Consider the following 288,358-nt stretch of genomic DNA (forward strand, 5'->3'; position numbering starts at 1 on the left):
CCTGGTTCAAGGCTTGTTGTAACCTCAAGTGTGTGATGTCAGTACGATTATTTAACTGCTCCTTATCAAGTAGGAGCCCTGATTGTAAATATCAAACATGTTTGATTCTTGATCGGGAGAGGTTCTGATGGAATACACACAATAGCTAATGTAACTGTCTACTCATAGTTTCGTTTCTAAACTGAAACAGGTGCTTTTCTGTTTGCTTTAGGGTATAATTGAAAGGATTATAGATAGTTTGTGTGGTAATTCTGTCTAGTTTACTTAGTGGAAAACGTTGGTTTGCAGATGCCCTAATGCTACGTTACAACATAGAGGGATGCAGAGTAAAGAGCCCTGAGTTTGTGGATCAGATATCAGATGGTTGTGTTTTTCGATGTGATTATTGTGGGAGACTGTGAAGCTTTTTGCTTTAAAATGTTTTTTCTGGGAACACAGACAGGATTTCTGTTCATTTGAAAGACAATACTATATGGTCTGGTTGGCTGCAGCTTACAATACCAAAAAAGACTTGATATGTTCTGACGTGGGATGCTTCCCTGTTGATAGACCAGGAGTCTGTCACTCTAAAGAGCACAGCAGAATCCTGTTTAGATGTGTGACTTACCATCAGTTATTTTCCATGGTGTGTTTATGTGCACACAGGTAGAGCATAAAAACATTGGATATATGTGTTAGAATGTAATTCCAATAATGTCATCTAATATAATTCATGTTCTTGTTATTCTAATAATTGTAAAATTACATACTTGATGTATATTAGTCATGCTAGACAATTTCTCTTTTTGGGGTAAATGTTTTAAAAACATTTTTATAGGTTTAAAAATAAAAAGAATCAATTGTTATTAATTCCTCCTAGGAAGTATGAAGAAGTTGGAATTAATCTCAGAGAATAACAGTGATGTACTGGACAGCACACCACACTTCCTAATGCAAGGAAGGGGCAGTGCATTGCCAAACTAGTGAAAAGCGGGTGTGAGTATGGCTGCACAATATTGAAAAACACTCACATTGCGATATCTTTTTTTTTCTGCAATATATATTGCGATGTGTAGAAATACACACTTGGAACCCTTCTCATATGGTGTAACACTGGCAAATGCATCTGAAATTGTTTTTTGCTTTGGATGGCAATGAGATGTAGCTTTGCAGTCGTCATACAGAGCTCTGTGGTGCTGACTTAAAAGATCAAACAAATTAGTTGTGTTTCCGCATGTTGTGGCAACAACTGCACAGCACCCCTGACAAAGTACCTGTTTTTGGTCAACATCATCCTTTCTGTAGCCAAAATATTTCCAAATAATTGACGATGTGTTTCTTTTCGCGACCAAAATGCTCATTTCACCATGTGCACGGTTTTTGCGTGTCAAAAGTGTGAAGCAACAAACGTGTGCTTTGTAAATAGTTTTTTTAGGAGCCCATAAATCAGAATTAATTACTTTATATCAGTCAAATATAGACCCATGCAAGTTTTTGTTCTTTTGAATCAAAAATAGAAATAAATACATTTTTGCATAGCACCTCCTGCGATGTTGCACATGTGCACATTGCGATGCCGATGCTGAAATGATATATCATGCAGCCCTAAGTGTAAGTGTAACAGGCATTTATTATTGAAAAATAGTAACATTGATTAGCTTGTCGGTATTACACATCAGTATTGTCATATTCAGAGGAGGAAAAGGAAAGTGCAAAAACAACCCTGTCATGTGACTGGGGCACTGGAGACTTGGGCGAGAGGCCAGCTGGAAAATCTAGTGTAAGGCCTGCCGGAGACTGAGGTGAGGAGCTGGTCAGGTACTGAGGTGAAGGGCTAGTCGGGAACTCAGGAGAAACCCGCCGGAAACTCAGATGAAGGCCTGGCTGGAGACTGAGGCGAGGAAGTAGCCAGAGACTCAGGAGAGATGCCTGATGGAGTCTCAGAGGAAGGGCTGGCCAGAGACAGAGGCGAAAATCTGGCCAGAGACAGGAAAGGGACCTCAGCGGGGACACTGTCGTCAGCCCAGTGAGGCTCTGGGATCCTGCGTGGAACCTCAGCGGGGACACGGTTGGCGGAGCACTGAGGCAGGAAGCAGTACTGGGAATTGCCTCTTCGGACGGCGGCGACGCTGGATCGCGAGGGGAGCCTTCTGGCAGTGTTCTGATAATTATGCCAGCAGTCCTTCCATACTTGCAGTTTATCCTTTTTCCACCTACGTTCAGCTTTGCGACACTCCCGCCTGAGAGCCCGAGTTCCATAGTTGAGCCAGGGGTCACATTTCACTTTAGGCCACTTGGCCATAAAAGGGGCCACAGAATGCAGGACAGACAGGTAGGAAAAAAAAAATCAGGTAGTTAAGTCATCAGCTACTGCCCCGTGCCCCGCAAGCTGTTGGATCTCAGGCCCAAAATCTACACCCCACCAGGTTTACCTTACTAAATGTCAGATCATTGAGTAATAAATCTTTCATATTCAGACACTTTGTCACTTCTCATAACATGGATTTCTTCTGTATGACTGAAACATGGCTTACGGAAAGCAGAATCAGGTGTCCAAGATTTATTCCACGAAGGCAGAGTCGGGTAGCCACCGGATACCAAAAGTGAGGCGCCTCATCCTCCAAAAATCCTGCAACTGGAACCAAACAGCCGTCGGTCGGGCCCAGAAAGCGCCATGACACCGAAAACCGAGGGGAAAGTCCATATTTAGTCACGGAGGCAGTTGAGGCATCAAATAGACCGGCCCTCAATTGTCATCTCTGTCTTTGCCTCCTAGGTAGAAGTATGCGACCGCACGGGCAAGACTACGTTCTGGAAAACAGCGGAGGCAGTGGGTTTTGTCCACAACAGTCAGACAACAACACTTCACGGGCAGCCGATCGAAGATTTAGCAGTGTTTGATGGTCATAAACCAGGACCAACGTGATCTTTTGAGGATAATACACTAAAAATAGAAAAACAACAGACATGAGGAGAAGCGAGAGATGGCCAGCCATACACAGCCATCCTCAAAGCTACTTGACAAATTTAACAGCAGTTTAACATATATATATATATATATATATATGTATAATAAATGTATAGGTAATGAGCAAGGAAAAGGAAAAGTTCTTCTAAATGGGAACCCATCTATTTGCCAAAACAATATGGATTCATTGCAAGGCAGGATTAGCGACATGCTGTTTCTGCAAAAGGAAGCTAATTGGAACACTAATTAAAACTGTTACTCAGCAGTGGATCTGTCATTAACACCCTTTATTTCATTATACTGTTTAATGTTCAAGCGTTTCTCCACAGATTAGAATGTGGTGGTGCAAAGTTAGAATATGCCATGTTAGCTACATGTTGGCTGAGCTGTGATGAAAGGATGTGGTTGGAGTGGAGAGGAATGTATGTGCAGAATGATAAGCAGATATATTGATGTCAAATCATTACAGCCATAAACCCAATGATAGCTCTTCCATGGAGGACTTGGAGTGGGAATTATCATGTTCACACACACTGCAAAGGTATACAAAATCACTTGAGGTCACATTTTTCTTCTCACGAGTCGTTCCATGTTACTCAAACACAATGTCGGAGCTGTTTCTACATACAGACAATATAAGTGATGGCACAGGGCCTCAAAACCACTGGGGGCCTGATATATTTTTCTTCTTTAAAGGAAAAGCTGAACTCTACATACCAGCTTTTAGTCAGTTCAGGGCAATAATTACAGATGGAAATTTAGCTTGTTACGAAGTGGCCCAAGTGAATAAACTGAAACATGAATGACCCAATTTTTCTGTACATTACAACATTACCTGTTTCCCTTATGATTCCATTAAACGGTGACTGGTATTTGAGGTGTTTTTTGGGAAAAGAAAGTATTCCAGTCTTCTTCCTTTTGGATAATGTTATCAAGCTACATTTATCCTATCACATTAAGTGACCGCTGCTGCTCATTCTGATGTTTCATAAACATTTTACTGTAAATTGTTAGTGAATTAACATTAATAATTAAGTATACAAAATCATGTGTCTTTAGGTCAATGGTGGAGGATCTTGCTTAGGACCCCAAAATGTTCCCAAACAGCCCTGTACACTGTCATTAAAGCTGTAGTTAAAAAAACTCTGGTGAGATACATAAACAGTGAAAGGTTAGGATAGAGTGGACAGGAGGAGAGAGGCTGTCACGTCTGCTCAGGAACCACAGGCCTGACAGGAAACCAACTGAGTGGGATTTATATTCGGCAGCAGGCTGGGGGTCAAGGCTAAGGAGGAGAATGCATCCCCTGGGGCAACTTCTGGGCAGAAGGTAGGGGGTGGGGAACTGAAGAGTGAGAGTTATAATTCCCATGAGGCTTTTAGGGCAGAAGCTAAGTGCACTTGTCAGCAGGAGAGGAAGCTGCAAAGACGCAGGAAGTGATTTTAGACAACTCTGAGGATGAACTCTTGCAGACATACACAGAGTTATGAACCCATTAGCAGCTGAGAGGATGATGGTTTTCTGTTTCACAGCAAAGTATGAGTTGAAAATATGAGTTGAAATTAATTATCCTCACAGTGCTTCTTGTACTGAGCTTTTAATAAATCACAAAAAAACTTGCAACCTGTCCAGGGTGTACCCCTGCCTTTCACCCAAAGAAAGCTAGGATAGGCTCCAACAGATCCCTAAATACCTAAACAGGAATAAGCGGGTATAGATAGTGGATGGATGGATGAATGAACCACAAAAAAGGAAAATCATAAGTCATGCTTATGCCAAGTCTTCGCATTAACAAAATTAAAAATGTTAAACATAGAATAACCCTGAATTTTCCTTCAGTCATTTTCAAAAAGTCTTACTTGTGCTTTGAGCACTTCACCATTATATTCATTTTTTGCATTTTATTTTTAAAAAAGCCAAAAACCCTATATGTGCGTATCTTCTTCTCCAAAATCCATACAAGTATAAACTATATTGAAAATGTCTTCAGCTCATTTTCCTCATATCCACTGTTCTTGATTTTTTTTTTTTCATTTGATGATCAGATCATGAAGTGCTCGTAAATTATGGGCCTGATGTTGGACGAGAAAAACTGTGATTACTGGGAGAAGCCTGGCTGGAATTGACCTGAGCATTTATTGCCTATTAGACATATTTGTAACAAATGCTGTGATTGTACAGGCACAACTTAAAAGGTTTACCTAAATTAAAAATAATGTATGACATTTTCCTTGTTCTGGTATCTACACTAGAATTACAGTTGTATCTGGTCTGCCTGGTGTGTGCATCTGATTATTTTAAGTTAGAATACAGACATTAAGTGAGATATTCAGAAATCAGATAATGCAGCTGTGTGACTTGTCGACATTTTCTTATGGTATTAAACTTCTAAAAGATATTGTGTAATCTTCTGCCTAATTCCATTGTACATATAATCTTCCACAATATTTTATCATTTCCCTTTTCCCCTCTTCCAGGTAAACTCTTTGTTAGAGTACTACATCAATGTAGAGAAAAAAAAATAAAGGATGTTTCAAATGGCAAATATCTCAAACAAAATCAAAGCCAAAACTGCTGTCAGAGTCTCTCAGTACTTTCACTATTAATTGAGTCAATAATTTTTTTCCCTCCTGAAAGTTTTTTATTTAATGTTAATTCATCAACTATTAGCATGTCTATTTCTATTGTTTATTTTCAGACCATTTTAGAATTATAAACATGAATTGTTCTAACTTGAAGTCTTGTGACTTCAACCAATGAGTTGAATGGATGAATGGCTGAGAGTTCACTCAGCTCATTAAATGAGGTTTTCAGAGAAACTAAACTAGCAAACTTCCCAGCATGCATTGCTGGAGATTTACAGCTCTTTAGAGACTTAATTCATGGAAGCAACCTGCTGTGTGTTTTAATACATGTGAAGTTACATCATGGTAATGTCTTTGTATAATAATAAAGACATTGCTTATTCAGGCCATATACCCCGTACACTTATAACAAGTCACTGGGAGCAGCCTCACATGACTTGTAGAAAATGGCTTCAATAGCTGCAGCTCTAAGTCCTTCATATCAAATGAACTGATGGAAACGTGAAAGGAAAGCAAATCTGTCTGTAAGTACTGTCAACATGAAGAAACAGTTAAATCAACTTAATATGGTCATACTGTGGGTTTATTGACCTTGATTTATCAGGTTCAGTAAGTTTAACATTTTACATTCAGAATTTATAAAATGACTGAACTCTAACCTGAGGTTAGTTAACTTTTTTAAGGCAGCAGTGAAATTTATAAACTTAAAATAATTTACATTGTGGCATATGGTAGAATTTAAAAACGAGACTTGGTAATTTCCCCAAACACTCTACAAAAAGAAACGTTACTTCCTCCAGCTGTTAATTGTGACATGCCGAAACCAAGCTGGACATAATTCCTAAAAGATTAGTTTGAATTTGTCAGGATACTGCAAAATGGTTTCTTGTGGAAGTCTTCTTTATGGCTGCAGAGGGTGCATGACTGCACCAATGGATTTTTAAATATAAATTCAAACCTTTGCATTTCATTATACAGATTCTAACAGGGTATCCTCTATCCATCTTGGCAGAAATATTCTATCAAAACATTTGCATTCCACAGTGAGGTTTATTAAAAAAGTAAGCATCCGCAGATTAGTTTCTAACAACCAGTAGGCTTTGTTTTGACTCAGTGATTCCATTCCAGTTTCTGTTCAACTCAATTTCTGTTCCGTTTCTAAATCCTATTTCTCTTCACTTTTGCATTTGCTTTTATGTGATATTAACACAGAGAACAAATGAGCAGATAAGCAATTTTTACAAAAAGGGTCCAAAGTCAAATTTAATGACAAGAGCAGTGTCCACACCAGTATCTTGTCCCCATGAATAAGGCAGGGTCCCCCACTGTGTAATAGTAATACTAGGCACACACACACATCTGGATCTTATTGTCTAATATTACTGGTGAATGATGATAATGCACACAGTAGGTGCTCCAGACTGGTTCAATGAGGCGTGCAGAGCACAGGTTGTCTCAGAGATGGGAGAAGCGTTACCCAGCAGGCTTTCCTCTGGTTAATCTAGTCATTCTCAGATCGGGCACTCAGCCTCAGGGAATCCTGCCGAAAAATTGGCTGGGCAAATGCCTGGGGCGGTGCACTCTGCTATTGATCAAATGAGGATTTGCTCTCACTGTTTCAAGGCCATGTCTGCAACCTTACACTGCAGTATCTCTCAGGGGCTGTTTCTTGGTTCAGGCTGAAGATGTGATGAGCTGTTGAAAATTCAAAGCTTTGGTTCAGGCCTCTGTGTTCTCTCTATGCCACTCTCTGCTGCCTCTTTCTATACACTGATCATCAGATTTCCCTTATTTGATCTGCAGCTTAAAGGAACAGTTGTTCAACATTTCGGGAGATACACTCACCATGTTACTGAGAGTGAACCCAAAGGTAAATGTTATTATACTGATCATCTTACTATAGCATAGAAAAGCAGTGTTGTGCTGTCACTGTAGTGCCATTTGGAGCTAAGCTGGGAAATATCCATTACACAAATGAATTTTCTATCATAGCTTTGGACCATTTGTCAGCTAAGTAGAGTCAGTTAAGGTTTATTTCATGCACATGTATATACTCCGTGGGATCAACCTGAACTGGATATGCCAGTAACTCAGCAGATTGTTCTTGTCATTAATATGACACTTGTCGCTACATGGCAACATCATTGTAGTGTCAAACTTGTGCTCAACAGCTACATATGGCAACTGCTGCATTGAGGTGAATGCATAAACTCATAGTCATGAGTTTCTTCTAACTGGTCACCTATTTCTCTGATCTATGGTTTCAGTAATTTCAATTGTATATTTTCCTCTATTGCTCTTCTAGAGTTGCCATATTTGGCAAGATAAAGCAGCACCTGCAGGGGGGAGTGTATTTAGCCTCTGGGTGTAAATACTTCATCAGCACACACACAGCGGTGTTAAAGCCCTAGGTTGAAATATCACAGTGGGTTCAGAGCATTCAGATCCTGTAAGGACACAGTGGTCTGTCAAGTGTGGATTTGCAGGTCTAAGTCAAATTGCAGGGGTACTGAAGCGCCACATGCTCTGGTTTTAGTAGCCCCCTGGGCAGCAGTGACTGAGCTTCACCTCCAGGCTTCATCTAACAACAAAGTGGCCGTTTTACAGCCACTTCCTGCCAGCTTTATTTGCTGCCCAGGGACATAAACAGGATTCCAGCGAGGTAGTCAGCGCTTAGTGACACTCATGTGGACTGAGGCTTACACATGCTATCGCATTTTCATTACATCTAATAATTTCTTCAGACTCACACAAACACAGCAACAGGTAACTGCGCTTTACAAGCTGTCCCCGAGAAACTGAACCAAGTAGAGAAGAGTGAGAAAGAACTGTATGGAGGCAGGCTGCTGGCCCGGCTCATTTTTATTTACCCATGATTCATCTGACCATCTACATCAGACACATTTAGGAGTATTTGATTAAACAGATATTTGGCAGGTTCATGGCTGTTATGTGCTTGGCGTGAAGATAAACTGAAGGAGGGAAATTTAGACTAAATTTCTGAATATCCATGTATCTTGACTTCATGCCCATCTTATCAAATCAGCAAAGGTCAAAACTCTGGCATGTGGCTATCTGCTAAAATCAGACAGTCTCTTCTACTTTACATTTTAGAGTTGTTGCTCACAATGTGTTACGAATAAAGATGCAGTCAGTCTCAAATCTGCCTGAGGAAATTTACTCGTAATGTGGATAAAAGGAAAAAGCAGGGAAATACCATGGTTAGGGTTTTACACATGCCTAGTGGGCCAATTTACAAAAAAATAAACTGATTCTCAGTAAGAAGTCTCCAAAGCTGCAGAGAAACTGGTATAGTTTGAGTCAGAGCGACAGCTGCTTATTGTATATTTTAAGGCTTTGAGCTGAGACGTGAACCAAGATATTCTATGATGTTAAAACCCACAATAATATATATAAATAAAAAATATATAGCATGTTCTAAGCAGATAGCATTATATACTGTAAACATACATATTAAACTTGGTCTCAGTCAATAAGTCACATCAGCAATCAATTCATACATGTGTATCTGAGCTCCATAACACGCCTCTCTATGGTTTGTTGGTGGGAAACTCATGTTGACCAGTTGACAGAATGATGATAAAGAATTAGTGTGTGGAATTTACTGCTCACAATTAAGTGAAGTACTTAGTGGACATGTTGATAGTAGTGAATAGGTACATGAATGATTTTGGACAAAGCCCACATTCTATTTTTCATGTGTTCTTACAGTAGCTGTGAATCCAGAGCAACAAATAAAAACCCATTCAGCCTGATATTTGACACAAACAATTTCTGTGCAATTCAGTGATTACACATTAGCTTTAATTAACTTCTACATTTTCACTTTTTAATGGCTTAAGCAGAGGTGCAAATAAACAGTACCTGTCAATTAAAATTACTGATACTGAAGCAGTTTGACTATAATGCAGACTGATTACAAATTAATTACTGATAGATACTGATAGATCCACCACAACAACTAATATGACCACTTCTTATTTACTCTGAAACAAATTATTATCTTGTCTCCCACATAACAACAGAAATACACAGGGCTATGATAACTGATAGTTTGCTGTAGGCTATTTTATTTGTTACATATTTTACCCTAAAATTGAGGTTTGTGTTTGTAATTTCGAAATCCATCGACCCATCAACCACTAGGAAATTGTTGGTACACCGTGCAATGAAGTCACAAGTTTTCCTTTGACTTCCAGCACACTGTCTGCTTTTTATGAAAGATGATCAACACGCTATACTTACAAACTTTAGTCACTTTGTTCTTTTGGTAAATGACAATTATCCCCTAACTGAGAGCTGACTGAATACATTTGGTTACTGCAGAAGTAAAACATTATCCTTCAATACTCATGTTGTGGCTTTGGTATTTGTTATTTTCTTGGAGGGCTGACTGCTGTTTTGCCTATGCACTATGTATTTCTAATGGCTGGATCTTGGTACAGTGATTAGAGCACATATTGGTCTTAATGGGTCTTCATCCATAGTTCCCCCAGCTGGGTGGAGTGCACCTTTTAATCTCTGGTATAGTAAACATTTAATAAAGTATCTTGGAAAGCTTGTCACCGCTCTGTGTTTCGTGGACCAAAATAACTGGTTAAATTCCCAACACTCGGTTACACTTACATAACTATTACAACTATGTTATGGGGATGTAATATTGTTCAAAAATTTTGGATTCAAATGGAGAAAGTTCCACTCCATTTAAGACTGGGTTAATGTACTGTTAAAAATAGCTAAACTTGAAAAAGTCATTTGCATTAATATTGGCTGTCCAGATAAGTAATACAGTTCTTCGTAAAAGTTTGAGCAGCGCTGACCATGTACTGTTTAAGTCCAAATATTTAAATTCAACCTCTGCAGCAAATTTTCAAATCTTCTGTTAATGCACTATTATATTTTATTTTAGGAACATAAATAGCACAGAGTGAAACTGTAAAGTTTGGCCATCTCTCTTCTTGTGAAGTCATAACATGGTTAAGTATCTGACTATATAGAACATGTAGTGAATTTGAAGCTTTATTAGTTAATGATAAATTCTCTCAACAGAATGAGAATCTGAAAACAATTTCTAACTGATGCCTTCTAAAGCACAGGGCTATAAAATGATATTAAAGGTTTTCCAGTTTAAACAAGTAATTAAGGACGACGGTTAACATAAGTTTGAAAGGCAGGACAAAGATGTGAAAGGCTAAGAAAACTCTCAGATCAAACTACACGTCTGCTGGGCAGAAAGGTAGTGCACTGTTAACTGCAGTGATACTAGACAGACAGTGTCTACATGGACGAATCGTCCATCCATCGATCCATCCATTATCTATACCTGCATATTCCTAAACAGGGTTACAGGGATCTGCTGGAGCCTATCCCAGCTCTCTTTGGGTGAAAGGCAGGGGTACACCCTGGACAGGTCACCAGTCCATCACAGGGCCACATAGAGACAAACAACCTCACACACTCACACTCACTCCTATGGGCAATTTAGAGTCACCAGTCATACATGACATACATGTTTTTGGACTGTGGGAGGAAACCGGAGTACCTGGAGAAAACCCACACAAGCACAGGGAGAACATGCAAACTCCACACAGAAAGGCCCCTGATGGGTTGCGAAGCCAGTCCCTTCTTGCTGTGAGGCAACAGTCACTCAAGACTCACTCATTCTCACTCAAGACCTCATCACCAAAGGCAATGTCTTAAAATCCTCCACCTCGTTCACCTCTACTCCCTGTAACCTCACCGTTCTACTTAGGTCCCTCTTATTTACACACATGTACTCTGTTTTTTCTGGCTTATCCAGATGTTTTGTTACATAGTTAAGTACCTAGGGTCAACAGTCCAGAGCAACGGATAGTTTGGAAAAGAAGTGAAGAGACGTGTGCAAGCAGGTTGGAACTGGTGGAGGAAAGTGTCAGGTGTGATGTGTGACAAAAGAGTGTCAGCAAGAATGAAAGGAAAGGTGGACAAGACAGTGGTGAGACCAGCAATGTTGTCTGGTTTAGAGACAGTGGCACAGAGAAAAAGACAGGAGGCAGAGCTGGAGGTAGCAGAGCTGAAGATGTTGAGGTTCTCTCTGGGAGTGACGAGGATGGATAGGATCAGGAATGAGGACATCAGAGGGACAGCTCATGTTAGATGTTTTGGAGAAAAAGCCAGGGAAGCCAGATTGAGATGGTTTGGACATGTTCAGAGGAGGGACAGTGAATACATTGGTAAAAGGATGCTGAGGTTAGAGCTGCCAGGAAGGAGGCCTAGAGGAAGACCAAAGAGGAGGTTCTTGGATGTAGTGAAGGAGGACATGAGGATAGTTGGTGTTGGTGAGGAGGATACAGAGGATAGGGTTGAATGGAGGCAGATGATTCACTGTGGGGACCCCTGAAGGGAGCAGCCGAAAGGAAAAGAAGAAGACAGATAAATTGGAATTGAGTTCATTGGCCTCAATCAACACAGATGCATTTTCAAGAAAAATGGTGCAGCCATTAATCTGAAAAGAAAGCTGGATTCAATATGGATCAGCCAGTCAGGAAACTGAAATGAAGCTGGCTTCTAGAACAGGACAATAGTCCAAAGTAGGCCTCTAAATCCACCACAAAGTACTGGAAGAAACACCAGCTAAAGGTTTTGGAGCAGCCCTCATAGTCTTTTGATCTGTACATGTTAAACATACTGTGTGAGCAAGGTGGTTGAAAAATGTCACAGAATTTAAGTGAACTGCAGGAAGAGTGACTGAATGTTCATCAGTCAAATATGGAAAAACTCTGCTGCTACAGAGAGTTTTAACAAGCTGTGATAACTGCCAAAGACAGAAACTAAATACTGACTACTGAGATGTCCTAACTTTTTTTACATGTCATAATAACAGTTTTTTATGTAATAAAATTAACAGGGAATAAAACATTGTCACAATAATGAATTTGTTTGTTCAGTCATGGTTAGGGAGATCAAGACAAGTGTGTGCACTTGCTCTAAGTGCTGGAGGTATGTGTAAAAACAGTCCCAGAATCAAACTTAGAGAAGTCTCCTGAACTCTAATGTTGTAAATGTAGAATTAAAATCAGCCACCCAGAATTTCATGACCTCCAATATGACTGCCAGGGTATGTGTTTTCTCATCTGCAAGCTTTGTTACTCTTTATCCATGTCTGGTGCACCCAAATGACACCATCACCTTTTGTTCTTGTGACAATAGACTACTAACCCATCACATGTGTCTTTGTCGGGCTTCCATCTCTTTCTGTCTGTCCTCTCCACTAGAAAGTCTCAGATCAGCTTCATTAGAAGATAACAATAATGCCCTGCAGTGTCTCTCCAACATGGCTTCACTCATCCTTTAAAGAATCACAATCATCCGCTAGCTTATCGCCTCCCCCGTCCATTTGCACAGTCACCCTGCCTTCCTGAACTAATTATCCAGTGTATGTGTGATTTATGTATCTATATTTTTGCAGGGAGCTTTTTAAGCTCTTCTGCCTTGCATCCCTTCCCTCTCCTCTCACTCATGCTTTCTCTCTTACTGTGCTCTAGAGATGGAACTGGAAAGAATTTATTGCTGAATATTAATTGAAGATCTTCATTTCATAATCACAGTTTCAAATTTAGACTGCTAGAGGTTGAGTAATTAGACTGATTTGCATGTGTGTAATTGGGGAAAACAGGAAGTGTATGAAAGTAATTTCTTGGCCAGCATCTATAAATCCACAGAGAGCTACATTTAAACCAATACACATCACTGTGTGAGTGATGGCTTACTGCGACCAATCACAGAAGGCATAGTGCCAGCAAAGAGTCAATGGTTTACTTGTAGCTTGTTCACCTAATTTGAAGATTATCATGCAATTCAATGGTCTGTTGACACTTGTTATCAAGAACCCATGGTTCAAACCTACTGCACCTACTGTACTAGTGTGATGATTAGGTCATTATCATGCCAAACGCCATTGTTGTCATGGTACCCATATTAAAAAAAACAATGTTTCACACTGGACCTGAATTGCACTTTCCTGTGTCAACCATCCAGTCACTACAATCTCCTTCGAACACTGACTTTAGTGCTATATTTACTACAGTATAACACCGAACGGCCTCCTTTGGGGGTATAAGTGTTGCTATGACCACTGGATGTGCCCTAATTACATGTATCAATCATAAAGCCCTCATGAACCTAAGAGTAGGTGGTGTAGTGTCTTTCTGAACTATAAGTATGGACCAGATAACAACAGATAGTGGGCAAATAAATGGTATCATAACATCCAATAAATTGATTTTTATTTTGCCATAGATTTCCATAGACTTGATTTTAGTGATATCACCTGTCAGGCCTCTGCGAAGCAGCTAAAACTCTGCCCAACTCTTTACCCGCAGTTATCTTTAAACGAAATCTGGACCTGACCTGCCGCATTGACATACCACCCATGACCCAACCAGTACCTGTAAATAAAATGGACTTTAAGCTGCAGTCACTGAGTTTAAAGTGCTTTATTACATTTTAATTTTCAGTCAGTTTTAACAGCCTCAAATCAAATTAATGTCTCAATGGCAACAGTAATGTGTGTCACACTGGCTAATCAATGTTTAATGAAAACAGAACCATTCTAGTGGTGAGATGGTAGGACCACATATAAATGGTTTAGTGATCCTGACTGAGGTTAACTTGCTTTGTGAAGCAGGTCCTTTAGTTTTTTATTTTTTATTTTTTATTGTTTTCTAGATGTCTTTTTGATATATCATATATGTTGTTGTATGTACAGAACTTTGGGGTCAACTATTTTATGGTTGCTGGAAATGTGCTATATAAATAAAGTTCAGTAGAGTTGAGTTGAGCCCTTGCTAGATAACGTTCAGTTGAATAAAACATGAGACACAGCTGCATCAGATTTATAAATGTGCTCCCAAACCAGTGTTCATTTAGATGTTTTGTAACAGCATCATGACATAAATAAAGGTTCTGATATTTCTCCGAGTTGTTTCTGTGAAGCAGTTGATAAATGAGAGCCAGTGAATCAAAACCCACTGTCTTCTAACGAGGCATCTGTTTACTGGAGTAAATTTGGGCTGATTGAGGCATCGCAAAAATAGCTAAAGATGAAAATAGCTGTCTGTTAATTTGTTTAAGAGGCTTTAAGATAGAATATTTTTCAGTGTCTCGTTAAAATATTGAGTTGAAATAATATTCAATGATGCAGTTATGTTATTAAAGATGCAACTAATCTCCTTTGTACTTTTATTTGGCCTAGTTTGAGTTTGGGTGGTTTGATTTCCCATGAAATCCCAGCCAGTGGAGTGGAAGTTACAGTGCTATGATTAATATAAATGTGAATAAGGTGCAGCTATGTTTACCTACATTTTCCTGACATGTGACACATCTGAAATACAGTTATTGACTTAACTATTAACTTCATGTTTATAGATAAAACCATTCTTATAAGTGACACAACAATCAGTAAAAAAAAAGATTTATTAGGGTCACTGTAACAAAACATTTCATCAGAAGGGAAGTACAGGCAAATACTCACCAGCACACACACCTATACATGAGGAGGACCTGGATATTAATAGCAAGTTCATAAATGCAGGACTGTTTATGTTGAAAAGTCTAGCTGACCTCATGCCATGTACACTGAGAGATGTCTGAGAGGGAAGTCCAACCTGCCATGTTCGATTTACTTTATATTGGCATTTTGAGAGCCGACATACAAAAGGAATGGAGAATAGGTCAGGTATTCTGTCTTTGAAATGGCAGCTGTCACTGGTCTTTCACAAAAACAGCTTGGGTATCCAAATAGACCTACAAATCACATTTCACCTACTCTCCACAGACCTTCACACAGCTTGAGTTGAGTAAAACATGTTATAAAGCTTTAGTTTTAGGTTGACAGACAAACCTGCATAAGATGAGACACAGTACTGCCACAAAAGCCCATATATCCATTTTTTATTCAAGCTATATCCTAACTCCATCTCACCTATCTGGGTGACATGGTAGTGCAGTGATTAGCACTGTCGCTTCACCTCACAGCAAGCGCTTGTGGTTTGTGGTTTGAGCTCACCACCCACCAGGGCCTTTCTCCTACACTCTGACACATGCAGGTTAGGGTAATTGGTAACTCTAAAATTGTTTAGTGTGAGTGTTTGCCTCTATGGGTCAGCCCCGTCAGCTGTCAGACTGTGACCCAATAAAGGATAAGAAGTACAGGTAATAGATGGATATTCACCTGTCTGGAAAAGTGGTTTTATTGTTTTGATCTGGTCAGCATTGTAATTGGATTGGATTGCAATAAAACTTTGTTGTATTTGACTTCTTCGTGAAACACTAATGTTAATCAGTTTCCTTGTGGGAAACTGTTTTGTTCCCATGGGTACAAAGGATACAAACAAAAATGTGGGTCCAGTCAGTGGCTGGAAATACAATAATTAGCTTCCTTTTCATTCTCCCCACAGACCCTTCAGAATAGACCCACCAGAGGTCCCCAATATTCCAATACTCCCCAGTCACCCGATTCTCCACCAATTTGCACAACTGCTCCTTCGCTTAAAATCTGTTATATATACACTAGACCAATTACAGCAGTCCTTACCAGATGGGTTCACCACCTGTGCTGCCATTATCTTCCATTATTTATATAGATGTGGGTGGCAAAATATGACATCTTCCATTCATTTGCATTGGAGCTGCTTTAAGGTCCAGAGTTAGGGAAAACGAGAAATATTGTCATGTCTTTTTTCCTCCTGATGAGCAACAGTGAGAATCATTGATACCACTAGTTGGTGCAGTCCCTTGATAGGAACATGCTTTGGGGCATTTGCTGAAACCAGTGATTTTACAATTTTTAAAGGAAGAGGTTTTGCACCAAGGTGATAATTTCCAGGGGAGAAGCTTACTGGCACTAGTATTCTCCAGGGGATCTCCTGTAGCAGTGGACTGCAATTTTACCTTTGCAGAAGAAGAGCTCCTCTGTAGCTTTTTGATGGGCAGATTGTAATGGAGTTACCGAGGTGGACAAAATTGTTGGTACCCTTCCATAAAAGAAAGAAACCACAGAACCCACAATGGTCACTGAAATAACTTGAGACTGACAAAGATAATAATAAATAAAAATTTACTGAAAACTAATAAAAATCAGACATTTCTTTTGAATTTTGGTTCAACAGAAGCATAAAAAGCAAAATAATGAAACTGGCCTGGGCAAAAATGATGATACCCTTAACTTAATATTTTATTGCAGAACCTTTTGAGGCAATCACTGCAAGTCATTTCTGTTACTCTCAGTGAGACTTCTGCAACACTCATGAAAATGAACAAACTGCTCCATTTCAGCTCTTTCCACAGATGTTCAATAGCATTTAGATCAGGACTCATAAAAGGTCACTCAGAATAGTCCAGTGTTTTGTTCTTAGCCATTCTTGGGTGTTTTTAGTTGTGTGTTATGTGTCATTATTCTGTTGGAGGACCCATGACCTGCGACTGAGACCAAACTTTCTGACACTGGGCAGAACATTTCACTCCAGAATGCCTTGATAGTCTTGAGATTTCATCGTACCCAGCACCGATTCAAGACTCCCTGTGCCAGATGCAGCAAAGTAGTCCCATAACATAACTGAGCCTCCTCCATGTTTCACAGTAGGTACAGTGTTTTTTCTTTGTATGTTTGAATTGTGCATCTGTGAACATAGATTTGATGTGACTTTCCAAAAAGCTCTAGTTTTGTCTCATCTGTCTAAAGGACATTCTCCCAGAAGCTTTGTGGCTTGTCAGTATGCATTTTGGAAAATTCCAGTCTGCGTTTTTTATGATTTGCTTTCAACAGTGGAGTTCTCCTCAGCCGTCTTCCATTAAGTCCACTTTGGTCCAAAGAACGACAGATGCTGCATTCTGACACTGATGTACCTTGACCTTGGAGTTCATCTCTAATCTCTTTGGAAATTGCTCTGGGCTTTTGGTTACCACTGGATACCATTAGATTTTTTTTTTTATTTATTACTTTTGTCAATTTCAACTTATTTCAGTGACCACTGTGGCTTTTCTTTTCTTTAATGGAAGGGTACCTACAATTTTGTCCATGTGTGTAGGTGATTTTTCAACTTGTTGGCTCTTTTTCCAGATATAGGCCATGCATGGTGACCAGGTAGAAAAGGGTTCTCCATGTTGTATGCTGGGAAATGTGTTTTCTATTCTGAACCTTTTCCTGTACCATGACACTGGCCAAAACACAGGTGCTGTGGAGCAGACCTACATTTTTATTCCTCCTGAATATTAATCTTGTTCAAACAAAGCTTTTTGTAAGTCAAAATGCTGGGCCCTTGTCAAAACTGAGGTGTTTGTCACAGTGTGATCTCTGAGGAGATATCTTTTCTTCACTTCTCTCACAGACCACAAATTGCTTTACAATCATTGCAGTTAAATTGCCTGAGAGGGATTAGAGCTCCCAGGCAGACTCACAATTTCCCTGTAAATGTTTTACTGGTGCGTAGTTTCACATTGCAGATGTGTAAAGAAGCAGCATTCAAGTGTATGCATGTATCCTGTTAAATGCACACTTAACTGTCTCACATAAATGTAGTTAATTTGTACGCTGCAGCTAAGTCTAGCTGAATTGTATCTGCAGAAAGAAAGAGGCCTAGCAGTGAGAATGAAGCACTGATGCTATTGCCCCCACCCCACCCTGCTCCCACTCCCCATCGGTCCATAATATAATTCTGTAGCTGTCAGTTCAGTTCCTCACCACTAAAAGAGCCATGTTGCTGACTTCCTCTCATCATCTCTCTGTTTCTCAGTGTTCTCTCTCTCTCTCCGTACCTCCGTTCCTGTCTCTGTCAGTCTTTTTTTCCACCTCATAAAGTGCAGCGTCAGAATATTCCTCATACTGTTTCCCAAGAGGAAGGCAAAGACATTGATTCTGAAAGGTCTAGTGCAGCTTTATCTGCAGCCTTGTGAAAATAACTGAATACTTCTCATTTATTATAACTTCGGCTTTATTTTTAAAGTTTTACTCTTCGTTTGCATGTGTAATAAAATTATAATTACAGAGATCTAAGAATGTGGCAAAGTTAAGTCAATGAAAGAAACCTGAGCAGTCAGTGCAGACCTGTGTCCTGTATGGCTGCTCTTTTTAAGGATCATTAGGCTGCACTAAAATTGAATATTCTACATTTATTTGTGTACTTACTTTGCTTAATCTTGTTTTAAATGCTAAATTGCTGCTCCATCATTTAAAAAAAATGCATACAGTACCAAGTTGTTTTCCTCTTTTCCCTTGACAGGAACCTTGCTTTTATAGTGGTTATTGCATAAGGGTTATAAGTGTAAGGCCATAAGAAGAAACAGATTTTGTTGATACTCCTTGAGCTTGTCCTGTTATTGTTGCTAGAGAGAAGACCACAGACAGTCAAATCAAATTGTTTCACTTAGAATATTCCACAGCAATCTGTTATTCAAAATATGTCAAACAGTGTGTGCAAAATTGATTCTGCATTTGTGACACAGTGAGGTGCAAGATGAAAGCTCATTGTGTAAAGTTGGAGCTAGATATTGGTAAGGGGGTCACCAAAGTAATTCTCAGGGATAATCTATCCAAGCCAAATTTCATGCACCAGGCAGTTGTAAACAGATTTTTTTTTTTTTTCAGAAAACTGGACTGTTTTGACAAGTACACATGGGTGTTGATGTGTCCTAGAAAGCCTGCCAGGTAGCAGCAGCAGCTTGGCAACCTGCTACATTTCACTGCAGCAATATAAATTTGGGAAAATGTCTTGCTGCTCCATTCACTATTTACTCTGCATTCACTGATACTGTTATGCCAAATTTTCACATCAACACGCCTGCAGGCCTGGTCACAGAAGCAATTATATTTCCAAATCTGGAATTAATTCATTTAAATGAAATTGCCTTTATCTGTGGTTTCAGATACAGAGGTGAAGTCAATTTGCACGGTGCTTTCACAGAAACTCTGGTAAGCTTTGATGAGCGAATTTGAACCAACAGGAAACTGTCTTAAAAGCATTGACCTTACAGGCAACAACTGGAGAGTTAAATATGAGATTAGATGCAGTAAAATAGTGGATTCCTCTGAATTAACTTTAATTGTGTCACAATTTTACTAACAAGTTGAATTTAACAGTGCCAGATGTGGACAAAATGTGCATGTACTCTGCACTCCCAACTACCCAAAACTTCATTCTACATCACTGCTGTAAAAACACAAAGGGAAACTCTAGAGTAGTAACATTTCTTAAATTTATTTTTGAGTCATTGTACTGATTTTGTGACTCTGGTGTACTGAAATGTAACACAGAAGACAATAAGCTAACAGAATGATCTAAAATCCATCCATCCATTATCTATACCTGCTTATTCCTAATTAGGGTCACAAGGATCTGCTGGAGTCTATCCCAGCTCTCTTTGGGTGAAAGGCCGGGGTACACCCTGGACAGGTCACCAGGGTCAGGGTCACACCAGGGTCACAGGGCCAGAATGGTCTAAAATTCCAGACCAATCCAGTGGGTTTCTTACTTTTGACTTTTCAAGTTAAAATAATAAACAGGAGCTATGATAACTTCATTGTGTGTTTGAGACTAAGATAGTGTCTAAACATTCATTAGCACCAGCTGTTCCACTGAAATGAGCCTGTGTTGACTGAAAGCAGCATTATATCTGGGCTTTGTCTTGGCAGAAAAAGAAGTAATCCAGCCTGGCCATGTTAAGACATTTGTGACAGAAATTTTCCACAAACCACATTTGACTTCACTGAATTAAACAAGTTTAAACATGCTTGTTTTCTTATACAGTAGGTTTCAGTAGCAGCATCACTACAACACAGCACACACTAAAAAATAACCATCTTGACTTAAAGATTGTGGTGCAACACATATCCAGCACATCCATTTATATCATGGCAGTTGTGTGCTTTAATAAGCAGGATTGGTGCATAAACATTCAGAAACATTTAAATTGTTGCATCCAAGCTTTGATACCTGTGAATGAAGAAACAAAGATTGCACCCATTTCACACCACCTGCCACACTTTAGTGTAGCACATGGTGATCCTTTGAAAGGTCACAGGAGGGGAGGAGCAGATAACATTGTGAGAGCAAAATTGCTGTCAATAGCATGATAGCCTAGAGAGATAAGTACATCCCAATTCTCACAGCCAAACAGTGATACAGCACGTGTGTCTGTGCACATAGCCCAACATCCTCCCACTCTATTCTCTTTTGCCATCATCATGGCTAACCACCACCCAGAATAAAAGCTGAAACATGACAACAAGGTTTTGATTACATAAAATAGTTTGGAGGAGAGGCATCTGTGTGTTCTCTGCTATCCAGTCTAACAGATACTGATGTAATGACTCTGGAATGAAGAACCTCAGCAGATGGAAAGCGAGTTACAGATGAACCTGTTAATGCAGCAATTTGCATTTCAGAAAATGAGAAAAGAGCAAAATAAATAACAGATTACTTGGCATTGTGGGCTTTAATGTGCAGCCAGCAAAGACTTCTACACTAACAGTACAAACTGCCACATGCAGACAATAAAGCCGCTCAGACGCTGGCAGATTTATTCTTTGTTTCCAGCCTGATAAATGCAGAGTAAAAAGAAAGACAGAAAATGTTGCTGTGCACTGCTCTGAAAAAATTCCGCTAAACATTCAGTCTTTTCTGTCCATTGCTCTAAATTGTCATCCAGATTTGATTTGATTCAGGCCTGTTTTCAGCACATGCTAGTGCTAAAAGTCAACTCATGTTTTTTCATTAATATAATTTAAATCTTAAACCTCTTTATGTTAATTCAACTCAAATTTTCTTTTTTCTTTTCAGACTTCAGAACTTTTAAACATATTTTCTTCTGACTTGAAATCTGACTTGAAATATTTTGAGTATTAGTTTATAAAAAAACAAGCCAGCATATTACTTCCCAGCATGCACTGTTTAAAAATTCTCTGCAGACTTTTTTAGTTTGAATAATCATACTTGGTGACTGTGTGTTTTTAATGCATCCTAAGAGACATTATGGTTGTATTTTTCTTTATGCTAACCATGATAAAGGTTAGTGTTGAATTCAGTCTGACATGAAGGTTGATGAAGCCACTAAAGTTATGAGCTGGACCGAAATACAGGAGTCAGAGGCATACCAAAGGGAGGTATGCTTGAAACAAACAAAGAAAAAACTCAAAAACAAGAACAACACAACCACAAACCCTGGAACATGTATGACTCAGACTGAATATGAATGCCTTTTAAGAATCCAGTGCAAAACACATGAAAGCTGCTTGCCAAAAAGCACCTGAAGGACTCTCAGACTTTAAGGAACCAGATTATCTGGTACGTTGAAACCAAGACTGGATTGTTTGGCCTCAATTCTAAAATGTCTGGAGGAAACCAGGCACCTCTTCGTTAATGTCATCCCAACAGTGAAGCATGGTGGCAGCAGCATCAGGCTGTGGGGCTGGGAGACTGGTCAGGGTTGAGGGAAAACTAAATGAAGCAAAGAACAGAGATATCCTCAATGAAAACCTGTTCCCCAGTGCTCAGGACTTCACACTGGGCTGAAGGTTCACCTTTCAACATGAAAACAATCCTAAGCACACAGCCAAAACAACACAGGAGTAGCTTAGGGACAACTCTGTGAATGTCCTAAGGTTCTTTGCAGTATCTTAGCTGTTCCCAGCACTGCGCTCTTCTGAACTGAACGCTCTGATGTTGTTCCTGGGATCTCTTGGAGCCACTCTCCCAGTTTGGGGGTCACAGCCTCGAGGGTGCTGATTACCATTGGGACCACTGTTGTCTTCACCTTCCACATCTTTTCTAGCTGTTCTTTCAGCCCCATATATGTATTGTTGTGTATTATCGCAGAAATCTTTGGCCATGTATAGGATGAATATATGTCTTGTGAATATGTTATTGAAGACATGTCCATATAAAGGCCATATTAGAGAATGGAGCTAAAAGCAGGAAAATACCAAAAGAATCTAAGGGAACAGGTGTGAACAAGGAAATGCATGTAAGACCTCAATGGCATTCAATGGCATACACGTAAAACCAAGTATGGACATGACTGAGACTTGTCTAAAATAAGCCTTAGCGACAGTAAGTGTATACCAAAACTAAATAAAGAATGGAGAATAGAGGAAGCGTACCCATCTATAGGCGACAAGGATGGGTGGGGCATGGTCCCCTAGCATCTTAAAAAAGGAATAAAAGGCAAAAAATATATAAAGGCAGAGAATCTGGGAGAACACAGCTAGTCTACCCTGGGGTAACTCACTTTGTCTGTATTGTGTTTTGTGAATAAACACCTGTGCACTTGGATTCAGTTGTCTCTCTTCTGTTTGTGATCCTATTGAAGAGGATTGCCAGCTATACTTAAGAAGTTTGACACAGTTATAGTCTAGTCAGATTGGAATCTTCAGAAAAGCATCTAGGTCGTCCGGACATGACAGTATGTATGTATGTACTGTATGTATGCATGCATTCACTCCACCCCAGTAATGGAACAGTCAGGCTAATTCCTTTATTTTTTTAATATGGAACAAGAGATCAACATTTCAACTTTTATTTCTAGGCATTTACATCTGCGTCTGATACAAAACGTAAAAGATTACATTATTTGTTTGAACCCACCCATTTTTCATGTGAGTAAAAGTATTGAAACATATTGACAGTTATGTTTGTTGCCCAGGTGTGTCCTATTACATTGACTATTCAAATAAATAGTGCTGAATGTCTATGCTCAGTTTCAGATTTGGGTTTTGCCTGTGCAGACTGCATTTAAAGTTAGAGGTGTAACCAACATGAAATCCACAGAGCAGTCTGTGGGTGATAAGCAATTGTAAAGCTGAGAGAAGATGGAAAATCAACCACCCCGCGTGCACACACATTGGCCATAGCCAGCACAACCATTGGAATGTCCTGAAGAAGAAACCACTGGTGTACTAACAGATTTCAAATGGGTAGACCAAGGAAAACAGCAGCAGTTGATGACAAACATTGTAAGAGGTATAATGAAAGGCCCTTAAACAACTGTTAGTGACATCAGCAACAACTTGCAGAGGGCAGAGGTAAAGGTATCACACTGTTTGCAGAAGACTGAACAAAAGTACAGAGGCTACACCAGAAGATGCAAACCACTCATTAGCAAGAAGAATAAGAAGGCCAGGCTGGAATTTTTGCCAAATGTACAGAGAGAAGCCTCAAAGATTCTGTGACAAAACTTTATGGACTGATGAGACAAAGATTAGGCTAACTTTTACCAAAGTGATGGAAAGGTAAACGCTTGGAGAAAGAAAGGATCTCCCCATGATCCCAAACATACAAGCTGAAACTGTCAATGGATGATTTCTTGTGGAGGGGAATGATTTCAGGTAGGGTGGGATGATGGTCTGCTGAAGTTGAGGATCCTGGTGAGGACCTCTGCCAGCTGATCAGTGCATGCTCTGAGTACCAGTACAGGTTCCAGCTGCTTTCCTCGGGTTTGCCACCCTCAGAACCTGTCTCACTTTACACTCCTGTAGTGAGAGTGCATAAGAGTTGGTGCCGGGGTGTGATGGTGGGACCCTAGTTGGTCACTGAACCTTAAGGTGAGCAAAAAGCCTATTTAGATCCTCTGCTAGTGTGTTGTAGCTACAGTCCTGTGCTGGGGTGTGACCCTTGTAGTTTGTTATGGCCTGAATGCCCTACCACCGTGGGTTGTTATTAGTGAGGTGCCTTTCAATCTTCCACTTAAAGGCCCTCTATGGCAATTTGATGCCCTTCTTCAGTTCTGTTCAACAGAGTGCTGTTACCCAACCTGAAGGCAATGATGAGATTATAGGTTTGCCTGTCATCCAGGGTTTCTGGTTGGTAAATATCTGAATAAGTTTGACAACTGTGACATTTTCAGCGCAGGCTTTGATGTAGCGTACTACTGACTCCTGATGTTCTGAAACCATCTAGTCTGTACAAGCAAAGCTGTCCTGCAGCTGGGTGAGAGCATTCTCAGGCCAGGTTCCGAGGGTCTGTTAGTGCCGCTTTGTTTACTTCCTGAGTACAGTGTATACTGGAATGAGAAGCCGTTGGAGGTGATCTTTCCTAAGTGAGGCAGGGTTGTGGCTATGTAGGTGTGCTTGATGTTAGCACACACATTGTCTAGAATATTGTTTCCCCTGGTAGAACAACTGACATATTATACGACTTTGGGGAGCACAGTCTTTAAACTGGTCTGGTTTAAGTCCCCAATTACAATTAGGGCTGTGCCAAATATCGAATATTATATTGCACTGCAATAAGATTAAGGTTGACCTCGATGATAAGATTTGGCCATTTTTTATTTGATATGGACAGGTCTTCCAGACAATCACACAGCAGAAATATAAGACTGAGCAGTGAGGTACAAGTTTAGAACATGTTACCACCCACTTGTGATATAATTTTGCTCTAATAACTCATTCCATCATTGTTATGACAGAAAGCACAAATAGCCAATAGCGCTGAACCAGCCATGTTGCTGGAAGAGTTAGAGCACGTCAGTTAGGTTGACACACACAGCACAGAGCGTGGTGGAGCAGCCAGCAGCAGCTCACATGCTGATGTTTGGGCTCTCTGTGTAAGCCAGGACGTCAGGAGTGGGGCCTGATTAAAGAGAAGATGAACAGAACAGAAAATGTTGATGACAACTCGAGTGCTGGCATTAATGATGAGCACCCAAACAGATGAGGCCCAGGGCTCAAAAGATGAGAGCGTTGTTGAGAGCAAGGGTCTGAGGACTTTAGTAGTGTGGAGATATTTCAGATATATAAAATCTGAAAAGAAGCAAAGCAGCATGCACTGCAAAATACCAACGTCTATTTGACAAGAATATACAAATGCTCCACTAAAAACAGGTAATACCACTAACTTTTCTAACCACCTGAAGCAGTGCCTTCCTCTGGAGCACATAAAATGCAAGACTTTACAGTCCCAGACCCAAGCAAGTGTTGGTCGTACCTTAAAACAAGGGTGACACTTGTTGCACAACTACAGACCTAGTTTATTCGTTTGGAAGTGACCAAAGAATTTAGTTTATTTTCTCCCGCAAACCATGAAAGCTTTAATATTGTAGTTGTAGATTCATCCATCAATCCATCCATTTTATATACCCGCTAATTCCTTAACCAACCATACCATCGCATCATGGTATGTAAACAGCAGTAATAATGCCTATTTAGCTCTCGTGGAAGATAAAATGGTCTACACTGTACTGATATGGTTTCTAGATCCGGGGAGCATTTATAGAGAAACTGGCAGAGATATTGTAGCGGCCATAGGAGGGTGCTTGACGCAGAGGATTGTGGGTAAAAAGGAAAGCTGGTTATTGGTGTTGTTTTCTGTGTTCTACTGTTCATGTTCATGTATTAATTGTTCACTGTGTGTATGTAGGTTATTGTGGGGGGTTATAAGGTGGAAAAGGGGTTGTGAGTTCGGGGAAGGGGATTAAGATACCGTGACTGTGGGAGGCTGCTGGGGGAAGGACCCTTCTCGGGTTGCTATATGCAAGTTGTTGGAGCTGTTATTATGCTCTGTGTTGTGTGACCAAATAAATACGCGTTCGGAGTTGTGCGGTGTATGGGGCATGGGCGCCTATAAGAAAAGAGACACCGTGTGAGTGTGAGTTCTTGCTAGCTCTCATAGTTACCTTCTTAGCCAGCTTCTAGTTCGCCACAATATATTAGCTGAGATTGTAGATAAAAAGTTGGAAAGATGACCTAAGTAGAGTGGACGATTTTTTTAGATATAAAATACATCAGCGGTTACATGCTAATAAATAGGTGCACAAAAGTTCATCAGCCATGGTAAATGAGTGAAATAAGCCATGTCCTGATGAATTAAGTGATAAACTGACAGGAGATAAAGTCAGACACATTGACCATGGTTGAGTTGTGCACATACATTTAAAATGACAGATGACATGACATTAGTTAGACATTCATTAGATTTAATTAAAATTGTTTCCATTACTCATCGTAACGTTATTTCCATTTTTCAAGGCTCCGTCCCCCAAAATGTTTTGTTTCTTGAAGAGCTCAGGTCTCTTTTGGGGAAGCTTTGGGAGCCTTGTGCCTGCGTAATTAAAACACTGCTTTTGGATAGGGTTAGGATGTTTTGTTTATTTAGGAATATGCATTATTAATGTCACTGTGTGACCTTAAACAAGTGTATGAGGTGAGGGAAGGCTGAGAGGCAGTGTTTCATTACATCTCAACAATCTTTGAACAAAATTCATTACAAGCAAATTAAACAGTTTGACTGATTACATTCATTTTAGACTGCAATATTACACACACAACAATGAATACCCCAGTTAAAGGGTAAACAGAACAATTACAGAGAAACAAAGATGAATAACTCAGCCTGCATTAATAAAATTTGCATCTGCTAAAGCATTAAAAAATACAAGCCCCCCTGGCTGGAAATTCTGATGCATGGCTCTGAAATGAGCACAGGGCACTAACTTTAATTATTGTTACTGCACTGACCTGGTAACCCATCCCCAGCAACATACAGCCAGAGATGAAGCCCCAACAGGGCCCAGTAGACCAGTGCCTGGGGCCTCTGACCTCAGGTGCCACAGCTTTCTATAAAGCACAGACGGGTTGTTTATGCTTCTCCAACAGCAGTGATATGTGTGATGTTGTGTGTAACATGTAGAGGTGCATAGGGAGTATCATGGTTTTTTGCAGTGCAGATATGGCGTTCTGTTTCTCCCTGGAGGTGTGGGGCTTTGGTCATACAGAGTTGTGTGATGGCACATGTGCTTCCATGTCACTTCTGAAGAATGTTATTAACTGACAGGCAGAATAATAAGGCAAATGGAGATGAGGGGAAAAAAATAAGGCTGTGGGGTAGAGGAGAGGAGAGGAGAGGAGAGGAGAGGAGAGGAGGCAGGAGTGTCACATACAAACAGAGCAGTACTGCAGAGATGACTGAAGACAGTTGGAAGATAAAACAGCATGAAGAAAAGAGGCTGACTGTTACCTGAAACCTCCTTAAAGCCTCTCAGCATCACGCTGTGCTGTCCAGCATCAACCAGAGGAGGAAACACAACTTCCTTGTGTGCAGTGGACAGAATCACATCAAGGCCTTCTCTGCTCTCTCATATCATCTCTTTTGTTTCAGAGAAAAGAACGGAGACACAGCTCCATACCAAACAACAGCTCACTACATCTTCAGTGCTCCAAAAATATTGTTTTGGCTCAAAAAGCACTAAACAAATATTACCCCAAATACAAGATGAAACCATTTATTAAAAACAAACCTAACTGACAAATCATCAGGGATTTTACAGGGTGCAATAGTCTCCAAACTTGAATTCCTTCTTCAGTGTTTCATTTTACGTTGGCAAAAATGCTGTAATCATTGCCGTAAAATTACAAAATATCATGTGTTCCAGGAAAGGGGAAGAGGATGCAGTGAATTTAGAACCAAAGTTGGTCCTATTTTAAACTGGGGCCAGTGCATTTATACTTGGAAAGTGATCAGACTGGTGAACTGTACAGGGGTGGACCCTCACCCAATAACAGCTGGGATTGACTCAGTGTTAGAAATTTTAAATGTTTAAATGTCTTGGACTAAATCACAGCCGGGACCTCTAACCAATTGAGAATCTGTGGCATACTTTGAAGATTGCACAAACACAACAAAAATAGGACCTGGAGCAGTTTTGCCTTTAAGAATGGCCAAATATACCTATACCTATACCTATACCTATACCTATACCTATACTCCCAAGTTGTCCTAGGTTACAACAAAATGGGACAAACACCAAGAGCATTGTACAAAGCTCTGTACAAGGCTGGACAAATCCAAGTCAAAATTTGGTGAAGAAAGCACTAAAACCAGACACTCTCAGTGGGTCTATCTAAGGTTATGTCCTTAGCTTGTTTTCTTGCAATAATAGCATCATTTGCCTCGTCGGCGTAGGATCTCAAGATCATGGAGTAAAGCTGTTATTTTGAGAAATTGGTTTTCTGTTTTCTCGTGATAACAGGATCATTTATCTCAAGAAAACAAGTTTTGCAATCTTGCAATAATTTGGGATTAACTTGTGATTTTAAGATAATGGCAAAAATAAAAATCATTGCTAACATGGACATTCTTTCTTCCATAATAATTAACTGGGCAAGTCTAAATACTTTTGGGTTGTTTGTGATCATTTGGACTATCTTTTGTACCACTGGTATAGAATACATTTCATAATCCTATTTAAGTAGTGTTTAATCATAGGAGTTGTACCCATTAGACAATTTTTCAGATTGAAAAGTGATAGTAAGAGTGTTATCCTCCAGCCTAGGGATTACTGAGGCACAATGTGAGTAAGAAGACTCCCCTATTCCCAGCAACCCATAAAATGACCAGCTTTACAGATCTCTGTGTTCTTTTTTTGCACAAGTATCGTAATTTGCGACATGCAGAGTTTTGCCATCTCTTCAGGGTGGGTACATCTAAAATAACAAACAAAACTCCCTAACTCAAACAACATGTACTAATTAACTAAAACAAACAAAACATGAATTTAAATAATCTCCTGATAAAAGTTCTTTTAATAAAAACACACAGGATGGTGATCACTCTCCCCCACCCCGTATCCACTCGCTTCCACCTCCAACTTTAAAGGATGAGTGAAGTCTGGAGAGGTCAACGCAGGCACATTACAAAGTAGGGCTCCGGCAGATTCAAATGCATTCTGACAATCAGTGGACCCCAGAAATTATTTAGAAGGGCTGGACAAACTCATCAAAGGCTCTACGACATCAGCAAAATTATGACAAGTCCATGACAGTAGCTACTCACACATTCCCAAAAATCAACACAATTCAAATCTGATTTTTGGTACTGGATAATTGATGATAACTTACCCTTTGTCAATGGCAGGCTGCACTTGTCCTTGTCCCACCTGTTTACCCAAATATGTCACAGTAGCTTTTCCAAACTCACATTAAGCGAGATTTAAAGTAAGCAAGGCATCATGAAGACGACTGAAGACTTTGGATATGTTCCGACTTAGTACATGAATACACAACCATGTCTTCTAGGTAAGCCTCATAATTTTCCACACCAGCCAACACTTTGCACATATGCCACTGAAATGTCGCAGGAGCATTTCTAAGACCAAATGGCTTCACCTTGTATTATAAAAAGTAATTAGGAGTAATAAACACAAATAACTCAGAAGCAACGGGAGTCAAAGGTACCTGCCAATATGCTTTTAAGACATCTAACTTACGAACTAATGTGGCCAAGCCTACACAATCAACGTAATCTTCAAGTCTTGGCAGTGGGAAGGAGTCAGGCTCTGGTCGCATTTAACCTTTTTTTGTCACTGCATAACGGAGGTGTCTGATCAGATTTAGTAACAATCAAGGATTATTGATTTTTGCCTGTGCCAGAACAAGAAATTGCCAAACTTCATGCACCCACTAACATGGGTCAAGAGATAATGGGCAACATTTGGTCCATTCTGCAGTATTTACGCAGAATGGTACCACAAAACATTAAAATCCATTCTGTGTAAATGCTGCAGAATGGATTTTAATGTTTTGTGGTACCTTTCCAGTGCACCCTGACTCTTGGGCAGATACGCACTAGATGTGCAATGTTTTAAATGTAACTGTAATACATGAGCAAAGATTTTGGTCAGTAATGGTCACTTAGAATAATTGTGGGAATGTAAAAGTGGTAACGTGTGACAACACATATGATTGTTAAAATAAACTGATCCCCACTTTTTGTTTTAGGTAGTGGTCCTACACAGTCTACCAACACATGTTCACAAGGTTCCACAACTACAGGAATTAGATGTAGATGAGCTGGGGGAATCTTTTGATTCGTTTTTTCCGGCCTTTAATCCTGGCCTAAAGAAATAACAAAGGGTTCTATTATAAGTTTTTCTTATGCCTAAATGACCTGAGAGACTACGATCATGAGATAAGCTCAACCCTTGAAGTCTTAAAGGAGATGGCACCACTACATGTGGCAGTCCTGACCTGACCTGACACAGACCAGTGACACATCAAGACACCACTGTCCATAACAATCAGCAGAATGATTATTTTTTTCTTCCACAGCTGACAGAGTAGTCGCCAACAAAGAGCCATTCTGTTGTGCTTTAATAAGTTCCATCTTCATTACCGACAATAAGTTTGGTTTAATTTGCAAACTCACCTCAGGCTTCTCTTCCTACTGATCTCCACTCTACCAAGGATCTTGCTGTATTTCAGTCTAAACTTTAAACTTATTTGTTCAGCAATGTTTTTGGGTCTTGATTTTATTTTGCTTACAATGGCAATTTTTTTGTTTTTCCTTTGTCTTCCTCTCTTTTATTGTATCTTATGTTTATATTCATTTGTATTAGTGTTTGAGTGGTCCAGTGCTTTGCACAACTTGTGTTGTTGTTAGCCACTCTATAAATTAACTTTGATTTGATTTAATACATCCATGAGTGAATCCCAATTCTCTAATGTGATCAGTCCTTGTTACTCGGTTGACCCAGAAGTCATCCTGATCCAGCATGATAAAGGCTGACCCAAAGCTCTTATTTCTGCTCTGTGGACCGAGAATTAAGGAGCAAGGAGGCTGCCTGACGGAGCTAAAACCCAGGACACATGACTGTATCCTTCAAGGAAGTCTGTTGTAGACTGTGTCTGTGACATGCCCTTTTATTGGAGACCAGTTTGTATTCCTTCACATTAAGATAAGGGTAAAGGACATGCCATGTCTTCTAAAACTATAACTGCCAGCATGTTAACCACAGTGCGAGGTAACAACAATAACCACTCTTAGGTCACACATGATAACAGTAAGGCTTTAAGAAATTTGTGAATTACTAAGAGCTGTTATATATATATATATAATCTGTTATATATAAAATATATATGTATATATATATATATATTTTATGTATACACACACAATGATGTGTATATATACTATATATATATGTGTGTGTGTGTGTGTGTGTGTGTGTGTGTGTGGAACTGTAGAACGTTTGATTGAATGGTAACTTTACTACAGCTGGGTGCTGGTTTTACTATAGCCAATGAAAAGAAGCGATTCGGAGAAAGGACCTGCACTGAAGGTAGGATAGTGAGGAGGATAGTGACAGATTTTTGGAGAGTATCAGTTATTTTGTATCTCTAGTACTGTTTCTAAGCAGTTTTACATATTGATTGGCTGAATAAAAAGTACACTGTTTCTATTTCATTCTGACTTCAGTCAAAATATGTTCTGTTGCATTATGGGTCTAGTCAGAAGCTATGAGTGCAGTGATAAGGTTTTCATGCTGTATTTAGCATTGCTTAGAAAAACACAATGTTAATCACCTTTTAGTTGCTTGAAAGCACTAATTAGCATGAACTCATATAAACAGAAAGAATTCACATCAGAGCTTGACCTCAGTCGTGCGCTGTTGTCCTTAACCTTTGAATTATTATAAAACAAATTCAGATCGGTGGGGTGGCCATGACAGCACAGAAAAATAATCTGTTTGTGGCTGTTGCCCATGAAAAGTCAAGGCATGGACAAGCTTGTTCGCATATTGGCCAAGTTTCCTTGGTGACTTGACTCAGAGAAACAAAGACTTTTGGTGGCTTGCTGATCACATTAAATGTGTCAGTATTTAGGGACAATGCCCAGTATTTGAAAGAATATTTGCTTTTTTCTATGTTATGTTTTTATATGAAGGTTCTGTGTTTTGGTTCTGTGTCATGGTAAAGCAACCCGCTGTTTTTTCAGTGACCCACGACTGATGTGCTGTCATCGTCCAGGGGAGACCTAATTCTTTGTTCTGTCTGTCAAATGACCACTGGCCTGGCCTGGGCTAGTTCCTCTCCACACTCAAATGAAGCATGGACCTTGGTGAAGAGCAGACACCTGTGGGGTTAATACTGAACCCAGACCATGTCACTCCACATCTTGCCAACTGGTCCACTGTCACAGGGGAATTGGTTCAAACAGCTTCTTCAGTTCAGCTCAATAACCATTTTACTTTGCTAAGGTTAACTGGGGATGGTGGATTCTCCAGTGCAGAAGGAATGCGATGGAACATTGCCACACCATAGACCCAGCAATCTAGGTACAATTACTTGGCCCAACAACATTCTTGAGGGTTGTTTCATTATTCAAAATTCACAACTTGAAAAAATCATTAATGAATACCTCTAAAAAATGTTTTAAGAATTCTCAAACAGTTTTGTTATAAAACAGAAAAACAACTAGAATGCTGGATGAGGTCATTGATGTTGTTGATGTCCTTTACATTTGCAGTACTATAAACTCATTTAAGGTCATCCAAAGGCAGAGTGCAATATCTGCATTTTGGAGTGAATGTATCACGACTAATCTACATACAAGACATTTTGCCAGGTCTAAAATTTTTAAAAGCATTTTTCTCAGCTTCACTCATTCTGTTGTCAATTTGTGTTTGTCGGGCAGCATACACAGCATGAAAGAGGAAAGGAACGTACCAGAGAAGGATCTACAATTACTTGCATGACATGTGTTTAAACGTAGGACATTTCAAATGTTACATGAGTGAACATCAGCAAATTTTTATGTTAAAGTATTTGGGTGTGAGTGTTTCTGTAGTCTAAACCATACATGGTCCCTGTCTGCTCTGGGAAATACTTCTCTGTTTACTCTCAATGCATAAGATTACCACTCCACTCAACTTCTGTTGTCACATTGTGCTCTTGAAAATTTTCAAATATTTTGAGCTGAAAAGAGTGCTCTGCAGTCAGAATAGCCAAAAACAGCAAGAACATTGTGCACACCATACCGAAGGTACAAGTCCTGTTGCTCAGTGAACGTACAAGTCTCTGCTGCATGAGCCAGAATGCACTATATTCTGTATTCAGAACATGTGTCAAGTGAGTGGAAGTGAGCTGCAAAGTTCAATACCTGAAATAAAACTACTGAAATAAAAATGCAATTATAGCCTTTTAACGAGACCCAACAAAGTACACAAAATGACTTTGTTACGGTAATGAGAGACCATTGGACATGCAAAGCAGTTAATTTCAGATGGTAGTGAGTAACACCATCTGTATACTGTGTTAATCACTTATTGTGTTCATTAATAACTGTTTCATTGTTTTTAGTAATCAAGTTTCACTTATATAATAGTATATATTTAATATATGTTAATGTCTGCCTTTATAACCCTTCTTCTGGCCCTACATTCCATGTACACCATGGTTACAGCTCCTCATCCGAGGTGGGGGATTTTCCCTGTGAAACTCGTGCTTGAAATTAAAATGATCTCAGTAAATGCAGCAGAATGCATACTCATTTTCTGATATGTTTCCTTCTTTGATTCTGCGTTCCTTTTTCAAACACAGAGATGTGTGATCATCACAAAGATTACATGCAAACTGTGACTCCTGCTGTTACTGTTAGATACATGCAGCACACTGTGCTATAGGTATGTACCTAAAAAACAGGCGAAAACAAATATTACAGTAAAACTGTGTAGTGCTCAGTGTAGTGCTTCCCACAGTTCGCAGGGTTTTTTCTAGTCAGCTTACCAGGATGCACTGTAAAGAACACGTTTGAGCTTGGTGTGCTCTGCACGGAGAAAGGCCCATTGTCATTGTAAGAATGCTAGCCTTAGCATTTAGCTCAAAGCATTGTGGTCCTGATTACAGCCTCACAGAGCTGTTAGAATGGCAGTAGACTCATTGTCTGGTTAAACATAATAAATATTCTATATTTAGAGCATCAGATGGTGGGGATATTCAGGTCAGAGAGGGAGGGATAGTTTGCTGACAGAAGTCATCAGTCAACAGTGAAGAAATTCACTGAATTGGAATGAGCCACAAAAAAAAAAAAAAAAAAAAAAAAGAAAACACTAAAAAAGAGAGAGGCGTCTGTCTACTTGTCAGCCTAAAATCAAAAAGGGTCGGGGGTTGGGGGTGAGAGAGACGGAGAAGCTTGTAATTTTTTGGAGCAATTTCTTTAGTTGCTGTGGCTTCAGTGAGCATACAACCAGCTATGTCAAACATGACAAGGAAATACAGGGCTTTCTGCACCATTTACTGAAAATAATGATAGTGGAGACAAAAATATGATTCAAAGGTCACTTCATTTTACCCTGTTGTCATCCAGCAGCTCTATTTAAAGATCACAATCGCTGACTGAGCTGTACATAAATCCTTATTGGAAAATGTTGGCAGGGATAATGGTCATATAAAAGAAATCATGCCGGGTATGTGCTGTGCCTTTGCTGTTAAAGCACATGAAGAGGAAAATAACAGGAGATGAAAGGCTCATTCGCTTTAACTGAATTGAATGAAATGCTCCATACCAATACATTGTGAGCTTAAATTCATGAGGCTCTGTCTGAAGAGGCAGCAGGGCCTGGAGATCGCATATTAGGCCATCAGTCTGTCAATCTATCTATTCATTTTGTGCTTCAGTCTACAGCTAATGCCTCAACAAGTACTGGCTACTTTCCATGAAAATTGCTGTGACTGTTTAAAGTGAAGCCTGTGTCTTATTTAATTTCACATAGATCTTTTGACTTTAATGGAAATCACCAACCTTTTCATCAGTCTTTTGTTATTTTATATCCGTCCCCTTAAATGATTTTCATTTTCTTGTGTGCAATCATCTTTACTCCCATAACCTTGATATCTGTTGGATATGGCACTGTTCCATCCATCCATCCATCCATATCTGCCTACAGTGCACCCCCATGAAGTCATGGTTCAGAGTTTGTGGCCTCAGTCGCTCGTGGATTTTTCCTTACAACCCAACTAATAATTGTTCAAACCCCCGCAATTTTGCAGAAACCGCAAATATTTTCCGCAATTCTTTATGGCTTTTTCCGTGGCAATATATAAATTTTCATGCATTTTAATGCTAAATTATTAAGAACAATATAATTTACTAATTTAGGTGACTAATTTATGTACTAATCATGTATTAAGCTGAAATGAAATTAAAGTGTTTGGGGAGCATATTTAAGATTTAAACTATAAAAATAGGCATTTATAGACATTTTTTTTTCGCAGGTGCTCTAGGAACGCAGCCCCCCGCCAATTTCAGGGGTTTATTGTATTCCTATTTAGGGTCACAGGGATTTGCTGGAGCCTATCCCAGCTCTCTTGAGGTGAAAGGCAGGAGGACACCCTGGACAGGTCACCAGGCCATCAAAGTGCAAATGATTCTGAAGAGTTAAGTTCAGTTCAGTTTTATTTGTATAGTACCAAATCACAATAAAAATTATTTCAATGAACTTTACATAGAACCCAACAAATCCCATATGAGCAAGCACAGATTTGTTTTATGAGTGAATTAAAGGTTATATCTTGGTTAAAAATAGGTCCAAGGTTTTTCACAGTAGTGCTGTAGGCCAAAGGTATGCCATCTATTTCACTGGTTTTTAGGTCCAGTTAATTATAGTATATATTTCACTGTTGAACTGAGTGTGAATACATGTTCACTGATGTTCATTCATTCATGTTTGATGTTGCTGTACCATTTTTGGTGGCTATCCAGCCCTCGTCTATTTTGTGTACTACTGGAAGCTGCTACTCAGGAATTTGAAATGAACCTACAAAAATACCAAAATGCAGATGACGACATGATGAGTGATGACATTGTATTCGGCTGATCTTGGGTGTTTGTAGGGTGTGTGTGGTCATGAACCATCTTGTCTATCTTGTCAAGCTCACCTATATTGCAGATGCGTATGCAGTGAGGTCACAGGGAGTAGAGGTGAAGAAGGTAAAGGATTTTAAGTACCTAGGGTCAACAGTCCAGAAAAAGGGACGCGTGCAAGCAAGTTGGAACGGGTGGAGGAAAGTGTCAGGTGTGATGTGTAACAAAAGAGTGTCAGCAAGAATGAAAGGAAAGGTGTACAAGACAGTGGTGAGACCAGCAATGTTGTCTGGTTTAGAGACAGTGGCACTGAGAAAAAGACAGGAGGCAGAGCTGGAGGTAGCAGAGCTGAAGATGTTGAGGTTCTCTCTGGGAGTGACGAGGATGGATAGGATCAGGAATGAGGACATCAGAGGGACAGCTCATGTTAGATGTTTTGGAGAAAAAGCCAGGGAAGCCAGATTGAGATGGTTTGGACATGTTCAGAGGAGGGACAGTGAATACATTGGTAAAAGGATGCTGAGGTTAGAGCACCCAGGAAGGAGGCCTAGAGGAAGACCAAAGAGGAGGTTCTTGGATGTAGTGAAGGAGGACATGAGGATAGTTGGTGTGGGAGAGGAGGATACAGAGGATTGGGTTGAATGGAGGCAGAAACAAAAAAAAGTATGCTCCAACATTAATATTGTTCATGTGTAGGCTCCAGTCACCAGTGGTAGCACTAAACACTGCCACTGTTGAGCAGTACTTTATTATGAAAACAAGACAGAAATCCTACACCATATTTTATTTAACATAGAATGTGGCCATTTGTCTCAAATGTCTCCTCATTTCCTCGTTATAATTCTTCTGATATGAGCAGAGAGGAGTCACAGAAACACTTTTTGAAAGAAATGAAACATCCATCCATCTGAGGCATCATCTGAAGCAACTTCCATTTCTAATGATGGTGGCACAGCTGGAGCACAGCTGGATCAGCTCTGTAGCCCTGCAATCCTTTGAGCTCATACAGAGAACAAAGATAATGTAATATAACTACCGTTCAAATAAAATTAGGAAGGCAATGTTACTATTGCTTGCGAAATATCTGTGCATCTTTCCTCTTAAATCAACACTTTGAAAAGCATCTGGATGTTCATTAAAACCTCTATTTTAAATTTATATGGTGAACCATCAAACCACAGATTGCAAAGTTACTGCTCAGATACAATGCTTTATTATATTAGGAGTTATTCATGTGTGCATTTATTGATATTCTGTTTTTAAATTTATTGTCTAATTATTCAGACCGTAATGAGAATGCCTCCTTTAAAGAAATACTTTAGCAGTTCTATATCTTAGGGAAAGTGATAAGTATATGTTTATGCATCAACATCAAAATATACTTCTTAACCTCATAATAAACAGTATATAATTCTGCTGAAAGACAACAGACTCTCTTCCCCTTGAAAAGTGTAATCGTTCTAATGGAAGATAAAAATTGTTTTATGCTTCCTTCATGCAGACTGACTGTTACAGAATATAAAATAATTTTATCTCATTTTAACCAGAGATTTTCGGGCAGAGGGTTTCTGCTTATCCCAGCATCCTGGATAAAAACTACAAGGGACAGAGATTTTGCTGTTAGGGCTCTGAAGCTCTGGAATGACCTACCTAAGGGAATAAGGTTCTATGATTCTGTTATTTAGTCTATAAGTTGCAAATTTACTTTTATCACCATGCTTTCCCTACTTTTATACAATTTTAATGTCCATTTAGTTTGATTGTAATAATGTATTTTATGTTTATGTTTTTATTGTCCTTTGGTGTTGTATGCAATATGTTTTGTTGGAAAACACTTGAGCTAAATTTTCCAAATAAGAAGCTGCATTGACATTGATTTTCACACCTGCTAAGATATCATGTATTGCCAGTATTCTTTCTGTAAAAGAATGCATAACCCTCTGAGTGACAGTGAGCCAGCATGGTTGAACTGATTCAGAGCTAAGTGGGTGCACTGATATTTCTTTTGGAGTCAGCGTCAGGCCATGCTATTTTGTTTGTTGTGTAGAGGCTTTTCCCATGGGAATGTAACAGTCTGATGTGGTCTGAGATAGAGACGGAAGTCAAGGATTTGTACATTTACTCGTCAATAGTTTGTTGTAATTAAGCATAATTGAGAGTCAACTATTCATCTAGCCAAATCTGAGATCAAGCATCCTGTTTTAGCCAATAATCCTTAGAAAGTGGTGTAACAGCCAAACTGCTCCTTCAGCTTCCTTCAAACTGCCATCCATCTAAACTCTGTCTAGTATCGTGAATTTTCTTTTTCTTTTCAGGTACAAGTATAAATATAAGCTCACGGCTTTTCTATTCTGTTCCAGTGCACTTTTACCATACTTGTGGGGTATCACAAGCACTCACCTAAGGACAGTTTGCCCTGTCAATACAGATAAAACATGCCTATATTAGTGGTTTAATGGGGAGATTTATGCTGTTTTACTGCAAACATAACAAGCAGAAACATGAAGGAATTATTACTATCAGAATATTTTCACAGCTAATGCAACCACAAGGGGGCACAATCCAGTGTCTTCATGTGCCGGTCCCAAGTCTGGGTAAATGCAGAGGGTTGTGTCAGGAAGGGCATCCGACCTAAAATCTAAGCCAAATCAAACATACGAATCATAAATATGACTTCTATACCGGATCGGTCGTTGCCCGGGTTAACAACAACCGCCACTGGTGCTGTTGACTTACAGGGTGCCAGTGGAAATTGGACTACTGTTGGTCGAAGAAGGAGAGGAGGGAGGCGTGTTCGTAGGCAAAGAGAGAAGAGGAAGGGCAGGAGTGTAGGACTTAGTGTAGGGACTTTGAATGTAGGGACTTTGTCAGGGAAAACTAGACAGTTGGCTGATATGATGGAGAGAAGAAAGGTGGATATCTTGTGTGTTCAGGAGACCAGGTGGAAAGGTAGCAGGGCCTATAAATTAGGAGCAGGGTTCAAGCTGTTTTATCATGGTGTGGATGGAAAGAGGAATGGAGTAGGAGTTATCCTGAAGGAGGATTTTGCTAGGAATGTTCTGGAGGTGAAGAGAGTGTCAGATAGGGTGATAAGTCTGAAGCTGGAAGTTGAATTTGTGATGTTGAATGTTGTCAGTGGTTATGCCCCACAGGTAGGATGAGAGTTAGAAGAGAAGGAGAAATTCTGGAGGGAGATGGATGAGGTGATTCAGGGTATCCCTAGTGGTGAGAGAGTGGTGATTGGGGCAGACTTCAATGGACATGTTGGTGAGGGAAACAGAGGTGACGAGGAAGTGATGGGTAAATTTGTTCTGCAGGACAGGAATGCAGAAGGACAGATGGTGGTAGACTTCGCGAAAAGGATGGAAATGGCTATAGTGAACACAGGAGGGAGACAGGAGCACACAAGTTGATTACATCTTGTGCAGACATTTCAACCTGAAAGAGATCAGTGAGTGCAAAGTAGTGGCTGGGGAGAGTGTAGCCAGACAGCATAGGATGGTGGTGTGTAGGATGAATCTGGTGGTGAGGAAGATGAAGAGGACAAGGGCAGAGCAGAGGACCAAGTGGTGGAAGTTGAAAAAGGAAGAGTGTTGTGTGGCTTTCAGGGAGGAGCTGAAACAGGCTCTGGGAGGTCAGGAGGTTCTTCCAGATGGCTGGACAGCTACAGCTAAAGTGATCAGGGAGACAGGTAGGAGGGTACTGGAAAGAGGAAAGCAGATAAGGAGACTTGGTGGTGGAATGAGGAAGTTCAGGAGTGTGTTAAGACGAAAAGGTTAGCTAAGAAGAAGTGGGACACTGAGAGGACAGAAGAGAACGGACAGGAGTACAGGAAGATGCAGTGTAAAGTGAAGGTAGAGGTGGCAAAGGCCAAACAAAGAGCAAATGAGGATTTGTATGATAGGTTGGACACTGAGGGAGAGGTGGATTTGTACAGGTTGGCGAGGCAGAGAGACAGAGATGGGAAGGATGAGCAGTAGGTTAGGGTGATTAAGGACAAGGATGGAAATGTGTTGACAGGTGCCACAAGTGTGATGGAAAGATGGAAGGAATATTTTGAAGAGTTGATGAATTAGGAAAATGTTAGAGAGCACAGAGTAGAAGAGGTGACTGTTGTGGAGCAGGAAGTAGCAAAGATCAGTAAGGATGAAGTGAGGAAGGCGTTGAAGAGGAAGAACAGTGGAAAGGCAGTTGGTCCTGACGACATACCTGTGGAGGTATGGAAGTGTTTAGGAGAGGTGACTAGAGTTTTTGACTGGGCTACTTAACAAGATCTTGGAGAGTAAGAGGATGCCTGAGGAATGGAGGAGAAGTGTACTGGTGCCCATCTTTAAGAACAAGGGAGAAGATGTTGAGGTTCTCTCTGGGAGTGATGAGGATGGATAGGATCAGGAATGAGGTCATCAGAGGGACAGCTCATGCTAGATGTTTTGGAGAAAAAGCCAGAGAAGCCAGATTGAGATGGTTTGGACATGTTCAGAGGAGGGACAGTGAATACATTGGTAAAAGGATGCTGAGGTTAGAGCTGCCAGGAAGGAGGCCTAGAGGAAGCCCAAAGAGGAGGTTCTTGGATGTAGTGAAGGAGGACATGAGGATAGTTGGTGTGGGTGAGGAGGATACAGAGGATAGGGTTAAATGGAGGCAGATGATTCACTGTGGTGACCCCTGAAGGGAGCAGCCGAAAGGAAAAGAAAAAGAATATTTTCACAGCTGCCCTCACCCACCTATTTGACACTCCTCTGTACTGTCAGAGTTCATGGACCCTGAATGAAGCTTTGGTAGAACGGAATCACCACTGAGTCAGTTTGAAGTGATTACTGCAACATCTCTTTGGAACATGTCACATCTTGAAAGAAATGCTCATTTGTAAAGCGGAACTTTCATTTCTTCCAGTCCTTTATTGAACCATAATTAAATATCCACAGAGTTCTTGTAGCTTTCAAGTAACACTGTGTACTGAATTGTTCAAATGAGGAAACATATTGTTCTTTTTACATTTCAGTGGCATTTCAGTTACACACCTTCGCAGATGAAGCTGTGCTGGCCTTATGATTTCAGGTGCAACAGATTTTGCTAATATCCCTCAGATTTGTATCCAAAGTGTTGGCAATGATGAAATATAATTAATATGGGCTGATTGCAACACATATCATTTTTTCTTTAATCACTTTGACTATCACAGTGCATCTCATTTTAAATGTTCTGTATTTTTTAACAGCGAACATTGGACAGTCCCAGAATAGCAAATTCAGTCTCGTTTTAATGACTATATCTTATTATGCTGATTAACCCAGTTTCGTATTATTGTGCTTTATTGAATATGCAACAGTTTTTGCTTATTAGAAAACTCTTGCTGAGAGATGATAAAATACAAAGAGTCAGTTGATAAACTTAATTACATATATAAGTATTGAATAATTATGAAGCAAATTCAAAATGTAAGGTGAAAATAGTGGGAAATAAAATCGTTAAAAGGTATGGGGTCACTCAGCCTTGGTTAACTTTGTCACATTCATTTGGGGAAATGAAGCAGCCATGGAATTTTACAGGGGTGTAAAATCCATTCAAATGTGTTCCAACCTGGTCCCCTATTAAACCCAGACTCTAGTTGTTTAACTGATATCAAATAAAGAATTAAATGAACAATTAGATTTAATTAGCGGATTTTAAAAAGAGGGGAAATAAAATGGGAGCAGTCTCCGGCAGGCTGCGCTGTGCCCAAACAACCCCCCCCCCACCCCGCGCGCGCCTGGCCACATCGTGAGCGCGCAGCAGCAGCAGAGCGGAGAAAGCGCGGAGCGGAGCAGACAGTCAGTCACTACTCAGTCAGTCAGTCAGTCAGGCAGTCAGTCAGTGAGGCAGTGTCGGTGCGGCTCTGCTGGTGTGGATGGTGCTGAGCAGGACAGACTTTTTCCACGGGGATATTCAGCAGCATGACCGGGTGAGTCCCGCGGGTAGAGCCGCAGTCCCAGCTCAGATACGGGGGGCAAAGTTAGAGGTGTGCGGACAAGCGTGCAGTGTGAATGCGGGGAACGGGTTTCCACAGGAGGTGATGCGGTGTTTTTGTTGTTTTTTTTTTTAAAAAAAAAAACCTTTATCTGCAAGACATAGTGATACGAGGTGGGTGACCTGAGCTATATAACATCTGGTATGATGCTGCTGTTGGTGATGCGCTGCAGCTGTGTGGGGCCAGGCAGCGCGCACTGAGCGGGGGCACACCGTGTGGAGGGAAAACAGTTGAGCGGCGACTGCTGATGAACAGCGGGCTGCGGGGCTCCTGCTTCAGCTGCATGGGACATCCGAGAGTCAGGTCCCCGCTGCAGCCATCCGGACATAATCGCAGGGTAGTTGTAACAGGAATTTTTTTTTTTTTTTTTTTTTTACAAACGTTGAGGTTCGTCCATGTCATAAATTCTATAGAAGCAGGTGCATCTGTGTCATCTACTGCACATCTAACACAACTTCACTATCTGCTTTTGAGAAAAAAAGCCTAATGAAACAGGCGTGACCTGCACCTTGATGTTAATTACCTCTGTAACACTGTAGCCTACAGTATGGCACATCCACCGCCACAGCTGGATCGCTGTGAGTGAAATGAAGAAATCATAATTAGTGTGGCATTTCATCAGCCTGAAGCCTGGAAGCACTTGGAAAAAAGAAAATCTTGTGTTTTTTTTTTTTTTTTTTGTGTTTTTTTTTTTGTTTTGTTTTGTTGAAGGAGTCCTGCAGGCTGATTGCGATGCCAGTGTCGATATGATAAGAGTTTAGAGGTACATGTGTGTTGCTGCAGACAGACAGATGGAAGCAACAACTGGGGCTGGTCTGAAGTGTCCCATGGGCATACAGCGAAGACAGCTCTCTCTCTCTCTCTCTCTCTCTGTCTGTCTCTCCCTCTCTCTCTCTCTCTCTCTCTCTCTCTCCCTCTCTCTCTCTCTGTCTCTCCCTCTGCGTACGTGTCTTCCTCTACTTGTGTGGACAAATTTGAGTTTGATGTGGTCCAAGGACATTTCTTCATTGTAAGAAAATTTTGTGCTGAGAGTTCAGGCTTGGCTTTAGGGTTCAGGCTAGAATCAGCTTTGGGCTAAGGGTTAAAATAAAGGTTGCAGTTAAATATTTAGTTGTGACAGTTAAGATTTGGATCAGGGGCTAGGGTGGTATCAGTGAGTGTCCTCACAGCTATTGAAAGGCCAGCGTGTGTGCGCAGAAATTGAGGCTGCATCATGAAGGTAACCAGCAGTCAGTAAAGGGCTGCTCTGTCATTTTTACCGGGAGGTTTCTGTAAAAGCCATCAGGGTGTAAGAGACAGAAGCTGAAGGGGACAGTCGGTCCAAGGGCCTGCTTGTGCGTACCTGTTTAACACAGGCACACATACTGTACCTGTCCACACACATACCGCTCTGTGTGTGAGTGAGCGTGTGAGCCGATGCTTCCTCCTCTCACCTTTCAGCAGGCAGGCAGGCGGCCAAGCAAGCACACAGCTGTCCATTCACTTGCTGTGCTCCCCTTGCTTCTCCTCACCTATTTCTCCAGCATCTCTACCTCTTCCTCCTCTTCACCTCCTTCTTTTTTACCTGATTGGAAATCAGTCTGGCCCACGTTAATGTGTATTACTGCCAACAGCACTGGTCACTGTGCTGTTAACTGCAGCTATAGCTGCTTATTATTGGAGAGATTCTAAGAAAAACAGTAATTTTAGCCTGTGTTATCCTATATAGTTGACTTATGCATTGATTAACCTCCCAAACCCCGTTTCCTTCTGAGTTAACCTTAAAGGAACAGCCTGTCATTTTTGAAAGTTAGCTCATTTACATTCAGGATTTCTATTTGTGGGGGAAAAATGTCCAGGGTTTGAATATTTCCTTGGTACAGCTTCACTGAAGTGCCGGCACATGTTCTGTGTAATCAGGAGAACTCAAGTGGAACTTTACAAATGACATTTGTGAAGATGAAAATTCAGCTTTTTGAACATAACCGTGATCAACAGTATTTGGTATTTACGTGTTTATCAGACTGTAGCACAAGCTGTTTGTACAGAGACTGCCCCGGAGATGATGTCAGGACTTCCATTTTCTGTTATTAAAACTAAATTAAAATGAGCAGCTGAGTGGGGTTCAAACTTTCATATGAGCCTCGCACTTTCAGAGGCCCCTACCTTGTGAAAAGTAATGCAGAAGTTTTACTACAACAAAGGAGCTGAATGACTGTGATGACTACATCGCTGCTACACTAAAGCTTTTGTTACAATTTTTTTAGTTCTCTTGCATGAAAACATCATTTTCATCTCCAGCTAACAAGACTGATTAGGTAAGTTAAATGTGTTGACTTATTAATCAACGTTAGTGTAGAGTTTCATATTCCTTCCCAACTTTTAGGCTCCAGTCTTTGTGCTATAACAGACTAAACATGCCTTGAACCTATCGCTGTGTTTGACAGACTTAGATGGAACTGACATTTTCGTTCTCATCCGAGTCTGGGTCAGATGGCAGGCATTCATATCTCTCAAAATGTTGGACTTGATTGCTTGGTACTATTAATGATAATTATCAGGTCTACAAAGTCGTGTCAGCCGACTCTTTATGAGGTAGACAATGACTGTAATATTGAGACTGAGTGTTTATTGTGACTGTACCATTTCATCAAACATGTCAAACGTGTGTTTCTGCATGACTTTACTGGTATTTCTCTGAATGTCAGCCTGACATATCTGATATCTTTGGAAACATGCAATTTTTATTTAAAACAAAGTTTTGTGGGTTTTTTCTAGTGCTTACATTGATGCGTACCTTCAGTTTGCCTGACAGGAGTTTTAGTATATGATAAAATGAGTCCACTTTTTTGTTGTTGCATGTGGATCGATGTGGATTCTGACTGCAACACTGCAGATAATGTGCATGAGGATTTGCAGAGGAGCTGCTGCACCGCCTCTGCCTGCAGTGGCTGACCTCCCTGCCGAGAACACTGACCTCCACATGGAAGAAGAAGAGGGGGAGGTGGAGATGTAGCCCCCCCCCCAACCCCACCCCTTTCGTTTTGTTCTTCTCCCAGTGCGCCTTGCTCCACAGGCTGCCTGCTTGGAAATGGCATCGCTGCAACCCGTCCTCCTCCTCCACCCTCCCCCTTGCTTTTCCTTCATCTCTGGGGTCCCGAGGGCTTTGTGAGCATCTGTTCGTGCCAAATGCCAGCACTCTGCAGGCCCCCTCCCTCCTTCCCTCTCTGTGTGAGAGAAAGAGAGACGGTGAGAGTTGGGGGATTTCTTTGGTTCCCCCTCTTCATCCAAGCTAGGGAGGGAAGGGGGGGTTGCCTCTTGTGTACTATTGCTTCGTCCTCACTGTTTGTGCAATTGGCTGGTGCGAGCATGTGTGTGTGTGAGTGTGTGAACGGGCCTGCTATTGTTCTCAGCGACTGCTGGAATGCTGTTGAATGGCGGTTGTCTCAGCCCAGATGCCCGGCAGCATTGTCTGTCTTTGTCATTTTCATCTGTATACGGCCCATTTTTTGCTGTCATGTGTGCAACAGCCTGGTCTCACCATCAACCTGCCTCTCTGTTCACTGCTCTGAGCAAAAAGTCAACAGTGTGCAGCATCTGGAAAGCTAATAAACTAGTTAGTTTAGAGGGCAATTTCAAGGTGCTGTATCAGTTTACCATTAATAAATCATGTCAGCATTCATTCTGAACTATTAACATCTTGGATATGGCTGCCAGTAGACTCTGATGCATAGGGCAGTGTCTGTCAGGTTTAGGGGCAAATGCATTTTATACTGCAAGCTTGTGTGACAAACAATAGGAAGTAGGTGCTATTCTTCCCAAAGCCCTAGAATAGAGATTTGATACTCAAATTGGAGTTCAGCTACAGAAATCAGGACTCGGATTGATTTGAGGACTTCAGTTGGCTTTTGAAATGTTGATTCCCTCTCGTGTTGCACTCAAATGATTTATTATTTATGATTTATATATATATATAAAACAATATATATTTTAATTACAGGTGTAGGTAAAATGGGTTTGACACAGGCAGGGTATGAGGGTGAATTATGATTTTTATTTATTATAAATACTGTGAATTAAATCTTAGACCAGTGTGCAAATTCATCCATTCAGCCTAGTTGTACAATTAAGGATTAAACTGAAAGAGGGTCGGGCCTGTGTATGCTTTATAGGCCAGATTATGGGTTACATTGAGGGGTGGAATGGGTCATTTAGAAAAAACACTGTTGGGTGTTACTGCATATATTGGTGGATTCAGAGGATCTGTGTGAAAGCAAAGGAAGCCAGATTCATACATAAGTGACTGGTTTATAAAGACATCTGTTGTTTTCCACAGGTATGTTTTTTTTAGTAGCAACCACTGAAGCACAAATTCTATAAAATAAAGATACATGCATGAACAGCTCTGCCATGAAATCATCACTCTTTTCAATAGCTTTTGAAGTAAAATGTTCAGTCACACTAAACCTAGTGTCACCACTGATCATTCAGAGACCTGATGATCATCCATACTGTCATATTGCAATTTTTTTCATGCACACGTGAGACTTGGCTTACTATGTGCTACCCTGGCTGCAGGCTGTCTTTAGCATCTCATAGCCTTATAGTGCTGCCATGCTTGCTTTGCTTTATTATATATGTGGCTAAAAATGACAGATCTCAGTCCAGGCAGTTTCATCTGTTGGGAGATGGTGGTGAACAGTTTTCTTGATTTATTAAGCTTCTCTTTCAGCATGTTTTAATGAAAGGTTATCCTCTAGAGTTATATATGCTATTGTTGTTTTGATTGTCTGTTATCATATAATATTATGTGCAACTTCTCCTATCATTGCAACAAATAAAAAGGATTTTAGGTTAGATTTAGGTTAAACAGGTCACTGGCAGACCCTTGGTATCTGGTTTATTTAAAAGGATTTGTACTGGCCATCTTAAATCCAATCAAATTTTGATCCTTTCATTGCTGAACTCTACTGTTACAACCTACAGTGTGACTCTTTTGCCTCTGCATGTGAGTGAAATTTTAGTGTGTGAATTTAAAGAACCGTTTGAATGCTTGGGTGTGAGTTAATCTGAATTCTGACATCCAGACTGCACAGATTACACAAAATACGGTACACAGATAAGCACTGATGAAGTCTGACTTTAACTCTCTCATTGTGTACAGAGAAGCAGAGTACGATACAAAACGGTCAGTTAAAATCCTCTCATGTTGTCAGTACCAAATGAAACATTTTCATTGGTGGAAAAAATGACAAATTAGCTAGTTAACAGGACAATTAGCTAGTTATCAATCATTAGTTGTTGTTAATTCAGCGAGAAACATGACTTTGCTGTCATTGTGTGCTTTCTGCAGCCGGTGTCTGTACTCAGAGATTGTTAATTAGGTAAAAGAAGTTGCACTCTCCAACAACATTGTGTGAGAGCAGGGGTAGCCAACCCTGGTCCTCGAGATCTCCTGCCTTGCTTCTTTTCCAGCCATCCCTGCCCTTCCAGTTTCTGATTGGCTGAACACACCTGACCCAAATGATCAGCAGGGATAGTTAGAAAATAAGCAGGGCAGTGTTGGTAACCTCTGGTTTACAGTATGTGAAACCTAAACCAAACTCCACACATAAAGGTCACTGATGGGTTGCGAACCCAGGCCATTCTTTCTGTGTGAGACAACAGTGCTAACCACTGTTCCACCGTGCTGCCCATAACATATCATATCATATAATATCATATAATATAATATAATATCATATCATATCATATCATATCATATCATATCATATTATAACGTAATAGAAAACCTTTACAGTACCTATTGGTTTGTTAGCAGAAATATCTGAAACTAAAACTCAACTATCTAGTAATTTGTTTGAACAATTGAAATAATTTTCTTCTTCCTTGTCTTTGCGTCACTTTTACAGCACTTCACCATAGCCTAATCAACTCATCAGTGTATGCACTTTTCTCAGATTCTAGGTCTCATCATTTCAGCTCTGTTTGGGTGCACACTGCACCATTGCGAACCACAGTACTGATACATATCTAATCATAGCTGCAGTGTAGTGGCAAAACATTTTGCCCCCCTCTTCACATGAACACTTTCTTCCACTTCATTTTCACATTCATGTGTGCTATATGCTCAGCCGTTTGCTAACACAGTGTGAACACATGACAGCATGGGTGACAAACACATCCACATACACTGTCACTGAGAAGCCACACAAATATTTCACTACACGCAGGTGAGACCTTGGATGAGCTTTTGCATGTTTTCAATTGCTCAGTAGCCAGCTCACCAATCAATGCAACCAATAACGTGTAAACCTGTAAATAACCTGCACTTTTTTAGCTGCAATGTGAAGTGTTATTACACAATTCTTCCTCTTGGCCCTGTGAAATAGTGGAATTTCAAGAAAATAATTAGATACAGGTGGTTCTGTGAATAAAAGGTGTTAATTAACTGTATATTAATGGACAGTCTTCTTCTAATATATTCATGTTTCATAACCCCTTGCTTTTATGGTTTTACTTTACACATATGTGGATTTTCAGAAGCTGAAATTGTACAGAAAAAAATAATTTGCTCCATTTTTGTGGAGGCAGACTAGTTGGTCTATATCCAGTTGACCAACCGCCCTGTGCACCGTTCATCTCCGGTCTTACACCAGGGGTCACCTGAGCCAAACCTTGAAATGAAGCTCTGAATTCACTGCATCATTCTTCAAAAAGAGCATTTTTTTTCTATGTCAGCTGTCTAATCAACCAGCAGAATAATTCACAGCGAGCTTTTTGTCATGTTAAATCATGTCTACCTCTTCTCATTTGCTGTGTCAGATTTAGCTGACATGGCGCCAAGAGTCCTCTTTTTACATACATAAAGAGAGATGAAGTTCTTGCCAATGTGTGCAGAAAACATCAATTAAACATTCCTTTACCCCCAAGCCTCACTAAATGCTGACATTATTGGTGAATAATTGTACTTCTGCTATAATATAATTGAAGAATCATAACTTAAGCAGAAATACATTTGCAGACTGTAAGGTACTCCGCTTTTGCACCCACTGATTGTGTTTGCTAACACTAGGGTCTCACATTGGAGTTCCACTGGCTTTTGTGTATGATGTGAGCAGAAGGCGTGGAGCTCAATGTGCATGTGCATACATCAGGAGGTCAGTTAAGGGATCATGTAACTAGCTGGGAGGTATGTCTAATTGGGACAAAAATCCAGCTTCAGTTCATGAAGGAGCAGGAAACATGTAGAAGGCACCATGCACAAAGTGAAGAAAAGTGGGGTCATGCTGTCAAGTGTCCATATGTTTTGACCATTATGTGAATTTGAACTTAACCTTCATTTTCTCTTTCCTCTCTTTAATTTTTAAATCATGTTGCAGTTGCAACAGCCCATTATAGTCTCTTTCTGGTAATGTTAGACACCTAGACAGAGTGCAGCATGTTGCAGTGTGCGCACAGCCGGTGATGTCTCCAGCGCTCCTGCTTGTTCCTTCTTGCCTGCCATGTGTGGCTGGCACTCAGTGCTGCCAGAGCAGATGGGTATTGATCCCTCGTGTGGTGGGTTAGTGTTGGCATGTCTGCTGCTCTCAGAGGTGTCAATCAGAAAACCTGCCCTATCATTTGGGAATGTTCCTGTTTTGTCAGTAACAGTGGCTGTAGCAAACTGGATGTCCTTTATATTATGTTTGCGTACCACATGTTGTGAGACCTTAGGATATTAATTAAGTGCCCCATACATTTCAGAGCAGACCACATTTGTCTATTGTGCATTTGGTGTCTGTGTAGACAGATGCAGCTCCTCACAGTGCCCACTCATACAGTCAATATGAGTACAGAGGTCCATGCGACCCCTCCCAAACATGGCCATGTGACAGAATTTGCAGCACTGGGGCCATTGTATCTAAGCAGATACAGAAATTATAATTTAAGCTGAAAGGCTGGGGCAGTGATTCTCAGTACTTTGGTACGGACAGAAATATGTACCGAAAACTGACATTATTCAGGCAGTCCTTCAAAAACATTTTTACAGCGCAAACATACATGATGATTGCAAGCCATTTTATGCAGTGCCATACAGTACATGGAAGGTTCAGTATGTTTGCTGCGTCCGGTTCAGTCATGTTGGTAATGGACACTGCAGCTGTGAAGGGCAGTGAGTTCAGACATGTACTGTAGCCTTGCTATGGATCAATTTTCTGTTTGTCACAATGAAAATCTTGTCTTGACACATCCTGTCTGTCTCATTCACTAGAAGTCTCACCAAACCTCAGCCGCGTTTTTTCTCATGGTAAAAAAAAAAGCCTTCTCCCTTTGCTATTATTTGAGAGAAATGCATTCCTGTAATAAGCTTGGCTGCTCAGTGGCATGCTGTACTCTAAAATTATGCTGATAGGCCTGCGAAATGGAAAAGTCTAGAAGAAACAGCTGCGTCTCAGTGGAGTAAGTCTCTCTGTGGCATCATTTAGAGGACAGCAGAGACTCTCATCACCCACTCATTGAGATGCACAAAAACAGAGAGTGAGGCATGCTGAGAAGAAATACATACCAATCATCAAATTTCTGCCTTCAGAAACAGGTTGAATTTCAGTACAGATCTGTGCAGCAGGGCAGGGCAGAGCGGCTACTGATTTTATCACAAATAGACCACGTGGCGATTGTGGATTTGCTCTGTGATACACTGCCAGTCAAACTGCTACTGACTTCACCTCTTTTTCTTCTGAACAGAACTGTTGTCAGCGCCAACCTCTCAATCAATTTCTGCTTTCTTGCGGAAGGTGTTCACCAATTGGCCGGCCCCTGCAGTGGCCCGATCCCTTCCTGCATTTGATAGATGTTGTTGTTCACAGCGAGAGAGGAAATGGGAAAATTTTGTGTTTCAAGTGGAGCATGGTGGTGTTTTGGGAATCGATTGCTCGTTAGGAGAGTACTTGATGAGCTCCTGTGTAGAAGGTAATTCAGCTGTGAACTGAGATATAAGCTTTGTCACTCCTTTTGTTTTTTATTCATGACAAATTCAGAAAAAAAAACTATTGCATTGATTGTTGGAGCGTTTTCTCTTCACTTCCCTACTGCTATCCACAGGACATAGCAAAGGAGATAACTGGTGTGTGTGTGTGGCTGTGTATGTATGCTTCTAACAGCACCCATGGTAGTAATATTTGTAGTGTAGGTGGCTAGAGCAGTGTGTGATGGTCCATACATCATTATTATGTGTATTTTTAAGACAATGTGTGTATGTGTGTATTAAAGAGTTCCAACAAATTCTCCAACCTTAATTGTAGAGATTGCTGTGCAAGCAGTACCAACACACACAGACACATACACACACACATGCAGACACACACAGCCAAACATACGCAGACACAAACACACACACACGCAGAAATAGACAAATTTAGAGACGTATACTCACACTCACAGTCACACACACGTGCATTCTCTAGTGACGTAGTGTCTTTCACCAGATTTGCACTTGTGTCTGTACTGGGCACATGCTCACTTGCACACTAGGAGTGCTTTGTTTACAAAAAGCACCCAGAGGCTCCTACAGGAATACCTGGGACAAGGTAAAACTATGGTCTAAAATGCTAACAACAACATTATTATACAACAACCACAATATTATAACCCATTGGTGAGGGGATGAGTGTTAAGTAGTAATGACTAAAAACACAATCATTTTTTTTGTCTTGCTGAGTTGGAATGCATTATACACCTAAAAAAAAGTATAAAAAATACATATCATTATAAAAGAACTGCATGTTCAGTTGCATTGTGTGTTTTAACTGAGTTTGCTTGATGTATTTGTCAGACTTGTTCAGATTGGAGATAACATAACAGCTATTTTGACAGTGAAAACCCGTGTACTGTAGGTCTAATGTTTTTTCTTTTCATAACAGGGAAACCTGATTAGGAATTAATAAGGGAACTGATAAAGAAGCAGACTGATAAGCAGACCCAATAATGGTATTGGTATCAATAAAATCTTATGAATTCCCATCCCTAGATGGGACAAACCTCAAGCTCACTGTGTTGTATTCAGTATTAGATCTGACAAGCCTGAAACATTTGAGTGCCAACCTAATTAGCTGATAATCCTAATTAATGTTGACAAGAGAGGCAACTTGACTCTGAAATGAACAGCAGAAGATACTACTGGTACAAATGTTGACTGAAAATGTAGCTGACACATGGTAATGGAAGGTGTAGCCTACTTAGGTTTACACCTATTTTCTGTGAGTATGTGATCAGCTTGATTGTTTTCACCAGAGAAGACTGAACACTGTGTCTTGTTGAACCCGAATGATTTGTACATTACTCTTTGCTAATGAGAAAAAGAGCAAGGGCAGATTAGGGAAAAAGGGAAAGGGAAGATGTCTCATCTACAAGGTAATGAGGATCAGCGCCATTGTTTTTCTGCTTATTTAAATACTCTTACATAACTGAAAAAAATAAAGCTCTGCTTTGGTCAAAGTTTTGTCTTGTGTTCAGTCTGAGCTGGCCTAGAAATTTCACCTTCAAAGTTCTTGGAGCATTAGGAGATCCTTCCTCAATTTTTTGACATGGAACTGTTTTCTCATAAGCTCCAGGTTATCAACACCTGCATAGCACACACTACTCTGGAGTTCAACATGAGTTTGTGCATTTGTATAATGGGGGCAAATAGTCACAGAACACTCCCTTCTTCACGCTGTTTGTGTTGTGTGTCTGAGCACATATCAAATGATGACAAACAAGAAAGAAGGACCAAACACATGGGCATGCACATGCAAGCTCACATCCATCATTGCACTTGCAGTAATGGAAGTAAAAAGGCTTTTGCTTGATGTCCAATGGCCATGATTATTCAGTGGTCCATCAGTGTTCTGTCATCTCTCTTTGTTTTATCTGTATAAGCTAACCTCCTTCTTTCTGCTGCTGCTCACTTTCTATTCTCTTTCTCCCACTGCTTCCATTCTCAGCTTCACACACACTCACACACCCATCTTCCAGCACTGACACTGCTCTTATTTGGCTCTGTTATACCGGTAGGTAAACCTTAACTTCACCATGTTGAGTCTGAGGTTGTTTTTCTCAGCAGCAGCATGCAATATTTTCTTTTGTATGACTTGTCTCTGCTTTGGTAATTTGACTTTGTTCTCTTCTTGATTATATTTTGATTTCCAATCTACTTTGCTTACTTTTGTATGATATTGACTGTTTATTAGCTGCTTATTGTTCCTGGTTTGCAGCATTTGTTTCGAAAGAGCTGAAAAAACCTGGAAAAGAGATTAAAAAAATAGCAAAACCAGGTTCAATAATGAAGTGAATAGTAGTGTGTGCAGGCCTGCTTCACTGTATAGAGAAGACAGTATTTGTGTGTGTGTGCGTATGTGTCAAATGGATGTATGATACATCTTGTAGTGACTTTTCAGGCTTAACCAAATTTTAATTCTTTTTTTTTACAATATATGTACTATATGCATATACTGTATTCTCCACACAATTTGTATGTATTCAGTTAATTTAAAAATGTACATCATGGCTGTTTTCACACCTGCCTTGTTTAGCAGTTCAATTTCTCTCTTGGTGTGATTCGTGTAGACAGTACAGAACATGGATCTTCCTGTATTTACATTCTCATCCAAGACTCAGTTAACCAATGAGTAGAGGAAACGCTCCTTTAGTGACTTGTAATGATGTATTTGGGTTTGCTTGGATTTTTCTTTGTGTGAAAAGAAACCGAACCAAGGGGGTTTCAATTGGCACAAATGACCTAAATATCCCTGCTGCAGTTTGAAGTCGTGTAATGAATTGAGAAAAATGTACAAAACAAACATCAAGTTTCCATTATGTCTGTTTTCTTCAAACTACAAGAGGGGTGTCGCAAGAGTTTTTACTCTCACCAACCAACGTCAGATTCATGAGAGACAAGATGCTGCCAACTATGTCAATGAACCATTAGTGTGTGGTTTTTCTACAGGATGGATGCAGTTTGACTGCTCCAAGAGCTCACATGAGAGACAGGAATGCAGCTCTAGCATAATGGTGCTTTAATATCAGATGCAGGCAGGTAAAAGCAAGTTTACATAAAGTACCAGTGTAATAGAAGGAGACAGCATGTCTGAACAGCCATAAAAAGGGGGACTGAAATAAATGCATACATAAGAAAAGGTAAATTAATTAAATTTAAAACAAGTTTATCATATGTAAGTTTAGTATCATGTTTTCTAATTATTGACAGAAATGTGTATGTAATGTTATCTACTTTTTGTAGGATCAGACAAATCCTGCTTAAAATCAGACAAATCCTTTTTTCCAGTATGTGTACAGCTGCCTCATTTCTTTTTGTAAGGCGATAAACTTATCACTCAGTAATGTTTTACAAAGCTCTAATTACAAACACAAACTAATTCAGTACATTTATATCAGTGAGGTCCAAATGGGCTGAACACAAATAATCTGTACTGATATTAAAATGATTTCAACAGCAGTGCGAGATAAACGGCAAATGCTTTTATGACTAGATTTCTGACCTGTTCAGACTTGAAGTGAGAGAGGACACATTTCTTGCTGCAAGTTACAGTACACTGCAGGGTTATTATCTGTTCCCACAGACATACGGGGCTCAGTTGGAAGTTCACTCTACTTTATTTGAGCAGTTACACATGCTTTTATTTTCATGATGAATGTAGTTGTTTGCAGCTTTTGGGAATACTTTGAGTGAGTCATACATCTGTGCAGCCCTGCAGCCTGCCTGTGTAACTGTGTAGCCTAAAGGCTGTGATGTCCTTTCTTTTCACTTTGGATGTGATCATGTGGGACAGCAGCTGCCCAAAGATCAGAGAGGCTTGTGACCAGGAGGATGTTGGTTGCACTCCCAGGACCTGCCATTTTCTGTGTGTGTATAGAGCAGTGTGAATGTGAAGCAGGGAGTTGGTCCATGGTAAAAGGCATGCTGGTAGTGTCTCAGTTTTCAGCTGTCTTGCATCACTGCATCTCCGCTTAGTGTGCCCTCCTCCTCATCCCTTTGCACATTCAAGCAGCATGAGGTTTGCTACTGCTGCAGTACATCACTACAGGTGTGATGGATTACTACAGGGAGTGTGTGTGTGTATTTGTGTGTGTCTGTGACCAGAGTGCAGCTCTAACCAGGCTCCAGGGACTGGAGATGTGACTTCAGCGTGGCCAGGCCCTGATAACGGTAATTACCTATTGTTGGATTCTGTACATCTTCTATTGTGAGCTTGATTTGGCTATTGGCTGCTGCTGGACAACACACGCACGCACGCACGCATGCTCACACACACATACACACACACACACACACACACACACACAAACACACAAATTTGGCAAAGGCTTTTTTTCTGAGCATTTCTCCCTTTACTACACTGGCTGAAATAGGGCCAGCCAAGCAGGCCAATCCTTTATATTTGTGTAAAAGCACAGTAATTGGTCTACAGTGACTGGTATTTTCAGAAAAAGAATGTGTAATTTAGAAGTACTGACAGACAGCCCCTTCACAAATCTGGACCACTTCATCAATTAATAATGCAGGATGCACCATATATAATACTGTACTGTAGTGCACGCACACACACACACACACACACACACACAAAGTTACTAAGTTATAAATAGGTCAGTATAGCGTTATCAAAGTTCTGGGTTAAATTTAGCCAGTAAAAAAAAAAGGTAGTGGGTTGTTTTAACCAAAACTAAGATATGATGAAGTTGAAAGCTGTTTCAAGATGTGTTTTTATACCCTGCTATCTGCGTTTCAGTACTGAATTTCATATGTACATTGTGACTAGTGAAATTGGAGAACTTCAAGGCATGGTGGTCAGTTGTTTGACCTAGAGATTCTGTAGTTCCTTAACAAACTTGCAATTAATCAAGTTACCAAACAAAAACCACAGGGGTCTTGGCCAGGGTTGGTATTTCATTGTTCATAAGGAAAGTCAGTGGGTGTTTCCAAAGAGAAAAATGGATAGTGTTTATAGCTAAACCTTTTAACATTGCTAAGTTAAATCTGAGGCCATAAGTAAAACCCAAAACATGAACATCTATTCCTGATGTTTATTGTATGGATGTAGCATAGTAATTCTGCAGAATTATTTAGGATGGACTATTCTGGTTTTGGTTACAATGGATGAAGGTCTGTGTTAATGTAACAACACACTACCAATAAGAGGTCTGGAGGTTGCATATAGTGCTGATCAGTAAGAATAAATAGATGTGTCTAACAGAGATTGATCTGAAGCAGTACTGTTAAATATCAATCACCATCTAACTACAGCACAGCTGACTCAGGCTCTGACTCATACAGAACAGACTGGACTTAGTCTCATCCCATGTGGTGCTGAGTTTTTCAACCTAACACCAGTGTCTTCAAATAGTTCAATTAGCACCAGGGTGGTTATCAGTGTGTGCCATGTGAGCTGTTTTAATTTGGCTTCTAGGCAGCCACATGACTGAATATAACATCCTGAGTGTAGCATTTTCCATTCTCCAGGAGCAAGTGAGGTTTGACAAAGCCTGGTCAGGGTAAAGATTGTCTTTCGGCAAATTTGACATTTGACATACATTCAAATCAGAGAGTGGATAATCATGTTTTGATCACGGTGGTTTACAGTGGAGCACAGGCCAGGTATGCAGCCTAATGGAAGTCCCACAACAATGTACTAACAGAACAGTACAGGAATGGAAGCAGGAATGAGGAGAGTGAAGCAGCTTAAATTACATCCCATACAGATAGCCTACAGGCTCTCCTGAGAAAAGAGCCTCATTTCAACCTTTATATACCCCTCCAGTCCACCAACACACACACACACACACACACACGCACATACACACACATACACACACACCTAGACACACACAGACAAAGAATTGGCATAGAGTTCCAGACACAGCACTGTCTATTAACTCAAAGATGTGGAGAGAGGATTGGTTGGAATCTGAGGCACAGCATATAAAAGAAAAAGAAGGAATAGAAGAGTAGGAAAACATGTTCAATGATCATTTAATGACAGGAACTATTTGAAGAGAACCTACATGCCTTCACATATTGGAAGGCATGATATCTGTGAAAACTTTCAATACTGCATCACATTGTACGTACTATTACTTTTTAGTAAAATATTTTTTATGCATTGCTTTGACCAAACACCAGAGGGGAAATATTGTGCTATTTATCTCAAACCACTTTGTGTTAAAGTATAGACATTTATTTTGAAATCCCTCCAATATTTAAACAAAATACCATCTGTGGTGTTCTTGGAACAAAACCTCTATTAATCAACAAAGAAAAAAACTTACAATTAGAAAATGTAATTCTAAATATTACACAGCAACAGTAACAAAAACAGTACGGCTTAAAAAAAAGTTAAATATGTGTGATGCATTTTCAGCACAGATTGCTTGTATTTACTGGCACACAGAATGTGCATCTCTTACATTTGTCTTTGAGGGTTGTAGAGCTTGGTCTCTGCTCTTTGATTGGGAGAAGATAAACTGCCATTTTTGACTGGAAGGTGATGGGCTCATCTGGTCCTCTTAATCATTACTTGATTGCTCCTCATTGCTTGTCTGGATCGCATTCTCTGTCATCTGACGTTTCTTCTTCTTATGCATCGGCACTGTCGGGCCCCTCCTGTCCTCTCCCTCGCCAGTGTCGTTATCATCTGATCAACAGCCTCGTGCAGAGTCAGGCGTTTGGTCAGTGTGGTGATTCAGAATGAAAAATGGTCACTGCCCTAAGGATGCTTCATATACCACAGCTGTGAGAAAGGTACTCTGTGTAATTTAACCAAATGTTGTGATTGTTTCAGAGGATGACAACATTCCCATAACTTATAAAAATATTTTGTCTGGAAGGTCCTATTTATACATATAACTATCTTTGTTTGGACTAATTTGATTTTTAGACCTAGGCAATGAGGACATTTTGACTGTATATCTTGAAGTTAGACAATTAGTTGTATGGGTTTGGGTTACACACTTCTATTACAGTCTGGTAGTCTGACTAGTTCATGAATGCCAATTATTGTGACAGAAGTCTGTCAGAGTTGTTCTGTTAACCCCTTGATAATAATTTGAAGAGTTTGTGATGTTTTATATTCATTTGTAATGCTATTCAATAGGAATCATAGACACATGCTTTAAATTATCACTTCAAGGACAGAAAAATGTCAACAATTCTGCCCTGCCTGTAATTCAGCCAGTGTATGCCATTCAGCTGTACTTTTACAGATATCTGAAGGATTTCTGGGCCATTCAGTTCTAATTAAAGGCTGATCTGCTTTTCATGATATTAGCACAATGATTGAGCTTGTAAAAAACCTTACTCCAGAAAGAGGACCCAGGTTCAAGTTCCTCCTCTGCTGAAGTGTTCTTAAGAGGACAATGAACCCTCAGCAGCTCTGGGCTTGTGTTCTGTATCTGACCCTAACCTAAGACCAGGAGAAAAAGGATTTTCTATTTATATTCACCCATTTCTTTCAATGGAATGGAGATTTTGAATGTCTTTGGGGAACAGAGATAAGAGGGAGTGTATGGTCAAGGAAATGAAAATGGGGGGCGGGGGTGGCTTCAATGACAAGCCGCAGACACTCTCTCTGTGTTGACATTTCAGTTTCATTGCACCTTTCAATTGTAATATTTCACACATAGTGTAGTTGAAAAGGTGCAGGCATTATCATCTCTGTGTTTTTGGTGGGAAAGAGGGAGAGAACTCTGAGTTGCACGTATGGGTGTGCTCGTCACAGTGTAAATAAAAGGTCTGACAAGTGAGTGCAGAGGTATCAAAACCTGTAAAGATGAGCAGTCTTTATCTTTAAATGCAGAGAAAGAGGAGCTAGAGGTTAAACTGCTGAATTCTAAATAGCAGCTAAATCCTGACAGGATGTAAAGGATAGCAAGCCCAGCTTCTGAATGATGTTAGTTCTGAAATACTGAAAAAGTATCTTGAAGGCAGACAGACAGACTACTCCCCTAATAAACCAAAACCACTGTCTCTACCCGCTATACTCCCTATACCCTCTTAGTAGCAGGATTCTGGTTCGTAAACAGCAGATCAAAGAAAAGAACCACAAATCAAAAGGGGCCAATTGACTTCATCAGAACAGCTTGTTGAACAGCTTCAGATGCCCCCCCCCCAATTACACAATGTGAAGTGCAGCTCCACAAATGCCTTCCAGGAGAGATTGTGGACTCTTATCCCCGTATTTTATTAATTATGGCATTTGCCCTTATGCTTGGCTCTGTGTCTGGTGGACAACCTGGCCGGATAGGCAGCACATCACCTCAAGCAACCTCCTCCAGTGAGCATTATGGGTAAATCTAAAAACAAGTGCCATGGAGCACCTGAGCTTTGATCTCTGCTGTGAAAGTGCTGTACTTTGCACACCCAGTCATTCACCCAGATTTTGTCCCTATGGCCTTCTTTCCTTGATTGGAAATGTTGCCAGTGAGCATAATCCAGTTACATGCCCTCTAAACTAATTTAGCAGAACAAATATATTTAGTAGAAGGCAGGTGTGACCATCAACCACAGGGCAACAGAGTTTGACATTCACTTGCTGGATATTTTCCGTAATGCCTCCTGGACTTGGTGGGCCCTCCTCTGTAATTGCTGATACTGTCTTGTAGCTTTGACTCCTTTTAGCAAAGCTGGTCTTTGCCTGCAGACTGGATTGTTCATACTGATGTTTCCGTTATTTTGCTTTTGTGTAAGTCCAAGTGGTGTAAATCCTCTTAAAGACAGGTGGCTGTCATTGCTGTGGGACACAATGAGAGTGACTGATACTGTGTGAACCTTAGGCTGCTCCACACCCACTATGTGCCACAGGTCTCTTCTTAAGGAGGAGCCATCAGGCATAGTGTTTTCTTACTGTGTGATGGACGGAAATAGCATATGTAATGAGTGTTAGGGATACACACACACACACACACACACACACACACTAACCTGCTGGGTCATCCATGTCCATTTATATTCAAATTTGAGTGTTTGACCCCTGAAGTTCCTCCTGTAGCAGCCCTCTCTCTGTGTCTGTCTCTGTCTTTGTCTGAATGGATTCATCAGGCTGGAAGCTGTTTGTTCACATCCCACTGCCCTCATTAACATTTCACTGCCCCTCTCTTGCCCCCTCCTGTTTCTTTCAGCACAGCGACACACACACATCAACACACACACACATACACATATACAGTCTGATGGTAACCATGGCTTATAGTGGTGTCTGACAGAGAGTTGGACAGCAATTCAGGAAGAGTTCCCATCCTCCTCCTCTGTCTCTCTATCTCTCTCTCTCATCCTCTCTGTTTATCTCATGCTTTCACATTTTTTGTACACTTATCTTTACAGTAGCTGCTTGAAATATATATACAATGCAAGTCAACGTTGTTGTCCTAGTTATCTATCTGGGAGTCTGAAATATTTAGTGCAGAACTGTTGCAATACACAATGGTAGAGTGAATCTTCAGGCTCACACACATTAATTGTCATTTCCATGACATCTATTTAGGAAAAGAATCATCTCTCTACACCTACACACCTCAATGCAACAGTGAACAACAGTGTGATGTAATGCATGAATGAGTGTAAAACAACAAAACAACAAACTAACTAAAATGAATACATACACATAGTACAGAGTACATTTTAAGGAAAACCTATAGACACCAGTCCTTCTTTTCACAATGGGCAGTCTGTTATCCTAACTCTGCTGGTCTCTAGAGGACCCTGACTGCTGTAGATGAGTTGCATCATGTGAAAGGTACAAAAGAGCAAGGAGAAATTAAATTTCAGTCCCAAAGACAATGTGGCCTATAGGTCATTAGAATCCAAGGCTAATAGAAACAGAGGCTAGCAAGTAGGTCAGCAGGAACTACATAAGACATGGAAGCCATTAAAGCAACAAACCTGACCTTTTTATTCATTCTGGTGGTGCCAGCAAAACAAACACGCAGGCATAATGAGAACAGCAGTCCTGGTGTAACCATTACATGACTGTGACATGTTCCTAAACATGTGCCTGTATCCAGGCACCAAATGCATTTAGAAGAAGAGATGAGGTGCATGTGGATTCCTGAGTAACACACAGACAGGTGGACCAGGTGTGCTTGAAACCCTCAGTGACTTACATTGGAGACATTGCAAATGGGCAACTGAAAAAAATATGTGGACATCTGACCAGTATACACCATGAATGTTAAGGATTATCATTCCACTACGATGAATTTTTACACTATAGATTGCTAAAAGTATGTGGACTTAAGGGCAGATTTCCTTTTACTGAAGCTAAGGTCCTATCCCACAAAAAACAGCCAAAAGTGCTCAAATGAACACTGACAACATGCTTTTTAACCATAATGTACACATACACTCGAACAAAAAGATTGGTTTAAGCCTAAAGCTGACAAGACTCGGATTCATAGTCCCCCTGGGTTGAGTTTGTCACTCCTAAAGCTCAAATGTGTGTGAAGTGACCACATCTTAGCCAAATTTAACAAAAATATTCTGGTATTCACAATTGGAATTTGTATATGAGCTGGATAAAAAATCATGTGTCTTATCATCAACTCTGCTTGAGACTTTTTGAGCAAACTGAAGCAACTAACATTCCATAGGGAACAAGTGATGAAATTAAAGGTCAAACAAAAGTCAAAAACCACCAGTCTAACAGACTTTTGCCAACAACAGTTCAATTCTGCTTGATAAAATCATCGAAAGAGGACTGAAATTGCCCTGAATCTTTGTAGCTGCTTTTCTCCAGTCTCAGGCACTTCTTTTGACTTCTGGATTTACACCCAACATATCAGTATACACAGACACCATCTGATCTCATCAGTGTGTATTTTGTCAGTGTGTTTCCCAGCATGCTGCTGGCTCTGACAGTTTATAGCCATTGAAGACATGGTCGAAGTCTAGATGACGGGGGAAAATAATGCGTTCTGATTTGATATAGCGGGCTGATCTGCAGCTTTGGGTTACATCCTTGTTAAAAGTGTGTCTGGTAAGTGTATTGTGTGTGACTTGGGGTGCACATTCAGTACAAAGAGAATAAGATATTGGAGCAAGAGTGGGGCTTTGTGAATTGGATAAATTGGCAATTTCTTAGCAGAGATTCTTGTAGAATGACATTGGTTTACACAGCAAAGTGAAGAACATATGTAGGTAATAGAAATGGAAGGGTATATGGAAGCTTTTATTGGCTGCAGTCCACTCCACTGTCTGGGCTACCATCTCTGGAGTAAACTTTGATCTGGAGATTGGATTTGTAGATTTAGGCTGTCACGCCTAGCTAATATGATGGCTGAAGCTGCGGGAAATCAGTGGAAGTGCATTGAGTCTGAGTCTCCGGAAAATGAGGGAGGATACTGATAGACCTGTGATGAGTTTAAGACTCCCTTTAGAGTCTTAAACTATAAATGTCCCCCTCAGTAATGATTTGCGGCATTGATCTACTGTAAAGTGTACCTAGTTGAACCAAACAGCTTCCCTGGTTGTTGTTTGGAAGGCAGTGCCAAATGACCTGCTTTATTGCACAGGATGACCTCTGCCTTGCGTTTTAGTTATCCTCTGTTTAAAGAATTACATGACTGGCCTGAATATTTTCAGATTGAATGGAATGTTAGTGCTTCATGAGGTTGTCAAAAATGGACATGCAACAAACCTCTAATAATCATTAGAAAGCTTTGAGAATGAAACCTTCTTGAGAAATGTAGCTTTATTTGTAGCTAGAGATCAGATCACTGATTCCAGGTGAGAAGATGCAAATCACAGAGTCGCATCAACATTATTTCATAAGAAAGCCATTTGTATCTGAAAATTTGTCCTGTATAAGGTTCACCCTAAAATGTCTTGGCCATGGTCCACCTGCTAACTCCTAACAAGCTGCACTTTCATATGTCTGGGTTTAAGGACTTTTCTCTGACAACTTAACCAGCTTTGAAGAGCTAGAAAAATCCCTACACATGTAAATCATTAGCACTCTATTCTGGATAATTCAGTTATTTATTTATGAATAACAGGGTCCAAGGCTAAAGATCTGACAGTTTGCCAAATTTAGATTAGGAAATAGCTAATCAAAGATTAAGAAAACAACATAATGAATCTGGCCAAAATGCTCCACTAAGTCACCACTTGATGTCAGCTTTCAGTGTTGGCATCCATTGCCAGCATTCAAAAAACCTTTATCCTCCAGATCGATATTTATTTCTGGTGCTAATTCGCTTCAAAGTTGTTTCTTTTCCTCAGCTTTCTAGGTGATTAAAATAAACACTTAAGCTTAGGCAGAGAGAACCTACTTATGTCCCCTCTATCTTCGTCTGCCTAACCTCTTATCTCCCGCCTTCACTCCCTCTGGCAGTCTCCTCTACACTCTCTCTATCATGTTGACTCTCCTCCCTCTGTGTCGGTGTGCATGAGATGCTTTCTCATCCTGATGTGATGCCTCACTGTCCTGCAGAATGGTAGAGAGAGAGAGCAACACGGAGGATCACTTCTAACGGGATGAGGGCAGGCCAGCAGGAGGAAGGAGATGACTGACCAAGAAACTCTTGCTGCCTCCTGGCTGATGGTGACAGATTAGAGCTACTGGAGGGAGTGGGGCCAAGCATATAAATGAGATATTTAAGAAACATGAAAAATTGTCCCCAAATTGTAGCAAACAGACAGTAGTGGAGTCTTGTTGCACTTCATAGTAGCTGCTTCCAATCCATTCTGGAGGCTCACAGTGTGCCAAAGGAGAGATGGCCGGTGGCTGCGTGATAAGGAGGAGCTGTGACCTCTGACTTCCATACACGTCTGATGTAGACCTGTACCCAATGAGATTTTCACTGTGTGTGTGTGCATCCATGTGTGTGAAAAAGGGATATCTATTACTGTGCTGCAACTGTATGAAAGTGAAGAAAATACAGTTTGTGAAATGGTGTGAGGGATTAGAAATAAGGGCAGGGTACTATGTGTTTACTCTGCTCTCTATGAGGGTGTATGCAACCCATGAGTGCGAGCATCACTTCACAGCACTTTTATGTTTTGTCACATTGTAAATGTCAGCTCACTCAGCACTGCATGAATATTGACATGGTGCTGCGGCGCAGTTGCCGACTCTCCGGCTTGTCGTGGATGTTAAAACAGCCACTTAGCAACTGAGAGGCTCCCAGCAGAGCAGGAGAGCGGGCTGGGCCAACCTCTCTTTTTAAAATGCTCTGCTAAGCCACCAAACATGAATGTATTAGTACCAAGGTCATAAATTATGCACAGTAGAGACAGAGGCCAAGTGGATTGGAGAAAGTGGTTTCTTTTCCAAGTGAGAGGAGTTTGGTTTCAGACAGCGTGTTGTTGTGCTCATGATTTTAAAGTTCTAACCAAATGTAACATATATATGAACCCCAGTCATTTTTCTAATGCATATTGCATATTAACAATTATTTTTGATCAATTCACAGTTAAGATATTGGGTGTCAACAAAGTATAATTACAATTTATATAATTTCTACATGAAAAAGAGACATTGACAAAGGTGTAATACTGAAGTATCTGGTTTCTGAGATTTTTACAGTCTTAGCAAGAAATGTTAGTGTGTAGAGGAAAGTCATTGCTGGTTATCCGCATGGCAAAAGCAAACATTTAACCAGTTTCTCTAAGTGACAGTGCAGTATACATCACATCTCCTTAGCTTCACAGACTTCTGAGATACTGCAGTGTCCAAAATCCAGAGCTAAACAATGATACAGAGTTAAAAACAGCTTTTAACTCTGGTTACAATTTACTGTGGACTGCTCAACGAGCTGCTAAGTGTCTGAATGAAATTAAGTGCTGCATTCAGATGGCACACTATAGAGATACCCATCATTCTGCTGCACATATTTAGACATCAAAATGATACAGAGCGACTGGCACTGACAGCATACATCCAGACGAGTTTTTTTTTTTTGTTAGTTTTTTATTATTCAGTTAGTGTTAATTAGCTATAGATGAATGAATTTACCAGTCAAACCTTTACCACTTACAGCTGGGAACAGCACTGGAGATAAAAATGACTGTTCAACCTTATTCTGGATGTCTGACTGTCTGGATCAGCAGTGTCCTGGCTGTATCCATGTAGTCCCCGACAATGGGCTATGATTAAAATAGTTAATCTGTACAAGGTTGTAATCTGCCTCTGGACTGTTATGAATATCTTTTTATCTTAACTGGCTTTGTGATTGGTGTGCTAGTTGCTGAGCAATGAGCAACAGGAATTTGAATGGAAATAGTAACAGTGGACCTTATCAAACGTGGGTTAAACTGCACTGGCCCTCTGCAAAGTGTTTATCTTGCAATGCAGGCTGTTTGTGATAGGCAGGCCGGCAGCCCAGTGTGAAGCTGACTGAGCACTGCAGAGGGGGCACTGATTGTTGGCCTCAGTCCTCTGTGGTATGTGATGTGAATATTTAACCCTGAGAGGCTGACTGGACTGGACTTGCATACTGAATTTAGCCTTGTTTCTGCGTATGTGTTTGTGTGTGGAGTAAAACTATGCGACACTTGTCAGTGTACAGCTACTACCACCTGTCCGTCATGTGTCAGAGTAGCGGCTGGCTTCTGAAGCCTCGGGACATACTACTCTGCTTTTGTTCCACTGAGTGTGTTCTTTAATGTTCTGTTTGTATTGCAGTTGTGCATAAAAATCAGTTTGAGCAGATGTGTCAGCAATTTTCAGCCTAGATATGCCCACATTTGGAAACCTTTGGCTTGAAGATCATCAAATTGACACTGTAATGTACTGTAATAATGAAATGGAGGTGAGGCACTTTATTTGAATCAAGTGTTTATTAGAGTCAGGTCTTTTTTTTCTAATTTCCTCTGTGTATTTCATCATATTTTAGTAAAATGGCAGGTTTTCTTATCTGCTCCTGTTTAAATTTGCCATTGATTCACACTCAGCAGTTCTGTCATGCTGCATGTCTTGATAAATTCAGTATAATACACATTTCTAAAGCTCTTGTTTTATCAGCACAGTAGAAAAGTTATCACATGGGTATATGTTGCGAGGTTCCCTATTTTATAAACTGTCCAGTTAGTTTGATTTAGATTTTTTTTATTGTTGTTAAGCTACCATATGGGAAACTCAACACAGCTTAAGCAGATGTTTCACATTAAAAGCCTTTTAACTGCTGAAAATCCTTTTCATTCCTGGTAGACTTTAATGCACACTGTAACTAACAGTAAGTGAAAAAACAGAGAATGATTTAAGTTAATCATTGAATGGAAAGAGTAGAAACATGAGAGCAGCAGTGGTGGGAACAACATGACTGTTGTATTGATGGAATTCCTACTGTGGGAATGTACAGTGTACTTAAATTGGCACTTCTAGCCCTTCTGTGATTTTTACCTGATTTTGGTTTTGCTCTTAGTTTAGACCAAACCATTAATTCAATACCACCAGTACCATGCATTTTGCACAGGATACATAGATACATAGAGAGATAAGCTCTCTTTGAGCATCTACAATGCTTCTGACAACAGATACCCAACCGTTTTCATTAATATTAGAACTATGGCTCGATTTGGTTGTGTGGCAGGTCAAACTATCGTTATTCATATGCCATTTCTGGCAGTAGATGAGGATGCAGACTGTGTGACTTTGTAGGATGGATTTATGGATGCAGGCCTCATGGACCTCAGCCACTCCTGGGACATCTCTCCTGCTCTTTGTTACAAACAGCTGACATCCTCTTGTCTCTAGACTACAGTTTCTCTGCCTAAAGACATGCTTTAGCACTAACTTTAAAGTCAGAAACACAGGCATTTTGGGGGAAAAAAAAGAATAGTGTGAAATTATCTTGATCTTACAGATGAGCAGTGTAGCAGCAGTGTATCTGTAAAAGCAACTGATAGTGATGAGGTCACAACACAAAGAGCAAACAATGTGGTTGAAGTGGATAAGAAAATATGAGCTTCACTTCACTCGAGGCCAACTACACTGAACTGAAAATGAAGAAGTGTTCATCTTTCAGCAGAGATCAGGGCACAGAGCCTATTAGGATGCAAGCTCTGCAGTTGTGAATAAGTGACTGAATTGAGCTCAGCAGTGAGCTTTGATCTGAATCAACACTCTGCTGCCATGCCACAGCCAAGAGTGTGGCCATGCATACTAAACACGTCAGAGAACAGCTCCTTACCCCGATTCACTTCCTCACACGTTCATCATTCACTGCTGTCTGTGCACCCCAGGTCACCTTTTCTTCAGAGGCCTGCAGGCTACAGTTAGGAACATTACCAGTTTCTGCAGGAGCACACAGGTCTAGCCTTTATACATATCTGTGTTTTTCACTCAGTTCCTTTGGTAATGACGCACCTGTGTTCACACTTGGAAATGTGTAGATACCAATCCACTTTGTCTTCCCCCACTCCATCCTCATCTGAGATGGTATCGCCCAGATTCTGATTGAGATTGACTGAAAACAGTTGATTCAGGTAACTAGTGCTGGGTGGGGCAGGGATAGTTGGAAAACAAGCAGGATTGGGGCTGATATCAGGATTGGATTGGATTGGTGTTGAGTTGCTCTGCAGCTCCTGAAGAACAGGACATCTAGTTGAGGTTTCTACCTTAACTTCCTGGTTTATACCATTTTGTTTGAAGTATTTTTTATGTAGTTGAATGGAGTAGAAACACCTGTGCAAGAAAATTTGCGATAACGATATTTAGGATGAGAAAAAAAAACCTCTGAACGTTTTACGTGTGTGAAAGTAGCTATTGGCTGTCCTAAAAGTCGCTAGATGATGTAATCACATAATTTGTATAATTGGTTGTGCATATAATTGTAATGGATAGTGTAGGAAAGAGGAATAAGACAAGAAGTGAGTAAAGAAAACACCCTAAATATGTTTAGAACTACAAATGAATTTTCATTTGTGGATTCTTGTTTTTTTTTTTTTTTTTTTCAATGTCACAATTCCAAACCTCCTTTATTTTGTTTCTTAGTTTAACTTTACTAAGTCTGGTTTGGTTTTTAACCTTATTGTCCACTTAGGAGCCTACCACTCACAGTAAAACATGAACATTTTAAACCATAACATTTTTTACATCTCCTGAACATCTCCTGCTCTGACTGCAGCTGGGAGGGACTGCCTGCTGCATGCGGAGTGCTTTGGGACTGGGGAGGGGCCCATGGCGGCATCCGCTGTTCGTTGAGAAGAGTTAGAAAAATACGTGCTTTCACGTCAGTCTCTCAAAAGTCACTAGAGTTGTCGCTAGTCACTTTTTTGAAAAAGAGTTGCTAGATGGGTCTGAATAGTCGCTAAATATAGCAACAAAGTCATACAATTTCCACCTATCTTTGGTTGACACAGCAGTGGGGATGCTGGGAGCATTAGGAATGATCCAGCATTTTCCCAGAAAGATTCCAATACCTCAGTATAGATAAATGTGGAAGGGTTACGTCAGTAGATTCAGTTCTACATCTCTGATCTGGATCTGGTTATTTCAGATGATAAAGACACAAAACATGTAGAAATCCAAATGGAATTCCAAATTTTCACCGTACTTCTTTTCCTTTCGGCTGCACCCTTCAGGGGTCGCCACAGTGAATCATCTGCCTCCATTCAACCCTGTCCTCTGTATCCTCCTCACCCACACCAACTATCTTCATGTCCTTCACTACATCCAAGAACCTCCTCTTTGGTCTTCCTCTAGGCCTCCTTCCTGGCTGCTCTAACCTCAGCATCCTTTTACCAATGTATCCACTGTCCCTCCTCTGAACATGTCCAAACCATCTCAATCTGGCTTCCCTGGCTTTTTCTCCAAAACATCTAACATGAGCTGTCCCTCTGATGTCCTCATTCCTGATCCTATCCATCCTCGTCACTCCCAGAGAGAACCTCAACATCTTCAGCTCTGCTACCTCCAGCTCTGCCTCCTGTCTTTTTCTCAGTGCCACTGTCTCTAAACCAGACAACATTGCTGGTCTCACCACTGTCTTGTACACCTTTCCTTTCATTCTCGTTGACACTCTTTTGTCACACATCACACCTGACACTTTCCTCCACCCGTTCCAACTTGCTTGCACACGTCCCTTTTTCTGGACTGTTGACCCTAGGTACTTAAAATCCTTTACCTTCTTCACCTCTACTCCCTGTGACCTCACTAACATGAGCTGTCAAGGTTAAAAATCAAATTAAGTCCTAAAAATTTGATCAGTTAAATTTAGCAGGTATTTTAAAAACTGTCCAATGGCATGCGAGTAGAGCATTGTTTTTCAAAATTATTGTTTTCGTGAAAACCCTAGATTATGTATAGTGGCATTATTTTTTACTGTCCATTTTCTGTCATTGCTGCACCGGTGACGATTGCCTTGGTAGTATAATAAAAGCACATCAGTGAACTATAGACTGCTGTTGTTAATGGGCAGGTCAAGTCTAAAAAGCACTGGAACTTTACAGTTTGGTTGAAAACAGCAAAGTACAAATGTGTGTTCCTGTTGAGCCAAAGGCCAGCAGCCCTAACAAGGTTTACATAAGTGGTGTATATTAGTCCATTACATTATAAGAGCACTCCAATCCTGTCAGCACTATGTGATTTAGAGAAGGAATCACCATCTGGCCCTAAGTGGAGGTCCACACTGATGAAACTGAGCAATGGGAAATCTCATTATGCCTGAGCCTTATATGCTGATGTGCCCTGCAGGCTTGTGTTCCACTCAGCTACAACAAGACAGCTAGAAGGTGTCATGCCACAAACATGACAGTTTCATGTTTTTCATCAAACCTGTTGTAAATGAGCCACCTTGTAAATGTCTTCCTTGGTTTAAGATACCTTTGTGAGCCGCTGTGGTGAGAAAGCTGAGCCCGTCTCTGAAAACCAGCCACAGGAAATCTGTTTTTGTCGTAATGGGGGTTTTAAAGAGCACACTGTAATGTATAGTCTGCAGCAGCTGCAACATCGTCAAATGGTTCTGGTCCACTTTTAATCATTTTAGAAACCTGGAAGATTTATACCAACTGTTTTAAGTTATATGCTGTATATTGCTTTGGTAATTTTTTTTGTCTTCTTACATGAGAGAATTGTGAAAGTGAGTTATTGAAGTTTACTGCAGAACATTTACCGGACTGTTGCAGTGTTTGATTTTTGAATGTGTTCTCAGTTGCCATTGTTTTCATTTCATTTCACCACACTCTGAAAGTCTACATCCACAGTCTTGAAATTTTATTAGCACAGATAATTTTGCTCATAATGGCTGGCTGTACCTACCTCAAGAAAGAATCTCTGCACGTAGGTGATTTGGTAGCCACTGGGATTTGTGGCAAATATCCTAAAATCTGGTCAGGTTGTTTTAAGGAAGAGAAGCAGCATGTTGCATGTTGTCTCCACCTGCTTTATGTCACTCGGCTGTATAATGCAGAGCTGTCTCCATTATACAGAGAAACAGGATCAGCTAGTTCTGCATATGGATTAATACGTAGTTGAACATCTAACCAGAGGCTCATTGTTAAACAGCAACAATGTTAAAGAGAGAATAATTCTCAGGCTTAGTTACAAAAGATCAATGGGTGTTTTGTATTTCTTCCTCTTCTGATGAGTTTTCCTGCTTTCCCTTTATTTTACTGCTGTCTGATATAACTCTGCATGACATGCAACAGCATTCTCAAAGCTGGAAATGTCAGCTTATGACCCTGTGTCTCCAAAATGTTATATTCAGGAATTAAGGAAACCAGCATTAACGGTAATTTAGCTGGATGCTGGTTTTGTGCAGGCAAGAGGTTATGCTCATTTTATGTGTACAAAGAAGTAACTTTCAGGACTAGATTTCTAACATTTGTGCAGAAAATTTAACTTTTCACATGAGAATGCAGAGTAAAAAAATAAATAATCTTCTTTACGGTCAATTTATCTGGTCAGTTATTGGTAGTTTAGTAAGGTTATGCAGATTAACTGTGACAAACTAAAAGTCTGACTTTGCAGGGCTCAAATTCAAACTGGTTCTCACATACAAAGAAGCTCCAAAGTGACCACACACACACACACACACACACACACACACACACACACAGACTGCAGTTGACTCATGTGGACTGATGATGTCATTGCTGAAGTCTTAACAGGGTAAAACTGGGGAGGATCCAGTAAGGCTTTGTCTGTCACTGACTGTTATTGCAGTTGGCAAGAGGGGTAGTGCTAGGATGTAGGAATGCTAGGCAGTGGGTACTGGCCACAAGAGTCCCTGGCATCTGCTGCCATGACAACCTTCTCTCAGACCTCCATTTATAGCTGTAGATAAAAAGTGGAAAGAAAAAAACAAAAGACTGATGGACAGGCTGAACAACTGATAGAGACAGAGGTAAAATAACGGTCAGTTTGTTAGTCCCTCCCACACTTGAGCTGAGGCAGAGGTGTGTGTGAATGTGTGAGTGTGAATGTGTGTCCTCTGGGAAAGTGCATGTGAGTGTGAAGCTGTGTGGTAGCCCTAAATCTCAGCCAGTCTTTTTCTCAGCCACTGAACTGCCATTAATCTTGGATGTTTGCCTGTTTGTTTGTAACGGATTATACGGCGCCGGAACTAATGAGTTTTAAACCTGAACCCGTGGCTCACTCTAGCAAAGACAGGAGGAAGTGGAGTTGGTGTGCAGAGGGAGAGGTAGGACATAACACAGTATAAGACAAAAAAAATGGAATCAGAGTAATGGGATGGGATGGAGAGTCAGAGGGCGATAGAGAGTGTAGTAGGTGCGCAGCTGGCTGTGTTTCGGCAACACCAGCAGTACATAGCAGAGCAGATTTGCTGCAGGTTAGTGTGATGTTTGGCTGCAGAGAGTCAGACAAGAGTACTTCCACTGGTTTGGCACACTCAAGCCTGGCTTAACAGAATTATGGTAGATTCGATGCACTTTGTCCATACCAGACCAAAGCATTATTTTCAATCAGAGTGTGTCCATAAGTTGGTGCCAATACTTGGTCACACCACCATTTAAAACAGTATAATTTCACACTTTAACTTCAGTGAATTTGCAGCAGCCTATAAATTCAGTCAGTTCTTTCAAGTTTAAGTTTGGTAATCTTTTTAGGTAAGCCTTCCACCGAATAGCTGACTCCTTGTGCTCATAGCCAGCCCTCATAGAATGCCACACCAATCTGTCACTGCAAAACTAAGCACAAACCTTAAGAACACTCCTATTCTTGCTTCGTAATCACAGGCTTTGGTGTTTGCATGATGCCCCACCAATCCTGAATTCTTTCTGAGCATTGTGTGTGTGTGTGTGTGTCTTCAGGAACTAATGTGTCCCATTGACAATGCAACCACTGTAAGCCTGTGATTAATCTGTCATGGCACCACCAATTTATCCATGCTCTTAACATTAACAATATAGAAATATTTTTGACTTCTGTCATGTTAATAAAGATTTGGTCCTGATCTGCTGCCTGGTGGATACACTTAATAATCCACCAGGTACAAGAACAAGCACCCCTTACATCATAGCCACTTGTTTTTGCATGCACATACTACAATCAAATGCAGTAGCTCAGTATTGATTATAAGGATATGCCAAATACAGATTATTGCAGTTGATTGTGTGTTTTGCGTCGTTCACGCTGGTGCAAACAAAAACACCGTTGGCTTCCATTCATCAGATATAACCTTCCTCCTTCGCATGTATGAGGATTTGTGACTTTTATATGGTATGAAAGTGAAACTATGCCTTCACACATTGAGCTTGGGAAATTGTGATAGATCTTTTTCAATATCCTTTATAGAGCACAAGATTAATTGAATAATTCATGAGAAGTTTAGCTGATGATGAAAATTATATTTTGTTGCAAACCTCCTTTGTTTTGAAATTTTTCTGTGTTTGTCCCAAATTCTTGGATTTAGTGCAACAGCTGGTACAACCAAAAAAAATAATTTTTTTTTTTTTAAAAAGTGACCCACAGAACTGTAACCAGTAGCTAATGCTTAACAGTCTGTGCTTAATGAGGCATCCAGGAGGAGATTAGTTATTAAACCATCTAGATTTTTTAATGTGTCTGCTTGTGCAGTATAAAAAACACAAATTAATATGTTATGAGCTATGGATGGATAGGCCATATGTTTATCGTAGCTGTAAAGCAGTTAAACAATGCAAAGGTCAAAACTGCAGAGGAACATTTCCTCTAATGAGTTATTTGGCTCAAAGCTCTAACATCCACTCGTCTGCCACTCATCCATGCAGATGCTCTTCAACTCGTTTTCCAGTCACTCTCCTCTTAAGTGCTTCTCTGCAACAAGAGCAGGAACTAGGCTAGAAATTACCCCCCAGGTCCCAGTTTGCCCTGGGACCTGGAGGAAGGGTTCGGTCTCAAACCATGAAACCATGACAGATTAAGAGACACACTATGGTCACAGAGATTCATTCATGGGGCATGTATGATTTGTAAAACACTACTATAACACATATGGAAACAGAGGCAACCAGGACTTTCAGATAAAGGAAGACACTTACACTGGAATGTTGATGTAAGATTGGTGGGTAGATGTATGGCTACAGCAGTTAGATTAGTACTGCTTCTGTAATTATGGGAACTAGTTATAGAATGTACTACAGTACTGCAGTATGATAGGCAGAACTAGTAAAAAGGGAAAACGAAGCGGACATGATAAACATATTTAATTTGGGTTAGGTGCCATGTAAGATATGAGCCTTCTAGTTGGTATACAATAACATGCCAGTGCCATAGGAATTATTCTAGATGCCTATTAAATAGGTTGTTCAAGCAGGTAGCTCATAGTCTGCTTAGTCCAAAAATGCTGGTGAAGATACAGTGTAAAGCATATGTGATTGTTACTAACGATGAAGATAATGACTGCAATGCACAGTTAGTAGGGAAAGTGATTTGCTAGCTCAACAGAAGCAATAACATCATTTGTTCATCATGTGTTTGTCCACCATTTCCAAGAATAATTTTGGAAGAGATTTTAAACAAGAGATTATGTGTTAATGAGAAAGATTTTTGGCAACCATATTGTTTTTAGTATTCATGGCTCCACCAGGAGAGGTTTTTGTGGCTTAGAATTCATAAGTTGTGTTATACAATGATGTTTTTAATATGTCAGAAAAAGCTCAGTGCAGTTAGTTACTTTAGTCCTCAGGTGCTAGAACCAGTCAGCCAATAACCAAATGTTGATGGTGTATCTGGGGATAAATTGGGCATCACCTTGGATAAGTGTCTATCAAAAGAATGTACTGTAAGGCAACTTTGAAAATAGACTTGGCTTTATTTCATTTCCTTAACATCCTCAACCCTTCTGGCAACGCTGGTGGATCCAATAACACAACCTCATTATAAACAGCTTAGCTTTGATCAAACTTGTAGAGAAGTTCTGTATAAATGACGTGTGCTCCATTTCTAGAAATTGTTTATTAACATTAGAACGTATAACTGAGAAACCTCATTACATTTCTTCACATTTTTCCCCGCTGTTTGACAGTATCACATATGTGTTCTATGTGATGTTGACGTTACATTACGGCTGCACCATTACAAATGGAAATATTTGCAATGACTTGTGCATCCGTTTGTTCATATTCTCCCTCATTAAGCCTGAGATATTTGTTTTCTTTGGAAACTTTGAGATCTGGAATATAATTTAAACTAACATTATGCAGGTTCGAACAGTGCTCAGCTTGTATTAACGCTGATGGACCCCATTGGTGGAAACAGTTAGAAAGTTGAGAAGGTTAATATGCTTCTCCTAAAGTCTTGCTCTGTATTGTTTTTCTCTGGCTATTTGATAGTGTGATGTAACTGTTACAGTATTGATGTGCATTATAAAAAGACTACCCTATCAGATGCCACTGCTTGTCTGATAATAATTCTTCATTTTCTTTGTGCTCCTCATCCAATCTGCTGGCTGGCTGCTCAGATGTGTGTAAGAATGGTAAACAGCAGGAATTTATTGTGCAGTGGTATTGTTGTGTTTGCGGTTAAGCGGCTCCGGATTACAGATGAACCAATTGAAGCCTTTGTGTTGATATGCTGCATAATGTGGTGGCATCATGTAGTTGAATTTTGTGGTGATATTGTGTTGTGCAGCTGTAATTCAGATCCTTCTAGACTGCATACAGGTATGAGAACAAAGAACGACTTTCTGATCTGGAATCTGTTCTTGTTATGTCACCTTGCTCTTTTATGGGAAACATGATCTATGAGAGATGGGGCACAATCTGCAAATGACACAAACACACAAGCGCATACACATGCTCACACACACAACATTTTTAAAGGTGAATGAAAAGAAACTAGGATTTTTAACCTACAGTTAAGTTCTTTTCCAGATGTTCCTTTTCAATTATCCTCAAGGAAAACAGATGTGTGTAAATGTATGTGTTCAAGCATCTGTGTGAATATATGATATTATTATTATGTGTGCACACCCCCAGGCCATTCACAGGAAACAGGAGCTTTCTCCTAATGATACCAGCTTCTTGGGTTAGAAAAAAGCATTGTGTGCTATAAATACCTGCATGATCCTACTTGTGTTCCATCCACAGAAGCCTGGTCTTCAGCCTTCAGCCTTCGGCCTTGGCACTGTCCCACTGGGAAAATCCCTCGTTACTGGCTAGGCAGCAGTTAAGGTGATGGCTCTAATTTGCACCCAGGAGAATCTTGAACCCTCAGATCTGCTTTTAATCCAACCTCCTGGTTGATTTAGACTTTGGCTTAGGTTTAAGAGTGTCTTGTTCTCTTCCACTTTCTTTTTCTTCTTCTTTTCTCCTGGCTTATCACTCTTTCTGTCCATCCTGCATCCAGTCAGTTGTCAGCCTGATACATTTTGTCTCACCTTAACACATTGTGGCTGCTATGGCTGCAGGCTTGTCTTGTGCACCAAGCAGCCCAGTCACAAATCCACCCACACAAGACTAAAATAGGCATCCTATTGCCTTGCACAGTCTCAAGACCTCATACTGTGGAGGCTGGCTGCAGTTTCTCAGTGGAGTCTGAAAGTCTTCAATACCTTTAACCCTTAGTCTGTGTACTACAATACTGCCTTTAATACCTGAATTCAGTGTATAGCTTTTTAGGAATATTGTGATGTAGCCAAATACCTGACAGCTTGGAAAAGAGTGAGCAAGCACTTTGTCTGTCTGGGGATTCAGGCAAGTCAGTGTTGCATTCATGAGCAGATTAATCAGTCAGCATTCATCAATTTCCACTCCAACAGCTTGACAAGATGTAACACATGGTAATTGTTACAGGCTCCTTGTTTTTTTGTTTCCACTCATCTTTACCTCTTTTGGTGACAGGTTCATGGAAATAATTTTGGGCACTGCTCTCAGAGATTGCCAGCAGTGTTTTAGATTGTGATTAGTCAAGCAGATGTGTAATCACATCACAACAAGGATGACTACACATTTGATGACAAACACATATGTAACAATTTTTCATTCCTGCAACTTTCTGGACCAGAGGTGCCAAACGGAATAGAGAAGTACATCGGGGATCAGTTACAGGTAGGCGATATGGGAATGATATATATTTTTATATCAGTTGATGCTGATATATATCACATATAAACCAAAGCACAAAGTGCCTTTTTACTCCTAACTGACATGCAAAATATAAGGTTGATTTTGATTTAAATACTATTTCTTTTATTCTAAAAATTGAACAGGGCAAACACATGACATTATACAACTGTTTTTCAAATAAATAAAATAGTTATATATTAAAAACAAAACCTTTATTCAGAATAGTCAACAGTCAGACTTGAGTGTTACAGGAGAGCGCACTAAATTCCGTCAGCTCTAAATAAACAAAACAAAATCTTATTTCTTACATCTTGAATCTACAACTACAATATTAAAGCTTTCATGGTTTGCGGGAGAACAGAAACTAAATTCTTTGGTCACTTCCAAACGAATAAACTAGGTCTGTAGTTGTGCAACAAGTGTCACTCTTGTTTTAAGGGACCACCAACACTTGCTTGGGTCTGGGACTGTAAAGTCTTGCATTTTATTTGCTCCAGAGGAAGGCACTGCTTCAGGTGGTAAAAAAGGTTAGTGGTATTACCTGTTTTTAGTGGAGCATTTGTATATTCTTGTCAAATATATGTCTATGATTTGCAGTGCATGCTGCTTTGCTTCTTGTCAGACTTTATATTTCCAAAAAACCTCCACACTACTAAAGTCCTCAGACACTTGCTCTCAACAATGCTCTCATCTTTTGAGCCCCAGGCTGTGTCTGTTTTTGTGTTGCCAACACAAGAGTTGTTTTTTTTTTTTTTTTTGTTCATTTTGTTCATTATCATTGGCTGTTCGTGCTTTCTGTCATAATGATGGAATGAGTTGTTAGAGCAAAGTTATATCACAAGTGGGTGGTAACATGTGCTAAACTTGTACCTCACTGCTCAGTCTGATATTTCTGCGGCGTGATTGGCTGAAAGACCTGTCCATATCAAATAAAAAATGGCCAACTCTAATCGAGATCGACCTTAATCTTATCGCGATGCAACATAAAATTTGATATTTGGCACAGCCCTAGGTACAGGATAAACAAAGATACCCAGTGCTGATTAGTTTTTTTCTAAAGAGAGCTAAAGAACAGTCAGAATACAGATGGCACTAGAATCAGCAGTTAAAACCAAAACAACAACATCTCAAAAAATTCATTAATATTTATCTAAGTATAATATACCTTACCTAAATTATATTTAAAAACACATGAAAATGGTGGGAAATTAATTCTGGCTATTCACAGTAGTGGATAAGAATCATCCCCCAGCAATATGCTGATTTATGCTCAGTAGCTCAGTAGTAATGTTGGCATGCTCATCAAGTGCAAATTGAAATCTGATGGCACCAAGCTGTTTTAATTAATTCCCCTGTCTTCTAGCAAGCTATTGCCAGGTACCTTGCTAGTTAACAAGTTCACTATCTGTAGTTAAGAAGTGAATGTCAGGTAGCAAGTGAATTTAGAAGCTGACAATAGCAGTGGAACTTCTGGCACAACACTGTGATACATGTGGCATGATTACAGATCAGTTTATGGGAGTGATAATGTTTTAGGGCTTTTACATTTTTGCTGCTGATGCATTGTGGTACACAGTTGGCCGATCTGTTCACAGAAAGCGGCCCCACATCTAACTCTGTCTCCAGAACCTATTTTATTACATGGTCGCTCATAGGTTTGTCATAAGTCTGCAGATACATTTCATTGGTTACCAGTGATTCCTTGCAATCATGACTTATTTGTTCTTAATATATATTAGTGTTTACTATTCTTTTGCTGCTGCTTCTTAGTGAGAGCTGACAGTCCCACCCCTTGATGAGTAAAGGCATGAATTCCAAGCCTGTGTGTGAGGTGTAAGATACTTGTCTGAATGCATGCAGTTATCAGTGCAAGTGTGTGTGTGTAGGTTATGTCTCTGCTGTGTGTGAGTCAAGGCCTATAAATAAGTCAGGTCTGGAGGGTTTTTTCTGAAAATAATTAGAACACTAGCTAAACAGACGTTACCCTGACTCCTTAGCTCTTAGCATGCTAATTGTTCCTCTTCCATTCTTATTCATGCTGCTTTCCTATTCTGTTGGCTTGTGTACAGAGAGATACTGTATAGTAAATTGGAGACAGACAGAAAAAAAAATTAATATTGGTATTGGTAATACAATACATGAGTTCTCTTAGTGTATTCCTTGTTGCTCTGTATGTGTCACTCACATCTGTTTATGTATTTGTGTAGTCTCCAGTGACTAAATTGATAGCAGTAGTGTTTGTGTGGCATCTTAGCAGTGGTACGGCAGACTCCCACAATGCATTATTCATGGAATTAGATAACAAAGATGCAAATTGAGTCATGGAGCAATGAATCCGCCACCACCTTCAGCTAAGACTCTACACGTTTCTCTGCTCAATAATATTAACCCTTCTGCTTTTCATGCCCAAATCCACTTGTATCAAACACTGCCGGTGGGAGTTGTAACTGCCCCCTGTCACCTGACTGTAACAGATTCACAGCTAGACTGCATGGATGAATACACTGCAAGAAGAATCCAGAGCTTATGGAAAGAAAATTAGAGGCAGTGAAGACAAGGCTTGGAAAGAGCAGCCGAGGACATGTCAAAGTCACACACTTGTGACAGATGATTCAAATGTTGCCAAATATCCATAAAGTAATTCTCTGTCTGGATAATGAAAATTTACTTGATTGTCAGCTCAGAAGAAGAGAAGCTACTGCACAGACAATAAGATTATTTTGGACCATTAGTAAGGATGGTCACAACTTAGAGGGAAAAAAGTTTTTTTTTTTTTTGACTGTGCTGTCCTGGTACTATGGTCATGGTATGCTGATCTGGCAGCAGTGCAGCTTTCATGCAGGCTGTCTCTGTCTTTACTTCCAGCAGGGCATGAGGGATGGTGGGCAGCACTATTTCATTGCATGCTCCAGCATAACAGATGAATTATTGAGCAGCACATTGTTTATTGGCCCCAGGAAAACTAGAGGCCTACTGAGGGAAGCCAAATAACAAGTTCTCTCAGTGTTAATCTCTTTTCTGTCAAAGAAAGAAAATTATTTAGGAACATGTTATACAGGTCATCTTGCTGTGTGTGACAGAGATAAAAGGATTTATTGGCTTTTTTTCCTTTATTTTGTATGCATCATCATAATAATTATTATTGTTGTTATATCAAGCTTCTTATATTTACTGGTGAATGCTGATTTTGTCAGCTGAAATGACCATTATTATTAATTTTTATCATCTCTTGTTAATTAACTCTCAACTCCATTAGTTGGCCAGACAACTTAACACACAACTTAAGACCTTAAGCTGCTGTCTGGTGAATTCATCCTACAAATTGATGTGTGTGTCTCCTAACAGTTGCTTATGTCATTATGACAGACAAAATTATAAAAGAACAGAATACAAAAAAGATGAAAAACAGAGTAGAAAGACCAGCAGACTGAGCAGTCTGGCCAAGAACACAAAGACAAGAGGTAATATTTATACTGAGGATAGCTGATCAGGTAGGGGGAGACAGGTGTGGTGTGTGTGACATTCAGGCCTGGACAATGAGGAACAAGTGGAAGGCATGCAAGTGAAGATAAAATTTGGAAACAACTGTAGACTGAATGGAGGAATGACTCTTTGTAGAAGAGTCCAGAAGGCAACAGGGGCCAGGTGCAGGTATGGGCAGGGACTGTTGCAGAATCTCTGTTAGCACATAATGTGATAGATGATAAAGGTGGTTATAGTCTTTTCCACCTTCATTGAAACTTGTCTGTATTGTCTTCCTTGCCCTATCCCTACCACATTGATTCCTAATGAAGTTTTCAAAAATTAAAAGCAAGGGTAATTCATTTGAAGGAGTTTCTAAAACAGCTATTTTAGTATGAGTTTTTATTGCAGCAGGACAGTGTGTGTGGGATTGAGTCCTAATAGACAGTGTGTGTTTATGGTAATAAAGGAGCATGTCACCCGGTGTGCCTATATATATATTTATTTTTTTATTTTATTTTATTTATTTATTTTTTAACAATGGAGTTCTGTGGCATCGAGGAAGACAATAAATAAGGCTGTGAAACACACACTAACACTTAGGCTTGAGGCTTGGAAATGACAACCCTAACTAGGTCTGTTATGTGTGTGGTTTTCTTCTCTGTGCACTATGATTCACCAATACTGCACAGCCTGAATTTGGGATAAAACATTCTCTTCTGAAAAATCAGACGAATGTCTGGTGTGTATGTCATTAGTATGCTGCATTAGCATGTGAATTTGCCTTGGGATCCACAGACATGCTGTTGCTATTGACAGCTGGTTATGTTGTATTGCCCAGTCATTATGGTGGTAGACAGACCACAAACATCAGTATAGCTTTTGTTTGGACCCTGGGGGCCAGTCTACTACTACTACATAGCAGGTGAAGATTTAATAAAAGCTTAAGCTGCTACTGCATGTGACCCAGTAAAGCTGTAAGTTGAACTCAAGCTGATTTTAGTAAACACTCTGTATAACAAAAGCAACTTATCTTCCACTTCACAAAGGCACATTGGAATAGAACGATATTAGGAAACATAGTCTTTTCAACCTTGACTCTTGTAATTAATCCCCGTGACTGACTATACTTCATCCATGTCTAGTAATTAGTTTACATGTTTACCAATAATGTATGACCTATTTTGCTTCACATCTGTGTGCATAGAATAGAACATGCCCCAAGCTTCAATATGCTGCTTTACAAGGGTCATGCTGAACACGCTGGAATCTTACATCTGCACATGGTCAAAGTGATGCATGTTTTTAGTAGCCTCGTGTACCTGTACAGAATGTCACCGAATGACCTTGGTGATCCTTGGACTTTTCATCTTATAGTGTTCAATAAGGTCTTTCTGTAGACAGAGTGGGACAGGAGGACACAGGTGGCTGATTTGGTCTCACAGGCTTCAAAAGACCCCCCTGTAGGATACACATAGCTCATGGCTTACATGGAGCTCTGGGCATTGAGCTGATCCATTTGTATGGCTGGCTATCTGCAGGTTTCATCCAACATTTAGTTGGTAGTCCATTTCCATACGCCAAGCTTTCATCAGGGTAGAAAATGTAAATGTCCTCTTATGTTGTGGGTGGGCTGCTACACTTCGGCAGCTGCTTCTGCCTAAAGCCACTATGTTGATCATTCATCAGTCGACTCATTTGTTGGACACTTTGTTTGACTTTCCTGATATGTTCTTATGTTTGGTCTAATTTTGTGAAGCTGTGTCAGCATCTGGAAAGTTCTCAGTTAATGTAACTCATAACTATTTTAAAAATGTATTTCCTATTGAGAGTAGGTGCACACACCTACAGTGTAGGTATTAGGACAGTTATGTATTTTTTTTTCTTCAGCTGTGTGCTTCAGGATATTCAAAATAAAATCAAATAATGGATACTACATTAAAGCATCCATTAATTTACTTTCCGTTAAGTGTACTGAAGTATAGAGCTAAAGAAAAAAAATTTAACTTTCCAAATATCTATGGTACCTACACACAGATGTCACTCCAGTCTGGCCTAGGAGTGTTTCTGTTATGATTTAATACGTTTCCTGCCATTTTGGAATGTCAGCAAGAAGAATTGATGGCTAATTAGATTTGAGCTGAACTTCTGACCTGCTACCCTCACCATGTATGTGTATGCACAGCCAAAATGTCAACTAATACACAGGAGGTGGGAATACGTATAAAGCAATCCATTGCCTGGGATCCAACCCACTCCCAAACATACACACGCACACACACACGCACACACACACACACACACACACACACACACACACACACACACACACACACACACACACATACACACGCCTGAGTAGTTCTGACTGCCTCCAGACAATGTGTGTGAGCTGTGCCAATGCCAGTGTTGAAGTATGTGCTTCTGAACATCCTATCAGCTGAATGTACGGCTGAAGGTCACTGTACACTGCAGGGGCAGGTCAGCCTTTATCTGATTCCTGTACAGTATAATGTACAAACCTGCCCACTAAATGTTACACACATGCTGATAGAAACAACATGACTTACTAATGAGGTTAATTTCTCTGATGTCCATCAAGGATCATACATTTAATTAGAAGAATCATATCTGACTGCTGGAGCAACACGTTTTATAAAAACATATTAAAGGTAAACTTGACTTTGTTTTATTACAGAGCCTTCAACCACACCTCTATGTTTGAATGAAACAGTCAATTTCTGATGCATGAAAGGACATTTCCTTTATAATAGAGTTGGAATATTTCCCACCAACCTGTATTTCTGGCTGCTGCAGCTGCAGCCAGCATCTAGTAGTTGTTAGATGAACTGCACTGACTTCACTGCTCAGTCTTAAGCACTTCTTTTGTTCTGACCTAAACACTTTATCAGACAGCCTTCCTCCTCCTCCTCATGTTTCATCTCCCAGCCCTTTCCTTCTTGTTTTTTTGTGTCTGCTGCCTGAGACCTTTGGGGGCGCTTGGAGAGACATGGTGGGGATAACATTACATAGTGAACCAAACCTAGAGAATACCCCCCCCCCCCCCCCCCCCCCCCCCCCCGCCCTTTAAATGGATCATAGCTTTCAGGGCAGAACAAATGGGCCCAGTAGGAACAGAAGCAGTGGCGAGGGGTGGTCTGGACCAAGCTGGAGCTCCTACACTTATAGCGTATACAGCTCTGTGGGGACACACTATCTGCTTTTTGGCTCTGACCTTCGCACACACACACATGCAGATGCATACATAAGCCATAAGCACCAACATTCAGAAAAAAGGGCAGTTTGATTAGATTTTGTTTCCTACTGTGGCGTGGAGCAGGGAAACTCACACACACGTGTTTCCATTTCTTGTTACAATAACTTACATACATTCCCTGGAAACCTGCCCTAACCTTAACCATAACCACTATCTGCCTAACCCTAAGCCTCACACTAACTTCAAACCAAGTCATCCCTTCAAAATTTAGTGATTTACATGATAGGGACCTAGATTTTGTCCCCACAAGGAAGCAGAATTCATACATGGCACTGTGTGAACATGTTTCAGGCCCCACAAAGTAGCACAAACATGGTACAGTATACACATAGACACACACATCCTCAAGCTGTCCCCTTGCCTTTCTTCACAGCCACTGAAGTAAATGGGGTGTCGAAGTCAGTCTTATGCAATTATTTCTGCTTCTCTGCAATGCACCCACTCTGAAGTGTGTGTGTGTGTGTGTGTGTGTGTGCGTGTGCGTGTGTGCGCGTGCATGTTTGTCGAGGGTTTGAGATAAAGAGTATGTTCTCACAACGTAGCAGCACCCACACCTCTCTGGTGAAAAAGGAAGGAAGGCTTTCTGCACCACTGAAACATGGAACATGAACCATCCCATGAACACATCCAGTGTGAGCTAGAGGGAGCCGCACTGGGTGAATATGTATAAGCCTGATTCTCTCTATCTTAAGACATGTGTAAATCAGAATATTGCCTAAGTAAATGTGGAAGGCTGTTTATCTAGTTTCCAGATGACCAGGGGCACAGCTAGTTCTTCCTCAGGCAGCTTCAAGGTCAAAGCTGCTACTATATATCACTGTGTGTGTCTGTGTGTGCACATATTTATATCAGATACTTAAAATATGTGTGTGTGTGTGTGTGTTTGTTTTACTCAATCAGATAGTGGCAGTTGTCCTTGGTGCTCAAGTATCTTCTCTCATTGAGCAAAGCCTGTCTGACACAAATACAGCTGTTCTTTTAGTTTAAAGGTCTGTGTCTATGTTTGATGAAAAAAGTACAGGAGTAACTTAAAGCTAGTTTTTGTTTTCAGTTTGGGGTGGCAGGGACAGAGTGCTATGATAAAGGTTTGGGTTAATTCATCAGCAATTTGTCCAACAAACTGCAATCAGTTCTGTAAAGAATATAGTGTATATTTCATCCATTCACTGACTCAGTTCATTGCTGTCTGTGTTGCTGAAGATGATGCTGAATACCCTGTATTCAAGTAACCTTTTATATCCAACTGCCTATAAGCTGTGCTGTGTATTAAAAACACATGTAAGTGTTGTAACAGACACGTGTTACATATTGAATTGTTTAGTATGGAAATGAAGTCAATAAACAGTGTAATGCTTTCAGCTTGCAGCCTTAATTCATGTTCGTAATTCATGTTCTTGGGCAGAAATCCATCTGTCATCTATATTGCTTATTTCTATCATGGATCACGGGGGGGGGGTTGGAGTAAGTCCCTGCTGACATTGAGAGAAGAGAGGTGAGAGGAGAGAAATCCTGGACAGGGCTGACACATAGAGACAAACACACAATCTCTTTCATACCTATGAGCACATCAGAGTTTTGTCAGAACATTTTTGCTTGACCAGGTTAGTTGTTGCTGGACTCAATCCTGTTTTGACCCCAGGGTCTATCTGGGTGGTGTTAGAAATTTCCCCCCATGTCTGTATGGGTTTTGTCCAGGTACTTTAGCTTCTTCCTATAGTCATGCCTATGCAGGGTAGGCTAATTGGTGACTCTAAACTTCAAACTCTAAAAATGAAGCATTAAATTGTGCCTTTTCCTGTATTCCATATGTTTTGTGCAAAACTTTTCAGGAAATAATTAGGAACTTACTCACCTGTAAAATAAAGCATTATCAAAAAAGTTTAGACTACAAATACTCATCTTCCTCATCATGTGTAAGAATAAACCAACGGTTATGGTATGGTGAGGACTCCCTCCCTCTTCCATGCAGAGCTGCAGGGATGGTAAGTGATTTAGCAGACCCGCACTCTGTCTTCACATCTCGTCCTTTCCCAAAGCATTTGTTCTCTAATCCTCCACTGCCCAATCCTGCTCTCCTCTCTTTCTTTCAGACTGCTGCACTGGGTAAATAGGAGGGTTCTCATGTTCCACAGCAGCTGGATGGGGGAGGAGTGACAGTGTGTGAAACACTGCTTCATTCTCTGCTGCCATTTTGTCCTTGTGGCAGCACTATTTGATTAACATCGGTTTAGTGTGTGTGTGCATATGCGTGTGTATCTTCAGTGTGCCCACATAATGCAGTTGTGTGGTTTGCTACTGCAGGGCTGACACATGCACAAACACACCTATTGTAAAACTCTCCTGATTTGTGGTAAAAGTGAATACTGGTTAACGCAAAGACTATCACCACATTAGCTTAAAATTTCTTTTTTTTTTTGTAATTGGAAGATGATTTTCACTTTTCTCAAGCATGATGAAATGCTGTGTATCTGCTTTCCATGTACCAGCAGTTTCGGAAACCTAAACAGTTCATCATATATGGACAAAATATATAATAATTTCATGCTTTTATAGTGTAACCTTTCAGAGATATTATGTTGATGGTGGTATATTAGCTAAATTCATGTATTCATATATATTTTATGTTAGAACTATTCACCTAGTAATTATTCCATTTTTGATTAATGCTAAAAATTAGACATTAGTTAAAAATATCAGGGAATATTTATCTGACAAACAGGCCAATGGACACAGATATCCAGTCTAAAGTGATGAAGGGAAGCAGGTGGCTTGCTGAGGCTGCCTTCTAGAAACAGTCTGATGTTTCACAGTACCTGTATGAAAAGTGTGTCCTAGTCATAGTTCAGTAATAAAATCCAAATACACTGCAGATTGTGACTGCTGACAGTACTGTAGCAGTTGTACCGGACGGCAGTAGAGGAAGTGGTACCAGCTTCTGGTGCCTGATGTAGATGTGGGGGCTTACACAACTCACAACTTTAGCACCATAGACCAGAGTTGACATCCACAGTGCTGCTGGTGGTTTGGACAACAAAAACACTCTGGTTAGGGTTAAGGAAAGATGATGGTTCAGTTCAACATAAATAAACAGACTGTGTCTGAAATCACTGTGAACTTTTTCTGTATTGAACCAGACCAGCATCCTTCTCTAACTAGGTGCTACCTGTGCCTTAACAGGAAACAATTAAATAATAATGGGGTCACTACAAGTGTAAGATCAGATGGAGAACAAAGTAACTTCTTGTCTGTGAATATCTTACTGATACATTCAGTTTCAACATACCTGGGACTTGCCAAATACATAAATTAACTTTTATGCATTATGTTAATTGGAAAATGGAAGTAATAGTTAATATATTTCCTACAGAAAGTATTTGTTGTTTCCAATTAGTCAGCCTCATTTTTAGGAAGCAGTGTTGCTAATAGGAATGAAGGCCAAATGGTTAAAATAGGGAAATAAAGTGGACTGTAAATGCCAGCATGCTGCCCTCTGTTGGGTTCACTGTAAATAATATGCAGTGTGGCAGCTCTGCAGGTGAATTTAGCTGCTGTACTGAACATGAACAGAGTTTGTCAGTTGCACTTTCAGCTCACAGAGTTGTGAGAGCACCGGATGGAAGTGCGACCCTCCTCCTATTCAACACTTTCCCGTTGATTCTGCAAAGCCTCTAAATATCCAGTGTTGGTGTGTAGACAGGAACCCACACAGAGAAGAACCCAATTAAAATCATTAATGCTAAGGACGGACTGGACTTCTTAGGATAGAGAGAATTAGAGAGAGAGAGAGAGGGGGATGGAATTGGGTGAGGGGAGAGAAGAAAAACTAAAAGTGTGAGGGAACTGGAAATTTAATTCTAGATTTCTGTACAGAGCTGGAGGTTGGGTTAATATCACCTGCTTTCACACATACTGACATTTCATTACCACCCCCACACATGAACACATACAGTGCCTAAGGTGGAGGAGGGAGCTGGGTGAGCCAAGGGAGGAGAATGCGAGGAAAAAAAAAAAAAAGCAAAACAAGGAAGAGAGGAGAAAGTGAAACAAGGTGAAGTTAAATTAGGTAGGAAGAGAGGACTGAAGGAGTGAGAAGAGTTAGAAGGAGGACAGAGAAACAAATGAAGGAAATAATAGGCAGTGGAAAAGGAGAAGAGGAAAATGGTGAAGGAATAATGGATGATGTGGAGGAGAAGGCAGATAAAAAGAAAGATCACGATTAAAAAACAGCAACAGAGGAGAGAGAAAGAGTGAGTGCAGCCAGGAAGGAGGGTGAAAAGGTAGGACAGAAGGAAGGGAGCCGGAGGAAATAATTGAAGAGAGAGAGGAGGAGGAGGAGCTTTGTGTGTGAAAAGGTAGGAGGGAGGATAGAGGAAGAAAAAAGTGAGAAGCAGGGAGGAGTGATGTGACACACATCAAATGAGAGCAGTGGAACAAAGCTGACAATACAAGAGAGTAACGACACGGTTATGTGTGTGTGTGTGTGTGTGTGTGAGGGTGTGTGTGTGTGTGTGTGAGGGTGTGTGTGTGCGTGTGTGTGTACAGTGTGAGGGATTTCTTTTGTGCCTCCACTGTACCAGCACTGAGGAGCTGGCTGGCACTTTCCTATTGGCCAAAGGGACAACCAGAACAAATGCATTCTTAAATCTGATTGGTCTGGGGGTACAGCCCTGCTTTCCCCCAGGGGACTCCGGATCTTTCATGTCTCAATATGGACCACACTGTTGTTGAATGATTCTGGTCTCCTCTTCCCCCCCATGTGTTGCACAGAAAAGTGAACATCAGCCAATACGAACAGAATATAAATGAGACACCAGATGTTTATTTATATGTGAGAATAAAATGCTGGTAGGGCTGTTCAGAGATACACTGTAACTTTAGAGGTATTGTGCATTAGCTAATGTGCTGTTACTCTTTTTTGTTGAGTCTGGTGCAGTATGTTTTGCTATTTTTATGGCACCAGTTGTTAGGCTGCATTTACACTGGAAAGTTGGAACTGGTTCAGCTTTTGCTGAAATGCAATGTGATGTCATAAGGCAACACATGCTTGCACTTCTAGTGGACTACTCTGTAATGAGGATACATTTACCTCTAGATTTCTACAATTAAAGAGAAAACCGTCCAGAGAGACTGCAAATACCTTCCTCTAATGTCTGTATAGTTATTATATTCAAACAAATAAGATAAATATGGGCCGAAACTGAGCACAGTCTATCAGGCGGTTCTTACTTCCTTCCCAGCTATGAATCATTCTCCAAATGCTCCATCAAAGGTTAGTTAGGGCAGCCATACTTCAGTTTAGGTCAGAAGGCAGATAGGTGTCCTACATTAGTCATAGAATATCTGAAACTCCAGACATCTGTCCAATGTGTGCTGAGAACAACAGTTAGGTGAGGGGATCTTGAACAATCTGCGTGAATGATTGCATTGTTCACCTCACTCCTAATTGCTCATCCATTACTCTGAGTGAGATACTTACACACCAAGGCCATCAACGCAGGATAGCGTTAACAGTGTAATGGATGTGTGCATGGGTGTGTGTGTGTGTGTGTGAGTGAGTGTGTGTGTTTGGGGGCGGCTGACATTAATAATCATAGTGCCATCATTTAAAATACACAGTCTCCAGTTTGTGTGACCATTACAACATGGCTATATATACCTGATAGCACATTAGGAAAGAGCTGGGTGTGTGTTGCCCACTGCCTGTCAAATGAGGAAGTGTCATTTACCTTAAAAGAGAGAGGCCAAAAGCCATTAAAACACCTAGTTTAACAACCCTCCCCACTTACACACCATATTATTACAGTGGCTGAAATGTCCTTAGTTGTTAACTTTGCTAACATGCAGGAAGGAAGGTGAATCACATTTCATCTGTGTCTTTCTGCCACCCAGGTATCTAACTCTAATGTAATATACATGAGTTGAAATGTACTGTAATTGCCTGAAATTGTCTCAGGAATGGTCTTTGTTATAATTAAATTGTAATTATTTGAATATCTCAGGACCAAAGAACTCCTCAATTTCACCTCTGAAAGGTTGAGAAAGGTGATCTTCCAAAGACATATGACAGCATTAGATTTGGGTTGTGCTAGAAAACAACTCATTTGTACATCTGTGTTGGAAGACAAAAGTGTCTATAGTTGTTCCAAAGAGCCACAATCAAACGTGGCATGAAAACCCCGCTGTTGCAGAGCAGGACACATTTTTGGGCAGTCTCCTGGAGGGCAGTCATATTGTTGCACTCATGAAAAGTGACAAGAAGGAAAAAAAAAGAAGAAAGGAAAGAGAAGAATCCAGCTTATGTTCTCATAGCCACATGCCTCACCAGTCACTATGTTAAGGTCGGATTTGATGTCAGTTCATAAAGTTACATAAAGACTCATAAACAAACTTAGAAATAATTGTAAACTGTAATTAGCAAGCACTTCTCCCATTCCAGCCCCACTACAGGGTCAGATCAGAAAGTGCTTACATAGGTTGAGATACTTTTAGTGTGGAAGACCTGACAGGTGTTGAAGTTCATGTTATCCCACTTCTATATAACCAGTCAGATTAACCACACAGAGTTGTTTTGAAAATTCTATGATCCCTCACTTTCTTCCCCTAATGATCACTTGCAATTATGTTCAATGTGCAGTCGAGAAAGGTTGAATACCAAGCCTGAACGTATAGGACCTGTTTTACATCACTATGAAGGAATCTAGTATTTTAACATCGCATAGTGTGTGATGACAATGTTAAATGCCAGTAATGGCAGGGGGTAGGATGGCTGCTATGTGGGTACACTGGACTATTATATTTGTGTGGAGGCCATGAATATTGTAGGTAAGGTGCATTGATAAACATTACGAATTCTTTTAAAAGAGCTGTCAAGCAAGTTACTGCTGCAGTTTCATTAAGTTGAGAGAGTCACAAGAGATTTTTTTCAAAAAATGTCACACTTGATGCTGCAACTGCTGAGATATTCTCATTTACATCATCCAATCATCCAGCCCTCTGTCCCTGTTGCACCCACTGTTAATCACCGATTTAAATCATTTGTAACTCTTGCACAAGCACAGTATCCCTGCCATGATGATGCAACTCCCCATTAAATATCAGTATAGAGAATAAAAGGCAGGAAGCACCAAACCACAAAAAATGCATCCAAATGTCAACAGTAAACAAAAACAATAATAAGAAGCTACATTAGACTAAGTGATTGCTCCCTAAACAATTCAGTTACAGCCTTGCTGCTTCCTAATGTTGAATGTACTTTGCACAGCTCAGTGCTGTAGTGTACAGTGTGAGCATACAGTATAACTACCATCAGCAGCCCATTTCTCCCATGTCTGTCTCCTGCCTGTTTTAGACAGAGATCCTGGGATTACCATGAAATTGAGCCTGATTGTAATGTATACATTCACTCACGGTCGATCTTGTTGGTCTTGGCTGTGCTCGGAAGGTGAACCTTCGGCTCAGTCTGAGATCATGAGCGCTGGGAAACAGGATTTTATTGAGGATATCTCTGTACTTAGCTCCATCCAGTTTTCCCTCAACCCCGACCAGTCTCCCAGTCCCTGCTGTTGAAAAACAGCCCCACAGCCTGATGCTGGCACCACCATGCTTCACTGTTGGGATGGTATTGATGCGAGTTGCCTGGTTTCCTCCAGACATAACCTTTAGAGTTGAGGCCAAACAGTTCAGTCTTGGTTTCATCAGACCAAATAATCTTGTTCCTCACAGTCTGAGAGTCCTTCAGGTGCTTTTTTGCAAATTCCAAGCAGCTTTAATGTGTTTTGCACTGAGAAGAGTCACTCTGCAATATAGCCCAGATCAGTGAAGGGCTGCGGTGATTGTTGTCCTTCTGTAACTTTGTCTCATCCCCACACAGGATCTCTGGAGCTCAGTCCAAGTGACCATTGGGTTCTTGGTCACCTCTCTTACTAAAGCCCTTCTTGTGTCTTACTAAGGCCCTTCTGTTGCTGTTACTGTCTTTTGTCATTATGTGGTACTGATTGTAGATTAATGAGAAAAAAATAATAATTTAAACACTTGTAGTGTCAGGCTGCAACATAACAAAATTGAAAAAAAGTGGAAGGGGTCTGAATACTTTCTGAATGCACTGTATCTATTCAGTTTTTTTGCTTTTGAAACAGTAATACCTGTCTATAGTGGTTATACTCTGTGATGCATTTTTAACTGTCTTTTCAACTGATAGCAAAAAATAACCGACAGATCTTGGGTAATTGAGTTTTTCTGGGCCAGTAAATGCTTTCTACTGATTGATGTGTTAACCAGAGTTGACAGTCATTATTGTAAGCACAATTGTGCTGTAGTTCTCTGTATGGCTGAGATAATACACACTCCCCCTCTTGCTTCTGTCTCCTCCTTCAGTCTTGTTGTGCTGTTTGTTTTCTTCTCCACCTCTTATGCTCTCTATTCCCTATCGTCTGCCAGTCTGTCTTTCTGCTTGTCTTCCTACACTTTTTCCACATAGAGAAGGCTGTAATTATCACAGTAGGACAGAAAACATCCCCGGTGTTTTGCTGCATTTCAGGATTTGGCAGGGAGACATCTTAACTGATGTATATTTTTGTACCTGGTGATGCCTAAATCATATTTTACATCAAACACATCAGTCAAGTTGTAGACCTTCTTCTATCTCTCTTTGCATTTACAGTACAGGTAGTATATACACCTACATCTGGTTTGTTTGCTCTAATGAAGGGTGTCATATCTCTTCATGTATGGTTATTCAAAGAGTGTTGCATCTCTTTGTTGCTCTTCAGAGTCCATTATAAAATGACTGGTAAAATGGCATCTCCATGGACCAATCGGTCAGTCAGGGTTAACTACCACCTAAGTGGTGGAGATCAGGGCAACCATGGTGGAACAGCCAATGAAAAGATGTCTGATTGAATTTTTTGCTTATTACCCTTTTAAATAGTTGCATGTAAAGCACTCAGCATTGATTAAAGCCTTTCTAAAGAGCCCAGTTTTTTTTTTTTGTTTTCACTTATTCTCCCTTTGTGCTGTGACTTGTGATTTGCCTAGGTAAGGAACTGTTTTCAGCTTGCTGCTATACATTATTTTGTTGCCTCTGTCAGCTCCATCACACCCTTTCACATGTTTTCCTGTGTGTGTGCATGCATGTGAGTTGGTAAGTAAAGCAGCAGCCTCACCAGAAGGCCTTCCTCTCTCTGTTAACCGTTAACATATATCTGTGTATTAGCAGAGTCAGAGCAGTGGCAGTGGTGCGTCTGGGGCGTGGAGGCTGCTGGCTGCTGTTTGCCACACAATTCAAGGCCAATTAGACTGTAATGAAAAGCTAATGAGAGGGTGTTTAGAGCTGACAGTAAGTGGGGCTTCTCTGTGGAGAATGATAGTGTTTTTGTGTGTCGTCTGTACGTGTGTGTATGTGTGGGCAACATTTAGCACACACAGGCTTGTGGGGTTTCCTTGTATAGAAACACACTGGAGAGCAGAGAAGCCAATGAATTTAAATTAATTCAATTTCCACAGTGTCTGAAATATGAAGTTTAAGACAAATTATTTACCCTCTCATACCTTTCATTACACAGTCATGTGGTACAGCGAAACCTGGGTAGCAAAGGCCTTAGGCCACATTCAGCCTGAATTTCTCAAGGTGTGAAAAAGCGCAGACCTCCCCCACTGAGTCCTATAGGGAATTGCGTCCACTGCAACCAGCACCAGAGCCACAAGGGGCTTCAGCTAAACAGTTTAACCTCGTGCGGCAGAAAAGCTGGATCCAGTTCAAAATTTTCTCAACATAATGTGATATAAAGCATGATGCTGCACTAACCAATCGTGTCTCTATCCAGATAAAGCTCAAAAACCAAGCTCTCCCAGCTGTGCTGTTTTATTGATTTCAGATTAGACATCAGTTTTGGGCTTGAAATCTGTGTTACACAGTAGAAATAGCAAATAATGTCTTACTGTTAGATTCTATTTTTTATGTTTGCATGCTGGAAATGTGAATGAGGCCAGACTCAGCACCATACATGCCTACATGGCACTCCTCATGCAATGGCTAACCCATGAACAGCACAACCCCTTGCTTTAAAATACTGCAGGGGTTTGAGTTTCACTCACTGAAACATACAATGTTTGAATGGCTGCTTAAGGCATCCTGTACCCTGCTATAATATTTTGCGCATTTTAGACTTTTTAACTTACCTCAGCCTAGACTCTGAAAGGTATATTATCTGACTCTAGGTAGTTGTACTCTTGAGTGCCACAGTAACAAAAGTGACTGTTTCTATTCTATAAATTACAAAATAACATCAGTTCTTGCTCTGTTTGGTGCAGCAGAAGTTTCATACATTTTCATCCCATTTCCATCACCGGTGTTAGTGTCAGATTGCACGTTAATTGAGTGTTGTGCATTATGGACATAAATGTAAAGGTGTTTAAGCAGGAAAAATTAGGATTTTTTGTGATTAATTCATGGCCTTACGTGTTTGTCCTTTTGTTGTGTCTGGCTGGGTTTGTTTTTCTTTCTCTCTCCTAGGTTCATGTCTCCTAAATAGTTTTAGTGCTCTCTATTTATGTCTGCTGTTCCTATTTCTCTCTCTGTGGTTTAGTAAATACAACTATTTGGGATACACTGGCATTCAACAGGTCAAATGTAGGAAACTGTCCATAGTTATGTCCATACACATTTTAGCTTACTTGTTCTCTGATAGATCTTGAGACTACAAAGAGTCTCGAGCACTGGGTTAAATGACATGTTAAGGGAGATTTTTACAGAGAACTGCCAGCCACACAAATTTTATGTTCCTGTTCACTGAATGTGGTTTATAACACTGTTTATGACACTGCTTTTTAAAATTTTATTCAACTTTACAATCAACTTTCAGAGACTTAAACTTGCTTTCGATACATGTATGTAACCCTTCACAATAAGAATCCAGTCCTATTTTATATTGCTGCCAAAAACTGCTGTAAAATGTATACTGCTTTGACTTGATACAAATCCTAACCCAAATAAAAGTCTGAGAAGTGTGTTTATAGCCTAAGCACAAATTTGCCACAGGGCACCACATGCCACTTCCAGCCTTCTATTGGCTTCTTTTCCTGTTTTGATAGTCCTCATCTCAGCAGTACTGTCTTAATAGAAGAGCATGTGCTCAACGTCAACCCGGTGCACACTTCCCTGAAACCAGCCCTCAGGCTCTGCATATTGAGAACATGAATGATCTCTAATGATCTCAAGTGCATGTGTATGTCTGTGTGTGTGTGGTGGTGGTGATGGGGGGTTATGTTTATGTTTATACTTCCAAACTGCGAATAACAGCAGGCTAAAGTAAGCTCTTCAGTAGTAGCAGCAATAGTGCCACAGGCTGCTACAGTCTAATGAACACTTTCCACACATGTGCCATCTCTTTCAGCATGTGCGCAATAATAAATACCTTTAGGAATCAAGTGGACTTTGACTGACTTGTTGGTTTGTTCTGAGCAGCCTGTAAGAGTTTTGCTCAAAGACATTTTATTGATTTACCAATGTCACTAAAAGATTATCATCAGTAAATCTGTTTGGTTGTCAAGACATAGTTCACTTGCTGTGTACTTTTCCTAAAACAGTAGTACATACTTTCCTGTCATAGATATCTCTGAAGCCCTATGATAAAGGCTTACTGATACATACTCAATTTCAAAATTGGCTGTGCTACTCCACACCATTCTTTTTACTCCCTGGTAACAGCAAGAGTACCTGTGGTTACTGACCTAAATCAAAATGGGAGTGTTTAATTATACCCATCCCAAATATAACTAAAAAATGAAAAGGGATTACATATTTCTTTACTCTGTCATTAGATGTTTTTGCTGGGGCTCAGAAAGCCCCATGAGCAGGGTTTTTAAATCCTTCCCTCCCACTCACAACACCAAATTATGATTAGTACCAACAAGCTTGTGATGATTGTGCATAAGTCTATGACTAAAGAATAAAAACTGAACAAATAACAGCCTGGTTCAAAGAGTTAATGCAGTGTTAAGGCATCACTACTTAAACTGTAACACACTTCCAACAAGAAAGTCCTCAAAACCACCCCACTGCCCACCATCTACATCTACCCTGACTGACTGAAGTTGACACTGAGATGACAGTTTAAGGTCAGACAAAAGCTGAAGTGTTGTTTTTGGCATTTTACTCCGGTAGATTTGAGCTTTTTCTCCCTGGATGACTGTTGAAATCTATTTAAATGCAGACTTAGGCATTGGTCTGCATTGTTTCAGCTGAGGTGGTTTTTGGTCACGCTCACAAAGCCAAATGTTTTTTCTTTCAGTCAGAAGTTAAGACTCCAGTTTGAAACAAAAAACAAATAAGTTTATACTCATACAGGAGCTGTGTGAATGTCTGCAAATGTGTGTATGTGTATTGCTGAGAGTTTGTAGGTTTTGCTGTATGTTTCTGCAGTATGTTATTATCAGTGAACTCGGACACGGTCTTTCTTTTCTGTCCATCCCTTGTGGTGGAAAGTGCCGAATCATCTAAATGCAGACCACTGCGGCACTCCTATTGCCACAACATGGCTTTTACCGGATCAGGTTTTACTCCCAAAGCCCAGATTGGCACATATTTGTGGCTGCTTACTTTCAGAACACATTTTTTTCTGAAAAAAGAGAACAAACTGAGCACAGCAGCTAGTTGACTCTCAGTTTCAAAACCATATCTGGTTTGCTGCTGGAGATATTACATGGGTTTGAGACACAGGACTACAGTTTCATGTATTTCAGGAAAAGGGTTATGATAGGGTCGTGATATAGAAGTCCATCATTTTGTCCTCTGTACTTATTTTCTGTAGTGTTTGTTTTGGTGATGTTACACTGCCCATCTTAGCTATACAATTATTTTGTTCCTTTGCAAACCACCTCTGGTTTTTCTGAAACTTGCAATTGACAGTCAATTGATTGTCAGCCTCCAGAGACCACACAAGGATGATGTCAGACTTCATTTGGGTTGCCTAGTAACTGTAGACACCCCCCTCCCCGCACTTCCCTACATTCAGTCAATCTCTGTAGTCCAGTAAATAACTATTAGCCTGTTAGGCACAGAAGTTGAAAGGTTAAGTCGTGGCTGGGTGGCATGCCTGTTGTTGTGAATATCTACCCCCTGTGGCTAACCTTTCCCTCTGTGTCTCTGTTTGTCTCTTTCTGCTTCAGGATGGAGTGATGATGGGATGGATGTGAACATGGGCCAGTGGGCAGGCATGCGAGCCCATCTCCTCAGCCTGGCCCTGCTTTTACCATTGTTGCTCTTCAAACCGCCACCGTGCTGTGGCCAGAACACCCAGGGGGCCCCTCAGGATGGACCTCAATTCAGCTTCACTCAGGCTGTCTACCATGCCACAGTTTATGAAAACTCAGCAGCACGAACCTATGCCAACAGTAAAGTTAAAATGGGCATCCACCTGGCCCAGCGCTCCTGGGAGATCCGCTACAGAATCACCTCAGGTGACGATGAAGGATTTTTCAAGGCAGAGGAGTATGTACTGGGTGATTTCTGCTTCTTGCGCATAAGGACTAAAGGTGGCAATGCAGCCATCTTGAACCGAGAGATTCAGGATAATTATGTATTGACAGTGAAAGCCTCTGTCAAGGGAGAGGCCCTCCTTGAGACTTGGACTAAAGTCAGCATCCAAGTCTTGGATATGAATGACCTGCGACCCTTGTTCTCACCCACCACCTACTCTGTCACCATAGCAGAGAGCACTCCTCTCAGGACTAGCATAGCACAAGTTACCGCCACAGATGCAGATATTGGCTCCAATGGAGAATTTTACTATTTTTTCAAGGAGAAAATGGAGCTGTTTGCAGTACACCCAACCAGTGGAGTGGTTTCTCTAAGTGGGAAACTTAATGTTGATGAGCAGAGCCGATATGACTTAGAAATTTTGGCAGTGGACCGTGGCATGAAGCTGTATGGAAATAATGGGGTCAGCAGCACTGCTAAGCTTTTTGTCCATGTAGAGCGTGTGAATGAGCATGCCCCAGTCATAAATGTGGTCACCCACAGCCCCTCATGGCTTGAGAAAAATCCTGTGTATGCCATAATCACTGTTGAGGATTTGGATGAAGGCTTAAATGGGGAAATAGACTCAGTGGTTATTGTAGGTGGAGACCCCTCAGAGCAGTTTTTCATAGAAAGATCTGATGAAGATGAATTTGCTGTAAAGGCCTCTGAGTCGGTAAATTGGGAGACTTACCCTTATGGCTGTAACCTCACTTTGCAAGCTAAAGACAAGGGAACCCCACAGAAGTTCTCTGCTGTCAAGGTTCTACACATTACAGTCCAAAAACGGCAAACAGCAAAAGCTAAGTTTGAGCGGGAATTGTATGAAGTTAGTCTGAATGAAATTTCACCACCAGGCACAATTGTGGAGGCTGTTAAACTCAATCCAGAGCCTGATGATGCTGAATATATCCTGGTACCTTCTGCAGATTCAGCTTTTTTTCAAATTAACACCCTAACAGGTGTCATTTCCACCACGCGCTGGTTCTCTCAGGTGACTCAGAATGTCTTTAATCTGGAGGTACTGGAAATAGACAGTGATCTCAAAGTCATTGTGCAGGTAACCACTGAGGATGCAAATGACAACACACCAACCTTTGCTCAGTCCTCTTATGAGGTTTATGTCAATGAGAGTGTACCAGTTGGGACCAATGTCTTAACAGTTTCTGCAGTGGATGAGGACAAAGGAGAAAATGGATACATAACCTACAGCATTTCAAGCCTTCAGCCATTACCCTTCAAAATCAATCAGTTTTCTGGCATTATCAGCACCACTAAAGAGCTGGACTTTGAATCCTCATCAGAGAGCTTTGTGTTTATTGTTAGAGCATCTGACTGGGGGTCACCTTACAGGCGAGAGAGTGAAGTCAATGTAACAATCCACCTGGAAAATGTGAATGATAACCAACCTTTATTTGAGAAAGTAGCCTGCCAGGGGGTGATCTCTAGGGATTTCCCAGTAGATGAAGTGATAACTACGATGTCAGCAATTGATATAGATGAGTTAGAGCTGGTGAAATATAAGATACTTTCAGGGAACGAATGGGGTTACTTTGATCTAAACCCAGACTCAGGGGTCCTAGCACTGCGACGCTCCATTGTCACAGCCAATCCAAAGAACGGTGTCTTTAGTCTCAAAATAACTGCCACAGATGGTGAGAACTTTTCTGATCCTATGTTTGTTAACATCTCAATTGTTCATGGGAAATCTCCTCCCAAAAGTTTTACTTGTAAAGAGACAAGGGTAGCCCAAAAGTTAGCTGAAAAGTTACTCAAAAAGTCCAAAGGTAGCATCAAGCCCAAAATTGAGGAAGGTTTCATTGACCTCTTTTCTGTCAATCGACAAACACCCCAGTTTGACAAAGCTTTTCCCACAGATATTGCTGTGCGGGAAGACCTAGAGGTTGGCGCAAGTGTTTTCAAGGTTAATGCCTATGATGGTGACACAGGTTTCAATGGTCAAATTCTATACTCTATTTCAGATGGAAATACTGACAGCTGTTTTAAAATTGATATGGAAACTGGCCTTATCAGTGTCTTTCTGCCCATGGACAGAGAAAAGAGAGATCGCTACCTCCTCAACCTAACTATCTATGACCTTGGTCTGCCACAAAAATCTGCCTGGCGTTTGCTTGCTGTCTACATTGAGGATGCAAATGACAATGCACCCCAATTTTTGCAAGAGGGTGGCTATAAAATTATCATACCTGAAAACACTGCCATAGGTACAGATGTCATCCAGGTCGAGGCCACTGACAAAGACCTTGGACCCAATGGGGAGATTGTGTATGCTATCTTGACAAGCACCACCCAGTTTGGTATCAACTCCACCAATGGGATAGTTTATGTTGCTGGACAGCTAGACAGGGAGCTTGTTCCTGCTTTTAACCTGAAGATCCAGGCACGGGACAAGGCAGAGAAAGGGAGCCAAAGATTTTCTGTGACCACTTTGAAAATCATACTGGATGATGTGAATGACTGCCCCCCTCTATTTATCCCCAGTGTGTACAAAGCTAGGGCTCTGGAGGATCTTCCAGTAGGAACAGTTGTGGCCTGGTTGGAAACCCAGGATCCAGATTTGGGGCTGGGAGGCCAGGTAAGGTACTCCTTAGCTAATGACTACAACGGATGGTTTGAGGTAGACAGGGCCAGTGGGGCTATTCGGCTGACAAAAGAGCTTGACTATGAGACCCAGCAGTTCTACAACCTCACTGTAAAGGCCAAAGACAAGGGAAGGCCTGTTTCTCTTCTCTCTGTTACATCTGTGGAGGTGGAGGTTGTAGATGTCAACGAAAACCTCTACGCCCCATACTTTTCCCACTTTGCCTTGACAGGACTAGTTAAAGAGAACGCCCGTATCGGAACTACGCTACTCCAAGTCACTGCTCATGATGACGATGCTGGCAGAGATGGAGAAATCCAGTACTCCATCCGCGATGGGAGTGGGCTTGGACGATTTGCCATCGATGAAGAGACAGGTGAGTTTTCTTTTATCCCATGCGCTTCATACTTTTAAGCAGTATTCCTGCAGTCAAAGAAAAACTTGGACTGCTGTCTACTTCATGGTAGTTACTGGTTACATGGAGTTACTGGCGGTTGTTCATTTGAAATGGGAGACCTTTTAGATTGATAAACATGTTCAAGAACTGTTTGGTGTGGCGGACCAGAGCAACCAGAACAGAGCAACCAAAAGGCAGAACGCCAGGGAAGCCTGGTTTCTCCTGTCCTTGCTCATGTGTCTTCCTTGTTCCTAGATCCTTGCTCATCAAAGCAGGAATAAGAGCTTTAGGGTGTCCTTCATGATGGCTAGAACAATTTCAGGGTCAAGTGATGTACAAGGAGCGAAAAATGGTTAGTTATGGGAATTGAGATGTCCTTTCACGGTCACTTGAATACAAACGTAGTTATGGGGAAGGGTGGCATAATGGAGCAGTGGTTATCACTGACACATCATAGACAGAAGGTTCTGGGTTTAAACCCCTTATGACCAGGGGCTTATCTGTGCAGGGTTTGCATGTTCTTCCTTTGTCTGTGTGGGTTTCTCTAATTAAATTTCCTGTAGTGGACTAGTGATTTGTTCAGTGTACACCCTGCCTCTAACCCAAGTTTGTTGGGACTAGTGACCCTTCACAGTAAAAATGGAACAGACTAGATGTTACTTAAATGTAACTAAGGACTGTAATAGGCTGTTTTCCTCAACAACCTATGGGGTTCTCTATTGTTTGTTTTAGTTTAGTTACACCCATTTTTCTGTACTTTTAAATATCAACCTTATTTTAATGGTCACTGATTTTTTTGTCCATACTGGAGCTGAAATTGAAAACAAATTATTCCTGTTCGTCATCCACTAATCAACAGGCTAGATGCTTTTATTGTTAAAGAGTCCTATGAAATACAAAGTGTTTATCATTAATAGGGCTTTTCCACTAGCACTACTTGGCTCGACTCGACTCAGTCGACTCAGGGGATAGTACCTGGTAACATGTTCTTTTTTGTTACCTCATCGGCCAAGGTTCCAAGTGAGCTGAGCCAACACTAAAATGTGTGAGTGACTGATTGGACAGGGAGTGACATTATTAGAAGAGTCATGAGCGCTACGTCCAACCGCGTCCGACACAAGAATAAAAAACCTGGCATTTTTTAAAAACCACAACAGTGACCATTTGTTTTTCCATTTTTATTCCTCCTACAGTTTAGCACCCTGCTAGCTGTGTATGCATAGAGTTGTACACAGGACATTTGTCTTTTGATTTACTGGATCTGCAATTCTGGTAAAATCAAATAAATAAAAACATTATTTATTAAAAAAGTAGAGTGCATATTCAGAAGCATATTACAGCCTGTTGCATAATCCTAACTATGCATCTTGCTATGGCTCGATCAGTGCATGGGCAGGGAAATAGGCGGTGGACAAAATACATTATCTCAGTCTCTTATTGAAGGTGGCCAAAGGAACATTTTGACTTATGTAACAGACACACTTAAACACAGATAGACACACACTCACACATACACATTGTTAACCTTGTGTGTTGGTCCTAATGTGATGAACAGGAGCAGAGGGGAGTACAGGATTTATGGTCCTTGTTAGTTGAGTCTTGGCAAGCCTCATAAATCAGCCCCAAGCTGGTGAGAAACACTACAAACACAGTTACAAGTTGAAGAGAATTATTCTGGCATTTTACACACACACACACACACACACACACAAACACACACACAAACTCGGTTTCTCTGATCAGCTCTGTAAACCATGACATTCAATTCTGAATTTAATTTAAAAGAAATTTTAAACCGGGCATAGTGGAAGAACCTATGTCAATAATGTGGATCAAGTGAGTGAACACCACAATGGCTGACTGTGACAGGTTGAAACAGCTGTCAGCCAAGCAACCTAGCCTGGAAGACTTTTTTATCCTTTCATTATCTATACCCGCTTAGTCCTCTTCAAGGTCACAGGGATCTGCTGGAGCCTGTCCAAGCACTCTTTGGATGAAAGGCAGGGGTACACCCTGGACAGGTCACCAGTCCATCACAGGGCCAGGCTTTTTTTAAATAAAGTCAAAAGGAAGGACATAATCACAGCAGTGATGCATGAAATCGGAATTCTAAAGATGTTTCTTGCAAATGATTTTCCTTTTCATATCAATTAAGATTTCAAAGTTCAACAGATGAAGGGGGGGGGGGACCAAAATCTGGAAGGATTGGTCAAGTCAGATCAGTTTAAGTATGTGCTATTAATATGACATCCAATGCAAACATGAGGCTAAGCTGATTATAACCTGATTCAGGCAGTAGCTGCTCACTCTGATGCTCCATAGACTTAGATTAGTGGACATAGAGGTGAAGGTTTACTGGCTTATATCGTCTTTGTTAGCAAATTGTACTGGTCAGAAATATGATATACAAATCTCTGCCTGATGACTGTACTGTTTTTGTTGTCATTCTTTCTTCATGAATGCATATATTGGCTACAACAGGTTGAATAATACTTAAATTGCTGCAGCAGTTTAAAAATGTACTTTATAACCATTATATTACAATGTATATTTGGTCATGGCCATAGAATGTAGAGGAGTTTCCCAGCCTCCTGAGTCAAAGTGATGGACACTAAGAGGAGGCCAGTGTTCCAGAGGAGATCATTGGTTGAACTGGGGTATAGGATTGTTTGGCGGTAATAGGCATATCAGAGTTTTAAATTGGACAAAGATTGCAATGAGGAGCCAATGTTAAGAATGGAGGAAAGCAGTAGTGTGTGAGGTTGCTGAACAACAAAAGGGCTTCAGGATTCTTGACAATCCACAGAACTCGGTTTGTACATGCTGAGGCTATATTGAGGAAGACGTTGCAGTAGAAACCAGTATTACAACTATAGTGGACTATTCCATGCCTTAAGATTTATATCCAGTACCAATGCTCAGTGCTGACACAGGAAACTGACCTTTTCTTTGTGTGGCCAAGTGTAAAGGTGTAAAGGTCAGAGAGGTGAATGTGGATGTAGCAGCTCACACTTGAACACAAAAGCCTGGAGTTTATGTCTTATTGCATAAGTAAATTTACCTTTTGGCTTTAGATGAACTGTAATCATATTTTTTCCCTAACCTTAATTTGCCTAACACTAGCCATATTCTAACAATACGGTAGTTGCCATATAAGCATTTCAAAATGTTGTCAAATAAATAAATTCCATTGGGTAGGGATTTATCTGCCTTTTCATTCAGGACCATTTAAAGATGTTGAGCACTGTTTGCAGCAACAGATCAAATATTTTGTGTGCCTTTAACAAACTGCATCAACCCTTTTTTGTGCTTTCACCTGGTTTGCCCCCTGGTGAGTATTTAGCATGTGTGTTCAGTCAATGTGCAGTTCTTTTCTGCTGTTTCTGTACCTAAAGCAATAATGTGGTGGGTGGTTAAATGCTGGAGACAGGTAATCATACTCTGTTGTGTGTGTCGATAGAGATGTGTTGTAGTGTGCCAGTAGCTGCTGTAACAGGATAGGCTTAACATTAGATTCCTGCATTCACTTCCCACACAACATACTCACACTTACTTTGGAAGCCTAACCTTTCCATGTCTTTCCCCCACCCACTCTGTTCAGCAGGAAGCTCTTCACATCAAGGCTCTTAATCACAGTGTCACTTCTCCCTGGGAACTGCTGTGTTTTGGGAGGGAAAGACAAAAAGGAGGAGGGGGAGAAGGAGAATTCATGGCTCCCTCTTTTATAGTGATTCATTTCTAACAGGCGGGGAGGCCCACAGCTTTGTTTCCTAACAAAACTAGCATTGTGAAGAACCTTGAATGTGCAGCCAGGAGTTAATACAGAGGTAGATATGTAAGAAAACACACACACACACACACACACACACACAAAGATTATAACAGTCATTACAGTTAACCATGTACTGTAAGCCCATTAGGTAAATCCAAATATACAAAGTGCCGATCTCTCCTTGCAGTATAGTAATGCTTCCTATAAACAAGTGGCGTTTGAAAATGATCAGTCTAATGAATTTATAGTTTATGGTGCCACTGAATACACTAAAGGGACAGTACAAAATCACAATCACACTCAGAATTCAACTGGTCTGAAGGTGCTGTTGCATTCTGAGGTGTACGTCTTTCAGCCATCTTTCAGCCGAAGAATTTGAATGTTTGAAAAACCTTCTTTCCACACACCAATCCCATGATGCATTTTGATTGCTCTCGACACAGGGACAGTAAGCTAACTTCACTTGGAATTAGCAGCACTATACTCATAAATAGTATAGAGTATATGGCACTTTCTAGGTAAAAAAGATTGTGCCACGGGCTCACTGCCTGTAAATTATTCTTTGAATTTGTGCCTAATATAAAAATATATTTCACTAGCAATAAAAAGAACTTTTCAAAACCAATACAGCTGACAGTGATGACCAGAAGTCAAGAATGAAACTTCAATCTAAAAATGACTTTGTTCCATGCAATTTGCAAATGTTAAAAATTTAAACTTTAGAGCTGTTGATATCTAGCTACAGAAAAAATCTGTGCACACTGGCAATTATTTGTAGTGACGTAACACAGACTTTACACGGAGTCCAGTCATGATCTGTGGGGTGGCTTGTCTGCTTTTGAATAAGGTGAATTGACCCTTTAAAGGGTTTTCTTCTGTATTAGATATCTACATACATGGGTTACCGCTCCATTGAGCAGCCCTACACTGCAACATGTTTGACTATCATTATGCTTTAATCACACTCTGTGCACATTACACACAGGGCTACACTTCTTTTACCATAATTAGTGAATTAATGGCTGCATTTTTCATAATTGCAGGTTGTGAAGGAGCATGAGTGTCTTTTTTTAGTACTTTGTTGTGTTGAGGTGTCAGCTTGGATATGGATGTGTGTGCACTCCTGTGCGTTAAAGTAAATTGTCAATGATCATGAATTTGTGATGTTTGGATGATTTGTTGCTTACTTGCTGAACAGGGTTAAAACAACAGACCCGTCTGTTTTAGTGAAATTTAACACATGATGCCACTGTTCATTCATAAAGTTATTTGTTTTCAAGTAAAGAGGAAAAAGTGAACAAAATGCAGTAGTGATTACCTAAAAAAGGACAACTGACAACTGTGCAGCTGTATCAGCCACTACTTGATTAGCACGAGATCGCTGGAGAGTGAGTCTTGTAAAAAACACAGAAAAACACATTCTCCCAAACACAGTTTCACAGTAAGGGTGGACTGTGATTAAAGACGTTTGATATAGATTTTTTTTTTTGCCAGCCTGTTGTGCCCATTAGTGCCGCTGTACCTTAAAGCACTTCTCCTAAGCTTGACCATGGTGGGGGCAGCTTGATACCAGTTCAGCATCAAGGGCTGACACACAGCTATACACAGCAGGTACTCAATGTCATAAACTCTCCCAGCTGACTGGCTTGTCAAATAGCAGGACAATATCATTGACATTGTGATTTAATGTGTTTGACATATGAAAATTAATAATGTTCCGACACTGATTTTTAAGATTTTGCGCAGCCTCTGGACATGTAAACTTATGTGTAATGTACAGCAGATGGGTAAGGTTAGTGGTCAGTGGTGAACCACAGATAAAAACAAATTACACACAGAAATAGGAAATAAAGCTAGTGTCAAAATATAATAAAGACAACACTTACCAAAATGCAGAGAAGCCAAGCAGTCCACAGTCAGACAGGATTTATTAGGGAGAGGAAAATGAATAAACAATACATGGACTTCCTTCATTACAAATATTGAGGTCATCTTTAACAACACCCTAAACCTCAGCTGCTTAGTGAGCAACAAAACAAACTGTGGTTGTGCTGCAGAGCTTCCAGGTGTCCCCTTGATTTTCAGAGTAGAGAGATGGTTAATGATATGCAGAAACAAATTTAAATATATATTAAAATGTCTTACTTTTTTGTGATTCCAGATGATTGACCATATTTTCTGGACTGTATTAGTCACTTTTAGAAAAAAACAGCCTTATTGAGCAGAAAAGAAAACATATAGTCTAAATTAGTCTATTAAGAATGCAGGCTACACATAACAACAAGCAGGAATGCATTATAAAATTCATTCATCTGTGTCAAGTAACGTGAAATAACTGCGCCAATATTGGGGTGGGAGGAAATGAAGCAGCATGTCTGCCTCTCTCAGGTTGTCTGACTGCTGACAATAACTCTAAACTTTGTTTCAGCTTCATACTTTATAGCCTGCACTTTGAAGTCTGCAGTATAGCTCTTTCTTTTGGGTGGCATTTTCACTCATGTTACACTAGGAGTTATAGTTTAGCATGAACATAAGCATTTTTACTTTTTCGGTGGTACATTATTATATTTAATTGCGTCAAGAGTGTCATCTAACACTAGTGATTACTCGACAAAATTACTGTAAATATACACATATAAGTCGCTTCACTGTATAAGTTGCAGGACAAGCCAGAAAGGTTTCATCAGCTGGACCAAGGACCTGTACTGGCTGTTGTCTGACAGGAGATGAGATGAAAGTAGTGTGATGTTGTTACTGAGCCACAACAATTTGTGAGGACAATGTTGGGGGTGGATGAATGGACTGGAAAAGCATCAGAGTTTGACATAGGTGAAATTGGATCTCCTGCATGAGATTCAGAAATATTAGTCACCCATTCACATTCCGACATCCACAAAACAAAATCTAATACACTCAATAGAGTATAATTCCTGGGATCAGCAGAATTATGATCCAGCAATAATCTATTACACTGAAGACAGTCAATCATAAGATTTCTAAAAATAATGTAAAGAGGATTGGACGTGACATGAGAATTGATATCAGATTTCATTCAAAAGGAAGTGGCTTCATATCTGTTTGGGCTGAGGTTGGCCTGCTTGTGGTTGGGCCCAGTGAGTAGCATGGTTGTGCAGAATGTGCTAGATTTCCTGTACTGAGGGGAAAAACATTTGTAATATTAGCTTGTGTTTGCCCTCTCTCAGCCAGCATGTACACACACATACAGTACACACACATATTTGCACAGTTATTTTTGTAAGGACAGTCATTGATGGCATTGATGCTGGTAATGAACATCTACAGCCTTTTTGGTAGTGCAGAATTTTAGTGACCAAGTTGTTGAGCTTGGAAGGCCATTGGCAAAAGCCTGTACACCTTTTGATCAACACACAACTCACATCCATGCTCAACAATGTGTGCTCACACATGAAGACACAAAAACACACATTTGTATTTCTTTGTAGGACAAAAACTGTCCTGTGATTTACAACACCATACCTGAAGGTGTATTGCTGATGGCAGGAAAACCGTCACATACAACACATGCATGTGTGTATTTATAGTTAGACAATAATATTAGAAATTCAGTTAGTCCCTCTGGTACTCTCTGGACATGTAAACTTATTACGTGTAAGATCTGTATGTATTTTTTTGTTTTATTTTTTGAGACCTCAAGAAATCAACTGATTCAATGGTACTTGAGTGAAGAGACTCTTGTACGCTCTAAGTGTAACCAATGTGCAGGTAGCAGTGTGAGACTCAGCATGAAGGGTGCTCACCGAGTTTTCATTAAGACCAAACCTCACATCCTCTCACAGACCAGTGAGTATTGTTGGATTTGTAAGTTCAATTTATTACCAGTCAGTATTGTGTGACTGGTAATAGGGTTGGCATATTGCTTTACATGTAAGCAACGCCTGCTTACATGTATTTAAGAGTGTGATTTTAATTGTGATACCACCAACAACCCTAACCCTGTTTAAACAATTAAACAATGGAATACAAAAACCTATTTACAAAACACTTATTTTTAACCCTGAAGTTTAAAGACAAAAACATTTAAATTGATGGTAGTGTGTTCTTAATTTTGGAACGAAATATCTAATATCATGATTTAGACTTCTGTTCACCTTTTTTAACCTGTCATATTATAATGGTTACAATAAGAGTCCAGAAAGAACAGTCCTACTGTTCATTACAATACAAATATGTACTCTCAGAATAATCACTGAACCTAAGACTCTGTTGAAAACAGACTAAGCATATGACCCACTGACCGCAGGTGCTATCACAGACATAATGATGAAGAAGGACTCCCTTTGAAGTAACTCCATCATTAAAAACTTCATCAAAAGTGATATTTCCCTAGGGTCTGTTGTTAATAAGCAAGAGTACAGTGTGAGTACAGTGATGCTGGTGGACCTGAGGCTGTAGGTACAGTAGTACGTGTTACACATGAGTCCGTGCTTCAGAAAGATTTGAATGTTTGAAAAGTCTTCCTACCCCACAACTGGAGAACCAATTTCATGACCTGTTTTGGTTATTCTCGATACACATATTAAGCATATTTTAGAGACAGGTAATTTTACAGTTGCATGTGAAATGGGTGTTCGCTGTGTTAGGTTAGGTAGAGCTGTGTAAACATTTTCCGAGCTGATATAATTTCACTTGTACTGTCTTCACTTCATCAGGCCTGCTGTATGTGTGCTCAAAAGCAGAGGGATCAAATGATGGACAAAGGCTCCATTCACTCATACTTAAATGCTCTCCATCTCTGACAGCTTCAACACACACACTGCAGCAACATTTCTCTTTTGATTGTGTGCTGATCCCTGTTCTGGTCTTGTAACTTTTTTTTTCCACAAATGAGTAAGTTTGACCCTTTCCCAGTCATCTAATTCTCCCTCCTGTCTATCTCTGTATGTCTGTGGTCAATATGTCAATGTCTATGGTCCTCAGGTTTATTCAGCGTTGTGAGAAAACACCAGTTGGGAATCACAACCTGCCAACCGGGCACATAAAGTGCAAACAAGCCCCAGATGGGAGCTGATTAGACAGACATGGATGTAGTGGAGAGTGTCAATGTTGCAGTGAGGTGGAGTTAAAAGGTGCAATCGGGCAGGGCAGAGGCACCGTATCCAGCAGTTGTCAGAATAAAGGCAGACTGATGGCAGCAGTGCAGGGTCTTGCAGATTCATCAAACGGATAGTAGTGAGAAAATAGTTTAAGATGAACTAAACAATATTGACTAAATGAGGACACTAAGCTTTGAGAAGATTGTTCTGTTGGCTTTAAACATCTATTTCATCTAAATTAAGGAGTACAAAAGGCTGTGCTTTGAAGGCTGCCCAAAAACAACACAACACTGTTTTGCACTAGGGCCCATAGAAAGACATTAATAACAAATGTGTTTGAAAGAGCTTAATGAGTGTAAAGAAAACATTCCTAAGTTTGATTCTCACTACTTGGACGAGCTTCCATCATTTGGGTTAGGGCTGGGGTTAGCTGAAATCTATGATCCACAGCCATGGTCAACTGGAACTTACATTTGTTGCTCACCAGCTCGGGGTTAGCAAGGGCTAACCTTATGTGTAACAGGGCAGAGCTATGTAAAAAATATATATTTTAATAATTTTAAATTTAAATAATCTACCTATGGTATCCGCTGTGAACAGCTATATAACTACAGGAAAGATAAACTGGTTTAACTTAACAATGGAAGATCTTAAAAGAAAGAATAGGCCCCTTATATTGATGGCTTGCTGGGAGGAAAAGTACTGAACCCCTGTACCAAATCATGCTACCATGTGTGATTTGAATTGTGAGAACCTGCAGCACACTACTGAATTAGATTCATTATATGAGACTATTGTGGAATCTATATCTTCAACAGAGCTATAGCTACACACTGAGGGTAGATGGGCTTTTAAAGTGTGTGTTTGGTCAAACAATGACCTTTATCTGAATAGAGGAAACATGTTAAAGCAAGTTTTAAATAAGCCATTCAATATATGAAAATGAATGGGAACATAATGATGTCTGACTCACTCTTAAATTTGCCAAATTGTAATAATAATAATCATTTCTGCAAAGATGTCCGAATAACAGTAAAACAGTGCATACTGATAAAGGAATTGGTTCAAATCTAAATTTTTAGGTTCCTCAATAGCTAGTGAGAAACTTGTTTTCCCATATGCATTTTAGATGATCTGAGTAAAACTGGCTACACAAGCTAACATGCCAGACACTAGAAAAAGTAAATAATAAGGAAGTTTTAAGTCAATAATGAAAGCAGTGAAAATACTTACAAGGAGATTATCAACAAAAAGTGCATTAATAACATCCACACCAAATAAAAAAAAAGTCAAATAGGAGCAGGTTAGAAGGGAGGAAAACAGTGGGGCTTTGTATTTAAACAAAACAAAACAAAGATAAAAAAAATGACTCATTTTAGCAGCCCCAGTAACTCTGATGTGATAGAACCCAGTTAGTCAGTGTTTACCTTCTCTTGAAGTCATGATTAACATCAGTTCATCCTCTCCCATGTCTGTGTCTCCTTTCTATATTTAACAAGAAGTACATTCTACTGCAAGGAGTCAAACCCAGACTGAAGCTATACATTCTGACTGCAGGAAATTTGTAGTTTCCCGTACAGAAATTTCAACACATCTTCTTTTGGAACAACAGTGAACAATCAGTAGCTGAAGAAATTGACTCATCTTTATGTCACTGCATCACCCCCCCCACCTGCATGTCACACTTTGTTGTGCTGTCTCTATAAATCATGATATCTCATGTAATGTTTGAATTTAAAAAAGGCTGATGTTGGAATTTTATTGCTCAGTGTTTTAATTAGCTCCTCTCCATTAGTTCCTCAGCATGGCTGCAGGTAATTAACAGGGAGCTACCGATCAGGGCAGTTACTTTCATAAAGTAGAAATTGAGGTCAGGTGAAGGAGAATTAAAAGCGAGTGAGCGTACGTGTGTGTAGGAGAGATAAATTATGTCTCCTACTCCTATGTTTACTGCTCCTCCTCTTTGTTCTCCTGCAACACTGCTATATAAGCTGTGCATACACACACACGCATGCATATATATATATATATATATATATATATATATATATATATATATATATATATATATATATATATATATATAGACTGATGTTGGAGACCTACATATATATATATATATATATATATATATATATATATATATATATATATATATATATATATATATATATATATATATATTTCAGGCTTCCAACGTCAGCCTATTTTGTTATGTTGCGTAAGTATTCAGACCCTTTATTCAGTGCTTAGTTGAAGCACCTTTGGCAGCAATTACAGCCTTGAGTCTTTTTGGGTATGATGCAACAAGCTTTGCACATCTGGATTAGGGGATTTTCTGACATTCTTCATGGCAAATCCTCTCAAGCTCAGTCAGGTTGGATAGAGACTGTCGGTGGACAGCCATTTTCAGGTCTCTCCAGAGATGTTTGACAGGGTTCAAGTCAGTGCTCTGGCTGGGCCACTCTAGGAAATTCACAGAGTTGTCCCTAAGCCACTCCTATGTCGTCTTGGCTGTGTGCTTAGGGTCCTTGTCATGTTGGAAGGTGAACCTTCATCCCAGTCTGAGGTTTTCAATGATATCTCTGTACTTTGCTCCATTCAGCTTTCCCTCAACCCTGACCAGTCAACCAGTCCCTGATGGTATTGATGAGAGGTGCATGGTTTCTTCCAGACAAAACGTTTAGAATTGAGGCCAACTAGTTCAAGCTTGGTTTCATCAAGAATCAAGACCAAAGAATCTTCCTCCTCACAGTCTGAGAGTCCTTCAGGTGCTTTTTTTTGGAAACTCCAAGCAGCACTGTTGCACTGAGGAGAGGCTTCCATGTAGCCACTCTGCCATAAAGCCCAGATCAGTGGAGGGCTGCAGTAATAGTTGTCCTTCTTGAACTTTTTCCTATCTCCACACAGGATCTCCACACAGAAAAAAATGAATTTAAACAATTGCGGTATCAGGCTGCGACATAACAAAACTGAAAAAAGTGAAGGGGGTCTGAATACTTTCTGAATACGCTGTATGTGTCATCTGTTATAAACACTTTTTTGTTCACTACATAATTCCCTTTTATAGTTTGGATGTCTTCAGTATCACAGTATCATGGCTAGCAGGTATACCTCTTCCTATTAAGTAGGTACTTGATACCCCAGCCCACCCAGAGTTGGGTGTAGTCCATATACCCATGTATATACACCAATACACCTGGGCTGGAAGCAGAAAATCCTAGATGCAGATATCTGAAACACCCAAAAAATAAACCCAGGACTAACTGTATTTTACATGTGAACACTAGTATAGATTAAGTACACTGCTGTATCTGTTTTACCATTCTTTTTTCATCATTGCCCTTCTGAAGGCCCCCTACAATTTTGCTGATCACCATGAGAAGAGGAAGGCTTCTCTTATTAATGTGCTAACCTTTTCCTTGACTCACCTGCTGTGCTCCTTTCCCTAATGCTGACTGCTCCTCTCCCCTCATTGTGCCCAGTACTTTATCGCTCTAATGCTAGTTGGCTAATGAGGGTTTTACCTGTGGGGTCTCAGGTGCTAATCCCTGCTCAGAGCTGAAGGACGAGCTGAGGACTCATTATATCCCAAGGCAAGGCAGGCTTAACAGCAGTCTGATAAAGGCTTCCTGCTGTTCGTTTCTCACTTATAGCCTCCTTGCAATCTGACATGACTGGCCTCTTGACCTCCCACACCTACAAAACCAGCCTTTAAATGCAGTCACTCGTGATTCCTCCATTACCTTTCCAACCTCCACAGAAGGATGGGGCTTTAATACAGATGCAGGGCGTGAACTGTTTGTTTAAGTTTAAAACCAGTGTTGCAGCTCTCATCTTCTCTCATTGTTTTCTCAGTCTGTGTACCCTCTTGGCCTTTCCTGAATGATGAATGAGGCAGCAGATATAAAAAGCTGACTGTTGTGGGGAGAGAGACTGTGCCTCTGTTAAACAGGCTGAACTCATTCCTTTAAAAGCTGAATGTTTGTTCTCAATGACGTCTGTGTACTTCAGCAGTAATGCATAGTCTGAGTATCCATGAGAGACAATGGTAGTTCTGCTGCAGGGCAAAACAGTACTGATGCTGGTCATATTCAAGAGTATAATACACAAAGTTTTGAATGGCATGAAATGTCTATAATTACAGGACAGACTGCCATGAATTTGTTGAATATTTATGATCTCCAGAGGATGACTTCAATATTTTAAACAAATTGAATTTTATATTTTCTTATGTTTGTGCTGACAGTGAGAGATCATTTACTTATAGATGGAGTAAGCAATTAAAACAGTTTGGCAGACACGTTAATGACTGCACTGATTAAGATCAAACTGGACTTCTACTGTTTCCACGATTTCCATCATAACCCACCTTCATTGACATCCTCCTGTGACCCTTGTCTCGACCTTGGTCATCTTTAAGTCACTGACAACAGGAATGGAGGGGGACTAGATAACAGGACAATGGTTCACCTGCACACTAGTGCACCTCCACAGTATTTTCTTTGATGTTCTTGGCTGTCTTTAAGTCAAACTCCTCTGTCTTATAGATTCCACGCGTTTGTCATAACTTGTGATAGTAGTAGAGTGTCGTACTGCAGATTGTGGTGACATTATTAAACTACATTGTTGGCTAAGAGATGAAGGTTTAATGGTGCATTCACACATGCAGATACAAATTAGCTGGATGTATCAGGCCTTTGCTCTGTCATGTTTCTGGTTTGTGTTGCCTCCATTTTCAGTACATCTGTGCCTCAGTTTTCACTGGAATTAATAGGATAGCCTATTTGCACAGGGGTGAGCAACTTTGACTTCTTATTGAATCTCAGCTCAGTAGGTGGTGCCGGGCTAAAGAACCAGGTCTCAATGATTGATAGCTGTTACTGTCCCAGTTTTCTTCTTCTGTGGAAGTGCACGCTATATATTTCTCATATTTTATAGATGCTTATTGGATCTGATTTAATGATGGCATTTTTTTTTTGTATAGCATTTATATAAAACCTTTGTTAGAGGATCGTTGCTCACCTTTGTAGGTCACATGAGTCAGTAAAGGTTGTAAGCTATGATTGGTCAAGGCCCTGGGTGTAGTCTATTATGTCTCTTGGCAAAATCATGGCAATACCTTAGGACTTTATTTTAATACCTTAATACCTCGATTTTAATTTGACACAAGGATCATCTGAAAAGGGAAAACTTTGTGTAGCCTGGTCTCAGTTTTAGATGTAGAGGTTAAAAAACTTGCACGCTGAAAGGAAAACCTCCTGCTTTGTAGTGTTTGTTTGATTGACATGCATCTGAGACTGTCACTGCCATCATGGTTGTTGGATATTGCTTGTACAACAGATCACACTGGCTCTGCTGCTTTTCTCAGCTAAGGATTTTCTAGCTCCACTGTAAAAGAAGGCAGAAAGCAGTCCAAACTCTGCTTGTTTTAGTTTTTCACACATTACAGACAAACACTGTTTGGATGTCATTATCAGTCTGATGGTATGTTGGTTCGCTACTTTTCCCCAGACTGCAATATGTCAGGTTTTGGATAAAATGTAATGAAAAAAATTACATTGGTGGTTCCCAGAGGATGAATCTTATTGACTGTAGTGATTCCCTGACTTTTCCTCTAGCACCACCCTGAGGCTCATACTTGTCTTTCATGATCATCTTGGAGTGATGATCCTTTTACTGTTCTGCTACTGGTTTATGACCAAACACCTGCAAACATGACAGTCCCAGTGGCCACAGCTGTACAGTACTTTGTGTGTAGTGCTCATCAGTGTTACTTACAAAATGCAATACACTAGTTATTGTCATTTAAAAGTAATTAGTTCTATTAAAATATTACTGTGTCTGAATTGTAATGTAATGTAATGTAACACTACTTTTGCATTATTTTTGTGTTGCTTTCACCAAAAAAAAAAAAAAAAAAAAAAAACTGCTGAAATTCTGTTGGAGGTCTCTTCCATTAAAGGGAGTTTTTCCTCTCCACTGTTGTGTTGTGTACTTAAGTACTTGCTCATAAGAGATCTGTTGGGTGCTATCTAAACTGCCTTGGGATTTTTTTTTTTTTTGTGATCTTAATAACATACCCCTAAATTAAATTCAAATAAAATTGAATTTAATTGAATTAATGGTGTTACTTTTGTAATGCATTACACCCAACACTTGCTCACTTGCAAATGGTAAAACATGCTGGTATATGGTAAAGAGTTTATGTACTTTACCACCATGTTTCATTGTTTTGTGATCATGATATGTAAGTATTGGTGCCTTTCTTTCACCCAAAGAGAGCTGGTCCCCGTGACCCTAAATAGGAATAAACAGGTATAGATAATGGATGGATGAATACTTAAGTACAGCCTCACTGAGCCACTAATATGGGCTGTAGACTCTTATATACAGTCTTGCTATCATCATTAGTCACTCATGATGTAGGCAGGCTTCCATCAATATCCCTGGCTGTGGTCAGTTGAATCCTCTGACTTCAAACGTCTTCATTCCACCTTATTCTTTCATCTGCTGCTTTCACGCTTTCACTCCACTCTTTCACTTAGCCACTTACTTTTTATTTTCTGTCTCTACTGGAGATTGCTTTTTTACTGACTTAAAAATAGTGTAGTGTGGTTACAATTTTCAGAAGGTTAAGGTTTGACCTGGTCAGCAGAGTATAGTGAGGAAAGAAAAGTCATTTGCTGAAGGGCAGCTGTCTTACAACTTATTATTGTTATTAATGTACATGACTGTGGTGTACTTTGGAAGCCGACATGTTCACACTCCTGTGTTAGCATTCACTAACACTTTGTTGGATATTAATTCTAGTCTAACATTAGTCACCCGCTACAATAATGCAGTATAACTATATAAAGCAGCAGAAGGTAGAAGCTCTAATGAATGACTAATTTTCTTCCCCTGCAGAACAACCAAAAGCAGTTTTGACTGATCTATTAAAATCTAATTAAAATCAATTAAGACAGCTCTTGACTATTTTGTTGCAATACTACTGAAAAGTGTGTTCCTGCAGATTTCCCAGCATGCAGGCCCCTTAATATTCATATTCAAACAGGGAAGGATGTGTTCAGAGAAGCAAAGAAAGCAAAGAAATGCATAGACCTTCAAAATGTACATGGCAAGACAGCAGGTGCAATGAAATTCATAATCTAGCACTGATGGAAGTTTGAACCTTTGTGCTAGTCTGGGCTTTTAGTCTAAAAACATCTTTTCTCCAGGGCCCCTGATGGCCAAACACCTTGATAACATCCTTTATACTACCATCTATTCACTCACATTAAAATATTATATTCAACTACACAGTTCATATTTAGTATATCAACCCCTGTGTCCAAGTATTCAGCCCTACCTGACCAAGTAGTGTGGCACATGGGCATTTCAATTGGCCTAGCCAGTGATCCATCCTGGGTTTCGCCTTGTGAAAGACGCACAGCTGTGAAGCAGAAGAGCAGAAAAGACACTTACCGTAGATGTAGTGGGTTGCTATGCACTGCACAGGCTCATTTGCACTTTATTAAAGACTGATTTCTAAGACAGTTCTAATGGTGAGTGCATTCCTAATGCATGGGGACACACACACTCTTATGGAAATTGGTGTTTATGTGAAGCAATACTGCAAATTGGGTAAGTTTAGGTCCAGCTTTAGAGGCCATGAAAACTTTGGAGTAGGCAGCAATAAAAGACAGAGTGCTTGCCTAGTGAATTACAAAGGGACTCCACTCTCTTGGATTAGGGCGAATGCTAATCACTGCCTTAATTAATCTTCTTCCTAATTCTCAATTAAGCCTGAGACATTTGCCTGGCTTGTTGAAATGCACTAGCCCAGATACCCAGCAGCCTTCAGGCTGTTTAGCCTCAAGAGCTTCAGACCTCACTGCAGCTGCAAGTCAAGACTGAGCTCTTTACGTTCAGTTTGAATGGATCCTGTTCTACCTCAGAACTCACTATACCAAATAAAGTGAGGTTCCTTGATTAAATCAAAAGTAATGGGACGTTTGGTCAGTATTTAACATTGTGTTATGAGCACCAAAAACATTCTTCTACTATAGATCTACCACATGTCCATTGTCTAGTGTCTTGAGTGTTCCATCTAATGTCATTGTTTTAGAAGAGATTTTTATGTAATGCATTTCTTAGATCACATGCCACGTACCAAGAGCCAGAAGTGGGGCTATATACCTCCAGAGTAGTGGTTTGCACAAAATCATGAGAAATTAAGCCCCCAGACACTATAGTCAGAATGAGATTTAAGGATTCTGAGAGTAAAAGCTTTTTGTCTAAAGCTACATTGGCCTCTGCACTGAAGCAAAAACAGTCACTGAAGGACTGGAGACTTAGCTAAAGTCACCATTAATCATATAAGCCTGTGCTTATGAATTATGCTCCTATGTGTACTACTGCAATGTACTGTATAGAAAGGTAAGAGTTATAAATATGATAAAGTAAACAGTTTTAGATCATACTATATCAAACCAAGTTATATGTTTTCCATTTGCTCTTGAATAATCCCCTGCCTGGATCTAGCATGTTGTAAAGTTTATAGGCCATCAGAAAGGAATAAAAATCTTAAATGAACAGTCAGCTGTGTTTGGATGTATATCTAATTCAATGTAACACAAGTGTTTTAAAATATTTCCACAACAGTTCATGCTGGACTGCAAAATGGTGATGAGACTAAATTTTGTTTTCTATTATTATCTGCTACTGTGCATCCATTTGGATTTTTAGAACAGACATTACCAGTTAGGAACAGAGCTCTAGATCATCATGACTTGATGAGACTGAGGCTGCTGGTGTCTGCTGGCAGCAGCTTGCAGCAGCAATAGGATGGAGCCTGCAAATAGGCTAATAAAAGAAAGGCTGCCTGTTTGATGCCTCTAATGGTGTTTATAGTTAATAAATGATAAATGTTAAGGAGCACTGAAATCGTTATTTGGAATGATATTGAAAATGTTAGCATTCTGTATGTTATGATATTTATTGGAACTTAACTGACAGTAGTTGGTTTTATTCTGTTTTTTATGTATTGCAGATCTATTCTGTGATTGAATATGTCAACTGATAACTATTACAGAATTGTAACACAATGGGATTAAATACAAATTAATACATGAAGATACATTTCTTTCTATTTCTTCTATTTCATCTTCACAATACAAACTTGATTGCACACACTACTTCAACCTGAAACCTTCCTGCTGTGAGTCATTGCTAATCATTGTAGCACCTTGCCACCCTCAGATGCAGTATATTATTCAAATATATTAACATTAAAGCAGATTGTCTTCTTTGAAGACAGTTCAGCTGGGGCAGACAGTCCCTGTGTGTGGATTTTGGATATAAATCACACAGGCCATGTTTGTAAATTTGTCATACTCAAAATGTGTCCATTGTATATCATTCTGCAGCAGTGTAGATCTGCTTTGTTTCTGCTCTGTGCTGTGAAGAAGCTGACTGGACAACGATTTGGTGCTGCTCTCCAATGTGTTATACAACATGTCTAGCAGTTCTGTGACATTTGTAATCAGTTCCACACTCTTAATTGGAAAGTGGACTTGTAAGCAGGAGTTTAAGCTATTAAAAGCATTGTTGTAGCCTGGTGAATAGCTATTAATTGTAGTACAGCCAAGGGGCCAGAAGGAGGCAGAGATGAATGAACAGTGAAAAAGACAGAACACAGTGCAGGGCAACTCTGAATTAATTAAAGTTAACCTTGAACATTCAATTGTCCCAAAGGACAAAAACAATGACGCACTGGTTGTTCATGTGTGTTTGTGTGTGGGGGTCAGGGGGAGGAGACTTCTTAATAATATATCCTGCTGTTTTACCTCAGTGTGGTTGCATGTTATCCAGAACATTGACTGAAAGAGAGCAGTTTGTGTAGTTAATAATTTAAGTACTTCATCATTTCCTCCCAGCGTCATACTGTATATCTTCACAATATGCATGTGGATTTCAGTTGTTCAGCAGACAGACCAAAACCAGGATGCAAAATTGCACACATCAGTGTATAAACCCATAGACACAGATTTTACTTTTAGTGCAAAATAAGATCAAGCACAAGTCGTGGATTGTTAGTTTTATTTAAAATGACAGCTCCTGGTCACTCCTGACCAACATAACCAGCTCATCCTTCGAACAACAAATGGAAGCAGTGTATTTCTAAACCCATATTAATCAAATATAAATGGATTTCACTGAGCTTATGATTTGACAAGCAGTGAAGTGGATTATGCTACAGATGTGGTTTGAAGTGGGGTTCAGTACATGGATGAACAATTCGTTAGAGGTTAGGTTCAGAATCTTTCAAGGCTCTCCTATTACAGTTCTCACGTCAATATGTACATTGGCTAGCTGTCAATACCTATTTATTCACTATAATCAGAATCAGCAACTATACTATATGTTACAAATGCATACTATGATATCTGTATGTTGACATACAGCTAAACAATAAGAACTACCAATGAAAACAAACTTATAGCTGGGGCGATGTGTCTACCATTAATTTGAATCAATCATTTTAGCTATCATAAAATGTTGACAGTTTCTTTATGCCAAAAATAGTAGATTCCTAGTTTCACAGTTCCTTGAAATTGTAAGACCAAAAAACTCAAAAGAGATTTAGTTTACTATTAAAGAAGTTAGTAACAGTAATGCTGATCTGTAATGGTTATTTAAGAGGCTGTCACAGCAACACTCTAAATATGTTATGAGGTTCTCCACTAAAGCAAGGGAGGAAATGGAGTGTCTAAGAGCTTCACACTAACATGCTAAAGATACCTTAGTGTTTTTTTTGTGTGTGTGTGTGTGTGTGTGTGTATGCGTGTGTGTTAGGATTACCCAGCAGCACTCATGTGAAAACCCAGGAGGATTTCACATGGGTGGAAGTGCTTTTTGAAGAGGGTAATCAGCCACTTAGACAATACGCCAACTAAATATTACCTTCCAAGTTGGCTAATAAACAGCACTCAACAGTCTCTCACACACATATGTATCAGAGACATACAAATGATGATGTAGACAAAGAAAAAATACTTCCTGCCACACACAACCCAACAGAGAGCAGACAGACACCCACACATTGAGGTCAGAGGACACAAGAGTTTTGACTAGACTTTCCACTATCAAGGCATCAAGGGATTAGATCATATGTTTAGCAGGTTGTCTTTGGCCTTGATTTCATGCCCCGTTTCAGAAAATTTTACAGGCCTGTCTGAAAACCTGTGGTTGGGCCAGGTTTTTGCTCATCCAGTGTAGGTTTAGATTAAGGAAATAAAATGCTTTATTAGAACATGTGGCGGGCTGTTGGGAGCGCTGATGAGGTAGTGCTGTTCGGGAGATGCGATGTGTGGCGTTGAGTGATAGCAGACAGAGTGGGTATGTATGTGTGTTATAATAATCAACTGTAACTTTAGAGTCTCGGAAGAGATGAGAGGACCCTAAAATGAGACCTCCTGCTGTGCAGAATAATTGTTGGCATGTGGAGTCAAAATGTTTTAGCATGAAATCATCTGTCTTGCTGAGGCGCTTAGTCAATATAGGTTTCATGTTCTCATGTTCTGCTGTGTGGTACTGTAGTGATCTCAACTCAGGATTCAAGTTTTTTCTTGGTGATTTCAGAAAAATCTCACTGCCTTCTTTAGCACCTTACTGACAACACATTTTATGTGTTCAGGGATAATACAGAGCAATTATGACTTAGGCTACTGTAGCTGTAATTGTTGCCATTGGCAAGGCAAATCATTTTGTAAATTTAATTTATACTTCAAATTAAAAGGTTGCACTCTAGCTACATTTGTTATGTACATGTCTCCCTTGTTTAATCATGAAGCTAAATTTATATGCAAGTAGTTATGCATTCCAGAAGCAAGAGCGCTGCTGTAGGTACTGATTTATAGTGTCAGATTTATTGCATTGAAATCACCACTGCAACATTAAATGGGTGTGTCAGATGTGATCAGGCTGTATCCTGTTAGTGTAATATTCCTCACAGGATCTGTGTTCACTGACTCACACACTTTTCTGTTTTAAGTTGCCCTGTTTACATTGTTTCATTCACGAAGAAGCGGCAGGAGTTGCTGTGAGCAGAGATGTTTCACTAGATGTATAGTAACTGATAAAAGTAATTTATTTTCTCTTTACTTTTAACAATGTCTACCATTAATCTGCAGGTCAAAAAACAAACAACTCAAGCTGACAGTTCTTGCAGTGTCACTGCTGCTGATTCTAGAGTCTGTTGGGGCCCCTAACTGACATTCGTCACCATAATATTAGAGATAATGTGACACCAACCAAAAAATTTGCAATTTTATTTTATTAAACTTCGAAAGTTCACGTTAATATTATTTTCAAAATATAAACATGACTGGCTGTTGGAGGTAGATGTTGACTGCATGCTGGAGGTGTATGGTGATGGCCCGCTTGAGGTGGATGTTGACTAAGCTGAAATGACCAAAAAAGAAACATGGCATTTCATGTCACAGGGAATCTTTAGAGTGCAATGTATATACAATACAATCAATGAAAGGTGGAATACTTACAGTTACCATTACCATCATTTGGAGGGGGCACTTTGTCCTTGCTGCTGGTGCCAGAATCGTTTTGATCCTGAGGAAAGATAATAAAGTGTTATAACTTAATGTACTTATAACATTAACATAGTAATAACGCTGATTTAAAATGCTTTCACATTAAAGATTTAGCATTTCTCAAACTTTTAAATATTCTTCTCGGGCATCGCTTCTTATTCATTGTTGCTGCATAAGCTGCAAACTTATGCCATTTTTCTATTACACAGTTTTAGCACTGCTCGGCTCTAGACGACTCGGTTTTATTAATTTTCTATTACAGTTGAATACCACCTCAACGTGGGCGGGGTCGTCCTAACAAGGCGCCGTGAAACTGCTGTGACGCCCTCTATAGGTAGGACCACGGTGTTGTTTGGCACGTTAGCTATTTACTTTGCTAATGCTGGTTTTAAAAAATGGCGGGTTTGTATTGGCTCAGCTCGCTTGGATCCTAAAAATTTACCTGTTCTCAGGTTCTATCCCTTAATGGAAACTCGAAACACCGAGTCGAGTCAAGTCGAGTCGAGTCGAGTCTAGCTGAGTAGTGCTTGTGGAAAAGCCCCACTAGCTAAGTTAATCAACGTTAAACAAAAGAAACAATGTGATGCTAATGGAAGTTACGTTATTCAAGTGTTTCTCCACCACAGGTAAAGCTTGCAGCATTTAGTTATTTAGTATTATATTTAATCATAATTATTTGCTCTGCTTACCGCTAACGTTATCCTGTTTACTTCTCCTGTTTGTGCTTCTTCCGCTCCCAGAGGGATAACGCGTTTTTATTTTGTTCAAGTGGTTTTCATTGTTGGACTGTCTTCAGACCTGTTTATTTACACTGAATCATACACGCTATTTCCTATGGGAATGAGGCAGGGGTATGGACCTAGAGCAGTGGCTGTTGAACTTTGGCACTGAAAAATAACACTTGGCTCTGAAAACATAATCGGAACTGAAAAATAATAGGTTGGCATTGAAACAACTATTAATACTGAAAATAGTTACAATCTGTTTTTTATGCTTCTTTTTCTCTGTCAGAGTTATTTTTTCAGTGACAATATTCTGATTTTCAGTTGATATCAGTGTTTTTAATGCCAAAGATTTTTTCTTCTAGTTTTCCTATTTCTGTCACTCCCCACTCTGGGGGGCAGGACAGGGATGTGGTTACTATATGTTCTGCATATAATTTGCAAATTAAGGAACAAACAGCATGGTTCATGACTGACATTTCACTCTATTATGCTGTAAACACTGTCAAACACAGTTTCTACTTGTAAGAATGTCATGGTAGATATCTTTAATTAATATTCTGAGTAGTGAAAATACACATTTGACTAGGAGAAATTATGGAAATCTAAAATGCAACTACAGACAGTAGTCTTGTTCCTTCACATGATAAACAGCTCGAATGACTGTAGACCAGCATGAATTCAGATGCAGCTCCCAAACAGCAAATCTTTCCCCACAGGACATGGGCTGGTGTAATGTTAGCTTTGAACCAACTTAATGTTATACTGGTTTGGCAGAGCAGCAAGTCCACAGCAGCAGCCGCATGAGCAGGATCAACCAGGACAAACCCTGAGCACTGACTCTGGTGTTGAGGCTGCTGCGTATTTTGTGTTAGCACATTTATGAGACCTTGTGCAGCAGCAGTCACACTGGCCTTTGAACTGAAGCAAAAAAAGTCACTAAAGGTCACAAGACTTAGCTAATGTTACCATTAACCACAGGTTAGCTAACTAGCTACCTAGCATTAAGATGGATGCCAAACCAGTAAAACATCATTAAACTGGTTAGTTAAAAAAAACAACAATTCAAACCAGTTCGTTTCTGAGTGGTAAAAAAACAGCAGGAGAGAGACATGACTTACTTCATCATGGTGTAGAGCCAGGCGTCTCTCCCTGTGCTGATGCTTAATATGCACTAGTGCCACTCTTCTTAGCACCTCAGAGCCCCCCCCCTCTATGCCAAAACAGTGTCAGAAAAATGAAACTGAAAACAACAAAACTTTGGCATTGAAAGATAGACATTGACTGAAAATCTGAAGATTGTCCTTTTAAAAAAATAACTTTGGCATTGAAAAAAAATGTATATCAGCAAAAACTGAGAAGATTGTAAAGTATTTTAAGTATTAATACATGTTACAATGGCAAGGTTTTTTTCTTTTCAGCACAAATATTTTATTTTTCAGTTCCAATTATGTTTTCAGTGCCAATGTTTATATTGCAGTGGCAAAGTTCAACTGTCACTGTTCTAGCACCATACAGGACCCTCTTGGGTAGGTCAGGGACTGACTGTCATTGCACACCGACACTGCTGTTGTTTAATGTTAGTCAGCCCTTGGAGGCCTTGCCAGCAAGCGATGCCACTGGCCAATATTGCCTGAGCTGGTTATAACGTTTTGTAGGCATTTTAGCAAAACCTGAGTAGAAAGCAAGCAAAGACAACCAATCAACACTGTAAAATAAATAAATAAATAAAACCCAGAGTCTCATTTTGGTTGAGACTATGACTTGGGTTGAACCAAGCATTGAATGGCACTGAAAAAAATGGAAGAAGGCTTTTCAGGAAGACTATCTGATCCAAAGGTCTCATTGGAACCTTCTACCAAAGAAATAGTGCCTGTGAACCGGTGACAGTGTGGGCTCCTCAGAGTAATGAGGAACTACCTTCTTAGGTCAAAGCAGGCAATCCTTTTGGCTAAACGTGAAATATTGTGCTATTAGTTAAAGCTGTAGATATGATTTGCTGCTGCATTGAGGTCGCAGTGTGTTTTTACTGTTATATCCAAAGGCTATTTCTCTGTCTTCCTCCACGATCTCACTCCTTGTTGTTGTTGTGTTGATGACTTCTGACATTAGAAAGAAATGACAGTGAAATCTTTATTTATTTAATATGGCTGAATGTAGAAGTAATTGACTGAGTATATTACTTCAGATAGTATTATTTTGTCCTTCCTTATGGACTCCAAGCCTTAATGAGAAATTTAACAGAAAGAAAACAAAAACATAAAACATTTACTCTGTCTCTTCCTCCCACCAGGCGTGATCTACACCACTGATATGTTGGACCGTGAGACCAAGGACTCGTATTGGCTAACGGTGTATGCCAGTGACCATGGTGTGGTTCCCCAGTTCGCCACTATTGAAGTGTTTGTCCAGGTTGAAGATGTTAACGACAATGCCCCACTGACTTCAGAGCCACTGTACCGGCCCTCAGTGCCTGAGAACTCTCCACGGGATGTTTCTGTGATCCAGATTCAGGCCCAGGACCCTGATGCCACACCCTCTGTTGCTGTGGACAGACTCAGTTACCGCATCATCAGTGGAAATCCGCAGAACTTCTTCACCATCAACACCCGCACTGGTAAGTGAAAAACATGGTGTATCTCAGGTTGAGCAGAACCTACAATGCTTTAGTTACTGGGCTGGAAGGTAGAACTTCTGTAAAGGCTTACTGTTTTCATTGACCTGCAAACATGTATGAAATCACACGTTGCTGCTCCTGGACTGGTCAAACTGAATTATCCTCCACCTGACAAGCTTATTTATTCGGAGCTTAGATAGCTGTTTGATGTGTTGCAATTTCTTAATTATCTATTCGGAGCTTAGATAGCTGTTTGATGTGTTGCAATTTCTTAATTATCTATTCGGAGCTTAGATAGCTGTTTGATGTGTTGCAATTACTTAATTTTAAAAATTTTCACTAGATGTTCACTAAATGAATATTACAGCACTATTACTACCTGACAATACTGAACTTTCTAACTGACACATTGTACAATACAAACGTTTGTCAGAGTAAATGACATATCAACATACCAAAACACATTTATAGAAGGGATGTTTCTGATGATGTCAGCTACAACTTGTAACGTACCACAAAGTGATTCAGCTTAGTCCTTAAATCTTGAGCTTATTTAGCAAAGGGGATGGGGAGCATAGCTCCTGAATAGTGTCAAAGAGCTGGTAGCCAACTCTGTTACTGGGTTTACTTATCAGCTAGGAACATAACAAAGGACTTGATCTGATATAAAATAGCGAAGTCAGCAAGGTGAAATATAATTACATAAGGACAGAAAGCTGTAGAAACACTAGAAATGCATATTAAAATTATAGCTAAGTCTGTAAATGCAGTGTGAAAATTATATATGTCTTTAATATAGGCTTTTTTTAATGTTAATGCTGAAGCAGGAGAGAAGAAAAGAAGAGAGCATTAAAGTAGTTAATGATGAGCTCTATCGTATTGAAATGTGGCATTTATAATCAGTGGAGGTAACTAACTGTGTGTGGATTATTTTTTTTTAATAAAAGAGGATTTAGTTTTAATTTGCTGTGATAATCACACTTCATATTATTGGGAGCTGCAGTGCTGTAAAAGCAATTGTCATGCAGCTTCAGTCGTCGTTATGAATTTTAGTATTTCATTTATTTATTCTGGTCAATTATACTTCAGTTTGTTACAAGTTGTGATGACTTCATGTTTCCAGTGATCTGATTGGTCAATGACCAGGCTGTCGGCAGAATGAGATTTTCTGAAGTTAACCAGATCTGGAGCAGATAAGCTGTGCAGCATAGGTTACCTTTGTGTCTGCTCTCGTTACCATGGTGATCTCTCTGGTTACCATGGTGATCTACTCTGCTTAAAAGGGAGCCAAAAAAAAAAAAACAGAGTTCAATCCAAAAATATCTGGGTAACTTGCTACAGGCCCCAAAAGTCAAAGGATTGAAATGTGCCAAAATCACAGTGTATGATTTTATTTGCCAGCTGTTAACAAATACTAAACAAGTTGCTTTGGACTGGTTTCGTTTAAGTTAGGCGTTCCTAAAAAACTGATAACTGAACATGCATGTAATTGGAGGCACTTGATGCAGTGCGAGCATTGAGGAAAATGTTAGAATAATATCCTCTATATCGTTATAATGTGTGTGTGTGTGTGTGTGTGTGTGTTGGGGGGGGGGGGGGGGGGCAGAAGGTGTGAGGAAAAAAAGAGGAGAAAGTAAAGTAGATGCTGGGAGAAACAACGGCAGCTGCAGCATCGTCTGGGAACATAAGCACACACTGCCTCACAGCAGATAAGGCTCATGGATGAGAAGAGGAGATATAATTGGATGCTGCTATATTTATCTTTTCTTTAGTTAAGATCCCTTGGCTTTGAATTTGAGAAAATTCCACTCTTTCGTCTCAAATAACTCCTCCTTTCTCTCTTTCTGCCTTTGTTAAAGAAATTCTTCCACTTTGCTTTTCTGTATTGTCATCTTTTATCTCCTCATGTTTTCTCCTCCTGTCACCCTCTGACTTTCTTCTTTCTTCTCTTCATAGCTGTGTTTTAGCCACGTGTTTCTCTCAGTCTCGATGGCGGATGTTGAATATTTGATGTCACTATGAAACATTGATGAGGGACTTCAGATCATCCATAAGTAGCACTGTTGTTGTCTGATTTATGTTTTCATTATAGGTATTTCCTCTGTCCATTTGCCTCATTGTGTCGTTTGCTGTTTATTCCCTTATTATTTTACCTAAACTCATTTCTCGTCCTGTGGTATCACAGTTCTTCAGAGCAGTTTGCACAGCACAGTCCATCTGGATGTTAATGTCTGGCTGTGATTGTGAACTTACTCGTAGCTTATTTTTAAAGGGGTTTCTATCTCCAGGATAAATTCTTGCTGAGTTGGTTTAGTTGCATTTTATCTTAAGCAGTGCAGCTGTTAGCACACACTCTATAAGGCCATGGGTATTAGTCACACTTAAAAATACGCAAAATTTATGCTTTACATTCCAGTTGTATTCCACTGTTCCACTGATCTACAGGTGGCGCTAATGTGCCAAGATATGCAGGAATGCTTCACCAAAGAGGAAAAAAGAAGACTGCTAGCAGCTAAAAATGGATATAAACAATCCAGGGTTCAAATTAGTAAAAAAAAATAAAACAGCTTCGCAAGTGTTAGGAAAATGCAAATCTCATTTCTGAAACCTCAAGGACACTCACAATTCATTTAGTGAGTCACACTCAATATTGCTTTTGTTTGTTTACAAGCAAACTCCACAAGGCACCTTTAACTTGATGTAAACTGTTTGTACTTTGCTTTCTGCTCGGGAGTCAAGCTTGCTCCTGTCTTCTGGATTAACCTGTTTTACTTAATTTAGCAGCTGACAAGCAAGACCTAGGAACTTGGCTTGGGTTTTCAGTAGCCTAGAACAGATTTACTGACAAACTAATTTAACTGGTAACCTTACTCTGCTCCCATCACTGGACCACACATTGTGAGTTTAAGCAATTTTTGGCAGCATGGTGTGATGTGACATTATGTGGACTGACCCAGTGCTGTGATGGAAGCATGCTATTGTACTGGTCCACAGATATCGTTACTCTGGACACTAAGTTTACTTCTGTACATTGAAATCAACCAGGAATGTGTGCTTGTACATATTTGCTTGGTAAATCTCCAGAGATAAATGAGTGTTTCAGGATGAATAATCTATGTTGAAGCAAGGGACAGTAGGATGGTAGTATTTCCTGATTTCCCAAAAGATGGTCTTGTGCTTTATAAACCAAAGGGTAGGGGGACCTGCATCAACACCTTAATGTTCCTGGAATTGCTGTGACAAATATGAATCCCAAAGATCCCAGACATCATTAGCTTGTATAACGCACAGTGGAGAATGTGATTTGAGTCAGTTGTATTATTACATTGTGTCATTGACCCTGATAATCCTGTGCTGTCAGCCCGCCTCCTCTCTCAGTGCACATTTACATTGTAAGTAAGCTGTAGGTTTTGTGGAAGCCTTAAACCCTTCATTCATCACACAGGCTTCAGTAAACCTATCTATATGATAATAAACACACACACACACATACACACTGACCACACTATGTTCCACTGTCTGAGATTTGTGTTTCCATTGAATTTAAGGATTCCCATTTCTTTTCCAACCTTTGCCATTCCTCTGTCCCTCACATTCTTTTTTTTTTGCCCCTTCCTGTGTTTTATATGTGCCTTATTTCTTCTGTCTTCCTTCTTCTTTTTGGTCTTCTACAAAAGTCAGTTCATACTCTGAAAATATCAGCAAGTGGCCAGATCTTCATCAAATGTGGTGTGTTCACTTTCCCTGAGCCTCTGACCCCTGTGTCATCACTGAATATAATAATAATAATAATATAATAATTCAGGGAGTCACCTGGGAAAATCCACTATGGACATACAGTTGTATAAGAAACATTTGAGCATCCTTCCGCTTGTAAAGAACTTATCTAATTATTAATTATTTTGTTAATCTTTAATTGACTTGCTAGTCAGAATTCCCATCAGTTCTGTATTGTGATGTGTTTTGAAACAGAATGTTTTGCAGTTTCTCACATGAGAAACTGGTGAAATTAAGGGACCAGTGTTAATATTAAACCAATGAGCTGTTTGGTATAAAGACAGAGAGGACTGAGTGTGTAAGAAGCACCACATGATAACAGAGTGGTATATGTATGTATCATATTAGTGTAGATGGAAAACATACAGCTTTCAGATGGCAGTTAATCAACTGAAACTGAAGGCTCTGCATGCATGGAAATTCCATTGCTGACAGGTGTTGGGAACAATTATGTATTAATTTACTCCAATTCCCTTGATTTGTCCTGTACATTTAGATGTGGTTGAATATTAAATGAAACAAACAAGCAAATCTTTTTTATTCAGGTTCTTCAAACAATGCACATGCACCCTTAGGGGTTGTATCCAAACTGGATGATTCCATAAGAATTTACATTTTTATGCTCACGATCATTGTGAGAAGAATTTGTGTAGCGAGGAAGTGAGGGCATGGAGGCCAGAGTGGTGGGCATGTAGAATGCAACCATTTCTCCCTCACTGCAGGTCCTTTGATCTGTTTGTCATTGTGTTTGACATTCTGTTATTCCAAATCTTAAAACAGCAGCAGTGGAGCTTTGGGTTGCCAGTGAACACACAGTCAAACTCTGAACCCTAATAATTTGCATTGCTGTATTTGATTCAAGTATAAACATTTCAGGTCGTTCTGTTCAGCCTGAATTCTGACTCCTACAAAGCGGTTACAGTCCAATTAAGGCATTTCATTGAGTTGATCCTCTTCTGGCAGGTTAGAGTACCCATGTAGAGAGTTAATTATATTGGACTGTTAGAAGATAATGCACATAGCAACAGTGGTATTGAAGAACACACTCATCATGCTGCTCTGACTGACTGTCACAATGATTAAAACGAACTTGGTGCCATTAATCTTTGAGTCTTCTCCATTTTGCCATATTTTTAAGTGTTTTAACCAGACCTACCCCATTTTCTTCCCTCAGCTCATTTCCAGTCATACAACATTGATTAAGCTCTTGACTGCCAGAGTGTTTCAGCTAACATAACATAATCATGTTGCTAATGGTCACCTGCTTCATTCACAAAGCTGGTACACACTGACTGTGTGTGTGTGTGTGTGTGTGTGTGAGGGTGTGTGTGTGTGTGTGTGTGTGAGGGTGTGTGTGTGTGTGTGTGTGTGTGGATTACTGTGAGGAAAGGTTTTTGTAGAGAGGACTGGCTCTCTATATGTTAAGTAGGGTTATAGACATCCTTCTTTGTAGGCATACACTTCTCAGATCCCCACAGAGTCAGAAGAAGAGGGACGTTTTATTCTTTCATCCATTATCTATACCTGCCTTTTCCTATTTAGAGTCACAGGGATCTGCTGGAGCCCATCCCAGGCAGGGGTACACTCTGGAAAGGTCACCAGTTCTTCACAGGGCCACATAGAAACAAACAACCACACGCACTCACTCCTATGGGCAATTTAGTCACCAATCAACCTGACATACATGTTTTTGGACTGTGGAAGGAAACCACAGCACCCAAAAAAATCCCACGCAAGCACAGAGAGAACATGCAAAAGGCCCCTGCTGGGTTTCAAAACAGAACCTTCTTGCTGTGAGGCAACAGTGCTAACCACTCAGTCACCATTCTGCCTAGGGAAGATTTACATTTATTTTGTTAATTCTGATAATCACTTCTCACTGCTCCTGATACACAAGTGAATTTCAGTATGGTTTGGTGAATTGACCCATTTAAGTTGTTCCAAAGACAGAGCCCTAGAGTGAAGAAATGGTCTTATATTTGTAGAGTGCTTTGCTATACCCAAGTGCCATCAAAGCACTTTTATACTATTTGCCTATTCATCAACAATATCACCCATACACCGATGGAACAGCCATTGGTGTATGGGTGACAACTTGGGGTTCAGTGTCTTGCACAAGGCCACTTTGGCATGTGGACTAGGGAAGCTAGGGATCAAACCACCAATCTTTTGGCTCATGGTTGACCTGCTCTACCTCCTGAGCCACAGCCACCCCTTCTCTGGACGTATGTGGTTGAAACAAAGTTGTCAATAATCAAACTACCAAAATGAAATTAGGGCCCCAGGGGCATTGAGGTAGTTGCCCTCTACCTCAGACATATTTGATTATAAGACAGCTATGTGTTTGGCAGATCTATGTTTCATAGAGCAGCACAGAGATAGAAACACTAGCCTGACAGAGATGGAAGGTGGTGTGGTGGAACAGTGTGTAGATTTAGGCTATGACAATAAACTATTCGCCACTGGCAAATGCTCAAAATGATTCAGGCAAAAGGTAAAATATAAAAAAATCTAGCTGAAATGCTAGATATATAAACTAAAGGCAGTATGGAACAATGATTAGGTGGGGACACATATATATGAGGTCATGATTGAGAGAAGAATTAGGTGATGGGCAAAGGGACACTAAGAAATGGGGAGATATACTGTAGGAATAGCAGGAACTGAATGTCTGCACAGATGATTGAACAGAAGGATAAATCAGATTTAGTTAATGAAGTCAGGACGGTCACAGCTGAACATTGATTACATGATTCTACTGAAGCTAAATGTATTTAGACTAGTGTCTGAGAGAGGGACAATAAAAAATAAATATCCTGTCTGTCCATGTGGATTAGTAATGAAACAAATTTGAGATGCAAATTGGACCCCTGTCAGCATTCATCTCTTAGTGCCACATGGGCCCCACTGATGGTTAGCTGGCCCAGGATTTTTGACTGGTGGTAGTAAAAATGCCAGCTCTAATTGTTGCCCATTTCAAAGCCTGAAGATGACATGCCCTAACTTATTTTTAACTGCAGCCTACCCTCTCTGAGTTGGCATCCAAAAAAAATACAAAAATTGTATGGGCTACATTTGGCTTACTTAATTGAATATATATTCAATATATAGATTAGGTGTATACACATGCAACATAACATGCAATGATGCAATGTGTAATGCTGTGATTTTTTTTATGTGACTTTGTGTAAAAGTGATGTTGGAAACTAAAGTTTCTGTCAGAGGTATTTCACAACACAACAGATGGTGTGCGCGTGTGTGTGTGTACGACCTTGGGTCTAAATATGTATGTATGTGTGTGTCTCTATCATGATGTAACAAAACTGGATATGTATGCAGATAGTTTATTAATTCAGTCTGTGTGTGTGTGTGTGTGCATGTGTGTCTATCTGTCTGTGTGTGCAATGTGCAGTGTATATGTAAAGAGCTGTCACATTTTTTCTTTGTTAAAGCTAATAATATGGCACCAACAGATGAAGGAACTGGAGTCAGCTGCTCCTGTAATGTTAGCATGCCAGTCTGCCTAGTTAATAAAGCATAACACCAGCAGTTGGTCTCATTAATCAATAGCATCTTCTCTGATTGTTAAGCTTGCATTTTTAATTGGAACATTCTATAGCAAAATGATAAGTAAAAATTATTTTTTATGAAGATGTAATAAAGATGTTTTCCAGAGAAACAAATGCGCTAAAAAATATTTATAACAAAGAAAATATAATTTACAGTTCTCACCAAAAGTATTGCATCAGGTGAACATAATTGCTGTGCAGGATTCTTTCTATGCAATCCACAAACTACAGCGACAAATGATGATGTATAGGATGCTCCAGAAACTGAGGTGTGTGTGTGAGCGGTAGAGCAGAGGTTAACACTGTTGCCTAACAGCAAGAAGATTCTGGGTTTTATTGCGCAGCTGACCCAGGCCTTTCTATGTGGAGTTTGCAAGCTCCCCCCACATCTCATACTCGCTCTAGGTATTTTTGCTGCAAATGATGCATTGAAAATTTTGAAAAACAAAATAGATAAAGAAAATAAAGAATGAGCAAAGTAAAGTCAATATCCAACAGCCATTGTCTTTTTTGTTTAATGTGGTGGCTAGAACTTTACTTTCCTTCATGTCCTTTCTAGTCATCACTTATCTCTTCACTCATCCCTCCATTCCTCTTTTGCCATTTTCTCCACTCTTCAAATTTCAATATTTCCTCTTCCAAATTCAAAGCCTTTTTAGTTTTATGAAAAAATAAAGAAGAAAACCTTAGCTAAATCACTGGGAAGATGAGAGGTTTTCATATACTCTAAAATTCTAAAAACAAAACATAATTTATAGTAGATTTTTGAGAAATGGATGAAGTTCAAATAGGACCTCTAACACACCAAGTTTATATAGTATATATTATATATACTATATATTAGTATTATAGTATTATGCAGAAGAAACGTCCTACATGCATGCAGAATGCAATTGTGTTACAGCCTGGTTATACCAGAGAACTAAGACCGACTTCCTAAAGGGTCGGATATGATCAGCCTACTTAATTATGGAGATAAATGCCAATCCAGTCACATTATCAACTAGGAAGGGGTCAAAATCGAGTGAGCAAAATTCTTTACTTAGGCCTCATAATTGTTGCCGCGCCAGCTCAATGATAACTGAGAAACCTGCACTGGACTGTGAAATTTAGTTGAAAGCTAAAGTTAATGAGATATGTTTGTCAAACTTAAAACATTTCTGTTGCTTATGGTTCTGATTATGTTACATCACTTTGGAGGCATTGGTGGACAAAATATGAATGTGAACCTACTTTACATACGTACACAGATAGCAGACGGAGCATTTGTCCTCCTTTCTGCCTGCATTTCCATATTTAATTCCCTGTTTGATGCTGCCAAAAAACAAAACCGCATTCTGGCAGTACTCAGCACTGGAATTAAGACAGAACAATAACATCTATAAAACAACTGAAACACACTGATGGTATATTTAACTACATATTTGTACTGCAAATGAGATGCGGTTTCCTCCATTTTTTTGTGTGTTTGGTTAATGTTCCGGAGGGAGCACGTACAGCTGATTAGAATGCTGCTGGGATATGAAACCAACATGACCACTGAGTTTGGATTCAAACTGACCTCTGATTAGGCCTATACGTTACCTCTGCTCTTTGATATAGGGGATGGATTAAAAGCTAACCATTGTAGTGTACAGTATATTGCTACTCAGGATAGTTGACCTCTAAATGTTATTTTGGACTTTGTATTCAATTCCTCTGTCCATGCTCTTTATTGTCATCCTTTCCCAAATCTGACCACCTGTTCTTGCAAACAACTTTGGTCATAGTGAGAGCAGGTAAGCAAAGTAGCCCATTGTGTTGTGTCTTCTGTGCTGTGTCTTTTCATGCCCAACCCACTGACTTTTGATGTGGAGTTCTAGTCCTTGCCTGTGCTCTTCAGCTTGTCTTAAAGACACCTTGGGAAGAAAACTCACTTTTCGCTGCTTGTACAATTTCTGAGTCCTTTTATGCCTGGTTTAAGCTTCTTCTCAAGTTCACTGAAGCATTGCCATATTGTTAAGTGGATTCATCTGTTGTATTTTCAAACTTCTATGATGCTCAATTAGTAAATTGATTTAAAAGATAGGTCCTGTACAAATAATTAGTACATAGTCTAAAAATGTCACAACCAAGTGAAGAGATTCTGTTTGGTAGTTGCCCTGAAACAAGTGTCAGAGTCAGTGCAGACAGATGAGTCTAGTGCAGTGCAACATGCAGTAGTTCCTGAGGAGCCTCATAGAAATGAAAGAGCCTGCACATTAACAGAAAAGGGAAAGGAATTACACAAGGAAAAAATTAAGGGGCTACTACTTTGCTATGACAGCATTTATGAATTCTGGAAGGTTCTCACTAAGGTGGCTAAAAAAATGTGCAATGCAATGTGAGCTTTCTGAGCTTAACACTGCATATAATGCACAGAATATCTGTCTCTAAGACAGTGGCACAGAATGTTCAGTCTCAAATTGAAGGAAAGGGGAAGAGCTGAACTGGCCTGATGCTGGCTGTGTGTTTGCATCTTCAGTTTCAAGTATCTCATCTCCTGCTTACAAGTATTCTGAGACTAATTCTGTTCAATTTTGTATATCCTTGGCCAAAAGAAAAGAAGCAGCTGCAGAGTATGCAGCTACACAGGCTGTGTTATAGATTATGGACTTGAAGCTAAGGATAAGCAGATAGTTGCGAACCAAGAAGCAGCTGGGATAGCTTGCTGTTTTCAAAGAGAAAAAGAAAAAAACTGAACTCAAGATGAAGAGGGAGAGACAAGAGGCTGTTCTTGCAACTTGCAACTTTATTTGTTAAGCACTTTAAAAAACAGCTCCAGTTGACCAAAGTGCTGTTCAAGATAAAAAAACATAAAATAAAACAGGAGTATACAAAACTATACATACAACAGATACAATCAAATAAATAAGATAAATACACAGATAAATACACAAACACATAGATCTGCCAAACACAGGAAAAACATCCTTCTTTTTAAGAGGAACATAGATTTGATAGTCATCAACATACCAGTGGAATTAGATGCCATGTTTTTTGAGGATGGAGCCCAGGGCTCACAAATACAGAGACACAGAATTGAGCCCTGCGGGACCCCATAGGACAGAGGAGAAGAAGAGGCAATATAGCAATAACACATGGATCTCGCGTGGGTTTTTTGATAAGTGGTTGCACTACTGCATGTTTAAAAGTTCTGTAACCTCCCCTTGTGACAGTTAGAAAGAATGTTTACAAAGTGTTTCCTTTTAGTATCTTTTACTGTGGATTGATAAAGCAAGCAACTGTCTCTTATCATTTGAAAGGGCACCTGCAGTTGATCCTTCTTCCACTTGCATTCAGGTCTATGGCACTCTGTCTCACTATTTAGCCAGGGCTCAGATTTGGTCTTAGACTACCTAGTTTTAATTGGAGCTAAGGCATCCAATACATTCGTCTGAGCTGATCTCATCAGTATTGTAGTGCATGAACTTGGGAATGACACAATTTGGACTGAAAAAAACAGAAAACTGTGTGGCAGTGGAGGGGTTAATAATACGAGGGTGCCGAGCAGGAGTGTAAAGTTCAGCAGTGTTACAAGGCAATGTAATGTCAAAAACCACAGGCATAGCATCTGAAAATATAGCATCACAAACAAACAAGATCAGGTGTGTTTCCACACTCTTGTGTGGGTCCAGACACAGACTGCACAAGAGTAAAAGAGTAAGGTTCTGTTAAAGAAAGAGTAAGAAGAGAATGCTGCAAGAAGGCGTGTCAAAAACTTGAAAAAAGAGAGTTGAGCATTTGGAGGAGCTGAAAAGGCCGATTGCAACTAAAGCAAGAAGGCTACCCATTCCACAACCTACAATTTTCAGTGGGGATCCACTAAAATCATTGGAAGTTTTTCTTTCAGACATTAATTGAGAAGAAATATATCCTAACTTCAGAGAAACTCTTCTTCCTCCGGAAATATGAATGAATGAATGCCTTTATTGTCATGTTGTACGAGCAGTGAGAGAGGCTAACAGGATCTCATATCTCAATGAGAGATATGGTTAGACCTTCATAATTGTCAAACCTTTCCAAGAAAAATTACATGCCTGGCCTAAAATAGCCTCAAGGGAGAGTGACAGCTGTGAATGTACTATGGCTCATAATGAAAGTCTGCATGTTCTTAATGATGTAATTAAGAATCAGCAACTTGCTGTCAAGTTGCCTGACTAGTTAAATACCAGGTGGAATCATAAGGTCACAGAGTTTCTAGGCTTCAGTTATTTTCTAACATTCATATCAATGAAAGCTAGCATTGCTTGCAATCCTATAACATCTTATCATGCATTACGGCAAGGTGAATTTGACAAAACATCGGTCACAATGCAGTGGCCTCCAGGAACCAAACCACTTTCACTGAGATCACATTTATTCAGAGCTAAAAACTGTGCTTCAGTTGCTTGAATCCAGGCCATCAATCCAAAAATTAATTTTTAATCCAAAATTTAATTGTCAGTAAATGGATGGTGTGCAACAGCAAGGAGAGGGAAAGAGGCGCAAACAACTCAACTACAAGATGCTATCAAGAAAACCATGTCCAACAGATTTGTGCAAGATGAAAATTGTAACGCAAGCACAGGGAGAACATGCAAACCCCACACAAAATGGTCCCTGATGGGCTGTGAACCCGGGCACTTCTTGCAGTGAGGCAACAGTGCTAACCACTAACCACCATGCTGCCACTTGTTTATGTTCCATCGTGTATATTTATAATATGGTTTCTAGATTGCACATGAGACAATTGTGTTTATTTGTCGTGTATGTGCACAGTTCCACGGTGGATGTGAGGACAGACAGATGCAGTAAGTAGAACAAGAATAAATCCATCTGTAACTGAAGAAACATGGCTTTGTGTATTTCCTGGAGGGAGTACAAACTGCTTATACAGAACCAGTCCATCTGTCACTTTTGAATTCACTTTCATTCATGAACAACCTCAAGATACTTGAAGGCAGTGATCTCTCCCAAGGGAAATCTATAGATTCCAAGCAGATTACCTATACTCACAGTGCAAGTGTGCCAGTCATTTAAGTATTTTTCAAATGTATTTAGAATTCTTAAATTTGAGTCTTTGTGTGGGCAGCATCTACTCTACAAGTGAGATAAGTTACTCTCCAGTCTGACTACAGCTTGCACTTTAGAACTGTGATGAGGATGTCATAGCAGCATTGTAATGACTGTATTTCTAATGCTGTAAAGCGTTTTAGGGACAAATAGGAGGTCCCAATGTTGAATTCTCTTTTACTTACTTACTTCACTTGCTCGTTGCTCAATGCCAGTCCCAAGTCCACAAATCTTCCTACAAGTGGTTTTTGCCATTTACTCTGTTCAAAAATATGCACAGAACTGCTGATAACACAGTGTATTCTCATGTTTTACAAAAAAAAACAAGTTATTCACTAGCCTCCCTACTCTACTGCACGCTATTCGCTGGTCTCATTGTTGCTTTGCTTGTGTCATATCAACCGGTCAAGGCAGATAATCAGCAGTGACTAGGGCAGTGATAGGTGGAAAAAAAGCAGGGCAGGGGTCCTTGAGGACCAGGATTGAGAACCACTGTGTTAAAGGGAGTTTTTCTTCTCCACTGTAGCCAAGTGCTTTCTCAGAAGGGATTGTTGGGTTTCTGTTTGTTTTTTGTGTAAAGTACCTTGGGATGATTGTATTGTGATTTGGCACTATACAAATGAATTGAATTGAATTGAATATCATTCTTTTCTCTGATTTGTTTATTCTGCATTCATTGGCCAACCCCCTGGAATTCCATCTCCACCGAAGAGATTTCCAAATAATCCTTTGTATAGAATAGGAAAGAGCTAGTCTTCACCTTCCCCTTTGTCCTTTAAACTCCTTTTGATTTAAACTGCAATGTAGACCCACCCTACAGTAAAACAGATAACACAGGGCAGTGACATTTAAAATGCTAAATAATCACTAACAACTTCATCTTTTAACCTCTTACTCTCCCTCCCTTCTCTCATTCCATGCATGTACAGTAATTAGAGCAAGTCAGCCTCCGTGTCTGACACACACAACTAATTACCATGTCACTTTACTTTTTTGGCTCAATTGCACTGCAGTTTGTTTGTGTGTGTATGTGTATGTATTCATGTCTTTATGTCATTGTGTGGATAAATGACCATTGTTGTGAGGATATTGGCATTGTGAGGACTTTTTGGTGATAGGTGATGTGTCACAAGAAGGTGAAATATAATATATATGCATTCTTGTGAGGCAGCTAAACCTCCTGAGAGTGCCTGATCTTGTTAGATCTTGGAAGCTAAGCAGGGCAGGGCCTATCTAGTACTTGGATGGGAGTATGTCTTGGAGGACCAGGGCTTGCTAGATTCAGTCACTGAAGTTGCACAAGCAAGTACGGTCTTAGTGTTGTTCCCAAGCCTGAGTAAATGAGAGGGTTGCATGGTGTAAAAGTTGTTCCAAATCAATCATGTGAATCAATTGATTTGCTGATGGGAGCCGCTGAAAGAAGAAGGAATATATATATATATATACATACACATACATATATATGCAGGTGTGTGTGTGTGTGTCTGTTTTACTAATTTTTCCTAATTACTTTCTTTGGTGTTTTTTTTTTTGTGTGTGTTTGTTTCAGGACTAATCACTACAACCAATAGGAAACTGGACCGCGAACAACAAACAGAACACGTTCTAGAGGTGAGCACAAAATGTCTGTCTGTGGATGTGGGCTAAGTAATGGCCCTGACAAGCAGTGTGCTGATGTTGCCTCTATTAGTGTGCTCACTTGTTATATGTGTCTGATAACTGCTGAACCTGGAAACTACAAATCTTTCTGTTGAAGCAAGGAATACAATGAAGGTATAGCTCATTTTGTTTATAAAACACTTCAATAAGAAATAAAACTGTTCACTTCTCAGAGACTGCTCACTGGTCTGGGTCACATCACAAATCTGTTTATTCGTAAAAAAAATGTTTTTTGTCATCAGCAGCTATAAACCTTTCATAAACAGTGGTGATGAGATGTGATGTTCACTCTCACATGCTGTGTACTGTAGAACTATGACATTATAAATTTAATTAACAGACCTGAGCAACCAGCTGGAACATCTGTGTTGTGTGCGAATGTCCACCCTACTCCCTAACCCTAATTTTGTTTTATTATATACTGAGAAGGTAATGTTAGCTTTTAAAATGGGGGACATGTCTTCGTCATCTTTATTCCTGCTAGAACACACTAGAGACAGGACCTTCATAAGAAGACGATGACAGTTGTGATTAATAGCTAAGCCTAATGACAAATATGGAAACACTATTTTCTGCTGCAGACATTAAGAAAAGCTAATATATGAAGTTTGAGTCATCATACTTTGCCAAAACATTTGAGAATATTGGATTATTTAGTTAACAGAAAACCATGTTCATATTTCTCACAGCAAGGCACTGAGAAAAGTTATCAGGTGACACTCTTTCCTTTGGTAATGACTGGAATACTGTTGACAATGCCCAATGTGTGTTCAGCCCATGAACCGATACTCCAGTCAAGAGGCTGCCAGGATTTAGATTAGAACAAATTGCCTCCCCATTTTCTCTACTCCTCTACACACATGCACACAAACACACAGACACATACAAACACAAAGAGCATAGTCCCCTCTGCTCTTTCCTTTCTTCAGTGAGGTTTGCTTTAGCTTGGTAATAGAGCTAGTCTGAAGAAAGTGTGTGTTCATTGATCTCCATTCGACATTAATGGGTACCTGTCTCTACTCTGGTCTACTCTGATTGGAGATAAATTGTCATTGGCTTTCTCATAACTAAAAATTTAATGTGTGAAATGTATGCGCTTGTTTTGTCCATGTTGTATGCACACATTGGCTTTAGAAGGTATTTAACTTTGTGCATGTTTTATGTTGTAGATTTATTATTATTTAGATTAAAATGTATGCCTATCTACATAGCTCATGCTGAAATGCAAAGGTGTTATCAAATTTTGCAGATGCAATATGTCCAATACTCAAGTGGATCCGAATGGACCTGTTGTAAGGTGACGGTGGGATAAAGCGGTGCAGGACCCAACTGCAGGACAAACAGTCTTTTTATTATTTCCAGGAAAACCAGGCTCTAACCCTAACCCAGATTAGGTGCATTCTGAGGCAAGAGGTTTGTTGTAATATTGTAACATCAAAGAGATCAGAACATTATCTTTTGTCATTATATCACCATGTAGGCCACAGAATCTTTTATTGTTTGTTCAAAAAAATGGAAATCAGGTTAGGTAGGTTTATTGGCACATCTCAGTTGAAGTCTAGACTGTGAAGACTTTAATCCCTTTACAGTAGTAATACAAGAAAACAATGCAAGATGTCCATGTAACTCTTTGTAAACCTCCATTCTAAAAACCACCATAAAACTGTGGCAAGGCATATATCAAGACAAGAATATAAAACCATTTTTGGAGCATTGAGTGTTCCCAGGAGCACAGTGGCCTCAGTAATTCTGAAATGGAAGTAGTTCTTCCTAGAATAACTGAATAACAAGGCAAGAAGAGCCTCAGTGAGGGAGGTGACTAAGAACACAACAGTTACAATGGCTGAGCGTTAGTTGTACTCTGCAGAGATGGAGAACCTGCTGGAAGGATGACTATGGCAGCAGTTTTCTATAAATCAGACCTTTATGATAGAGCAGCTAGACATAAGATGTTTGTGTTCAAGGCTCAAAACAGGGTTTATAGGACTTGGACAACATTTTACTTGAACTCCAAGCACTGTCTGAGGAACACCAGGCTCTGCTTATGAACTAGCTAAAACCTTCCTTACAGTGAAGCAAGGTGGTGGTAGTGTCATGCTGTGGTGGAATTGGGAGACTGGTTAGAACTGTGAAGAATGAATTCAGTATACACTCCTAAATGCAAGTATAAATTGTTACAAAGCCAAGACTCTTCCTCCCTTTGGAAAGTTGGATCACACGGCTGTCTTTCTCATGCCTAAACACAAACAAAGGCTCAGGCAGGAATCCCCTGCAGTGAGAGAAGTGATGCGGTGGACTGACAAATCAGAGGCCACTCTACAGGGTGCATTGGATTCAGCCAACTGGAACATGTTTCGCAGCAGCATGGGTGGACATGTCCTTAAATCCTGTGCTGATCAGCTGACACCCTTGTTTACAGAGTGGTCGACCTCTCACTAAAACAGTGTGTGTCCCTACCTGCTTCAAGAAGTCCATAAAGTCCCAAACCCCAGCAGTCCCAATGACTACAGACCTTACATCTATGGTGATGATGTTTTGAGAGACTGATCAAAACATTCATCACCTCTACACTGCCTGCGCCCCTGGACACCCACTACAGTTTTCATAGTGGCCAGGCAGATCCCCAGATGACGCCATAACCCTCCTGCTCCACAAGACCCTTTTCCATTTGGACAGTGGAAAGCGGAATAATGTGAAAGTGCTGTTGACTACAGCTCAGCATTCAACACTATAGTCCCCTCCAGACTGGTCTCTTAAGCTGTATGACTTGGGTCTGAACTCCTCCCTGTGCAGGTGGGTCTTCAGCTCCCTGACTGGCAGATCAGAAGTGGTTTGAGTGGGTCATCACACCTCATCTGCCCTCACCCCCAACACCAGATCCCCTCAGGGCTGTGTGCTCAGCCCTCTGCTGTACTCTCTGTACACATATGAATGCGAAGTGGCTTCTGACTCCAATGTCATCCTAAAGTCCCGCTGTTGTGGGACTAATCTCCCACAATGATGAGACAGCCTAGAGGAGGCATGTCTCCCACCTAGAGGACTGGTGCAGGGAGAATCACCTCCTGCTGAACATCAGCAAAACAATGGAACTGATAGTGGACTTCAGCAGGAAACAGCAGAGGGACTTCCATCCACTTGTCATCAGTGAGTAACTGAGGTGAAAAGAGTGGACACTTTCAAATACCTGGGAGCGACCATGTCGAGGGACCTGTCTTGGACTCAGCACATCAATACCATTGTGAAGAAGGCCAGACAGCAACTACCTCTTCAGATGTCTGAGAGACTGTAAGCTCCATCTCAAGGTGCTCAGGAACTTTTACACCTGCATCACTGAGAGCATCTTGTGAGGGAGTATCTCCACCTGGATGGAAAACTAGACAGGACTGCTTGGCCCTTAAAAGGTGGTCCACTCAGATGAACAGAACATCAGAACCCTTCTCCCTGCCTGTTTCAGCAAGAAGATACTGAAACAACCTGGCCACCCTGGGCACTCTCTCTTCACCATGCTGCGGGCGATCACCTCCCTCCTTAGGCCAGCGCTTGAGGACTAACACCGGCAGGATGAAGAAGAGTTTATTTCCTTAAGCCAGCTGCCTGCTCAACTTTGAACTCCTGCCTGTGCAGGAACTAACACGCACATTTATCTTCTCTTCATTGTCCCACACTGTACTATGCACCTTATTGTCACAGTTGCAAAATGTACATTATGTAAATTCCAAAATATAAGCTACCCATCTATTGCCACCTTGATATATTTTTGTGTACAAGTACATATTTATATTTTTATCTTTTATACTTTTATACTTTCGTGTGGAATTGTTTAGCTATTGACTCCAGGTACAAAAATACATTTCACTGTACATTGTACTATGTATATCTGTGCATGTGACAAATAAAGCTTATCTTATCTTATTTCATATCTTAAAACATCTTTTCACTTTGACAGTGTGTATGTAGACTGATGGACAAAATGGTGATTTTGCCAGGTTACAATTACAACTCAATTAGAATTTCAAAAAGTCAGTGGTGTCTGGATACTCTCTGGAGCCATATGGCTCCTTTGTAGCCTCTTTAGACGCAGCCTTTTCATTTATGTCCTCTGCCGTTCTCAACAGAGGACATCCTGGCCTTTCTAAATGATATCTCGTGTGTTTGGGTAGGAGGAGAAGAACTTTGCTTTCATGCTGAGTCAAAATGGAGACTGCAGAGGACATAAATGAATAGGCTGGGTCTCACAGGGGAATATAGAGGTGTGTTTTGATTTTGATTTATGTTTAAAATGAGATATTAGTTGGGTTCATTATCACAATGCTTTGTCCTTTTCTTCATACTTATTTTAACAGATTTTGAGACAGTAACTGTAACTACATTTTTTTATTTCAAATTATTGAGAATTTATTGTACATGACATGAATTAAAGACAAACACATCAGGCAGATATATTTAGCCTATTTTAACCTAAGGAATCTAGGTTTAGCTTATATTATGAAGTAGACAAGCAGGAAGGTCACTATATATTAGTGAAACAGGTGATCAAACTATCAAAAACCATAATTGAAAAATTGTGTAACTCACAAATCAGTTCATCAGGAACATCGTTTTAGCTCTAACAAAATGTGTCTGAGTTCTCGGGGAGAGAGGATGAGCAGCTGTGTAATAAAATATTTTTATCTATTGACTGACACAGGATGGCATTTACGAATGGATTTAATGGATTTTCACTTCACCGACTGCAGTTGGGTGTGTTAGTATGAAACGTGTTAACATGGATCATCTGTGTTAAATTTTATTTATTGATCAAATTAGCTGATTTGGGGTTTTATTTGATTGAGAAGCTGACACATAAAAGACATCTGAAACAGAGTCAGAGTGAATTACATACTGTGCTTTTGCTATTTATCTTTTTTAAGGGAATATATCAAAGGTAGATATGCATAGTAACCACCACAGCAGCACACATTCACACATACAGACAAATATTCTGATGTCCTGAGGTATTCCTACTCTTTCCTCAGCTGTTTTATGTTCCATCCATCCATCTTCTATACCTGCTTTTTCCTGAAAGCCAGGGTCACGGGGATCTGCTGGAGCCTATCCCAGCTCTCTCTCGAGTGAAAGGCAGGGGTACACCCTGGGCAGGTCACCAGTCCATCACAGAGCTGTTTTATGTTCTCTGATGAAAAGTTCTGTGCACCTATTAGTGGACTAGTTAGCCTTTTAGAGTTAACTGTTTTCACTCACTGCAAATCCTCCTTTTAGGTATTTTCTAAAATAACAAATGGTATTATTCAATAAGGCACAGGGGAAATTTACTGTGTCACAAACGAAAAAGTAATTGCAGTTCTACCAAAATTAATTTAAATTTAGGATACAACAGTGCCTGCTTTGTAGCTCATTAGCTAGCTCCACCTCTCAGCAACCACTGTCTCTATTAATGTACAAGTACAAAGGCTTAATGAATTAGCACCTCAACAAAGAGGGGGACAGACTTCTTCTTTTCATCACACAAGCTAGTGACTGTCAGGTAATAGATTTTACATTAGGGTTAGGGTGTACAAATTATTTATTCTTTTTTGACAAAATAATATTGTAAAGTCTCAGGGCGACTTACATTTGTAGTGCAGCATCTAATGATTTTAATTACAGATTCATCAGCTTATTATCTCTGATCAGACAATAATGACAAATATCCACCATAATTTCCCAAGGTGATGTCATCTCAACCCAACTCTTTTTCACAGATAAAAGCAGCAGATCCTTACATCTGAGAAGCTGCAGCTATAGAAAAAAGAAATGAATTAGTTATCAAAAATTTTTTTTGATCTTCTTCAACTCTCATCCCGTTACCATCTTGTTACCATCATCTCAAAATGTTTTTTTGCCTTTAGATGATCAAAAGTCAAAGTAATGTAATTAACAAGTTGAAAATGGAGCACCTAAACACCTGAACATTATTGATTTATGTCTCTGGGAGTTTAAACTGCATAATGTGGGGAGAGACAAGTGTTTGTACAGTGTGTACGTGAATTGACACTTTTGCTCTATTCCTCCCCTGCAGGTGGTGGTGTCAGATGGTGGTCCTAGTCCCAGGCAGAGTACAGTCTGGGTGATGGTTCAGGTCCTGGATGAAAATGACAACAAACCCATGTTTCCTGAGAAAGTTTACCAGGTCAAACTTCCAGAGAGAGAGCGGAGGAAGAAGGGTGAGCCCATCTACCGTGTGTTTGCCTATGACCGTGACGATGGGCCCAACAGCGACCTCTCCTACAGCATTGTGGACGGCAATGAGGACGGGAAGTTTTTCATTGACCCCAAGACTGCAGTGGTGTCGTCACGCAAGGCCTTCACTGCTGGAAGCTATGACATCCTGACTGTGCGCAAACTTTCCTTTGTTATTAAGCATGTCTGCTAACCAGTTTTAGGATATTTTTAGTTGAATTTTCTTTCTCAAAGCCATGACTTGATGTGTTTAAGAGCTATATTTGGTATTAAAGGTTGGTTTGGTTTATGAGACAAACCTGCCTGTTGGCATGATACACAATCTGGTTTCAGACTTGTTACCTCCAGCAAGGAAATAATGCTTTGTGTGTGTTTGTTTGTACTATATCTCAAACCTTGCTCTCCCTTTTCTTCATGTTTTTTAAACTGGCATTTTAATGGTCTTCAATTTCAAAGTTTGGTAGGTTTGTTTTTTAAACCAGTTGCATCCAAGTTTTGATTATGAACCAAGCAAAGTGACCTAGGGGCAGTGAAAGCTGCAGTTTTATGGTTTGCTTTGTGCTGATTCTACACTTCAGTGGGAATACACACCATTAAACACAATATCAACATAAAGACCTTATATTGGGTCCTGCTTAAGTACTTGAATGTGAGGCTTTGTCTTTAGAAGTGTGTCAAAATCTAGCTGCAAGACATTTTAGGTTTTTACCCTAATAATAATAATAATAATAATAATAATATCTTAAATATCCTTCATAATCATAAATATAAGTTTAGGTACACTATAGATCACATTAATATTGCACAGTTCAGCATTTCACAATCTGATCAGCATTCAGAAATATCTATAGACTTGTTTGTTTTACTGCATGCTATTTCTTTGTGACGCTTTTGTGAGCCTTCTTCCCTACTATACAGTCTTACTGTGCCATATCTCATCAGATCAAAGCAACGGACAACGGGCGTCCTCAGAAGTCCTCCACAGCTCGCCTCCACATTGAGTGGATCCGTCGACCTCCACCCTTGACTCTCCCACTACTCTTTGATGAACCATTCTACAATTTCACCATCATGGAAAATGACAAAGTGGCAGAGATTGTGGGTGTGGTGTCCCTGCAGCAGAGCTCTTCCCCCTTGTGGTTTGACATCACAGGTAAAAAACTCCCTGTGGGTGAGGATGACCGTCTGTCAGCTAGGGGAGGGCATTGTGTAGTGTGAGCTAGGGTATGCCCAGGCTCGATGCATGGTGTGTGTTGGGCTGACGGTGTTGGCGTGTGTTGGTGTATCTGAGGTGCAGCTCAGGTACTGTGGCCCCGCAGCATGATCTGTACTGCTCTGCCCATCCCAGTCACCATGGAAATAGCTTCTCCAATTGCCAGGTCTGTATGCCCCATTGTAGCTAAAAGAGCAGAAAGAGTTGGCACTCTACAGACAGCTTATCGAGATTGAAGTGAGGATAAAACTTAAACAAAAGTACCTTCATGTTTGTTAAGCCGAAGTTTTTTAAAGTTATATTTTTAAGTTTTATTCATGATTTATTAGTTGCTTTTATATAGTCTGTGCTTTTAATGAACAATCTGACAGGTTTTAAAGCCTGTGTGATTTTTGCCTAAGTGGGGAACACCCCGTGTAGTACATTTAAATCCCCATGATCCATGAAACTTCACTTTCACCCACTTGAAAGGCTTAATCAGATTATGCCATGCCTAGCACACTGAGCTCAGTTTTTACACATTATGGATGGTAATGACTTTGGTGTAGTAAAAATGATTTAATAATTCTAATAATCAGTACTTTTGATTCTAATTCTATTTGTTTTTAATGACATTCAGTACTACGTGTAAACTGACAGTTTCCCTGTTGTGATGCATGAATTGTGGTTCCGTGTCAGCTCAAACTCGATGAACAGCAACCAGGAAGGACTGTGGTTACCCTAAATGCACCATCCATCTTTCCTTTTGTTGTCACTGAGCAGTGACAGTCAGTGTGTATCCAGGTGGAGATACCTTCTGGCTCGTGCTTTTGGCTCTCCGTAGCACTCTACATCACGTCTCTGTCTTCGTCTTAATGTCTCTTTCCATCTCTTCGTGCATGTTCTTTCAGTGTGCATTTTCTTTTTTGTCTTCAAGATTATATCTTTTCATTCATTTATATTAGTGAGATAGGGTGATTTATTTTTGTAAATATTTGATATATAGGAATAGGATGTAGATCAAAGTGATGTAGTTCATCCATCATTATCTAATACACTTATCTTGTAGAGGGTTGTGGGGAGCTGGAGCAAATCAAACTGGCATTGGGTCAGAGGCATGGTTCACCATGGAGAGATCACTAGTCTATAAAAGGTACCTCACATAGCAACCCCAAATCAAACAATAAATTACAATTAAAGATTATTATCAAAGGCAGCAAAAGTTATGTGACAAAAATATTCCAGATAAGGATCGTCTAATTTGCCACTGATGTGCTTGGTTAAGTTTAGGCAACTATTTCTAAACTTTTTTTTTTATCTTGGTCACGTGATAATTGGTTTGAATTGCTAGAAACATTTTTATTGTCACAGTATCACAGTTTATGAAAACAAGAAATCGCATTCTATAAATTGTTTTCCTGTAATGTTTATGTACTTAGAAAAAAAATACTATCCTTCATTGTCTGTCCTTAAATTCCAGAAATTGCAAAATAATAGCAAAATATTCACGTCAGTGTACCATAATTAAACTGTTTTCCTTTGACAAATTAACTTAAGTGACAATTTTTTATTAATTATATCAATTATTAATATATTAAGATATATTTCAGTATACATCATCTCAGGTATATCATTTCATAGAGGTTCAGTCATCAGAAGCAGTTGCTGTCACTATCTCTGTCTCTGTCCTGTGTCGTCATTCTGTCTCCTCATCTTTGCTCATCACACCATCGTCCTTTCCTCAAGCTCGTCTGTCTGTCCCCGCTCACCTTTTCTCTCCTCTTTCTCCTCAATGCTTCATGCCTGGAAGGTTCCAGGTCTTTCCGTGAGATGTTCTATATTCTGCAGAGCGCTTGTGGCAGGAACTGTTCCTCAGAAGGTATCTCGCTTCCAACTTCCACTACCACTCTTTGCTGTCTTTTTTCCCGCTTCTTTTCCTTTTCCTTCTCTGTTTTTGGCACTCATCGTCCATCCCTGTGCTCATCAGTGCTGTTGTATCCCTGTGATTAGTTGGTTGGACAATTGAAGTAAACCACACAGAAGCTCAGACGGAGTGGACGTGTGTGTTTATGTATGTGTTTATAATGTCTCTATATCTGTGTGTGTGTGTGTGTGTATATATGTGTGTGTGTGTGTGTGCGTGCGTGCATGCATGTTTCACATTAATGGACTACATTGCAGCCTGGGTTAATTGAAGGGATGAAGGTTTGGTAAAAAGGTAGCACAACCTTTTTATCTGCTCCCATGGCAACAGCCCTCAGGTTACCTCAGTGACAGCTCTGTCTAATGACCTGCTGTTAGCAGCACCTGTACACACATTCCTTACAGAATTAATATATGCCTTCATGTAGCACTTTTCAAAGGGAGGGTCACACATGCACACAAATCTCCCACAAACTGCTGATCCATTAGCCGAAGTAATGGCACCACTTGACTGTTGGGCAGCAGGTTTTGGGACTTAAGAAGCACAACACAGCCTTCAGTAGCCTCCTGCATCCAGTACACAATCCCAAGACATCATTCAGTATCCAGCACTGAACATCCAGTTGCCAGCATGTACCTCCATACACCTCACACCCAACAAGTTCATTGGAAAATTCTGAACTGCATGAATCCAGGAAATGTTAAAGCAGATGAGGGGAGGTGAATAGAGTAAAATGGAAGAGAATGTAACTGAAAAATCAATGAATAAGTAGAGCAACAGAAGAAATCAAGGAGAGTGGTTTATGTTATGGGTTGAAGCAAAAGAAGTGCAACCCTAAATTCACATTACATGTGAGATGGTAGCAAGACATGGACTCAGATTCAGAAGGAATAAAAATGTCTGGGATACTGTATGCACTATAAATAATGGATAATTGTAAAACTGCATTTATCTGTTCTGTGAGACTATAGTATGGATTGGATATGGATTGTTCTTAAGGACAAATGGAGAGAAAGAGAAAGCAATTGAGACTAAACAGTGAAGTAAAAATGAGTAGAGAAGCAAGAGCATCTGTGCGCTTAAAGATTCCACATACAGAAAATATACACACACCCAGATTTAAATTGCAGAATGCATGCGGAGCGCATCCATGCACACACCACATCCTCTAAACACACACCAGTGCTCCATTTATATCTGTTCATGCTCCACCCAGCAGGCTGACCCAGACAGAGACACATCCTCAGTCTGGTATATAGTACATATACACACACACAGATGTCCTCCTGCACACAGACACGCAAACATGCATGCATCTGTTATCTATATTTAAGTGTAAAAGATGTGTTCATTAAAGACTTTATTAACAGTTGCAGGTTACAGTTTAGTGACTATTCATTCTATATGAGCGCTCTGCTTAACCATTTGGACCAGCCAGACACAATTTTTCTAAAAACTCACCCTTCTTCTCCAGTTCATAGCTATGTTCTAAACACACAGGTAAAAATTTTGGAATTTAAATGTCTCATCAATTGAATTTTTCATATTGAATTTTTTAATTTTTTGTGTCAGCTCATTGATGAGAGGACAGCAGTGTGTCTGGAGTAAGAAGGATAGATACATTATTTTGTCTCTGTCTCCCTGATTCCTGTCACTAAACTCAGACTGCAGATGGAAGTGAGACATGGCCATGTTCTGTGGTGAGACAGCAGTCCAGTTGAGCCCATGAGTATATAAACTTAGCTTTAGACAGGCAGAGAAAAACAATTTTAGAACAGAGTAGACGCCACCCTCGCTTTGTGGGGTGTTGGATTTTCTCTCTCTGTAATTTGGCGTCAGCAAATGGGAGGCTTTTTCTGGCCTCAGTAGGATTCTTGCCAAACCCTTTTCTTCCTTATGCTCTAAATGAAGATGATTAGTTTGGATAGCACACATGGCTGTTTGAAGTTGCCTGTGAGTATCCTCCCTTCTCTCTTCACAGGTCATTAATATTTTGTGCCGTACACAGCAAACAGCAAAACCCAGATTACAATACTTACTGCAGCACCCCACTTTAAAAACCCTTAATTATTTGCTGCATTTGTTGGTTTAAACGCCACTGTGCTAGGTAAAACAATATTGTCATATCTATGTAAATACTAGAAGTTGTTCCACTGTGTGTGACTGTAAAGAAGCCACACAATCATTTCTTTTCTGGGAATCATTTTTTTCTGTTTAAAAGCTGAAGTTCACTAACAGCCTGAGTTTATTTATTTATTTTTTTAAGGTATTTTGGGGGGCTTCTTGCCTTTATCATCATTTATGAAAACAGTGAAGACAGAGAGGAGGGGAGGTCTGCAACAACTTATTGTCTTTATGCAAATTATTGTATCTTAAAACTGGTTACAGAATGGCTCATTCACTGAAGTGCTGTGGAGAACACAGAGATAAAACGTGCCTTGCTCTTCAGCTCTAAGTGCTTGTAACTTCACAGTGCTCATAACAACTAAAGAAGACAATCCACCCTTCATTCTCTACCTGCAGTCTAGTGGATTATTATTTTTTATTAGGCATTAAATAAAATGAGTGCAGATTTACCATAATGACCTTTTAGGAGCTTCATGTGTTAGCAGTGGTAATGTAAGAGAACAGCTGAGGATTGTGTCCTTGTAGTGAGTTACTTCACTGCAATTACTGTGATTAAGGAGATGAGCCAAAATAACACATGGGGGGAAGCTGGGTTGACAACTTCTCCAAATAGGCTGGGCAAACACATAAACAGAGGACATTAAAAAGTACATGTTGCTGGATGCACACACACACACGCAGTCCGTTTTGGCTGAGTGGTGGCAGGCTGAGGTCCTGGCTGATGCTGATTTATTAGGTTGAGACACCACTGAGGAATGCCTTTTGAGTCTGCTTCACACACACAGAGTCGCACATCCCACACACACACACATACCAACAGAGGCATCCACTCAGGCTGGATCGTGACAGATTCTTCTGTAACACAAACAGCACTTGCAGTCCAGCTCAGTCTAAACGAAGCTTTTAATTCTTTGTGGGTGGTGAGAAGAGAATTAAAGCCTAATGTCTGCATTGTCCCTATCACAGCTCCACCTACAGAACAGCTTTACCTTGTCCCCCATAGCACTGATGCTGCGGTAGGAGAAATACAGCAACCTAACTTCATTAGAAATCCCTCTCAATCCCACACTCAGATCAGTTATCAGTGACCTGTTTTTTTTTTCTGCAGATACATTTATAGTTACTTTACCTCCATTTGGTTTGAGTCTTCTTGCATAGCTGAGTAGAAGAAATCAAATCCAGCACAACTGGTTGTCATTAAGTTGCTGATCAACCTTCAAAATCTCATCAGTGTACAGATAGGACCATTCAGCTTTTAGGGCACTGATTCTATAACGAATGCCGAGTGAAACACACACACAAACACATATTTTAAAACCTGTAGGTGCCATATGAGTCAAATCAGATAACCAGGTGTTTAGTGCAGACAGTAATGGTAAAGCACACATATACATACAGAAAGTTTGTGTTGTTGGTACTGCTTGCATGGCCAGTGCTCTTGCTTTATTGTGTTGCTGTGATGTTACGCTTTTGACTGTTGGTTTGTAACTGTATGCATCTATGTGTGTGTGTGAGCGAGAGAGCGTGTACAGTGTGCGTGTTCGTGTATGTTGGGGAGAGGAGGCTTAACTCTGTCAGCAGCCATCTCTCCCTCATCTGCACCATCACATACTCCAAGGCAAATCAGTGAAGAGTGCGTGTACAGCATTGGTCTCCAGTCATGTGTTCTTCAGTCTGATCATTACACTGAATGAAATTATACAGGTTCAACATAAAATGGCCACTTTTATGACATTTCAGCACATGGTTTCACATGACTGAAAACCACTGTTCCATAAATAACTGTCCGGTTTGTGTTTGTGTGTATATTCACATATTCATCATAACTTGGGAATGTTCAGAATATGTCTACATAACTGACAGCGTGTACCCCTCACTCCTCTTGTCTGACCTTCTGCTGTGGAGCAGGTGGGAACAGCGAGAGTGTGTTTGATGTAGAAAAGGCTGTGGGCACCATCATCATCGCCAAGCCTCTGGATGCCGAACAGCGCTCCTTCTACAATCTGACGGTGCAGGCAACAGATGGCACCAACACTGCATATACGCAGGTACCACCAAATCTTTATTTACCAGCGCTTCAGTGTTTTGTGATTTGTAGTTTTGTAACTGTTTTTGATACAGCTCCAGATGACACAAGGGACACATGCATGGAGAGAAGATGCAACACTTTAAATTGTGCAAATTGGGCTTCATATGCTGCGCAGGAGTATTTATGCTACAGTAAATGAGATTTTTAGGAATATCCAGATTTTAGGGGATTCGTTCTCACCAAGTTAAGTAAGGCAAAATACATGTGCAGTCAGATAATCAGACAGAATTACCATTTGCCAAGTCTTAAATGCGACCAAAAAAGTGGCGGATACCCTCTGGGGTCTGAGGGGGTTTTGGGGCCCTGGAGAAATTTTGACATGTCCTGACATTTGTGCTTTTTTCAGTTGCTTTTAAACATATTAACGTCTAAGTCTGATAACACTGTAATCAGCAAAAACTGGGCTACAATAATATGTTAGCAGCATGTTTATACATGATTGTGTTTTTGAGAAAAAAGTGTTTATGCATGGTTAGTGAGAAACTATAATTTTTAAGTCACTGAAATAAGACCATAAAACACAAACAGAACATTGGTTCACAAGACTTTGGAGACCTGCATGTTGTAGGCTAAAGTGTTCACTTCAGAGTGCTGTGAATGTCATCTTGTTCACTCATTCACAGTGTTTAGAAAAGACATATGCAAGAAGGTGTGTCTCAGGATGAATAGTCATGTGATTTACCTGAGAAGACAAAAGACGCACTGAACGACCAGACAAAGACGCACATAATGAGCCTTTCAGTCAATGTAGATGGGAAGGGATTAGTGCAGCACAATACAAAACAATGCAGAGCCAAACATTCGTCATTTGAGTTAAAATCAGTGTTTTTAGTCTGAGGACAAACTAAACTATTTGTCTCTGTGTGGAATATAAGAAGCGCTTCTTCACATCCGTGACGCGCCATCATCCAAACGCGCAGAAAAAGTGAGTAAATTCTATGATGAAGTTGGACGTTTTATGTCATTTCTCGTGGGGTGTGCACATATTTACCTGGTTCACCTGAGATTATTTACATGTGAAGAGTGAACAGAGTACAAGGCGGGGTCGCATTACCTGTAATAAGGTGAGACAGGAGAAAACGTACTTCTCCTTACATTCATACGGATTAAATAAAAAGTGATGATTTGTTTTCAACTTGAATTGTTTCATTTAAAAGAAAACATTTCAAGCTTTATAGTCACATGTTTCTTATTTTTATGAGCCAAGTATGCGCTGAGATTCTGGTTGTTTTATTTAGGTGTCTGTGGAGAAATGCCAGACAGAAAAGACAGTGCACCCTGTCGGCTTTCTTTATTTAAAAAAAGCACAACGTTTTGTTGTTATTATGATGGTATACAACTAAAACTAGACAGATTTGAATGATATATTTCTTTTATCTGTACGATCAGAATTAATGGAGTAATTTAAGTTTGTTTCGGCATTATCAGGAGAAGATGCGTCAAAACGCGCCGGGGTATTTGTTGACCCCAGAGGGTTAAAATTCTCCCCTATGATGTAGCATACATTCTTGAATTATGGTAGGCTCTATGCTAACCATGCTCACTATTTAAAGCTGTGTTTTCTGTTGACATAATATACACTAGGCTCAATAACAAAACTTAGATTTACTCTACCATGGGTTTTGACCATGTCCCCATATGAAAGCATGGGTTACAAAAGTAAAGTAAAAATGTACAATAACCTAAGAAGCAGGAAGTTTATTCCAGAACAATTTCAGTGCAGCACATAGTCTCAGGTACAACTTCCAGCCACTGCCAAAAATACTGTTTCAATCAAACCAAGAAATGGTGTCAATAAAACGAGGACATGTGCGTCCTCAGAATTTAGATTACATTTACATGATTAGTTGGGTGAGAACTGTAGAATCACACCCACAATGTATATGATATAAACATTTTTGGACACATATGGCATGAGCGAGACACCTGTTTATTCCCCGAACACACACAATCAGTTTCTGACACATAATCATACATTCCATTTGCGTTGTCACATTACATTGAATCACATAGATTCATTGTGTCCTGCCACTACTGTCTTATCTTCACTGTTGGTGTCCACTCTGCTGTCTAAAGCAGGTCGGGAGAAATTACATGCTTACTGGAACAGACTCACACACACAAAACAATCTTTTTGTCTTTTGACAACATACACTTTATTTGCTTTTTTGAATTGTAATTGTCAGTCACTTAACCATCTTCTTACCCCCACTGCAGGGTGGTTGAAGAAGGCTGTATTTGTTTTATAAAGACTGTACATTAATCCCAACCAAAACATTTTCCTTTCGTTTTCAACTTGCTGAACTGCAGGATGCAGGAGGGACTACTGGAAAGTAGCTGCGAGTATATTACATTTTTATACATTGCCACCCCAAAGTGCAGCCTCCAAGTTGAATTCACACTTCTCTGACATAGTGTCAAGGCACGATTAAATTCCTTACAAAGATAGGCATGTCAGCTGATGTCTCAGGTTCTAACGGTATCTGCTTTTTGTAATTTTCACTGTCATCCTGTTAGAGCTCAGCGTTAGTAACACCTTCTTCACATATTGGTTTGGATGTTTTTGTTGTTGTTTTTTTGTCACCCACATATTCTGTATCCACGCACATATACAGACACAGAGACAGGCACACCTGTAAGATAGGGGAGAGGCTCCCAGATGGACTGTCAGCATGGCATCATGCTGCCAGGGAACAGAAGCAACAGAAGGCCGACTGCTGCTGCAGGGTTTAAATTTAGACTTAGCGGTTGGCATCACACAACTCCAGTCTCTGTTTCCCTCCACTACTCTTTATGTTATCTCTGGATAGGAATCAGTAGAAGTCTAAGGTTCCTTTTTCTGGCTGTGTGTATAGTGCATGCTGTCACTTTTCTTCCCCACTAAGTCCTACTTTTGCTCCTGCTACTATTTTGTACCTTGTGATCCTGCAGTGTTCAGCTGGCAGGGGTTTAGACAGCATAGTGTCTCAGTCGTTAGCACTGTCACCAGTGCTTCACTGATCTATTTCCAAGAACTCTGTCTTTGCGTTGCGTAGTGTCAATTTAATGACCTGAAGAAATGTATATCTCCATGAAGGCAACTATGGTATTGCAAGCAGCTAATGATATGAGAAGTGACAGAAGAAGTGGGTTTCATATGCTGTTATATCTGACAATCCCTTCATTTGAAGGATATCAAGGCCCATAGGGATAGTTCTGCCAGTTTACCAGCACACTTACCAGCACACTACCACAGAGCCAAGAATGTGGCTGTCCTAAGAGCCAGAACTGAATTCTACCTTTCACTTTTCAGAGGGTCTTGCTTAAGATTCCAATGATATGTTATGTTATGTTACATTATATGTTATTTTCATAGATTTCTCCTCATCCTATAAATGATAGTGATGTAACCATCAAGTTTAGTGCTAAGATCTTTAAACATGATAACATCACTATAAAGAGACCACAGTCACTGCAGGTGGTCAGTTGATGCTCCTTGAACTTGGTGACAGTGAATGCAATATTAAAGTCAGTAATTGTCTCAGTAATTGTCTTCTTCATTGTAACACACCTCTAACTGTCTAAATACAGCCCTATTTAAAAATCTGCTTTTACAATTATCTGTAAAAGAGGGAATGCTGTTCTGTAATGAGGTAAGGTGCAAACAAAGAAGAAGAAAGCAAACTATAATACATGATAAGAAACAACAAATCAAATAATAGAGTGCCACTATTAAAGAACATTTACAGTATGTTTCCCTTAATCCATCATATGATGGTTTGTACATTACCTAGTTTATTGTACATTCCTAAGGCTGATTAATTGGTTCCTTCCTAAAAACAGAACCATAAACACATAATTCACTAAATGACAAATTCATCTTCCCCGATGACCAGTTTAGTGTTTGGTGTTCACTGCACAGACAGGGAATCCCTAAACGGTATATTTATATTCATGTGAAAAGAGACCAATTCATAGTAAGTTAATCAATGTATTGATCCAGCTTATTTTCTTTAGAGTTTAGAAGAATGGTTATTTTAAATGAACATCAGGTTCACAGTTTTTTTTTAAGAAGAAAAATGTCTTACCAGCAGGAGATGGAATAATGTTCTTCTATTACCACAATTAAACAAACACTTCTCACTCTTATACTGTTTATTCCTGCATATTAAGCAATTAGATGATATGAATGAGTCACCTGAAAATTTTATTGTAAAGTTACTGTGTATTGAGAAACAGATTATGGTGGACATGTCATGTTCCAGTTCTAGAAACACTAGAGGACCACTGACTGGCAGAGGACTGTCGATATGGAAAGGTCTTAGTAAATTTTGTATATTGGACAACCCAGCAACAAAAGTCAGTTTACCTGTGACTGCGGCAATTAGGATACTGAAATAAGCTGCATGACAGCATTACGTGCACAATCTGCAAGGGCCTGGCAATGCATTTATCCTCACATACTTGATCACAAGACCAAAAGTGCCTAAGTTGTCTCTTTAGCTCCAAAAATGAGACTGCATGATTATCATAGAGCTATTTGTCATGCAGCAAGAGTGTTTAGATCTATATGTGAGCAACCAAATTGCTACAGCCAAATGAGTCAGTGGGCAATTGAGAATGACATGCTCAAAGGCTTTAATTTTAATAAAGGATGACGACAGAGGCACTGACCACTGACTTTTTTTGATAATCTGGATAGAAACATTGCAATCCAGATACTGTCTCAAGTGTGAGCGCAATACCAAGTGGGTTACAACAATCTTGTTAATAAGCTTATAGTGCTTTATCCTTAATAGTTTCTACAGTACATTGTACGGTAAAGAATAAATAGCCTCTTTGCAGTTTGGCATTGACAGACCATGGCCTGCTTTTTTGGGAGTACATGTGGACCAGAAGAAAACGTGGCTACTGTTACCAACATGTTAGTCTCAACTGAAGAGTTTGAGACGTTTTTTTCTCAGAAAATTTGAATTTGCACCACTAACCAAGCAGGTGTCCACATGTCCATGACACATAACCTTGCTTCTTTTTCTCTATCTTGTTGGACCACCACTCCCTTTCTTCAACCCTACAACCCTGTAAGATGGATGGATTGCAAATGGACCTAAGACTGACCAAGGTCCCCAAATATGATGCCATGCTTGGGGTTAATGGATTAGGTTGAAGGTCAAAGCTTAATGTATTTAGCATCACTTGCACTCAACACTTACAACTCACACTTGCATGTACAAACACACAACAGATGTTTTTGGCTCTACACTGCTTGCCTAGTGTGGAAACTACTCAAAAGCACTGGCCATTGAGGTACTTTTTATTCTGGGACCCCCTCTCCTCACATTAAGCACTGGGCACAAGGATTGCCTGTGGAAGTCAATGTTTCAGTGTGAAGGACAGTTCTAGAGGTGAGCCTCAAAGGACAACATGCACGAAAAAAAAAACATTGCTTACAAAACAGCACAAAACTGCAAGACCTTACCAATTCACATGAAAAGAAGCCTGGTGAATAGTAACAGCACATTCTTTCATCAGATCAAACCAAATGTTTGGAGTGAACCTGGTCAGGACAAAGTGACTGCATAGTGCCCAGATGAAAAGAATATTGGTAGAATCTTTTTAATTAGATTTTTGATATATATAAATCAAAACCCTATAGATGTCTAAGGTGTGACTGCACACCTACCCCGTCTTCCTCTGTCATGATCATTTCTGTCACAAGCCAGACTGCAACAGATCCTAACCTCATTACATCCTAACCGTAGCAATTGCTTGAATCCTACTGACTGTGATTTCCAGCTCTGGCCTCTCGTGTTCAGGTACGATGTCATCTTGCCATGCATGCTCTGAAAATTTACAGTGCCCAGGAAGCAACATTAAAAAGACACATTTTGTTACTTTTACAAATATGAATACTGCTATAAGTCACAGATTTATCAGACATTTCTGAGGAGATTTTTTTTTTTTTTACCAGCAGAGAGACCATGAGGAGATTTTCAAGAATTAGTAATCTTATCACCTATATAAGTCATATGAGTCTGGTACTGATGTACAACTATTTCGTTCCTCGCTCGGTTAAACTTTATTAAATATTTACTATGTTTCAGTAATCAATGGCTAAATGTGTGCCTTCCATCATCCATCATTTTCTTTTCTTTTTTTTTTTGGCTTAATTTATTTTGTCTTTGCTGCAGCTTAGTTTCCCCTATGGGTTTGAAAAAAAAATTAAGCTTCTACTTTCAGTTCTTGACTTTCTGTCTTTTCTGTCTGCTTTGCCTCTCCTGTGTTTTCCTGATTCATGCTGGGCCTCATCACTAGTCATCTGTGACTTAGGAACATTCCATGAGTCATGACACACCAACCACCAACACCCTGCATGACTTCTCTACAGATTGCACAATGACACACATTCAGTTCATTATTCTTCAGCATACGCTCTGTTACATAATTGCAATGACACTAAAGATAGCTCAGCAGGGTGATATGACTGGTAAAGTTGAAATTTCACTGAAAGGACCTTTGATTCACAGCTATGCAAGTGAATATATAGTACCAACTGCAGTCATCCAATTAAAATAAATTGATTTTGATCTGAAATTCACTTATTGTGAACATTTCAAAGGCACATCAGCTGTGCACCACTGTTCTCTATGTCCCTCTGGAAAATGAACACCTCAGGTCTCTGATACAGCAATGAACAAGTCAAACTGGGCAGTTATAGCATAACAAACGGTGCATAAACAAAATACAATTCTGATGCTTTTGTTTCCTGCTTCTGAATCCTCTTTGTTATAGCAGTCAGCCATTATTTCTGGAATGCTGGCTAAGAGATTATAGTCTAGACATAGAAATAGTATACCACAGAGACATGCAGTAAACCAGTTAACAGGGAGGAGGAGCCGAATTTGGATGTGGTTGTGGTGTGAGGTGTTTCAGACCACTAGACGAGCTGTGTGTTTGTGATTCTTTACCGTGAACGGTTAAGTATTATTGTGTTAGACTTGATAAGTAATGGATTGCTGAGCACAGTTAATTGGGGATGTAGGCATTCCAGATGGATATTTGCATGTGTTATGCAGAGTAGCCTAAAATGATTTTAAATTATTGCCATAACATTTATATCATGCATATTATTTGAATTAGAGGCAAGTAAGCCTCACAGCTTGGTAGCATTAGAGTACATAGCATGTTCTCTAATTCTGTATTTCGTACACATTCCAGGACCCGCACCTGTCATCCACTGCTCTCATGTGCACTTGGCCTTCTGGCACCTTCAAATTAACAAATTATGCATTGGTCCAAGTCATGAGGACAGAAAATTAATCCCCAAACATATGTTCTACAAAATATGTTCATATACAATTAATATGCATTAGCAAATATATTAGAAGGAAATGTAATGTTTCCCACATTGTACACTATTAATAGAAGAAACACTTGTTGCAGAAACATATCTGCAAAATGTTCATTGCCAACACAACATACTCATACTAAAAATATCTGTAAATAATAAAGTCATCTGCTTGATAAACAGCGCTCAGTAATAGAGCTAATTCAGTGACTTTATCCCCTCTCCCCCTTTCTCTTTGTCAATGCTCCTCATATTCTAGGTTCACATTACTGTTATGGACAACAACGACAATGCTCCCATTTTTTCCCAACCAACATATGATGTCACAATTTCTGAAGATACGCCACCTGATACTGAGGTGGTCCAGGTTCTGGCATTGGACCGTGATGAGCATCACCGGCTAACCTACTCTGTGCAGAGCTCCATAGACCCCAGCAGCATGCGTCTGTTCCGCATCCACCCTGCCCTGGGCACCATTTACACTACTCAGAGGCTGGACCATGAGGCCTGTGCCCAGCACATCCTCACTGTCATTGTAAGATATGTTTTGATCCTGGTTCACCTATCTGTGCCCTAAAAGTTTACACTACTCTCTCTCTAATGGCTTACATTTAAAATCTTGTGCTGTGACTCTTTGAGAACCACCCTTGCTTACATTATTATGCCAATATAATTATAGCTTTACATTGAAGTCATTCACTCCCCTGATCCCACTGATCCTGCTGATGGTTTTCAGACTGGTAAGAGCAGCAGGCAATTATACCTGCAGTCTATAACCTGCCTTATTATTCTGCACAACAGAGGTGTAGTGGTGCACAAAATTGATGGCCTGATACCTGCTTTTATGGTTTGGGTTTGATATATTTTTAGGATAACAGGATATGCAAGAATATACAAGATTACATTCAATTTCGTTTTTATTTTATTTATTATTTATTTATTTTGGCCATAATTTAGTGCAAAACATTATGACATATGGCAACCAAAAAAACTGTAAATATATAATAGGAATATATAAAGTATTGTATCATACACTACTAGTCAAATTATTGAATGCACTTGTGAACCCGTAGTGTAATTATTATGAAAGATGTGATGTATGTGCTAAGATGTAGACCTGATTGTATTGTGTCAGGCCAGTTTGACAGTGCATTCAAACTGCAATGAAACCTAGTGACACAAGATCTAGAGTGCTGAAGCATTTTTGTTGGACCTGATATACCAGTCAAAGGTTTGGACACACTTTCCCATTGAAGTGAGCAAGAAAGTGTGCCCAAATATTATATGAAATGGTGATTTATTGCAATTTACAATTTTATCACAGTACACACATGGCTTCATTGCCTACTGTCTGCTGTTGCTTTTACGTATATATATATATATATATAATTTTCTTAAAACATTCAAACAGTACCTTATGTAATTTAAAATCTCTCACTAAGTTATCCAGTGTGCAGATTGTCTAACTGTAAAGGATGTCATAAAATCAAAAAATTTCAATAACAAAGTACACAGGTCAAATATCTGTGGGTGTTGTAATCTTATTAGTTACTGAACTTAAAAGGTCAGAACAAGAAGAGATATTTTTAGGAATAAGCCATTTTAAGGTATTGTACTCCTCTGTCTTATACTAAAGGCAGTTTTTAAGTCCATATTCATTCTACCATAATTAATTATTTAGCAATTAGGCAAATTACAATGCAATGAACGATTATGACTTAAAAAAAATTTGACTTAAAAATAGAAGTTAAAGAAAAAAGTAACTTTATGAAAATTATACATTTAGTTTTTGTGCTTGCTTTACCCATTATTGCACATTTGAGCTTCATGATAATCACATTTTTCTGAGTTCACAGTGACTATGAAAAATTACTTTTTGTTGTTCTTGTGTGCTTTCTTCCCAGGTGAAGGACCAAGAGTTCCCATACAGAAAGAACCTAGCTCGTGTGCTAATAGAGGTCGAAGATATAAATGACCATGTACCCATTTTTACCAGTGCTCTGTATGAAGGCTCAGTCTATGAGTCAGCAGCAGTGGGATCAGCTGTGGTCCAGGTCACTGCCTTGGACAAAGACAAAGGAGAGAATGCTGAGCTACACTATTCTATTGAAGCAGGTAGGCAACCTAATATATTGTCTTGGATATTATATGTACTGTTTATGTAATTGCTCTTAAAACGAGTACCAGGTGGAAAGCATTTTTAATCTTTCTTTTTGATTTTCCAACAGGGAACACTGGAAATACATTCCATATTGAGCCAGTTTTGGGTATCATCACTGTTGCACGAGACCTGGACTTGTCCAGTGTAGGCCATTATGTTCTTACTGTCAGAGTCAATGACAATGGCTCCCCTCCCCTGTCCACCACCACTATAGTGCGTGTTGCTGTCACCCTATCTGACAATGCTGGTCCAAAGTTTCCTCAGCCAGAGTACCAAGCTGAGATCACAGAGAACATTGTGGTTGGGACCTCTGTCACGACAGTCAGTGCAGTCAGCCAGTCCACCCTAACCTATGACATCAAGCAGGGTAACACCAATCATGTTTTTCAGATAAATCAGTACAGTGGAGTGATTACTACTCAAAGGCCTCTAGACTTTGAGACTACAGCATCTTACACCCTGATAGTTCAGGCTACCAACATGGCTGGCATGGCCTCTAATGCTACTCTGTTAATCCAGGTAGTGGATGAGAATGACAACCCACCAGTGTTCCAGCAGCTTCATTATCATGGCAGCATCAGCGAGGCAGCACCAGTCAATAGTGTGGTCTTGAACTCAGATGATTCCCCTCTCGTAATCAAGGCCACTGATGCTGACCGCAACCAAAATGCTCTGTTGGTCTATCAAATTGTTGAGGACACTGCAAAACTATTCTTCACAGTGGACTCAGGAACTGGCTCCATCAGAACCATTGCTAATCTAGATCACGAGACATTTGCCACGTTCAACTTCCATGTTCATGTGAGGGACAGTGGTAGGCCACAGTTAACAGCAGACAGTCCAACTGAGGTCACAATACAAGTGCTTGACACTAACGATTCACCACCCCGCTTTACCCAGAATGCCTATGAAACAGTCCTGCTGCTCCCCACCTATGTGGGAGTAGAAGCTTTGCAGGTTTCAGCCATCGACCCTGACAAAGATGTTCCTACAGAGCTCATCTATTCTCTGGCAGATGGAGCACTGGAGCATTTTGCCATCAAACCTTCTAGTGGAGTCATCATAGTCAAAAACAACAATTTCTCCAAAGAACGTTTCCGCTTCAATGTCAAAGTTTCAGATGGAAAATTCTCCAGCACAGCTCTAGTGACCATTCTTGTTCGAGAAACTCTGGATTCTGGTCTCAGCTTCACCCAAAGCCTTTATACTTCATCCATTCAAGAGAACGTATCAAATATCACCAAAGTGGCTGTGGTCAATGCTGTGGGAAACCGTCTCAATGAACCACTTAAGTATACCTTGTTAAATGCTGGGACACGCTTCAGAATCCGCCCAACTTCTGGTGTCATCCAAACCACAGGTACACCCTTTGACCGTGAAGAACAAGAGTTCTATGAACTCGTTGTCGAAGCAAGAAGGGAACATGACCTTCTGCATGTGGCCAGAGTTATGGTTAGAGTTCAAGTTGAGGACATAAACGATAATGCCCCTGTGTTTGTTGGGCTTCCTTATTATGCAGCTGTCCAGGTAGATGCTGAGCCAGGATCACCCATTTTCAGCGTCATGGCAGTAGATGGTGACAAAGGGATTAATGGAGAGGTGTCTTACTATCTAAAGGATGACCATGGTCACTTTGACATCAACCAGCAGACGGGTGGTCTCAGCCTCAAGAGGACCTTTGAGTCTGACTTATCCAATATGGAATACCAGATGGTGATATATGCTAGAGATGGGGGTTATCCACCTCTTTCATCTCATACAGAATTCACCATCACTGTTGTCAACAAAGCCATGCCTGTCTTTGACAAATCATTTTATTCTGTTTCTGTGAATGAAGATGTGGCTGTACACACACCTATTCTGGGCATCAATGCCACTAGTCCTGAAGGTCAAAACATCATCTACACTATAGTTGATGGAGACCCATTTCTTCAGTTTGACATTGGTTTTGATACTGGAGTCATAAGTGTCATCCACTCTTTGGACTATGAAGAAGCATCATCTTACCATCTTACCATCAGAGCCACAGACTATCTGACCGGTGCACGTGCTGAGGTTGATGTTGATGTGGTTGTCCAAGATGTAAATGATAACCCACCTATCTTCCAGAAAATGTCCTACAGGGTAGTTTTGTCTGAAACAGCCATGATTGGTACTCCAGCACTTCAAGTTATTGCCACCGACAAAGACTCAGAGAAGAACAATGTTGTCCGTTACCAGATATTCTCAGATGTTCATAACAGCACAGATTACTTTCACATTGATAGTAGCAGTGGATTAATCCTGACAGCACGTATGCTAGACCATGAACTAGTCCAGAAGTATGACTTCATTGTCAGGGCCACAGATAATGGCTTCCCACCACTGAGCAGTGAAGTATCAGTCATAGTCGTTGTGAATGACATGAACGACAATCCTCCAGTTTTCAATCAACTGCTCTATGAGGCATATGTGAATGAGTTAGCACCCAGGAGTCACTTTGTAACCTGTGTTCAAGCCTCAGATGCAGACAACTCGGATTTTGACAAGTTGGAGTACAGCATTTTGTCAGGAAATGAAAGAATGAACTTTGTGATGGACAAAAAGACAGGGATCATTACATTGTCCAGCCAACGTAAACAAAGAATGGAGCCTGCCTACAGCCTCAATGTTTCAGTGTCTGATGGGGTGTTTACCAGCACTGCGCAGGTTCATGTTAAGGTGTTGGGGGCCAACCTGTATAGCCCAGTGTTTGGGCAGAATATGTATGAAGCAGAGTTGAGAGAAAATGTTGCTGTGGGAACTAAAGTTATACAAGTAAGTGCTACTGAAATTCATTAAGTCATTTTATTTCTGTGAACACTGATTATGTAGTTCTGTAATAATAAAACACTATAATATATTTTTTTAAATTCCAGGTGAAGGCAACAGATGCAGATCCAGGGGTGTTCGGTCACATCACTTATTCTTTTGTGAATGATCTTGGCAAGGACCAATTCAGCATAGACGCAAGTGGTCAGATTACAACCATAGAAAAGCTTGATCGTGAAGACCCAGCTAATAAAGACATTGTTCTGGTAGTGGCAGCTCGGGATTCAGGTGGACGTGTCTCATACTGTACAGTACAAATTACTCTGTTGGATGATAATGATAATGTACCTCGATTTCGTGCGACGGAGTACCGAGCTTCAGTAAAATCTGATGTGGCTAAAGGTTTTTTGGTGACACAGATTCAGGCTTATGATCTTGATGATGGCACTAATGCCAAAGTGACATATTCTCTTTACAGTGAGGCACATGTCCCTGTGGTGGACATTCTAGAGATAGACCCAGATAATGGTTGGATGGTGACTAAAGGTAGTTTCAGTCATTTGAGGAACTCTGTACTATCTTTTTTTGTAAAGGCTGTGGATGGAGGAAATCCAGTTCGCCACTCTCTGGTGTCTGTCTACATACACGTTCTTTCTCCAGATGCCTTCATTCCCTCCTTCAGCCAACATCAATACATATTTAACATGCCAGAGGATACCCCCATAGGTTCAGCTGTAGGGACAGTGCGCCTTAACACTCTTTTCGGATATGCCTCACTCTCTACTACATTTGCACTGGTTAATGGTGAGACCGGAGAAAACAACCAAGATGGGGTGTTTGTAGTGGAAAAGGACACAGGTATAATTAAACTTGATAAGGCATTGGACCATGAGGTGATCAAAGGATATCACTTCAAAATCACTGCTACTGTACAACAGGCCAAGCTGGATTCTGTAACTTCTGTTGATGTTGAAGTAAAAGTGTTGGATCTAAATGACAACAAACCAGCCTTTGAGGCCAACACCTATGAAGCCACAGTAATGGAGGGAATGTCAATTGGAACCAGAATCATTCAAGTCCAAGCACTAGACCCAGACTCAGGGGCCAATGGCCAGGTAACATACAGTCTTGGGGAGTTAATCCAGTCAGAAGGGAATTCAGACACACTGGTTGGCACTTTTAGCATTGACAGCAACACAGGCTGGATCTCCACACGCAAGAACCTGGACCATGAGTCCAATCCATCCTACACATTCACAGTTGTGGCCTCAGACCTTGGAGAGACAGTATCCCTTTCCAGTACCACCACTGTGACAGTGGCAGTGTCAGACATCAATGACAACCCACCCAGGTTCCTGGAGCAGCACTACTTTGGGTCGGTTCAGGAGAGTGACCCACCAGGTGAGGTGGTGGCTGTGCTGAACACCAGAGACGATGACAGCTCTTCCGTTAACCGGCAAGTCAGCTACCACATCATTGGTGAGTACCACTGTAAATGTCTTTCACTGCATTGATATTTACATTGAATGATTATGTAAAACTAGATTTTGTTCAACCTTTTTTTTCTTTGCATCCTGTGCCAATGATTTCAATATTATAGTTACGGTTAACTAAAAGATGAATATTCTTTTCTGGTTTTTGATAGTATACAAACCCTGATGTACTGCATGACAGTTACAGTAAGCACTGTGTATGCTCACTCTCTGCCCCAAATCTCATATTCTTAATTAGTGCTACATACAGGACCACTTCCTGCAGTGGCACTGAGTTTTGTCTCTGTACATAATTCAACAAATTACAATGGATTCTGCTTCATGTATTGTGGCTTATCTGTCTACAATCAAAGATGGACAAAAACCATTGTGTCTTTCTGTCTTGCATAGTAGTTTACCCTATACAGTAGTCATCAAACGTGTATCAGTATCTGCTACAATCATAAATAAACATGAGGGGAGAAGTTGTCCACTGAATTAAAACTGTGATTCAGTGTATAATTAACCAATTTTCTATGGTTGCTTCCAGTGAATATGTATGCACCCCAGCAATCCAAGTCTCACCGAGAAACAGGCACTGAAATGGGATATACTGTATTTATTTTATAATATAGCTTAATGGCATTCAACAGCCCATATTTACCCAACAACATTTCTGCAGAGTTCAAAGGTGTGCTAAATGTAGTTAGACAAGGCTACTATAGCCTACATGTGATGAAAGTTGCTGCAAACATAGTGAATCTTATCTTTTTCATTTTAAATGTTAAATTCATAAGGTAGGCATATTGCAAGTCTATACTCACACTAAGCACAGTTGCTTTGCACTGTGCCCAAGCACAATCGCTCCCCACTCCCCCACTGGCCGCACTCACACCATACTTGAAATGATCCAGTCCGAAGCATGCTTATTTCACCACAATACAGGTATGGAGAACCACTGAAAATGTTGGTGTTCAGTGCTCGGGCACGGTTGCCAATCACACTGTGCATATACATCACACTGTGGGCCAGTTCACTACTCACTTCTTACACTACTCACACTAGTCAAGCAAAGTGGATTCCAGGGCTCAAACATGCCCAGGCATGGTACAGACTGGCTAGTGTGTATACCCTAAAAGGCCACTGTGGGGTGTACTTCTTTTAGTTGTTTAATTGGATTCTTGGTGGCATAGTAATGGTTTAAGGCACAAAATATACAGTGGGTACGGAAAGTATTCAGACCCCTTTAAATTTTTCACTCTTTGTGTCATTGCAGCCATTTGCCAAAATCAAAAAAGTTCATTTTATTTCTCATTAATGTACACTCAGCACCCCATCTTGACAGAAAAAAACAGAAATGTAGAAATTTTTGCAAATTTATTAAAAAAGAAAAACTGAAATATCACATGGTCATAAGTATTCAGACCCTTTGCAGTGACACTCATATTTAACTCACATGCTGTCCATTTCTTCTGATCCTCCTTGAGATGGTTCTGCTCCTTCATTGGAGTCCAGCTGTGTTTAATTAAACTGATTGGACTTGATTAGGAAAGGCACACACCTGTCTATATAAGACCTTACAGCTCACAGTGCATGTCAGAGCAAATGAGAATCATGAGGTCAAAGGAACTGCCCAAGGAGCTCAGAGACAGAATTGTGGCAAGGCACAGATCTGGCCAAGGTTACAAAAGAATTTCTGCAGCACTCAAGGTTCCTAAGAGCACAGTGGCCTCCATAATCCTCAAATGGAAAAAGTTTGGGACGACCAGAACTCTTCCTAGACCTGGCCGTCCAGCCAAACTGAGCAATCGTGGGAGAAGAGCCTTGGTGAGAGAGGTAAAGAAGAACCCAAAGATCACTGTGGCTGAGCTCCAGAGATGCAGTAGGGAGATGGGAGAAAGTTCCACAGAGTCAACTATCACTGCAGCCCTCCACCAGTCGGGGCTTTATGGCAGAGTGGCCCGACGGAAGCCTCTCCTCAGTGCAAGACACATGAAAGCCCACATAGAGTTGGCCAAAAAACACATGAAGGACTCCCAGACTATGAGAAATAAAATTTTCTGGTCTGATGAGACCAAGATTGAACTTTTTGGTGTTAATTTTAAGCGGTATGTGTGGAGAAAACCAGGCACTGCTCATCCCCTGCCCAATACAATCCCTACAGTGAAACATGGTGGTGGGAGCATCATGTTGTGGGGGTGTTTTTCAACTGCAGGGACAGGACGACTGGTTGCAATTGAAGGAAAGATGAATGCAGCCAAGTACAGAGATATCCTGGAAGAAAACCTCTTCCAAGAGTGCTCAGGACCTCAGACTGGGCCGAAGGTTCACCTTTCAACAGGACAATGACCCTAAGCACACAGCTAAAATAACAAAGGAAGGGCTTCAGAACAACTCTGTGACCGTTCTTGACTGGCCCAGCCAGAGCCCTGACCTAAACCCAATTGAGCATCTCTGGAGAGACCTGAAAATGGCTGTCCACCAACGTTCACCATCCAACCTGACAGAACTGGAGAGGATCTGCAAGGAAGAATGGCAGAGGATCCCCAAATCCAGGTGTGAAAAACTTGTTGCATCATTCCCAAGAAGACTCATGGCTGTACTAGCTCAAAAGGGTGCTTCTACTCAATACTGAGCACAGGGTCTGAATACTTATGACCATGTGATATTTCAGTTTTTCTTTTTTAATAAATTTGCAAAAATTTCTACATTTCTGTTTTTTTCTGTCAAGATGGGGTGCTGAGTGTACATTAATGAGAAATAAAATGAACTTTTTTGATTTTGGCAAATGGCAGCAATGACACAAAGAGTGAAAAATTTAAAGGGGTCTGAATACTTTCCGTACCCACTGTATATGTTTTCAAGGTAAAGTAGTAAAACAAAAGAAAAAAAACGAAGGGCAAAGAAATGTTACCACTGAATCTGCATTAATAATACTAGCAGTAATTAAATGACTAACTGCTGATTTGGTGTCTGCTCATTGAGAAGGTAATAATGAAGTTAAGACTCCCTAGGAGACTAAGACAGAGGACTTACCATGTGAACAGGAGACAGAGAGCTAATGACGGACTCTTAATAGGAAGGAAATCTTTTCCCTAATGGCATTATATTGAGTGAATGACAGGCAAGTGAGTGATGTGACCTTCAAGCTGACGAGGAAGGAGGTGGGGAGGAATGAGCTGCTGATACAATGCAGGGAGAGAAGGACAAAATATAGGTGACAGAAACGCAAGAAAAAACAAAACAAATGAGCTGTCAATGATGACTTTTTTCACTTCCAAGATAGAACCATTTGTTGTTAGTCAATATAAAAGAGCAGCAGCAAATCAAGAGAAGTACATAGAGAAACATGGCTTCTTGCTGTAAAAAGATTGTTTCATTTTTATTTATAGTGATACTAATATAGCTAGACAGAAAGGAAGATATGTGATTTAAATTTTGCAATCAGCTTCTTACGTTACACAAAATTAGATTTTTGTCTAGGATTTATTATGGGCTCTGCAATTTCTCTGGTGATTTCCACTTTGATGGAAATCAGGAATTTTGGTATATCTGCTATTTGTCCTCATTTTAGAGATAATGATGATGAGTTAGAAACTAGATCCACCAGTACTGAATTTTGAGTCAGTTTCTATACTTGATGTGACTTCATTTATATTAGTTCTCTCTAATGGACAAATTATGGAATGGAGACGCTGTAGATAAGAAGCATGTCTTTTCCTGTCCCGTAAACCTGGTGGATAGTTACTGTGGGACAGCTACATTTTTCTTGTTTTATAACAAGAAATCTTTAAAGTAGTTAGAATGTCAGAGAAAGTCCTATATTACTGTACTGTATTACAATCTTCTCAGATAGCTCATAGGCTTTTGACACCTTCCCTTTCTACCTCTCCCACTTCACATTATCTTACTGCTGTTATGCTATAACCATTCCTATTGTCTGCCTGTTCCATTTACCTCTTTGAACTTGGATCATTAATTAATCAGTCTTTGTATATTGTACTGTTATGAAGGGATCAGTGTTTTCATTTTGTCTTTAAGTTGAACCAACTTAAATACACCAGTTTTTAGCCTGGACCACACTCCCTCATCAATATTGCAAATGCCAACCTTTGATCTTAGCTTTGATTTTGACTCAACTTTACTGGTCACAATCAGATGTTCTTCAATAACAATTCAACAATTTTATTTTACAATGTGGATACAAAAGGTTTGCACTGAAAATGTGCAACTTGCATAGTGATTTAGTACAAAACAGAGCATTTTATAGGCATAAAAATGAAACAATCTTGGTGACAATGTCAGAAAATATTTTCTAGGATGAAAATGGTATACCAACTATAATTGTGAATGAGGATGTGGCCTCATTTTGTGTTTTGTTGCTATTATGTCATTTGAAATAAAATTTGAATAATACACTGCATTTGTATTTATCAATAAAAATAAATGAAGACACCTGAGCTTTATTCTAGTCAGTTTAGCTAAAATAGATTAATTTCTCTATCACTTATTACCTACATTTTTAAGGGCAATGATTTGCCTTTTTTTTTTTTTTTTTGTAAATTCAGCTTGTCTAAGTTAACAGTCCATTTACTACACACTCCATAAAACAAACCAGAAATATAATAATTTTTTCAGGCTACAGTATAGTATGTCTGTCTGTTGTATAATGGGAAAATACTGAAGGCCTTTAACAAACACTGCACTTTTTTATTTTGTGGACTAGTTTGTCAATTCAATTTGTCTCTGTGCATTTATTATGCAGAGACTCTGTATATTAGATAGTTGTCTATGTTTCTCCATCAGTTTGAAGAAATATTACCAGACGTCCAGTCCCACTGAGAATACAGACATCTGCCTGCAGCACTGTGATCAACAGCAGCTCCACAGCAGCGTGACAGCAGTTTGAATATCTTATTATAATGTAAACTCCTCTAATCAACATAAATCATGTCTAAATATATTTTCCTTTACCAGGGATTTTGAGATCAATTTATTCCCATAAATCACAGAAAAACTCTTAAAAATTGAAAAAGAATAATATCATTTTATGCCTTTGTTTTCTGAAGCAGGGGTAGTACATGACTCTGTAACTCATTGTAATCACTTCACTGATGCTGTTGAGCTCCTGTATCTGTTGATCCTACCCATTTCTACAAAATGTAAAAGTAAAACAAAACCAACAGAGCATTTGGACTTTGTAAAGCCATGTATTTATGTGAGCAACAGGATGACCTCATTAGCTCAGTGTGTCCCACTGTGTACTGAAAATCTTCTACATTTGCAGGTTTTAAGGGCACCAGCTACTTGCATAGGGTTTTTCCATTATCCTAGGCTGGTCTGCTTTAGCTGTGCTGTGCCATGTGCTTCCACCACAGCCTCACAGCAGGGTTGACCCACACCACATGACTGTGCTAGGTAACAGAGCGGTCACAACCAATACTTTGGCTACTCCTTCAGCTAGCTCTGGTTTCAGCTCTTTAAATTGTATCTCTTGTGCTGGAAACTAGGGGAAAAGCTCTGTTTTCTAAAAGTTTCTGTGTTCTCATCTCCCAGTACTTTTGTAGCTTCTGCTGATGTTCTTGTGTTTCAAATACATGGGCCAGACATGGCCATCAAACAGGCCGGGGGGGTCTGGCATCGTGGAGTTGACACTCATATGTACTTTCACAAAATCAGTCTTATTTTTTCTTATTTTAGATCAGATACTATTACTTTATTCATCACATTTATTCCATTTTCGAGCTATGTTAAATTATTGCTGATGCAAACTGAACCATTCCTGTGTTTGCTGCTTCAAATTACAAGGTTTCCACTGGCAAACTGATGATCACTAGTGGTGACATTCTTAAATAAAAATATGTCTAATCAGCCAGAAATGGTCATGTTCTGCTCTCATGTCAGCAGTAACATAAACTGAAAAGTGCTGAGGTGACTGGTTCTTACTGTGGTTTGAGTCTAGCACTCCTCAAACAAGCCTCAGGTAAACAAGTTTAGTTTGCTGTGGTGCAGTGGAAAGCACTCACCAGGATTTTTCCTCCTCAACACAGAGTTGTTAAGATTCTGGGGCAAGTTTGAGGCGCGATTGTTGTTTAGCCAGCTAAACCTAAGGTTAACACTGATTTTTTTATGTTAAAAATGGCTGGTATTCAAGTGTTAATTCTACCAGGTTTGCAGTAGCAGTTTTTGGTCATTCTCACAGCTTAGAATAAATGGAAGAAATGCAGAACCCACTTACTGAATGTCACCATTAATACAGGATCTGACTGTGAACAAAAGTACTGAATTCTCATTAATATTATACACGCAACTACCATAACTGCTGCTGAGTATTTATATTAAAACTAAGTTTATTTTAAGGCAATATATAAATAATATATTGCTTTTCATATTATCATACTATTATTTGTTATCTTCTTACTTGTTTATATTATAGTGGTTTCTCAGATTCTGGGTCATTTACCCTTAATGCTGTTAATTTCTCCTTCTGCAGTTTTCCCACATGGATAAGCAGCATCATCTCACATTTAATATGCTGCTCTGTTGAATCTCATCTTCTTTCATGTGCATTGGACAACTAAGAATCTGAACAGACTTTGTGAGAGTCTGTCTAAACAAACTGAGCTTTTCACTTTTTCAGGCAGCATCAATCTGACAGCAGACAATTACATTGTGCATAGAGGGGGATAAAGGTGTGTCAGTTGCTTTTAATTACATAAAGACAACAGATAAACCTCACATTATCACAATCAGATATTTTTCTGTCACCAAAACAACAGACAGCAGGATGAAAAAAACATTCAGGTCAGAAATGACAAGTTACAAATTTTAAAGTTTATTCAAAATTCATAAATAAATTTAATACTGTCTGTTACTTAGCTTAAAATTTGAAAATAGAATTAAGTTTGGTGATGAGAGGACAATACTAACTTTAGTTTCTGACTAAAATTGTGACTCTTAAGTAAGATTACATCTAAATATATTTTAGAGTAGTCTGGAAATCAGTGAAAAACTCCATATAGGCCCACCTGTCTAAAATCTGAATGTGTCTCTCTGTGTCCAGGTGGAAACTATCGCGGTGTGTTTGCACTGGGTCTGGTTCAGGGTGAGTGGAAGATGTATGTGAAGGGGCCGCTGGATAGGGAGGAACGCAGCCTCTACATCATCAATGTTACAGCTAGTGATGGACTCTTCGTTTCCCAGGCAACAGTCAAGGTGACAGTGATAGACACCAATGACAACAACCCCATTTGTGACCAGGTGAGGGAAAAAACCTTATGTTGCTCTTTTTTTAGCACTGATGCAAGCACAGTGACTGTTAGGTTTGGGTAAGTTGTAAACCTACCACTTCTGTTTGATTTAGCTAACAGTAAATGTAGCCATGCCTCATTTTATCTGACCAATTGTTGCCTATTTCTTTGCTGAATGTGTGTGTGTGTTGGGTGCATGTTTGCAGGCTGCGTACACTGCTTCCATTCCAGAGGACCTCCCAGTCAACAGTGTGCTACTAAGGGTTGGAGCTACAGATGCAGATGTGGGTGTTAGTGCCTGGATCCAGTACTCCTTACATGGACCAGGATCCCAGGACTTCAGCATGGACCCAGACACTGGTATGAACATAGTGTGGCTTTGAGAGCATGCATCAACAATACATTTCTTTTAGTACACAACTTATTACATATCCTTATTTTTCCAAATGTGCTATACTACAACTTGAATTAATCTGGTAGGGAATGAAATGCAGCAATAAATTGGGGCCAGGGGACCAGCTCGCACTGTTGGGCTTGTGTGACACATTTACATGTCCCCATTTGGCTCCAGAGCTTACTGTTTGACATGTTATTTCTAACCTGTCCAGGGGAGATCAAGTCATCTGTGCTTCTGGACCGTGAGGTGACACCCAACTACCGGCTGGTTGCCCAGGCAACTGATGGTGGTGGGCGGTGGTGCCGTGCTGAGGTGCAGCTGGCAGTGACTGATGTGAATGACAACCCCCCTATCTTCACCCTGTCTCAGTACACTGCCAGTGTGTATGAAGACACTGCCACCAAAGCCCTGCTCACTCGCATCCAGGCTATAGACCCTGATGAAGGTACTACTGCTATTACTCTTATTTGCTGTTATTTGTTACTATTATCTGTTTCAAAAAGTTATAAAATTACTCAGAAACAGTCATCACTGGAATAGAGAGATCAGCAATACAAAAATCATTTTGTTTCAAGCCTTTAAGCCTTTGATGGCTGACATTTCTTCTGGTTCACTTCACTCACTTCACTTCTGGCTGTGCATCAGGTCTCGGGCGCATGGTGGTCTACTCCCTGGCAGACTCTGCAGGAGGTTCCTTCTCCATAGATAAATCCTCCGGCATTGTGGTCCTGGAGCGTGTTCTCGACCGTGAGGTCCAGCCAGCTTATCAGATAACAGTCCGTGCTTCTGACCAGGGTTCACCGCTGTCTCTCTCCTCACTGGTTAATGTTACAATTACTGTGCTGGACATCAATGACAACCCACCCGTGTTTGAGCGACGTGATCAGCTGGCAACAGTGCCAGAGGACGTGGGAATGGGAACTGAGGTTCTTAGAGTTTATGCTGCCAGCAAGGACATCGGGACCAATGCTGAGATCACCTATAGTATCCGATCAGGCAATGAACATGGGAAGTTCCACATCCACCCACTCACCGGTGAGTCTCTTTGCTTGCTTCCCTTGGGACTGTCACACACAAACACTGCAAGCTGTCTGGGGATGAGTTGAGTCACAGAGAAAATATGTTCAGTGTGGAGGGTATGGTATGATAACTACTAACATACTTCTGGTCACCTTGTCCCCACTACAGCTAATTAGCATTTTTTACATTGCTCTTTAGGCTAGGATGTAAGAGAAAGAGGAGCAACAACAGATTTGTAAGCACAGGAGTTTGGTGTATTTTGCCATTCTCTGTGTCTCAACTTAGAATTAGTTGCACTGCTGTGCCAAAATAAATTTTCAGTGGATACACAACTGACTGCTGCACTTTGGATCTCAGCTCTCAAAGCTAAGTAGTGCTACAAAACTAGTAGGCTGACAGCGACAGAGTACAATAAAGAAAGGACCATAAAATCTTCTTCTTCTCCTTTCGGCTGCTCCCTTCAGGGGTCGCCACAGCGAATCATCTGCCTCCATTTAACCCTATCCTCTGTATCCTCCTCACCCACACCAACTATCCTCATGTCCTCCTTCACTACATCCAAGAACCTCCTCTTTGGTCTTCCTCTAGGCTTCCTTCCTGGCAGCTCTAACCTCAGCATCCTTTTACCAATGTATTCACTGTCCCTCCTCTGAACATGTCCAAACCATCTCAATCTGGCTTCCCTGGCTTTTTCTCCAAAACATCTAACATGAGCTGTCCCTCTGATGTCCTCATTCCTGATCCTATCCATCCTCGTCACTCCCAGAGAGAACCTCAACATCTTCAGCTCTGCTACCTCCAGCTCTGCCTCCTGTCTTTTTCTCAGTGCCACTGTCTCTAAACCAGACAACATTGCTGGTCTCACCACTGTCTTGTCCACCTTTCCTTTCATTCTTGCTGACACTCTTTTGTCACACATCACACCTGACACTTTCCTCCACCAGTTCCAACCTGCTTGCTCACGTCTCTTCACTTCATTTCCACACTCTACATTACTCTGGACTGTTGACCCTAGGTACTTAAAATCCTCCACCTTCTTCACCTCTACTCCCTGTAACCTGACCGTTCTACTTGAGTCCCTCTCATTTACACACATGTACTCTGTTTTACTGCAGCTAACCTTCATTCCTCTCCTTTCCAGAGCAAACCTCCACCTTTCTAGATTTTCCTCCACTACAGATTTTCCTCTCACTACAGATGACAATGTCATCTGCAAACATCATGGTCCATGGAGAATTCAGAATCTGAATAAAGAAAGGACCATAAAATGACTGGCTTAATTTTAACAAATACCCATCCATTAAAGTATTCCAAACCAATGTACAGTACATAAAAGAAATGTCTGGAATGGCTAATGAACACAGAAAAGAACAGGGGCTGTGTTGCACACATGACTGCGTGGCTGATTGTTCAGGTCTGTGCTGGTCCTCTCCTTGGGTCAGCAACTGTTGAAGGAGCTTAATGCTGATTGGAATTTAGGGATGAGGATTATCATTCATTATTCATCTCAACAAAAACATTCTCTGTGCATTTATCTGAAGCTCACAGGAGGTAATAATGTATTTGCAGATTAATCGATCCTTGGTGCTTTAGTATTTGTGTCAGCAGGTGTGTCTATGTGATCGTTTCTGGTAACAAAGGCGCATGTCACCCAGTATAGCACTGTGTCTCACTGAGGTGATTGAAACGTTTTTGAACAGCAATGGAGCTCAGTGGCACAGAGGAAAAAGATATATCAGGCTTTGATGCACACAGACTTCTTGTTAGTAGGTAGCATTTAGTCTTGGCTATTTTAATTACTGTTATTGACAGTAATTAAAGTATAGATAATCACCAGAGCATTAATTCCCTCTCTCTTCACTTTACTCAGGTGCCATTGTAGTTGCTCAGGCTTTGGACTACGAGACCTGCAGGGACTACTTCCTGACAGTGGAGGCTCGTGATGGTGGCACACCACCACTGAGTGCCATTACTACAGTGAACATAAATCTGACAGATGTCAATGACAACGCACCCATGTTTAGCCGTGATGTCTACACTGCAGTGGTGTCAGAGGATGCCACCATTGGAGAATCTGTAGTCCAGGTAGGTACCAAGTTCAGTTTTACCTGTATGCACAGACTGAGCTTGTAAGTGGTCCAAAAGTGAAGTTGACAGATATACATAGGGCAGAAAAGATGATTTATCAATATTTCAAGTTACCCCTGAATTTTTCTTTAATGCCACTGTCATGTTAAATATTCCCTTAATCACCACATGTATAATGACTGGATTTTTGGATTTAAAGTTGCTCTGAATCATGTCTTTAGGGACCGTGTGACCTTTTCTTTAGTCTCACTAAAGTTGCCACCTTTACACAAGAAATATCAAAACCTGATGTGCAGCTTGCATTGACATTTACTGAGCAAATTCCTGACCCACAGAGGATGAATATTTCCAATTTGGACACTCCACGAGCTTCTCTTTAGTTCATGTACAAGATATCCTTATATTGGCTATAGCAAAATCATCATTAGGCTTCTTGTTCCAATAAAAGTGCTTTGGATCTATATTTTGTTAGCTAGTGCATTATCTTTTCATTTGTTACTGTGTGTTTGTGTGAAACTAACAGCTTATCATGATTGAAATGGATCTTTTCAGTAGGTGCCTTGAAATATTAGTGAGACTTGCAAAGGAATCTTTGCAAAGGGATGGTTTTATATGAGACAGCTTGTATATGGTCCAGCTTTTTAGTAGATGGTAGTGCAGTATACAGTTCATTGGTGTAAAGAACCATATGTTTAAGATTTCTTCAATCTGAGAGTAAAAATGACTTTGTGTGATTCTATAATAATTTTAAACCCAAATGTTGGCAAACTGAGTTACCATTTGTTACAACTTGTTTGTCTAGGGATTATAAAGTAACATAAGACCAAGATGTAAAATGGTGAGTACACATTTAATTGCAAAAACAAAAAAAACAGTAAAAACAGTAACTTGAGCTAAACCAAAACTAATAAAGGGAGAAGAGACACAGCTCTTAACTTCAGTCAACCATAAAGAAACTCAGAATGGATGAGTGTGTGTCCAAATACAGAATTAAGCAAATATAGTGAAACTCAACCTGGTACACACTAGTTAGACTCACTACAATGTCAAAAAGAGTGAAGAAGGTTGTCAATGCAAAATAAATAAGTAAACAAGTTACAGAATTCACAAGTGCTCAGAGCAGCAAGGTGAACTGCACATGTTAAGGTATGGCCATCCTGATGCATTGTTACACAGCTATTTAAGTACAGGTGTGCAAATAGAGTAACGTGGACTGTTGATTGGCAGAGAGAGTCAAAGGCTGGTCCAATCTAGGGCGTGGTCCATAGTGGATGGGATGTGGTTGCAGCTGCTGATTGGCAGACCTTGTGACGTACAGAACTCTACCCAAACCCGGTTGATAAGTGATGATAAACACCTTTTAAGTAATCTCTTTTTATGAGATTGTTATTGTAATAATGGCTAGAGTGGATGTCCAGTCATACGGAATGACCATTCCCTAGAGTTTTGCACCTTTAATCCCCTTTTCTTTTGGGGTATTGCCAGCCTCTTTTAGTTACCAAGCTACTGGTCCAGATTCTTTGGCTGGGGGAGTATATTGTAAGCTGCTCTGACTAGAGTCTTACCTGTGGGATATTTCCACATCTGAACAACTGATTTCTCTGTGAGCAACCGCTTCCCAGCTTGTCCAGTTTCACTGTCAACCCTGTGACAAAGCCTTAATCTTGTATCACTCCTCCACCAGTTTCAAGAATAAAAGAGAAGTGTGTGTAATTGAATTTAGAATAATATATGGACAAATGGGTGGTAACTGTTATTTTATAATACAGAACACAATTGTATTTTTTTTCTATTTATGAAATATAGGTAAATAAACAGCCCATATCTGTCTTTTTACACGATGTCCATTACTCCTTATGCTGCCTGGCTTTTTCCTTTGGTCCCGTCAAAATGACTAGCAATAAATGTAATATTGCTTTAATAAGTTGCTTGCACAGATTACCTATGAGGATGTTTTTCACAGAAGACTTTAGCTTCAAAAGTCAACAACAGTACAGCATGCTTTGGAAGATAGTCAGGTACAGTGCAAAGAAAATAGTACTTTCATAATATGTGTTTAAAATTTCATAGTCGTTGGTACAAAGCAGAGTAAATAGGCATTGAAATAAGATGTAATAGCTGTAAAATATATTTAGTTGTGAATTGTTTATCAATTCACCTCTTACTCAGTCCTTGTGTTTCTCCATATTTAACATATCAAAGCAAAGAACTCCTCAACACATTTTTCCTTTGATGTTTTACAGCATCACTTTAAACTACCAGAATATTTCACTTTCTGCTGAAGTCTGTTCAGTCTTATTTAAGAAAATGTACTCTAGCCTGGTCTAGCTTGCTGTGAGATTGTATTTTAACCTGAGAACACATACTATTCCAATCACCTCAAAACATGTGTTTGGGTTGGTAAGGTTTGGATCAAGTCATACCAAGATAACTGTAATCTTCAAGGATTGAAGCGTTGTCATCACATGTGAACGTCAGAAACTTGTGTGTGCTGACAGGTTAGCAGAGCACACATTTGGAACAGAGAAGCCTCATTATTTGTACAGTTTATTGGGAAATGGTAACATATAAATAAAAATATTTTATTGAATTAGCATTTTTATGTTGTTATGAATGTGTAAGACCGGGACAAATAGTCAAAATATGTGACTGTCACATTTTCATTTGAATTAAAATACTGACTCATCCTGCCTTTGTATGTGTTTGTGTGTTCACAGCTGGTAGCAGAAGATTTGGACAGTAAACTGAATGGAGCCATCCTCTACTCCATCATCAGTGGAGACCGTGACAACCAGTTCTTCATTGACCCACTCAGTGGAGTCATCAAGGTCAACAAGCCTCTGGATCGGGAGATGGTGAGGACACTCACTCACACACATACACACACACACACACACTTTAGTCTAGGAATATGTTTAGAGAGGCTTCACACGGACTTCATGTTCAATAGAATGCTACAGACTTAAGCTCGATGGCTAGAATCAAAAATGTGTATTGAGAGGCAGAAAATATGTAAAGCCACATATAATGAAATCTGTATATTAAATTATTATTTTTTAAATTAGCAATTGCTCAAAATACTGGAGATGAATATTTAAGTGAAGTCATGATATGCACAAATGTTTACCTGGGAGACTCCTGAAACTGACATGGTGTTGATGGTTTATATAGTGCAAACTCATTGTTCTGTTTTTAAACTACAGAAAACACTTGTAAATACTGGATTGTGTAATCAAGTCATCTTTTTTGGCATGATGCAGACTGCAGACTGTGAACTCTCATGGTCAGCTATCTTTAATGTAAAGAAGGAGCCGGTTGGCAGCTGATGAATTCACTGGGAGATGGTTTGTTATGAGCTAGATCCCTGACCAGATGGCAACTAATCACACTTGAACAGGAAGCACATGCACAAAGCATCTCTGCATATAAGCGTTTTAATTTGCAGCAGGAAAAAAATGATGGAAGCAATGAACACTCCTGTCTGCCTCCCCCCTGCCTGCCATGCCCCCTCCTCCCATCCCACCATCACCATCTTCTTCCTCTCTGCAGTGCTTGAAAACTTCAGAAATGTTCATATTCCTATCATAAAGTATTCATGAGTGCAGTCGATGAGCCGCCTGAGCGTGCTCAGAAAGAAGTACAGGGACGTGTGGGGGATCAAAGCTTTTGGCTGATGAAAGTGTGTTTGGGGTTATCACACAGAGCAGCAGTGTGTATGTGTGCATATGTATGTCTCTGTGTGTGTGTGTGTGTGTGTGTGTGCAATGCTGCTGTTTCTTTCCATGTGTTTTTGCTTTGATACTTAGGTATGTGTGCACGTATGTGTGTGTGTTTGGGGTTGGGGGTTACATATGTATCCACCTCTCATTTCCATACAAGCTCTTCTATTTTCTAAAGTGGTCTCTCTCTCTCTCTTTCTCTGCTAAGCAGGTCATAGTTGTTTACTACCAATGTTCATTTTTTCACATGTCCCAAGAAGCAGAACATTGTTTTGTTGTTGCTGTTGCATTTTTCTGCAGCATTGCTGCTTTAGCTCTTTATTAAAAAGCAATGAGGAGAAACAGAAAAATATCCTGCAGCAGGTTTAGGGAAGACTGAGCAGCATGCCAGCAGAACAAGTGTGAGTAAGAGTGTGTGTGTGTGTGTGTGTGTGTGCGTGTGTGTGTGTGTGTGAGAGAGAGTGTGTTAGAACTCAAACATTCTCCTTCACACAAGCACATACAGCAGCATTATGTTTGTTCTGTAATATGAAAATCAATCTATCAATCCAGTAAGTCTCATCTCAGATCACAGTTCGAAGGAATCAGAAAAAGAAATAAAGCAGCTTTTTATAGCCAGCCCGAGCTCTTTTGTCTGACATTTTTTTAAGTGATTATGGGAAGAAATTATACTTCATTATTACCTCTTACGCCTGCTATGTAATTAAATCAATATATACTTCATGTGTCCCGTTATGCCAGCTAAAAGCTTTTCACAAATTACACCCTAATCAAGTTGCACAATATATAGAGAAGTTAAATTACAGATTAGCAATATTAGCTGTCAGCGTTCCTGCTTCCTGCTGTGACCAACTCTCAATGAACATCTCACAGCCCTATAGGTCCTGCTGGATGTTCCTATAATAAGTGATTTTCTTGCCCACTTGGGGACCAGTACATTTACAAGCTGTAAACACGCTAACATATGGTCACCTTGAAAATTGATATAGGTTATGTGATTAGAAAACTGCTCACAGTTCCATACAGTTCCAGGGCATCACGAGAGGTGTTAAAAAAATCACTCTCTTTCAATCCTGGCATTGGTCTCTACCAGCCCCTGAAAGAAGTCTCTAGCTCCTTAGCTGCTAAATACTCCATTGTGCTCATGTCTCTCTTCCTTTTGCTGCTGAACAGGCAGTGTACAGTTGCTGTTTTGAGCTTTTACTCTGAAAGCATCTTATGCTGCAAGCACAAACAACACCATAAGAGCAGTGGGAGTGAATCAAATCATTAAAGTTGTGGTCCGGACACCAGCCAATGAGCTGAAACTCACTAAAAAGCTCTGCACAGCTGTGGGGTGCTGGAGATTCAACTGATTCTCTGTTCATCAATGCTAGACCTGATTCACTTTGTCACATTGTCAAAAAACATGAGGCAACAACTCCTTTGGACAGATGCAAAAGCAGAAATTAACACATACTGTATAATTTAAAGTAATGCATGATTGCATATTTTCCACACAATTTACCACAAGTAGTTTGAACACATACCTGTTCTCCTCATCTTACTGTTCTGCTGCTCAGTTTCCTCTTTGTATGTGCTGTCAGTCTGTGAGCATAATTTTACTAGTCTAGATAACTTAGGCTACATTCAGTTTTTCAAAACACAGGAAATAAGAAATGTAATTATTAATTAATAATTAGTAATTATTTCTCTTCTCTAAAAGAAATATCAGCCAAGCTGTGAGCAAATAATGACAACAGTACAGTGAATATGTGCATTAAGTGTGACTGCATCCTGCTCTGCTGGGAACATACTGTGAAGAAATGCTACTATTGCTATTGTAGATAGCTACCTGTGAAATACAAATTTTAGGTGTTGACCATTTAACTTTATGAAGTGACAAAGCCATAGTTCTGGTCAGTTTCATCAACAAATATTATATTTGTCTGATATAAGTCTGAGATATACAGTATTTAGACCCCCTTCAGGTTTTTTCAATTTTATTATGTTGCAGCCTGATACTACAATTGTTTATTTTTTTTCTCATTAATCTACACTCAGTGCCACACAATAGCAAAGTGAAAACAGAATTTGAGGAATGTTTGTAAATTTATTAAAAAGGAAAAACTGAAATATCACATTGACAGAAGTATTCAGACCCTTCACAACAACACGTGTAAATGAGCTCAGGTGCCTCCCATTTATCTTGATTGTTGCTGAGATGTTTTTTACTTCTTGATTGGAGGCCACCAGCGATAAATTAAATTGATTGGACATGATTTGGATAGTGTCACACCTTTCTATAGAAGGCCTCACAGCTGGCAAAGCATAATGGAGCAAAAATCAAACCAACAGGTCAAAGGAACTGCCTGCAGAGCTCAGAGACAGGATTGTTAGGCACAGTACCGATATCCTCAATGAAAACCAGTCACTCAACACTAAGGACCTCAGACTGGGCACACAGCCAAGACAAATCTGTGAATTTCCTAAAATTGCCCAGCAAGAGCCCTGACTTGAACCCTGTTGAACATCTCTGGAGAGACCTGAAAATGGCTGTCCACTGACGGTCCCATCCAACCTGACCAAGCTTGAGAGGATTTGCAAAGAGGAATGGCAGAAAATCCTCCAATCCAGGTCTGCAAAGCTTGTTGCATCATACCCAAAAAGACTCAAGGCTGTAATTGCTGCCAAAGTCCTGAGTGTAAATCAATGAGAAAAAAAAATGAATTTAAACAACTGTAGGCTGCAACATAACAAAACTGAAAAAAGTGAAGGGGGTCTGAATACTTTTTGAATGCACTGTACCTACTCTAGATCATACATAGGCTACTATATATATATATATATATATACGTACAACTCTAGTTATTATCATAAAAATAAATGTGGAAAACATCCGTGTTAGAAAAATGACTGAAAGGGCTAATTGAACTTTATTACAATTTGGGTTTTATTGTCATAGTTTTGGCATGTTGCATCTGTAATAACACTGTTAGCTGGTGAGGTTTGGGGAAACAGTGGCTAACATCATAGGGCTGTTATTAAACCTGGGCCTGTGCCTAGAGCAGTTCCATGCTTCACGATTCATTGTCAAACAAAATGATAAGCCCATTTTTATCCAAGATCAATCTAAAATGACAAACAGAAAAAGAGAAAGGTGTGATGAACACGTTCAAACTCCAGATAGGAAAATTCCTATAGATGTGATGTGTCATTACCTTTCCTTTACTGCCACCCTCAGGACAAACTGAATACTTTCACCAAAACAAACAAAGGCACTAAGATGAATGTAACCATCACTCTGTTGTTGTCCAACATTGTTTTAAAGTCTGGAAGGTAATCACAATGATAGTCTCCACACCCTGAGTCTCATTTTCCACAAAAAAGAGGTTCTTAAGGCTACCATCTGTTCAGTGTGGGAACTGAAACATATTGAGTCTGAGAGATTAGGTAGTGGTGTGTTTATGTTAGTATGAATACAGACATTAGTGAAAATAGGAAACCTCAGGCCAACACAAGCTGCTGCTTTGATCATAGCTACCATGATTGCAAAAAAAAAACAAGCTGCCAAAATTGCTTTCAGAAAACTATGGTTGGAATCTCAGTTGCTACATCTATGATTTATTTTGTTTGTTTTGTTGTGTTTGTTTGTTTTTTCATGGTTTACTGTCTATATCTTCTATTGTGTCTGTCCTTCCCAGGTTCCCAGCTATTCATTGGCCATCAGAGCTTTGGATAGTGGAATCCTACCCATGTCCTCCACTGTGATGGTTAACATAGACATTTCTGATATCAATGACAACCCACCCACCTTCTCCCCAGCCAACCTCACTACTGTCATACAGGTAAACCTGATGATTGATATTACATTTCTACATTGATATTTGGTAAGTATAAACCCAACTGAAGTGTCATAGCACAAAAATCTGCACATATGCGCCTGTACATATGCAACTTTAGCCTCTTATCCATCCGTCACAGCTGTATAAATCTCTACAACAAATTAACAGATGCATCTGTAGTGGTTATTGGTGTGATTAGTAGTCAAGGGTTTAGAGAGGGGGCTTTTTTATAATTATTCTGTGTTTCCTTTATAAAGACCATTTTTAGGTCTCCATTATACCCTGCATTAAGACGAGCTATTTATTCTGCCAATGGTAATAGCTTGCTTACAGTATAATGCTTATAGCACTGAACAATTCAAAACTGAAGCTGTAAATAAATCTTTAAAACCATGCTTTTTAATCACCCTCCCATGGTTGTGCCTTGTTTACTCCCAGTATTACCCTCGCTATAGTTCCTGTCCAGGCTGATCTCACATAGTTTCATTATTTAGTATTATTATTGCAGCTAGTTTAGTCAATCATCATTTTGCCTACTAGATTTATCTATGTGTTGTTCATCTGAGCTGACAAAATGATCAGTGGGGTTCCTAAAAGCACAATCCTAGTGTCCTGTCTATTTCTCATTTTAATGCTTCCAATAGGGTAAAAGAGTGGTAGCAGCCATCAGAATAATACAAATTACATCTAAGTTTACTTTGCTTTGCCATCAGGTGACTACAGTCCCATAGAGTGCCACTATAAGGGAACTGAATTGTCTGAATTATCCTGACCTAAATGTGAACAACTGCCTATTGAGATAACTGTCACTAGCACAAATGAAGCAAGGCTGAGAATTAGTGCTCATCTCGAAGCTTTTTCTAAGTCTGCGTTCTGCCCTCTTAAGAATAGCAAAACTCTGAGTGTTCATGTCTGTAACAAGAGAGGGTAACTTATAGAAACTAATACATGCCTTGAGCACTTTATATTAGTGTCTTGTTTTTTTGGGGTTTTTTTTTCTACCTCTGACAGCTTCAGCTCACTCTTGAAGTGCCAAAATACACCTCTCAGAGTGCGAAAAGAACTTACTCCCAAAGACAAAGAACAATGAACAGATCACAGCAGTTTTATGTCTGCACTAGTTTCCCGTATGTCAGACAATAGAGTTTAAATCACTGCTGCTTGTCTATAAATCTGTCATTGCCCTAGGACCACAATACATCTGTGGCTTTGCCACACCTGTTCCTTGAGTACAAACTTAAAATGGAAAAACAGCATTTATTTACTGTGCACAACAAACCTGGGATAAACTTTTGGAAGATATTAGACTTGCTCTGGCCTTGCCCACCCATTGTGTATTCATGTCTATGTTGTCTGTGTTTTAATTTAAACATTTTTGGTATTCTTTTAATTAGCATCTTAAAGTTTTTGCAGCTTTTCTTATTTTTGTATGTAAAACATATTAAGTTGTCCTTTTGTAAGAAATGTGCTATACTAATAAACTTCATGTTGCTAAAGCAAACATCATAAAGTGACCCTGCATAATGTATGCCCAATCAGGCAGATCTTGCTTATGGTGTGTCTCCTCCCCCAGGAAAACAAGCCAGTTGGCACCAGCATCCTGCAGTTGTCTGTTATTGATCAGGACTCCTCCCACAATGGCCCACCCTTTGACTTCCGCATCTTGTCAGGGAACGAAGGTGGAGAGTTTGTGCTGGAGAAAGATGGAACACTAGTGGCCAATCAAGTGTTCAGGAGGGACCTGGCAACTGAATATGTTATTCACATACAGGTAGAGAACATCATCACATATAGAGCTGCAAATGTAAGGACTGAATGGAGTTAAAGTATTATCTGAAGTAGAAGTGCAGTTCAATGAAAGAGATTTAAGCAGTGAAAGGAACCATTTCAGTTACTCTTTTAATTTTATACTTGGTATCCCAAACTATTTATATTAAGCAGCATTAAAAGTTTACATAGGCTATCCTAATGAGAACTGCAATGATAGAATAAGGTTGAAGAAATTATTGCATAGCAATACCATTGTTATACTATTGCAGTTAAAAGTAAGTACATTTAAGAATAAATTCCTACAACAACCACAAAATGCTCGATGAGTATAAATATGATTTTGTGATGTCAAATATTGGTGCCTGTCATTTCTCTTGTCCTGTCACTCTTCTCCCTCCTACTACCAGGTGACAGACTCAGGGAAACCTCGCCTGGCCTCCACCTCCATGCTGACAGTCAGGGTGATTGAGGAGAGCCTCCACCGGCCAGTGGCGTTACCTCTGGAAGTTCATATCATTACTATGGAGGATGAGTTTCCTGGTGGTGTGATTGGCCAGCTGCACGCTACTGATGCCGACCCTTACGATGCACTGACCTTTGGTCATGCTCCCCCAGCTCAGCGCAGTCTCTTTAAGATCAGTCCTCGTGATGGGAAGATCATCGCCCTTGGTGGTTTGGATGCAGGCAGGTACTTCCTGAATGCCAGCGTTAGTGATGGCCGCTTTGCTGTCCCTGTGCCTGTGAGTGTGCACGTGGAACAGGTGACACCAGAGATGCTGCGGGAGGCTGTGACAGTGCGCTTTGAGAGCGTGGCACCACAAGACTTTGTAGCATTGCACCTGAAAAATGTACTGAAGGTGATGCAGCAGGCAGCTGCGTCGCAGCAGCAGGACGCTCTACATCTTCTCAGTCTGCAGCCAGTAGGGGGGACACAACAACTGGACATGCTTGTTGCCGTGGAAACAGCAGGGGGTGGGTACTACAAGGCAGCCTACCTCACCCAGAAGCTGAGCGCTTCACGGAGGCAGCTGGAAGAGGTTCTCAGAGTATCAGCTATCCTAGATAAGAACTGCTCGGGGTTGGAGTGTCGTGGGGCACAGTGTGAACAGACTATCATCCTGGACTCACACAACCTGGCTACATACAGCACCCCACGGGTCAGCTTTGTCTCACCACGCTTCCACCGGACCTCACGCTGCACATGTAATGGTGAGTAAACTTTATAAACGTAACAACACCTGAAATCTCAGTGAAATCCCTTCCTATGTACTAAATAGTGTGTAACACTTGCATTATATTGTAGTAGCCAAATTCTGAGTGTACAGTAAATGTATCCACTATATAGTTCCCTCATAAATGTCATAGTATAATATTAAAAAGTACTGTCCATGTACATTGCTTTTCTCTAACCATCCCACGATACAATTCTCTACATTTTATGAATGCAAAAATTACATTTGTGTGCCACAACACCTTAAAATGATGACAATGAATCTGAGGTTTACTGCTCACTACTGAGTGATCTACTGAGTGTCTGTTTTATGGGGTGTAATGAATAAGGGCACAGTCTGTGTTCCAAGATACTGATCCAAAGAATTTCAAAACCTAATTAAAAAAAATCCCAGACATTTGTAACTAAATCTCCAGCTTTGGAATAGACTGTTTCTCAGCAGTCTACATGACAACGTTGGTTTCAGTTGACATGATGTTGGTATCATTTGTTTAAATGATACCATTTTGTTTCACATTAAGACTAAAGTTGTTGCTTCCTTTAATGAACACTATCAGCTTGACAAAAGAGAATCCATTGTATAGCCTGGATGTTCAAATGTGTTTTTTTTTCCATGGTTAAAATCTCTAAATATATCAGGTCACAGAATGTAGACTACACAAACATGGATATGTAAAAGTTAAACCATATGCTTCATTATCCAACCACAAAATTAAACAATATAGGCTGTAGTGTTTTACTTATTAAGATAACTAATGTGCCCTGTGATGGACTGGTGACCTGTCCAGGGTGTACCCCTGCCTTTCACTCAAAGAGAGCTGGGATAGGCTCCAGCAGATCCCTGTGACCCTGGTTAGGAATAAGCGGGTATAGTTAATGGATGGATGGATGGATGGATGATTACTAATGTTGGTGATATGTGTGCATAATCTTTAAAAGTAAAGAAGCAAAAATCTGTACCCTTTCATAACAGTAGCACATATAAGAAATCACACATTCAAAAAATTTATTCAGGCTAACAGACACTAATAGTTGTGCAATTTAACCAAATTGTAGCATTGAGTCTCTCTAAAACCTACAGACTGTAGGATAGGGATAACATCCAAATGCGAACAGGATAACAAGAAGCTCCCTGGTCTCTCAGCATTCAAGCCATTGCAGCAGCTGAGATGAGTAAGAGAGGGGTTGAGTATACAGGAATCTGTGGGTTTGTAGTACTGAACCGGCTCAGCAGCAAGTGCACACAACTACAGTAAGGGGGAAACAATTGTCCGTCAGTCTCTACATGCACTGTTTAAGTCTAAACATAAATTTAAACTCACACTGTACTCAACTCAGTTTGCAACACTATGTGACACTAGGGTTGTAATGCTTTTATTAAGAGGTTAACATTGTAACATGCACAAATACTGTAACGTGCTTTGAAAATGCTGTGCAATATTTATGCTGAACTGCAGTTCATATACCTAACTTGTTCCACTTAGACTAAAGTAAAGGTTATGGTTATGGTTAGGTTGACGGATTGGACCTGGTGTAGCCGTCAAATTCAAAATCTAACTCTCACATTCACATTGTACACTTTTTCTGAAGCATAGTATTTGTATACCTTGTTCTGCCATCAAGCTGCTAACTCATAAAAATTACAGCAGAAAAATACACAGATGTTGATTTTGGGCCAGCTCAAGGGGTAGGGTAAACTTGGATGTGTCTGTAACAACAGTATGGCAGAGGACTCAGCAGCAGAGGAGTTTTTACTATAGGACAGACGGGGGTTGTTCCTTACTGAAGCCAAGATAACTTAACATATATAATAATATATAGCTTTATATCTGCCTTGGCTCCACTCTGCTACATCAAATCACTGGTGGTCTAATTAGTGTGTACTCTCACAGCCAGGCTCAAGGGAATGACAATAAACATTGCCGCAGGATGAAGTTGTGCAGATAGTACAGTCAAAAAACACATGTGGCACAAAATATATTTTGTCCATGAAACACAGTATTTGTCACTGGCCCTGTGATATGAAGTACAGTGCATAAAATAAAAAACATACTGATTTGCAAATCTAAAAAAATAAATAAATATGGATAAATGCAAACTATTGCAGAGACCTGAATGGCATATTCTTTTTTTCCTGACTTTTATTTTAATTTTAAGGCTGTTCTTCTTTCCCTGCATGTGTGCCCAGATGCCAGCTGTGCTGTCCTGTCACAGCAGTGTGAGGACCAGCCGTGTCCAGCAGACATGCAGTGTGTTTCAGTTGAGGCCTCCAGAGGACGTTACGCATGCCAGTGTCCACCGGGCAAACTGGGAGAATGTGCAGGTATGTGAGTGTGTGTGTGTGCGTGGGTGGGTGTATGAAACATGAAATGAGGACAGATAATGTATTTTTGATGTACTTCATGTGTCATGTTCATCTGCTTGTTAATCGTTCTCTGTGCAGGCCATTCGTCCCTAAGTTTCTCAGGTAACAGCTACATCAAGTACAGGCTGTCCGACTGGCTGCAGACAGAGCTGAAACTTAGCCTGAGGATAAGAACCCTGCAGAGCCGAGGAATCATCATGTACACACACACTGAGCCCTGCACTGTGCTCAAGGTATACACACATGCACACACACATACAGAGGTGCTTGTCTGCATTCACTCCCCTTTGACCTTAAAACAGCAGCAGTTCTCTTTGGTTTGACCTCCAGACAGTTTCTCCTGGTACTTTGCAGCACCTTGGAGAAGCTGCTGAGGTTCTTCTGTAGACTGTCCCAGTATTTCTGTCTCTTAATTTGATCCCAGCCTGACTCCACACTGCCCAGATCAGGGCTCTTTGGGGGTCAGACCATCTGTTGCAGGACTCCTGGTTCTTCTTGCCTCTGAAAATAGTGAACTCTAGTGGGTTCTTTATGGACTTGTTGTCCTGCACAATGAACCTGAAATCAATCAGACACATGATGGTGTTGTGTGATAAAAATCTGAAGTGCCTAAAAGTTTCTGCAGGCACAATTTACCCTAGCATGTTGATTTAATCAGATGTTTCTGTATTTTTAGACATAAGACATAAACACATGGAACCAAACCAAACCAATTTTGCAAAGCTGTAAAAATCATCTAGTGTATCATATGTGGCTATAGCTGCTATACAGTAAGAGAAAGAAAATACTAAATACACACGTTCCTCCAAACATGGCATTTGGACTGTTTCTATGACAGTTTGATAGAAGACATGCAGTAAAGATCATTTTCTTTTGATGAATTTCCTGATTGTATATACTGTTCAACATTAAGGTTGCGTATGTATGTGTGTGTGCGTGTATGTGTGTGTGCGTGTGTGTGTGTGTGAGCAGTTGGATGAGGGGAAGCTATGGTTCCAGCTGGCCTGTGGAGGTGGTGACAGTACCGACATGTTGGGCATCTCCAGCCGTCGCATCAACGACGGCAGCTGGCACACAGTGGCTCTGGAACTGAACCGCAACTTCAGCAGCCTGGCACTGGATGACAGCTACGTTGAGCGTCGCCGTGGGCCACCATTCATACAACTGCTCGCTCCAGACAGAACAATCTACTTTGGAGCGCTGGTCAGTTTATAAGTATCTGTGGGATTCCAGATAAATAACACAATGGTAGAAATGTTAGGGCTCTTCAGCTTCTGATAGAAGGAAAAACACCTCTGAATTGCTGCACTGCTTGCACTACAGGATATCTGTTTGCATGTTCATTTTGGGCATACAGCCAGCATGCATGGAGGAGTTTTAAAGGTTGATCATCTTTCTAAAATCTCGCTGAACACGCTTCTGAGTTGCCTTCAGTTATTATGGTGTGAGCAGCAGTGATATATGCAGAGAGCATTTTGCCAGCTTTCATAAAGGCTGACCTGAACATTAAGCATGATGGAAAACTGGTGCTCTAGTTTAATTTAAATGTAACTATTACTACAAATGATAAGCTGTCGATCTGGTCTGTGGTTGTTATGGTCACAGGAATGGTGACAACTCTGAAAATAGGAGTCAACAGTCTTCACATTTTGAGTATAACTCAAAGTGTAAACTCCCTCTAGGTGCAGCACTCCAACTCTCGCAGCCTCATGGACTCCCAGAAGGACCCGCTGGTGCTTGAGGGCTTCCAGGGCTGCCTGGACTCTGTCATGCTGAACAACAATGAGCTGCCACTGCAGAACAAACGCTCACGTTATGCGGAGGTGGTGGGACTGACAGAGCTGAAGCTGGGCTGCATCCTGTACCCTGACGCATGCTTGCAGCAGCCCTGTCGCAATGGAGCCACTTGCACCAGTCTGCCCTCTGGTGGTGAGTAACAGGAAATATAGCAAACACCACGGCCACTTCACACTAATAGCACTTACTAGTATTATTATTATGATCTTATTATTATATAAATTAAAAATTACCATTAACTTTTTGTATATTACTCAAAAATAACCAACACACTGTTTAGGAGAGTTGAAACCATGACCAGCGTTTGTAGGATTGGATGATATGTCGTATTGCTTAAGTGACAGTTCCCCTCTTATCTAAAATATATAAAGTCAAACTTGCCAGGCCTCACATAAAACCACAGGTTAAAGATTAAACATGACAATGATTTTATTGTGGGCAGCACGGTGAATTGGTCGTTGGTACTGTTGCATCACAGCAAAAAGGTTCCTGGTTTGAAACCCAGTAGGGGCCTTTCTGTGTAGAGTTTGCATGTTCTTCCCATGCCTGGGTGGGTTTTCTCTGGGTAGTCCAGTTCCCTCCCACAGTCAGAAAACATGTATTTCAGATTGGTGATTCTAAATTGCCCATAGGAGTGAATGTTAGTGTGTGTGGTTGTTGTGATGGACTGGTGACCTGTCCAGGGTGTACCCCTGCCTTTCACCCAAAAAGAGCTGGGATAGGCTCCAGCAGATCCCTGTGACCCTAAATAGGAATAAGCAGGTATAGATAATGAATGAATGAAGTTATACATGTGAAATATCTAGTTCGTTACACTGTATGTAAATTACGTGGACCAAATATTATAAAACACATTAGTAATCAGTGCATTGCTTCTTACATAATGAAGGTGTTTGTATTCTACTCAGTATCCATTGTATTTGTTTAAATGACCAGCCTCCCAACAGTGTGTGTGTGTGTGTGTGTGTGTGTGTGTGAGATTGAATAAAAAAAAAACTAATGTCTGTGTTCATGGTAATGCAGAAACATGTCTGCTGAAAGAATTCCCACATGCTACTTGTCATTTACACTGTATTCACAAAAGCAGTTAGTTACACAGCACTGTGGAAAGGTAGTCTGTATCTCTGAAGTATCTCATACACATAATAAAAACACAAATTTTCCAGTATTGTTTTTCAAGTGTGTGTTTATGAAGTTAAGTGCTTTGTGTCACCTATTTCATATTTTTTCATGTCAGAGCCATTCCTTTGTATCTGTGTATGCATACTCTTGTTATGCTGTGTTGATACACTTATGTGATTTTCCTAAGTTGTATGTGTTTATTCCAAACAGAACTCACCCTTAATTGTTTAAATCTGTTTCTTCCACCCATCCCTTTCTGCCTGCCAGGGTTCTCATGCAACTGTAACCCCCAATACACCGGAGGGCGTTGTGAGATGGAGATAACAGCATGCGTTCCCAACCCATGCCAGAATGGAGGCATGTGTAAGCCCATTGGGAATGCCTTTCTCTGCAGTTGCAGGAGAGGCTTCAAGGGCCTGACGTGAGTTCCAGTTCAAATCCTTAGCTGAAAGGCCTTGTAGGACTAGTTGTCTCTAACTGAACTTGCTTGACGCCCTTGGAAACATTTCACCTCTCATCTATTTCCACTTCTTTAGAACTGAAGAAGCTTCTCCGATTAAAAAGATAATTAGATGAGAGGTGAACTGTCTTTAAGAACCTCAAGCAAGTTCAGCTGGAATATATAATGACTGAACTGGTAACTCTACTGAGACCCTAGAGTTTAGACAAGGGCCTTGTTCACAAAAACTGACAAGAAACATAACTGATCTCTATTAGATATGCATATAGCCCTTATGGAAATGAGGTCATCTGCATTCTGGAAAAAAATGTTTCGCTCGTGGTGTTTAAATGAGATTGTTTAACCAGTGAAGATACAGAAAGGCATAAATAGCAGTTTGTAGTTCTAAGGAGAGTAACATGCTAGATATATTACATGTTTGATACCATTTGTAACAACAGTTGGTTTAAGGATACCTCCGTCATTCTCTTCCTGGACAAGAAAGTCTCTTTGAAATACAGATATGTGCATCTGTCAATCCAGTACTTCTATGCAGCATTACAGTACTGTCAGGTTTCCAGATTTGGACTGTGAGAACAGGTTGTGGATTTTGTGAACTATTGTAGAAATAGCACCTTAGTATTAGTCTTTTAGTGGACAAACAAGTGGTATAACATGATCATTAGAAAAGTGTATGGCAGGCGACCCACATTCTAAGTCTAGCTTTGTACTTCCATAGAAATTAGTCTAACTATAATCTTATTTATTCTCAGAAAGAAAGAGAGAAAACATAATTCCCAAAATAAATAGAATATGCATCACCACTTGAAAAACACAGACAATGTGGTTTTCCAAAGTCAGGATGTGCTTTTTATTAAAACATTTGATTTTGGTTAGGGTTGTAAAACTGACACTGACTTTTTTTTTTTTTTGTGAACTGGCCCTTTAAAGCCTGAGGCTCTCAGCAGAGTTACCATATCAATGACCTACAATTAGCAGTTACTCTTTAATATTAGGAAATATGATATATATTTTCTGTTCCGGTTGTTTCAACAAAGCACACATTGTGGTTTCAGTTTAACAAACCAAATCTTGGATTCAGTTATATAGAATTTCTAGATTCTGTTTTTAATTATGATTTTAATGAAAGCTGAAAAACCCAGTGAATTCAGATATATATAATTCAGGAATTTTTTTTTTTTTTTAAATAAAAATTTAACAACCTGGATACTGAACATATATATGAAACAGATTTTGTTGACTGCTAATGTTGTTTGTGGCCACAGGGAGGCAGTATTAAATGACAATTCATTCTACATCCTGCCTTCTTCATTCACAACACTTGATCCTATGACATCCACATAAGCCAATAGAATTTACTTACAGTCAAGTGCAGTCAACACACATATACAGTACACACTACAGTTATACACAAGCCGATAAATGTACTTCATCAAAGCCTGAACGGGCTGAAGTAACATGCCAGATATTTTACTTATATTTTAAGGCCTCTTTGAAATACAGATATGTCAGAAACGCTGTCAACTATCAGGTTTCCAGATTTGGTCCATTAGAACAGGTTGTGGATCTGTGTATAGGCACAGTTTGACCAAACCTGAAAACTATGACAAGACTCCAGGAAGCTGACCACATCCAACTATTGTTGAAATAGCACTTTAATATTAAGTTTGTTAGTGGAAAAACAAATAGTATAGAACCTTATCATTAGTCACTATTAGAGACGTGTATGTTATACTAAACCATCGAACTGAGTCTGATAACTATAATCTCATTTATTCTTAGAAGGAAAGAGACAAAGCACATTTCCCAAAATGAATAGAATATCTGTCACTACAAATACAGACAATGTGGTTTTCCAGAGTTAGGATGTGATTTCTATGTTGTACTTCATCTGAGCACAACATAAACAAAAATTAAGGTCGAAAAGACTGACTTTGACACAGGAACCATCTAAGACTTGGCTACAAAATCAGCTAGTAATCCCAGACCTGCTTTAGCTGATCTTCCTTCAGTGGCACAGAGTTTCCCCAGGGCAATCCATGCAGTCCTTGCACAGTTTTCGCTAACCTTCAAAAATTCTGTTTTCATCTTTAAGTAGCTTTAAGGTTGAAAAAGCCATAGTCTGACATTATAAATAGTATCTTGTCATTTTATTCCAGATTATCATTGAAGTTTATTCCTGCACTGTTTTAATGACTGCACCATTACATAAAATACAAACATCGGTGGCATGTGGCATGCACTTTTGCCAAAAATCCAGCATCTAACATATTGGGTATCTTTTGCAATTTGGGGTCTTTAATAGACTTTAATGTGTAAATGAGGTTAGCCCTGAACCCTGAAAGAATTATTTTTTCCGAATCATTTCAGTATTTTTTTTTTCTCTCCAGCCTCCCCTAATAATACCTTAGATTCTGTTTGAATTTGTTAAAAGCTAAATGGCACCGCAGACCGTGTTGATATTCCACACACGGCAGATTAATCATACTAAAGACAAGGGGATTGTGTTGTGAGCCCACACAGGGATTACGTCTGCAAACTGCCCTCAGTGCATTTCATCTTACTCTCCTGTTCTTTTGTAAATGATCCATCTGGGATCTGGTAATTGAACAGTCCAAAGTTGTTTATACACTATAATCTCACACCACTCTCCTTCCCGCTTTCTTCCACCCCACCCTTCTGCAGCTGTGAGGAAGATGTGAACGAATGTGACCGCAGCAATCCAGAGGGTGAGTGTGAGAACGGTGGCATCTGTGTCAACACTCATGGCTCCTTCTACTGTAACTGCACAGCAGGCTTTGTGGGCCAGCGCTGTGGCCTGCGGCCTGTCGTTGTCCCCGACATGCAGGCGGGTCACGCTGTGGTTGGTAAAGAGGAGCTGATTGGCATTGCTGTGGTGCTTTTTGTCATCATCACCCTCATCATCCTTTTCATCGCTTTCCGCAAGAAGGTTTTCCAGAAGAACTACTCGCGAAACAATCTGTCTCTAGTCCAGGACCCAGCTACTGCTGCCCTCCTTAATAAGGCCAATGGTGTTCAGTTTAAAACCCTACACTGTACACCAGGAGACCCTCTCAACCTGTACTCAGAAGCAGGACTGGGGCCCACTGTGGTGGGAGGGGGTGGGATGATGGGACCGCCACAGGTCCCTGTGAGGCCTATGGCATATACACCTTGTTTCCAAGGAGACCCACGATCCACACTGGAAAAGATGGTGGATGGGCGCAGTGTGGAGCATACAGAGATGAGCACCTTTCACCCAGAGTCACCAAGGATCCTGTCAGGAACAACAAGGAGAGGGGTGGTGGTGTGCAGTGTGGCCCCCAACCTGCCGCCAGTGTCACCCTGTCGCTCAGACTGTGACTCTATACGCAAGAGCCCGTGGGACAGTGATGAGGGTGAGTGTGTGTCTAAGTGTTTTTCAACTGCCTGCTAAAGTAAGAACGATCAATGACAATAAATTAGACTTAATGAAGTAATAGTATGTGAAGATACGGTATGTTTGTGTGAGTACTTTCAAGTACTTAGTATGGTGGCCAACAAGGGCAAACTGTATATTAACAGTAATTTTGTGGAGTAGTCACTAGTGTTAGATGGCACTCTTGACAGCAACAAAAAATAGTGAGCGGTGTAACAATGAGAAGCTGCTAACTGAATAATTTGTACACCGATCTTTTTCTATGAGAAATTAGGAATTAGATAACTTGTTTCAGCAGAAACTGGCTCCAGCTCCCCTCGTGAGCCTATGCAGGATAAGTCGTATGGAGAACAGCAAATCATTCAGACTTAGTTACGCCAAGTACCACAAAGAAAGATTACTAGTTGATTGTTTTTCTGGCTCCAATACATTTGTTTAGGATTGTCTCTGGACATTCCAAGTCTTGACCTTTGGGATTCTAACAAAAACAAGTGTAAACAATATATTCCTAAAAATAATCTAAACAATAATCTAAGAAAAATTCTTAATTTACTGTATTAATTAATATTATATTATTTGATGTTTGCAGTGATATTTAGTAATGGGATACAAATACAGTTATGTCTATTTAGCTGAAATAGCTATTGTCTAAAATAGTGATGCCTAAAAAGATCAAACTGCAACTTCTTATTGAACAAAACAAAATAAATACATGGTGTCTTAACTTGTTCACTGGTTCAGCCTGTCAGAAGCTGTGATCACTTCTCGTTATCCACCATTATACTGGAGAATCCATGGGCAACATATGCCTCGTCATATTTTGTTGTTTTTGCTTTGGAAGCTGTGCATTGAGTTGATGATGAGTTACTCTCTGTTGTAGTATTATGGTTATGTTGGAGCTCTTTAAAATTTTCCATGTTATGCTATCTGTGCTCAAGCATGCCTTACACCCCCTCATGCAATAGGTCTACACCTCACCTAGGTGTCCTACCCCCCTACTTTTGGAACCAACCTCAGAGTCATAGTTTCTCTCCCCACAGGTAAGATGGTCGACATGGCAGAAGAAGTAACGTGTTTCTCAGGGAGCAACAAAGGCAGTAACTCAGAGGTCCAATCACTGAGCTCCTTCCAGTCTGACTCCTGTGATGACAATGGTAAGACACACACCCACAAGAGAGGTTCAGGCTTGTCACGATACCAGAGTTTCCTGGTGTTTCAGAATTAAATGTAGTTATTTTAAAAATATTTCGTATCACTGCTTGTTTATCTTTTGGTTACACTGGGTCTCTTTCGATTGTTTTTGCTCATCGATATGCATGCAAAGCCAGTGTTACTGTATCTTTTACACTTGGTTTTCATACATATGTGAGAGAACATGACTTAGATTGCTGAATTGTTTGCTTCTAAATTGATGTACCAGTATTAGTTATTCCCTGTATTTAAAATACATAGAAGATCTGAACAAACAAGTGAAATCCTTGAAGAGAAAAAAATAAATATTTAAATATTATTGTAAATGTTGCAGTTACAATTCTTTCAGACAAAGATAAGAGGTAGCAAAATAGAGAGAGAAACAGTGTTTATGTAAAGTTTGCAAAGTCTTAAACTATTCATTGTTCCAAAGGATAGGCCATGTTGTATCCTCTAGCAGCACAGTGGGCCATATAGTCCAATGACTGGGCTAAAGTTTCTGAGTAAATTCATGTTCAGAAAGACATACCGTAAATTCCCATAATCAGCCAAGGTTAATCTTTAGGTCAAATCTTATGTTTTAAGGGTGCTCTCATAGCATAACAGCTGGGATACATGCCACTCCAGTCTGATTATAGCTGAGAACCTTTGTAGATTGTCATACAACTGTACATACAAGTTTTGTTTCTGTTACTTCACTGTCAATTACAGTGGCAAGTAAAAGTATGTGAACCCCTTGGAATGAACTGTTTTTGTTTTTGTTTTTTTTTCTTTTTTGCATTAATTTGACATAAAATTTGACCTGATCTTCATCTAAGTCCCAAACACAGGCAAATACAATGTGCTTAAGCTGATAACAATTCTAATGTTAAACCTTCACAGTGCTGGAGGAAAACGTGAATACTTGGAATTAATACCTGGCCAAACCTCCTACAACAGCAGTGACTTCATGCAAACACTTTTTGGATCAGACCAGCACAATATATAGGAGGAATTTTGGACCAGAACTGCTTCAACTCAAATGCATTTGTAGGATGTCTGGTGTGAACAGGTCTCTTGAGCTCATGCCAAAGCACCTTTAGGGGCTTAAGGTCTGGGTTCTGACTGGGCCATTTCAAAAGACTCATTTTCTTTTACTGAAGCCATTCTGTGGTGGATTTACTTCGATGCTTAGGGTAATCCTGCTGCATCACACAACCTTGACTAAGATTCAGCTGGCGGACAGCCATCCATTATCCTGTAAGATATTTTATTAAACTTGGGATTTCATGTTCCCATTAAAGTCACCCTGTGATGGACTGGTGACCTGTCCAGGGTGTACCCCTGCCTTTCACCCAAAGAGAGCTGGGATAGGCTCCAGCAGATCTCCGTGACCCTAATTAGGAATAAGCGGGTGAAGATGAATGAATGTCAAGTAATGAATGCCTGAACACTTCGAAATTACTTTGTATACTACTCTTGATCATATGCCTACAGTGATCTTGTCACCTACCTCAGTTATTTTTTTGTGAGGCATGGTTCACATCAGCAGGTGCTTCTTTTGAACAGCAAACTTAAAAGTTTGGAGATTATTTTATCGATCAGAGCAGCTCTAAATCACACATCCAGTCTCATTTCGTTAACTGGATTCCAGATGTGCAAACTACCGACTCCAGTTAGCTTTGGGGTCACTTAGTTTTTCCTCCAGCACTGTGAATGTTTAATAGGTGTGTTCAATAAAGACATGCAAAATTAGAACAGTTTGTTGTTATCAGCTTAAGCACATTGTGTTTGTTTGGTGCTGTAACTTAAATGATCAGATCACATTTTATGGCAAATTAAAGCAGGAAACCAGTTAATTCCAAGAAGTACACATAATTTTTCTTGCCACTGTATTTAAAAAAAGAGACTAAACTGTCAAAAAATAGATTAGCAAGCAAAATCAACAATATATGCATGTTATTAGTTCTACCCTACCTTTAGATGCTACACACATTATCTGTTTGCAGTTATAGTATTACAGCAAAATGATGCATTCCCAAGGGTAAACAGACTTCTCACAACTGCACATTGGCCTTAATAATGATTTCTCAACAACATCTTATTAAGTATTATCATAGACACTAAGGGGTTTTGATTGCTTTGTAGTGTGGTGTTGCTGGTTGTTGCCTTATTGCTGGAGCTGTATTGCTGTATATTTGTTTCATTTTCATTGCATTTTGCTGTTTTCACTACAATTTATTTGCAGCCCATGGGATTCATTGCTTTACTTTTCAGAATGATCATAATTCAGACTTGTCAGCTTTTTACCCCTAATCATCAGCTGGTTAAATATATGGATTTTGCCAAAAGCCATATAACACTTGCCATTTGTCATTCCTGCGCTTGCTAAAGTCTGACTGGTGTCACTGGAGAAGAGTGTCTGCACTAAAAATGCACAAAAATCAAGAGAGATGTAGTAGTGTGTTGCTTTTATATTTTTATTTTCACATGGCTTTCTTTGCATTTGTGAATTTATTTATTTGTTTTGTTTGGCAGTGTAAAGTATCTTCACATATGTGAATGGCAATGTGTGTAAATTGTCCCCAAACACCAAAATTAGCAAAAAGTCTTGGATTGTGTTAGAGGCAGACCAGGTAGTCCTCTCTGTAGGCAGGAATAGCAGTAGTGTCAGTCATACGCAATGTCACAGGTGTGAGGAGATGCCCCGGACTAACACCACAATGAGCGTTTTTCACTTTGAATGACTGTATTTCAAACCTTATCTCCTCCTTTTTTCCTCCACAAGCCTCCATAGTGACTGTCATTCGACTGGTCAATGATGCAGTCGACACAATCGAAAGTGAAGGTACCATGTTTCATCCCCATTGTGTCTCTTCTCTCGCTCTTCTGTTCTTCTCTAATCTCAGTCTTATCTTTGCGCTATCTCTTCTGCAAGAGATGTCTTCAGTGATGTACTGTACCTAAGTTGAATACACTGTCACTGTGTGTAACATAATGTATTTTTCAGTAATTGAAAGCCTTTTTGATACTCTAAATAGATTTGGTCAAAACATGTGAAGACTTATGTTTACAGATTATTCCTTTTCTGATTTCCTAGACATTCTTTACAGTCAGTAAGAGACTTTTATAGAGCACTAAGAACCAACAGTCTGCAGGTTTTGATTCCAACTGAGCCCCTCAGTAGATGATTTCACTAATGCGCTCCTCTGTCCTACTCTGCTCCTTCAAGCAGTGTTAGTGAATGACTGGAATGAACCCCTGCAGAATCTTGGTTGTTCATAGCATATCTTTAGCCAGTCATTATTCTATCTTGTGTAAAATGATGAGTGACTTACATTTTTTTACTCATAAGGTCCAAAACATCAACAATAGTGGAAGGAAAAGCTGTGAGGGAGAGATTGGCTATAACAAAATCAGTGAGCTTACACCAGCAGCCCTGTTCGTTAGGGATGTAAAACCTTTAGAAACCTCCACGTAGGATAAATATGAAGATCTTTACATGATTACACACACATTGAAAAGAGATCACAACAGGTCAAATTTAAATATCTTTCTGAACAGTAGCCACACCTACAATCAAATGCTATAAGTCACCGTCTTATGTTGTTCTTCCATCTCACAGTGTCCGTTATGGACCAAGGTCAAACCTACAACAGAGGTGACTACCAGTCCCCCTCCTCTACCTCTAGCCCCCCCTTACCTATTCATCTATCCCATCCTTACCTGTCTATCCTTCCATCTGTTTTTCTGCAGTGAGTAGACAAAATAACAATCACCCAACAAAAACAACTTGAATTGTGCAGTAACAATTGTACAGTCTGGAAGAAATAAACTCAGGAAGACTACCTTTTCAAGGATCATTCGCCCTAACCTGCAGTGATAAACACCCACTGTTTTGTTTGTTTTCATTAATATAATACCACTGCTTTTCTAAAAATAGACCAAAATGGTCAAACCAGCTCAGCTATTGAAAGATAGTGGAGAGGAAAAGAGCACCAGCTGCCTTGCTTCTAACCAATTGTTGTGGCCATTATCACTCATTATTGCAACCATAAATATGGTAAATCAGGGGCCTTCTGCACCTCCTGGCAGGCCAAGAGGTGGTGTTATTAATAGACGTGCACCCATGGTATTCAGGTGACTATTGTTTGCTGTAGTAATTATTACAACAGACAAGGAGGGAATTGGTGATGTACTATATAAAAGGAGAAAGTCTGCAAAGTCTGTGCGATGTTTATGTTTGTAACCATGATCATAAAAGCTTATAGGATGATAATGACCTGCTGGACCTCCTAATCGTTAGGTGGAGTGGGGACTTCCTGAGCCATGTTCAGAATGAATTAAGAATGACAAGTGGTAACAGGTCATTCAATAGCATGATAACATCCTAAACAGGTGTAATGCAAATTTCTGCTGTTCACTTGAAGCAAACCACCGTCACAGTGCTGCTAGCTTCTGGCTAACAGGTTAGCTGAAGTAGCATGTAACAGAGCTGCTGTGTCTACTACTAGCAAATAGTTAGAAATGTCAAGAAACATAGCAGACCTGATGCACCAGCAAAAGGCTGGGGAGAAGACTGTAACCAACCAAGCCTGAATGTGAACAATATAGGTTTCAATATTTTAAGAAGAGTTGACTTTTTTAGATTATAATGGAAAAAGAAAGCATCCATCCATTACCTATACCCACTTATTCTTATTTAGTGTCACGGGGATCTGCTGGAGACTATCATATTTCTCTTTGGGCGAAAGGCAGGGTCAGCAGTCCATCACAGGGAAAGAGAAAACAATTTGTCAGACATCAACAATATGCAGTCAGCTTTTGTGTCTCACAATGAATATGTTGAAAAAGCTACAGGGAACTTTTACGCCTCTCATCCTTCTGCAGAGAAGGCAATTAACATAAAATTAGCTACACCTTCATTGCGATGGGCCAAGCTCCTAAACCTGTAGCCAACCTCAATCGTCCTCCACCACAGAAAGCATACAAACAACATCTATATCCAGGTGGTCATGAGGGTTAATTACCTGACTCCTGCGTGATAATCAAACCTTCAAATAATCTTCAAGCTGGTTGGTCCTGACTGAAATTATTTTGTCTACCCTCTGTATCCCTCGACCTTTCTCTGTGTATAGAGTACCTACCTGTACTTTCATACTTTTATACTGTCACTGGTAAATTCCTCTGCTCAGCCCGTTCCCTAGTCAGAGCTCTGTGTGCATATGTGTTATTTGATATGATATCCAACACTCTCCCACAAGCATTCATTGTGCAGTGCTGACTTACCAGTCCAGGGTATTCAACCCCCACCGCCCTCCCCTCCAACCTTTGGTTTTTCCTGTCACCATTCAGCTTTCTGCACCCCCCAATGCAACTTTGTTTGGATTTTTATTTTCACCCTAGTGATGGTACCTTTCCAGTTGTTGCTTGATGAAGTTTTCACAGCCTCAGCCTTTCCATGGTTTGTTTTCTGCTCTGATGCATGAATGCTTTCTGGTTTGATTTGCCATTGCTTTTGTTTCAACATCACTCACCATTTGCTTTTCAATGAAATCTGTCTTCAGGTAAATTATTCTACAGAGTTCTTGGTAGATTGTCTTTCTGGTCAGTCAAGCAGTGTGATGACTATTATCATTCATGAAATGTTGCTACATTGTTGGCTCCAGTGCTTAATGCTAACACCTTGTTATACCAATAGCAAACGGTAACAGGTCATTGAATCCATATTAACTGGGTCCCACTTTGGTTCAGTGCAAAATATACTCAAATGGGTCACAGAGTCTCTCCCTTTCCAATGACTCTGAGGAAATGCAGTCTTATTTTTTGGCAGCATGACATACAACAAGCCAACAAGCTCTCCTGCCTAATGAAAAAAAATGTTTGACATTGTGTTTCAAAACATATAAAATGTCATGTTTTCTGAGCTATCACTGTCATAGTTGCAGTTTGGGGAAGTTGAAGAGACAACTAAAACCTCTTGGATAAAGTTAATTTGAGATTGTGGTCATAGTTAAAAGAAACCAGCTTTGATTGTTAGAAAAGTTACCCATATTACAGTCAGATGCTGAACCATCAACCATGGCCTCATTGCTCTGTGTTTTTTCCACTCCATAACAATATCACACTACATCTGCTTTTCTGTTTCTGTCATTATGTCACTTGTCAGATAAATGTAACCACAGGATGATGTTAGAACAACCAGTCAATCCTATGAGTATTATGGTTAAGGTAGGTTTGATCTGGTTGCTGCATCTTTACTACAAGTATATGTGTAAAGGGCTTAAGTAGTAATAGGGTGCATTGGAGCCAACAACCTGCTGACAACACAGATTTTTTTTTTTTTTTTTTTTTGCTACACTGACCAATAGGAACCTCTGCCAAATATTTGATGTACCCCTCTAATTCAGTATAAAGTGTTGCTCTTTTTGAGTCCTTTAACATGTCTTGAGTGCTGCATATTGTCATGATGATCTCAGCATGCAGTGACACCTGTGACCCCGACCCTGAAAGACACCTATTGTGCATGTCACGTACACTCCAAAGACCTAACATGTCTTCTGTGCAGGTTGTGCCTTGTCATGTATGCGACCTTCAACATGTCTCTGTATTGTTGATGTTCCTGAATCTAATGCGCCATATTTGAAAGCATGTCTGCTGCACATCTCTACATTGTGGAGACCAGTTTTTTTGGCTCAGTCATATGTGGATCTGTTTCACAGTGTGTATTGTTACTAACCATCTCCTCTTCTGCTATCTAGCGTATCACTGGGATACATCAGACTGGATGCCAAGCACTAGGCTGTCAGACATTGAAGAAGTGCCAGGCTATGAGGCAGGTCCTGGGGGCGAAGCAGAAGTGTCAGCCCCGCGGCTTGGGGGAAGCACCCGTGAACTGGAGTCAGACTACTACCTAGGGGGCTATGATATCGACAGCGACTACCCCCCTCCCCACGAAGAAGAGTTCTTGAGCCAAGACCAGCTGCCACCTTTGCTGCCCACAGGTGAGGACTATCCTGAGCCCTACACACCGCTGCCACCCAACCCACCGGTCTCCAAGGAGAGCACCCTTAGCTCTGGCAGCACTGGGTGTCCACATGCAAGGCCACACTTCCACCCCAGCCAATACCTGCCTCCCCACCAACTGCCCCTTGGGGAGGTACCCCACGGGGACTTCAGCACTACAATGAGTGGCATAACCCCAGGAAATGGGGACACTGATGACTCTGTGTCACTAAATATGCGACTGTCTGTTGGTGCATCATCAGCATCAGATATGTCAGCCCCATGTGGGCTCGATGATTCTGAACACGGCAGTGACTTTGACAGTATGGACGAGCTTCGTCGGGGGGTAACCATCATCACTGACTCACAACAACAGACTGAGGTGTGACTGAGTGACCAGGGATGCCATGGAGTGTACAATGGTCCACAAAGAGCATGATACAAGTGCAGAAGGAAGGAGATGCAGAAGCAATTGTTATCACAGGGGAAGAAATGCTCTGTCAGCTGCCAGCTACTGCTAGAACTATATACTATAAGGACACAAATTAAAAAACACATTTCATTTGGTTTATGTACTGTTCTCCAATGCAACCCTGTGTTATGTTTTACACTGCCCTGAACAACAAATGCAGTGTGTTGTCAGTCCTGTCCCGGCAGCACAGAACATTAAGAAGTGTCCTTCCTTTCACAATAGGGAGTCATTTGTAACGTGAAAAGAATGAGGCAGAGAATGTGATTGAGAACGACTAATCCAAAAGAGATTAGAATTTACAGATGTGGTAGAGAAAATTTGAAAAAAGAGAAGGGACAATCATGTAAGTAAAAGGGTTGCTTGGTTCCCTGATCCTTCAGAGAAGCCCTCTGGACCACTCCTTTCGAAAAAAGACACAAATCCCTGTTTTCCTTTTTACCTCCTTAGATTTGTAAAATTTTCAGTGCTCTGAGTTTGTACAGACTTTGTAACATAGTTTGACCTTGACCTTGGTGAATATGTATGAAACAGTGTTCTGGCCCCATTTCAAAACACAGTTTATATGTTTTAATGTGGAATGTGCTTGCTCCCCCCCCAGAAAAAACCCCCACCATGATGATATTTCAGCTCTTTTGCCCTTAACGTTCAGTGAGATCATCCATCTTTTGTGCAGAAAAACAAGAATTGCTGTAGTTCCTAATATAGTTAAAGACCTGTTATCTCAAGATCACAAATCAAACAAACTTGTCTCCAGAGAAGACACAGTATTGACTGGGATTTAAGGCACATCCACTTATTGTGAAACATGAGTTATGAAGCAAATGCCAACAGCCTAATGCAAGTGAGACCTCAGTGATCTGTCTGAAATAATGCTATACTTTGTAATAGAGTATTTTTATATTGTCATATTTTAATAAATAAATGATCTGAATCCACGTGTAGTAAAATAAATGAAAGCATTACAAAAACAATGTATGCTGTTAAAATGACATGATTGTGAGAGAATAATTTCAAATAAGATAATGAAGTAATGTTGCAATAGAAAACTTTAAATTGTATGTTAGCAACTACAGCTACTCTTAGCTTCAGTCTTTTTGTTTTGTGGAATTGCTTTATCTATGTTGCACTAGTGATTTGGTGTTGGCTTGTCATGATGTTTTTGATTAAATTTTGTGCTATGTTCAGAAATCCTACAGGTCATCTGTCATTGTAATTGTTCATTCTTTGTTGTTCTTTCAAAGGTTTAAAGACAATGAAAAAGACAGTGTCACTGCAGAGTTGAAAACCTGTGGCAAAACCCGACTGACAAACGCCAGCTAGTTGATGCCCACCTGCCACACCATTATTCCCTTAAAGCCATGAGAGGCTGACACAGTTTTAATGGCGTTAAATTCCAGTGTTTCCTATTACTTTGTATCCTCTTTACCATGTCTGTAGATAAAAGTCAAACTGTTATCCAGGTCACTAATGGTTTAGTATTTATCTGGCCTCCAGAGAGACGGCACATCCGACTGTTTCAGATTGTCACTGTATTGTACTATAATCTGCCTGATCCACTCAGGCATGCAGCTCCTTTTTGCTTTGTAAAGGATGTATGTTTGTGTTTAAATCTCTGTACAGTGTACATAGCTAGGTTGTTAAAATGCAGATTTTGTAGATATTGAATTGCAATCCTGAACTGCCTTTGACTTTTTGTTTTTGTTTTTGTTTTTTTTTGTTGGATGGTTTGATGTGAATGTGGACAATAAGACTATGGAATTATTTTCACATCATTCCTCCTCTGCCACTAACTCTTTGCTCAGAGTTATTTTTACTCTTTTATCATTGCTTTTTAATTCCACATGAATGCCAGTTCAATACTATAGATACATTTTGCACATTATTAACTCCAGACATTACAACCCAGGAGATGTTTTTTGTATTTTGTTTTGTTTATGGTAATGAGGGAATCTTTTTGTACATTTCTTTCATCTGTAATTTTGATGAATTTCTAGTGTTTTTTTTTTTCAGGTCTGTTTTCAAAGACATTAGTTAGTGTCAACAGTGTCCTATCTGCAGAAACTGAGTGTACAAATTGATTGCTTTTTTTAAACTTTTTTTTAATTCAGTGCAGAAAATAAAAAGGTTATTGTTCACCATGTCACCTGTCCTCAATTCTGAGACCAGTCTTCATTGCAGCCATTTACTGGTTTTCATGTTAAATGGGCCTACCTTTTGATAATATGTCACACTGCAGCCTCAATGATATGCTATTATCTTAGTATGATTCAGTATGTAGTTAGTATGAGTCAAAGCTGGTTCAAAAAGTATTAACTCGCTCCTGTTTCTCATTAAAAATAATACTATAGGGTCAAAACATTTACACATGCATCATGTCTTCAGCCCTGTGATGGACTGGTGACCTGTCCAAGGTGTACCCCTGCCTTTCACCCAGAGAGACATGGGATAGGCTCCAGCAGATCCCCATGACCCTGGTTAAGGGATAAGCGAGTATAGATAATAGATGGACATCACTGACAGAGTAAATAAGTGACGTTTCTGTGTGGCCACTACAGAAAACATCCATCCATTATCTATACCTGCTTATTCTTATTTAGGGTCACAGGGATCTGCTGGAGCCTATCCCAGCTTTCTTTGGGTGGAAGTCAGGGGTACACCCTGGACAGGTCACCAGTCCATCACAGAGCCACATAGAGACAAACAACCTCACACACTCACACTCACTCCTATGGGCAATTTAGAGTCACCAATCAACCTGACATACATGTTTTTGGACTGTGGGAGGAAACCAGAGTACCTGGAGAAAACCCACACAAGCACAGGGAGAACATGCAAACTCCACACAGAAAGGTGGAGCATTTATTTGGCAGCACTTGACTCTAAGGGGTGATAGGTTCCTCTGTAGTGCTATGCACCCTCTAGTGACCTGTTTGAATATTTTCCTGACAGTGTGACAACAGTAGAGCACTAACACATTGTGCTACCCTATCCACCTCAGACAAGAACCAAAATAAATACATAACACAATCTGAGGTTGTTTTTATATATATAGCCTTTTGAAAACAAGGTCAGACCAAGAGTCACTGTGGGATAATGGAGGCAAGGGGAACACAGGGCTATGAAGTGGAGCCAGTATTTACAGAAAAATCTTCTTTGGGTTCCTGTGCACTGTACAAAGTGGGACAGAAGAGCTCCATCAGCCCCTAACTATATCAAAGACAGCTGTGAAATCTAAGAGGCCCAGTAACACCAGGTATTCAGTATACCTAGCCAGCAATATCCTTACTACATGCTGACATTCACCAGAATAAAATGTTTATCTTTCAAAAACATTTGCAGCTGAATAAGAACAATATTCAAGCCTTTCAGCATATTCTGTAGATATTCTGTATTAACTAAAATTAAATAAACCATTAGGGCAGGGCCATGCCTGGTTAGTATTTGGATGGGAGACCAATTTGGAAGACCAGGAGCTGCTAGCCTCAGCCACTGAGGTTGCCTCAGGAAGGGCATCTAGCGTAAAAAGCCAAATCGATCATGCAGACAAATTGATCTGCTGTGGCAACCCCAAATGGGAGAAGCCAAAAGAGAAAAAAAAAACTAAACATAAGGGTCTTTTTTTAGTAGCAGCATGTTTAAAGTTGCTGGGACATGGAGCTTACGTAGGCAGCCTTTTTCATGCACAGGAAAATTGATCCTCTAATAATCTCTCTGGCGTAATATCCAGAGAACAGTTTGATGGTTTAATCTATTGAACCACTTCAGATAAAAAAGGGTAGGATCACAGCTTCAAACCAATGAAAAGCAGGGCAGACAGAGACAATTCAGAAACAGGAACACCAGTAGCCTACATGACCTGACACTGGTAATCTTGTAATCAATGAAATAGCAGACCAAAATCTTCCAAGTTGCTGTAGTCCCTTCTGGGTGAGATAGAGAACGAGGGTTAATGACAGAGATGATAGTAGGTGTTGTTCAGCATCTAATAATTATGTTAGAAAGATCATTTGATTCAGCAGATTTTTCCAGCTTTCTGGCAATCTGCAGCTAGTGAAGAGAAACGAAGGTTTTTCTTTCTCTCTCATCTTCCTCTCTCCTTTTTTGTGCTGTCAACCAAATAGTAAACTTAACATTCAATCACAGAATGTATAAACTAATAAGAGATATATATTATATCAATCCATATCAATTTCTAACATTATTCTAATTGAATATTAGGTAGCTTTGGGCAATACACTCGGGTAATTTCATTTTGACCTTACATTCTCACCTGAACCAAGTGTCTAAATCATCGAGGGAACCAGACTATTTCTTCAGCCTGTTCAAGGGACCAGTGGGAACCACAGCTATCCCCAATTCACAGATTCTTGGGTTATGATATGTAACATTCTGTGTCAATAGTTCGCAGCCCTCTGGGGGTCAAACCATACAATTTTTAATTATTAATTAAATAATTAATGCATTACTGAAAAACATTTAACAGGTAAAATTTTTTTGTTTTAAAATTTTAAAGCTTATGAGATAAAATTATAACAGTATTTTTAATAACTGGTTGCTGCAGGGTTGTATTTACTACATTTTACTTCAGAAATCAACAATATGTAAACTTCCATCTATATAGAGTTTCTGAGCTGTGTCATGAAGAGAAAAGTGGTGGTAAAATTGGACTCAGTAGTGAAAGTGTGTGTGGCGAACTGAGTGGTGCTCTGGTAAATACAGGAAGAAATTCACAACTTCCTGTTGCAGTAAAGCTTTCATTCTGTGACTCTTATGTAAAAATATGAACTATAGCTGTGTCATTATATGAACTGTCTCCCTGCATGTACACCATCCTTTAGAGAATGAACAAACCTTATCATAATTTATAACATGTGCATGACTCTGTCATGACTCTTCTCTTGTCCCTAAACTAATACATTCAGTTAAACAACTGATTCAGTTAGAGATATGTTTATATGGCATCGTTTAAGAATAGGGAATTCCAGAATAATGTTGGATTCTCCATTGGCTGAATGGTAGAACCTCGGATCCAGGAGGAACAATGCCGTTTTCGTCCCGGTCGTGGAACACTGGACCAGCTCTATTCAGGGTGCATGAGGTTTCATGGGAGTTTGCCCAACCAGTTCACATGTGCTTTGTGGACTTGGAGGAGGTGTTCCACCACATCCCTCATGACATCCTGTGGGAGGTGCTCTGGGAGTAAGGGGTCCAGGTCCAAAACTTAAAGACATCGAATTGGCCATCCCACACACAGGTGACACTCTCTGACTGCTCGCATCAACCAACCGGAGGTTACGCAAGTTACACACACAACCTGAGAGATCCCTATACTTTCCGTTTTTGACTACACGTCAAAAACTGCGGACACCACAGGAATGGTATAACAGAAAATTTTTGTGGTTTTGAAACTGTGACTTTTCCAAACTGCGGTATATCTTGAAACCGGTAATCGGCCCATGCCTATTATAGTATAATTAATAATAATATTAGTAATAAAGGTAATCAAATTCTGGGTTGTTTTACATATAGTTCAGATAGTAGCTGAGTTTTATAACAGTTCGAAATATTTACCGAAAGTTTACTGAAAAATAAATAAGACAAATTCATTTTGCCATTTTTGAGCTCAAACACAAACTGTAAGAACTACAGCAAACTGAATTTTGTTCTGTATGTGGAGATTATGTGATTTAGTGTGGCATCGAAGGAAGGGTGGATAGCTATTTCCTGAAACTGTTTTCCTTTAGTTAGGGTTAGAGAGCCAAGAGTCAGTGGATGCAAGAGAGTATTATTATTTGTGTTCATCTCTCCTTCACGCCGCAACATAACACAAGCTTGTTATTTCTATGCTTTCTGTAACAGACATCACTGGCATCAAGTGTTCTCTCTGAGGTATAAATAAGTCTGTTCATTCAAGCTTTCTGTCTCTGTTATCACCTCACAGTGTCTCCTCTTCAATGGTTCCTCATAGCTTGCAGCTGTTTTCTCCTACAGCTCGCACTCTCATTGACTTACATCCATCCATCCATTCTATACCCACTTATTCCTATTTAGGGTCATGTGGATCTGCTGGAGCCTATCCCAGCTCTCTTTGGGTGAAAGGCAGGGGTACACCCTGGACAGGTTGACATTACTAAATTATAGTAATGGGATTTAACTAAGTAAATTTACTTAGGTGCTGTACTACAGATTTTACCTCCTTATATTTGACTTAAATATCTGTTTTCTGCCACTTTATACTTCTACTTCACTAAATTCCAGATAACCCAAATATTGTGCATTTACTGCACTATATCTGACAGCTGGACTTCTCATATTCAATGTGGGGGTGTACAGACACCAAATGACAAGACTTAATAACTGTCCCAGTACATAGGAACCTAACTGTATATGTTTAAAAGTTATTATGATATATTAAAAAAATCATATGCAAATGTTTTAATAGCATTGATGATGTTAAAAGAATATAATGTGCAATCATTCTTTGACTGAACATGGTAAATGGGGATGCGGAAAACACAGGAGAAACCAGATGGTTGGGTAAAAAGGTGTTATAAAAAGAGATTTAATGGCCGTAGACATACTGTACGTAATTGTAGGCAGTGAATTAGCCTACATTATAGGACTTATACTAAAGAAGGATAATGTTCCCAAATACACCTCAAAGCTCCACAAAAACTACATGAACCTATCAGAAGACCAAGGAGTACTGACTGTCATGGACTTTCTTCCGCTGTCACCTCGAGAGACTTGAAGCATGAGAAAACCAGACTTTCACAGGAAGTAGTTTGGAACATTGTCAGATCAGGCTGGGATGACATGGGTCATCATGTCTGGAAGTAAGTTTGGAACTCTGACAAGAAACACTGTTGGTGAAAAGAAATGTCAGCAAGCTAAACAAAACCGTCTTACTTGTGGGTGAAACAGGAACAGGAAAATCTACCCTCATCGACACTCTGGTGAATTACACTATGGGAGTGAAGTTTGATGACAACATCTGGTCTGAGATTGTGGAGAGAGGAAAGAAAACTCAGGCAGAAAGTCAGACGTCAGATCTGATCGTGTATGAGATCTTTGGTTTTGAAGCTAAAACTCTGCCGTACTCTCTGACCATCATCAATACTCCTGGATATGGAAAGTGTTTATATCTTTCTATACCTTTTCAGTTTTTACTAATCCATCCTTTGAAACATATTTAACAACCTCTTTATCAACTATGCCTCCTAAACCACCTACAATGGGGGAGAAGTCAGACTATGATGCCGCCATAAGCAAAGCTGACTTGACAGCCATATTAGCTGACCATAGAGCAGGCCTCTTATTAGAGCTTAAAACCTCCTTTAAAGAAGTTAATAAAAAATTAGACAAGTTCCAACAGACTGTAAACAGCCATGATAATTGACTGAGGACAACGTCGAATCCATTTATCAACGTTTGGACAAGCTAGAGGTTTCCTGTGGCAGGCTACAAGTGTATAATCAGAAGTTATGAGCTAAGTTAACTGATTTGGAGGGAGGGAATAGGAGGAATAAAGTCAAGCTTGTCAGACTAGCTGAGGGAACTGGGGGGCAACAACCCAGTAAGTTTAGGGAGATTTGTTTAGGGTTTATGAGGACTATTCACTAGAGGTGCTGTCATCCTTGTACAAACTGGGATTGAGACCAGCCCTGCTGTACCCAGTGAGGCTCTGCATCACACAGACTGATGACAAGCATATCTGGTTGGGATCAGTGGCCAAGATGGAGAAGTATATCCAAGGCAGCAACAACTCATCCTAAATGACTTTTTGAGGCTGTGTTTATAAGAGGCAGGTTTGTTAGGGTTTATAAGCCTTGAAAATTGGCCAGGGTTTGTTTTTACTTAGATGCTGCAGACCAGTTATTTTTCTACCTCTAATGTATTCACTACCTGGCTTCTATTTGCACAGCTTTTGATTAATGTGCTTTGTTCTTGAATCCATGATACTATTTACATGGTGATGAGAGTTACATACTATGCTTTGGAGGGATAGACATTCCGTAGTTAGGTAGGTGTTAACTTGAAGACATTAGGGTAGGGATTGCTGTTTGTTGTAACAGCTGTCACCTTTGTGGATGGGGAGGTCGGGGTGATCTGCTGTCATTCAGGGTTAACTTGTTTACCTTATTCATTAGAGTAACCAGACTGACTTATTTCTTTTTAGTTTTTTGGTATTGGTGAACATTACTTTATTTTGTCAATTAAGTAAATGAATACTGACTTTAGTGTTATTAGTGGCAATGTCAAGGGCCTGGATTACGCAGTTAAAAGGAAAAAAGTCATGGCAAACAGTTAAAGTTCTGCCAGAGACTCTCCTTAAATCTTTTTTTCAAATTGTTGAATGGGCTTTGTTTCAAAATCCTCTCAAGGCTGTGGGTTTGTTGTGTTTTTGTAAAGTGCCGTGAGATGATTGTATTTTGACTTGATGCTATACAATTAAATTGAATTATTATTTTATCTTTGTTCAGCATTTTGGTCCGCTTAATAGTTTGAAATAGTTTTTAAAGTCCGTTAATAAATAAACCTGATTGAGCACACTATTGATGGACAGACTTTGAATGCCTCTTTGATCACCCAGTTAGACTGTTGTCATGTTGTTCAATAGCCCGTTTGGGCTTTCCATCAGACTATAGTTATTGGTCAGTAGGTCCCTACTCACCTACTGGAACCTACTTAAAGGTTCAGTAGGTCGTTATCATCCTAAAGAGCTTCATTGTCCTCATTAGAATGACAATGAAATGCAGACTATCAGTCCTCTTGTCAAGGCAGTTCCAGAACTACATCTGCTTTGACCCAAACCCTACCCTGCCTCTGATTAGCTAATTCTAATCATAAGCTTTATCAATCAAGGCCACAACTCCCAGCCAGTCAGAAGAGTAGTAAATCTTTGAGCCTTTTTTTGTAATGGTATGGCTAAGTCAACAGCAGCAAATGTTCTGTATTCTGTATTCTCTAATCTTTATAAGTAAACCATTTTACTTATAAAGATATATATATATATATACATATATATACACATTAGGTAGCTATAGCCCTTTCTGAATATTCATTATGTAATGATGCATAGATTCATTGTGTACTGTGCTAACTTGTTCTCTGAAAAGATCTGGTTTTGTGAGAATAATTGTCAGCTTTAGGTTGGAAATGTCAGAAATAGTATGTCATTAAAATTCCTAGAAAGTAAATCACCAATTTGCAGCATCTTATGTTCAAAATCTCAATTTGGGCATGAAAACAGTACAAGATCAAAGGTCAGAGTTGGTTAAGCCAGAAATCAGGGATCGATGTCACATCGACACTTCATAAAGCCTTGAATGTCTCCTTTCAGAGACAGTTGATTGAGTTCGTCTGATAAATTTTTTGCACCAGACCTCACTTCATTGCCAGTAATTTAATTAGTTTTGTAAGAAAGCCAAAGCTAGAGATTAGTGTGTTCCCTCAGCTGCAGCACTAAAGTAGTTTACTGTCTCAGAGTTAGTTAGAGATGTTCGCTTGCTCTGTGACACTTCACTTCATAGGCTGCAACAATAGTAGGTATTTTTGTGCCATGGCATGAGACAGGCCAGAGTCACAAGATTAAGGTGACACAGTGGGCTTTGAAAATATGTTACTGATGACACAGTATCACACTTCATAGATTCTGTAGTATTTTTTTTCTTTTTGCACTCAGACCATAGAGACTCCTCCTGTCTATCTTTTTCTTTTTTTAAATTTAATCCCCTCTGAAGTTCACTCTATCTCTCTAAGCTCTATGGCACCTGTCATGTTATATAGTTACGGTTTATTGCATGTCCTCTTCTCTAAACCCTAACTCTACTTTTAGGTAATTAAAGAAATGTTTTCCTTACCACTGTGTTTTTAGAAATACTGGTCCAAAAATGACATGTCTTTATATTCTGCATACTCTCCCTGTCCTGAGGGTGAAAAATAACCTCTTGATTGAAATCAATGCTGCATGAACAACTGCTGCTCTGAAAGACAGAGAACAAATGTGCTTTTATACTTGGTATGCTGAGACACTCCAGAAGACCAAGCAGACAGAGACAGGTTTTAGAGAGGCAAAACTAAGAGACATGGCTGGTTTTCTTCAGGACTTCATGGGTAGCAGGAGGTAATACTTCCACAGTGCAAATTTTTTATTACTGACATTTTGCCACACTTTGCACTACAGCCAAATCCAATCATTGTTCTTTCATCATTTGTTTCATTTTCATTTCATTTTATTTAACATTCCATTCCTTCCTAACATTGTTTAGAAACTGTAGATAGATAGATAGATAGATAGATAGATAGATAGATAGATAGATAGATAGATAGATAGATAGATAGATAGATAGATAGATAGATAGATAGATAGATAGATAGACATGCGGAATGGGTATTTTGAGTGGCTGCTTGAGAGGATTGCGAGTAAACAGGAGATTGTAATATAGATGAGTTAATTTTGGGCTTACATAATATGGGATTCAGAGTGCTTGTGTAGGGGAAATTTTTATTGATTTTTATTCATTAAAAGAGGTTTCTCCGCTTTGTTTGTGCTGAGGCAATTTCTCTTTTTTAATATTACCATACCTGCCTGGGAGAAGACTGAGTCATGGAACATTAAAAAAAACTGTATTACCAACCAGTAGAGATCAAGGGTGATCTGTTTTTCTTTGCTCCAGTACTGAAGGGGATCTTGTAAATGTGGGAAGTTGGTTTTCGCCAAGGAGTGTTACAATGGAGTGGTATCACAACAAATAGGTCCTTCTGTTCTGGTCTGTTTGACTGTTCAGCAGGTGCCACGAGTTTCTACCTAAACAATAAAATAAAATAAAAAAGTTGTTTTATGTTAAGAATGACTTATAAAATCAGTCAATAGTAATTGGAAAAAAAATTAAAAACTAAAGACTGACATCTTAGAGTTCCACTGCAGCTTGGTTAACATGAAAAGTTTAATCTGTGGTCTCTTACTCTGGGGCATTGTGAAAGGGGAGGTTTGGTTTAAGATAGGCCCCCTATTACAATATTACCCTACATACAATGCAGTGGTGTTAGCTTTACAGAACACTGTAGTTTTCTTGGGTGGCTTTCATTCAAACCTGCAAAAAAGTCAAATAGTTTAACAAAATAGAAACACCAGCTTCACTTCAAAGACAAATAAAGGTTTCAGTGGTACCAGTTCACATTACAGACTGTCTCAAATAATTGTTATAATTACCTACCTGTTTAAAGTACTCTATTGTCCATACTGGAGTAGAACAGTCACACAAACCTCACCAAAGCTCTACTCTACTTCCAATTGTTAGTACCCACATTAATGGAGGTTTGAAATATAATGTGCAAAAGTTGGAATTATTATTCATCTGTGTAAGACCTCCCTGCTCAGTAAATCTTTACAGTAAATCTCTGCATAGCACTGAGGTATTTGTGGATAAACTCTCTCTCTTGTGGTCAATTAAAACATGGGATTCAGAGTGTTTGTGTAACTGAGGGGGCAATTTTATTGATTTTTATTCACTATTTTTATTCACTAAAATAAGTTTCACTTTGTTTGAGCTGAGGCGATTTCTCTTTTTTAATTTTACCATACCTGACTTGGAGAAGACTGAGTCATGTGACCTCTCTCTTGTGGTCAATTAAAAAAAATAATAATAAAATAATATAAAGAACATACAATGACTGAAACCATAACAAATTGATTATATCTTGTGTTGCTTTCTGCTCTCTCTTCACTCACCTCCTGATGATATCAAATAAAGGCCCTATAGAACTTAGGGGTGGGTGTGAGAGTGCAGGCATGTTTACAGGGTCATCAAGTGGGCACCCTCACAATAATGGTGTTTCATTGATTTGAGCTTACAACACCAAGAAGGCTTAACAGTGTGTTCCAGCATCCTAGAAACACCTCCCTCTTTGCCTGCACCCACACTCCCAATATGTTTGGACAAACTAACCCAGTAAGCTTCAAGCCTACCTTAGAGATTGCTGCTGGCTTGGACGGCCTAACCTTTTAGCAACCAGCAACCAGCAACCAGCGGCTCAACCAGTTTACTGGTTAATGTTTGCAATCAGTCTCTACTAGAACGCATTTAACAATGGAAGTGTGATTCTATTTTTGTCATAAGGTTATAATTGATGTTGCTCCACTGTACTCAAGTATTGGGTGTCTTAAATCGTGGAAATAATGAAGTGAGACAATGTTTTCATTGACTGCTGTTTTGAATGCAAACTGAATAAATTAAGGAACATATCAAATGTTTCCCAGGAAGGACAGACTCTGCAGACAGAATCAGAATGAGTCCACCATTAGATCCAACCTGAGCTCACTCCTTTGGTCACTTAACCAGCCTATTCAGACCAACTCAGGGACGTGGGTCTAACGAATCTCACCTTATTTGCTTAGATCACCTAGTGAGCCTATGGGACTAGGGGTGGAGTGAAACCAACCTGTGAAATAAATTTGGAGATTCCAGTCCAGCCTTTCTCAGACTGATGAAGCCACTTGGATGGATGGGGAAACGTTTCAGGCTTAAAGAACTTGAAAGTCCAGTTTCCATGACTCAGCCTCTAGATAACCTTCCCTGGACGACTGAGAATCTTCACAGACAAACTGAATAAATGACCATGAACACTTATTTTATTGTAATCAAATGAAACGCAGAAATGAGGCATTGTCCTTGCAGCAGGGGTGGTGATTGGGGGGAAAAAACAGGCATGTCTGTCTACAAAACACATGCTTCACAGAATTTGGCAGTATGTCTACCACAGATGTACTTTTTGCAGTTTCTGCATGGTTTGTGTCCTTGCCACTGGCTACAAACTAGAATAATCAAAAGACTGTAAGTTCAGGATTTATTTTATTTCCACATCTCTAAAATCACACACACACACACACAAACAACTGCAACAGGACACTTTCTTCAGAAACCTGAGGTTGTGGTTGTGTGGGTCATGCAGGTGGGACAGCTGGAGCCTCATTGTGGCTAGAGAAGATGGGGTCCTGGGCACATGTGTCCTTTGGATGTCCAGTGTCACCAATGCCTTGCCTAGCTTCTCAAGGAAAAGTTGTCTTCTGTGGAGCTTCGTATAGTTCCAGTATGGGTACTGTACCACCCATAGTATGCTGAGACATCCAGTATGTTGTCAAACATCAGGAGTGGCCACCATAGCATTCTTGCTTGACAGCTGGAGCAGGCCAGTAGGCTGTCTATCCATCCTTTGGTGGTATTGTAGTCAAGTATGACGTTTGTCTTACGGTCCTCCTGGCTACATATTGTTCCATCCCTCTGTAGAGTGCTCATGACACATGACACCACATTTTTTCTTCTTTTTTTGTATGTAATATACCAGGGTAGTGTTGGCCCTGTACAGAAAGTTGAAAGAATGGCCTGGCCTTTTCTTCACAGTTAGAAGCTCAGGTGGGAGCTCCATCTTATTTTTCCAGGATTGTTCCAACCATTGTTATCGTTCTTTTGAGAAGCTCTTGTCCCTGCCTGTATGCAAGACAAAATTGTCACATGTAATGTTGTGGCCACTGACATCTTGTGAGATACCACCTGTGTCCCCTGGTTTCTTTCAGCAGCTCCTCCTTCTGGCTTCCCTGTATAAATTTGCATGTTTCATGCATGAGATAAAACGGTATTGCAGACTGCACAGATTTTGATGCCATACCTTACTGGTTTTGAGGGCAAAGGGCAACAGCCTCTAAAACTCACAAGCCATTTGTTCACAGTTACATTGGGCCTAGAGTCCCTAGAGCTGTAACGACAGGGATGCCTGTCCACCCACTGGTCCCACACAGTGCAGATTGCTGCGGATGCTCTCACTGGGGATGAAGACCATTCAATCAGTCCATTCCTAGACAAATATGTTTGCATGGCTGCGTGCCTGCTTTTAGCTGCCCTAAATAATGCCTGTTCAAAGTTGCTCATTCTTAAGCCAGGCTTGTTATACACCCTGCACACCTGCCAGTGTATTCCTGTCTCCTGATCTCTTCAATAACCATTACTCTCTTGTCAGTTCCTGATGCTTTACTCAAAGTAACCTGAGATATACTCAGACCAAATCTTCCACAACTGCATGAGCCTGCAAATTTGCCTTCTTTGGCTTTCAGGAGGATTGCCTCTAAGGCGAACTGAGAACTGGTTCTAGAGGACAGCTTTGCCAGCATGCAGGAATCAGGAGTCAGTAAAGAGGGTGACTCTTTAGGTAATCTGGGAACCTAGGTGATACTGGAGCACAACCCCACAGGTGGGCTGGAAGCCAAAGTCTTTCAGAAGGGGCCCCGCAAATGAGCAGAAAACTGATGCCTGCCGCTGGCAGAAATTAGGACTAACTCAGGTTAAGGGTCAACAGAGATGGGTTACCCTCAAACAACAGAAAGGAATAGTTGCAGCAATAACTGTCCCGTCAGTCAGAACTGGAGACCGAGATAGGCATTGGTAGGTTCAACTGGCAAACCAACCAGAGCAACCCTGGAAGAGGGATTTCCAACCAAAGGCCCACCCAAAGGAACAAGACCAGAAGTGGCATCAACAGTGAGGGCTGACCCAATCAGGAGTTTAGGTACAGGAGTGGCATCAGCGTGGTTGGTTGACATACCGAAGAGACCACGAATAGAGACAGCATCGATGACTCCGAACTTTGACCTACTGAGAAGAACAGGAATGGGGCAGCTTCAGTGGCTCTGACCATTGACCCATCAAAGAGACCAGGAGCAGTAAAGTTAAAGTAAATGATGACACAAAGAGGAAATTGATTTGTGATGGTAACTTATACTGAGTGTGAGACATAAACAACAAAAAGACAACAGATAATAATGAAACCTCAGGCTATATGCAATCTGCAGATTTGAACTGTTTTGAGAATAGATTAAGCAGTTGAAAATACACTTCACTATTTAGTTTCCAGTTCCCAACAAATCAATAAGTTGACCAATATAATTCCGCTGCAGATAGAAAATCTCTGCAGCGAATAGTGAAGGCAGCAGAAAAGATCATTGGTGCCCCTCGCCCTGCACTAGCAGACATTTACTGAGAGTGATCTGTCAGAAAAGTGACAAACATCATGATGGATCCATCTCATCCATCTCTCTGTGCTCCTGCCCTCTGGTAGGAGACTTCAGAGCATCCAGGCCAGGTCATCCAGACTGTGCAACAGTTTCTTCCTTTAGGCCATCAGAGAAATGAACAAACTGCATAAGCTGCCCTCCATTCCTTCGGTTTGCACCTTGGAATGAAGGAGATGAACAATGCACATGCACTAACTGCACTTTAAGGATATATCCAGTATCTTGCTACATCCATGCTGCACTTAAACTTTTAATCTACAGTGTTTTTGATTTTTAACTTGTTTCTGTGTTTTTAGTGTGTTGATTATTTTCTTTTTAGAAGGGTGCTTGTAACAGTGTGTGATTGTGTATTGAGCATTTATGATGAATGGAGAACAATATCTCGCTTCCATATATGCTGACGGTGTATAATGAAAGTGACAAAACTACTGAACTGAAAAATCATACAGTAATGGTATTCACAATTGCACAGTAACTTGTACCCAGAGAGATGATGAGTCCACACCACAAATGGTACCTGGTCAGTAGCAACTTGTACACACTACAGACATGCACCACAGAAACAGTGCGGAATATGCACACTTATGTGCCTGCAAATTGTCCATAGTGCACAAAATTGTCCATGGTATGCCTGTCCAAGGCCAAGGACAGGCTTATGAGTAAGTGTGTGGGTGTGACTGAATTATAATACAGAACAGAACTGAGGTAACCAGGTTTCTCCAAGACAAAACTGAAAACCACTAGGAAATTACAAGAATACGACACAAACAGGAACAACAGATAAGTATAACAATCCACAGTTAGCCAACAGGTGGCTAAACAGGACCTCAGTAGGGAAACTCAACACAACTGGCAGAGAACAAACACAAAAGAACAACACCAGGTAAATATACTGTAATAAAATTAATAATCAAGGACAAATCAGGAACATAAATCTGGGGAGCATAAACCATGCAACACGGGGTTATAACAAAACAAAGGTCCAAAACAGGATGTCCAAGCCAAATCCTGACAAACAGTAGCTGGTAATACCTACTGAAAGTTTATGAAAGGACATTACCAGGAGTTTAATCTGAAGATATTAAAGACCCTGTGTAGAAATGTAATCTATGTAATAGCATTAACAACCTGATATAGTATTAATTAAGCATCATACAAAAAACACAAGTACTATTCAAGACATACTGTACACTACACAAAGAGCAAATACCTGTTGTGAAATTTTTAAGAAACTTCAATATTCTATGGAGAATCTGAAATGAACTGAGATCCAAATGTCTTTTAGGTATTTTATTGTCTTTGCAAAGAGGTCACTGTCATGACAGAGTGATAAAGCCGTCTGCTGGAGAGTGACAGAGAAACAAAAGGCACAATGAGTTGTATGCAGCTTTATTAGGATGGATACAGAAGCTGCTGGAGCCAGTCTTTGTCCCTGGGAGGGAACATACTGATTTAGGGAGTCGAGGCATTTTAGACAGAAATGCAATACAATGACAAACAGGTGCCATAACAATAATCTGTGCTAAGGGCATCTTCATATAGTTCATAAAATAGATTTTCCACTACACACCCAAACTGTCTCTATTGTTTTAGTAGTCGTTTTGGTAATGTTTATGCTCTACATTACATGTAAACATAATGTTGACATTATAGGGTGGGTGTAACAGCCAACCCAGCAGTGCTCAGACCGTATTGGAATGAATGCATTACGTAACATTTCATGTTGCACACAATGCCCATTGGAATATGTTCATAGTTTTCATAGTTTTTTGCAAGCTTACATTTTTGCTAGAACTAAAATTACTTGATGGCTGCCTGTAATCTGTGTGTTTCAATAAAAATGTAACATTTCAGACTCGTTCTGAAATCAAAAGCCCATGCAAATGAAAAACTACTGATATTTATCAATCTTACCTTCCAGGAACTTTACCATCAAAAATAATGTTCAGCCATTGCGCCTATACTTCTTCAGAGTATGTAGTCTTCAGAGTTCAAATTAATTAATTATTGAACTTCAACAAATCCTGGAACATGAAAAATTATTTCCAACTACAACTGGAAAATAATTTAAATCAAACCTCAAACAAATCTTAAACCAAGTCAAACCTAACTACTCAGACTCATCACCACAATCACAGTTCTGGCACATAAAATGCTTTGCCAGTGGTGGACTCTTCATGAGCCCACTGTTTGTATTTGATGCACTGGACCCAAGTCTCTCCTGGACGGCTGTTTTCAAATGGCTCCACACAAACCACAGGTATTCATCTTCATTTGATGAAGAGACATCTGGGATCTTTCTTATTTTACCTGCTTTCTACCTCTTTGGTATTTTAAACTTACTGGTAACTTATCTGTGTGACTATAGTGAATTTTGCCCCAAACAGCCATCTTTGCTTATGTTACCAAATATACAAGTATTACATTATTACAAAGAATAACTGATTACAAGAGTGAAAGAGATAGAACTCTGGACACACCTGGAACAGGAAATAGTTTCAAAATAAGAGACACAGAACAGGAAATGAATGTGGATCATGACATAGCCATCTTTGCCAATCCGTTCACCATGGATATCCAGAGTGCACCACATCACCTCCAGATGGACATCAATGCAACAGTAGGCTGAGAGAAAAGTTCCAGGATGCTGTAATGGAGGGCTTTTATTGCCTCCTTCCATCTGCTTTGATGCACAGCTCTGACTTTAAGCTGCCCATGTTCTGTTATGGTTTGGAAGCACCTACTTCCTGAATCTGAGGAAGCCAAAGCAAAGATGTGCTTCATCGATGACGACCTCCAAGCTGTTTTATGGATGGCTACTGTACAGAACCTGAAGCCAGACATCAATGGACTGACCTAAGGAAAAAGGTGTCAATCATCTGGCTAGGAAACAAATAATGTATTATTATTGATAACAATGCTAAAAACAACAAAAACAATAATCATCATCATCATCATCATAATGGATGTATTACAAAATGCACAACATAATGTGTGTGCATTCTAATAGTTGCATTATGTCAGAGACTTTGACATGCACACTGGCTCCCAGATAAATTGCTATTAACATACATTTACACAGACAGGGTTTTGCCAAGGTTAAACACATGCACTTTTCATTTAATCCTGGTGCTACTACAGCACATAGTGATTTATTTGAAGTGATTTATGGAGATGACGCATTGAATAATTTTGCATTATCATTAGGGCAGAGTAATATATATTCATAAGCACACTCACCTGTTCTAATCTGGAGTCTAAGTCCATATAACTTTGAGCATGTTTGTGGTTTTGTGCTGATCAAGCAATGATTATGACTGTGTGATTTATGTGATTTTAGAACTCCGGGCAGCATGAGTGGTTAGCACTGTTGCCTCACAGCAAGAAGGTTGTGGGTTCGCAACCCGGCCTTTCTGTGTGGAGTTTGCATGTTCTCCCTGTGCTTGCGTGGGTTTACTCCGGGTACTCTGGTTTCCTCCCACAGACCAAAAATATGCATGTTAGGTTGATTGGTGACTCTAAATTGCCCGTAGGAGTGAGTGTGAGTGTGTGAGGTTGTCTGTCTTTGTGTGTCTCTATGTGGCCCTGCGATGGACTGGTGGCCTGTCCAGGGTGTACCCCTGCCTTCCACCCGAGAGAGAGCTGGGATAGGCTCCAGCAGATCCACGTGACCCTGATTCAGGAAAAAGCGGGTATAGAAAAAAGATGGATGAATGGATAATGGGACACAAGGTTTAAGCACAGACTTCAATGTTGAACCTTTTATTCTCGTTTGGCTTTAAATAATTAGTTGAATGAATCCATTTGAAAGAGTTAGAAAATGTCTCTTTGTTGGAAGAATTCAGAGACATCTGAAACCTGTGACAATCAACCCTGAGTAGATCATGCTTTTTGTATTGCTTTTTAAAGGGTTTTCTTAAAAGGTATCAACTGTCAGATAAACTGCTACAGTTAAAAGTTCAATACTCCCCCCTAAACTCCAGTATAAAATTACATAAAATTGATACAGTCAAATTCTGAGCATCAGCTAAGTAACATATTCATACTGATTAATGCTAAATTGTACAGTCACAGTGCCTCTATTATTAACCAATGTAAGTGTCTCTAGAGCTTTTTAAATGTTTTTTAATTCAAGAGAAGTAAGATTAATAGCCTTTAGTCTTGAGTTTGTGAGTGTGTGTGTGTGATAGATATTTATTTTTTATATTTCATGCTATGTAAGTCCAACCAATTTAGCAAGGTCAGAAGTTACTGTTTAATTTAAAATGCTCATCATAGTACAGCTGATGAGGAGTCTTCCACATTGCCACTGATAGATGGTTATGGTAATGTTTTGGTTTTTTTTTTATTTAACCATTAATGAGTGTGTTTGATGGTGATAGCTGAAATTTCCCCTCAAGGACTATTGGATTTATATGCTTATATCATGGCAACTTGCCAGCATAGTGCCATATCATCATATTATTTATAGTCTCATTTTTGATAATCTTAATAATAGGATTTTATAATGAAATACACCATACAAATTCTGTTGATTGCATTATTAGGCCTTGCTAAACACCAAACAGCTGGGTGGCATATGCATTTTAGATTATAATAGTTTTATGTGTCACCACACATGAAAAGACATCTGGCTGAATTTGAGCTCCTAGATTAAGAACACATTCATACTAGAAGATCTGCAAAACCCAACTAGGTGCAGGAGGTGGTGAACAATTTGTTTATGCCCACATCAATGTATTTATTTTTTGGAAATTTAATCTTCCACAATGAGCATCTCAGAACCATGTGTTTATGGCCCTGTATCACTTTGCTGGGACATTGGAGAGTTTATGAATAAAAGCAACTTAAATTCTAGCAATAACTGTAGCATATAATGTATAAACTACTTCAAACACTGTCCCATAAATAAAAGTACATTAGGATTTAAATTAGGTTAAAGCATAAGGCCGTAGCTTTTCTGTTTTTATTTTCCACAAATCCCCTGCAGAGACTAACACCAACAATGAAATTCATATTCATGCCATTCACCCTAATATCTGTGAATCCAGGCCTTGATTTCACTTGTCAAAAAAACTAATAAAACCACACAGCAAGCCAAACCACTGCGCTAGATGACATGATTCTTTCTTATGAAATACATGGGGTACATCTCTTTTCACAGAGGACCATGCCATTTTGTGATTTTGGTGTTATGAAAAGGTGTGTGTTTGAACAGAAGAATAATTAAAGTTGATGAACTTTAGACATTTGCCTCGCTAAAGAGCATAAGCATGAAAACAGTCGCTGTTGCTGGTTTTTTAAAATGGTGGGGTTTTGTCATGCGCTCATGACTCCTCTAGAGACATCACTCCCTGGTCAATCAGTGGCCCTCAGTCTGTTGACGTTACATTTTAGTATCACTTGGAATCTCGGCCAAGGATGTACTAAAAGTACCTGCTAACAGGTACTAACCCCTATTGGAAAATCCCAAAAAAACAAGTTGAGTCGAGCTTAGTAGTGCTAGTGGAAAAGCCCCTATAGTGTCAGGTTTCACTTTAACACCACCAGGACTTTCTGACTACATAATAAACCCACTAATAGGGAACGTGAGCTGGGATTAGACCGTCGTGAGACAGGTTAGTTTTACCCTACTGATGATGTGTTGTTGCAATAGTAATGAAAATAGAGGCTTGCCTGTTTTACAACGGCTTCAGATTTACAAAAAAGGACAGTGAAGAGGAATGAGCAATGAGTCCACAGAGCAGTTAATTACTGTCATACACAAACTGGCTGAAAAATGACAAAATGATGCACAATTGGATGATAGGCAGCATACATAATGCAGGACTGTGTCACACACTACACATAAAACCTAAATTAGATTTGGCTAGAGCTCAAGTGTGGAAATAAGAAGGCACAGAAAAAAAATCAATGCCTCGCCTGAAACAATAATTCAGTCCAGGAATTAGACCCCATCACAGGTCGCTCTGTTAATGCAGGCCAACAGGCCGTTAATTTTGTAGGTTAACCTAATTTGCTGATATGAGAGGTATTGGACTAGTTTTAGATTTGGCCAGTATGTTCATCCTGAAGAAAAGTTATCCATATTGAAATATACAGTTTTCAGTACAGGGGATACTAGTGTATTGAAATAGACTGTCACCAATTAAAACAAACAACAAATCAAAACATGCTGGCCATACTCTGACAGTGTACATGAACACCTGTTTGTAATAAGATAAACAAATTAAGATGGCATCTTAATTTGCCTGTGCTTCCACTGTGGATTTCCCATAAAGGAAATCCACAGTGGAAGCACAGGAATACCTGCAAGGCATTACTGCCTGTCGCACCTCCACTGGTGCCAAAATGGGGGGCCAGGGTTGTCAGCTGAGAGCCACCCTTCACTGATGTTTGGCACCATCTATCCCAGGACATCTCTAGGTGGTGGGGCAGGTCTAGGGACAAGAGCTTTGTTTTCTCATGTGGGGTCTTTCCTTCTGAGCCACAGCCAGAAAGCTCCCTTTGTCTGCCTCCTCCGTCAGTTTCCTGAGTGCCTTCTTTTGCCTGGACCCAGTGAGAGAGGGACTTCAGAGTGGATTTTCCTCTGTATCTGACTTCCACCCTATTTAAGTGCACACTGCAGTGAGCTCACTGTACTTCTCCTTCATCTACATTCCTACATCTCTCAAGGGCTGCCACTATCATTTCTTCCCATGGTACTGTGAGTTCTGCCGCGATTTTTTGGACAGGGCACCACAAGTCAACAGAGCACTGGCAAGTTGGATGACCACTGTGTCATGTAGAAACGGAGGAGCAAAGAAGGAGGAAGTCACAAAGAAAAGGGCCCTTGCCATGGACACAACTACCTGCTGGAAAATAAACAGATTTTGCCAGCATGGGATCAAGTCAGTCAAAAACATTAATCATTCTAACATTACATCACTTTACACTGACTGACCTGTTTACAATAATTTTGCTGGACAAGCAGGTGGACGGTTGCTATGCACTATGGTCACAATTACGTCTTTTTTTGGCACTGCAGCGATTGGCTACTGCTGTTCTGCATTAGTAATAGCAAGCTACATGCACTGAAATTCCCCTGGCAAGTACAAGTAGTGTAGGAAGTGTGGCAAACATTCAGGGAATGAATATGACCTCCTGGAATGTGTTGTGGAATGCAGGAAAAAAATGCCTTCTTCAGTAGTGTGTCAATCAGCTCAGAAGCTTGAATGAAGATACACCTAAGAACTGCTCACCACCCTAAGATGTGGTGCCCATAGATAAAAGCACTTGAGATAGATGGGGGAGCTCATTGGTGGATGCAAAGTAGAGGGGGGATGTAGAGTAGAGGGCTAACTAATGCACACTACTTACCCTTCTACCTGAAAGGCAGACTTTCAGGATCGATATGGCAGGCTGTTAAACACTTCTAGATTCTAATCAGCACCTGGAGATCACTGGACAAGTTTATGCAGTGGGAAGACAGAAAACGTGAGGAGGTGGAGGGTTTCATAATTAAGGAACTGACAATGCCTTTATTGGGCTTCCCTGCAATCCAGACACTGTAGATGATTCCTAGCTCAATGCCATTGATGGTGCAGGAACATATTTCTGTCCACAATACTCAGATGTGTTCACATGAGTATGTAAACTCAAAGGTAAATACAAAATTAAACTCAGGTAGTCTCACTAAGTTAGATGCCACATCAGGGTTATTGCACCTGCTACTTCACAAAGATGTGACTACCCACCTTTATTACACTAGAAGGCAGATACTTCAACAGGCTCCCCTCTCAGCACTCTAGCATTTCCAGACAAGGATCTCTCAGTTAATGGAGGGGCTGAATGGCATTCTTTGTCATGTATATTGATGTGGAGAGACTGCAGCTTGCTGACAGACTACACAGAATGCTGTCAAAATTCAGAAAGGTAGGATTTACTCTGACAAATGCCATTTCCCCAGAAAGAGATAAAGTTCCTGGGGCCATCATCAATGCACAAGCAGACCCAGAAAAAATAAAAGCAATTGTGGACATGCATGAAACGTGACGTGATATATGAGCATTGCTTCCTCTTGGTCTGGCTCTTGGTCTCTCTACTCCACCTTTACTTTTTTCAATAAGGCTGCCTGAGCTGATAGAGTATCTGTGATCTTCTGAAGAATGACAGTTGCTGAGTATGGGAAGAGCCTCAAAAGACTGTGCTCCAGCAAAGAGCTTAGCTCAGAGACTGTGTTTCAGAAAATGCTTACAGAAATGGACTGGGAGGATTCCTACAACAAAGATGACCAGAAGGTAAGTGAAGACATGCTGTTTTTATCTTCAGGAGTCTAAACGAAACTGAATCTATGTGAACACACAGTGATCATAAGCCACTCATATCAGTCCTTAAATCACCGGCACTGGGTGACCTTCCACTTAAGGATACTCAGACTTCAGCTCAGACTGCTCAAGTTAAGGAAAAAAAAACAATCACAGAAGACACCCTGTGTAGAGTGCCCTTGGCTGTCACGCTCAGAGTTGAAGTGATGGTTAACCCTAGTAAAAAAGGTTGGCCCGACCACAGGAGGGTGGTTAATTTCCTGTTGGCTAGAGTGTTCAGACCTCTACAAGGGTGAAAGACTGGTCATTAAAGGTAATAAACTGATAATCCCAGAACACACAAAATCAGACATTATACAGAAACCCTCAGAGGCACCAAAGTATGAACAAATGCCTCATTAGAGCAAAGGACTCAAGCCTAGTTGCCTGGCATCACAACTCAGTTAAAACTAATGATGGAAAGATGTGAGATTTGTGCACATGAAACTCCACAAAAATAACTCAAAAGCTAAAATAAAAATATGTACATTAATTTGTGCACCAAATTCAAGCAATTCACAATCTGTGTTAAATTAGCCTTAAGCAATCAAGTAAAAAGCTCACTGGGTAATTAGGCCTATGGCCAAAGGACATAAAATGCCACAGACACATGCAGTAGCAACTTAAAGGGGAGGAGGAGGTGAACTGGGGTTTGGTTATAGTATGGGGTGTTTTAGACAATGAGAATAGGTAAGCAGGCATTAAATCTATTACTGTTTTCAAAAACTGTGTGTGTTTTTTTACTTTAAACAAGGCTTTGATGGCATACATATCCCATATAGAAATGACTTGTTTCATCACATGGCTTGTGATAAAGAAAATGGAGAGGAGAGGAAAGGAGAAACTAAGAAATGGTTGAGAGTTGTCTGGGTCAGTGCTCACAATACTTTCTCAAAAATGAAATTCTTATGTCTAACCTTACAAGTAAGGGGGGGTGCCTCCCGAATCCAAAATTAGCAAGTGTGACAGGAGAGAGAAAAGAACAGCATATAAGGGCGCCATACTTCCAGTTTGGGACTTCTGTTTTATGGCTATTTCCCGTGTTCCTGTTGTTGGTTTTCTGTGACTTTACAGTATATAACTCACCTGCTTCTCCATGTTTCCAGGATTCCTATTTCCAGGGACACTTACAGAAGGCACTGAGAGAGAGAAAGAGCACAAACTACAGGAGAGAGAAGGCACAAAGTTAGTGACATTCAGTGGTGGTTTAGTACATCAGTTCCGTTTTAGATTGTTAGTTATGAATGAAATAACTATTCATTTCCAAACGCAACAGCAGGAACTTTGGCTGTGTTCAAAATATTTGCTATCATGTAATACTAAGCACTTCCAAGTATTTACTGTATTTGTAAAATGACAGTATAGGAATGACCAACATCATTTCATTTCATTGTCATATAGTTTTATTTAGAATATTTTATTATAAAAACATTGATTATACAATGCTTTAATAGTGGGGTCATAAAGCAGCATATTATATTTTTTAATGGTAAACTATTACAGTTTTTCATGTTTTCTATTTTAGCAAAGGTACATGTGAGTATCGTATCGTGGTTTCTTGTCAGATTACTGTTTGCTTTAAGTAAAGCACAAGTATATTCACTACATATCAACAAGTGATTGTAAACGGATGTAGAATTGTTATAAAATTGTCATAAGAAATGGTTGTTTGCTTCAACACAAAAATATACCTATAAGAATATAAAAATATCGGACCATACTGTATTGTATGCTGCATTATGAGTGTGTCACATAGGTAGACAGGAAGCAGGCCTGAGCTGCTCTGTAATTCACTGATGCTTGTGGTTGTTTTTTCTGATGCCAGTAATAAGGTGACTCCTGTCTGTGGGTGATTCCAAGCCAGCAGTCCCACTCACTTCATCAGTGAGCTTTTTATCAACGTTTGTTTTTCCTCTGAGCTACTACACTGACACTCTACCATGACATGTCAGTGGGTTAGAATCAGCCAAATTAAGATTTTCTTAAGATCTCTGTCTGGGCATTGTGATATGTTCACTGGATGACGTGAAGGTGTTTACAGGGCTTTATAACCTTTCAAGAAAAAGATTGGAGCAGTAATGAGTAGCTGTGTTTATTGACTTTGGCAAGTGTTGTTTTTTTACTACCATGTCAGTGCTGACATGTTGGAGGAATAGACACATTGTGGCTGCTTCTACAGTTTATCATATATTCTCCCAGCTGGCCAAAGCATAACATTTACTCTTCAAAATAAAGTCAAGCTTAATGAAACTGCCCCTTTAGCTGTCTCCAAAAAGCCCCAGTGCCTTAGTGAAACATCAGCTTCTCCTTCACTGCTGTCTAACGTGACAGCTCCAGAGAAAAACACACTGTGACTGACATGAGTAGTAATCCAAGCATAGTACTCCAGTTACTAAATTATTGTTGCTGTTGTATGTTCCTTTAAGTGGTTGCGGGGTCCCCTGAGGTGCAGTCATCGGTGTAGAGCGAGAAGAGCATGGGGGAGAGAACATATCCCTGTGGGGCTCCTGTACTTATTGATTGAGTGCTGGTTGTGGCTTTCCCCAGCCTCAGCTGCTGCCTCCTGCCTGTCGGAAAGCTAGTTATCCACTGACAGGTTGAGGCTGGCCCAGTGAGCTTGGTGAGCTTGGACCAGAGGATGTTTGGGATGATGGTGTTGAATGCTGACCTGATGTCTACAACAAATACCTGTGCATACATCCCCTGGGGAGTAGAGCTTTTGCAGGATGTAATGTCTGCATATTGACTGCATCATCCACTGACCTGTTCAGTGCATTCCTGGAATGGTTGTACAAAGTCCTGCCCCCATGCCTCCTTAGCATGATGAAGATGAATTGAAATTTTAAAAAACTGTTTTACTCCCACTTTGGACATGTTCCTGGGAAGATTTCGGCACTGCCTGGGTGATAATAAATCTGTGTTCCAGCTACTTTCAGCTAAGTGCTGGCAGGCTGTTGAATCAGTTAGTTTCTCTGTAATGATTGCAGTGCAGTCAGCAGGCTTTTCTTTGCCTCCCGATTCAAATGTGATGAGTTTGATGGTAGAGAGCAGAGAGAAAGGGACCAGCAGCCGACCTTTTCTGAAGGACACACTTGGCTCTGGAGAGCTGCGCTGGTGCCAGCCACTCAGTCACACATCCAAGTGATTACATGTCTATAGTTCACATTTGTTTAATGACAAGCAGTATGTCTGAGCCTCAGACACTTCTTTATGCTCATCAGGCTTCACAGCTCTTTATGATTTCCTCTAAAAGAGCACACTGACACTCTACTTATTGGATTATCCCCTAAAAGCCAAATGACTTTTTATCTCATTGAATTTGCTCTCAGGTAACATGCTAAATGCTGTTTCTGCACTTTTACTTTGCAAACACAGTCAATTACCTGAGAGATTCTGTTTCACTGCTCACCTCACCCCACTCTGCCCTATGTTTCATTTTATGGGCTGCATGCTGTTTGTCTCAGTGTACATTACTGCAAATGCTTCTGCTGTGATATTATTTCATTCTTGTTATGGCAGAGCCATTATATTTATATGGATATGAAAAATGCACAGAGAGGAATTAGTAATTTTTCTCTGCACAAGACAACAGTGTCACATGAACAGAGTATGCATCAATGAAATGAAATTGAGTAGAATGGAGACTGAAAGAAAAACACTCCTTTTCATTATTACCCTAAATATCATAATGCCTTTTTGATTTACTCACTAAAATCTTTCTCAAAACAGTAGTGGTGTAGCTACTATCTGTATCTGTATTAGCTTAGGTCTCAAAATGATCTGTATTTAGATTTCTACCTACATTGGGAGTGGCCTTATCAAGAACTGATTGATTGAAGATGTTTCATTCTACCACTTTTTCTGCTTCAGGTTGTTTCATACCACTATTTATACTCATCAGCCTGCAGGTATTTACAATTACACATTTTCTTGCTCTTCAGGCTGCGTGGCTTCAACACATTCAATTTGAAAAAAAATAAAGGATACTACATTAAAGTGTGAAGTCTCAGCTTTAATTTCAGCAGGATTAAGGCATTATTGAAACCTGTGTGGGAGAGGTCTTTCAACATAGTGCCTAATGTTTAGGAGTGCAAACGTAATTGGATAGATACACACAAAGTCAAACTAACTCATCATTTAATGAAAAATCATTTGCAGACTTCCTTAAAGCTTTCACCCTACAACGTGCTCTCCCAGACCTTCACTGCAGCCATGTTCAGCTCCTGCTTGTTGTGGTTTCTGTCTTCAGTCTAGTCTTTAAGCATGATGGACTCCCCTCGAAAGGACATAGTCAAGGATTGTGTACACCAATGTGCTTCTGATCATAGCACAATGACTTAAGAGGGAAAGCATGAACTGGTCTTCAGTCTGAAATTGCACTGGACTATAGTACATAATTTGCTTTTGAACTGTGTTTGAAATATTTGAAAAAATAAAGTACTCCCTAACCATGTTTTGTGTTTTAAATGAGGTTGTGAGTGTAATGTGAGCAGGCCCAGATGTAAATAAAATCAGTTTGAAATCTGTATGGGAGAAAAAAAGGAATTTTATCATGACCCATTTGCTTTCACTTTTAAGATGGTCATCAACTTCAGTACATACTTCAAACCATAAATGTGGGGCAGTACAGCCATCTATATCACTGTCACAGTGCTGCTGAATAAAATGATTTCAATGATCAGAAGTGATGATATAATTCCAAGAGTCTGTTCTGTAAGTTTGACGGCAGCAGGATCTTCCATCAGTATTCAGCAGCCACAGTGGAGAGTAGTAATGCGTATCATTTTTCATTACTTCAAAGTTCACAGTTTTCCCTCTTCCATTTTTCTTCAGTGAGGTCATAGTTTAGAGGTAACGGGCTCGCTCAGTACGCCCCACTACTCAACTTAAGCAATATAAATGTTTTGAGTTCTCTGATTCTAATTGAGGAATTATCTCTTCTCAGGTCGCCAGCTTTGTCTTCGCCACCTGTTTCCCCTTACAGATTATCATCTTCGCTCTCCGACAGTGAGCTGTTCGGACACGCCACCAGGACTCAGCTCCACTGTTCTGAGGACCTCTTCGCTGCAGGGATTCAACGCTGCTCGTCAAACCCCAGCACAATCAATAATAAACTCTGTGTTTTCTGGTATTCTGCGTGTGGGTTCTCATATCTTCAAACACACACACAGCGTAACAAAAGGTATCTTTGAAGAGTCTCAGTCATCCAGATGATGTTATCTAGAGGCTGAGTCATGGCAACTGGACTTCTAGGTTTTAGGTCAAAATGTTTCATTACTCATCCAAGTAGCTTTGTCAGATTTATGCTTCCTCCCCAGCAGACTGCAGCATAAATTAGCACACTTGCAGTATCTTCCTACAGATGTCAAAGGACCTGTTAAAGTAGTCAAGCACTTGATTAAAAAATACCTCTTTGAAAGCTTCCACTTTCTTTTTACATGCAGCCTGTTTGTTTATTTTGCGCTGCTGACAAAGGTCTCCAGCCTCTTTCTACAGCTCTTAAAAGCAGCCTTCACTTCTGCTGTGTTCGGAGGAGAACATAAGGGCACTGATTTGTTCCACAGCCTCGGATAGATTGAGAGAGCTGAATTAGAGCATGTCTGACATAATTAGCTGATGAAAGATTTTACATGTTTACCTTTCACGTTTACTTTCATGTCTAAGGAAATTAATCCTCATAATAATCATCCTGATCAAGATCGAATACTACACTCATTCTGAAATAATTAAATGGACAACTGACATTCACTGACATTGGCTTCTCTGAAATTTACTTAAGCTCAACTCATGGAACGTATTGGTACTATGGTATGGTGTTGTTGTTATTATCCATTACCTTCCTATTCCTATCCATGTGTGTGAGTTATATTAGGGTTTGTTGATACTTTGTCCAGTATGGCTTCACACAGGAAAATGTGGTTGTTTACACTTTATTCATTTATTCTGCTACCTTATGTATTCCTGAGCCATGCATGGTAGAAAAAGAGAAACTTATTATTCTCTAAATTATGAAGGCGGCACTGTTTCTTTTGATAATACATTTTTGTTATCTGTGACAGTGGAGTTTAATCCAAGACACAGATTTGGATATGGCTCATTGTATAAGAAGATTTTAATCAAGTCCTGGATAAAACCATGCCAATAGATAAACATGCTATCAAATTAATGATGATGGGACCTTAGTTTAATAGATATATGGAGGCTAGTTATCCAAGGGAATGAGAATATACATTCTGTTTTCATAATCATAAGTCACACTCCCGAATTAACTATTTTTTGATTAGTAATAATCTGGTAGGGTATATCTCAGACTGTACAATAGCAGCTTTAGCATTAATGCATCACCATACTGTGCATTTGGGTTTTGGTTCTGGAACCGGACTTGGTAAAAAAGAATAGATGGAGACTAAATGTATCTTTGTTTCAGAGCCCTGAATTTAATAAATTATTGGAGGGGGGGCTTAACAACTTCTTTGACCTTAACACAGGCTCAACTGTAAAGATTGGTACAGTTTGGGAGGCATCCAAGGCTTATGTGAGAGGAAAGATTATTGCCTATGCCAGCGAAAGAAAAAGAGAACAGCTAAAGAAATTTGTCACTCTTGAGGCTGAGCTCAAAGAATTGGAGAGGAAGCTATTGAAACAACATACAGATACAACTTTAAAACAGACTTAAAATACCAAATAAATGAAATATATAAGAAAAAGGTGGATTATGCCCTATTTAAATTGAAGAGAATTTTTTATCAGAGTGGGGAGAAAGCAGGGAAACTTTTGAATTTCTTTTCTCAGTTCAACTTGTCCAAACTGACTGTGGATCAGTGGACATATTTAGATAGTCCTATAACAGTAAAGGAGGTTGAGAAAGGTATATCCTTAATGAACGTGGGAAAGTCACCAGGGTTGGATGGTTTTCAATCAGAATGCTAGTTTGAAGCCCCCACTTTGACTGAGGTGAAAGATGCCAGGAATATTGAAGCTCTGATCTACCTAATTTTTAAAACGGAAAAAGATTCAATATATTCAGGTAGTTTTAGACCAGTTAGGTCGATCAATGTAGATTGCAAAGATTCCAAAAGCTCTAGGCCTTGGAATTGCAAAAAAATATTTACTATGCTTGATACATTTGGACTGGGTGGGCTTTGTAATGGGAAGAACATTATGATAATGTGATAATGTGATAATGTCAGAAGACTCTTGCGCCTTATGTTGCTGAATAGACATAATAATTCACCTGTAGCTGCTCTACCACTGGTTGCTCATAAGGCGTTTGATAGAGTAGAGTGGAACGTCCTTCAATATGCTCCTAAAGCAGTCGGTTTGTAGAAGGTTTGATTAAATGGGTGAATAATTTATTCAGACCCTAGGACAGCAGTATTAACAAATGGAATGAGCTCACCTTTTTTTTAGTTTAAAGTGCAGAACAAAACAAGGAGACCAATTCAGACGTTTTGTCTTTATATTGTTCTTGGAGCCTTTAGCAGTTGTGGTCAGGGTACAGAGCTGTACAGTGAACAGAAGAGCACAAAATGTTTTTGTATGCAGACAATGTTTTCCTTCTTATCGTTGATCCTTCCTCTTCAATTCCAAAGATTCTGTCTACAATCCAGAATTTTTCAAAGACTTCATGCTATAAATTAAACTGGCAGAAGACAGAGGCTATGCCAGTGTCAAAAGTGTGTTTCCAAGCTCTTGTCTCTCCATTCCTGTTTAGATGGATTCCCATTGGTATGAAATACTTGGGTATTAGGTTATGCTCTGATTTAAATAATATAATCTTAGTAAATATTGACCCTCTACTACAAAAACTAAGGGGCAAATTTAGATAAGTGGAAATTGTTGAATCTGACTTTGTGGGGTAAAATTTATATATATTATATATATAATATCATGAGGTATAATATTAGTAAGATGCTTGGCATTCCACAGTTTAATTACGCTGATGATACCAATAATGTTTAGTAATGGTATTTAAAAAAACAAAAAAAACAAAAACAGCTTGATTTAAAAATTTGTATGGAATGGTAAGAAACTGAGAATTGGATTAAAGAAACTCTTGGCACTGAGGGACACTGGAGGTCTGGCACTTCCAGACATAGAGCTGTATAATATTACATTTGAAATGAACAAATGATCCAGACACTGGGAAACCAAGGAATCGGATCTATGGTGGGTTAAGTTAAAAAGGCACTGGAAGCTCCCTTTAATGTTATCCAACTCCTCTCACAGAAGTCTACGAGCACATTACAGCAAAACCCAGTCTTACAGCATTCGCAGTGGGCATGGGCCAGGGCACATAAGATACCAGGACTCTCTCCATATAAATAGAGCTATTCCTTGATTTGGATAAACCCAGCAGTGCGTATAGCATTCATTTTTGTGGCATAAATGGCTTGAAAAAGGAACACAGACAATACAGAGTTTATATAGAGATTATGTTTTTAGGCCATTCAATGTGTTAAAGGAAACTTTCAGCATGACAGACAGGATTTACAAGTATCTACAACTTAGGAGCAGTCTGAGCTCTGTCTTGGTTTTAAACCAAGTACAGAAAGAGAAAAATGTGCTAGAGGACTCACCCAACAATTTACATTCAGCATCTGTGTACTATAAAAAGCTTTTAAATAACCAAAGTACAGTATGTGACAGTCTGAGATTGGTTTGGCAAAGTGGCAAGTTGTTAGCACTGTTGCCTCACAGCAAGAAGTTCGTGTGTTCGCAACCTGGCCTTTCTGGGTGGAGTTTGCATCTCCTCCCAACGCTTGTGTGGGTTTACTCCGGGTACGCCGTTTTCCTCCCACAGTCCAAAAACATGTATGTCAGGTTGATTGGTGACTCTAAATTGCCCATAGGAGTGAGTGTGAGTGTGTGTGGTTGTTTGTCTCTATGTGGCCCTGTGATGGACTGGTGACCTGTCCAGGGTGTACCCCTGCCTTCCACCCAAAGACAGCTGGCATAGGCTCCAGCAGATCCTCATGACCCTGCTTAGGAATAAGTGCATATAGATAATGGATGAAAGAATGAATTTAGCTACAGTAATCTTAAATTTGGTAATGGTTGGACTACTGGAACACTATGCCCTTATGTCCAAACCAACAATAAATAATTTTTCTATTGGCCTCATGTCCTGAATTTCCCTCCAGGGATGAATAAAGTTTATCTCATCTCTCTCATCTCACGCCAAGTTGTGGATAATTCATCCCTGAATACTCTCTCTACTGTCTTTATCACTAGGTCTTTGCTGACTCAGCAACTCAGGCACAATCCTGCCATGAATTAAACAGGCACTCTTTCCAGACCGTGTGTATGTGCATTTTCGGTGTGTACTCTTACTTCTGTTTCACTCTTACCAAAGATGGCATGATCACAACACAACTGGTGCATGGATCTCAATTTGATCATGTACCTGTACTAGGGATACAGGTGGGGTGTACCTTTATTACATTGTGGCCAAGAGTTATGCTGTGGGTTAGTGTTCAAAGAGTCACTCCATCACATTAGTTGACTGGGCAGTTAGTTAGGAAGTTCCAGGGGACGTTCTTATCATTCCATATTAACCTCAAACTAATGATAGGTGACACACATTGCATTCTACAGAAACTATTACTCTTCATGCAGGAATCGTCTGCTATGGTTGGTTTAAGAGAAATCAAATGCTCTGCAGTCTTTTGCAGAATGCTGGTGTATTACAAGGGAGTGCACAACTTCTGGGTATACAAACCTTAATTCCTAAATAGCTAGGCTGAATTCTGCAAAACAATCAAAGATAAAAAACAGCGACACAGTTGAAGCTGACTAACTCGGGGTGCAGAGCATGAATCCAAAAGCTAACAAGGAGTTTAAAGCTAGTGAAGAGGGTAATGTTAAGGGTGAAACGGAGGCAAGATAACTGATGTCAAAGAAGAAATACTGAAAGCAATAAGCAGCTTAAAATGTTGATTTTTGACCTGATTTGGAATACTGCCTGCCATTGGAAAAAATAAAAAAACAGGAAAAATATCCCGATGGGGTGTTTATTGTGCCTGGTGACTTTAAAAATGTTAACATAAAAACTGTGCTTCCAAGGTTTGAATAGCATGTGAAATGCTCAAACAGAGAACAGGGAAACATGCTGGACTGTGTTTATTCTAACATCCCTAAAAGCTACAGAACCTCACCTCTTCCTCATCTTAGACAGTGTAATTGCCTGTCATTCTTTTTAATGCCAGCACACCACCCCATCATCAAAAAAAAGCAACCAACCACAAAAACAATTAAAATGTGGCCAGAGGGAGCCACAGAGTCAGGCACATGACAGCCGTCTTTCGAGCAGACACAGCACACAGACATGCTGCACATGAGAAAAAACCCGCTCCTGCTTCCCACATGGAAGATAGATTCCAGTAACCAAAAGAGAGTTGACCTGCTAAGTTCATGCTATCTTCCACAGTGTTATTTTGTAGTAAATAGCTCACCTTACACTGACACTCACAGTGCAGCAAAGTTTAATTAATTTAATTGATTACTAGTTGGATCTGAATATCCACAAGAGGCGAGCTCACCGAAATGCCACAGGATAATCCAGCAGATACAACAGTCAGTGACCAGACGAAGAGAGCAACTTGGTGAAGAATTCAATTCAATTCAATTCAATTTTATTTGTATATCACCAAATCACAATACAAATCATCTCAAGGCACTTTACAAAAACTAAAACTAAAAACCCAACAAATTCCTTATGAGCAAGCACTTGGCAACAGTGGAGAGGAAAAACTCCCTTTAACGGAAGAAGAAACCTCCAGCAGAACCAGGCTCAGTTTGGGCGGCCATCTGCCTCGACCGGGTGGGGTGAGTGGATAGAGGAGAGAGAAAAGAACAGCAACAATAAACAACAAATAGACACTGCAGGTTGGTGGGGCCAGTAACTGCACATCAGCAATATACAGCTGCAGGACCAGGGACACCTGCAGAAGGTACAGAGAGAGAGAACAGAGAGAGAGGGAGAAAAGCACAAACTAGGGGAGAGAGAGAGCACAAGGTTAGTGACATTCAATGGTGGAATATACATGTGAGGTGGGAGGAGAGGAAGAGAGGGGAAGGGAAGGCAAGGGGGGGTTAGGGTAGGGGAGCTCAGTGCACCGATGTCCCTCGGGCAGTCTAGGATGGTTCAGGGTTGCCTGAAGCCAGCCCTAACTATACACTTTGTCAAAGAGGAAGGTTTTAAGTCTAGCCTTAAAAGTACAATCTCATTGTTGAAGAAGTTGAAGAAGCCCTGGGCCCACAGCCAATGGACTTCCAAGTAATGCCAATGCCCCTCCTGGAAAGCTGCCATCTGGACTGCAGTTGGATCAGCCCATAGTCAGACAGCCTTAACCCTTAGCAAATGTGATCCCGAAAGTCACATAAGAAACAGTGGTTGTGCTTATCTTCATCTATCCATTTACCAGTTAGCTTATCTTCCTCCTAAACTTCTGTTTAAAGTTCAGACTCAAATCTAAAACCTAAATTGATTTCTTTTCTACCACTGCAACTGACCTACTATTTATACAAGTAACAATATGTTTTAATTCATTCATTAATTCATCCAATTTTCCCTTTTTCCTCCTTTGTAAATAGTTGAATAAATCTTTAAAATACATATTGGAATGGCATCACTGATGTTTCTTTCACACTCACCACTGAATCTGAGAGCTCCCACTTAGATTAAACACTGATATTATTAATCATTTATTAACTGATTGCTTGATCCACCATCAAAAGATCTGGTGCCCTGAAATTATCAAAATTTCTCATGATATTAATATCTCATAAAGCAAACATTATACACATGCTTCTTGGCACACTGATGAAGTGTGCAGTTTAAGATAAGATGAGATCAAACTTTATTGATCCCACAGTGGGGATATTCACTTGTTAAAGGACAGTATGAAGTGGGCAAAGCAGTATTAGAAAAACAAAGAGTAATGCGTGCAATTTTGAAGTATTTACAAAAAAGTGGAACACAAAAATATGTTGGTAGAAAATAAATGTTAATTTAGCAATACTGTTCTATACAGGCTATATACATATTTACATTAGCAATGAAAAAAAACATGACCTGAGTACAACTGAGTTGTACAGTCTTACATTCACTGTGGGTGTATCAGTCTGCCGCTGAAGGAGCTGCTTAGAGCCTCCACTGTCTGATGCAGTAGGTGAGAGGTATTATCCATAATGGATGTCAGCTTGGCTAGCATCCTCCTCTCACCCACCTCGTCCACAGAGTCTAGCAGGCAGCCCAGGGTAGAGCTGGCCCTCCTGAACGGCTTGTTCAGTCTGTTTCTGTCAGTGCTGCCCACTCCCCATCAGATGACAACATAATGGACAGCTGATGTTACCATAGAATCATAGAATGTCCTTAGCAGAGGCCTGCACACTCCAAAGGACCTCAGTCTCCTCAGAAAGTGGAGGTGACTTTGGCCCTTCTTGTACAGGGCATCATTGTTGTAGGAGCAGTCCACTTTATAGTTGATGTGAACACCCAAGTACTTAAAACTCTGCTCTGGCAGGGGTGTGATGGTGGCAGGGTCGCATATATGTCGCATATATGGGGGAGATGCAGACATATTTGAAGAACTTGGTTCAGATGGACATGGGGGCCCACCCATGGTGGGTGTAGACAATTTTCTCTTCAGTGCACTCAGACAAGGATGGGATTCGACCCATAGCAATACCCCAGTGCACAGCTTCAGTAAAACTGAATGTGCCTCTTTCTTCTCCATCTAGCTGTTACTTCTTTATAGTGGAGGTTCTCTTCTCTAGCTCACCAGTTAAAAGCTAGCACAGCTCCGGGGTTTGCAGGCAAAGATAGTGAGCTATTCCTTGTCTTGCCATTAATTAGAATGGAATAGAATTATTCCATTATCACAAGTGTTCATGGGATTTTGAATTTGTTTGGACTGTGCGCTCCTATGTGAGTAACTTGCTTGCCCCTACAGGATATTCATCGTTATTGAAACTATAAAAGGCTCCAGCAGATCCCAGTGACCCTGGTTAGGAATGGGCGGGTATAGATGATGGATGGATGGATGGATGGATGGATGGATGGATGGATGGAAACTTTAAAAAACACAAAGTTATGATTATAGAACCATTTTATTAGGCAAAGGACCAAAAAATATACATTTAGAAATTTTAAATTGAGATTTGTATTAAAATAACATTCATCATCAGGGTTATAATAACAAATATGCAGTTTAGGTTGTGCAATGGTCATGAAGAGAAAATGTTTCTAAAGAAATTGAACACTGGGCTTCTGTGGGAAAGTCCTGGGTTTTCTGATCCACCCGTTCAACCCAACTTAATTTCTAAGGCAGACTTTGTAGCTCTATACACCACATCACCTAATTGCCTCCTTTGCTTGTGTCATTATTGCAAACTCCCTCCCCTAACATGGCACTGTTGTTGATAATAACCTATTAAAAGAAACAACATATGGACTGATTCTTTAAAGGACAATCTCTAGAGCACAGCTGTTGTTATTAACCTGCACTTTGCTTCATTATGTCAGACATGGATAAAATAATAGGTTGTACCCTCCTACTCTGATCTGGTGTACATGCCTGTGTTTGTGGGCCTCTCTAATTACACACCTGAAAACCTAGTTATGTTATAGTTAGAAGATCAGTAACAAATGGAATGTGTATATCAGTAATTTTAGGTAGTTTTTTTTTTAAATCCAAGACTCGTCTCTGGTCACAAGTCCAAGTCAAATCTCAAGTCTCTGGTCACAGCTGTGAGTCATGTCTCAAATTTTTGGTCACAAGTCCAGGTCAAGTCACAAGTCTGGTCACAACTGCAAGTCATGTCTCAAGTCTCTGGTCACAAGTCCAAGTCAAGTCTCAAGTCTCATGCTTCCACTGAACAATGCTTGTTGCATACTGTGCAGACTGCAATGCTCTACAAAGCTAGTAACAAGCTAACATTAGACACTCAATGTTGAGCAAAACCATGTGACAACTGATTCACCTGTCTGGGGGCATTTTGAGGTTTCTGATAAAATTAGATGTGGTTGATTCAGCATCTTTTATTTTTATACTGCACACCTTGCATGTTGCTATTCATTTGTTTAGGCTTTGAAGTCATGCACAATGACTTATTATCAATTTTTTTGAGTGTAACCAAAATTGATAACAAACTGCATCACACTTGCTGGGATGTTGGCCATGTTCACAACACTAATTCAGTTTACTGCAGTTTACAGTATGTCACAAATGGGTTGTGCTCACCACCAATAGAGGGCAGTAATATGCTTTTGTTGCATCTATTCTGCCACTCATTTACCAGAAGAAGAAAAAAAAGGAACCACACTGCCTTTTAGAAATTTATGTTAATGTATTAAAATAAAGTAAATAAATATATAAAAATTGTTCATGAATCCCAAACATCAAGTCCAAGTCAAGTCTCAAGCAAAGTCTCAATTTACTGGTGTGGGACTTAAGTGCAACTCAAGTCCCCATCTCTGAGAGAGATCATACAGAGATAGCCTGAAGAAAAAATGTCTGGGTCCTGTCTGACTCATTGACAATAGACAAACAAACAAACAAAATCCACTTACAGTTGATTCCTAGAAACCTACCCTAACCTTAACAACTACTTGGCTAGCACTGACCCTCCTCCTAAGCCTATTCTAACTTTAGCTTAAATTCACCCTTTAAATGTATATTTCATATATCCCATGTATTCATCCTAAAATTCAGTTATTAACATCAAGAGACCTTGTTTTTGTACTTCTTTTTCTTTGGTCCCCTGTAAAGATGCCTACAGTAAGACTGTGTTAGAATTCTGTCCACACAACATGAGTAGTACCAGCCCACACAGTAAACAGTACAGCACCAGGAATATAAAGAATGGAAATACATGATATTGATAGATTGCACTCTGCATTTTTCAGAATTTTAAGATGGAAAAGGTAATGTAAACCAGCTGCTTTAAATGGAGCTGATCACCAATCTAAAAAAATTATAATTTCAGAATTTGTCTTCAGTTGATCTCACTAACGCTCACGCTGATCTCTCTAACACTGTAGATAGTTTATGGTATTTATGACAGATAGTTTATAGTATTTAGGATTTTTAAAGTTAGCAGCCATTCACGGTATGGAGTGACCAGAATCAGGTCAAGCAGGGTTTTGTGCGTATTTTCATGGCTTGAGATCTTCATTTCCTGGTAAACTGAGGACTGTTCCATAGCAGCCATTAAATTGAATGACTGCAGGAAGAGAAGCGCCCACTCTCCCACACATTCTTGTCTTGCCCTCATATTTCAAGGATCTCCTACACTAAACAGAAATTATAGTGTAAAGCATTTTATACTGTACAAATTTACTGTAATCTTCCCAAATACTCCCCATACTGTGACACTGATGTCAAACTTGCTGGAGTCCCATAGGTATATGTAGAGTGCCCTTTGGAGTGTGCATATTGTTGCATGGTATTCACTTGACTCCAGTGTTAAGGCACTTGAAGCCTCTTTGTATAGGTACAAATCACTGTTGAAAAACAAATCTGTTTTGATTGCCTACTCTTGCCTAAACAAACCTGTGCATTTAGCTGAACAAATGTTCACACCAGACCATATTTTTAGAATGGGTGGAGATGCAGCAGCATTACTATAGGCAATTTTACAATATCTTCATGTTTGTATAAAATCTGTCTATAAGATTAAAAAACAGTAGAGAGACAAAGTAGCAGGGGCACAACTCTGTGGGGAATGGACACAGGGAATTAGAAGCTAGATCTTTTATCATCTGGTATGCTCTGCTTGTGAGAAGACTGAGATGATGATAATGTCAGTATGGAAATGCCTTCATTCATCAGAGTTTTCCATAAAGTTTTAAAAGTTTTTTTTCCCCATCAATTTGTTGCTCTTCTGGACAGTTTCACTGGCATTTGAAACACTTTGTTTAGCATCTGTTTTAGTATTGTCTCGTGGATGCATGAGAGGCAGGTGCAAAAGTAAATGAAACCATGCAAAAGAAAGTGTTAGCAAATTTCAGAAGTATGTTTTGGCCACTGAACTTCATCTGGCATCATGTGCTCAATACAAAACAAGGGCTTCTTTCTACTGGAGGCACACACTACAACAAACTAAAGTATAAGTCACAGACACCTCAGATAGTTATTAATAATTCATATGAAAAGCAACCCTAAAAATCAGTGGGGGGGGGGGGTATGTGCAATGCAAAGTAGCCTAAGTATGTTTTATGTTGGCTATAAAAACCAGCTCAGTTACATATAGCTGCATTATGTTTGAACTGAGAGAAGCATTTAGGAGGAATCTTCAGCCTGCCCTATCAGCACAGTGAACAAAAGCTTTCTAATATACCCTACAGCAATACACAGCTGAACGCCAGAGGGGACTGGCAGAGTTGCCTCCAGTCCCATGGACAGCAGAGGACGGAGGAGGAGGGGGAGGAGGAAGGAGAGGAGGAAGGAGAGGAGAGGGGCGATGAGGAGCATGAGGTTCGGAGAGACAGAGCAGGGGAAAGAATAGTGGGTGCAAGGATTCAGGCAGCGCATCCCTGCTTCCAGCCACCAAGGTCGCTGATCTGGTTTACGGGTCTCGGCGGGCTGCTGTTCCCGCCTCCGGGTGAACTTGCAGCGGGGCGGAGGAGCGCGCTCTGGCGCAAGTTACGCGGCTGGACCTGGTGACCGCGCAGAGACAAACCGCGGCCACTGAGGGACACAACTGACATTTTTAATACATATATATTTTTGGCTGTCACAGTGAAGCAGCATGCCAGAATGATCAGTCGCTCCGAGCGCGGGATGTGAAGGAGGGCACAGAGGCTATGGACATGCCGGAGGATGAGTCGCTGTTAAAGAACCGGACGGAACACGGGCCGGAGCGGGACCAGGGAGCAGCGCGTCCCGCATGGGCAGTCACGGCTCTGGCCAGCGTGCTGATCTTTACCACCGTGGTGGATGTCCTGGGCAACCTGCTGGTCATCGTGTCCGTGCTTAGGAACCGTAAACTACGAAATGCGGGTAAGAAGCCAACAGATAACGTGAGTGTCAGCGAGTATAGAAACATCTCTCTCTCTCACACACACACACACGCAGGAGCAGAGTGCTCAGGTTTTTATGCATGTGAGGTCTGCAGAGAAATGACATGCAGAGGTGAACTGAGCTTTATTGTTATTGACAACAACATCGAATAAACCGTGAGTTCACAGCGAAGCTCTGCTCATCTTAAAGCAGTAATAAAAACGGGCAAACCCGATACCACATGGCGTCTGAGTGAAATGAAAATATGTCTCCACATGTGAATGGGCAGAGGATGAATGAATGCATACACATTTGTATGGGGCCCTGCAGAAATGAATGAGTTTTAATTCATCCCGGCTCTGCCAGTGCTTCACTGAATGAGCTGTGTTCAACACACACACCGCCCCTGTCTGCTAAAACTTGTCACTCAAACCAATTCATTTCCATTCCAGCCAGTGTTTGTAGGTTCACTGGAGCGAAGCCTTCAGCTGGATGAAGGTTTTCTATTAATATGTGTGGTCTATTATGTTAGTGTAGGGGAGATTTAAGCCATGATATACAGTAGATTGTTTAACTGAGTTGATTGGAATAAGGTCTCCTTTTGTTTTATTGCAGGTTCAGTATTCTTCTGTGGTAGGTTAAGGTTAGGATTATGAATGAATTTACTGTAGACCGTGATAATTGTGTTTTTATTTGGGAGAATAGATTAAAAACTGACAAAGCGCATTCTGCTGGCTGGGTGGTTAAGATGCATAATGATTCTGGCTGGAGACCTTTACCACCCTAAGTTTGCAGTCTGTATTTCAAATGTCAACATTCAATTTAAAACAAAATTTAAAAAGGTATTTGCAGATCTATCAATAGCTACTGACTAATTATACGTGGTGGTTTGTGAAAGGAGATGTATTTTAGATTAAAGACCTGTTTGACTCTTTCTAGACAATACATGTGAACTTCATTTAAAATAAATGGGCCTACATTTATAATTCCCCCCGTAAATTCTAGGGAGAATATTCACTGTTTACATCCTCCACATGCTTTCCTCCCATACATCAAATGGTGACTCTAAACCTGGCTGTATGATTGGTCTCTGTCAGCTTTATGATAGACTGGTGAGATGAGCGGTCCTGTACCCTGTTTGACCTGCCACGATAAGTGGGTATAGCTAATCAAACGAATAACCAGCCATCATACATATGAGTAAAATAACAGTATTAACATGTTTTTGGTGGCTGCTCAGAAATGTGGTGAGTGCAGAGGATATTTAGATTTATGACCATAGAATTTTGGCCATGTAATCCCCAATACTCACACACAGTGCCACTATAATCTACAGATTATTCTCAGGGTGATGCTGGAATAAAGGCCTCAGAGGCATCATAAATGTTATATTTATATACTTTATTTTTTTTCTACTAAAGATTAGAATTAGTATGTCATTAGGGTTTTTTTTAGGACAGTCTAGTGTGTATTTCTTGACAACCCTGTGGTGGACAAACACACCTACATCATCATTCTTTGTCCACATTTACTGTGATGCAAAAAGAAGCGATCCCACTGTAGTGCTTCACATGTTCTAATTAGAAATGTCAGTCTGAAATACATTGCATGAAGAGTCACTTCCTCCTATTGTGTCCAAGTCATTGGCAGCTCTGTGGCATATTGACAGAAATACCAGCAGAGCCTCTATGGCTGTCTCTCCCTCCCAGCCTGACAGCAGCAGTTAACTTGTCTGATTTATCTGCTGCCTCACCTGTTCTGACAGTTCCTGTGAGGAAAAGCTCTCACCGCTCAGATGCAGCAAGCATGCAGGACGTAACAGAAAAACATGGAGAATATTTCTGTGTCACATATATGACCCGCGTGATGGCTGATGGGTTATCGCAGTCTTTGTCATTTCAATGACATTGGCATACCCTTGATATTTTGTTACGTAGAAGATAAGAGCTGAAGAACAGATACTATCTAACATTACTTAATTTAAAACATTACTTAATAAACAAACAAAAATCAAATGTACTGCTGTCACTGTACATTGGAAGAGAGCACTTTGTTCATAACAGTACGGATACAGAGAAAATGGTCCGATTACAAAGTCTATTTAGTAGCTATTCAGGAGCTTTAAAGTATAACTTTAGATCCCAATGATGAGTACATAACTGTAAAACCCCAATAACAGCTGTTCTGAAATAACCAGAACAGCTGTTAAATGGATCTTGTGGTGAGATTGTTAAGAAAACAAAAATAAAATTAATTAACTAATATTTATACTTTAAATGTGATGCTGATAATTCACTGATGTGAAGTCTGTCTCATACTGTACATACAGAACAATGCATACACACACTGAACACAGTCAAAATTTGGCTCAGTCTGAAATAATCCAAACATAAGGGTCATACACACCCCTTTTGCAATTGAAAAGTACTTCGATTATTTGTACTAACAGTGCTGTATCAGTTGCACTGCCACTATTTACTCAGTCTTCCATAATGTGTACCTCTGGCTTCTTTTTAACAGGCAGTAAAGTTTGAGCTTTTCTGCATGCAAAATAAGGTTTCCTCTTCAGGCATCAAGCCATTTGTTGTGTGTTTTTCTGTTCATTTGCTTTCCAAATACAACCTTCTCAGGTCAGGCCACTATCATTCTGTGTTATATTGTTTATGGAAACAGATGTATAAAACACCCATAAAATCAGTTTTACTTTACTGTTGCTCTCTAAATTGTCTGATTTGGTAAAATTGATTATTTGTAGTTATGCTTTTTAATCACCAAATTCCAAATGTACTGAAATATCCAGGCTTTTGAGCACTCTACTTATAGTCTGGTCTTGTCTATAGTGCATAGTTCTGCCAAATAATCACACAGACAGTTTGTTGGCTACCTTATCCATTTCTGGATTGGATTAGTTTTACAGTTGGAATCTGGGTAATGTAATTACAATTTTCCAAGTAATTAAACAATTATTACTGAAACCCTCTCTTTTTTCACTAACTGCAAAATAGCAAAGGAAATAATTCGATCTGTAAGAAATGATATCCATAAGATTTGTAGGCATAATTCTGCATGGCTTCACAAACAATATCATAGTGAACATTCTGCTTAAACTGCAGAGAGCAAACTGAATCAGCTATTTAACTTTCAAGTGTCACCCATTTGTGGGTCTGCTCCTGTGGCCATTCTGTATCTTCGACGCCAGCACATGCTTGTAAATAGAATGGACGGACTCATATTGATCTTGACTTTCTGTCACTCTATAACAGACTGAGGTAAAACCCTCTTAATGATGATGATGTCATCAGGCTTATTTCATCTTGGGCTTGGCGAACCACATGTCTCAGTATGTGCTTTTAAAATACAAAATACAAGACACTGACACTGAAGGTGGTGTTTGTGAGTAATTGCATCAAAATCTGGAATATTTAGACGTTTGTGGTCCCCTGAAAATGCATCCAAATAACTTTGGTAACTTTTTATGTCATTTCTATTATTATGTCTTTTATTGCAATGGCTTCTCTCAATTGTGCAAATCTGACACCTACTGAAACACTGAGTAGTGCAAGTGGTACAGTTTTGGAAACAGTAAATCAATTTTATTGCTGCTTCCCATAACAATGATGTGGAGCATTCCCATAGTAGTACAATAGAGGATATTTCTGGTTTGGACCTGGCAGCTCTGTGCACAGGGACAGACAATAGCCAGAAGAAAAAAGAGATCACCAGATACAGATAAATCCCACCTCAGTTTTACCCATTGTTTTTGTTTGCTTTTTCCACATTTTTTAACATAACACAGGAGTTCTGATTTGGAAAGGGTGGAAAATGAATGAAAACCCAGTTTGTAAACATGGAATGGATCAGCTACAGGGGTTAAAACATATACACCATAGAATAATCTAGTGTAATTTCCGTTTAATATTTAATGGAGCTTGTTTATGTTCAGTTAGGCAACGGAGTCATTTTGTTGTAATACAGCCCAGCATGACTTCTGTACACATTATTCAGACTCGGAGAATGGTGCAACTATACTGTAGTGTTATGGTGGTTAGAAAACTGGGTAGGCCTAGCTTTGTGATGAAGTCATTTGGGGCAGTGACTATACAGTAGGTTTACCTGAACAAATTCAATACATATATAAATCAGGGTCATGCTACCAAATATGTGCTCTTTGCTTTGCAAGAATGCTTTACAGGCATACCAGGTCAGAAAGTTGTCATTTTTGCAGTATGCAGGGATGACTGCTGGACTACAGAAATAAACCTGCTAGGCAGTGGTGCTGGTCATGGCAGATGAACCAAAGCAAATACAATGCGAGCATGAGTGTGGGCCAAGTGGCTGGGTATTTTCGCTTTGCCTGGGTGAGATTAGGAGGTAAAAGCAGCTTAAAAATAGCTTAGGACAGTTTAAAGGTACAGGGTTGCTAGAGAATGGTGTTAATGTCATGGGGCCCAGTAGATTTATGACAGCATGGCCTGATGCTCATTGCAGTGTACAGGGAAAGGTCAAAACGTTTAACACGAATCTTGAACTTCCAATGGAATCAGCCGACCAGCCGACTTTTGAAATATTAAACAATGAACAGTTCATTTGAACATTGGATGGTATTTCAGTTGGCGCTCAAGAGCTCTCCATTCTCATTGCTGCTGCCTTCTTTCAGAAATATAACTTCCTCTACCTCCCCAGTCTTCCCTATATTAAAATTTTGTTGTACATGAACTTTTAATGGTTTTATATGTACTTGCATTCATCAAATGAGCAGGAATGCACTACCAAACTAAAATGCAGGCACTGCAGTAGGTGGTTAAAACTATGATGTGAATGTCTTAAATTGAAATGGAATTAATAATTATACTGAACTAAGAGGTGCTGATTGCAGTTTGCGGTACTGTAATGTAATTGTGTCATATTGGAAGGTGACTGTAAGCCTCTCATAGCACATGCATTTGCATAAGAAAACGGAAATTAAAACACACGATGTAAATACATTTTGGAGTTGCTTCAATTTGATGATTTTGGTGAAAACCATCAGGTCAGATTTCGAAACTATCGTCCTAGAGGAAATGGCTTTATATGTTAATTGTACTAGTAGGTTAATATGACCAACTGTAATGTGATGTAATTGATATCTAGCGACTGTGGTCGTTATAACACAACAAAGGAAGACAAGGAAATAAATGTTTGAAGTTCTTTTTTAGGTAAATCTAAATCTAAAGTAAATCAGGGCATGTGCAAATGTGTCCTAGCACGTCACTCTTTAAGCCTCTCACAAGCCTTTGAACCCTGTCACTTTTTAGTGGCAAGTTCCATGCTGTCTGAAATGCCATCATCCTTGACCAAGATTGATGTGTGCCTTAGAACAGCTGTGCCCCGACTGCAATTATGCTATCAAAATTGATTGAATCTGGGATATCTAGGCTTGTCTTTAGAGACTACAAAATTATAACAGAAAGCTTGTTTTACAAACTGAAAGTGTGACGTTTCAAAGGTGTAGGCATTATGTTGTATACTAGGTAGTAGGCGCGAGGGTTCAGGTGTCTTACGCCATAGCAAAAACTAAACATCTAAATGGTAAATGGCTGAATTTACGTTTCTAAATTGCCTGACCCACTAACAGGCACACTCACACAGGTTTAGGAGTGAGCCACTTTCATAGTTGGTCTAACAATCAGACAGGGTGGCCTGGAAGGGTGACCTGCTCTATCTGCTATAGCATACCTTTAAGTGTGACTCAAACCCCACATATTCAGTAAAACCTAACACTGGAGCTATGCTCTCACTGGTCATTAAGACAATGAATATTAAAGGTTATACTGTACACTAGAACATGTAGGCTCTCATAGGTTCAAAGGTTCAAAAGCTCGTACATGAGATGGGTGGCTAATCAGCAGTGAGGGGAGTGCTCATGCTAATTAGTCATCTGCTATTGGCTGAAGTGTTGTATAGCCTGATGACAGTGGGGATGCAAGATCTCTTGTATTGTTCCATCCTCGGAAAACCTCCAGATTCTTCCAGATGAGACAAAATACAGTGAAATGTGTGGAGGACAGCACCATCCACACCAATGTGCTCTCTGTAATCAAATTGCAGGGGATCTATTGTGTGTTTCACCTCAAATCTTGGTAGGTGGAGAATCATCCTCTCCAGGACCTTCATAATTTGGGATGTGTGCAAGCCATTGGCCTGTAGTAATTTAGTTCAGCCAGACACTATACTTTAGATACTGGAACAATACAATATGTTTTCCACAGAGCTGGGACCCTCCTCAACTGTAGACTGTAGGTTGAAGATCCTTTGTAGAGGCTCACAAAATTGGGCAACACAGTCTGGGCCAGCTGCCTTCTCATGGCACAGTCTTTGTAAATGTAGCCTCACCCTGTTACTGTGAAAGATGGTGGAGAGATTGCCCAGGTGAATGAGAGGGCATAGCTGCAGTGGTGGAGGAGGACAAGGAGGAGGAGGAGCTGAAGGAGGAGACACTAAGAAATAATGAGGGGGTATGGCTGGAGAGGCTGGGACAGAAAGTACATTTGAAGCAGTTTCTGTTGAATAACTTGAGTTCATTGACTTAAGTATCGGTTTATGATCCAAGATGAATAAACCAAACAGCCATCATGAGATTTACCGATCAGGAAATTATTGTTCTGAAACTGATAACCCAGGGATCAGTGACCCACAGATGCCAACCCGGTCTTGTATCTTTTTGTGACATAGTCACAATATTTAATCTATTGTTTCGTGCCCGTAGACATGATTTGTCTGCTTTTTTCATGACAGCAACACAATTTTTAAACTCATTCATTCGCCACATATTTTCGCCCCCTGTCAATCAGCAACCAGGACTGGTCAGCCCAAGAACTGTAATGTTTTCTCCTCATTTTCAAAAACCAAATGTTATTCTAATATTAGTTGCTTTATTATTATTATTATTATTTATTATTTATTATTATTATTATTATTATTGCTTTTATGATTTATATTTATTTAGTCTGATTATATTTACTTGTCTAGTAATCAGGCTTCTCTTTTTAATCCTTTAATTGTTTACAATTTTTGCCATTTCTATTGCTATTGCGTATGAACAAATCAGGGTTTTTTTGTTTTATTCTTCAAAAGTATATTTCTTGTGAGTTTGATGTTTAAAATTTAGCAAGAAGTATGTAGACTACACTACCCAGGAGAGTTGTAAACCAAGGTGATGGCACCAACTACTGCCACAATCCAAAATCAAGGCTTCACTTAAGCCAAAAAACTTTTGCGGTAAGTTGGGTGGCTAATATTAGCCCTCTAGCTACATGATTAGTTTAAATGTTTAAAAGTTTTACATTTATTTTGCATTTTACATCTTTAAAAGTTATGCATTTCTTTGCATTACCTGCATGGTTTACTCGGTAGGACAATTATAAATTTGGCTTGTTGGCAGGCCAGCTAATGTTGGGCATAGGCTAACACTAGCTTATGATAAATGAGCTAACGGTAAAGTGTTGCCATAACTAGTTAACATTGCATCCTAATGACTCAAGTGAAACTTACTTAGTAATGAATAAAAATATTACATTAGCCTGCTACACAGTGTTAAAACTCATACTGAGCCAGCTTTGAATAGCGAACTGCCATTTAACAGTATCAGGGGAAATGGAAAAGTCAATGTCTTATATTGATCTTAACCTTACAACGAGCAGTCATCAATCTGTATGGTTACACTGAAACCTTTAATATAAATCTAACCATAGAAGGCATAAGCCTAATATCATTTTTTCTGATTCTTTTGCAGTTTCTCTTCTGGTCTAGTCATCTGCAATTTTACTTTCATTTTCCACAACCCAAAGTCACTTTTAAGCACTTTTAATATTTCAGCGTCTCTGGTCTCTCTCTCTTTCCCACCTCTCTCTGGAATACATGCAGAAATATTAGGTTTCATACAGGTGGCTCGCAGTGGATCAGTTAAGCAAGTAAGTGTAACATTTGTCTTGCATAAATTGGTTTTTCCAGTTTTCAACACAGAGAGCATCTGATGAGGGAAAGCGAGCACACTCTAGGGGACAAGACACACTTCAAGACAAGGCAAGCCAAGGAAGAGGCGTGGACGGCAACGCAAAGCTTTAGCTAAAGTTTCATATCTTAAGTATTTTGAAGGTTTCTAATTTTATTCTAAGTAAACAATGTACTAAATTAAATTAGAACAGTGTATTTGAATGATATGATTGATCAAGTGACGTTTGAGCTGTTTGTATTCTTCAATGTACACTTAAGGCTGATACATACTCATGTCAACAAGAACAAAGTTCTCGCCATGATATTTCATACGCCACGAGAAACTCAAGTGCAGAATATTTAATGGAGTACAGACTCAAGTCCCTAACACTGCAGCACACATCACACATGCTAAGCATTGTGGGAATCTTACAGAAACTACAATAGGAAGACAGGGGAGGACAACATGTTTGAAGCGGAGGTGGAGGAAGATTTGTTATAAGTTGCGATTTCCGAGGAGATGAAAACAAAAGAGTGAATGTAGGTGGCATGTTCAGCCACTCAATACAACCAGAGTTGAGCAGGGCCAGTACAGTGTCTTGTTTCAACAGATACGAGAGATGGACGACGAGAGGTACTTTTCTTATTGCAGGATGTTGGCCAGTCGTTTTGACGACCTTGTCCATCGGATCACACCGTTCATTCAGCATGCACCCACACACAGTATGCCAGTCTCTACCCAGGTGACATTAGCAGTCACACTACGAGTATTAGCTTCTGGGAGCTCACAGAACAGTGTGGCCACTAGCTACAAAATGGGATTGACAACTGTATGATCAATTACCAGGCAGGCCTTGAGGAATGACTTTGTGGCCCTTCCATCTCTGGCACAGATGGTTGACATCGGCAAGGACTTTTTGGAGGCTATGGAACTATCCCAAATGTGTTGGGGCTATCGATGGAAAACGTACAAATCAAAGCCCCACCAAGAGGGGTATTATCAACTTTTAAGGCTTATCCTATTTCCTCTGCTGCAGAACAGCTGTAAGTTGTTATTTTTTCTTTCCTGAAAAGGGCCTGTTTTAACCCCGAAAATTACATTATCTTTCAGTTTTTTGTAGCCTAAACTTTTTTCATGCATTTTATAGCTCTTCTTTGTACTATTTGAGGTTATTCACTGGGCTTGACTTGCTTAAATTTAAATAAAACCTGGAAAAATTGAGGGCTGTCAAACATTTGACTGAGAAAATTGAGAAACTACCAAACCACGCTGCCGGCTGCTCAGGCACACATTCTAGAAAGTGCTATTACAATATGCTAGTATAGTTCCTGAGGGTCTCAGAAATCTCACAGCTAATGAAAAGGAGCCAATTACAGAGCAGTACAGAGGGGACTCCTGAGGCACAGTGGGACAGAGACCTTTGATACAAGTGCATCTGCATCTCTCTCCTTCTCTTTTCCCCTTCTGTGGAGTGGTAAATTCAGAAACCACTACTTGACAACAAATATGTGGACACTCAAAAATGACATCCATATTTTTAAGCACAAAGTCAAGGTACTGGCACTCTCAAGGTAAATAGGAAGGGGCCAAACACTAATACTGTAAAGCTGGCATATTGAGTACCCTGGCGAAACCACACCAGGAAAAATAGAGCTAGAACAAAAGTATGTTTACATTTGACAGGGGTGTCCACATCAGTTATATAGGGTAACGTATGCTTTAAATGTGTTGAAAATGTTATTGATACTGGGACTAAAGAATCAGTTTTACATAATGTCCTTAGACCTACGCCAAACAGCTGGCATGGCAATTGTGTTATTTGAGGTTTAGGACCATAAGCATTTAATTCGGTCAGTTGTCTTTAGTTCAGTCTTGAGTTGCTGTTTGTTTATTTGACTTTAAACTTAAATATTTAAGTAATTAACTGAGTGTTAAGTATACAAGTATAGTTTCCACTAATTTTAAGATGGTGTTGTTGTGCGTGGCTTCCCATTAACTCTTCATATGGATTATCATGTTTGTCGCAGTGTTTTAATTTGCTGCTCAGGACACTTCTTTACTGGTTCATGATCATTCTATACTTTTCCACATCCATACTAAGAAGAAAAACATTTAGACTTCAGACCCCCTAACCAATACATTGGGCTTCCACCTTTCCTCTGCACTATGCCTGATTTTATTACTGCTTTCTCTAATATGTATCTGGACCATCTTCAAAATGTTACTTTGGGCACTTCTGAAGAGCAACTAAATAGCCTTTCCCTATCTTGCTATATAAAATTGCTATATAGTAATTCATTTATTTATCATTTTGTCCGGGGCATGTAAAAAAGGTTTATATATTCCTGTAACCCAGGTTGTGCTGTTGAATTTGATGTACAACAACGCTAATTTCTTTCAGGATTAGTGCATTGTTTAACACTGTGTTTGCTACCTGCTCCTCTAAATCCCCCGACTGGGTAACGCTCGGGCTCAAAGGGTTTGCCCATAGGAGTGAGTGTGAGTGTGTGTGGTTGTTTGTCTCTATGTGGCCCTGTGATGGACTGGTGACCGGTCCAGGATATGTTCCTGCCTTTCACCCAAAGAGAGCTCGGATAGGCTCCAGCAGGTCCCCATGACCCTAAATAGGAATAAGCAGGTATAGATAATGGATGGATGGTTGGTTCTGAAAACCAATTATATCTAACTGTTAATTTCTCACGATATTTGCCCTATCACTGATTTTGCCCTCCTTCGTGGTAAACTATTTAAACTACTGTTTTGGTTTTTTTTTTGTATGTGTGTGTTCATGAATTCAAAATGTCCAGTGGATGCCAAACTATTTTGTCTCCATGTACAAAAAACATGGGTTTGTATTCTCAGGGTGATATGTTGGTTTTTCAGCTTTAGGTGAATGTTTTGGTGGCAAGGAAGGATTTCTTTATAGCTCGACTGTCTTCTGATATAGTCCCTTGTTACCATAGAGCATGTTGAAACCAGTCAAATTTCAGACTCGAAATATCTACAACTGTACGTCTTTTTGTGGTAGTGTCTGATATTATTCTGTGTTATCTATTATATAATTTAACTCTCCCTTCTTCAGTTTGTGCTGTCTTGCCAAGAAATAATGCTGCAAGACCAGCAAATAAGTGTTTATGCATTTATGTAGTTACCTCTTTCTTGTGAATCATAAATAGAGCTGAGGGGTATTGTCCTCATCAGAATACTACTTGTCCCAACAAACAGGCTGAGCCAGAAGAATGACGTGGAAGAAGTATTCAAATCCTCCATGTAACTAAAAATACAAAAACCATAACAAAAATAATTCATTCAAAGTAAAAATGTGTTCAAAAGAACTAATGCATAGATGTAACCTCAACAAAAATCATGTAGTATTTTTTGCTGAAGGGGGTCTAGTCTAAACTTTGTAGTAGAGAAGGGAATGGCCTTTTAAATTAAAAGTTATATTTTAATTTATTCTGTTCCAATGAGATTTAACATTTATAAAAGACATCAAACATTTAAACCAACAGGGCATAGCAAGTCTTGAGATTATGTTCGTATATTAGTAGGCTGTTTTCAGTATTGTGGTGGGAGTGTAATCGCTGGGTGGATTAGGGTCAGAGGCAACATTTTTAAATGAATGAATGAATTAAGCACTACATTTATTAATAGCAGCAAACTCATTACAACTTGATTGAGGTGGATGGCGAGAGAGAGTTTATATCCACAGTCCCATGAGGTTGGGGGGTGGTCAGTGGGTGTTTAGGGTCAGAAATGACTTTGAAGAATTTTTGCTTCATTAGTTCATTGGCCATTTCCTTTTGTGATTAGCAGGGTATTCTTGGTCGCCCAATGCTCTGAACCAGAAATCAGTGCATATCCTGCTCTAATTGCCTTATTAACTTGAGGATAGCTCCTCTCAGCTCAGGACTGCTGCGCTGTAGAACTGCTGCTCCTGTCCTTTTAAGACCACATGGCTTTATTTCTTTAGCGCCTTCATGGCAGGTCTGAACATCTGGTTATGTTTCAAATATTTTACTCATTAAATCTTCAGAATTTATTTTTTTTCTTTTTTTGTTCTTTTTATTGGAATATCTCTTTCAACTGTTATTTTTTTTCTAAGAGTTTACCTTTGCCAAGTTTCTGTTATTTGTAATTCTGATAATAACTCCTTCTGTCTCTGTCCAATCCTAAATGTATTTTCGCTCTGCCTCAATATGTTTCAGTCTCTCTCTTCATCCTCTTTTTTCAATCCTACTATTACAGCTATATTGGCAAGGCCATTCTCCACTTATTTAAGAAAGGGCTGTACTATGTTTACAGTTCTTGAGGAGCAAATAGCCCCCATGCTCTAGTTTGGAACAAAAAGATCAGAGTTTGTGAAGTAAACTTTACCAGACGTTGGCAGCCCACTTATCATCTCTGTTTGATGCTAAAAGCTAGAGGCTACATTGATCAGTATTAGCACAACAAACCAGAAATTCTGAACCAAGTTGCACTCTGGATAATGTAGGCATAAAGATTTGATAAGGAACAATGCATTTAATAAAAAAGATGAGATTTCTCTAGTGTGATAATCAATCAATGGAGTACTCTTTTAAGAGAACTGAGTAGAAAACATACAAGAAATGTAATATTTTTTCACCAGATTCAAATCGAGTATATTGTGTTTATAGGATCTGTGTCTTAGAACACAGGGCACATCTCTCAGCTATGAATTATGAATTTTGATCTCCTAGCTGTTTTTATAGCTCTGTCCTTGTCTGCTTCTCTGCCCTTCCTCTACATTTGGAAAATTCTACTTTATATTTCTCTTCCAACCCACAACACATCAGAGCACACTGGAATTATTTAACCTATCCGATAATAATTTTGGGGTTGTAGTTATTGCATTATGCTTTCGCTATCTCAAATTTCTTTGAATTTTATTAATGGAAAAAAATACTAGAAGTTCTGTCTCCTTCTAGGTCAAATGGATGAATTGATTCTTTGGAATGTTTCATTATCAGAAGTAATGGGGGGAAAGGTGTTGTGTCCTCTTTTCAAGCGATCATTGTTTACCATCTGTCCAAACCCTGATTCCTCAAATTGTTCGTGGCTTCTTTGTCAACCCTGCCATGCCACATTAACTACAGCACTCTGATGGCTTCTTGAACTCTGTATCCAGCTACTAGCTCCTCCTAAAGTCCACCACTCCTCTATGCCATCTTCCCTCTTGACACTGCCCTTGATTCATTACTGCCCCCAAATTCTGCTACAAAACATGACTCAAAACCAGCACCTCACATACTGTAGATATACTATAGATAGTATAGATATAGTGCCATTTCCTATCAATGTTTTCTACAAGCACATTAAGAAAAGACAAAGAAGACAGTAATCTCAGTGGAAACATTTAATATCAGATTATTCATTTAGGTTCATTAATTGACAAGTTTGTGATGTTTCTTCTTGAATTGCTTATTAAATAAACTTTACTTTGCCTCGATACAGAGGAGGAAGAAGGGAATAGGACAGGACTACATACTTGTGGCATGAGAGAGAATGAAATAGATTCAGAGGTCATCTGAGGCATTTCTCTTTCTGGGGGGCTAACACTAAACAGGCGATCACTCTCTGAAAGACACACACATCCACAGGAGCCAATGCAAAGTAACGTTAAGGTTACATAAGGAGAGAAGACTGAACGCTTCCAGGACAACATGTTTCCTCATTTTTTTAGTGCTTCTGTGTATGAACTAAAGAACAATGCCGATTTTCAGCACAGTAGAGTCTCAAAAGCAGCAGTTGTATCAAAGTACTGTATTAATAGAAAGATACTCTGTCAATTCCTTCAGATGCTTAATATAGACTGCGCTGGTTGTCTCACAGTGAGGGCAGAGGGAAGGAGGGCAGGCCTGATGGGGCTTAGGGATACTTTGCTGCTGGTGCAGAATCCTCATTAAGGTCTTTCAGTGGCAAGGCATGAAATGTCAAGGAGGGTAAACCTTGCAAAACTCAGTTTAAGCCCCTTTTCAATTGGGATTTTTCATATTTTTAGTATGACTAACTGTAAATCTAGTCATGTTCCGGTAAGCCAAAATCTTAGTAATGATCAAAGGGGTCATAACCTGAGGTGACAGTTTTGATGCCCTAATTTACCATCTATAAGTGTAAATAATTGTAGTCTCTATCACTCAGTTGATGGGTCTGCTTGCTCGAGAAGAAGATTGGAGTTCTGTGCATTAATAAAATGCAAGTAAACGTTGATGGACTACAAAAAAAAAAACACAGTACTCAATGCATTATACCACTTAAACGGTAAAGAGATTCTAAAGTCTTACCCTAAGAGTTAAAGATAAGATTTTTTTTCACTGTTGTTGAACACTGGAACAAATATGTGTCAATGTTCAGTGGTGGCCCTTTATCCAACAAACTAAATACATCCATAGGGGAAAGCAGCTGATGGAGCCATGAGCGGGTTCATGGGGGAGTTAGTTGTGAAGCTATAGCTAAGCTGATATCATACTATATATATATATATATATATATATATATATATATATATATAGTATGATATAGTATACATTAATTCTGCCTCCACTCCTTTACCAACCTGGTGCTTCACAACTAACTCCCCCATGAACCCGCTCATGGCTCCATCAGCTGCTTTCCCCTATGGATGTATTTAGTTTGTTGGATAAAGGGCCACCACTGAACATTGACACATATTTGTTCCAGTGTTCAACAACAGTGAAAAAAAATCTTATCTTTAACTCTGCTACATATATATATATATATATATATATATATATACATATACTATATATACTATGGCACTATATCATTTACAACCTGGAAATATTGACTTGGTGCATATTTAATAGATTAACCAATGAGGAGATGCTGACCTGACATTTAGGTGTATGTTCACTTCTTTAACCATAGAATACCATCTGTAGTTACTTGTCTTAACACCCACAACAGCCATTTGTGCTCCCAATAACATTTAACACCACCATTTTGGACTATAGGCCTTAATGTTTTAATATTAAATTTTTTATGACATTATACGCTATTACTACAATAGGTTTTGTTACAGCTGCTCACTGCAATGAATTATGCAATACATGGTGTGTATGTGTGTGCATTTGTGTTCACTGAATGTATGCATTTTTATCAGCTGGAGCGTAGCCAGCAGTTCTGGCAGTCTCCTCTCCTCCCTCTTCTTCCATTGTGACTCGCTCTGCTTTCTGCTCTGCTCTTCACTAATGTAACGTGATTTGGTGCATTCCCATGACATTTACCTATCTGAAAGAACGCAGGCTGCCATGGTTTCACAGCTGTGTAGCTTCCACATCGTTGCCAGCAAACACACCTCCAAACAGCGTATGCTGACCTCGTCGTTGACAACAAACACAAACTCAGTGCCTGACTTGACAACCCACCCCGACTCTGTGCTTAACAATAAAACAGAGACCCTGACAGCAACCCCTGCAACTAACAACTCACACCTGTGCCTTTGTAGACAACAAGCCATTTTTCACACCCTGTGTCAGGATGCATGCTGTCTTTCAGCTATCAAGCTTCTGTAAAAAGTTTATCACTGGCTGTTCTCGGTTATGGGATGGGCATGCATTATCAGAGGGATGACAAATCCAACAAAACAATTCTATTTTCCTAGTGTTGATGCATGTCAAAAATCAGCATCCGCAAAGTACTGAAATACTCAATTGTTCCAGTAGTCCCTCGCTGAATTTGCTTCGCTCCTGCTGTGTGTTATGGGCATCAACGAACACAAGTAGAGCACCTTTAAATCAACACACAGATAAAGACTCCCAGGTTTTATTATATACCTGAGACATGCCTTTTTATAGCACAATTACACAAGCACACCAAATATTGTACATATCTAGCATCTCAAACATAAATTACACTAAAAGAAAGATACTTTAAAAAAAATAAGAAATAAAACTTTTTTTTTTCTTTCTGTCAGCCTGTGTGGTATTACTGCCCCCTGCTGGATGGAAGAAGCATTTCAGTCCTAATTCCATTTATCCATCCATCAATCCATCCATCCATCATCTGTACCCACTTATTCCTATTTAGAGTCAGAGGGATCTATCACTGCTCTCTTTGGGCGAAAGACAGGAGTAAACCCTGGACAGGTCACCAGTCCATCACAGGGCCACATAGAGACAAACAACCTCACACACTCACACTCACTCCTATGGGCAATTTAGAGTCACCAATCAACCTGACATACATGTTTTTGGACTGTGGGAGGAAACCAGAGTACCTGGAGAAAACCCACACAAGCACAGGGAGAACATGCAAACTCCACACAGAAAGGTCCCTGTTGGATTTCAAACTAGGACCCTTCTTGCTGTGAGGTCACAGTGCTAACCATCAAACCACTGTGCTGCCTCCAGTCCTACTTCAGTCCTCCAGTCCTAACATAATTACAACTATATTAGAAAGGCATAGTTTAAAATAACAAGTACATGTCTTATAAGTAACCAAAAATATATATAACCCCTCATGAACATTTTTGGAGTGAAGAACATGCTGATTTTTATACTGCAGTTAACAGGGTACTGAAGGACAGATTGATTGATAGTACACAACTGACTAAAGTTTTATTTCATCATGGTGTTTTTATCACCAGCCTGAGTTTGTTCAGTTGACATGAAAAGATCTTTTTGTAGCAGATGGCTGTCCTGAGATACTTACTGTGTCTTTGGGATATCTGGGGGGTTCAGTATAGTCTTTGATGGTTTTCTCTTAATTCAGTTTCTTATAATGTGCTCATTTTTGAGTTTACATGTATATGTGCTGTAAAAAGACGATAGTGGAAGGTTGTTAAATCCATGGCTGGTTAATCTCATACCATTGTTAGAAATGTGTGACTGCAGGGCTTGAACACATTAGAGGTGCTAAGAGGAAGGAGGGCAGCCTGGAGATCTGACACCGGCCAACACAGGAGAGCACAGAGATGTATAAACGCAGAGGTGTTTCATTCATTATTCAGTGCAACATTCTTTTTGCTGTCACTCAGCATAAAGGAAACTTGCTGTGACAGTTATTTCTCTGATCCCGAGCTGTTACAGCTCATTCTGCTCCTTCAGCTCACCTGTCCCAGCTCCCTTCCAATTTCAGTGATTTTGTAAATTTATTCTGTGCCTAAAAATATTAGCTTGGAAATGTATTAAACTGCACTGCAGACTGGGGTATCCGACAGCCACATTAATTTGTTTAGTGCTGTAATAAATTAACTCATAAGTTAATGAATGCATTTGTTTTTTCCTCAGTGGATGCTGCTGCTAAATAGCTTCACTGTGGTAATCTACCTTTTCTGAGTGGTTTGTGGTTTGTGCTGGAGCGTAACAGTTTTCAGTGAGAAGTATCTTATGGCTGCATCACCTTCAGCTTCAAAACACCTTCCTTACTGATTGCTTCATCATGTATTGGAAGTGCCTGCTTAAGAAGAGCCAGGAATTATGTGTGAGGAGATATGATGTGATAAGGGACAGACTACACTATAGCAACTTACAAGTTGCAAAACAGAGGGTAGAAAACACTTGCTAAAACAGTCATGTTTTGTTTAGCTAAAAAAGTGATGCCAATCCAAACATTTCAAGAGGCTTTAAATAATTCAAGTGAATTTAAATATAGCGAAGAATTTCTGGTTTTTTTTTTTTTCTCTCTGCGAAATAATACACCTTTGTGTTCCTACAGTTTACACTAATCAGCCCCAACATTAAAACCACTGGCAGCTGAAGTGAAAAACATTGATTATCTTGTTACAATGGGGCCTGTCAAGTAGTGGGAGATATTATGCAGAAAGTGCCTAACATAGAACAGTCAGTTCTTCAACTTGATGTGTTGGAAGGAGGAAAATGGACAAGCATAAGGATCTGAGCAACAAGGGCTGGCTAGACATCTCCAAAACTACATATGAGGAACCAACCAAAACTGGTCTAAGGAAGGGCAAAGTCAGGGGCAACCAAGAGCTATTGCAACAGAAACTGCTGAAAAACTGCCTATAATAGTCAAGTGTCAGAACACAGTACATCACTGTTTGTTCCATATATGGCTGATCCTTATATGTCACTGCAGCACCTACAGTGGGCCTGTGACATTTTCTTTTCATATGATTTTCAAAACTTGTAAAATTAAGTAGCAGCAACATACTTTTTTCATTTCCATTTTACATGGAATTACACCAAATTTTGACTCTTTTAAATATTTTTAATTATTATTCAGAGGCAATAAGACTGAGGACCATTTTGAATTCGTAATATCAGAGTCGGGACATTTGAGCTGGTCCTCACTGTGTCTTTTGACTTGGTTTTAGAGTTAAAGTTAAAATCAAATTTAGAGTTGGGTTATGGTAGGGGTTGTGATTGGGCATTTGTTGTGATTGTTAAGATTAGAGTAGGGATTTAGGTGATTTTTAAAAATTTTTATTTATTTATTTGATTGAATGATTTTTTATTCTACAGTTCTCCAAAAGACAGAACACCATTGTCGTTCTGTCACAGTTTTTGACTGTAGATTTCTTTTTTAAGATATCTTTTTCCTCTTTACTTTTATTTGCAGGCTCCTTTCTGTGCTCTTCATAAATAAGGCACTTCCAATGCATGAGCGGACACAAGCCCAGTAAAGACACTAACAGGAGTCACTCACATGAGAAGCTATGTGATGCCCACGTCATGCTCGTGCATTATGCGGCTGAAATGCTTGCGGTGTAGATAAGGGGGAGACAAAAATTACAGGTGGTTGCCACAAAATGTCACAAGACACCTGGATCTCATCCTGTGTATTGCTTAGACATACATATACATCCACTGACTTGTCTGCGGCCAATGCCACAAGACGACCAACCAAACCACAAAAGAAGAAAAGATGCAATAGTTGTCAGAATAAATTGGAGGATGAAACATCTCTTCTACCCAGCTCAGGGCCAACTTTAGCTTCTGGAAATAATGGGCGTTTCCTGGCCAAAACATACAAGACCAAAAGCTTATCTACAAGCAGCAGTGTGTGACAGCTGCAGCAACGCAGTTTGGTTCCAGAGGGGCACTTCACTTTAGAAACTGTGTGCACATCTCTTGATATTCTCACTGAAGCATCCCAGAATGACCACAGCATTCTGCTGGCCACTGTGTGGTTCAGGGCCTTGCTGAGACACATACAGTATGTAGTGGAAATGAATAATCTGATATTACATCCAGAGTTAATGAAATGTTACACTTTAAACACACAGTGTTGTAGTGCTATTAAACACCATACACTACAAGCACACAGCTGTAACAATAAGAATAATGCCTATTCTTCCATATTCTTATTCAGTTGTAGTAAGTATGCACAATGACTCCAGGGTGACACACTAAAAGAACTGAAGTTGTTGTTTTTACTGATGCTAATTACAGCTGTGGCTGGATCCACTGTTTGTTGAACACAGTTTGTAGGATTAAGGAAGGATGTCTCCAAAAAAAAACCTCAATTTTTTACCCTCCTTTGTACATATAGCTCTTTCATGACATTGAATAATTATTACCGTAAATTAAATATTGTCTGTACATGATTTTGCTTACCCATGTGTATGCTCTTCCTATCGCTATTGCTCTCTCTCTCTCTCTCGCTCTCTCTCTCTCCATCTTTCTCTCCCTCACTCCCTGTTTCCGCCCTCTGTTGTATTAGAGAGAAGCAGGTGGATGTGATTTACTGTAATACAATGTGGCAAAGTATCCCAGTGACTGACCCCACAAACACTGAAAACTGAAGTGACAGGTGACAAGGATAACCCTAAATGCTTGATCTGATTGAAGCTGGCGGGTAGAGGTGGCCCAAAACTTTACTAAGATGATCTACATGTATGTTAGTTTCTGACTTTCTAATTACCCATCTGTAAAGAAGGTTTTTGTGATCTTGAGTAACAGAGTAACTCCGAATGTCACTTGATGATAATACTGAGAGAAAAAGAGGCTAGAAGAGAACATATGTCCTGCAACAGGCTTAGCACCAACTACCAACTGTCCTGTCATCACTGAGCTGGAGGAAGTTGCAGTGCATTTAAATGTAATCTAAGCTAATATGTCCTAGATGCATTCTACTAGTGACTGGACAAGCAACATTTCCCAGAATAACAAAACATTGCCATCTATTTGAGTAGGACACAAATCAAGTTACTTTCCTAGCCCTTTCAGTGTGGTCAGTGAATTTACATGCTTCACTCAACTCTAATGTAATAAAATACCAAGTCAAAAACTTGACTGTTCATTGTCAATATTAGATCATAGATTAAATATTTGAGAAGGGCTGTTTCAGTACTCAGTAATTTTCCCCATCTCCTTCAAAGCACCTCTAATGTATTGAAACTTCCTGGTTGACGGTGAACCATCGATTTCTCAGTCATAAGCTGAAAAATGGAAATGGAATACAATGACATGGGTATATACTGTATACACAAATACAGTGACGCCAACAATACATAGGTGAAACTCATCAGAAATAATGACAACAGTCAAGCAACAGAATGACACCAAAAACAGGAAACACTACAACTGGCAACTGTATCAATGCTGCCTGACTGGGATTTAAACCACCACATGGGCCCCTGACAGGCTCTGGGCCCTGGTGTGCTGCACCAGTTGCACTGTCAAAAGTTACTCCAGTGCAACAAAATCCAACTGTAAAAGGAACACAAACAGCCAACTGTGTTAAGAGTTCATTCAGATTACCTAAACCACCTTAACTACAAGTTCAACTAAAGTTGACATACCTGAAATGATGCTAACAGTTACCAACTGTACAGAAGACTGCACACACAACTACAGTACCTTGAGTAGTTCAAAGTTGAAGTGGGTAAGAAGAAGAAGTGGGTCTGTAAATTCTGTTCACAACAGAGGCCAGAGGTTTGTATTTTCGAAGCCCAGTCTTTTAAAATGGGATTTACATTGTTGTGAGTGTTAGAAAGTACTTTATTTCTGTGAAATGGTACACAGAATATATGCTCATTTAATTTTCACTGAGACTGATGAGGCTGTGAGTAACCGTCCTTGTTTTCTCTCAGGAGATGCCACCATGCTGCTGTGACACTGCACCAAACAGTTGTTTTCCCACTCTGCTGCTGAGTCTCCCACTCCAGTGCAGGCCATGTGACTCTTGCTGCTGTGCTCCAATCTAGCATTTTAGAGAATGGCTCTTCAGATGATGGCACACTATGGAGGGCCTCCTTCTACTCTGGAGTGCAGTAATTATTCAGGCATTTCAGAACTGCTTTTACAAAGATCAAACCATTCAATTCAGTGGCCCCATTAAATGAACCCCTGTGATGCCACTGCTGACGTAAATGTGTGAATATTACATAAATCGCTGTGTAACATAAAAGTTTAATTCTACCTGTGATGTGTTCTTAGATCATCACATCAGTTTTTTCAGAATGAGAGATTATTATGATTTTATTAGTGCAGTCCAGTGCATCCCTATTCCAGGGTGCGACTCACATAGTGATTATATTGATAATTAATCAGCTCTAAAGACATAACTAGCTAAGACACATGGGATAGTTATTGTGAATCTTCACTGCTGTTTTATTAATTCATGCCCCATGGGAACTGGTTGATTGCACACGTCCACTCAACTTGTCTCAAATGATCGGCTTCTGCAACTTATAAATTGCAGCCATGGATGAATATGCCCCAGAAGGCAAATTAGAGTGTTTGTAGGGCCCTTGTGTGCTTGTATTCACTCCTACCAACATCTGGGCATGCACCTGAGTCAGCAGATGGTGTGCTTGCAAATTTCCTCCCAGACCTGGGTCAGAGTATCAGTGAGTTCTTCGAAAGTCTGAGGTAGTACTTGGTGGAGTCAGATGTACCAAGATAAAATGTCCCATAGATGGTTAATTAAATTTTCATCAGGGGAATGTGAGGGCCTGTCAGCGACATAAGTGCCTTCACTATCCTGAAACTGCCTGCAACTCTGCCCACATAAGGCCAGCCATTGTCCTGCACCAGGAAGACCCCTGGTTCATGTGGTTACGACATGGAGGTCTGTGCAGCCCTCTAGGGATACAGTATGTCTCCCCAGACCATCACTGACCCACTACCAAACTGGTCATGCTTGATGGTGTTACAGGCAGCCTAACATTGACCACTGCATCTCTAGACTTTTTCAGCCTGTCACATGTGCTAAGTGTGAAGTTGCCAATGGTGGACCTGCCAATTCTTTTGTTCTCTGGTGATTGCCAAATTAGCTGCATGGTGCTGAATCTTTCTACCTTTCTCACCTCTGCACACCTAACCACACCTTGATCTGTGAAATGGGACTAGGATTCAGTCATCAATCATCAGTGCTGATAAAGCCTACTTAATAATTATAATCATCTTAATCTGGACAGAGCTAAAAGTGGTGCTTTTACAGCAAGTCCCCCAGTGTGTGGCGCTGGGAAGGTTCAGAGGGTCATATTCTAAGGTAGGCAAAGGAAAAGAAAAGTTTTTTAACAATGTTGGTCAAAATATGTTGTTGCAAGTAACTGGGTTAGATAGACCATAGCTATCATGGCCTTGATCCAATGGGATGGAGTTGATTACATAAGTGATGCTGACTTCCTGCAGCACAGTGAGGTGAGTCGTCTGCTTCTCTGGTCCATCAGGATGTTGTGAAGGGGATGGTCAATGTATTCCAGGATGGACTCTACCTTTTTCTGTGTGCATCTCTCCACCACAGTTTCCAGTGAGTCCAGCCTCATTCCAGTCACTGAACCAGCTTTTTGCACCAGTTTGTCCCACCACTTTGCATCCTTCTGCTTTATGCTGCCTCCCCAGCAGACTGCAGCATAAAACAGCAAACTTACTACAATAGTTTGGTAAAACATGTGCAGCATCTTCCTGCAGATGTCAAAGGACCTAAGTCGCCTTAGGAGGAAAAGTATGTATAGAATGTTTGTGTTCAGTAACCAGTCCAACTTATTGTCCCAGTCCAACACCTAGATATTTGTAGACTGGCAGCACTTCAATGTCCACACCACAGAATTTGACTGGATCAGGAGGGGGTTTAGACCTTCAAAAATCCACTACAATCTCCTTGGTTTTAGAGGTGTTCAGTAGGAGGCGGTTTTTGTGAGTCCAGTCACTGAACTGATCAGGCCTCTGTAATCCTCTTCCTGTCCATTCCTGATACATGCAACAATGGCAGAATCATCAGAATATTTCTGAATGTGGCAACGGTCAGAAAGTCTGCTGTGTACAGTGTGGGTAGGAATGGAGCCAAAACAGTCCCCTGTGCAGCCCCTGTGCTGCTCAAAACTCTACCAGAGAACCAGTTTCCCAGCCTGATGAACTGTGGCGTTTCTGTCAGGTAATCTGTGATCCAGGAAACAAAGGAGGGGTCTACCCCCATCCCTTTGAGTTTGTCTCTGAGGATGATTGGTTGAAAAGTCAAAGAACATAATCCTCATATAACTTACAGGTTCTTCCAGATGAGACAGAACACAGGCAGATAATCATCTCTCCAGGACCTTCATAATATGGGATGTGAGAACCACTGGCCTGCAGTCATTTAGTTCAGCTGGGCAGTTTACTTTAGGTACAACTGTTGTCATATGATGAGTTCATCTCCGGTGTCGATTCTTCTCCCCACAGTAATATCCATAAGTGATTAAGCAAAATACAACAGTAGTTATCAAAAATGCATTAAATAACAAAATGTATCAAAAATGAGTGAAAATTTCAGGAACTATAAGACTTCTCTGCCATCTGCTTAGCCTTAGAAGCAATAGTCCTATCTGAAAATTAACAAATTATTCTTTTTTGATTATTTTGTAAGTTAGAATCTGGACTGATATGCTCTCCTGCCCACCACTTTTGAATGTTTATGCCAACCATATAAATGAAAGAATTACAACCTCAAATAGTGCTTCATACTGACAAAGCATTCTGCTGCCGTGGTTTGGGATCACCCGTCCCCTTAGTAGGAAGGGTCACTGCAAACCAGTCTAAAGCTATTTTGTTTGATCATCTTTATCCTGTGATGAAACATTTCCAGTACCACATCCAGGGGGCAAGAGAGGTCACTGATTGATTTGATGAGTATGAAAATGATGTTAATCATTTGCTGTGGCCTCTGCAGTCACCACATCTCAACTCAGTTGAACACCAGTATGAGTCAGACAGTGTTCTCCACCACTATCATGAAAACTTACTCAAACAGAGTGCCAGAAACCTGGGGAATCAATGCCTATGTGCCAGAAGCTCTTCATTAATGTCAAGGGAGGGGCCATTTATAAAAAATACTTAGACAGATAAATTTGGCTGAAAAGGGTTCTTTTTGAGGCTTGTTTGAGGTAAGGTCAGAATCCATGGCTGTTTTTCACTTGCTGCCACAGTCATTTTCAGTGTTTGGCTCTGACCAGAGACCAAAACTCATCAAAAAGATTGTTGCTTGATAGATGGACTGTGAGTTGGCAGTAGGATGACCTCTACTTGAATCCAAGTCTTACTATCCCTTTTTGGAAGCACACCTGTTCTAAGACTCACTCTTTATGAGTCATAGTAACTTTTTGATTTGTGCTTTGTTGCTGATGGTCATCTGGCTGAATCACATAGACTCCTCTCCACTGAAACATCTCTGCTTTCTGTCAGTGTGTACAGTACTGCAATGCAATGTGATAAAATGTCTCCTGTGTATACTTACATAATGAATCTTTTCTTTGGATGGGGGGCAGGTCTATCTCTAATGTTAATTAGTTAATGATATCTAGGGGAATGTAATCGTGTTCAAATAACAAGTGCACCCTTTATTCTCTGTGCTCTGCTTGAGACACTGTCGCAGTGAATTATAATAATATAAATATGAGTTTGAAAATGAGTTTCAAAGTCAAATGCCAAAATTACTGCTTCTGCATTGCTACTTCATTGCCTGTTCGTCACAGCATATAGTCGCAAATACCTTGTTCCCATTTGCAAGGTAATTATTTCCAAATTAAAGGTTTTTCACAAAACATTACCTTTTAATAAGCTCAGTGCCATTAGATATATTTCTGAATCTGAATGTCTCTGTCTAACCTTCATCTCCTGCATCTCTTAACACTTTACAATGATATTGGAGCTCTCATAAATATCAGCAGTTTGTATCCATTTCATAGGCAATGGCAACTGCTGGATCCTTTAATACTTAGCATAAAAAGAAATAACAAAATGTGTCACTTAAAATGATTGGGTCAAGTTAAACATGATGTCCTACTCAGACATATTTTCTAAATATAAGGCCAGGTCTCAAGAGAAACAGTGACTCTGAGTCACATTGACGTCCTTTAATATACACACTTCCTGTGCTCATTCCACATGGCTACCTCAGTGGCTTTGTCAGCAAGACCTGACAGGTGGGTCTGCCATGTTGTATTTCAGTGGTCAGCTGAAGGGTGAGGGAAATGTCACCATTGAGACAGCACTGCTGTAGCACAGGGTGCCTCAACAGTGCCACAGCTTTTCAGGTACTATGTGTGTTTTTAATCATTTCAGCAACACTGAATCAAGCAGTCTGTGAAGGAGCCTTTCCTCTCACTGCACAGTGCAGAACACAAATTTTCTACAGCCTTTCATGGATTGGTGGGATGAGTTTGCTGGAGGTAGTTAAGTAGCAAAGGTGAAGAAATATGGAATAGTATTGGTATGTGTGTGAAATTTCTGCCACTAAAAAAAAATCTCTTTCTCTGACCAAGAGAAGTGACCCTGCCAGTATTTCCCCTGCACCAGTCTCTCCTCTCTGCCTTTGCTATATGTAAGAAGTATCTTGTATCAAAGATTAGAGATGCCCCTCTCCGTCTTTGCTGTATTTGAGAAAGAAAATGTAAGTACTTACCGCTGTTGAGTGTTGGACAGAGGTTATCTCTAGGAGGAGAGTGGTGGACTGACAAGGTCATAAATCAGGAGGTTTTCATAGAACTGCCAGGAAATATATGCTAGATGTGCAGCAGATGGCCTCTGCAGCTGAATATTTGATAGCGGGATGACATAGTGTGTAATATTTATGTCTTGTTAGAGTGGAACTATCACCTAGTCACTGAATACAAGCTGGTTTATGTTCTCTTAGCGAAACACAAGCTTGATTTAGGATTTTACCTTCCAGATCTGTGCTGTGTCCACACAACACAGTCACTATCTCCATTCCCCATGTCTGCTTACCTGACAACAGTTGTGCGCTACTTGATGTCAAGTACTTACGTACTGGCTTTTCTTTCTTCACTTTTCCTGGTGAAGATCTCACTATTGAAAGCTGGAATTTTTCACTAGTGACTTACTGTACAACAGCCAGGTGTGGCCATACCATAACTGAGGTAATAGGCAAGGTTTCCTCCTGGGTGGCAAATGTAATTATACAGAGGTATAACAACCTTGTCAGTACGTATTTTGATGTGTAACTAAATTTGGAGTGAAAAATATACATGTGCTCTCAACGGTGTGGGATCTACTAATCAGTTCGTGTAATATTAAAATCAACCAACATCCCCCAGAGAAACATATCTCATTGAAATGGGTTTCAGTCTGCTTCATGTAGACCTATGAATCACATTCCAAAGATTATCTCAGGAGATGCTTGAACTATAATGCATTTTTTGCTGAGTAGCTAGATGTGGCTTTTGAATGAATATACATTCAGCTCTAATGTCTTTTTCCTTTCAAGTAGCTAATGGTCTAGAACTGATAATTTACTCTATGTCTGTTAAGCAACAGACGACAGCTTCTTTTTTTTGGACTGTGTCCTCTTCTGTAAAATGCAGATTGATGCAGTCCTGCATTATAAATAGAAACTGTTTAGTCAGTAAATAGTTTTAAAGAGATTTTAAGATTCTATTTTAAGTCTAAAATTGTCTTCAGGCCTCCCCCACCACAGATACCCAGAGCAACGTAACTGAATTTGACAAGTAATGATGATGAGTTAAGTAGCTGTGTAGAGAAGGACTTTGCATAATATGTTGCCTCATCTTCTTCACTTTTAAGTTATATCCAGTAGTTCACATGCTTTTTAGCAGTGAGCCACATATCCGTGAGAATAAAGAAGACATCAAATGGGACTGAATTACAAAATGTATGGAGTTCATCATAAGAGAGATTTTTAGTGATAAGAGACCATTGATGTGAGGTCCATATGAAGTCAGAAGATAGGACAAGCTCCCCAAAAGGTTAATTAAACTCAAGGTAGAGAAAATCCAACAGTAATCATAATGAGCAATTATAACCACTTCACCTGTACTGAATAACATGTGTATTACACAAAAGGGGCAGAAAGGGAAAGGTTGTAACCTAGGATGGAGGGTGGACCCTGACCAATGCCAACTAACGAGATACAGAGACATACACCAAAGACCAATGTTAGGGATATTGTGTTAGTAAGGCAGAGGACAGTCAAGGTTAAGCCCTATAGAGAGAAAAGCGAGATCAAAGTTAGTATGTATCAAAGGGTAGAAGACCAGAAGAGGCCAGAGGGGGGACACGGCTGTTGAAATGCATTGACGGCTACAGGTTGGGAGACCAGAGGAAAGGAATTAGATGTTAGAGCCAGAAGAATGAGAGAGGGAAGACAGGGTTTAAAGAGATTAAATGTAATGCAAAGGAGATGTAATTTAATAACCACCAGCAGCTACAGCATTTCCTAGAATCAGGGTCATGTGCCAGAGAGTCATTTAAGCAGAGAGATTGTTTGTAAAACCTCCCTGCATTGAGGCTCCAAAAGCTGAAAATGTGCCCTGATTCCTACTGGGACCAGATAAAAGCACGTGTTATAATTAAACCAGGAAAAAATTCAACATTGAAGGTGTGGACATGAGATGTTTCTATAAACACATCATGCAGGAGAATTGAAGCAATTAATATAGGATGAAGTGGCTACTGACTGGGAGGAAGAGTAAGACAAATGTTTCTGTTATGTCAAAGACATCTGCACTCTGCCAAGACTGAAACCAGCTATATCGAGATGATATGAAAATTAATTTACCATGGTTCTTCACTGAATGAAGCTGAGCTCTTCATTGGTGACTGAGCTCCGCTGTGAAAACAGATAACAGTACATTCATTGAGACTGACTGAACCACGAGCAACAACGAATCGATAAAATGAATAAAAATGATATGATTATTAAATATTGGCAACAAACTTACTGATTACTTAGTTCTAGTGATGTAGCTGTGGCAGCACTTGGTGACATGGTGAGCTGCTGCAGAGAGACGAAAACGGCAGAAGCGGAGAAGAGTGAAAGTCACATTTTCCACAATGAAACCATATTTACACTGTTATGTGGATGGTAGTGGTGTCTGCTTGTTCTAGTTTTTCTGTTATGTGGTCAGATAATCAGTCATCCAGTAAAATGTTTATGGTTCTCAGGACAATTGACACAGTAACTTGCACATCTCACTGAGCAGACAGACTGTTTTATTTAATGTCAGTCCACACTGACTTTAAGACACAGCATGAGACCCATGCCACCCTTATCCTCCATGTTTTTCAGGCTTCATATGGTTTATATTTCCTCTGGTTTATTTAGTGAATTTCTAAAGACAACATATAGAGAACAGCCACCTTTGTTTTTAGCTGCTGTCTCTTTGTCCTGCTGACACATCCAGAGTCTGTAGTTGTGGTTTTATCCCCACATAGGGAGAAAATCCAGTGGCAGTGTTGTCTCTGTGGAGTATATGGGAGACACAGCGGAGCTCACACCATAACGCTACCCAGATGTTTACAAAGGAGCTTGCAGAAAAAGTAGTTTGGGTAAGGGACAGTTGTGTTTTTGCATGTAGCTCAGCAGTGTAATATCTAACAATGTTAAGTGCATATCTGAAAGATGTCACTTAATTTGGGTTAATGTGCCACTCTCTATAGCTTTCAGTGTGAAATTTTAGTGAACAAGTTCCTTGTTTAATGTAACAAAATTTAAGATCTGTTTAATTGTTGTCACACATAAAACAAATTTAAACATTTTTATTACATGGGTAGCAAATTCCTAGTTTAAGGTTAATATTTTCACCAAAATAATGTTGAAAACAGATTTCTTAAAACATAATTGACTGATTAACCATTTATTAAAGTGGTTCTTTGTTGCAGCCCTAAACAAATACTGAAAGATGATTTGTGACTAATAAGTATACCAGAACTAAGTATTTTCTGATCTGGCAAAGCGATATTTACCAACTATACATATATATGCAAGTAACCATTCCTTGTGGAATTCTTTTCCGTCAGGACCAAAGATAAGACATTTGCTGCCAACACAAATTTCCAAAGTTGTATAATAGAGTCTATGAATATTACAAACCACCATGCTGTGTTTTGGGGTGTAATAAGTTTTAAACACATAAATCTCCTCCCCCCATCCTGGACTTTCTGGGTTGTATTTCATTCTCTCACTGGTACATGAAAAGAACACACCTCTTCAGAGATGTTTAACACTGCTTGCAAGCTGCTGTACCTTGAAGGAAGTTCTGTGTGAGGGAGATGTTGCATGCTGTGAGATAAATCAAGTGCCAGAGGAAAGTGGTAAAAACCAAAAGGAAAGCAAACGCAAAAGAATGTAGTGAAGAAAATGTAATGATTTTGTTGGGCTTTGGCTGATGATTCTCAATCATTGTTTAAAGTAGATTTACAGAGGTGCAGGCTACACCAGAGTGTGACTTGATGCCTCATGTTAAGATGTACTAAGCTGGATCTTCCTGAGTTCAAAACAGAAAGGTAAGAACATATGTGGAGTTTGCAGGGATGCAGATTGCCCCCAGATGATAAACTATATCATTACATTCAGTCTAGCAGAGATCCAATGAATAAAACATACGTACATATATTATAAATATTTTCTAGGCGCAGCCACACTTGGAAGCTAAGCGAGTTGCATCATGAAGGGCATCTGGCATAAAACATGTGCCAAATCAGTCAGATCAGTTGACCCACTGTGGCAACCCTGAATGGGAGCAACTGAAAGCAAAACAACATTGTAAATATTTTATAGAATGTCATAAAACTAAAATTGTTTTTTTTTAATCTGTATTTCTTTCAGTTTTAAGAATAATAATAAATTCGTTTCTGAACACCTATGTCATGTGACACAGCAGGTTGTGATGCATATTAGATGAGAGTTCACTCTCACTCACACAAAATGTCCATCTTCAGGTAAAGTTCCAGATAAACCAGAACCACCACAACCTCCCAGACTGCAGCAGCCACCACAATGTGAAGAGACAGTCACATGGCTCTGTTTCCTCTCCTTCTGTCCTTTACAGGAAATGTCTTTGTGGTAAGCCTGGCCTTCGCTGACTTGGTGGTTGCATTCTACCCCTACCCTCTGGTGCTGTATGCCATCTTCCATGACGGCTGGTCACTGGGTGAGACCCAGTGCAAGGTGAGCCAAGATTATATATCAGATGCTGAGTTAAAGGCTTCTTCTAACAACCTTAATGCTATTTCTGCAGTTTAATTCTGGTCAATTTTATTTATAAGTCACACATCACTAGGCTGTTTCAATGGGCTTTACAATCTTTAGAGCATTTGAGTCTCCCAACAAAATTGTACAAACAAATACCAACCTTAAGAACACAACAGAGGAAGGAGCCCTTCAACATGCAATAGCTCTGTGTGCAGAAATAGTAATAGTAAAAATAAATATGGAGAAATGTCAATATTAGGTAAACAGATTTCAAATATATATGAAAAATATGCCACCTGCATATGTTGCCTCTGCCTCTTCTCTTATCGTTTGTCAGCTCTGTTATTAACTCAGCCTTGTTCAGTGGCAGGTTTTAATCTTAATATCTCTTCTAATATTCTTCTTGCAAGAGTGACTTGTTAGAGTGACCTTAATGTATTTTTCAGCTCTACACTATTACAAAGAAGTACCATGATAATATAGTAAAGATGAACTTGGTATTGAAGAAGTACTTTATTAATCCCCAAGGGGAAATTCAATTGTTACAGCAGTTATTCTTATTTAAAGTTATTAAATTTAATATCATTTAAATTATATAAATTAATAGTAATTAATAAAGTAATTAATAAAATATTAACGTAATTAACTTGTATGTAGAAAAGTAATAATTTATTTTTGGGGGTTTGTGTGTGTGTGTGTGTGTGTGTGTGTGTGTATGTGTATGTGTGCGTGCAACTAGCATAGTAAATAAATATATACCATGATCAGAGGTGATCTAGATTCAGCTATTACTATCTCTATGTCAGGCCTCAGTTTTGTTATTGACATGTATTAATGCAGGTGTATTTTCCTTCAAACTGACAAACTGAAGGGACACATGCAATGATAATTACATTTTGTTTGTTACAGCATACACTTCATTTCTGCTCTGTAAAGTACAAGAAAAAAAATCTGTACCGCAAATGGATGCATGTTATGCAAAATTTGTCAGGCTGCTGTGGGTGCAGTTTTCTCCTGGTTACTGTGTTCTGAGTCTCCTGAATTCCCATGAACAACTGCACTAACCTGAGTCCATGCAGTCTTCTCCAGACTGTTTCCCCAGTCTCCTAGATCAAACATGCAAATCACTTACTGTGATTTTCTCCTGCTGTACCTGACTCCTGTGTTCGGAGAGATAAATCAGCAATTCCCTGGACCCCCCTGAACTCCTGTTTTCTCCCTTGACTCCTGCAAATTCCTCCTATGCTATGTAAGTTTCAGGGGTTTGAGCAAGTGCATGAACTTCTACTGACAATCCCGCTGGCTTTAAAAACTCTATAAGAGACTATATAATTATTAAAGAAATCTCTGCTTCTCTAAGTTCTTGTTCTCTGTAAAGAAAGACTCCTATTAACTGCAAACTTAGGTCCAGCTCTAAATTTAATACCAAAACGTGACAGAATGACCTGGCCACGATGGACCCAGCAGATGGAGGAACATTACATAGAGCTGTAGCTCATCAGGGAGCGCTCTTCGGACAACAAAAAACACAAATATGCATTTTGACTGAACAACAGAACAGACAACACAACAAATTACATAACTCGAGCAACATGTCATGGTGTCTTCTCCTCCCTTTCAGCAGCCGGTATCGGTCCTTTCTTCTCGAGACCCATTTACTGGTAACCCTGACTCCTTTCAAGATTTCCTTCTGCAGTGTTTTTTTGTGTTGCACTAGCAGACAGTAATGTACAGCTCAGATGAAGCCAAAATCATTTACATAATTGTACTGTTAAGAAACAGAGCTTTGGATTGGGCTGAGGCCTTTTTTAATCGCCATTCCATTACTCAGTCAACCTACGAACGGTTTCTAACTGCAGTGTGTGTGGACAACCTAACAGAAAGAATGAATTAGAACAGAAGCTACTGCAGTTCAAATAGTGCAGACAATCTGTCTATGAATTTACCCTAACCTTCAGAATCTTAGGAACCAATACCAACTGGTCTGCTAGTGCTCTGCAAGCAATTTTTCTGCAGGGCCTAAATGAAGGAATGAAAAAATGAACAAGCCCATTATGAATTACCTTTACTGTTCTGGTATTTCTTAGACTCCTGGAAAACAGGAGCTTTTTTTGTAAAAGTTGACATCATTAACTAAGGACAGTTAAAAATGGATCCCAATAAGGTGCAAGTGGTAACTGAGTGGCCAACTCCCACCACCAGAAAACAGTTACAATGTTTTTTAGGATTTGCTAACTTCAACCACCGTTTCATTCATTACCACTCCTGTGTCAGTGCCCCATTCACAAACCTAACCCCTACAAAGTTTGGATTTCCATGGTCACCTTAAGCTGAAGAAGCATTCCAGCAGTTAAAGAAAAGCTTTACTTTTGCTCCAATTCTGATCCTACCAGACCTCTCACAATCGTAGTGGAGGTGGCTGCCTTTGGCACAAGAGTGTAGAACTGCAATGTTATCTCAAAGATCACCAGACACAAACTCCACCCATGTGCTTTTTTCTCCGGCATGCTCTCTTCAGCAGAGCGCAAATACGACACTGGCAACCAGGAACTGCTGGCAGTGAAAATGGCCTTGGATAAATGAGGGGACTGTTTGAAGGAAGCTGAGCATCCATTTTTGGTTGAGATTATAAGAACCTTGAATACAAAAAATCTGTGAAACACTTGAACTCCAGGTGGGCAATTTTTTTTGCACAGTTAAATTTTGTTGTTGCCCAGATTCTTGGAATACTGAACCTGACATACTCTCGCATATCCACTCAGTGGAGGAACCGGCACCTGAGCCATTCCCTATTCTTGCAGCTACATGTGTGGTAGGGGTGCTCACCTGGACTATCAAAAAAATCATGCAGGAAGCCCTTCAGCAAAAGCCGGACCCCTGAGGTACATTCCTCATTAAATGGGCTCACTGTAGCCGTTTCTCTTGTCATCCTGCTACAACCCGAACCATTCAGTTACTGAAATTCCACTTTTGGTCGCCTTCCCTTGTGAATGATGTTATAGAGTATGTGGGGGCCTGTCAGGTATGCACCTGAAATAAGTCCTCCAACCAGTCCCCTGCCAGTTTACTAAATCTCTTACCTGTTCCACATTGCCCTTGGTCACACATAGCCTTAGATTTTGTTACTGGGTTGCCTCCTTCCCTTTACCTACTTTCTACCAGCAGCATGGTACCTGGCCTCCAGATCCAGCTCCATGGTAATGAAGGTGTGTGCAAAAGGGTGAATGGATTGGTTCGAATGGGTCTAGTATGTGTGTGGGAGTTGGGGCCACATGGAATGGGATGTTGTATTTGTCAGGGAAAGGGCACATGTTGGAGTGTGGCGATACACATAAGTGGACACCACTGGCACCCCTGAGAAAGTAACATGGTTTCACCCAGCTGTTTCTTCTGGGCAAGGCCTCCTTCTGTAGCTTCTAGAGTGATTTGTGTTCCGCGCTTGGTTAAGTATCGAGGATTTCATCTGACGTTTACCTGTCGGTCAGCCAGTAGGTGAGCTACTGGGAGGAGTGTCTCCCTCTAGGTGTTAAGGGGAGACTGAGTTCAATATGGGAAGTTGCTTTTATGTGGACCTGGTGCCCATACATGTAATGTAATTCTGTATATATATTGCAATGGAATATATATAGCTTTGCAGAACCTTGTAGCTGTTCGGAGTGGGTATATTTACAGTACATCATTCAAACCCACCAAAACCAAATAGTTTACCACAACAGAATAGACAAAACAGCCGTAAATGCATCTTGTCAACTGTTTCTCTACCTACTTACATACTCTATTTTCCATACACAATCTCCACACTGCATATTAACCTGTAAAGTTCATTTGTCTGAACAGTTTTCTGATCAACTTCATATCAGAGTAATTGCTAATAGAATTGAGTCAAATGTTAAGATTAACAACAACAGCCTTTTATTGACCTATGTGGTGATTTTTGAGCAGACCTTGTGAAAAGCAGCCTTGCTGACCACAGACACAAACTGTGTTGTATCATCAGATAAACTGGAACACTGCCACATTTTTGTTTCATATGCACATTCTTTGTGGTTCACTGCTTGTTCATCCAGCACAACAAATTGAATGTGCTCTCTCACTGTTGTGTACCACTCCCCAGACACTTATGTCGTTTGTTTAGTGGCATATGCCGCTGCTTAGTGTTGCTGCTGTGTGCCACATGAAAATAAGCTGCCCTATCTCTGAACATCAGGCCAGATGCTAAAAAGAGCAAGCAAGAAAGCATGTATTCTTCTAAAAGCTGTGGCTTGTCCTCCACTCTTAGTGGACCAAAAATAATTTGACCAGTTAACTTTAAGCTAACTCTACAGGTAGAACTTAAAGTTAATATTTGTACATTGTTGATCTCTGGATGTAGTAGTAACAAGAAAAGATGATCATTATAAAACATATTTTAGGTACAGAGACAACTACTTTTCACAACTGTTAATCTCCACCTACTAAATCCATTAGCACGATTAGTAATTAGTCCCGGCTGTGGCGCACACACATACACCCACTCAGACACTCAGCCACACACACACACACACACACACCAGATATGACAACGCACAGTCACCTTCCCCACTATTCCCATCCCACAGATGGCCACTCCTTCACAATTATGCTTTCATTTTCCAGTCAAAACATATACAGTAGCTGTCTAAACACTTTTCTCACACTGGTCCCATTACACCTCCCTCATTAAAACATTGCTGATTAAACAGATAATGTGTTGTTTGTTGTTACTAATGAGTTTTTTCAGGTAACCTTATATTTTGGCATATTTCTTGTCATTTTTTGGTCTTCCCACATATCACCACACAGAAGGCTCTTATACCGTCTTCACCTGTCTCAAGCTGACAGGATGCACCAATAGAAAGGTATCAGAGGGACAACCAACATAAATCTGGCTTTTCAGGGAAACAGGATTTGCTCATAGTTCAAAGGTGCTGGAAGAATAATGGCTGTGCAGAGATAAACAAACTATAAATATGTTAGTTCCTTCTTAATAATAATAATAATTCATTTCTTTTATGCAGGCAAATTTCAAAGTGCTACAGATTAAAAACAAGCATAAAACAAAACAATAAAACTAACATTAAGACATTAAAAAGGATAGAGTCGTGGAGCAGCTGCTGAGAAGGCACGATCCACTGCTGGTTTGTAGATTGTGGTGTGAGTAGTTCTTTGAGATACTGTGAGGCGTTTCCATGGATGCACTGGTGGGTAAGTAGATAGAGTTTATATTCAATGCAGAGATGGATGGGGAGCCAATGCAGTGTCTGGAAGATGCAAGTAATGTGGTCATATGCCATGATCAGGACCTGGGCATGTTTTGTTCTGCTCTCAGCCTGATTCAAAATAAATAAAAGCAATATTCTCTTTGATATTGACATTTTATTTACTTTTTTTTCCCTTCATCATTAAGGGCCTAGGCATTACTCTGCCCCCACTCAACAGACACTACTTTCGTTTGTATTTTGTTACCATCCTATAGACAGTGACTAAAGAAATGTCTTGATGTGGTTTGATGAGATATGAAATCTTTGAGTTGATGGCTTATTTTACTGTGATAGTTTTAGATTTTGTATTTGTATTTGTAAATGTATTTTCTGTATAGAACAATAACCAGTTCCACTTTCAACACCCTGAATTAGGCATTTATAGACAGCACATAAACATTTATTTAGTGATGCAAGAGGATATAAGGACTTTTTAACCAATATTTATATTATTGACAAATGAAACTGAAATACCAAAAAAATCAGGGGAAGGCTAAAAAAATTAAGAATTCTGTGATTCAAGTTGCAAATGAGATAGGTTGGGATTGTCTTCTGCAAAGTGCGAGGCTGAAGATGCCTGCTGTCTGAGATCTCTTGATGCCCTTTAGTAACCACACAAAAACATGGTGACACAGTGTCTCTGTGTTTAAGCCAGCTTTAACAGACTTGATCTCTCACCTCTCCCAGGTTTGTGTGATCTGTCACACAAAATGAAATCAAACCTGCAACAATGCTTCAGCTGCTCACTACTAGCCTTAAAGGAGAAATCATCCCTCCTAATGGTTCAGTTCTTAACATGTACTATTTACTCCAAAACTACACACCCAAAACTACAAAACAAATATTTATACTTATTTACAAATAAGTCAAGAATGCTTAGTTATACCTAAGTACATAGCAATTAAAAAATCTATAGACCAACTATGCCAATTATACTTAAGTACAGGCTGGATACACATTTTCTGTATACTTTTTTGTGTCGGTATAAACCAAGCATACTTGGGTATGATTTTGGTTAGTATATCTCTGATAAGTACATTCAGAATAAACTGAAAGTACGCTATCCTATTTTAAGTTTAAAATAAGTATACTAATAGCACAGTAAACGTCTGTTTTGTAAAGGGAGTCTTTGATTTCAATGGCCCTCTCCCTGAAACAATCATATTCTTCTCTGCCTATAGATTACTGTTGAGTATGTAAAATCCCTGTAAGCAGTAAATTACAAACCTATATTAACCATTTGTGTCTGTGCCAGAATAGGTACATGATGCTGTGTAATCTTCAGTAGGGTTTTCTGGGTGAAACAGTGAGTATAAAACAGAAGGTGTTAGAAACTCCAAAGTAAAAGTGTCAAGAAAAATCATTTACTTGTACACATAATACTCGTGTTATTGTTGCTCATTCAGACCTTGTATTTTATCACCACTCATACAGCTTATACTCTGTGTCTGTCTTTTACATTTGCAAATGTAATTTCTTTTTACTTATTCCTTTTTTCCTTCTATACTTTCCTGCTGAGAGTGTATCCTCTACCTTACCACTGAAAATGCCATCCCTTGTCAGTCACATCCACTGATTGCAGGGCACAGTTTCTCTAAACAGCTAGCCAGGTCCCAGGGATATCATACAAACAAAACAACAGATGTTCACCATGGGTATGTTTGTATTTCAATATTCCCACACATTGTGTGTATGGGTTTAGTTCTGTTATGCTGTTATTTGTGGTCACTTTCTCTGCTTGCTCATGCTCACACCAGGCAGACCAGAGGGGTGCTTTCCAGTTGTATTTAGCTGGATTATAACACTTCTACAAAAGGTGTAATAGTTTTTCTGTAAGTTTGATGATGTAGCTCAATATGATTCTCTGAACATGAGAAAAACTTTGCATAGCGATGCTGGTGGTCAGGCATCCGTTACCAGGGAATGCTATTCTTGCAAACTATAAACCACAGACATGCAGTTCTCCTTTTTCTAATGGAGATGGCACACCAATTGGTGTAATCCATGTCCACTAAACACATACTGTAAATGAATATGTCCATGTTATCTTTCTTGGTGGTGGTAATGGATGCACAGCTGGCTACCTTCACCTGGTAGCCTGGTATTCAGAGGGAAGGGGCAATATACACAACTGGCATGGCTGAAGACACTGGAGGACACAGCATGATGGTATACCAGAGGTCATGTGGCTCATGTTCTACAGCACCAGCTTTGGTGGCTTGACATTCTGCTGGATCCACATTCTCCATATATGTTTGCAATCCATATACCTAATATTGGCATTTCTCCATACTGCAGTTTTATTATTATTATTTCCACTTTAAAGTCTGCTGGTTGAAGCAAAGCTTCTAAAGAATCAGGCTCCAGGGCAGGAGTGTCTTCTTAATTGTTTCTTTGATGTTTATGCAAAGTGAGAAACAAAACACCTGGGCTATACCAATTTACAGGATACAGACTAGCAATGTTAACAACTGATGACTCAATACTGCAATGATGTTGCATAGTTCAATTTTAAGCCAGATCATTTAACTATGTTAAATCCTGAAGCATGCAAATATTCAGCATATTTTGTAGCTGGTCCCCAAGGATGCACTTCTAGACTTTCCAAAATAGAGCTAACACTAACTTTTTATTCTAAGTAACAATCTCCATTATAATCTTCAGTTAAACGTAGTTTAACACTGAAGCAATTTATCAAGGACTGATGTTGACTTGTACAAAAGACAAAATCATGTTGTGTTTTAATTTTGTGTTGCATCATTTATTTTCAGTCACTCTCTCTCTCTCTTTCAGGTGTGTGGCTTCTTGATGGGCTTGAGCGTGATTGGCTCCATCTTCAACATAACAGGGATTGCCATCAACCGTTATTGTTATATCTGCCACAGCTTCAGCTACGACAAGTTGTACAGCTACCGCAACACACTGCTGCTGGTGGCACTCATCTGGCTGCTCACAGTCATAGCCATTGTGCCCAACTTCTTTGTTGGCTCACTTCAGTATGACCCACGCATCTACTCATGCACATTTGCACAGACAGTCAGCACATCCTACACCATCACAGTGGTGGTCATTCATTTCTTTGTTCCCATCACTGTGGTGACCTTCTGCTACCTGCGTATCTGGATCCTTGTCATCCAGGTGAGGCGGAAGGTAAAGTCCGAGGTCCGCCCTCGCATCAAGCCCAGTGACCTGAGGAACTTTATCACCATGTTTGTGGTGTTTGTGCTGTTCGCAGTTTGTTGGGCGCCACTCAATTTCATTGGGCTTGCTGTTGCTATCAACCCCGAAACAGTGGTGCCTCGCATCCCCGAGTGGCTCTTTGTGGTCAGCTACTTCATGGCTTACTTCAACAGTTGCCTTAATGCCATCATCTATGGCCTGCTCAACCAGAACTTCCGCAGTGAGTACAAGCGGATTATCATGTCTGTGTGGACGCCACACCTCTTCTTCCAGGAGACATCGCGGGGGGGCACTGAGGGCATGAAGAGTAAACCCTCTCCAGGCCTCAATAACAACGAGCAGGTGAAAGGAGAAACTCTGTGACACTGTTGTCCTCTTCTTTCATCTTCTCGTCCCGACTCTTCTGTGTTCACTTGTGCATTGCCATCCATCACACTTTAATCTCTACAGTGCCAAAGCGATGAACTCTGGAATAAAGGTCAAAGAGTTATCAACAGTGAGTGTTATTGAGATTAAGATAGAGAAATATTGCCTACAATAGCTGTGTTATACATTATTTAAAGAGTGCCATTCACAGCACATAAGCTCATAAAAACTTCAGGCTCATCAATTCTGGTTCTTAGTAATTTAATCTGAAGAAGACTAAGATTCTTTTTAAAATGGTAGCTGCTCCTAAACTGATTTTGATTATGAAAAATTTAACTCAGAATAGGTTTCCGCTTACTAAGTGTGGAGAAAAATGGAGACAAAACAATTGCTGCACTAAAAAAAATTCCATTAAAGGGCAATATACAGAATATTTCTCAAACAAAATATAAAAGTCATCCTACGATTTTAATTCAGACTATAGAAGTTTTTAACTACTCACCCATGAAAACTGATATTTATATACATGTGATGGGACTGAATCTAAATGTGAATGGAATCCAGAGTCCCTGTGAATTTAGTTTCTGTTGCACTGTTTTCATATGATTCAATTCCAGTGTTCAGAGCCAATGTAGTTAACCTTAACCTTATTAGTCCCACAATGGGGAAATTCCATTACCACCCAAAGTGCACACACACAGCAGTGAACACACACACCGTGAACACACACAGCAGTGGGCAGCCACATTGCTGCGGCCCCCACGGGGAGCGGTTGGGGGTCCAGTGCCTTGCTCAATTGTGGTATTGAAGGTGGACAGGGCGCTGGCTATTCATTCCGTCCCACCAACAATTCCTGCCAGACCTGAGACTCAAACCTGCAATTTTTTCTTTGTAATTTGGTGTTATTGTGACCATTGAATGCAAATGAGACATGCAGAGACAGTAACAGCAGATTTCTGCTGCAAGAACATAGCAAGCCATAAACTGGAGCTAACCCAACAGGTTTGCTTTTCTCCATTCTATTTTTCCCTTTGTTGGTCACTGTTTACACAGGTCAAGTCTAAGCTCCTCTTTTACACACACACACACACACACACGCACACAGTTGAGCAGAAAACATAGTCATAGTCAGTGGCCACACAGCTCATTAATCATGCATGCAACAAAGTGCCAGTAAGACTGTATGAGCAGTATATCAAAGAGATGCTGAACAAGCAGAACACAAACTTCCAGAAATGGGACATCTAAACCAGTATGATTGCATGTTCCCACACTGTAATTAACTAATAACAGGTAACTCACACACCTTCCAGTACATGGAAATTCATTTAGTATTACTTACTGCTGAAAGTTAGCTCCTAAAAACTTTTTTCCAAAGCAGGTAGATGATTGGGAAAAAAATCTACAAGGGGGACAATGATATGGGTCAGTAAGTTCCTGCAGTGGACAAGGCCTATCGAGCTCCTCTGTGAAAAACGCAGTTCTTCAACACGTTCCTAGAATAGTTCCTGCTTTAGAAACAAGCTGCATGCTCACTTCTTTTATTTATGTACTTATTTATTTATTTATCTTAATTGGAATGAAATGGGCATCTCATTGTTTTAGGTCTCTAGGTTTGTTTTTTATTCTTGCAACATATTTTGCACAGTTGATTCTTGCCCTCTCATTTTCAAAATAAAACAAAACAGCAACTAATTTCCTTCTTTTTAAATAAGAGAACCTAATTTGATGAGCCCTAAACATGTATTGTAAAGTATTACACATAATGTTTTGTACGCCTCAGGGTGCCTGCCTCCTCTGCTGTTTGGGCAATATGTATTTAAAAGCGGATGCACCAAGAAATTAATAATTTAGGTGTATTATATCACGAAGTCCATGACCGTTGCCTAAACGATTCACATGGCATCCACTCAGTGGTTTTAATATCCTGGATTTTGTATTGTATTAATAATTTACCATTGTGCTAAGTGTTTTGGCACATAAAATATTTTGAAGGTATACTTTATACCAGTAATTATTGTACCTTTAATTTGTACTTGAACAAAGTTTCAATAATGTTCTTACATTGTTCTTATAATATATAACTGTGGGAAAATGCATTATATCATGATAAATGATTAATACTTCTTTCACTTCCTTACTGGTAGATGCCTCAAAATTCTAATGGACATTTTCATGGTTTGTCAAAGGTGCCTGATTTATTATTCATTGCCTCAAAAAGAAGATTTTACCAAAAAGACAAACCATGCTGAAAAAAGGCTATAGTGTGGTCATAGGTATAATCCATTATTGCAGCTGATAGGGTAATGTGAAGGTGTGTTCACACCGAACAGGACAGTTTTAGAGGTGCTACTTCTGCATATGAAGTCAAAGGAAAGACAGTGATTTACATGGTGGAGCCCAGTATCTGCTCCACATGAGCAAGGATAGTCACCGCAGTGTGAGTGTGTAAACAGGTACATGTAATTTCTTGATCATCTTATCATGCTGGATCTTCATGTCTGTACACACTAAAATATGTTGTCTTAAAACATACTCTTCCTCGATTCCATTCTCCAAATATTACTTCTGCTACAGACGTGACCAAAGAAGGTAAATACATACAGAATTATGTTATTGAAACCTACCCCAGAGTTTGGTGACATGGAATAAGAACCTCAAAAATGAATGAGTCATAACATGGTGGTAACATAACCACATACACTTGATTGAGTTAAAGATTATGGTTAAAATATGTTCTTTTTAAATGTTTGGGGACAATTATCATCATAGTTACAATAATAAACACATTTTTATTCAATCTGACTATTGGCTTGAAACATAAAACAAATAGTGATCTACTGTTTTAGACTGTTGTAGACTGAGTAACATCTCCTCACTTCCTGCTTTGCCCCTGTCATACTTGCTACCTATACATGTATAACTGTGCTTTTTATGTATTAAGATGGCAGATTTTGAAATGTTATGGGGCAATAATTTGGCATCTAAAGACATAAAGGTCCCGGCATGATTTTGGCCACTATCCACTTTGGTGACTCATAATTAGCATCTATACAACGAGTACTATGCATGTACGACAAATGTTTGTCTGAAATCGGTCTGAACACACCTTTAGTCAATTAGTTTGAACATTTAGGTAGTGTATGTAAGCCTACTATACATTCATAAAACAAAACCCCAAAAGGTAGCCTATATAAAAGCACAATGCTCTACGAAGCCTGGGTGACAATATACTTATGCAGTTTACACATTTAAATCTTAGTAAAGTCTAATCTTAGTAATAATGAGAATAACTTTCTCTATGCATTTCGTACTTCATATCATTACCAGAGAACATGACGGCAACCAAAACTCAGCACTTGTGAATATTCCTAATACTGTTTTTATCTAGTTTATCTTAGTAAAAAGCCAAGTGAATCAGTTGGCGCAGGCTGATCTCCAGCCTGACACACTGAATTCCATGGTGGTAAAGAATGTGCATGTGTTTTTGATCGATCTGTTATGACTGAACTCTTTTATTACTCCTTCCTTTGCTTCGGGTCGGATGAGTCTGCCTTTGGGTCTCATAATAACTGTGAAAAATTGCTGCTGAAAAGATTATGATAATGATGACAATAAAACAGTG

The 288,358-nt window shown here is 39.9% G+C and overlaps 2 protein-coding genes across 4 annotated transcripts; both read left to right on the forward strand.

The window, feature by feature from the left end:
- The first annotated feature begins 41,972 nt into the window (after positions 1-41,972).
- On the forward strand, positions 41,973-207,080 carry fat3a (FAT atypical cadherin 3a). 3 transcript variants are annotated; one of them, XM_026296673.1, is made up of 30 exons: positions 41,973-42,099; positions 96,528-99,854; positions 124,331-124,654; positions 138,623-138,684; positions 144,791-145,105; positions 145,894-146,104; positions 152,103-152,242; positions 159,870-160,145; positions 161,515-161,725; positions 161,839-164,567; positions 164,669-166,040; positions 173,097-173,293; positions 173,490-173,643; positions 173,892-174,125; positions 174,326-174,715; positions 176,571-176,785; positions 179,506-179,643; positions 184,191-184,334; positions 185,905-186,102; positions 186,509-187,310; positions 189,521-189,655; positions 189,776-189,930; positions 190,670-190,900; positions 191,380-191,626; positions 192,884-193,037; positions 195,762-196,474; positions 197,535-197,648; positions 200,453-200,512; positions 201,290-201,325; positions 204,426-207,080. In XM_026296673.1, the coding sequence occupies exons 2-30, from the start codon at positions 96,545-96,547 to the stop codon at positions 205,055-205,057; spliced, it is 13,899 nt and encodes a 4,632-aa protein (XP_026152458.1). In that variant the 5' UTR covers positions 41,973-42,099; positions 96,528-96,544; the 3' UTR covers positions 205,058-207,080. The 3 variants fall into 3 exon arrangements, with proteins under 3 accessions (XP_026152458.1, XP_026152466.1, XP_026152475.1); XM_026296681.1 differs by lacking the exon at positions 201,290-201,325; XM_026296690.1 differs by lacking the exons at positions 200,453-200,512; positions 201,290-201,325.
- Positions 207,081-245,369: 38,289 nt separating this feature from the next.
- mtnr1ba (melatonin receptor type 1Ba) lies at positions 245,370-284,731 on the forward strand. The gene is made up of 3 exons (XM_026291727.1): positions 245,370-245,559; positions 275,766-275,884; positions 283,981-284,731. The coding sequence occupies exons 1-3, from the start codon at positions 245,370-245,372 to the stop codon at positions 284,728-284,730; spliced, it is 1,059 nt and encodes a 352-aa protein (XP_026147512.1). The 3' UTR covers position 284,731.
- The last annotated feature ends 3,627 nt before the right edge of the window (positions 284,732-288,358 follow it).

Source organism: Mastacembelus armatus, chromosome 13 (genome assembly GCF_900324485.2).
Source record: "Mastacembelus armatus chromosome 13, fMasArm1.2, whole genome shotgun sequence".
In the NCBI taxonomy this organism is placed as follows: domain Eukaryota; kingdom Metazoa; phylum Chordata; class Actinopteri; order Synbranchiformes; family Mastacembelidae; genus Mastacembelus; species Mastacembelus armatus.

What these genes read in the sequence shown, in the direction of transcription:
- fat3a (XM_026296673.1), top strand. Translation starts at nt 96,545, where the DNA reads ATGGATGTGAACATGGGCCAGTGGGCAGGCATGCGAGCCCATCTCCTC. An exon ending in ACCTCACTACTGTCATACAG is followed by an intron (nt 184,335 to 185,904) that starts GTAAACCTGATG and finishes CTCCTCCCCCAG; the next exon opens with GAAAACAAGCCAGTTGGCAC. An exon ending in CGACACAATCGAAAGTGAAG is followed by an intron (nt 200,513 to 201,289) that starts GTACCATGTTTC and finishes TCCATCTCACAG; the next exon opens with TGTCCGTTATGGACCAAGGT.
- mtnr1ba (XM_026291727.1), top strand. Translation starts at nt 245,370, where the DNA reads ATGCCGGAGGATGAGTCGCTGTTAAAGAACCGGACGGAACACGGGCCG. An exon ending in CCGTAAACTACGAAATGCGG is followed by an intron (nt 245,560 to 275,765) that starts GTAAGAAGCCAA and finishes TGTCCTTTACAG; the next exon opens with GAAATGTCTTTGTGGTAAGC. An exon ending in TGGGTGAGACCCAGTGCAAG is followed by an intron (nt 275,885 to 283,980) that starts GTGAGCCAAGAT and finishes TCTCTCTTTCAG; the next exon opens with GTGTGTGGCTTCTTGATGGG.